Source organism: Salminus brasiliensis, chromosome 1 (assembly GCF_030463535.1).
Source record: "Salminus brasiliensis chromosome 1, fSalBra1.hap2, whole genome shotgun sequence".
Lineage (NCBI taxonomy): Eukaryota > Metazoa > Chordata > Actinopteri > Characiformes > Bryconidae > Salminus > Salminus brasiliensis.
In genome coordinates, this window is record NC_132878.1 from 27,668,584 (window position 1) to 27,912,737 (window position 244,154).

Here is a 244,154-nt window from a genome sequence, read left to right on the forward strand (position 1 = left end):
GAGAGTGAAATAAGCATTTTCTGTCTGGCATAGAACCCTTTATGCTTAGTGTACATGGAAATTTTGAAAACCTTTTAAAAGGGTTCCACTTGGTGTGAGCGAAAGAACTGTTTCAGTTCTACATAGAACCCTTGTTGCTTGGTGTTATTTAACCTCCTGAGACCCAGTTTCCTTGGTGTGCATTTTTTATTTCTCATAGCTATTTGGGATTAGTAGGACCTAACAAGTAAATAACTAAACTTAGACTTTGTACAGAAAGTGATTTTTGCCAAAAAAACAATATCCTAATGAGGGCAAAGTGTCATGGTGCAGAGCAGCAGAAATATAATGTCCCCATATGAGGACACAGGGTCTCAAGAGGTTAAAGAAAGGTAAAAAAAAAAGTTTATTGCACCAAAAAGAGTCCATTACTGTTATTACTAAAATACAGTTTTTTTTTAATTGCCATGTTCCATTTTCTTTGCAGTGCAGATCCTGTCCAATCTTAGTAATAAAGGATGATAATACTGCTATAGCATTAGAGAAGGGTAGTATATAGAAACGTTTTCTTAAAATAAACATCTACCTTTTAAACAAAAGGGCTACCTTACCCATAACAATATAAGAACTCTGAATAAGAATTCTGTAAATTCAAGAATTCTTCATAGTAAAGAACCATTAAACCAGGCAAAGAACTACTTCCGCTTTTAAATGGTTATTTGAGTCATCATGGAAACAATCTGTTTCTCTAAGAATACTTAAAGACTGTACCTTACAGAACGAACTCTCTCTTTTCAGAACGATCTCTCTCTTTTTACCTTCTCAGAGTAAATGGTCACTCAGCCCGACCTGCTGGAAGATTGCCCGCTGAGGTCCCCTCTGCCTGCGTCAGACCAGCTGCCACCTACCAGTCCGAAAGCAGGCCCCCCACCATCACCACCCATAGCAGACCAGCGGCACACTCTCCTACCACTGCTACCTGTCTAATGACCATGTTAAAACCTAAATGGACTATCTGCCACTATTAATATTACCACTATTAACTATCTACACCATGATTAATATATTATGATTATGAACCCCTGTTCAACAGTATAGATGGTTTGGTAACTTTTATTAATAATTTATAATAATAAATAGATCAGAGATCAGATCAGAGGAGGATAGATGGGTCCCCCTTGTGAGTCTTGGTTCCTCTAAAGGTTTCTTCCTCCATCTCTGAGGGAAAATTTTTCTTTGCCACTGTTGCTGTTGGCTTGTTCACTGGGGGTCTTTGATTCTTTATGTCTTCTTATGTTATTTCTTTTTTCTGTCTTTTACTAATTACTAATTATGTAAAGCTGCTTTGTGACGACAACAGTTCTATACAAAATACAAAAATAAATTCTATACAAATAAATTTGACTTGACTTGACTTACATAAATATTTTCACCTTTTCATTTTTAGGAGTGTACTGAATAGCCTGTCTTTTGGAGCTGCAGTGGATCTTCTTTGTCCATCCAGCATCCCTCAGCACAGGACCTGAAGTGTATTAGACTCTCTTATTGCCCTTTCTGGTTTAAAACAATGCTCTTAAGCTCCACAGTGAGCGGGGTGATTTACAGTAAAGCAGTCCGGGATCTGCACCAACACAAGAATGAAATGACTACAGTTGAACTGAGGAGAGAGTAGGTATGAGAAAGTGCTCTTTGGAGAACCTTTTGTTTTTAAATAACTTTTTTTATTGCACTAAAAAATGTCACTTTGAATTTACATGATTTAAATGTGGCGAGTAAAAATGAATAAGTGTTCTATCAACTCAACTCTCGCCAAAACTAGCGGAATTGAATCAGCGGAATGCTGATGTAACACATTTTATTCATTGGCAGCCACCTCCCACATTAAAGTCATGTCAGTTCAGTGTAGTGAAAAATATTGGACTGAAAGGTTCTGGGAACGTGTTCTACAGAATCCCTCCAAAGAACCTGTGTGAGTGTAGAGTTACTGCACACCTCTGCAAAACAGACATCACATATATTCTTTAAGCCGATTGACTTCTTTCAAAGGAACCTGATTGATTCCTTTTGACAGGTGCTACAACTTGTACCATGAGAAATGGCATTTTTTCAAAGAGAAGATCAAAGAAACCCAGTGTCACTGGACGTAAAGGTTCTCTAGCAACTTCTTTAGCAAATTTTTGAGTAATGCCATACACTGTCAAAAAAAAGAACCCATTTGAAATGTACAGTAACTTGCTGGCAGGGATTAGCAGGCATTAGTATGCATCCTGTACATTTCATCACAGTACCTATAAGATACTGTAATTCATTCTTACAGTAATAATCACAGTACTGTAATATAGGCATATATTTTATCACTGCAAGTTGTGACTACTTTAAAAGGCATAACTACATTAATTTCAACACTGTAAAATGTCCTGAAAATATTTGATCATTTTCTTGAACATTCTTTTTATTACATAGGTTCTAAATAAATTGTGATATAGCTAGCAAGAGAAAATGAGAGAGAAGCTTCACTGAATGGTTTTCAGTTAGTGAAGCTCATCAGTCTTTTTCTCTTGCTAGCTATATACACACGGCCATACACATTTATCCAGTAATGTTACTCCTACAGCAAACTGATCATAATCACAAATTCTTGTACACATTTTTCTTTACAGTGGTGGCTCAGCGGCTAGAGCGCCGGGATATCGATAACAGGGTTGTGGGTTTAATTCCCGGGCTCGGCAAGCTGCCACTGTTGGGCCCTTGTGCAAGGCCCTTTACCCTCTCTGCTCCCCGGGCGCTGGAGTTGGCTGCCCACCGCTCTGGGTGTGTGTGTGTACTCACTGCCCCTAACACATGTGTGTGTGAGGGTGTGTTCACTACCAGATGGGTTAAATGTGGAGTGTACACTGTACAGTGACAAATACGTGCACCTTTACCTTTACTATGCACACTGGTGTATGGTGTACTTTGCTAAGAAAGGTGTTATTTCAACAAATGTACAAGTGTTACGTAGCAATGCAGCACCACAGAATGGCGGCAGGGGGAGTCGAGTTCAAGTTCCTTATCCATCTCGACTCGTACAAACTGAAGAAAATACAGCTTTCTGCACCACTTTTCACGCTTGCTATGCGTTTACTACATCTTTACTGATGTAGACTGTTTACCGGCTGAAAGACAGAGCTGGAAAAGCCTTGGCTAGTAACGTCAGCTAGCCGAGATAACAGACCACTACATACGTCTGTTTAACTAAAAGACTGGGCCTCTTTCTCTGTGTTCATTCCAGCTACATATCCTCTAACTTACTGTAGATTTCTGTGCTTATAAACAGTTATAGAGGATCTCAAAGCTATTGTTCAAAGTGAAGAAAACTAAATCTGATTGAAATTGGCGCAACAGATAACACCACTATCGGCCAGTGAGATAATTCGATTCAGGGTTTGATTCCCAGTCTGGGTGACTATGCTTTGCTACACCAAGAAGAGTCCTTGGGCAAGACTGCTAACACTACATTGGCCCACCTCTGTAATACGAGTAAGTTGCCTTGTAATAACCTTGTAAGTCGCTCTGGATAAGAGCGTCAGCTAAATGACGTAAATGACCGTATTGTGATTTAGGGGAGAGATAGGTTTACTGTATTTTGAAATTTGATCATGATGCTCTATAGAGCATAGAGCTACAGTAACCTGCTGCATTCAGGTTCTATAGTAAGGATTTGTTTTATATACAGTAGTGAAGTGTGTGCTGGACTGTGTTTTTATGAGCTGGTTTAAATGTGTGGGAGTGAGAAAACTTTTTACATTGCATTCTTTGAACCTTTGAAAAGCTCGTACATCTCTTTTTACAACCGTAGGGTTTCTATGATATTGCTCAATCAACCTTTGGAGCACCGTTATGATCTCATCGTTATGATAACATGATAATTTGTTGAGGTATTTTCTCAGCGTAACCAGTGTTGTTTTCTCATCACCACAATATTGTTATGCAAAAGACATGATATAACATCAACCTGTAGACCTATTTTGAAATGAATTACTTCATGTATTTTGTTAAAAAGTCAGGTAATCCATTTTTTTAAATTAAGATCAACTTTAAAAGTTGTACAAAGTACAAATCCCGGCATTTATTTAGTTGTTTTTTAAATATCATAATCTCATTAAGTGCCCAAACATGAAGTGCTGGAACTGCATTTGCTTGGATTTTTAGACCAGCTTCATCCCCTCTCCCTCAACCATAACACTAAGCATGTGTTCCGCACCCCCTGCCACTCTCTGCATCTGTCAAATATGACTTTAGTCATAGTTCTTCTTTCCTAATTTCTTTCTTGTAACTAGACTTACTCAGCTAGAGGAGGATGGGGGAGGATTCCCCATTCGGCGTCTTGGTTCCTCGCAAGGTATTCTCCTTCTGCTCTGAGGGAGTTTTTCCTGTCACTGTCAGGTGAAAAAAGAGGCTTGAACTCGGTTTGATGTAAAGTTGCTTTGTGGCAAATGCCTCTGTGAAAGCCTCTATCCAAATACATTTGAATTGCATTGAATGTTTCTGCTTCTTTTCTGCTTTCTTGCTTTTGCCTTTTTTCCACATCTAATCGTGACCCATGACCCAAAGAAGACTGAACCGTTCACAACTGTCCTAGATGTTTGTGTTTAGATGTGTTTGCTTATTATAACTTTGACGGACAATTTATAACCCAGCCACTGAGAATGAACCGTAACTTGGTATAGTATTGTTTTCCTCTCCTAGCAGCCTCACTGCAGCACGGATTTTATTTAGCACACTCTTAAAATGACACTGTTGGAATGTAAGTGAGAAACCCCCAGAAAGCAACAGCTGAAAGAGGCTGCTGTTTTATGGCTTGGCATAGCTTCTAAAAGGATGATATTGACACTCCGCTGATGTCTACACACTTCAGCCAATTACTGCATGTGAAGGGATCGGCGTCTCAGTCCTGTACTTATTCAGCGCTTACTGTCTTTCAGTGCACTGTTAAACCATCTACAATTGCATGACATTCATGAGGAAATGCTGTTAAATGGCAAATGTAAAAACCTGTAAATGGGAAAATGAAAAAATATCATTTACGAACCATCTTAGTAATAGTAATACAAACCAAAAACTCTTACTTTAACAGTAACAATTTGTAAAACTATTCAGAAATAAAGGCAAGCTCATGCTGGGTTGAAATGAAAACCTGCAGCCACTCTTAACTGTGGATAAGACTGGACACCCCTAGTTTAGGGCATAACTGCTTTTGTAATACAATAAATCTGTAAAACTCTATATAACATTAGATAAAACCCTAATAAACATAAAGTCAGCGGTCAGTGAGTATGTTTACTGTAAAACTCTATATAACATTAGAATAAACCCTAATAAACATAAAGTCAGCGGTCAGTGAGTGTGTTTATTGTAAAACTCTGTATAACATTAGAATAAACCCTAATAAACATAAAGTCAGCGGTCAGTGAGTATGTTTACTGTAAAACTCTATATAACATTAGAATAAACCCTAATAAACATAAAGTCAGCGGTCAGTGAGTGTGTTTATTGTAAAACTCTGTATAACATTAGAATAAACCCTAATAAACATAAAGTCAGCGGTCAGTGAGTGTGTTTACTGTAAAACTCTGTATAACATTAGAATAAACCCTAATAAACATAAAGTCAGCGGTCAGTGAGTGTGTTTAGTGTAAAACACTATATAACATTAGAATAAACCCTAATAAACATAAAGTCAGTGGTCAGTGAGTGTGTTTACTGTAAAACTCTATATAACATTAGAATAAACCCTAATAAACATAAAGTCAGCGGTCAGTGAGTGTGTTTACTGTAAAACTCTGTATAACATTAGAATAAACCCTAATAAACATAAAGTCAGCGGTCAGTGAGTGTGTTTACTGTAAAACTCTATATAACATTAGAATAAACCCTAATAAACATAAAGTCAGCGGTCAGTGAGTGTGTTTAGTGTAAAACTCTATATAACATTAGAATAAACCCTAATAAACATAAAGTCAGTGTTCAGTGAGTGTGTTTACTGTAAAACTCTATATAACATTAGAATAAACCCTAATAAACATAAAGTCAGCGGTCAGTGAGTGTGTTTAGTGTAAAACTCTATATAACATTAGAATAAACCCTAATAAACATAAAGTCAGCGGTCAGTGAGTGTATTTACTGTAAAACTCTGTATAACATTAGAATAAACCCTAATAAACATAAAGTCAGCGGTCAGTGAGTGTGTTTACTGTAAAACTCTATATAACATTAGAATAAACCCTAATAAACATAAAGTCAGCGGTCAGTGAGTGTGTTTACTGTAAAACTCTATATAACATTAGAATAAACCCTAATAAACATAAAGTCAGTGGTCAGTGAGTGTGTTTACTGTAAAACTCTATATAACATTAGAATAAACCCTAATAAACATAAAGTCAGCGGTCAGTGAGTGTGTTTAGTGTAAAACTCTATATAACATTAGAATAAACCCTAATAAACATAAAGTCAGTGTTCAGTGAGTGTGTTTAGTGTAAAACTCTATATAACATTAGAATAAACCCTAATAAACATAAAGTCAGCGGTCAGTGAGTGTGTTTACTGTAAAACTCTATATAACATTAGAATAAACCCTAATAAACATAAAGTCAGCGGTCAGTGAGTGTGTTTAGTGTAAAACTCTATATAACATTAGAATAAACCCTAATAAACATAAAGTCAGTGGTCAGTGAGTGTGTTTAGTGTAAAACTCTATATAACATTAGAATAAACCCTAATAAACATAAAGTCAGTGGTCAGTGAGTGTGTTTAGTGTAAAACTCTATATAACATTAGAATAAACCCTAATAAACATAAAGTCAGTGGTCAGTGAGTGTGTTTAGTGTAAAACTCTATATAACATTAGAATAGACCCTAATAAACATAAAGTCAGTGGTCAGTGAGTGTGTTTAGTGTAAAACTCTATATAACATTAGAATAAACCCTAATAAACATAAAGTCAGTGGTCAGTGAGTGTGTTTAGTGTAAAACTCTATATAACATTAGAATAAACCCTAATAAACATAAAGTCAGTGGTCAGTGAGTGTGTTTAGTGTAAAACTCTATATAACATTAGAATAAACCCTAATAAACATAAAGTCAGTGGTCAGTGAGTGTGTTTAGTGTAAAACTCTATATAACATTAGAATAGACCCTAATAAACATAAAGTCAGTGGTCAGTGAGTGTGTTTAGTGTAAAGCTCTATATAACATTAGAATAAGCCCTAATAAACATAAAGTCAGCGGTCAGTGAGTGTGTTTAGTGTAAAACTCTATATAACATTAGAATAAACCCTAATAAACATAAAGTCAGTGGTCAGTGAGTGTGTTTAGTGTAAAACTCTATATAACATTAGAATAAACCCTAATAAACATAAAGTCAGTGGTCAGTGAGTGTGTTTACTGTAAAACTCTATATAACATTAGAATAAGCCCTAATAAACATAAAGTCAGTGGTCAGTGAGTGTCTCTATAACTCATATAACATTAGACACACACAAACACGCAGTAATCAAAATTGACTGTATGTTTGTTTTTTCTTTATTGTAATGTTAATAAATTAACTCCTACTGCTCAGATAAACAGCTTTCATGATGAATAGAACAACAGGGTCAACACAGCTGGCAGATTTTTACTATAAAATACATGTAAAAGGTTGTATAGTTACAGAAATACCACCTTGTTAATGGCAATACTATAAAAGTAAAGCTTTGGAGCAGTGAAACTCTGTTCTCTGGAATGATGGTGCTCCGTCCAGTGCTTTTTCAGATGACCCTGGAGAGTTGCGGATGAGGTAGAGTGGTGATCATCCAACATCCTGACCTCGCAATTGCTCTTGTCGCCAAATGCTATGAACTCCTCAGAGCAATGTTTCAAAATCAGAAAACACTCTCCTTTACGTGGAGTTAGAAGCAGGTGCCTTGGGATGGCCGGTAATTCCGCACTGCATAATGCACCATAAGAGTGTCACTCAGAGGTCGAGACACTTTAGGGAATGAAAGGGTGGACGTCTGCTACAGTAGCTCTCTCTCTCACAAATAGTGACCCACGATGCACATGAACAAAAAGGCCACGTACACACTTGGCCAGCACAAAGTACTGGTGTAAACATGGTACACGCTGTAATCCACATTGTAATCTGATCACTCAAACCACAACCAGAGGTGATCAGAGACCACAAATGACATCCCCGACAGCAAAGCACTGCCAGCATCAGTCTCTTCACTGCCCCAAGTGGAAAAGCCCACCGCCCATCTTCTGCACGAGTTTGCTAAGCTGCAATAACAAGCTAACTATTGGAACTTCTGGTGTGCAAGGGAAACTAGGGGCTTTATCTAAATTAATCAATTATTAATGTCCCTTAATAATGTCCCTCCTCCAGCAGGACTGATGTGAGAAATCAGATTACAAGTGTTCATAGGAGACAGGTGTCATCGACTATACATTTAGACAATCATTCGCGATCAGGTCACCTGAGACGTGGGTTAATGCCAGGTGTGAACAGGGCCAAAGATGAGCTAACTATGTCTTAAAGGTACAGCAGAATTTTGACCGTTACACTGGACAGTAGAGACGTGTACTCCAACTAATACAGGATCATTTCAGCAATATGTTTTTTGCTCGTAAAAACTGCAGATCACATTAAAATAGATGTACCTAAACATTTTAGTAAAAACTAACAAGCTTTTCTCGCTTTGAAGAAAGTAATGTTGTCAGCTACTTTATAGAACGAAGCTTGGCTACAGGTTCCAGCCCCAAGACTGCATCTGCATTTGTTCAATTTTTCGCCACTGGAAGACCTGATTTAACATAATTAGGCACTGATTTGCCAAGCCAGGAGTCAGAGGTTTAAGTAGAAATAATCCCATCCCATGAGGAGAGCATTGGGAAAAACGGAATGATACAAGGCTTTTACATGACAGTGACTCTCTCTCTCATATATATATATATATATATATATATATATATATATATATATATATCACTCTGTGGTTAGTGAGTGTGTTTACGTCACATCTCAGTGTGTCTCATTATAACATATATAACATTAGACACACCCAAACACGCAGCGATCAAAATTAACTGTATGTTTGTTTTTTCTTTATTGTAATGTTAATAAATAAACTCTTACTGCTCAAATAAACAGCTTTCATGATGAATAGAATAATAGAAATGCTCTATAAATAGAAACTGTGTAACATCAAATTATTTATATAATTAATGAATATTAATATATAAGTTTCCACTTTTACTAGGGGTGCCCAAACTTTTGCACACGACTGCAATAAATGTGTTTGTTTCCTTCTTTCATGTTTTGGAGTCAGCGCCGCCCCACATCAGAGAGAGAGAGAGAGAGAGAGAGAGAGAGAGAGAGAGAGAGAGAGAGAGAGAGAGAGAGAGAGAGAGGGAGGGAGGGCGGGAGAGACGACTAGAAAACTTCTCGCTCGCGCGTCCGCTACCAGCGCAAAGTGCGCAAAGTACGCAGCGTTTTCCACGTGTGCTCCGGTGACATACGCACGCACGCTCGTGCACACACACTGCGAGCGAGCAGCGACGAAGAATGAGCAGGAGCGGTGGCGGCAGCAGCAGCAGCAGCACAAGCGGTTCCCAGTCGTAGTCGCGCGCGAGCAGCTCGCGAGGAAGCTCGACCTGAGTGACGGAAGTTCTCTCTGCGCTCGCTCGAGGGCAGAGCGACCCCAGTTCACCTCTTTTGGATTGTTTTATCACCCTTTTGGTGCCCCAGCGCGCGGACACCACTGCCCTTCTGTTGTGTGTTGTGTGTGTGTGTGTGAGAGAGTGAGAGCGCGCGCGCGCGGGATCAGACTCTACTCAGCTCTCGCTGCGCTCTGAACTTTCTCTGCTACGTCACTGTCCCGGAGACGGTAAACAAGGCAGCGCTGATCAGCCGCCGCGAGACCCTCGACAACTCAATCTTACAAGTTATCTGCCGTTTCTGACGCGTTTGTTTCGCGCGGTACTGTTCAAAAACGGAACTCGCGAGCGCGCTGGAGGACTCCCGTTTGTTTTTGTAGCCTTCTCTCGTCTCGCGCCTCTCAACGATGGCCTCCTCCTTCGTACAGCACTAACGGGGAGCTACTGCAGCTACTTCAACTTTCTCTTCTGGTTGTTGTTGTTGTTGTTAGTTGTTTGTTGCTGCTGTTGTTTATGTGCTCACCCGCTCCCGCTTGCCTTCGTTGATGCACTTGTTGCCGCTCGCGCGCCATGGAGGATCCTCGGCCGCCGACGCTTACCGGACTCTCAGGTCTGGCTGGACTCGCGGACAGCAGACCTGAACGCGCGAGCACCATCATGACGATCACGGGCTCTCGTGGCACGAGCTCCTTTCAGATCCATCACTACCAACATCTCCATCATCATCATCATCCTCATCACCATTTTCAGCACAATAATCATCACAGTAACAACCATAGAGCGGTCTCGTGCGTGCAACTCGGACCGGCTCGCGCCACGGCAACTAAGCAGCAGCAACAGCAGCAGCAGCAGCAGCAGCGCGAGGGGGAGGAGGAGGAGGAGGAAGACGACGAAGATGAGGTAGAGGAGGAAGAAGAGCAGCAGCAGAAGCAGCAGCATCAGGAGAGCACGTGGACCCGCGTGGAAAGTATCACAGCCGCCGCCGCCGCTGGATTCAACGGAGGAGAGTCCCGTCAGGCGCACGAGCTCAGAGCGGCCCGGGAGGAAAGAAGAAGTCACAGCAGCAGCAGTAGCAGCATCTCGGAGACGGCTCGCGAGCTGTGCAGGGCTGTTTCCGTGTCGCTCGGGCTGGTTTCCGCCGACTGTCACGAGCTGGGCGACGTTGGTGCCAGCCGCGCGTACTTGCAGCTCGTGCCGCTGCAGCAGCAGCCTCAGGTCCCATTTGCGAGTGCCGCGGACTATTGCTTTGAAGCCCCCTCGCACGCGCAGACCTGCTGCGCGAGAGACGGCTGCACCGGCACAGGCGCGCGCAACGACGACCACCAGCAAGAGCAGCACCAGCACCACCATCACCATCACCGGCACGCGCCCATCGACATGTATAAAGTGGGCAAGGAGGACGCGGAGGCGCACGCGCACGCTGAAAGCACAGTGACCTCCGCGACACTACATGATCCGACCGCTCGCGACCACCAGCTGTTCAGCCTCACCAACCTGGAGTCCAGGAGCAGCAGCAGCGCCGCCAACAGTGGCAGCGTTGCGAGCGCGTGCCAGTTCGAGCCTCAGCTGCAGCTGGAGCCGCTGTGCCACCGCGAGGACCCGTACGCCGCGGGGGAGCCGTACGGCGGCAGCACCGCGCCCCCTTATGGCGTGAAGGTGAAGTGCGAGGCGCTCGAGCCCTGGGGCAGAAGCCCGTACCCCCAGAACTACCCCTCGACTATGTACCCTGCGTACGGACCTGCCCATAGCCAGCACGCGCAGTACGGGGGCCCCCCAGGGCCGCGCGCGGACCACTACGAGCACGAGCCGTGGTTCCGCGCACCCTATACACACACGCCCACCGTCAAGAACCAGGTGGGGGAGTGGCTGGACGTCAGCACACTCGCAGACGGCAGGTAAGAGAGACACCGGCGTGTTACACAAGTATGGGCGCTTACACGTGCGCAAGCAGCAGTGAAGCGTGCGCGTGCACGCTCTCCTTAATCGGTTTGCTGCGCGAAGTACAGTTAATGCAGACCAGCCCGCGCGGCCCACTGACCTGAAATGACCTAGGCTGAACGCTGTGTGTGTGTGTGTGTGTGTGTGTGCGCGTGCATAAATGAATAAATGAAGTTAATGCAAATGACACGGCGCTGGACAATGCAGTAAAACTTTTTTAAAGGAGAAGTTAAGAAAAAGAGAGAGAGAAAGAAAAAACTGCAGCAGCGATCCATAATCAGCAAAGTTCTTTAGCAAACCCTTAAAAACTAGGGTTCTTCAGTAACAACAAGTGTCTTTAGTAACAGTGGTAGTTTTATACACTAAAAAACAGGGTCTAGAAAAAGTCTGGTGGTTCTATATACATTTTAAAAAGGTTCTTCAGGGACTTGTCTTTAGTAAAGGTGTTCAAACTTTTAAACAATCTTTATAAAGGGATTCTTCAGGTGTGTTTAGTAAAGGTGTTTTTTTTATACAATCTTTAAAAACAGGTCTTTAGTAAAGTCAACGGTTCTATAAAAATCTATATCTCAAATCTCAAAGCAGAAAACACAAAAGCAAATGATTCTAAATAGATCATTTGAATATAAATAAAACCCAAATAATGATTATTTAGTATAATCAATAAAAGTAGTTAGTGATTACCGTGACTTTTGGCCGGTAGTGTAGACACTCTACGCCAAAATAACACGAGAAGGGCGATATAGAGAAGAGGCATTCAATCACGGGATCAAGAGAATAACCTATATATAACATATACTGAATATAACCATTGGCTCAAAGGAATTATGGAATAAACCCCATTTAGGGGTTAATTATAATTTATTAGTGCACACTCTGTAGTTTTAATTTTAGTTAGGTCTTCCTGGGAAAATGAATATAGTGGAACCAGTAGTGGCACCCAGTCAGACCTTAAGCACTCGCTTTGTAGTTACGAGGGTCCTGTTACTTTGTGTGTTGAGAGCAAGGAAGTGCAGAGCGTAACTTCAGTAAGAAATGAAATGGGACGTCTGTAAAGGGCTGTTAAAGATGAAGTGTTGAAGATGAAGTATCTCCTTTTCTATCTATCTATCTATCTATATATATATATATATATATATATATATATATATATATATATATATATATATATATAAATGTGTGTGTGTGAGAGAGTGTGTGTGTGTGTTCCTTGTCAAAACACACCTATCATCAGTTTTAATTTCTGAAGTGATCAAAGTAGACTTCACCCACAAATGATATTTGGTACTTTATGGTGACAGATTGATTTGGCTGTTATTAGAACAAGATAAATATGTTTGTAATAAAATTAACCAGGTAATTGAGCCAGATTGTTTGGAATGAAACATCTAAAAACAAATATACGTTTGTAAACAGTAGTTAATGATACGTTGTTCAGAAATAAAATAGCATACATCCATGCAAACCTATTGCAACAGGATAAATTCAGTAAATAAACAGTAACCCGGCCTTAGAATGTGCAGACCTGTGTCTCTGTAGAGGGTGCAAATGTATGTTCATTATTGGTGTCTAAAATCGAGCGTAATTGGGGAAAAAAAAATATATAATGTATCCATTTGTAGGTGTTTTATCAGTATTTTTAGTTGTATATTTGTATATCAGTGTTCTGACATATTACAGATGCGTAACATATTGCAATCATTTTATATGTTTATCTGCAACCAAATGTTGTGTCTGTGTGTGTGTGTGTGTATAAATATACACACTATCTCTATCTTTCTCTCTCTTGATTTATATATATATATATATATATATATATATATATATATATATATATATATATATATAAATCAAGAGACAAAGAGAGAGATAGATCCTGTATTAAATAATATAATATTACTGACAGGACAATATTACAGTGTTACAGTTCTTAAGGTTAATATATTTGTATTAGATGTACTATTCTCAATCTCTCTCTCTCTCTCTCTCTCTCTCTCTCTCTCTCTCTCTCTCTCTCTCTCTCTCTCACACACACACACACACACTGACATTCTTTATTGCTCTTTTATCTCCTTTTCTTTTCTGGACACATGTCCACATTCTCAGTCTATTGGGTTCCACGGTAACCAGCGTCAAGGAAACCCCACATGGATAAACCCAATGGCAGAATACAGTGCTTAAAACCTTAAGCCTGTATCCTCACCCCCGCGTCTCCAGGGTTATGTATATTTACTTTATGGCCTTCACTGATCTCGCAGCAGGGCAACACTGTATTCGGACGGTCCACTGTAGAAGGTTTTTAAGCAAAGGGATCGTTTGAATTTCGTGTCAGCTGTTTAAAGTGTTACAGATGATGATGATGGTGACTAATTCCCGGTAGTTACTGAAAAACCCGTATTAGATACTGAAGACGTCATAGTACTTCCTGAAAAAAATAAAGTAGATACTTAATCATTCATAATAGATACTGAATAATACTAAATAATTTACTGCTATTAATGTTCAGTAAATACATACTGATTAATGCATACTGGATGCCAGTCAATTCATAAGGGTTACAAAGTAATTCAGAGTAGAAACTGTATATGATACATAACTCATATTAGCTACTGAAAAATTCATACTGGTTACTGAACAATTTGTAATAAGGCATAATGAGTACTCACTGTATCATAGACTGTATCAGTAAATATATCATTGATACTAAATCATTCTTTTTTGACGCTGAATAATTCAGATTCGATACTGAATGATTTATAGTAGGTACTAAATAATTCATACTGGTTACTGAATCATCCGAACCAGATGCTAAACATTTCATAATTAATAATAAATGAATCATAACATAAACTATACAATTTATTGTTGTTGAGTAATTTTAGATACTGAGTAATTCATACTGGTTACTGTAGTTATTGAATTTATAGCACCAACTGAATAATTACCAATGATCTGTTTTAAGATCAGTAATGCCTAATAAGGCTGTAGTGAGTCTGTAAAGAAAAATGACAGTATATTTCATTGTGTAATATTAACACAGTAACACAGTGTAGAGAGAAGTCTGTCAAATCTGTTGGGCTGCAAGCACGTTGAATTAGTCTCATGAGTTAATTTTGTTGTGTGTGTGTGTTTGCTTTGGTCTGGAAGGACCTTTAGCTAAAATGGAGTGTCTCTTTTCAGCATTTAGCCTTCAGACCTTTCAGATTCAGGTCAAAGGCAAATATGCTGTGATAGGACGCACAGGAAAAGCCAGAACTAAACATTTATTGCCTAAAATGTCAGAGAATAAGAGGATCACGTTTGCAAACAGTGAATAGCAGCTTGTGGAAACTCGCTAGAATGATTATTAGCCAATTTTAGATTGCGGTCATTATTAACTTTATTTGCAGTGTATTCAACAGTGGGGCTCCTTTAAAAGCAGAATTTGAGGAATGCAATCTTGGCCTTGACCCGCAAGCGTGCACTTCAGCCAAATGAGCAAGGAAGTATTCCTGAGCAATGCAACCGCTTTAATAAGACAGATGGGACACAGTTGTTGTGCATTAGATACTATAGGAGATATTTAATTTCTACATTCATTAAAACGTGCTGACAATCAAGGGTTTGTTTACATTTGCTGGCTCCTGGCGGCCCGTCAAACTTGTTCTTGATTATATCACTTGTTCCGTTCTTCGGTTTGAGTACAGTGTGTTTGCTTTTTTATCGATGTACTGCAAGCTTTAGGAATCAGAGGCATTTCATGACATTACAATTGGCAAAATGGGCTGTGGGGCCTTGTGGTAAAGGGTGGCAGAGAGAGAGAGAGAGAGAGAGAGAGAAATGAGATAAAGTCAGAGGAGAGAATATTGAAAAACAATTTTGCAACATTTCAAACATTTAAAACTTTTTTACTAGGCTTAATGGATAAGCTGAGAGCTGAAAGGTCTTAAAGCACTCAAACAAATGACAGTATAAATTAAAATGCCACCAACAGATGCGCTGACATTTATTAGTAAAAGTCAACTCTTTAGTGGTCCAACTGGAATTGTGACGGCAAAATCAAACTGGTAAAATATATGACGCACAAAGGTCCTGTAAAAGCCTACGCCAGATCGGTACTTAGCGGTAAGAAACAAATGCAACATTAGCTTCTGAATAGAGCGTATGCTTTTCATCTCTGATGAAACTCTAGACCGTTAAACGTTCATGCAGATTGCTGAATGGTCAGAGCATTTGCCTGACTATTTGTATGACCGCTTGGAACAGGCGAAAGGTCAAAACACTGTTTAGTCATGGATTCAGTCATTTAATTGGACGTAACATTGAATGGCTACTTTTCCCGCTGTGATTAGGTGGTAAATGTTTTGAGAAAGTCTGACTAAAACCCAGCGTAGCATCAATAACCATGTAATAGAAACGGTGATGAACTGAGACTATTAGAGCCAAGCTTCAAGTTCAGGCCACAAATATCAAAACTTTAATATTTTGCCCAAAACAATCAAAAGAAAGGAAACAATAACACATATACTATAATAGTCATTTCTGCTAGCACCACTAAGGGATGCTAATAGTATGTAATTTTAGACCACTCTAGATTAAACACAGCTTGATCTGGAACTTGTAACAGACACAAGGAGGTATTTGATCTCGTCTGTTGCAGTGAAACAGCGTCTCTTTCAGTAAAGAGTTGTGACACAGAGCTGCCACCACTGTTCTCCATTTCTAACATCTGACTGAAACCTGCTCACACTGCCACTCACATTCATGACCAGTGACGTATCTAGAATCCCCAGAAGGATCAGAGTGACATTGTTTTCAAGATAAAAAAAATTGTCCCACTGATGTGATTGGTTGATTCAGTTCTTAATTTTGTTGGTGGTTAGTCTTCAGTTCAATCTATGAAGTCCCAATCAGTGTGATTGCTTGTTACGCTGTATCTTTGATTATTTTCTTAATTTAGTGTTTCACACATTTAACCCTTTTATGGCCATCAAATCTGGAATAAGACCATTACTCTTAAGACTGCAAAGTTTAAGGATAAGCATCATTCTACTGGATAACAAAGAATTAACATGACAGATATGCATTATTATTATTATTTTGTAAGTGCCACAAATCATTAGACCTTCTCTGGAGAAGGGCCTGAGGGTTCCTCTCTAGATAGTACGTTTGTCAAGCCATCAGTAAGATTATTAGGACCCCACAAGTGAAGACCTATAGGTGTTAACATACAGTGGAATTAAAAAGTTTGGGCATCCCTGATAATTTCGATGATTTTCCTTTATAAATCATTGGTTGTTTGGATCAGCACTTTCAGTTAAATATATCATACAGCAGACGAACACAGTGATATTTAAGAAGTGAAATGAAGTTTAGAATATTTACAGAAAGTGTGCAATAATTATTTAAACAAAATTAGGCAGGTGCATCATTGACCCTTGACCCACATACACAGGTGAATCCAATTATGATAGGAAGATTAAAGTGGCCACCTGCAAGTTTATCTCCTCTTTTCTCTGAAGAGTGGCAACATGGGAGCCTCATAACAACTCTCAAATGACCTGAACACAAAGACTGTTCAACATCATGGTTAAGGAGAAGGATACAAACAGATATCTCAGAGATTTCAGCTGTCAGTTTCCACTGTGAGGAACATAGTGAGGAAATGGAAGACCACAGGCACAGTTCTAGTTAAGGCCCAAAGTGACAAATCTCAGAAAGGCAGAGGCGAAGGATGGTGAGAACAGTCATAGTCAACCCACAGACCAGCTCCAAAGACCTACAACATCATCTTGCTGCAGATGAAGTCACTGTGCATCGTTCAACTATTCAGCGCACTTTGCACAAGGAGAGGCTGTATGGGGGAGTAATGCAGAGTCGCTTGAGGTCTGCTAAAGCACATTTGGAATAAGGTGCTGAGGACCGATGAAACTAAAATTGAGTTATTTGGACACAACATAGGGGCGGAAAGAGAACACAGCACTCCAAGACAAACACTTGCTACCCACAAAAAATTTTGTGTCGTTCCATCATGCTGTGGGGCTGTGTGGCCAGTGCAGGTACTGGGAGTCTTGTTAAAGTTGAGGGTCGCATGTTCCATTCAATATCAACAGATTCTTGAGAACAATGTTCAAGAATCAGTGACAAAGTTGAAGTACTTAAACTAGACAATGACCCCAAACACTGCTCCAAATCTACTAAGGCTTTCATGCAGAGGAACAAGTACAACATTCTGGAATGGCCATCTCAGTCCCCAGACCTGAATATTACTGAAAATCTGTGGTGTGGGTCCAAAATACATTCAACCAGAATCCAGACTCTCATTGGAAGCTATATGAAGCGTTTAGAGGCTGTTATTTCTGCAAAAGGGGATCTACTAAATATTGATGTACTTTTTCTGTTGGGGTGCCCAAATTCATGCACCTGCCTAATTCTGTTTAAATAATTATTGCACACTTTCTGTAAATCCTATAAACTTCATTTTACTTCTCAAATATCCCTGTGTTCGTCTGCTATATGATATATTTATTTAAAATTGCTCATCCAAACAACCAATGATGTATAAAGGAAAATCATCAAAATTATTAGGGGTGCCCAAACTTTTTCATACCACTGTAGCCCAAAGGCAATCCTTAAAACCTCACTAAAGTGCTTTCTAACTTGTGGGTAAGTCCACAATTAGCACAATTATTCTGTCACAATAATTAGATTACCTGTCACATTAAACGAAAAAGCCGGTTTGCAAGTATGCTAATAAGTCAGTGACTTGTTTGAAAGGTGAGAAACCGATTGAAAGTTGATGATTGAGTGAGTGAGTTTTTTGGCTGGATAAACTACTGGTGGAAATGAAATTCTTGCCATGTATTTCTTTACCAACTAATGTATTTCCAGCACTATGTTATCTAGGATTTGACTGAACAACATGGGCATGTCTTTTGGCAGCTAGGGCACCTCTTTGGCTAACTGCGGTACATTACAGGCCAGAAGCAGATATTTTACCGAAAGATTTATGAAATATTTTACAATTAAGTCAATCAGCCAACAACCAACTCAAACATCTGGTTTAAATATGACACTGGTGTTTCAGTGCTGTATGCACTCTTGCTGTAGTGTGATCTCTGGGAAAAGCCTTGTTCATATTATGTGTCATATTATGTGTTCAAACTTTTTACTTCTTAATTAACTCACAAGATGTGAAGTGTGAAATACTCTAGTGAAATGTTCTAGTGAAACCTACCAGGTCAGAATTCACAGTTGTGGTGAATTGAGCCAGACATCTAAAGAGACGGCTGAAGAGTTTAATGTCTCTATAAGCTTCTTCACGAGAGGTGTGGGGGGAAAAGTGTCTTTTTAAAATGACAAGTTGCGGAGGGATACATGCCAGCAAAAAGTAGTTCCCAAAGAAACCTTTTTTAGAGATTTCACCAACATCCACATACTCTGAGACATGTGGTTATAGGAGATAAAAGGGTGATGAAAACCTTGTCAGGTCCACGTTGCCATGGTCCACAGGCTTCAAGGACTTTTAAGTTGATGTTCTGTTCATGTCAAGTGTCACGGACTTTCAGTTCATGTTCACGTCTTGCGTCATGTTTCTGTTTAGTTGGATTCACGTGTGTATTTGATTTGGTTCACCTGAGTCTGGGGTATTTAGGGAGCAAACGCTGCCATTCTCGTCGCTGAGAATTTACCGTTCTGAGCCAACCTGGTGTGTTGGCGTCCAAGCTTAGTCAAACGTCTCGTTTGAGATTCACGAGGACGTCCGTAGGAGTCCTTCACGTTTTCTGTGTTCTGAGTTCTGAGCCAACCTGGTGAATTAGCATATGTATCAGGTTCAAGGAGTCAAGTGTCTAGTTAGTTCTTCACAAGGACGTCAGTGAGAGTCTGTCACGTTTCCAAGGGTCCTGCTGGGCTTTTTTTTGTTTTTTTTGTTTGTTCTGAGTCGCCTCTCGGGTATGGCGACTGATCCCTAAGCTTCGTATCCACGTCTTGTAAGATTTGTTGCGCCTGACAAATGCCGTTTACGTTCTCCCGTGTATTTCCGCTGACACGGCCAGTAGTTTGGTTCTGGTTATATTCTCCCCCTTTCTGTTTTCCCTGTTCCCGATTAGGTGCCTAGCTTTCCACCAGCCTCAGGTGTGCGTTTTGTGTTGCCCATGTTCTTTTGTCATGTTTGTTTTGTTTGTTCATTAGTCCCTGTATTGCTGTGGTTTTCTTGTTTACCCCTGTTTTGTTGCTTAATAAAGCATCATTGCATTGCACCGTCCCTGTAAGTGTTCATCCATCATTGTCTGATCTAGCCAGTCATGATACTTCTGGAGAAAAAGTAAAACATTATATATAAATATGTACCAAAACATTGGTAGTTTTTCCTGATCTATCATTTAGTAAATGAACAGCAATTGTGCATTAAAATGTGCAAGATTGACCTCTGTAGCGGATGTGACTTTACTGGACTTATCTTGACATCTGAGAATATATGAAATTTGACTTTTGCACACAACAAAATTGGTTTCCTGTCATGGATATTTAAGCACAGTCCACATATTTCTGATAGGATTGAGGTCAGACGTTTGGGAAGACCATTCCTAAAGTTTAATGTTTTCCTGTTTTGTCCCTTCCACAACCACCTTTGATGTGTGTTAGGGGTTATTGTCCTGTTGGAACACCCAAATGTGTCTAAATTTCATTTACATAGCCTCTTAGCATGTTGCTCCCACCAACACAATTATACACACAGTATCAAAAATATACTTATAAAATAAAAAGTATACCAACACATAAAATAATCTTATATGTGGTCAAATGTTTCTTAGCAAGTTGCACATTGACCAGATGCTTTTGGTAGTCATCTAACTGGCAGAATTCTGGCAGAATTCTTGTTGAATATTTGACTACTTGTCTTGGCAGAATTGCAGTGCATAATTCAATTTGCTGTTTCCCTGGCACAGACCAGCCTTTAAAGTGCAGGAGAAAAATACAGGAGTAGTCTTAATGTTAGACTGCTTTATCCATTCCACAGAAATCTATATGTTTGGGGTCACTGCCCTGTTGGAATACCCAGATATGTCTAGCTGATGGTTTGAGGTGATGCGGGGCAGTTCTGTGATTCTGGGAAAACAGAACCAGAGCATATTGCTACAACCACTATGCTTAACATGCAGTTCAGTGCCTCCCCTTTACTTACCTTCATCTAATCTGACCATAAAATGTTTTTTTTGTCCATGTGGTCAGCTGAAAAATTTAGTTTTGGAGCAGGGGCTTTTATGGATTGCATACTCTCAGTCTATGGTGATGTAAAACTAACGACACTGGTGTTCCTGCACGTTCTAGTTCATGGAGGACCTGTGCTTTGGTGGTTCTTGGGTTATTCTCTGCTTATTAATGCCAAGATAAATAAATTTTCCCATTGTAGGACACATTTAAGAGAAGAGCACCTTCATGCTGCAAGATAAGCACAAGGCAAATGAATTGCATCTTCTATACCATTATATATATTCAATACATTATGTTTGAAAAACTTTAATATCAGTCAGATCCAATGATTCATGAATCGGTGTCATGAAGTTTCACCACTTCCCAGGCACAGCCTATAAAAAATACCACAGTTCTCAAACTCCCACTCAGACTAATTCACGATTGTATCAGTGCTGATACTGACAAGTAAATCTAATGTATCATAATAAAAGTTTAATGTGCCAATGGCACATTTTTTTATGTGTTACATGTGCTGGCATTATGTTCTAACACTCCTTTGTTCCATCTACACCTACACAAAGATTGCACTTCAGTGCTTGGCAAATGTTTTAGAGCCGCACCCTGGCTAGACATTAACACATTCATACATACACACAAACGGGGGAACAGGTGTTCCAGTACAGAGACCAGAAAACTCAGCTTTTGTAGTTTATTCTTTTCTAGCTGATAATTGTTGTAATGTGATGCATTTATGTACTCAAACCTGTTTGGGCTTGTTTTGTTCAAGTACAAATAACATCAAATCCAAGTACAAACACCATCAAGTCCAAGTACAAATACCATGAAGTCCAAGATAAGTCTCAGTACATAGTCATGTCTAAGATAAGTACAAATACTAAACCTTTAAACATGTCCATACAAATACCATCAAGTCTAAAACCAAGTTCAAGTACAAATATCAAGTCAAAGACAAGTCTGCATACAAATGACATCAGGTTAAATACCATCAAGTCCTATACAAGTCTAAGTACAATTACAATCAAGTCCAGGACAAGTCCAAGTACAATTACAATAAAGGCCAAGACAAGTACAAGTACAATAATAATCAAGTCCAAGGCGAGTCTAAGTAAAATTACAATCAAGTCGAGACAAGTCCAAGTACAGTTATAATCAAGTCCAAGGCAAGTCCAAGTAAAATTACAGTCAAGTCCAAGTACAATTACAATCAAGTCAGAGCCAAATACAAGTACAATTATAATCAAGTCAGAGACAAATACAAGTAGTTACAATCAAGTTCGAGACAAGTCCAAGTACAATTACAATCAAGTCCAAGACAAGTCCAAGTACAATTATAATCAAGTCCAAGACAAGTCCAAGTACAATTATAATCAAGTCCAAGTGCAATTATAATCAAGTCCAAGTAAAATTATAATCAAGTCCAAGTAAAATTACAGTCAAGTCCGAGACAAGTCCAAGTACAATTACAATCAAGTTCAAGACAAGTCAAAGTACAATTATAATCAAGTTCAAGGCAAGTCCAAGTAAAATTACAGTCAAGTCCAAGACAAGTCCAAGTACAATTACAATCAAGTCCAAGTACATTTACAATCAAGTACAAGTACAATTACAATCAAGTCCAAGTACAATTACAGTCAAGTCAGAGACAAATACAAGTACAATTACAGTCAATCAAGTCAGAGACAAATACAAGTACAATTACAGTCAATCAAGTCAGAGACAAATACTAGTACAATTATAATCAAGTCCGAGACAAGTCCAAGTACAAATTAGAAGTGAAAGACAAGGAAGTGAAAGACCATCAGGTCCAAGACAAATCAACAAACAGAAAAGACAAACACTGTGAGTGGATCACCGGTGAGATGTTCAGTCGTAAAAGGGCTAATATCTAGAACCTGTTGGCCATGTAATTTATGTGTAATTTAACTGTTCTGGAAATTTCCATGATGTCTCTCCAGATAATCATCTAGTACTGTGGAATGTGTTTCTCACACTTAATAATAATGTTCGGAGCTTAGAGTCTTACAAATCTTTATAAAAAGCACTGCCCAACACCTGTGGTGAAGGGCTTTCAGTGGGATAGTGCTTTTCTGTCCTGTTTTAACAATAACACTAATTTAACTGAATAGTGTGACCGATTTACTCAGTGAGGATTTTTTTTCTATTACAGTCTTATTGGCAGTCAGAACTTCCTCCGTTTGCTTTCGCCCATGTGTGTTTTTATCATTGCGGAATCACAGAAAAAACAGCCACACACACACCACACACACACAAACACAAACTGCAGGTTTAACCAGAATATTCACCTATGACTCCAAAAACCACAGTGTCTGGGATGTGTGTGTGTGTGTGTGTGTGTGTGTATGTGTGTGTGTGTGTGTGTGTGTGTGTGTGTGTGTGTGTGTGTGTGTGAAGATTGTGTGAAGACTGAATGTGTGACAGATATAATTTTAATTTGAATAATTTTAACAAAAAAGTACACTGTGGCAAAAGTAATGTAAATGTAAACATGTGAATTTCAGTAGATCAAATGAATTTGTGTGTAAAATGGAAACAAACCAACAAACAAACTATTTGTCTGCTGTAGAGGATTTAATCTTATTTTTGCTGATTATCCACAGCACATGTATTGTAACAGGGGTGCACAAACTTTTGCATGAGACTGTATCTGATTTAATCTTGTTTGGGCTTGTTTTCCTATCATGTTTGGATTCGAGTGTGTATGTGTGTTTGTGAGTGTATGCGTGCAATAGACCTCAAATGGAATGCAGCAATCAAAGCTGATTATAGGGTTTTGCTTCTCCTGCTGTATTTTCTTTTTTTCGCGAACTCAGAGTGGAATCTTAAGTAGCTTTGTCCAATCAGAACCCGACCCCTCTCAGCTATTTCTGCTGAAAAAAAAGCAAGAAAGGGAAAAGAGAAAGAGAGAGAGAGAGAGAGAGAGAGAGAGAGAGATTGAGGGAGAAAGGGGGAGTGAGATAGCTAGAGTGACAGAGGGAGAGATAGAGAGTGGGAGACTGAGAGAAAGCAGGAGACAGAGATGAAGAGAGAGAAAGTGATAGAACGAGAGAAGGAGAGAGATAGGGCTGGAATGGAAAGGTGATGAGTTATTGTTATGTTGTCCACATTATGCTACCTCTTTAGTTTAAGCATGTTTTTTGTGTGTTTCTTTGTGGATTAGCATACTTTGTATGTATGTTTAAGTGAATAAGTTGCCAAAGGTTTTATCTGAATAATACAATTAATCTAATCTAATATAATCCAATCCATTGCAGACAATTCAAAACAATACTGTACACAATACAAAAATGTGGCTGTATTAATTGGATTTACTGTGTTTATACCACAAATTCATCACTGATAGTTCTTAGATTTGCTACAATTATAGTGCAGTTTTATTACTGGTATTTATTGTTACTTTGATCATACAACAGTTTATTACTGATATTTATTATTAGACTTTCTGTGATTATACTACAGATTTATCGCTGGTAGTTATTATTAGATTTGCTACAATTACAGTGCAGTTTTATTACTGGCATTTATTGTTACTGTGATTATACCACAGTTTATACCACATTCAGTATTGTTATCTGTCTGCTGATATCCACTCCTCCTGCACATTATTCATTCCTAATTCTTTATAACTGCCCTGCCTTTCATCTCGGGTTGGTTTCAATGCATATTGTTTTTTTGTTTTTTTGTTTTTTAGATTTATTCTATTTATTGTTATTATTGTTTTGTTTTACTTATCTGTATTGTGCAATTGCTACTGGCTTCTAAATTTCCATCAGGATCAATTATCTATCTATCTATCTATCTATCTATCTATCTATCTATCTGCCTACCTACCTACCTACCTACCTATCTATCTACCTACCTACCTACCTACCTATCTATTAATTATATTTATTATTAGATTTACTGTGATTATACCACTATCGCTGATAGTTATTAATAAATTTGTTACAGTTATAAAGCAGTTTTATTACTGTTATTGTTACTTTGATTATACCACAGTTTATTACTGATATTTATTATTAGATTTACTGTGATTATGCTGCCTGCTGTTTTATTAGTAATATTATTAGATTTACTGTGATTATGCTGCCTGCTGTTTTATTACTAATATTATTGGATTTACTGTGATTATGCTGCCTGCTGTTGTATTAGTAATATTATTAGATGTATTGTGATTATACCACAGATTTATCACTGATAGATTTGCTATGATTATAGTGCAGTTTTCTTACTATAAAAAGGACTCATGAATGGTTAAAATGTGTGCATTAATGGTTATTAATTAGCTCCTTGCTAATTAAACTCCTTATACAGTTATACAACATTTATACATTAGTAAACGTAAACTGTTTTTGTTTAATAATGGACACAGACCATCTAAGCAGCCAGTTGTTTTCCCAAAAGCATTCTCCATTGTTCAGGTGCAGAGTTAAGGTACACTCCTACTCAGCTCAGTGATAGAAAAAAAAACACTACATACATTCACATGGAAAAATCTGCTGTTTTATTTTGGGTGCTAACCTTTCTAAGTTGTCATCCCTTCAATGATGGCCCATTTGCATATGTTAACAATTTCGTAACAATGCGGCTGCACTTTATGTTCTTGTCATTGTGACCGAATATGGGTGTTGGGCTTTGCTCACATGTATCTGTAGCAAATTTGCCACATGCAAGTGAAAGCTTTACAGACACTAGAGACCACCTCTTACTACTACTTAAGATTCCATGATCCACATTTTATTTCCTCGCCCAAATAAAGAAGAATCACAGATAAATGTATAAAACAATTGGAAATGTCAATTTTACAGCTTCCAGATCACCATAATGAAACTCAAAATACCACCAGAATATTAGATAAGAACATTAGATACAAAAAGAAAAAAATACCACAGAAACATTAGACAAAAAAGAAAATGATCACAATTACCATAGACACATTGGATAAAAAAAGAGAGACAAATTAGATAAAAATAGATAAAATAGATAAAATAGATAAAAAATAGATAAAAATACCAGAAACATGAAGATGAAGAAATGGGAAGAAAATATCACAAGAATATTAGACAAATAAAATATAAAATAAAATACCACATCAAAATTAAACTTGTAATAAAACATCCAATATGATCTTACATTAAAATTAACATCCAGTACAAAGTTCACATATTTTTAAAATCCAAAATCAAATTAACATCTAGAATAAAATCTACTGATCAAACTAGTATCCAGTATGAAGATAAAATATTAATTAAAAGAACCACCTAATAAAGTGTTTGGTGATGTAATATCTAAAATTAACGTCTAATCAGTTTAAAGAAAAAATAATATTCAGAATAATATTCAGAAGTTTAATGTCCAAAAATGTAAAAAAAAAAAACAAAACAAAACAAAAAAAACTCTTTATGAAATGAATATCCAGAAGAATGTTTTTATTTCTGAAATAAAAAGCCAGGATAAATTTCTGAATGAACAAATATCTAAAATGATTTTTTTAAATTAATATCAAAATACAATTCGTGTTTGTACAATTTGTGAAATATGATCAGTGAGCCTAGTGAGGAAGTTTTGGCTTTTAGGATGTGAGTAGAAGGCTTAACCTGCAGTAGTGAAACTTGAGATTGTTTCTAGACATGCCAAATAGCTGGGGTCCCTGTTTGCCATCTGCTGTAACCTCTGTTGAATCAGTAGAGAAGGGTGTGCATTTTCTCAGTCGGACAGGCGATGATCTGCTGAAAGATTTATGAGACTTACTGACATCTGAATTAGGGAACATGCACGTTCCTATGAACAAAACCGCAAACCCGGCATACTGCCTCACTCAGTCAGTCAGTCACTCATTCCCTCACTCACATACTCACTGACTCACTCATTCACTCATTCACTTACTCAGTCAGTCAGTCAGTCACTCACTCACTCACTCATTTGCTCACTCACTTACTCACTGACTTACTCATTCGCTCACTCACATTCACTGACTCACTCATTCGCTCACTCACATTCACTGACTCACTCATTCACTCACTCATATTCACTGACTCACTCATTCACTCATTCACTTACTCAGTCAGTCAGTCACTCATTCCCTCACTCACATACTCACTGACTCACATATTTACTCATTCACTTACTTAGTCAGTCAGTCACTCATTCCCTCACTCACATACTCACTGACTCACTCATTCACTTACTCAGTCAGTCAGTCAGTCAGTCAGTCACTCACTCATTTGCTCACTCACTTACTCATTGACTCACTCATTCGCTCACTCACATTCACTGACTCACTCATTCACTCACTCACATTCACTGACTCACTTATTCGCTCACTCACATCCACTGACTCACTCATTTGGTCACTCACATTAACTGACTCACTCATTCTCTCACTTAAATTTAGACTCACTTATTTGCTCACTCACATTCACTGACTCTCTAATTCACTCACTCACATTCACTGACTCACTCTTTCGCTCGCTCACATTCACTGACTCACTCATTCACTCACTCACATTCACTGACTCTCTAATTCACTCACTCACATTCACTGACTCACTCTTTCGCTCGCTCACATTCACTGACTCACTCATTCACTCACTCACATTCACTGACTCACTCATTTGCTCACTCACATTCACTGACTCATTCATTCTCTCACTTAAATTTAGACTCACTCATTTGCTCACTCACATTCACTGACTCAGTCATTCACTCACTCACATTCACTGACTCACTCATTTGCTCACTCACATTCACTGACTCACTGACTCTCACTTAAATTTAGACTCACTCTTTCTCACTGTCACACACTTACTCAGTCACTCATTTGCTCACTTACGTACTCACTTATTCGCTTACTCAAATACTCGGTTCCTCACTCTCTCAGTCACTCACTTACTCCTTTTGCCCACTGACATACATGCTCACTCACTACCTTTCACTAACTTATTCACTCACTTACTTCTTCACTCACATCCTCACTGTGATAATGTAAAGTACCCCCTACCACATCACAGTATAAAGACTGATTGTAAACACTTACCTGAAGACTGATTATTCTTGCTTTGGGGAACAAAGAGGACTGAATGGGTTCACCTGTGATTTACTTACCTGGGTGAGTCCATCCTCCGTGGAGGAGAAGGGAAGGACAAAACTTGCAAGAGGAGTAAATTGGTTAAGAAGTGCACACTGTGTTGGAAATATGTATTAATAACATCATGAATGTAAAGGTGATTAGTAAGGAAGCATTGTTGGAAGATTGAAGGTGATGCGAGTGAAAGACCTAGATGACTTTGCAGTCATTGGTCAGTCTCATAGCTGTAGAGACCATCTTTGCTTTGTCTTCGTTTTGTTTTCGTTGATTGTGTAAATAAATATGTCCCAGTTACTTGGACCACTTGCTACCCTTAAGTGACTTTATCACACTCATGTAAATACTCACTCGCTCAAGGATTCAAGGATTCAAGGATTCAAGGAGACTTTATTGTCATTCGCATCACATGTGGTACATGGGGTGGAACGAAATTGTGGTACCCAAGGACCCAGTTTTACCCAGACAGCAGTACTTAAATAAATAAAATATACATAAATATATAAAAATATATGTAAAAATGAAAATAAAATACAGAGAGCAGCAGAGTGTATTTAAAGTGCGTACTCACATACTCATATATGTTCTTGCTGATCAGATCATGTTCAGATTCACTTCACTGCAAGAAGAGCCACATGGCTAGTATTGTGATCAGATTACGCCTGTAAGTCTTTCAAGCCACTTGTGAAGGGGGTCAGAGGCGGCTCTTGACCACGTTAAACAAGAGTGTAGATGACTCCATTTCTGTATATGCATGCACTTACATAAGTGCCACACTTTTCCACTAAATAAGCTGAGCGTCAAACCCGAAACACTGACAGAATGAGGTACATGATAGTGAAACCAAGCACAGTTTTTCTCCACCGGTCTTTACTTCTCTCTCTTGCCCAAAACGTCCTCTGGGCTACAGAAATCCCAGTAGCTGCAACACAGTTTTCTCCTTCCTCCGCTGATGCAGACAATTTCGTCCGTATAATCTCTTTCCACAATGCTACAAGTGGACCTCATTTTGGCCGTTTAATCTCCTTTCCTCTATTAATAACGTGATCCTCGCTGATGCTATGCTTACTTGATCTATAAGGCAGGTGATCTAACAAAGACCCACATTCATAAGTGTCTATTCTAATAGTATCAGGTACTTTAATTGTGAACAAGAATTGATCGTTGTTTACAGATCCAAGCTTTTCTCTGAATGGACTCACCTTTGCATTCACTCAAGGAAAAAACACAGCACATCCAACAAGAATAAATGGCTCGTCCATCTGTTATACAGCAATGAAAACATAGTAGTTCACAGAAAGCTCTGATTGATTCTGCACACTGCAGCGCGAACATGCATGTGCTGTAACACGTCTGGAGATAAATTTACACCAGTAAACACACTTTTTCAAACAGTACATTTCCATTTCGCTGGCAAGCAGACCATTAGGGCGCCTGCGGGAAAGATTAAGCAGTTTTCTTTCGCAGTATTTGACTATGTTTAATGCACTGATAAGAGGTGAGAAACCAAGTTTACAGGATGGCGCTGTTAATGTGCTTTTTAAGCAAGAAGGTAATGTTGGACCTGATCTAATCTCATTTTACATTTTTGTGAAAATTGTTGCATTTAATAGATTCAGTTGAATGTCATTTGAATGTCAGGTGAGCATCTATGAGGTGTCTATAATGGACCATCCAAGTGAAGTGTTACCAAATTGCTTTATTTTTTTACTTACTTGGATTTTTACTTTTTAGGTTCATTTTAAATTAAAATCACTGCCAAAACATGGCATGTGTGAAACAGCACTAGCAACCTTCATAGCACTGTAGCTCCAAATGCTTGCATCTAGCCCCAAATAATTGTATTAAAACGACTAATTTAGCTGTTTTGTTTTCTGTTGCTGACCCAATAATTACAGTGTGAAATGAATGAATTACACCTGATTACACCGGAAAGCTCAACTGCATTCCGGATTCCTTTTGTCAAGGTACATTTTGGCAACTGCGCCACATTCACTTTGTTCCGTGAGCTGTGTTGAAATGAAAGCTGCAGTCTGGTTGGAATCCCTGGGGTTGTGTACTGATCTCTGTTAAGGCCACATTACACTCAGTAAAATCCTGAGAAACCACTAAGCAGTCACTGGAAAAAGTGGTGTGAGCCACCAAACAGCAAGACTGGGCAGGTCATGCTGAAAACATTTGGCCTTTGTTGCTCCTGGCAAGTGGCAAATAGAGTAAAACAAAAAAAAAAAAGAAAAAGTCTGGCCTTCTTAACCATTTCAGAAGGTGGTTTCAGCCTTTTCCCACTGTGCCAGCATGCAGTGCTTTTTAGTAGCTGTCATTTTTCTATTATTTCCCAGTTCTGGACCCCTGATGTTTCACACGCTATTATGTTTCCTCACCACACTAACGGCCAGCTGGACCTGTTAACAACTGGACTTGTAACTGGCAGGACCCTTGCAGGTTCCTTTCACCCCTTGGCTGTCTGATATGTCAGTCTTTAGAACCTCTGGTCATTTTTCTAAGAAGTCCAACTGTAGATCTAAGATACCATAAGTAATACTTTTTTATGTTGTTGTGTTTTATTATAAAAAAACAAAAACAAAAAAAAACATACAACTTAAATGTAGCCCTAATCCTAAGTACTTACCTATGTATTACACATGGTATCTGATATCACATGTATGTACTAACATAAATAATACACATGGAGCAAACTGTAATTACATGTAGGACATTAGTGTATATACTGTTGCTGTCACACAATAACCTCATATCTCATATATATATATATATCATAACTTTAGAGGAGACATCTTTAATTAATCATGACATTTTGAGACAATGTCACTATGGCCCAAGGGCTTCATTAGATCCAATTTACTAGACTACGAGCCCCCTGCTGTGCACCACAAAAATCACAGCAGTGTATTCTGTTTCGTTTGCACATTTATAAATATTTAAAAGCAAGTCAGCCGTGCAACAGACAAGGCAATGATACCTCATAGCTGTATGTTTTGGCTATAGCAACATATAACAGTATAATCAAAAGTACATATTGGACCACAATAGCAAAGGCATTAATTAAACTTGCAAAAGCATCAGTTATGTTAGCATAGGCTTTATTTATGCTAGCTGGTGAAAGGGGCATTGACAAGCTTGCAAAATGAGCAATGGGATGTAGCCAATATAAAAGTAAGTTGTAAAAGCCTGTGTTTTCTAGCAAACAGGAACTGATTACAGTTTTACAAGTGCTTTTATGCCTCAGATGGAAATATTGTATGCATGCGTGTGGCAGTAATATTACTAGAATACTACTTCTGCTACTACTACTAATGACTAGTAATATTATTAGTGACATGTTATTAACATACAATTAATAATATCATTATTACTAGTAAGCTCTGCCCCTCTAAATTATGTGTGTGCCCCAGTGAAAGAAATAGTCTAGAAATACTCTTGCAATGGAGATACAAGCTTTTTGCATTACAGTGACCACACTTAATGTCTGAATGTCTCTTGCAAAATCCACCCTAACAATGGTCTAATCATCTGCAGCTGGTGTGCTGCACCTGATTTAAATCTTAGACATTTTCAGGTAGCAATACATTTGAGGGCATCCTAACTTTTTCACAAGGAAACAACATTTTACTGCAGCAGAACATACACACCTCAGAATCCACAATGGTCTACCTCAGGAGACAAAATGGAAGGTTTTGCCATGTCCCTCGCAGTCCCTTGACCTAGACATCACTGACAATTTGTGGATAGACCTCAAAAGCACAGCGCCTGCAAGATGGCCTAAGAGTCTCACAGAACTAGGAGCCTTTTGCAAGGAACAGTAGGCGAAAAAATCCCCAAACAAGAACTGAAAGACTCTTAGTGACAAAAAGTGTTTACAAGCTATGATACTTGCCAAAGTGGATGTTCCTAGGTACTGACCACACAGGGTGGTCCATCTTTTGATTTAGAAACTATAAAATCTTGCTTAAAATATATAAATTTTTAACATTGTTTTTTCGCGTAGTCATTTACAGTAACGGCTATTTTGACCAGGGGTGCCCAAACTTTTGTGTGCACTGTATGTATAGAGACTACATATGGACTCTGGATGAGTGGGTGACTGTTTAGGAGAAAATTTAGGGATGTTTAATGGTTTGTCATCATAGTTTTTGATGTTACGGGACTTTGCTAGCTTCTAGATTAGAATTTAAGTGACAGTTGATGGAGAAAATAAAATGAAAAATAAGATGTATCAGAAAATGCATGATGTCACTACTCCTGATCAAACTTCTTGTTTTTGTGTTTTCCTATCGACTCAAATCTAGACGACTTTTCACTGGAATTGGTGCTTTGGTTTGTTTAAACTATTGTTAGTGTTTGAATTCAGATGAATGAAAGAATAAGAATGGGAATACAGATATGCTAACATGGCTAAGAGCCACTAATGAGTGTTATGTAATGCTAATTGGAGGCTCTTTGAGTTAATTAACTATTATTTGACACAACATTTGCATTTCTGACTGAACCACTTGTGCTAATGGTTTGTTGCCATTAAAAGTGCTTTTATGGGTCAAAACGTGTTTTGTGGCGTGTCCCTTAGAGACTGCATGTTTTAATCAGGGTCCCAGTGGGCTTACTCTCTGCTGTCCAGTACACACTTCGCTAAACTAATTACGCCTTTGTTTTTATCAAGTGTGACACACAACACACACACACATATGCACACACTTTTGTATGTTTTGAATTAACATTCCTTTTAATTAATTGGGGAAGTGTTTCTTGTGTATGTGTGTGCGCCCCTTGCTCGGCCCAAGCGACTGCTTTGTTGTTGTGTTTTGTTTCATGCAACTAATGATCAGAGTCAGTGAACTTATTCATAGGGTTTTCCCAATCAGTTTCTTAATGCTGAATGTCAGCCGATACCGTTACTGATACAGATCCGATCCGATGTGTTTGTATAAATAATGCAGCCAAGCAGTTTCGATAAGATGAGCTGCTGATTCATACGTTCAGTAAAATACCTTTATTTTTAGTAGAAGTTTCTATAATGAGACTGGTTAATACTGGGTGAATGTGATATGATTTGGGTTTCTGTAGTGTGTGTGTATTAGCTTTAGCATTAGCCTCCACTTGATTTTAAATGTGTTCTTAAGTGCTGGTTTAGAGACATGAAAGACAAACGGTTCTCCCGTTTAAAAAAAAATAACTAACTCAGAACTGGATTGGGATTAAAATAGCTAATACCCAATCCAATAAAATATGCCTGGGTTGGCCTAATCCTGATCAATTGGATTAGATCGGGACATCCCTACTTACTAACCCTCATGATTTTTGAAGGTCCTGACCTGGACCCCACTGGAACTCTCTTTAACATATCAAATTTAGCATTTTTTTGTCAGCTTGGTAATTTTTGGATTTTGGACTTGGATTTTCTTATGTTTTTATAAGAAACTAAAACTTAAATTTCTTCCACACTACCAAATTTTTTTTTTTTTAATATCAACAAAATGTTTTTAAAAAAGCATGAACAATGGTTCTACAAGGTTTTTGATTGTGCAACAACATCACATGAAATTTATTGTTATTGTCATACATAGAAACTTGTCTTTTTGCACGTGTGCAGGTGTGTGTGTGTGTGCGTTCGTGTGTGTGTGTTAGAGGACAGTGTGGATTCCATTTGTAGACAAAACTTTGGATCAGTCACGGACACTGTGAGATCTCAAGGCTGCAAAAGTGTCCAAAACACAAGGTCAAAAAGAGTAGAAATAAACACACCTCACACACATGCACATGCAAACACTACTCAAACTGCTTACTAGAACATCATAGCTACAATCAGTTCTGTTGCCAGTTATATAGTTGCCAGACTAATGTATCGTGAGATTCATGTTGATTAATTTCCCAATAATACAAAAATCTCAGTAAAAAGCCTTTGTTTTTGTGTCCAGCTGTCACGTTTTTTTTTTTTTTATCAAACTCAGAATTTCAGATAAGAATCCTCTTTCGCATGGGTGCACGTGACAGCACGTGGTGAACTATACTCTAATATGAAATGCTGTACTAAAGGTTAAATAATACAGTTATGAGACAAGGAAAAACTTTTATATAAAACAACACACAATCCCCCTGTGTGTGTGCGAGTGTAGGCATTATCATGTGGCTCTTTTGTTCTGTTGGTGTTTGATTAAGGCACTGGGAGGAGCCCATTCTCTAATGCTGTAAATGGAACTGTCAGAGAGACAAAAGAGAAGGGCAGGATTAAATGACAAGAACCATTTTCGTTCCACCCTCGTTCCTTCAATTCTTCACTGAACTGGTGATGGATTTAACCCTTTAACCGTGAATGATCTTCAGTTTCACACTCACATGTTAGTAGTAGATCCTGAGTGATCCATAGTAGCTTTTTTTTACTGGCTAATGCAGCTAAGAAGCAATAGAAGTGTTGCCCCAACAAGTGAGGAACGTTACAGTCTCTCATTAGGGTTAAATATTAATAACACTCTAAATGTAGTTATTGTGATATAAACTGAGGTGTGTGTTACGGTCTCTCATTAGGGTTGAATATTAATAACACTCTAAATGTAGGTATTGTGATATAAACTGAGGTGTGTGTTACAGTCTCTCATTAGGGTTGAATATTAATAACACTCTAAATGTAGGTATTGTGATATAAACTGAGGTGTGAGTTACAGTCTCTCATTAGAGTTGAATATTAATAGCACTCTAAATGTAGGTATTGTGATATAAACTGAGGTGTGAGTTACAGTCTCTCATTAGGGTTGAATATTAATAACACTCTAAATGTAGGTATTGTGATATAAACTGAGGTGTGTGTTACAGTCTCTCATTAGGGTTGAATATTAATAACACTCTAAATGTAAGTATTGTGATATAAACTGAGGTGTGTGTTACAGTCTCTCATTAGGGTGAATATTAATAACACTCTAAATGTAGGTATTGTGATATAAACTGAGGTGTGTGTTACAGTCTCTCATTAGGGTTGAATATTAATAACACTCTAAATGTAGGTATTGTGATATAAACTGAGGTGTGTGTTACAGTCTCTCTTTAAGGTTAAATAATAATAATTAATATAAACAAATTAATAATTTGTGTGTGTCTGTGTGTGTATTTGTGTGTTTTGCAGGTTTGATGGCGGAAGGGAGGTGTTTCCGATGGACTTTTTTTTCCCTCCGCAGCGCACCTGCCTGATCTGCTCTGATGAAGCATCTGGGTGTCATTATGGAGCACTCACCTGTGGCAGCTGCAAGGTGTTCTTCAAGCGAGCTGCTGAAGGTAGCACGCACACCCACATTCACGCATGCACACACACACACACACACACACACACACACACATTCACATTCTATGTCAGGTTGTGTTGTTATACACATGGCACATATGTATTACAGTGTATATGTTAGTGTATAGATCTAATACATAAAAACTGATACATTTTTTTGTGAGGGAAATTACAAGTATTACAAGTCAAAAACGCCTACAATTACAATCAGGTGCAGCACATTAGCTGCAGATGATCAGAACATGGTTAGAGAGAATTGTGGAGGAGCATGTCTTATTTAAACCTCAGACATATAGTTTGTTTTGCTCTTGGTTGTTAAAGTGAGTGGTATCACCATGGTGAGATCCAAAGAGCTCTCTGTGGACTTCAGAAAGAAGGTTGTAGATGCAGATGAGTCTGGAAGAGGTTTTTTAAAATATCTCAGAACAATTAGAAATCAGCCATTCCACTGTCCAGATATTAATAATTTAATAATTTACAATTTACATTTAAAATGACTGCCAACATGACCAGGTCAGGTCATCCCAGTAGGTTCAACCAAAAAGCAGACCTCAAGTCTCCAGCAATCGTAAAGTGTCATCACGAGACCTACAGGTAGCTTGCCATAGTTGGTTTCAAAGTTCAGCATCAACCAATAAAGAAAATTAATACTCTTGGTTTAGCATGCTGCAACCACAGTCCTCAAATATTTTCTATGCTGTTAAAGTCAGGCCACTCCAGAATCTTCCAGGACTTCTTCTGAAACCAAGCCTTGGTGGACTTTGAGGTAAACATGGGATCACTGAAAGGGCCAATGACACCCAAGATTCAGCTTCCTCACAGAAGGCAGGACATTTTCTTCAAGGATTTCCTGATACCATGAAACCATATTGAATCCATGTTGCCTTTCCTCCACACGCTGCAGATTTCCACTGCCAGAGAAAGCAAAGCAGCCCCAGAGCAAAACTGAGCCACTGCCATGCCACAAGACAAGACAAGGCAACCATATTCACCAACAAGACAAGACAACCATAATTGTGTTGGACACAGGTGGAATTTGGCCTCCGCCTTTAATCCAGTGAACACACGCACATCAACACTAGTGATCAAACACACACAGTGACAGTGAGCACACATGCCCGGAGCAGTGGATACCCAGAGAGGGTGAAGGGCCTTGCGGGTACGGAACCCACAACCTTGTCATCAATAGCACTGGTGCTCTAACCGCTAAGCCACCACTGCCCCACGCTGAGCCCCCACTGCCCCACTGTAGGCAGGGTGTTCTTTTTAGCGTATGCTTCATTCTTCCTTCTCTAGACATACTGCTGATCTATAGGCCTGAAAAGTTCCAGCTTTGTTTCATGGACAGGCATGAAGACCTTCAGCACTTGGTATGTGCCTTACTGTGGAAACTGAAACTTCAGTGTCTGCTGACTAAATCTTGTTGCAGGTATTTTGTAGTCACCTTTTTTGTAGTCTTTTGCAGTTATGCAATTAAAGAAGCCCTTGATTTACCATCTGATTCGCAAATGTGCACAATAATTGTGAGACTGCAGTCGTGATTAAAAGGGTCATTTTTTGATGAATTTGGAGAAAGCACTTGTGTTGTGTTGAGCTATTTAAATTGCTCTTGTTTGGTTTGGTTTATTGCAAACAACAACTACTAATATGCTCCTAATTTGCAATGGGGGTTGAGTAATTTCAATTGCAACTGTAGGTTATTTAAGAACAGAAGACACATTATCATTTTGAACACCTCCCATGAAAATAAACTTGTGCAGTTTCTTTCAGATGGTAGATTTTGTGATATGTCCCTGGGCTGAACTTGCCTGATCTGGCCATGTTGGCAGTTGGCAGTCTCCTACAAAATTCTCTTTTCTAATGTACTAATGCAAATTTTATATGATGTTAAGTAATCATAAATGTGGTGGTGTCCTAATGTTCTCTTTACATTAAAATGTTATTTCTATTAATAACACTTTACAAATTATTTTAAAGACATGCTACAGTTAAGTTGCTGCCTCACAAAAACCTTGTATCCCCAAAATGGCAATTTTACAATGGTAGGGAAAACTTTCTTAACTTACAGTGGAAGTCCATGTAAAACAATGTAATTCATTTTGGAGCATTTCTATTGATCCTTTTTATCATTAATTCTGAGACAATATAAAGAACAACTACAAAAAGCAAAAAGCTATAGAAAATGGATACAATTTCATGGGGTGTTTTTACATGACTGTAGTCCTATGTATGAAATAGATAGTTATAAATAGAATCGAACATTTTTACATACAGGGTCAAAATATACATATAGTCAAGCCAAGTCAAGTCAAGTGGGTTTTATTGTCATTTCAACTACATACAGAATACACAGTGAAATAAAACAACGTTCCTCCAGGACCATGGTGTAGCATAGACACAGTGCATACAGAACACAAGTGCAACACAATACAAGTGCAGACAGACAACACAACACAATACAGACAGAGAATAATAAATAATTGGGGGTGTGCAAATTATGCAGTGTGCAATAAATATTGAGTCCAGTGAGGTAGTAAAGTTATTTGTGCAAAATGTTTTGTGCAAAAATGCTTCCCATATTATCTGGGGTAAATGGATATAATATAGGACACCTAATATTTGGTTAAATGCCCCATGAAGTTGCACCTTTGACTGGATACTTGGTAGCTATCAGCAAGCTTCTGGCAGAATTCTGGTTGGATATTTGATCACTCCTCTTGGCAGAATTGATGCAGTTAGATTTGTTAGTGTCCTGCTGCAGACCCAACTACAGTCGACACATTTTATATAGTGTTGAGGTCAGATCTTTGGGAAGTCCAGTATAAAAGTTTAACATTAGTCTGCTTTATCCATTCCACAACCACTAATCTGCTTCTTCCCTGACCATAAATCCTTGCTCCAGGAGGCTTTTTCTTTGTCCATTTGGTCAGCTCCAAACTTTGCTTGAAGGGAGCAGTTTTGGAACAGGGGCTTTATTCTTGGACTGCAGTCTCTCAGTCCATGCACCATGTATTATATTTATTCAGATATCTGTAATAATAATATCTCCTCTTGTTAAGGTCACACAAGAAGAAAAAAACCCCTTAGCTTTCAAAGAAAGTCAATCTAAAAAGATTTTGGAGCATTTCTATTGCTCTATTCATCATGAAATTGTGACACTATTTAATAAAAGGATAAATAAAGGATATAGATACTGTAAAGTGTCTACATGCAATATAGAATATTTGTATGTAATACTTATTTTTCCAAATCTAACCTTATTCATTTAAAATGATTAAAAAATTAAACATAGATTTGCATACATTGGTTAATGATCTGTGGCGCAACAAATAACACCAGTACCGGCCACTGAGGTGCCACACCATGTGGGAGACTGGGGTTCAATTCCAGGTCTGGGTGACTACACTGCGCTACACCAATAAGAGTCCTTGGGCAAGACTCCTAACACTACATTGGCCCTACTCTGTAATACGAGTAACCCTGTAAGTTGCTCTGGATAAGAGCGTCAGCTAAATGACATAAATGTAAATGTTAAAAAGCTTTTTACACACTGTGGAGTGTATCTGCTTTGTTGTCCCTCTAGTCCCTGTTTACTACCAACACAGCAAACGAACAAACAAATGTACATACACACACCACTACCAGACATTTCATATCAATCTCACACATACATACACACCCTCTCAATCTATCACACACTCTAATCCACCAGCACCACACACACACACACACTCTTAAGAATGCCCTGTTGAATGAATCTAAAGATAGAATATGATCATTGCAGCTTGTAAAACACACGTTCCGTGCACGTAGTATCCCTTACTCAACTCAACTACATCTGCATAAAAGGCATTTTTCTGCAGTAATATATATAACGTGTTTTTTTTTTTTTTGGCAAAATAGGTAGAGTTGAGAATTTGAAATCACTTTTTTAAATAATAAGAAAGGGAAAGACTACTTTTAGAACCATTATTTAAAAAGTGAGTGTGAACAACCTTTCAAAGGTTTAAAGAAGTAACAAGAGTTCCGTTCACTACTGAAAAAGGGTTCTTTCATTATTGTAACTTCTTGTTGTGTAAAACCATGTTTAAAAGGTTCTATAAATGCCCATATATACTCTAAGCAAAAGGAGTTCTACACAGTACAAAAATGCTTCTTTGAGCCACATGATTCCATTATAGTAATGTCCTTGACCTTTTTTTAAAGAGTGAAGCCTTTTATTCACATTTAGCAGTAAGGGTTCTGTATAGTACTGAGAATGGTTTGGAGCCTTTTTGGTGCTGTAAAGAATCATTTTTAGTTATTAAAGAATCATCAAGCTTAACAGTTATCCAAATTAAAAAATGAAGTACCATTGCCTTTTTATACAACCCCCTTTCTTTAAGGTTGTAATGTAAAGGTTATATAGTTTCCCAAAACTATGACATAATAAGTATGTTCAAACTTGCACTCATATACACACATTTATACATTTTGGTTCTCCAATGACCTATTAAAGGTTTTTTTTTTTGTAAACCAAAACCCTTTTAGTAATTTGTTTTTAAAGAATGCTGCCTAAACTGAAAAAAATATGTTGGGTGAGGGATAAAGAATAAATTTTTTTCCCTTTTTTAAAATGAGAATATTGTTAGAATAATAGTCGTTAGAGAACAGAGATACATTGTTCATACATTTTTTATAAACAGCATAACTTCTGGAGCCAACAAGTCCAACACAACAAGCAATACACACTACTAGCTAGAGAGAGAGAGAGACAGAGAGACTACCTGACCTTCCAGGGAACAGGTATAGGGAAGACGCCTTAGGACTAGAATGGGACACAGAACTTTTAAGCATGTTTACATGGCAGACATGCTATTCCTATCAGGGGACTTTACACTATAATCTGTGTCAATTCGTTTATGCCTCAATTACATGTGATCCTGAAAGCCTGGCTTGTAGAGATAACCCCTGGCCAAGGGCATCAAAAATGAACTTTATTTTCAGCCTAAAATGAGCACTGCACTGATTTCTCATCAACCTGAAACTTTATTTGGGACTGGGAAGAAGCTAATAAATGTTAAGCCAAACCACACACTGTATTTAACCCCACAAAAAAACAGTTTAGTGAGATGAGACAAAAGCTGGACTAAATATAAAATCGATTCCTGCAACACCTTTAAAGACCTGTGAACACATTGTGCAAAAATGAACTCAGCTGGGCCAAACCAAAAGGCTCTTGCATTGTGTCATGAAATTCCCTGAGATTTCCTCATCCCAATATTTTTCTTGAGATAGGCAGTTGGATCTGAGCATGGTTTTCAGTGTTTGATGGCATGTCTCTAATTCACCTTAATATAAACTGGATTAAACATTTAACAACCACATTGACCATTTGTGATGGGCATAGATGGAATTTGGCTTCAGCATTTATCCCAGCCGTGCAGTGAACACACACATACAGACCAGTGAAACACACGCAGTGGGCAGTGAGCACACATGCCCAGAGCAGTGGGCAGCCATTGCTGCAGCGCCCAGGGAGCCGAGCCCGGGTATAGAACCCACAACCCTGTCATCAATAGCCCAGAGCTCTAACCGCTGAGCCTCCACTGCCGGTACACACTGGAAACCTAGTGTTTAATGTTTAACAGTTTCATTACTTTGATTGGACAAATTGTGGCACACTAAACATGGCATTTAATTAGAACCTTCACAATAACAGGTGTTTTAGGAGAACGGAGAGGCTCACCCACTGCAAGTATGGGCTTCAGTAGAGCAGGGGGAAATAACCTGATTGGGCTAAGTCAGCAGGTGCTAAGGAGCAACAACCTGTCTACTCAGACTTATCTACTGTAGCAGAAATGCGCTTAGACTGTGTGGCATTCATTTCCTGGGCAGCAGCGGGGCTGCGCCCCAAACCCGTTACTGCAGGTATCTCCATCACCTGAACTAATGTCAAACTTAGTCGAAATGGACATTCAGCTTCAGCGGGTTCCCAAAAAGAGCTGTTTGCACAGTTAAGTGAATCAGAAAGATTGACAACATTGTCCAGTTTACAAGCTTAAGTACATTACAAACACTAAACACAGAAGAGAACTGCATTGTATACGTGACAATGCATCGTCGTCACGTAACTGAGGGACATCTGTAACATTAGATAAAGAAAAGATGTTTCTACCAGACCAATCATGACCCAGAATGGAAGAAATTACCGTTACTGGCAACTGAGGATGAACTGCTACTTAACTACTACTAAAATCCAGAAACTGCAAAAAAAAGAAAGTTCTAGACCTTAAACAAGCCTATCAAAACCACAGCTGAACTGAGTGGAAAATGGGAGTACACTCTCCAGAATGAAGGACTATGCTGCAAAAGCATCTCACAGGTTTTTGTTTGAGTCTGTAACTGATGACCAGACGGAACCATTAAAACAAAAGGAAGCAGAGTCAACAGATGAGAAAGAGAGAGAACTAGTAGAAATCAGCAGTGGACTGAAGTAGGTATGGACCAGTCCACGTATGGGTATAAGTAAAGTGATTTCCGCTGGTTTTGACATTTCAAAGCAGGATAAGAAGCAATCAGATGTCCACTTTCATGCCAATAAAAGCATTTTGTCACTTTTTTTGTCACAATACTGTCTCACTTGATGTACATTTACATTTAGATTTAAAACATTTATCAGATGCTCTTATCCAGAGCGACTTACAAAAGTGCTTTGTTATTTACTCAAGAAAAACCTCTGCTAGTTTGAATAGACTAAAAATTAAAGTTTAGACACTACTAAACACAAGTCAGTAAGGAGACCACTCTGCTATTCGCCCAAGTACTCTCGTAAGAGGTGGGTCTTCAGTCTGCGTTTGAAGACAGCGACGTTCGGACACCCAGGGGAAGCTCATTCCACCACTTTGGTGCAGGACAGGAAAAAGCCTGGACGCTTGTCTTCCACGGATTTTGAGGGATGGCGGGTCGAGCCGAGCCGTACTTGAAGCTCAAAGGGCTCTTGGTGTGGATCGGCTTTTGACCATTGCCATCGTATGGTGGGGCTGGTCTGTTCTTGGCTTTGTAGGCCAGCATCAAGGTTTTGAATCTGATGCGGGCTGCAGCTACAGGAAGCCAATGAAGAGAACGGTACCGGTGCATTAACAGAAGCTCTAAAACCACAGCTGTGCTCTGGGGAGCCATGTTGGGAAACCATGCCAAAACAGCAAGCGAGGACATAAACAACGATTCTCTCTACAATGCAGTTGTCAAACTCCTCTAATGGGAGGATTTAATTGTTCAAAGGTGTTAACTTTGCTTGCAGAGCACCATTTGTCAAAAAAGATCAGTCTTATCATAAGCAAATTCAACAAACGTTTGGCTGGGGGCTTGACATGCTTATGAAATCTTTGTCAGTAAACTTCAGGGTTTTCAAGCTTACATGCATGTAATGTAGCATCATAATCTAAACTTGGCACTAGTAAGGGTTACTATTAGTTACTAACTCTAGTTATACATTCTTCCCACACTTTCCCTATAAGCTTGCACTGCAATAGCAAAGAGCAAATAAGGCTAGGCCACCGTAGCATGGCAGCAGAGCTCTCAAACACTGGAAAATATGTGTCTACTTCAGTTTCTCTGAACCTAGTGACTAAAGCAATATGCTGGCCAACATCAAACTCCAGAGGACCTACAGTTCGGGTGGACCATGGTGTAGGCACGGAAACAAGAGTGGTCTCCCCCATGGACACATGTGGAGAGGGCACGGGATGAGCAGCAAGCAGAGAGAGGCTGGAAAGAGGACGACTCAGAGCAGGCCTCTGTTTTTTCCATTTCCACCTCCAGATCTTTCACCCAGACATCTCTGTGCGTCTTGAGCTCCAAGTGCTTGGATGTGGAGCAGCTGGGTTTTATGGTGTTGTTTGCTCAGCTCCAACTCCAGCTCCTTCAAACGTAAAGCCAGCATGGGATCTTTTAGAGGTGAGACAGGATTAAGGGGATCTATGCATGCCGGTTCCTTGGCTTTGGGTTCGCTAGAATCCTCCAACTGAATTGCAACACCCACAACCTCCTCTCCCTCTGATACGATCTGCTGCTTAACAAGCCCCATGCACATTTAATGTCCCATTTAATCATGCTCTGTGGTATTAAAATATCAAAAACAAATTGCCATGAGCAACATCTTTGTGCCAGAGCTCAATCTGCTTTTAAACTGGGCAACTTTTAAATCCATGCCAACTGACAAACACCCCTCACCTCACCTCAAAATGCTAGACAAACGAGAAGCAATAGGGAAGAGCCCCCAGTTCTGTCACAGGGTATATGGTCTGATTGTATAGAAATATATAGAGTCCTTCTTACCTGCCTGAAATCAAAGCGAGACAGAAGACACACAAACCCCCTCTAACTCTCCCGACCAGTATGAACTGCTCCACACAACCCACAGGGTGCACTGTAACAAGTATGCACAATATTTACAGTTTATTTAAAATCAGCAAACAAATTTCCAAATCATGGTCAAGCACGGCTGGTGAACTGCTTTAATGGGAAGTGGAGAACGAGACAATAGGAGAACAGGAGCCAGCCAACCAGGAACAGAGGGTGGCCTCTACCAATCATACAGGCTGACAGGCTAAGCCTGGAACGGATATACATGCAGTAAAACAGACACACAGCACATTCTGCCAAATAATACGTCAGGGGTCATAACAATATTACACGATTGTTATGAACATTTTGAACTACTTGACCTGTTACACCAATATTAGATGTTTAATATATTGCCTATTTTTGCTTTTGTGCTTTTCCTCGCTATTTTTTTTTCATTTTTGCAGCCAATGATCGGCTACAGGCCTTACATTTGGTAGAAACTTTCATCTTTTGGTCCAAGGCACATAACTGTATTTCACACTGATAGCACATTGATTTTCTAACACTGCTACTCCTTCTTTCATCCGTCCTCTACTGCACAAATCCTACACTCCTTGCACTCCCTGAATTCTCAAGCAAGAGAACTCCCATGTCCTCAGTTCCCAGTAGGGCTGAAACCTGTGATTCATCTGTGATTCATAGAAGCAATCCATTCACTATAATTAAATTACTCTACTAATCTAGCTCTCTGGCCTTCTTTGGTTCTTCTCTTTGTGCTGCCACCATCTTCCAAAGCAGTGACTGTGCTGGTCCACCCTGCCGAGCTGGTCTGTTTAGAATCATAGTTGCAGTTCCACTGGTTGAAATCACTGACCTGGTCACCTGCAAAACAGATGAAGTGGATTGAAGAATATTTGATCATTATTACTACAAAAGTGTAAAATCCTGGGTGGCTTATGTTCATTTAGTTCCAGAGTACAATGTAAGACAGTTCGCTAACATAATTTTCTAGAATAACAGTCCAAGGCCTAATTCCTGTCAAGAGAGGGTATTTTCTGTGACATATAGTAGTGGTCAGATGTTTACATACACTCATCATAGGCATGACTGGCATGGCAATGTGGAGCTTTTGGTTATTTTTAACTGTTATTTTTCTGGGGCAGAATGATTGTGCAACGCACATCTTTAACCCCTTTTTCGCATTCTGGTCTCAACTTCTTTCAGCTGCTCCTGTCTGGCAGACACTAAGACTGTCAGACACAAGAACAGTTTTTACCCTCAGGACATCGCCTTCATCAACAGCTGATCACCATCATCAGCTATAGGCCATATATATATATATGATGAAATGAATCACTCTCATCCTACCTCTTATTCATTTCACACATATACACTGCTGTGGTGACACAGTATTTAATCTGTATAGTGTTGCCTACTGCTAGTCTGTAAATAACACTGTAAAGTACACTGTATATAAATCAATATTGTGTATTGTCTATAAATGATATGTAGAGTAGCTGTATATTGTTAATACCAGAGAGTCACTAACAGCCGGAAACAAATTCCTTGTATGTGTGAACATACTTGGCCAAAAAATCTGCTTCTGATTCTAAACTTGATTCTGATTCTTAAAAAGTTTATGGCCTACCAGCGGGCTGAGAGTGTTATTACCATTATTAACTTCTATTATTAGAGAATAGCCCCACCAGTTTGTACAGAAGTTACTGAGTAAGTGTTTAAGTGTTAAGTAAGTTTCTTTTGGGAAGTCTAAAATCAACACAGGGTCACAGTTACACATACAGGGTCAGAAATATACTTACACCCGCTTTGATTTTTATTTATTGCTGCTGAAAGTGTCTTTAAATCAGAACTGGAACTTCTTGAACACCAATCACTCATAAGCTCAGATTAGTTTTACGATGTCAATGAAAGAAGCCCCCGCTCCAAAATCAGCACCATCAAGCTCAACTGAGGTTTGCAGCAGTCTAACATTAACTGCTTGGAATAGTCTTCTCAAAGTCGTGACCTCTACCCTATTAACATATGTGGACTGTTCTTTAAAGTCAGGTCCATGCCAGGAAACCAACAACAATTAAACTCTACCAATTCTGCCAACAAGAGTAGTCAAATAAATAAATACTATGGGACATTTAACCAATTATAATGAATGGAAACAGTAGGCTTTCTATGATGTATTACACTGCTCAATTGTTTTCATGTCATATGTGATTGGTGTGATGGCATCATGTTATAAGCAAATGATAAGTCAAAAAATTGTTAGTGCCCAAAAAGCCACTCTAAACCCCTCCCATCAGTAAAGAGAACCAATTATCTTCAAGACATGGAATTGGACACTCCCCATATCCCATGCCAATAAATCATGACTTGACAATTTCTCGTTGAGTTATGAATTGAAGGTGTCCAGACCACTGATCATCTTAACTATGAGCCTTTTAGCCTGCTGTCTGATTTCACTTCGATCTCAGGCAGATTCTCCTTTCATCAGAAGATGGGACATGCATGCAACTCTCTGGACTGAAGTGCACAAGCTAACTGCTCCTTTAATTGACAAGATAATCGTCAATTCCAACCCATGTCTCTTCCTTTTAGCACAGAAAGCACTGCAATTAGGAATGGATGATTTTATGAGACAATGACTACTATTTAAACAGTTACTGGAGGTCTCCATGATGTTAATCATCAAGTGTAATTTATTCTGAGACTCTTTTGTCCTTTTGGACTGGTGCCCCAAAGTTACATTTATCATAATTAGTAATAAATAAATCATAAATGTAATATATGAATGAGTAGTAATAATTTGATCATAACTTTCTTTGTATCACCAACTATGTTCTGGCCATTTCAAGAAGGATCTCCTGTAGCTTTGGTTCCACCATGTAGAAGGTCCCGTACATGTATTTGGTGTTGCATGAGAAACACAGACATGAAAGGGTCCCCACACTGTAAAAGGATATTTTGAGACACATGTCTGAATATTACTGAACTGTCTTAATGTGTTTATATGGAAGGTTAGAGCTACTGCATAACTGCATAAACTCTGCATGTTTCAGTTTTTTATCACAGTGTTAAGCTACCTCTGCGTGTGGGGGTCTTGGCATACAAACATTTGGGAGTCGAGATGTGCGTGTGAGAAGGTTTCTATAGCCGTAAAAGTTTTCTCTTAGAGCAGTACAGCCAAGTCAAGAGCCATTTAGGATTAAGTAGTTTTTGTGCCTGTTTTAATGGGATTTGGCAACTCAACTTAAAACGTCGCAAAAAATTTATTTTCTAGGTAGCTATTTTAACTTGCGCCAATGAAGTTCATGGACACTTCTTTACCTGTCTCTCTCTCTCTCTCTTTTTTCTCTCCATCAGGGAAGCAGAAGTATCTATGTGCCAGTAGGAATGACTGCACTATTGATAAGCTGCGGAGGAAGAATTGCCCCTCTTGTCGTCTGAAGAAGTGCTTTGAGGCAGGAATGACTCTTGGAGGTAAAGCTGTGCTCGGCACTAAAAATAGATTGATTTGATCTGAGAGCAATCTCTTATTTTGCCTTAAACCCGTCCGGAGCCGCCTCGACATCCTTGATAAGAAGTGACAGATATTACAGATTGGCACAGAGATAGAGACTGAGAGAGAGAGAAACCATGGTTAACACAGACAAAAAACAGTCATTATACTTTCATAAAACAGAAAAGACTTAAGCTGTCACATTGTTTCTTTTATAAAGACCACCACTAAATTAGGCTGAATCTATGGGGCACATGAAGACTTAATGGATGGGGATAAACTCCTGAAGGATGCATGGGTGGGCTAAAGTGCTGTAAAATTACTATTACTATAAGTTTACATACACTCATCATGGGCATGGATGTCACGGCAATATTTGACAGTCTTTTTAGTGATTTCTTTAAAATGATCTTTTTATACATACATCTACATTGTTTTAACCTGTCAAATGGTAGAAACCTACATACATGTTCAAAACTATACATACGATCTTATAGATCATTAGTTCAGCGGTGCAGAAAGTTTCAAAATGTCTTTTAACTTGCCAACTCCAAGGCCTCTTAACTTCCTGTAAGTGATCATGATTCACTACAGCTAGCTTCTCTATGCCCACATAAAAAGAGAAAGTCCAAGGAGCTCAGTCTAGATTTGAGCAGGATTATTGCAGATTTACACAAGTCAGGAATGTCTCTTGGAGCCATTTCAAAATAACTGCAGACTCTGAGATCAGTTCAAACAACTGTACCTAGCTACAGGTTATTGGGAGGTATGGCTGCTTTGCCAAGATCTGGAAGAAGACCCAAACTGACATCCTCACCTGAGAGGGAATTGGTTTGAGGAACTTGGTTTCAGGAACCCCCAAGGCACAGGCCTGCCATGAACTGGAATCTGCCGTAACACCAGTGTGACTGTCTACAGTCAAGCCTCGTCATGAACCGAGAGGCTGCCGTCTAGCCCATGCTTTTAAGCTCAACTAAGGTAAAAGAAAAGTTTTCTGGAGGAATGTTTTATTGTCAAAGATGAGACAAAGATGTTTGGAGGAGGACAGTGGAGGCATTAAATCCCAAGAACACCGTACCAACTGTTAAAATGGTGGTGGTAGCATCATGCTCTGGAGCTGTACATAAGGTGGATTAAATAATGAAGGAGGAGGAATATCTTTTTCCATATACCCTGGAATGTGGAATGGATAAAGCAAGCTAGCATTAAGCTTTTGGGAATTGCCTTCCCAAAACCTTGACCTTGAAATAAGTGGGCTGTACTTAAAACTCGGGTCTTGGAGACTATTCAAATATCCAATCAGAATTCTGCCAGAAGCTTTCCTTAAGTGAGTGTGGTTTTATAGCTTAATAGAGATACAGAGAGAATGATTGTAAGAACTGATTGCACTTCATTGCTCATTAAAATGTTAATGTAAATATGTTTCTACATAATGCACAATACTAATGGGACAGTGTGTTAGAACGAGTACTTTCTGATCAGTGTTGGAAACATATATTTGATAGGGCTTCATCTGTTTATTGAATAGTGTGGCTACAGGCCACACATTTGTGGAAAACATTCAACTTTTGACCCAGAGCACATTACTGCATTTTACACTGATTGGCCATTGACTATTAAGTGCTGCTGCCCCTTCTTTCCTCATCACAAACGTCTGCATACACACAGTCCCTGCGTTTTCAAACTGGATATGTCCCAAGTTTTCATTTTCCATGTTCTTTTAATGGGATTTGGTGTGCCAAAGTTTTCTTATAAAGCTTATTTTTGATGGCACACCCTCAGAGTAGAAACGTCCCAATAATTTTGACACTTATTTATGTGAATATGTTTCATTTGAGCAGCTCAAGTGCATTTGTTTTTGCTACACCTCAGTAAAACTTTAACCTATACTTGTAAAATTTGTTAAATTAAAAAAAAAAAAACAACACCTTCCAACAATCCTCCGCAACCCTAGACACGTAGCCAAGGGTTTGTCTGGGCTCGGCTTTAGAGAACTTTAGAGTGTAAAGGGTGCAGCTTTGCTGCCATCATGGCTTATTTTGTGTTATTCGTTTTGCATGAGTTTTGCAATCGTATTTGTACAAGAATAACATTCTGCTTTCTAAATATGAAGTGATGGATCCCTTGGGCTGAATAAATGTAACAGATTGAACTAGTAAATGTGTCAAATAAAACATAATAAGGACATTATTTGACAATATTTGATATGATTATGAATAAGTACAAATGAAAACAATAATGATTACCAATGTAGGGTCATAAAATGCTAGGTTTCTCCTGGCAAATGCTCATGGCTCCTGGCAAAGGCACATGGCAGATGACATTCAGTGTTACATAAACCTAATTGATCTCAGGCTATTATACATTCAGTGACCTTGCTAAAGTCCCCTATTTAACTGTCTTGCCTCAGACTATATATGCAGTTATATATTGTCGCTTTCACACAAAAAAGACAGGCTCCTAAATGTCAGCTTCAGAGGACAGCACTTCTGTTGGCCCATTCATGGTGAAATTTGGCACAATATAAAGAACGGCCAGAAACAGTAGAAGTAAAAGCAGAGATACTAGGTTTTGAGTAACAGATAAAGATAGTTTGTTAATCAGGGTTAATAATTATGTAATTGTTTCTTTGGTTGTACTAAGTTCTAAATGTTTGAATTATTAGCCATTACGAATCTTTTACTGTAACTCTACTGTAATAAGTAATATATATGATTGTTCATACATTATAAAGTCAAACATATAGTAACAGGGCCCATTTAATGAATTTTAATGTTTTAAGTATACAATAACCACAAAAAGCAGCAAGGTAATTAACCTAATTAATAAGATTTTTATTCATTTAATTGTGTTAATTGAGGAGTACATCTTTTCATCATATTTTTTTATTTTTATTCATGATTTTATTATCATGAATTGTTTTATGCTTATTATTTAAAATGATGTCATGTATGAATGATCAATATTAAATACCTAATCAGTATTAAACTAAAATTAAGGATTAGTTGTCCACAATTCCACATAGTTGATTACTCATTAGTCATTAGGAAAATAATGAATAATTATTATGTAATAATTCAAATGGTGTTATTGAGTATATGTACCTTTCAGTATTACTATAATTTTTTACATTCAATAACATTTAGATTTTGCTTGTTTACCTTTTCCCCTCCTTTGTTTATCTGTTGCCGGATTTTACCAGCACTTCTGCTTCTGTTATTGATTCTGAGGCTTTTTATCTCCAAAGCAGGCACTGAGCATCGGTCTTTAATATGGATGAGCTCATTAACATGTTGACTTTGATTGCCTGTAAAATCTCCACATTGGTACAGCATCACTGACAGCAGCACTGAGCACCGGCAGGGTGACTTTATTAATAGGACTTAAATACCGTGTGGCACATTTAGCGTGGCATAGTACTGAGTTGGCACTGATGGCTCAGTGGTTAGAATGCTGGGTTATTGATTACAGGGTTGTGGGTTTGATACCTGGGTTCGCTGAGCTGCTGTTGAGCTAGACTTGGGATATGCCAAGAACAGAATTTCAGGGTACTGTACAAATCACAATTTTTATTGATCAACCTGGGCCAGATCCATCAACTTCAGAAGCTGAGAGTTCAGTTTGAAACTGATACGGCTGCAAATGCATTCTTAACTTATGTTAATTGAACCATTTGGACTCGTCAGAGGTACAAGGTGTTATATGAAGCTTCTCTAATAACTATGTAATTGCACTTTAATAATACATGCAATAACCATGCAACTACAGGTGATGTATGTAATGTTACAGATGGTCTACAGTAGTATGGCTTATTTTGACATGTTTTCGACTATTGATCAAGAATTTTGTCATTAGTTGCGACAGGAAATGCAGGAATTCACATAAATGCTATTTATTAGACTTCATTACAGAGTACCTACCAAAGACGATGCTCTTATACATGTAACTACATGAGTCAGAAGAGAAATTGTGTAAACTGTACTGCTGTAATTCATCTGTAATTAACACCAGTTAACAACAGTTTTTATAAATCAGAGGAGCCTTGAATTTCCCACGCTTTCATTCATACTAATCAATTCTTTTAGCAATAAGTAATTCCACAACAAATGAATTTATGCTGTGCAACAGTAACAACTCCAAAACACCAGGACCGACTAAGTGAGGGTTCATTAAGGTACCTGTTGAGCCCTGTACGCAGTCCAAGCTAACTGCTTATACTATATTCCTCACCTTTTGTGCTAGGGATAGATCCATAGAACTGTCGAAGTATCAAGTTCAGCCAGCGAGGTTATAAATGAGGAGCGCATCACAGGTTGAAATATGAATGCTTAACATGGCGCTTGGTTACAGATGAAGTCCCGCCCTTCAACAAAAAAGAGACTGTCGGCTTTCTGGTTACGCCGCAAGCGGATGACGGTTAACAAGGAGATATGCACAATTGCAATAGCTGTTCATGAGGTTTTTCTCAGATTTTTTTGGTGATTTAAAACAACAGTCACTTGACCTTTAGTTTTGAGTGTTTAAGTCTCTTCCCATTTATAGAGATGGGAACCTGGTCTTGTGTCACTGGAAATTGCTGCCTGGTGGTGTCGCCTTTTCAGTTGTTGTAAGCAGAATAATACAGTCTTAGTGTGAAAGAGCCCTGCTGTTATCACAGCAGTGGGAGCTAACTATTGTATTACAGTAAATACACCACCAGTAGTTACTAAGTTTTTCATGTATGATTACACTGTTATTTATGTAAATGTGTTGGAGCTGCACAGTTCGTGGCAACTTTGGCCTAAAGGTTAGTGAAGCCAGACTCTGGACCAGAAGGTCATCGGTTTGATTCCCTAGACCGTAAGGAAGTGGGGGCAGTGGGAGTGAAGGAACAGTGCTTCATCCTCTTTTAACATTCAAGGCTAAGGTGCCCTTGAGCAAGTAACCTAACCCACAATTGCTCCCTGAACCCTGTGGTGGCTGTGTATTCTCACCCCCAATTCTCTAGTGTTTGTTCGCTCATTGCCATGGATGGTTTAAATGTGGAGGTTGAAATCAGACGTACTGCTGTGCAATGGCTGTTCCTTATTCTAATTCTAGTTGTAATTAGAGACACTTAGCATTAAGGGAACCAGTGATATAGTATTTAAATGTAATTACGCAATTACATTGTAAATTACATAGCGAGTTACACAGTGAATCGCATTGCTTTCCTGCTCTTTATGGACGGTATTATCAAGTCTGCCCTTCCTCTGCTTGTTTTGATGGTAGAAGGAAATCCCCAAAACAGCATGCCTTCTTCCTTGCCTGAAAACAAAACACAGGTGCACACAGCTATAACTTTTCATCAATTTCAAATTATAATAAAATATCGCTCTTCTCACGCTCGCAAACTGTCACATAGGAGGGGAAGAGGGAGGATGTATGCTAGGGTAGAGAACTTTATTTGATGAAATAAATTACTGGATGTATATAAACAAAACAATATCCAGAAAGAAATAAAGGAACCGGTGGGCTGTAAATACTCAGAGACGAGACCAGAAACACCTGTGGGCTTTTATTAGTGGGGTCACAAACTACAAATGGGTGACAGTGATAAGAAGGAGGTGGAACTAGGAAGAAACAAAGACAGGTGGGTATGTTCCAGTCGCTCTGGTAGCTTCATGCAAGTATTCAGACATTGTGATTCCAAACCACTGAGAGGAGGTGAGGATCTTCAGACGGAACTTACCTAACTTATCTAACACCTTTTTTTTACCATGATTTTACAAAATACTCTTAATGCATTATTTAGTGTTTGAGATAAACACATTCAGAGTGAGGTTTGGCGTGAAACGGTTCATTCACCTGACTCGGGCACTTCATAGGAACCAGATGTCTCCATGACTACAACGCATGTCTTCTGAGGTTTATATGTAGATGGTGATAATTGTAAAATGGGGACAAATGTGAACGAATATGTGGTTTTTAGAGACTTTTTGCAACACATCATCCTGCATGTACCCCTACACCACTCCACATAATGATATGCTGTTTCTAAACTATGTTTTAGACCCAAAAGCCTCTCCCGAATTGGTCCAGTGGTGTCTCAGGAAGTGTATTCATAACCATTTGGTGTAATAACGGTCTGTAAGGGGGGAGCCTTTAGGGGTGTCCCATTCACCACCAGTGTGAACAATTCTGACTCTGTAAGTTTCTCTAGAACAGGTCAAACCCACTCTGTTCATCTCAACCCAAACAATTCAGCAAATTCTTAAACAGTTATCTAGCATTAAAGTAGAGCGTGGTGTATAAGCATGGATTAGCCATAGTGAAGTGGTGTGTGTGTGTGTGCGCATACTTGTGGAGGGTTAAATGTTAAAGACATTAGATATGGACTACTGCGCTGCTATTCCAGTGAATGGAGGATGGTAACCGTGTGTGAATGTGTTACCACATGACAGAGAGAAAGAGAGAGAAAATCACCATCAATTTCAGCTAAACTATGTCCATTTGTACCTCATTTTCTCTCTATCTCTCTATTTCTCTCTCTCTCTCTCTTCCTCTGGCAGACACACTCATTTTTTCCGCTCCGAATGGTTTTATCTGGTGTGTATTACTCCTTCACACATGTTCCCGTAACATGCTGTGAAATGGCAGATGCCTTCCTAATGCATGTAATTAAAGCCGAGTGCACGCTACGCGATTTCAGCTCCGCTTTCAATTTTGTGAGCTGCGACGTGATTTCCCCGGTCTTTGACCTGCCGAGGACAGCCCTGATCAAACTTTTCAAACTTGTTTGAAATCCTCAGTGATGGGTCTGCTGGTGGGGTTTCTAAAGGTGGACTGAAGTTCGGACACAGTTTAGGCTCTGAGACGCTGCTGCTGCTGCGTTTAGTTTAGTAAGCAGGTCTATTAGACATTACTGAACATCTCCACGCTGTTTGAGGAGAGACAAGACTAAAGTTCTACCTTCAATAGTGCAGCCTCTAACGAGACACCAAATCAGTTTAATACTCTCTCTCTCTCTCTCTCTCTCTCTCTCTCTCTCAATCTCTCTCTCTCTCTGTCACTGAGTCTCCCCTTTTTCTCTTTCTCTCTGTATTTCTCTTTCTGGTCTGCACTCAAGTTTAAGTCTCCTGTTCCATTTAAACAAGAAAGAGAAAGAACATTTGTGAAAGGAAGAGGAAAAAACAAGAGAGAGGAAATTAAAGGGAGTGAGACAAAGTGAGAGAGAGAGAGAGATGGACAAAGAGATAGAGAGAGATGGAAAAAAAAATAGAGAGAGAGAGAGAAAGACCACAACATAAAAGAGGGTGATGAAATGAAACTGAGAGAGAGATAAACAGAAAGTGGATAGAAAAATGAAGAGAGAGATAGACAGCAACCTAGCGAGAGAGAGAGAGAGAGAGAGAGAGAGGGGGGGGGGGAGGGAAAAAATAAAGGGAGAAACAACCACACAGAATGAAGGAAAGAGACAAAAGAAAAATTTGAGAGAAAAGAGAGGGAGAAAGAGAGACAAACGAAAAATTAAGAGACAGACATACACATAGAAAGAAGGAAAGAGAAGGAGAGAGAGAAAAAGAAAAGAGGAAAAAAATAAAGAGAGAGAGAAACAACATAAAAAAAGGAAAGAGAGAGAGAGAAATAAAAGGAGAGAGCGAGAGACAGCCACATAGAAAGAGAGAGAGAGAAGAAAGAACGAAAGAAAAATAAAGGAGAAAGAAACTGCAACTTAGAAAGAAGGAAAGAGAGTGAGAGGAAGAGAGAGAGACAGAGAGAAGAAAAAGAGGAAACAAAAGGGAGAGAGAGGCAGCAACATAGAGAGAGAAAGAACAAAAGAAAGAGAAGGACACAGTGAGAGTAAAGAGTGAGAGATTTGTTTTTAGAAATTAGCCAACATCTTTATCAGAATGTACAGGTCAAAACAGACAAAAGGCAGTCAATGACTTTTCAGTGAGTGACAAAAAGAAAAGCATCAAAAGGAAGAGACAAGATGATGCTCACAGAGGAAATCAGAGAAAAAAAACAGTTCAGTCCAAGTACTCTGCAGATTTCATCATCATCCACCCAGCATGAGGCTCCCATAAAACACCACATGTTTTTTAAAACTGTCCAAGTCTTTAATGGTTGAGTAGAACTGAACATTGGTTAGAATTCAGGTTCTCATTAGCCAGACAGTCAGAGAATCGCTGGCACTGAGGCTCACGATAATGCTCTTTCTGCTCACCCATACTGCTGTCTTTGTATTCCCAAGGATTAAGTTCAGTGCCGTTGTGCTGTTAATTTCTGAGAGTACGCCAAACCTACAATAAAAAACTTGAGGTCAGTTTGTGGCAGTCCATAAAACAGGGAGGAACTGTTTTCCTCTCACTGCAGCGTGTCAGTCATGGGTCACAATAAAAAGAACAAAATGAAATAAGAATTTGTAAAAATTAATACAGAGATAAAAAGCAATCACAGCCACTGTGCTGTGTACTTCCCCTGTAACTCACCATATGTCTTAGTTAAAGTTAAAGGTATTGGTGGCTCCCTCAAGAGGTCGTGTTCTCCTGCTGTTGTAACATGTCATGATGTCATGATGGCAGGAACGACAGTCTCATTAGGTCCATTAAAAACATGGTAGGTCTGGATCACTCATGGTCTCTAGAGCAGAGTGCAGGCCAAAGCTTTCACAACGGGTTTTCCGGTCTAGTGAGAAGCCTCTGTAGGAATTGGAGGTGGAAGGCTGCAACTTGGTGGCTTGCCACACTGAGAGAAGAACACTGTGAAGTTTACAGTAAATGTACAGTAATGTGCTGGCAGGGATTAGGTAGTAAGTGGCTGTAGTAAAGTTACAGTATGCTTCCTGTGCTTTTAATCCCAGTACTTATAAAATACTGTGATTTTTATTACAGTAATCATCACAGTACTGTAAGCGTTACTATATCCATAATTACATCGCTGTAATTGTACTGTACCGTAATTGCATCGAATTTATTTTATCATAGCACATATCAGACTCATTAAAAAAGCATTACTGCACACTTTTAACACTGTAAATTAAGAATGGTTAAATAATTATATACTGTAAAATGAAGACACAGAAAAAACATTTATTGTATCATTTTTCAACTTACATATATTTTTTTTGTTACTGCTGGCATGAAAAAAACGAGAGACGAGCTTTACCAAATGAAGCTTGCTAGTTCACCAACATACATATCTAGCTAGCTATACATACGGGCAGTATCCAGTAATGTTACTCCTACACCCAAGTGATGATGTCATGTCAACTAAATGTCGCCAGATAACAAAATCTGGGGTACTAGCTAAGGAAGGGCTGTCTCTCTGTAATGGTTCTCTCTCCCAGTGCCGTGTAGCTAGCTTTACGTAGCAATGCAGTGCCACAGAATGGCAGCAGGAAGAGTCGAGTTCAAGTTCCTTATCCATCTCGACTCGTATAAACTGAAGGAATTAAAGCTTTCAGCACCACTTTTCACGCTTGCTATGCGTTTACTACATCTTTACTGGTGTAGACTGTTTACTGGCTGAAAGACAGAGCTGGAAAAGACTCGGCTAGTAACGTCAGCTAGCTGAGATTACAGACCACTAGCATACGTCTGTTTAACTTAAAGACTGGGCCTCTTTCTCTGAGTTCATTCCAGCTACATATCCTCTAACTTACTGTAGATTTCTGTGCTTATAAACAGTTTTAAACCGTTTAAAGACAGTTTCTTGACAGTAAACACTAGTATGTGAGTTGTAAAGTATGGAAAATGACGTACTAGCAAAGATGGATTGTTGTTTCAGCACACCAGTCTGTGTCATAGAGAGGATGCTGCCAATCTTGTTACACATTGAAAAACGTCATCCGGCCGCAACCATGTCTAGCTATTAAGGATGCCTTTGACTTGATCAAGAAGCCCTTCCCAGTTCCACTGTTTATTCTCTTCATCCCCTAACAAGACACCCAAGAATTTTCTACCTTTTCTCACCCAGCTCAACACTTGTGTTAAGCAAGAGTGATCCACCCAACCAGCTTGCCAGTATAAGAGCCTCACTCAGCCCAGTCAACTTCAGCAGGTGAGATTTTACCAACATTTTGCACAATGCCGAACAGGTTTTTACCGGTTTGGTCTTCGCAATAAAAGAGTGGAAAAGAGACACTATTACCAGTGCATATAGCAAGCCAGACAAGCAGCAGCCCTGCCTTATCCCCCTCTGAACTTTAAAAGAAGCACTTAAACCACCGTTAACTTTCAGTATACTCTCAGTGTCACAGTACAAAACCCTGATTATGGCTATAAGACCAGGGGTGAACCAAGAGGCTCCTAGAACTTTCCAAAGATATTCGTGCTCAACCGTGCTTTTTCAAATGCTTTTTCTTGGTCCAGAGAAATCAGACCAGAGCGTAAACCCAATAATCTTAAGATGTCCAAAATATCACAAATGAATGTTATGTTATCAGAAACTGACCCACTTGGAACACAGTAGATCTGGTCAGTTCCCTAAAGACCAGCTTGCAATTGCAGCAGAGCAGTAAAAAAAGCATCCTCTGCTTCTTCTGAAGGTCACCTTCTTCTTAGACAGTAGGGTTAGAACTTCCCTCCTTCCCTTTAACAGGATGTTATTGAGGACCTCTAGTAAATTTTTGCCACTCAGTGGCCAAAGACGCCCATCAATGGTGACAGTTTGCCTCTCAGCTCCACCAGGCAGAGTGGCCTCTCAAGCCCCAGAACAGAATCATCTGCAAGCTGTGGTAGACCCTCAAGGATGGTCATCTCCAGCTCCGTCTGTCTGCTGTGTTCACTAGTGTACAGTTCATTGTAGAACTTGCCTGCAGGGTCCAACAGCAAAGCGCCAGACTGTAGACCGTAGCCTGCTCTTACGCTCCAATCTGAAAAGCTGTTGACGATCTTGACAGAGCTGTGCCGCTTTCTGATAGCGTCACCTGACCAGAGGCCTTTTTACCTTGTTTTTGCCTCAGTATGGTCTGGATTTTCTGGGCCCTGTTGAGCATTGGTCTTCCTCTATTTCTATCTCAGGACTCTTCATAGACTGGGTTAAGACAGCGCCTGTTGTGACGCTGCAAGTATACCCTTGACATAGTGAACATAGCCTGCTCACCCTGTAACTCGGCTATTTCAGCAGCGCCATTCCCACCATTGCCAAGCACATCATCACGTTTTCCTTGCCTTTATCTCTTTATTACTCATCCCTACTGCTACCTGATCAGCATTATCCCCCACCATTACCTACTCTGTCGTGTTCACCCCCTGTGGCTCCTATTCTTTTGTCAGGCCCTGTCTCCTGCACAGTTCCCACGGCCTGCTACTCTCCAGCTTCGGCACTTGCCTTGTCGTCCCCCTCGGGGGGTGGGGGGTGGGGGGTGGGGGGTAGCCGTCTTTTTCTGGCAAGACTGGAAGAGAACTATAATGACCAAAAGAAAAAAGAAATATAAGGCAGAAGAAACAAACACACAGAGACTAAAAGGTCTGCACACATTCACACTCTCACACTTGCAAACACTCCACACACTACGGAAGAGCATACGGAAGGGGAAGAGAGAGAGGCAGTATCAGAGAAAGAGAAAAGGAAAGGAGAGAGACAATAACAGAGCATAAGGAATGGGAAGAGAGAGAGACAGTATCAGAGCATACGGAAGGGGAAGAGAGAGAGACAGTATCAGAGAAAGAGAAAAGGAAAGGAGAGAGACAGTATCAGAGAAAAACAGGAGAAGAGAGACAGTAACAGAGGAAGGTGAAGGGGAAGAGAGAAAGACAGTATCAGAGAAAGAGGAAGGGGAAGAGAGAGAGAGAGTATCAGAGAAAGAGGAAGGGAAGAGAGAGAGACAGTATCCGAGAAAGAGGAAGGAGAAGAGAGAAAGAGGAAGGGAAGAGAGAGAGACAGTATCAGAGCATACGGAAGGGGAAGAGAGAGAGACAGTATCAGAGAAAGAGAAAAGGAAAGGAGAGAGACAATAACAGAGCATAAGGAATGGGAAGAGAGAGAGACAGTATCAGAGAAAGAGGAAGGGAAGAGAGAGAGACAGTATCAGAGAAAGAGGAAAGGAGAGAGACAGTATCAGAGCATACGGAAGGGGAAAGAAGAAGGGGAAGAGAGAGAGAGAGTATAAAAGAAAGAGGAAGGGGACGAGAGAAAGACAGTATCAGAGAAAGAGGAAGGAGAAGAGAGAGAGACAGTATCAGAGAAAGAGGAAGGGAAGAGAGAGAGACAGTATCAAAGAAAGAAGAAGGGGAAGAGAGAGAGAGTATAAAAGAAAGAGGAAGGGGAAGAGAGAGAGAGACAGTATAAGAGGAAGGGGAAGAGAGAGAGACAGTATCAGAAAAAGAGGAAGGGGAAAAGAGAGATAGAGTATAAGAGAAAGGAAGGGAGAGAGACAGTATCAGAGAAAGAAGAAGGGGAAGAGAGAGAGAGTATAGGGGAGGAAGGGGAGGAAGGGGAAGAAAGAGAGACAGTATCAGAAAAAGAGGAAGGGGAAAAGAGAGATAGAGTATAAGAGAAAGGAAGGGAGAGAGACAGTATCAGAGAAAGAAGAATAACAGAGAAAGAGGAAGGGGAAGAGAGAGAGACAATAACAGAGAAAGAGGAAGGGGAAGAGAGAGAGAGAGACAATAACAAAGAAAGAGGAAGGGGAAGAGAGAGACAATGCCAGAGAAAGAGGAAGGGGAAGAGAGAGAGAGAGAGAGAGAGAGAGAGAGAGAAAGAGAGAGAGAGAGAGAGAGAGAGAGGGGAAGAGAGGCAGTAACAGAGAGAGAAAGGGGGGAGAGACAGACAGCAATAGAGAAAGAATTGGGAAGAGAGAGATGGTGGCAGAGAAAGGTGAAGAGGAGAGACAGACAGTAACAGAGAAAGAGGAAGGGGAGGTGAGACAGACAACAGTAGGTAAAGGGAGAGAGAGACAGTAACAGAGAAAGAGGGAGAGAGAGACATGATGTTCTTTTTTGCTAGGCCTGTCGGTATAATTACATTATCGACTTATCGTACAGTATATGGACTTGACCTTGATGACCTTTTGAAATGGCATGTTGGATTTCATTGCATGTTCCAATAGAAAATATGTGATCAGTCAGTTGTTGTCAGTTTAGTGACCTGTTACACCCCTAGCGGCTGGTGGAGATGTGACACTCAAGGCAAATAGTTGTTTTTCCTAAAGGAAGAGAAAGTCCAAACTGCATTCCGCGGCTCTGATGTGGGAATAGTTTGACTTTAAGCCCATAAACGTGAACGAGACAATATCTGGTTTTATTTTATTTATGCTTTACCGTCCAAAATAGCAGACCTATTTCTCACTACTTTAAAAATGTATATATTATTTTGATTATTACTGTTATTAATATTATTAACAAATTAAATGTTTTTTTTTTTCTAATGTTGTTTAATGGTCAGAAAGTTTCTGTTTGCTGTTTTGATGATACTTTGGCAATACTGTAAGCATCGCTATGCTAATAAAGCTTAATGAATTAAATTGAATTGAATTGAGAGAGTGAGAGAGCGAGAGACTCTATTTGAGATTACTTAGGAACACGGTTTTAGACTGAAGTGCCTCAGGCGCCAGACTGTAACTGCTGCACCATCTAAGGTGGAACATAAAATTTGAATTAGACGCTGTCGAATAAGAAGCTGACTTAAGTTTCGCTGAGGCGAGTGTGTGATGAGTTAGGAATGCAGTTAGCACCATGCTAATTGGTAAGTTTCCAGTTCCTGTTAGCTTCATTAGCTCCTGTGGCTCGAGTGCTGCAACCAGCAGCACCAAACATGTCTCGACTGATCGACTACATCTCGAGTGGGGGTTGGGGGGGGCATATTTCACTGAATTATCACTTTAAATACCTTCATTAGCCAATAAAACATGGGATCAGTTTGATATTCTCTCTCCCTCTGTCTGTCTGTCTCCCTCCGTCTGTCTGTCTCAGTCTCATTCTGTCTCCCTATCTCTCTCTCTCTGATCAACACCCTAATTTTAGTCTCATATTCCATTTTCACATTGGCCCTTGGCACCATGGTGTGTGTGTGTGTGTGTGTCCATTTATATCCCAACCCTTGGCCGTATGGAATGAGTGTGTGTGACATTCACCATTGAGGTTTATAACTCACAACTATCTGTTCATCATCTTTCCCCCTGCTCTCTCTCTTTCTCTCTCTCTCTCTCTCTCTCTCTCTCTCTCTCTCTCTCTCTCTCTTCCTTTCTCTCTTTCTTTCCTTCCTTTTTCTCTTTCCTTTCTCTTTGTTTCTCTCTCCTGTTTCTTTTTATTGCCTTCTTTCCTTCCTCTCTTTGTTTTTCCTTAGTTTCACCTTATTGTCTCTCATTCTCTCTTTTTTGTCTTTCTCTTGTTTGTTGTTACATATTCACTTTCTCTCTCTCTTATTTACTTTCCCCCTCGCAATCTGTTCGCCCACCCTTTCTCCCCCCATCCCACCCCAAGGTTTTTGGCTTGATCAACGGCATCCTAATTTTAGACGTGTGTTCAATTCACATCCAGAGGCCATAAATATTATAGTTCAGGCGAGAGAGAGAAGAAGAGAGAGAGAAAGAGAGAAGGAGAGAGAGAGAGAGAGAGAGAGAGAGAAAAGATAGTCAGTAATATTCTTTCTGCTCATCCATACTGTCATTTTCATTTTTCCATGGATGAAATTCAGTAATGGACGTTGTGGTTCTGTTTCTTAACCTCTTGAGACCCTGCGTCCTCATATAGGGACATTAGATTTCTGCTTCTCTGCACCATGATGCTTAATTTTTACCCATAACCCTTTGGCCTCATATGAGGACAGAGTTTATTGCTGAAACGAAGACTTCCTGTACAAAGACTAAGTTTAGATTTTATCGTTTTTACTTATCCCTAATAGGAGAAATAAAAAATGCACATCAAGCAAAAGTCCGGGAGGTTAAAGCCTAAAATCAAACCTGGTTTTGTAAACTGTACACTAAAACACTCAACAACAAACTTGTCAGTCTGTGGCAGAATTCTCAAAACAATGTGGAGTCTCCCTCTCCCGACAGTAATTTTTTTCGATTGTGCCTAACCAATGGCTGTGGAAAACGTGGACACCGTGGTCCCATGCCCTTCGGTTCTATAGAAATGAAGCCAACCAAAGTCTGCACAGTAGAGACTAGATTTGGAACCAGACTTGCTTACTCATTTGGTAGACCCACCCCCTTTCCCCAGACCACGAGTGTCTTAGACCGCCTTTATTGAGCTTATAGCTCAGTAAGTGTAATGTAAGACATTCTTACGATAAAGCAGAATTAGGCACTGGAGATGGAAAGGCAGTTTGGAGGAAAATGGGCTGTTTTATCATTGAAATATATGGGGATGAGTGGAGCCACGCATCATGCTGCAACCAGTCAGAAGAGGTGCTAGGTTTCATACAGTCATTGCCTTTAACAAAACAAACCCCCTCCCATGTCTACCTATCATTGACTTTTACTCTATTAGCACATATTTAAAGTTTAGTCTAACATTGTTATTATACAAATATTATATATAAGCAAAAGGTGCTCATTCTTCATGTCATTCTGAGTGCATATGTTATAGACATCAGATAAACCTCATCTGAGGAGTATAACACACTGTAAAATACCACAGAAACACAGTACTGGATACCACAGAGACGCTAGAGACCTTACAAAAACACTGGATACCACAGAGACACTAGATACCTTACAAAAACACTGGATACCACAGAGACACTAGATACCTTACAAAAACACTGGATACCATAGAGACACTAGATACCTTACAAAAAAACACTGGATACCACAGAGACACTAGATACCTTATAAAAACACTGGACACTACAGAGACACTAGATACCTTATAAAAACACTGGATACTACAGAGACACTAGATACCTTGCAAAAAACACTGGATACCATAGAAAACCTGGATACCCCAGAAACACTGTATACCACAGTAATACAAGGTACTGCAGAAATCCAGGATACCACAAAAACATTGGATACCACAGAGACACTGGATACCACATACATACTAGATACCACAGAAACACTGGATACCACAGTAATACAAGGTACTGCAGAAATCCAGGATACCACAAAAACATTGGATACCACAGAGACACTGGATACCACATAAATACTAGATACCACAGAAACACTGGATACCACAGTAATACAAGGTACTGCAGAAATCCAGGATACCACATAAATCCGAGATACCACAAAAACATTGTATACCACAGAGACACTGAATACCACAGAAACACTGGATACCCCAGAAACATTGTATACAACAGAAACACATGATACCACATGGTCACTGGATACCACAGAGACACTGGATACCACAGAAACACCAGACACCACTGTACCACAGAAATCGTGCGTAACACAGAAACGCTGTATACAACAGAAACACAAGATGCCACAGAAACCCAGGATACCAGAGGAATACAGGATCCCACAGAAACACAGCAGGGCGTGAAGGCTGTTGGTAGGGAACTCCATAATCCAGTTTCAGAGTGATTGACTGATTCCAAGAGTGTTGAGTTTGGAGACTGGTCTGGAAGGGATGATCTTATTGAATGCAGAGCTGAAGGCAACAAACATCATTTTGACCTAGGCTCTTGTTCTGTCCTGCTGGTTGGTCCAGGCTCTTCTGCAGATAGGGGCAGGTATTATATTTGTGGCTTTAAATCTGGTGGGGATGGTAGACTGATCCAAGGAGAGGTTAAAAATGCTATTGAAGGTGGCAGCCAGCTCATTAGCACCTCTTTTTGCATTGAGACCCTCATCGGTGTTCTCACCTCATCTGTAGTCAGAATGAGTCTTGGCTCTGCTGCAGTGGGGGACAGGGCAGTAGCACCAAGCTGTGCCTGAGTAGAGGTCTCAGAGCAGGCATAGAAAGTGTTCAGTTCAGCAAGAGAGCGGGCGTCCATGGTTGTTGAGTTACTGACTTTGCTCTTATAGTCAGTAATTGCTTGGTTACCTTGTCACATGTGCCTGGGATCTGAGCTGGAGCTGAAGTAGCCTGCAATCTCTGTGATGTGCATGTTTTTTTTTTTTTATTTCAGCCCTGATGTCAACCTTTAACTTGTACCTGGCAGCTTTTAGTTCCTCACTGCTGCTAGATTTGAAGGCTCCATCTTCTGCTTTTAGCAGACTGCGGACTTCACTGTTCACCCAGAGCTTTCGGTTTGGAAGCGTGCAAATGTGCTCTTTTCTGAGACGCATCATCTACACACTACTTGATGAATCCAGTGACAGATATTGCATATTCAAAACATCAACCATAGAGGCTCCAGCGGCAGCCGTTTTGAACCATGTTCCAGTTGGTGCACTAAAAGCAGGCCTGTAACATCAATTCTGCTTCTTCTGGCCACACGGGCACCCATTTAACAGCTGTCAGGATGTGGGTATCATCAGCAGAGAGATGAGGTAACTCTAACTGAATTTGGGGTGGAGGTGCGGTAGGCCTTCTTTACATTGGTGGAGATGTGATCCAGCCTGTTCTCCTCTTGCATCAGGCAGGAGATGTGCTGGTGGAATTTGGGGACCACTGTTCTGAGATCAGTCTGCCTAAAATCCCCTGAGATGATGAATGCTGCTTCATGAATGAATGCTGCTCGCGGTCCGCGAGACTGCTGCTTGCTGATAGAATTTGCCAGCGTAGTTAGTTAGAATGTAGACAGCTGCGACAGTGACCATGTGTCGTTCACAAACACACACAGTCCACTGCTCTTTGTTTTGATTGATGCGGCCATATATTAGCCTTGTGGGGTGATAGCTAAGGCGAAATCTGGTAAGCTGCTGTACAACCAGATTAAGGTTAAGGTGCACATATTTGTCACTATACTATGTACAGCGAAATGTGTCCTCCGCATTTAACTCATTTAACCAACACTAGTGAACACACACACACACTAGTGATCTAGGGGCAGTGGGTACACACACACCCAGAGCGGTGGGCAGCCAACTCCAGCGCCCGGGGAGCAGAGAGGGTAAAGGGCCCAACAGTGGCAGCTTGCCGAGCCCAGGAATCAAACCCACAACCCTGTTATCAATAGCCCGGCTCTCTAACCGCTGAGCCACCACTGCCTCAGTATATATGAAAAAAAAACCTTAACAATTTCTAGTTCAATGACCAGTCACGAATTTCAGCTTCGTCCAGCCTTCACACGAGGCCGCAGTCAACTCCAGGCCTCTGGTGCGAAACAATGGGCAGCGCAAGGACAAGAAGCGGTAGGCTGAATTTCAAATCCTTACATTGATCTTTGATGTCCAGTTATGTTTTGCTTGCCGTAGACAATGTTTAACTTGCACAGCAATGTGTGAGAGACAAAATACACATGTAGACAAAAAGTCAGCATGTTCGTGAGGGAAGTAGCCCTGGCTCTGCTGTCTCCGGCGCCGCCCGTAATACTCACTGTAAGAATTCTGTTTTTACAGTGTCTTGGCTAAAAGACTCTCAGGATTGGTCCGAAATCCTGTTGTATCAGTGCAGTGCTTATAGCGTTATCCACTTGTCTTGGCAAGTTTACTGTGACATAACATGATTTCATCATATTTTCCAACTCGTCTGCCATTACTCAGGCAGAGCAGCTATGACTGGTGTTCCTCAGAACATGCATACTTTACCAGCCACTGCATAGTAAAACAACATAGTCAGAATGTGCTAAATAAGACCAATCTGGAACGGAAATGCAGCCACAAAAGAGAAAAGGGGGTTTTAGTGACTTGGCTTGATAAAGGTCAATCTCCTGGAGGTGAGGGGATGTCAGACTCAGACAGCAAATATCATCTGAGGCGCTGTTTAGAAGATTCAGCGAAGAAAATTTGTTCTAAATTTAGCAAAGGAACTTTGTGCGAGCAGGCAAGCAAACTGGCGCTCCGCTGTCCCAGGATAGCACAGCAGCAGATCACTAAAAAAGAGAAGGCAGTGCCAAGCAAATAGACACTCCAGGCAGCACCAAACTGAAGCTATGTGTGACAGATATGGAGTTGGAAAGTAACGAGTTCCATTTACTCCCATTACAGGACCTTTTCCTTACCTTTTAAGCTGATCTCTAAGCACCTAGCTGCTCTAATTTTATCTGTAACACATTTGATCAGACAAAGCGATTTTTTTTGCTGCTGCTGTGGGGAATAAAGCATATGAACAGTAGTACACTTCGCACTTCTGTGGGGTACTGAACAATAATAACCTCTTACTGATCCAAACACTTCTCTGAATAGCCACACTTACATTGAGAAGCTTAATATGTAGATATTCCAATAGGTCAGTCGGAATAGAATACAGTTTGATCGGAATGAGCTCGTCCTATTGAGGCTTTTCTTGAAAACAGTTCCTATCCAATGGACCGAGGTGGGTAATCTTTTGAATAATGTGCTACACAGAAAAATAATAGCCATGAAACACCTGTATCAGATTCCAATCCCAATTGCAAAGTTTAAGGCCATTCTCTGCATGCGCAAGGCAAACAGCAACATGCATTATTACTGGATTATGGGCTCTCACTGTATGTGTCTACTCCAAGTGTTGCACGGACTTCTCTTTGCCAGCACCTCGCCACTTTGGGGGCGTGTCTGTCTACAATGCAGGACTCGAGCGAACATGTCAATAGGATAAATATCAAATCAAAAGGGCCTTTTAGAAACAAGTTGACGGGAGTAGTCTACTTGAGCCGATTGTTCGCCTGTGTGCGTTATACAGTGCTGGAGAACACACAACTGCTTAAAACCATTGGGAACACACCCTCTCAGACAGACTCAGTCAACATGTAACTAACCACCTGCTTAGAACTAGCCGGTTCCCCACACTGGTCCATTGTGGAAAAAGCACTTTTTCCATGGCTAAGGGGAATGGGCACATATCTTGTGGCATATTTAAGCAGGGAAAATCCCATAATAAAGCTGTTTGGGCATGACACTGGGTGCGGCACTGGTGCCATTGGGTTCAGTACTTTCACTTTTATCTCAGTACTAAAGTACTAAACATTCACTTCTGAACTGAAGCTTAATCAACATGACAAAAGGCCCAGCAGGCCTCTGGCGGGAGCCTGTACCTGTGCTAAACATCGTAAATATGTCAGAGGTGGTGTCAGACTAATTAGTCTCAGATTATGTAGACCGAGGGCATCAAACTCCAGAAAACTTCTGGTTAGCACAGTCGATGTGCTTTTCCTGCTTACCAAACTGTACTGAACAGCAGATCCTCACACCTCCACCTTTGAAAACATACAATAATGTACATTTCCATTTCCATATACATTTAAGGCATTTAGCAGAATTTATTTAGAGCGACTTACAAATTCTTCACAATTTACTTAGAAAATAATCTTAGCTAGTTTGTATAGACTTGTATAGATTCAAAAGATCCCTCTAAGTTTAGATACTACTAAACACAAAAGTCAGTATGGAGACATACTGACAATACTCAGCACTACACTTCGCCCAAGGTGGATCTTCAGTTGCCATTTGAAGACACATGTATGTCTACAGCGTACTTCAGTCTTTCAGTGTAGTTATTCTTATTCAAGGAATTTTCTTAGTGTTTTTCTTCAGCAGTACTTTAACTTGGATCTGGGTAAAATGTCAGTAGCAAGGCAGCTCATTTACCAAAGTACGCATTGTTTTCTTTCCACCCCTGGACAGATGCCACACAGCAGTGTGTGGGAGCTGTACACTAAAGGTCCAACTCATGTGTGTTTACTGGTGTAACATGTCTCTGTCTTGCCCTTGTGTTTTCTCTTCCCGGTGTCTGTGTCTGCCTTTTGTTTTGGTTTTTCCCATCTGCTCTTCAGCACATGGCTCTGTTTTGTGTTCTTGTCTCCGCCCCAAGCTCTGTCTTGTGCTCTTATACCCCTGTGTTTGCTCTGTTCCTTGTCTAACGTTGTTGATGTTCATGGTGGTTGTTCTCTGTGTTAGCATTAGTTTGGGTTCTGTCTGCTTTGCATTTGTGTCGTTTTGGATATTTCTGTTCCTCTTGATTCAGTGACCTCTGTTTGGGATGATGCTAAAAGGATTACTAAAAGTAACTAGTAAGCACTTGCATCCTACCTCAACCCACCATTTATTCACAACTGGGAGTGAGTAGCCTTGTCATGTATTTTTCTGCTTCGATATATTAGTTCCTAAATATATATTTAAATAAAATTAAATTTAAAGTCAATATTTTGCATTACATTTCATAGTGTGTTTGAGTAGACCTATTACCATGAAGTTAAACACTGTGGATGGTTTCCATAATCAGAGATACAGTATTTGAAGGATTGGTTTTGGCCTACTAGCCCTGCAAACAAAAACCACACTGATTCATCCTGGAGAGGAAATCTACTGCATTCATTTCCACAAGAACGTAGAGTTGAAACTGCTGCATTATGGGGCATCAACAGCGATGTGCTAACAAAGCAGCTCCTAATGACGATCCTGAGTATGTGACAAATGGACTTACTTAAGGATTTACTTGACCAGCAGAAGAGCTTTTATGAGGCTCTGTTGAGGCAGAAGACTGCAGTTTTTCTCAAATTACCCTGGACTCAGCCAACAAAAGAGTGGACTTGGGCGAGTTACAAGAAATCAAGGTGAGTCTGAAGTACTCACAAAATGATATTGATGATCTAAGGGCATTTCCAACCAGGTTAATGAGCTGAAATTAGGACAAGCTGCAAAGGGATATTATGAGCAGGTGGATTACCTACAGAACCAGTGCAGGTGAAATAATTGTGGGGTTAATGGACTTGGACCAGATACAGCGAATGAAACCTGGGCCTGAAACGGAATCCGAAGTACAAGAGCTGTTCACCACCATACCTAAGGTAGATGCCTCTGTGGAAATGCAGAGAGCTTGCGGGTGATAGCGAGAAGCCGAGATCAGTGGTGATCAAGCTGTTGCGTTTTAAGGACAAACAGCTAATTCTGGCCAGAACAAGAGCTAACTTTTAGAACACCTCAGTTTACATCAGGGAGGACTTTTCCGAATGAGAGAGGAAGAGAAGTGCTGAGCTGCTATAGAAAAAAGCAAGAGGAGATTATGCCATATTTCATTTCAACCACCTCATGCCAATGAGCAGTGACTGAGCAGAGGAAACACCCATCCCCCCCAATCAATAAACTGTGTTAAATCATTGGATGATATACACCAGGTCCTGAACCTAGAAAAAAGGTGATGAAACATCAAGCTTAATAGTAAATGTACACTGCATGTCCAAATGTTTGTGGGCACCCCTTCAAATTAATGTGTTTACACATTTTAGGTTGCACTCTGACATAGACATACAAGTGTACACACACACACAGCTTGTCTAGTACCTGTAGAGAAGTATCAGCAATAGAATAGGACTCTCTAATGCCAGTACAAAGACCGGAGATTCAGGAGAGGAAGTATGGGCAAGCTTGATTAAATGAAATGAATGAGATAATGGGTAAAGCCATAAACAACGTAGCATCTCTCACTGAGGTTAATGGAATTCTCCCGAACAAAAGCTACTGAAATTGCAGGCTATTTCAATGATCACGTATTACTAAATTATTTTGAGAAACCAAACAGCGTGTTCAGGTCTGGAAAAGTGGAAGAACTACTTGCTGGGCTAAGACAATGAGAAATCAGCTGGTGTGGATAATCTGGACGGATGGTTACTTAGCAGTTTTGAATACAATTTCATCACCGAAATGTCTCATTTTTAATTTGAGTGTGAAGGACGGGTTATTCCCCTGGGTTTGGAAGTTGGCCAAAGTTGTACCTCTTCTGAAAAACAAACTGCAGAGTTTCTCGGCCCCCAACAGCAGACTCGTTAGTATTCTTCCACTGTTGAGCAAGCTACTTAAAAAAGCTACTAAGCTACTAAAAAGTTCTTTAACAAGTTCTACATTTTGTTTTTATAATGAGTTAAACTCTAAATTTCCAGCATGACTGTAAGGCAGTCACTTGATGTGCACAGCACCGACAGATATGATACAAATGGTTATTTTCTGTTGATAAGAAAGGGATTGTTGTAACTAGGGGTGGATAATAAAAATATTTAACAATAAATATTGTATCATATTGTAACAAACTGTGTTATCGTGATGTGCTGTATATTCTGAGCGTATCATTAATATTGCCAGGGCTTCGTGAACAGTGATCAACCACATTTTATTAGAAAGAGTATAACTAGCTTGGTTAGTTTGGATGAAGTGCAGCATATTTTAACAGATTTTTGCCATATCACCCACCCCTAGAAATTATACTATTACTCTCAGAACTATTCATCACCTTTATCTCTAGTGTCTTCTGTACTCAGTCGAGTACCCTTTTGCTGCTATGACCTGCTGCAAATGTGATAAATCGGAATGATTTTAAGTGCAGTTGTTTATGTCCAATTGTTTGTGGACCCCCCCTATCTAATGAATGCATTCAGCTACTTTAGGCTGCACCCATTGATGACACAGATGTGCATACGCACACACACACAGCTTGTCTAGTCCCAGTAAGTGAAGTATTGCCAATCGAATAGGACTATCTGGAGCAGATAACTATGAACCTATTGGCACCAAGACTAATGCCAGGCATGGGCTAGAGGGGTGTAAAGCCCCCCCAGCATTGAGCTGTGGAGCAGTGAAACTGTGTTCTCTAGAATGATGGTGGTGCTCCATCCAGTGCTTTTGGGATGAGTTGGGGAGTTGGGGGAGAGGTGGGGTGGTGATGTCATGTCGCTGAATGCGACGAATCCTCAGAGCAGTGCTCCACAATTTAGTAGTAATGCTTCTCTGGACAGTAGAGACGGTTACTTCAGCAAATGCAGGTTAAACTCTTTTTGATACCTTTGACTTCGGAAGGAACAATGAACAATGAGCAGGTGTCCAAATACTTTAGTTTAACACATGATTTGATTATAGACCATGGACTATTATTAATATTTGTTTTGTCCAACACTAATGCATCTAAAAGGATGTAGTGTGTGTTTTCATTGGTATGGTGAATAGGCCTAATATTTTTTGTGATATGAAGCAAAAACATTAAATCCACATAAAGTACTCCTGTGAAATCATCATGAGATGTCTGGATCAAACACAAGAGAAGATCGTAAAAGAAATGATAGACATATCAGGGCTCTTAGTGCAAAGTTGTCTGAAATTCCTATTGCGGAACAGTTCTGTCTGAAAGGTGGAACAACTGACAAGTCAATGCTAAAAGATGTAAATCACATTAATTCACGTAATAAACTATTCAGGTCAGGAAGGCTAAATATGCCATGTTCCGTTTTTCCACCATATACAATGGTAGTGCTTATATGTGCGGGTGTTACATGTGGGCTATAATAGACTGTAGTAGTTTTGATTTCTATGTATCTCCATTTTTCCTGTTTCTGACTTTTTCACATCATTCATATCCAGTTGTTCTTTACATTGTGTCAAAATTGCATAATGAATGGACCACGCTCCAAATGCTCCAGTTTAGTGTTATATTGACCTCAATTAACAATGAAGAAGATTGTTTTCCTTGTCCTGAAAGGTTTCCATTTTGGAAATACAATAATTTTTCATGACAGAGACGTTTTATTAGAGAAATTGTATGTTGCCAATATTATCATATCTGTCCTGCAGAAGAATCTGAATGAAAGACACGTCCTTAACGTCAATAAACCTGCTGTGAGTTTAAATGTTAACCCGTTAAAAACCCCTCATGCAGTTTGAGCAGAGGTTCCTTCACCTCGAATATGTAAAACAATCCATCAGAAGACTAAAACCCTGTGAATAATCATTGTTATAGAACAATCCACACCCCTGCACACATTTCTGTCCGACTGAAGTACTTTTAGAACTCCACACCTTAGGCAAATCATACTGTCCCACTTTTCGAAACATATTTCCATATAGTTGTGACAATGGAGCATTTTATTGCTATAAAAGATAGAGATAAAGATTATATTCACACCATATTAAAATATTGTTTGATGAACAAACATCATAAATCCATCCTGATGAAAACTAGCAGGATTCTTTATTTAGAAGAAATGAATGCCCTAATATTAATTGTGTCTAAACGCTGCGTCACTGACATTTGGGTGGTCTTCACATAGGGGTTCCTCCTGTTTAAAGTTTGCTCTACCATAATCTAAGACTGGTCATTGATTTCGATCGTATGCTGTCAGTGCTTGTGTTAACCCCTAGTTTTACTGACTTTCATTTGTTTGAGGAAGGTGTTCCACATTAGGCAGTGTGTCCCATATTACGGCTCTTCATCCTAGTTCTTCCTTCTCTAAATGCTTACAGTGCGGCATGGCCCAGGGGAGTTGTTGCGGACCGCTACTTCAATATTTACAGATGACATGCCTTATGCTTTGGATAAGTGCAGTGCTACTTGCAGAACTGCTACAGTGAACAGTTGCACAACACTCTTCAGTCTGAACTGCAGCTATTACTTGGAATAGCCTTGTTTTGAACGTAGCAAAAACCAAAAGTGTGATGTTTAGGGTCTAACGTATCTCTAGTAGCAATGATCAGCTTCATCACTCTGGCTAGGAAGGTGTGGGTATTGAACAGGTTCAAGAGGCAGATTTGCTTTGTGTCACACTCAACCGACTGCCATCATGCAATAAACATATTTGTCGAGAAAATAAACAATGTAAAGAAATAAATAATCCTACTTTTTATCACAATGTTCAAGTCTCTGCACTGAATTCTAAGTTGATCCAGCCTCCAAGTGATCCAGGGGAGTGTGCTGATGCTTCGTCGAACACCGGGTAGGTTGTGGCTGAATGGGAGAGTGGAATGTAGTAGCAGGTTGGAGACCTGGACCTGGGTAAGTAAGCCATATCACAGAAAGTGAAATGGACTGCTGAGTGTGAAGCAGCATTCCAGGAATTGAAAGCCTGCTTATGCACAGAATCGGTTTTACACAGCCCAGACTTTGACAGAGCTTTTGTGGTACAGGCGGATGCATCAGGTTGTGGACTAGGAGCAGTGTTGCTGCAGGAGCACGAGAGTGAGCGTAAGCCTATTCTCTACATTAGTCAGAAGTAGTTTCCTGGGGAGCAGAATTACTCCACTGTGGAGAAAGAGGCTTTGGCTGTACAATGGGCAGTAGACTCAGTTTGGGACTGAGTTCATTCTTGAGACTGACCACAGGTCTTTGCAGTGGATGGCAAAGACACTAATGCCAGAATCACAAGGTGATTTGGCATTGATAGGGGAGGGGGGGGGGTGTGCATCAGGGTTAGGTTTTGGGTTGAGGGTAATGTTAGAAATTGGACCAGGGTTAGGTTTAGGGTTGAGGTTAATGTTAGGAGTAGGATTAGGATTAGGTTTTGGGTTGAGGTTAATGTTTGGAGTAGGACCAGGGTTAGGGTAAGGTTTTAGGTGAGGCTGAGGTATTGTATAATATCTACCTCATATTAAGTCTACTTAATGTAACATATCAACAAAACATCAACAGAATATTTAACTATTAAAGTGTATTTAGATGCATCACTGCTGCTACTGTACTGATATGCTGTTGACGTGTTACTCATTGATACTCTGTTAGAAGTTTATTAATAATTTATAAAGGACCTGTCCAAATAAAGTGTTCAGATAAAAGAGGGAGAGAGAAAGAAGACATAGAGGGATGGAGAGAGAGAGAATGAAGTCAGAAAGAGAACAAGAAACAGAGAGATAGAAAGAGAGAGTGATGAAACTCAGAAAGAGAAACAAGAGAGAGAGAGAAGAATACAGAGTGAGAGAAGCTGAGTGTGTATTTGCAGTGCATGTGCTTTGTGTGTGTGTGTGTGTGTGTGTGTGTGTGTGTGTGTGTGTGAGAGAGAGAGAGAGTTATAAATGATGGTAGTCTCTGGCTGTCGGAGGGAAAATGTGCTGTAATTCTCCAATCCACTAATAGAGTCTTTTTCTCTCTTTTTTCCTTTCCGTCTGTGAAGGAGACGGCTCCCTCCCTCTCTCACTTTCTTTCCCTGCGCTCGCACCCTCTCTCGCTCTTCTTTTTTCCCCTCTTCTCTTCTCTCTCTGTTGTGTTCTTCAGTGGGAGTCAGGTGCTGAGCGCAGGCTGTCTCTGCTCTGCCTCAGCTTCTTCCATTCACTCTCAGTTTAATGGGCTTTACTGGCACCATAAACTGGAGGACTTAATGGGCATGAAAGTCTCTTCTCAGTTTGAATTTACATGCACCTCAAATATAAAACCAAATTAAGAAAAAAGGTAGCTCCGTACTACAGAAACGTTACTGTTAAATGAACAAGAGGCCTCTTTAAAACAGTGCAAATCCAGCACCATAACATTTCAATCAGAGAATTGTTCTCAGATTGAGCCATCGATGGTGTGATTATAAACTTATTTTGGAATTTGAAACGCTTTACACATGCATTTCTGGACAAGCTCAGAGAATGGAGAGTAGGGCTTTACATGATTATGACCAGTGTTACGCTTGTGTTGGGCGATATCCACTTTTGTATACCATCATGATGTATCTAAATATTACTGCTATATATGGCATTACCAGGGGGGCAGGGAGTAGCACGGGTAACGTTGTACTTTATATTAAAACCGATTAATGATGGTGCTCACAGGGTGACAAATTAAGTGAACACACTTTTAAATCAATCATTTAATAAATATTAACTGTCAGTCTAACAACAACTGCAAACGGCTCTGAATCTGGATGGATAAAATCATGTCTCGCTTGCACGTCCTATTTCACTTTTTTTTAAATAACAATTGCTTAACCCACTTAAACAGCCTATGGCCTGTCGGCAGGCAGAAAGTGTTATTACAAACTTTTAATACCACAGAAAAGCTTTATTAGTTTGTGCAGAAGTCCCTGTAGTTACTGAGTAATACACATTAGTGTGCAATAGGCCTTGGAGTGTTAAAGGGTTCAGCCTAATACCCAAAGATTTTACTTTACTGATTAAAACAGTCACGAATGATAGCAATGGAATAGCACCTTTAGCAGCAAGCCAGCTGGTTTAAATAACTTTAGTCATTGGCAAGTCACTGTTGAAAACAGCAGTGCAGCAGGTAACACAGTGATTATTTTGACCCCTATTAGGCTGGGCACACTTTAGTGTAGCTGCAGGACACGGCATTGGCTTGCAGTGATCAAAACAATTACATTTCTTGCACATTCTTTTTTAGAAAGGGGCCTGAAAGCCACCGCAGAGTTAGAAGCAGTGCTAACATTGGCACACTGGTAAGCTAATTAACCAGCTAATGGATCTCTCACATAAGCTTTTTACATGACTGTTCTCAGAGTAGTATCTCCACGTTCTTCACTTTTTCTGTGTAATATCACTGCGCTTACATGTACAGTTCTCAGTATTTGGTTAATGTAGGCTTTATCCAGTTTCTGTAGCTGGCACATTACTCAGGCCTTCTCACCTGAATCCATATTAGTGAAAGACGAGCTCCGCCGCTGCCCTTAGGTTACAACGCACAGCAGCAGATTTAGCAACAGTAACCACAGTGTGTCCCGAGATAATCCAACAGATCTAATAGGCTGGTATTTGACAGAAATGTGGTATTTGACGTTTAATTGAAAAAAAAAAAAAGTCGTGACATTTGACAGTGATGCAGAAAGAGCAGCTTTTACCTTCTGGACAGCCAAGTGTTTTTATCTGTCAGCCCATTTCTCAGCCTGGACTGTAGTCACTGAAGCTAGCCCCGGTCTCAATCTGTATCTGCTTTCAAATAGTAGTCTCTATTTAGACAGCCACACCCTTCTGCTCGACCTCCTCTGGTGGGAATCATCTGTTAGATGATCAGGACATATTTAGATAAACTAATGGATTCAGATACCTCTTCAGATGAGATAATGTGCTAATGAGCTTGCTGATAGGTACTCAAGGTCTGTTTGCATAAGTGCTGATGTATATTTTTACGGTTTCTAAACCCTGATAACATCAGTTATTGTAGTAGAGTAGTATGTCTTAGCTAAATGTTGCTAACATCAGCTAGAGTAGTGAACATCAAATTGGCATTATCTAGAAAAGTAAACATTGAACTGGCATTATCTAGAGTAGTAAACATCAAACTGGCATTATCTAGAGTAGTGAACATCAAACTGGCATTATCTAGAGTAGTGAACATCGAACTGGCATTATCTAGAGTACTGAACATCAAATTGACATTATCTAGAGTAGTAAACATTAAACTGGCATTATCTAGAGTAGTGAACATCAAACTAGCATTATCTAGAGTAGTAAACATTAAACTGGCATTATCTAGAGTAGTGAACATCAAACTAGCATTATCTAGAGTAGTAAACATTAAACTGGCATTATCTAGAGTAGTGAACATCAAACTAGCATTATCTAGAGTAGTGAATATCAAACTAGCATTATCTAGAGTAATGAACATCGAACTGGCATTATCTAGAGTACTGAACATCAAACTGACATTATCAAGAGTAGTGAACATCAGACTATCATTATCAGTAGTAAACATCTAAGCTAAAATAAAATACATATTTGGTGACTGTTTAAGGTGTTGTCTCAGGGTGAAAACTATAAATATAGGATTCAAAAATACACATATATCCACTTAATTTACTCAATGGATTTTCAAAACTGTCAAAAATGTCTAAGGCCAACATACAGAATGAGAAATGGGAAAATACTTGAGTGCAGATCTGAGAAGAATGATCAGAGATCAGAGTCTCTTAAAGCCATTTTTAAACAACTGCAGATTCCGAGATCAGTTCAAACACATGTTGTTGCAAACTTAAGTACAAGTTATTGGAAGTAGTAGCCACTTCTGGAAAAAAGCCAAAACTGTCATCCACTGCTAAAAGGAAATTGGTCCTGATGGTCAGGAACAACCCAAGAACCACCAAGGCACAGGCCTGCCATGAATCAGAAACTGCTGGACTTTGACTGCTCAGACTAGCTGACCACATGGTCAAAGAAAAAGCCATCTGGAGGAAGGTTTTATGGCCAGAAAGGACAAAGATACAGTGTTTAAAAGAGTAAATGTGAGACATAAAACCTAAAGAACACTGTACCAACTCTTGGGCATGGGTGATTATGGAAATGGTACATTGATACACACAAAGTGGATGAAATAATAAGGACAGAGTCCTATCTCAGAATTCTTTAGCATAGCCTTAAACTATCAGCTAGACGGTTGAAACTAGGACAACAGTGGGTGTTCCAACAGGACAATTACCGCAAACACACATCAAAGGTGGTTGTGGAATGGATAAAGCAGGCTAACATTAAGCTTTTGGAATGACCTTCCTAAAGTCCTGACCTCAAATATGTGGAACGTGCTTAAAATACAAGTCAATGTCAGGAAACCATCAAATTTAATGGAACTCTATCAATTCTGCCAAGAAGAGTGGTCAAATATCTAACCAGGATTCTGCCAGAAGCTTGTTGATGACTACCAAACGCATCCGGTCAAAGTTGCAACTACATAGCGCAAGACCGTGCATTACTCGATGTTCACACTTCTTGTGCCACCGGTCCTGCCGACCGCATACTTTGTCCAAACATGAAGCTGGAAGCTGCTGTTTCCCGCACAGTACTAATGAAGAACAAAGGAAACACACCCCAATGTTTATTTGTAAGGGAATTTTGAGATGGTGAAGTTACAAGGAGTTCCGTATTCCGCAGAGATCACATTACATTTTATATTTACATAAAATTATTTGAATTAGAATCTTTGATGACCCATGTAATTACAAAAAACCCTACTGACCGAACCTAGTCAAACGCCATGGAGCTCGCTGTTGTTGATCAGTTAGGAAAATAAGATTTTGGCATGTATGTCCTGAAATGGAAGAAGCATTAACTTTTAAGTCAATGAACAGTTGAGGCTTGTTTGTGCCACCGCTCAGGCTGGCCTTGATGTTTCAGCTTTCGAGTGGTACGCATCCAGCCGTTACATCCTCAATGACGTAGCTTTGTGAGCCCTGTGCCGCGTCCGCATTCGCGGTAGGTATGAACCAGCCTTAAGGATGTGTTGTAACTCATTCCTCTCCACAAAAAGAACATTCCATTCTCAGCACAGCAGTGACACTGACATACCAGTGCTCATGGTAGTGTGTTTATGTGCATGTGTTTGTGTGTTTGTGTGTGTGTAAGTGTGTGTTGCTGGTACAATGCATCAGACACTGCGGTTTTGCTGGAGTTGTTCCACAAGCAAGTCTCGTTGCTAGGTTTAGAGCAGGTTCCATCTCCCTAAAATTCCACAGAAAACAAATGGATGGTTGTTCCTAATTTGTTGTAAACAAATGAGGGTAGGTTGTACTTAATACCTAACCGGCAACTTTAGATTTGGAACATGAATCGACTCACAGAACCAAACACATGAACTTAAAAGAGACAGAAGTCCTTATTTGGACCTGTGGGCGGCGGCTCGGAATCGTCCCGGGGAGGGCGTGATACCGAGTGCCTGACAGGTTCTATAAAAATGGTTCCACGATTGTCAAGTCATAGCCCCTTTTTTGACGCAATCTAGAACACTTGTGTTACTGGTGTGAACTTTAAAGTATGTAACTGCAATGAGTGGATAGACAGACTGGTGAATAGATTAATGGTGGGGCTAGGCAATTCATTTCAGATTAATCAAAAAGCCACATTCAGAACCACTAATCCACTTAATCTTGCCCACATACTTTATTTTATTATTTTTAAAATCATTGTTTTATATTCTGATAATACTTTCCCTACTGTGTTCATTTACTTTACCCTTAAATACATACTACTGCATGTTGTCATGTGACTCCTTTCTGTCCAGTCTGCGACATAGAGGCAGCATGGAGAACGCAAATGCCAAGATAACTGAGCAACATGAACAGCTTATATAATTGTTTATTAGTCATAATCAAGGTAAATGTTTAATTAATCATGATATCGCCCAAGTGGATGCATAGATGGATGGATGGATGGATGGATGGATAAATGTATAGACAGATGGGTGGATGGATAAATGTATAGATGGATGAATAGATAGATAGATGGATGGTTGCATGGATGGATAAATTGATAGATGGAAAGGTGGGTGCATGGAGGAATGGCTGGATGGATGGGTGAATAAATGGATGGCTGAGTAGTTGCAGAATGTAAAAAGCTTAATGATTTATGGATGCAAAGAGATATGGATGGTATATTGATGGATAGATGGAAGATCTAGATAGATGGAGAAATTAATAGACATATGTGTGGATAGAGGGATTGATTGAAACATGGATTGGTGGGTGGGTGACTGCGTGAATAGATGGGTAGACAGAATGATAGATTAGATGGGTAGAGGGGTGGATAGATGGATAGATGGATGGATGTATTAACTTTATTGGTTACCTGCCATGGTATAATTAAGCACAGACATTATGAAGAGGAAATTGACACATGAGCGCCTTACTTGTGGCATGATTCACTACAGCACTGCTTTGCGGTTGACCATTTCTGTGAGAAATATGTAATTAGGGAAGTTATATGTAATACGTAAAAACACCTTTGAGGTAGTGGAATTCAATTTGTAGCGAGTGCGGTCAAACCCTGTATGAAATGGGACTGATGTTAAATGGAGTGTAATATTCAAATGAATGAGCTGCTAACAGAGGGGATTTCCTCCTAAAGTGGATTAGGGTTAGTTTCTTTCACAGGTTAAAAGGACTGAAATAAATGCAGCTCTTTTTTTATGGCTACACAGCGGTAATGTGACATGAATAGCACATCCTGAATATTTTTTTTTGGTTTAGCAGCGGAGGGCTGGGGGATATGGGGCACGTAGACAGAGAAACATAATAATGTCACAGCTGATAAAGTTTCTGATTGCTAACTGAAGAGGTCAGCGTGCAGATTGGATGGTGTATTACCTGACTAATCATAAAACCCATCTTACCTCTCGCATTTTCTATAATGAAGTTCATTATTCCCACTGTCCTTCTGCAGTCTATTTGTAGTCAGTCTTTGCCACTCAGTATATCGTTGCTGACTGGCCACATGTGTTCCTCCATTTCAGTTTGTTTACTGTTTAATTCCATCTGCATGTTAGGACTTCCCCTTTTACAAGAGGGAGGCCTGCCTAATATCATACTCCTGACCATGAAGGGCTGTGGTGTTGATGGGACTCAACCCTATCATCTCCTGTCAGGCAGTTAGACAGTTACACCACTCTAGAGCTGTGAAATCATGTATAGGAAGGCACATTTACTCAGAACTGTGTTTTTATGCAGTATATTTCACAGGTCTAGAGTGGCACAACAGTCTAACTGCCAGCTCATCAAGCGTGAGGAGGCCAAAAGCTTAAATCCCAGCAAAGTTTCCATTGAGCTCCATTGTCTCCATTGACTCCCAGTCTGGGAACATTAAGCAATAGGTGGAATTCTAACTCATCCATTTGTATGTACATCAGTCAATTCATCCATCGTTTGTCCATCTGTCCGTCTGGTCATTCATATGTCCATCCAAAGGTTGGCCTGTCTGTCTGTTTATCTTTCTATCTGTCTATCATAAATTGTTCAGCGTCTTGGAGTACGGTACACCTTAGCGCAGCGTATCAGTGTTTAGGTGGTGTTTCCTGAAACATGAATGCCCAGTCACGATCAGACAGATCGTGTCACAGTATGTTGATAATGAATTGCTGTGGTTAGTTTGCTGTTGACAGGGTTGGAGTATTAGTTTGTGCTATGGTGCGTCCAATTAGATTCAATGTATTCTTCAAAGCTGTGATATTTTGGCTGGCCAGATAATTCCAGGGGCAAACTTGCTGTCAGCTTACCTAGTTACGGCGAGCTTCTGACTTGATGCATTTCAAAAAGCAATCTATCAGACGTGCTGAGTTAAATGGATATTCTCATGAGACGGCATAGCTATCCTGAACTACGGAGTAAGGACACATTGATATAGCTGGATGGCTATTTATAGTGTCAGTAACGGGAAAGCAAGCTTTGTTAGCAACATTCTACTGTTACTAACTAGCAGTAAAGTCGGACTTGCCTTAAATTGAGCCAAAAGTAAAAGCTTGACTGGACTTGACCCTGAATGGATGACTGCAGAGAAGGTTTGTTGTTGCTTTGGCCACCAAACAGCGCTCTAGCAGCAGCCATCGCTGTGGACTGCTGGTGCTGCGGGCCGCGGAAAAATGACACGTGGATGGCTTAGCTGATATACTGTGTCCCGTGGGTCAGATAACATTTCTGCCAGAATTCTTTGGGCGTCTCAGGTCTTCTGTTTCGTACTTACGTGAGGACTGGAAGAGCGAACGCTGCTTTGAAGCGACATCCGAACTCGCAGCAACAGTCGTTCACACTATGTATTTACTGCAAATGATCGCTAAATGACTTCTCTCTCAGCATGGGCTTATCCCGGTGTCATATGATGCCTGTTCCCTACTTGGTGATGTGAGCTTGTTACGAAATGGATCACAGCCGAGGTGAAAAACATAAGCGATAGATTCTGCAGTAAATAGACAAATGCTAATTTGAAACCTGCTGGGTAATTAGCGGGTTTGGGGCAGATTTAGGAGGGGCAGGATGACAGATATGACTCCAGAGAGTAAGAGGGTTAGTGTGTAGTGGGTTGGAACAGCAAATTCTTTTGAGCATCTAGGTTCAAGTTCAGGTCTGAATTATGGATTTAAAACAGGGCTAAAGCCTTAATGTAAAGAACATATCCTGAGAGTTTAGTAAGGTCTTATTTATTGTTTTTTAATGGATTAATTACAATACATGCAGCTATATTGCTGTAAGTAATAAAGTAATATCACCTAATTTTATTTTTTACTGACTTGTGCTAAATGTAAATGTAAATGTACATGTCTACCAAATCAGAATCAGTATCTAGGAGACGACGTTTCAGTATTTGAATGCAGCCAGGTCACAGTGATTCTGTTCAGTAGTCTGCCCTAACCATATTTCTAACAAACTGACCCCGATACACCAAACAACTCACACACATCTGCTTTTATTAACATTACTAACATTAACATTAACATTATTACTGACTGAGACACAACATTTACAACATTTATTGTTAAAATGTCCCCCTTTTACTTCCCAGCAAAGTCCCCCGCTCTACATAGCACACACAGACCACCCACTGAGCACAGGGCAGCAGATCCCTGGGCTCAAATAAACACAGAAATTCATACATTTAAAATATTAACTTGATTAACATTTATGGTACTTGTATGCTTTGTATTACGCTTTGTCGTTTAGGCCACTCCCATTTCCAGTTCACATTTAAATACAGAAACAGACAATGACATTGTGTTAGACCACTCCCATGTACTTTTTTAACATATATGCTAAGCATGACCTGTAATTATTCCTTTTAAATCTGTGTCTTGTATTTTTAAAGCCCCACGGAAGAACTCAACCACCATAATTAAGATAAAGAGAGATTGCAGAAAGCAGAACAAAAATGGAAACAGTCTAAGCTCTCTGTCTATCATGACATTTAGTAAAATCACCTGAAACTGCTCAATAACCAACCGAAGATGGCAAGGTAGGGTTATTTTTCAAGCCTCGCTGACATTCACAAAGACAATTCTAAATGCCGTTTCGGCCAAACCCAATTAGAACTCTCAAATGACAAACGACAGGAGTTTGTTGATTTCTTTGGTAGTAAAATACTTTCCATTAAGGACAGCATAGCTAATGAATATCGCCTGCTGTCAGATCTCCTGGCCCACAGTGGGGCAGGACGTACTATGTCTTCTTTTGCACCTATCAGTATTGAAACACTTACTGGAGTGATGCTACCTCTGAACACTACTAGTTTCCCTCATGACCCCTATGATGAAGGATTTGACTGAAAAGATGTTTGTAGCACTATTAGTCAGTCACTTCACCAAGACAATTACTCACATAGTCCTAAAACTAGTCAAGCCTCTCCAAAAGATGAGAAATTTTGACCATTTAGCAAGTATGGACCCATCAGTGCCATTTGCCAGGGTCTCTGGTTGGTACAGTCCCACCGGGATTTGAATGCTTGGCATAGAATGTGACGCAGCAATTAGCTTGAATTCACTAGTACACTAGTTCATCCTACCAGCACACAGCGTGTCTCTACATCACTGCCAAAACACAGCGACACCTAAGTTAATCAACATTAACTTAGGTCTTGCCAGTCCTACCAGTCACACCCTTGCCATTGTAAGCTCTGTGTGCTCATTTAAAAGACAAAGAAGTGTATCTACAATGCTAGTCATGTGCTCGTTTTAACTTTGTGCTCAAAATACACTCAAGTGAGGAGTTCCTTTGATAACTTAACCACCATGTCACATAACCTCACTAGAACATTTCTGACATAAAATTCAGTGCCAATTAATGATATTGTAAACAAACATGGCTGCCTTCACAGGGCTGGAGTTATCCTCTAGCTTGTTACTGAATTTTTCCATTCCACCCTAAATAGCACAGAAGCTATAGGTGCCAGAATGTAACTGCAGCGCTGTTTTAAGGTGGAATATCAGCTTCAGGCCTTTAAATTGATCAGTTCAGTGAATTGAAGTGTCACGACTTCGTAAAAACATCTAAAACGTGTAAAATAATAAAATACCACAGTATTCATGATCTGAGCTTGTCTGCACAGTTTCTGCCCAATGGTTCTCCACATGATTCTACAGATGACCTCCAGCATAATGGTTGCAACTCCCCAGTCTGCTCATGCCGAAAGAACACACAATCTGTGTGTAGACCATCACAGACAGCCAGATTTTACTTGTGAAAGGGTAAATCACATGAACCATGCCTTTCCTGGTCAAGATCTTTGAAAAGGTGGTATCTCAATACATTTAGTCTGCTTTTTGAGCTTATCATAGTATGGTTAATGTGGAATCTGTATTGGTTGCCTTAGATCTCAGTAAGGCTTTAAACACAGTTGATCATGAGACATTGCTAAACCATTTACGAGATTGATTTGGCCTCTCTGGCTCTGTCCTAAATTGGTTTCAGTCTTGCTTGAGCAGCCATGAATATTGAGTCACACTTGGAAATCCTTTATCCAAGTGTCACACGTTGCTCCCATTAGCCAAGGTAATCAATGAATGGCGTATTTCCTTTATAATAATAACAATAATGCACAGTTGTATATATCCTTACCTTCTTACTTTCAGGATCTTAGCACCCTGCTTAAGTGTCTAGAGGACATTAAGTCCTGGATGTGTCGTTATTTCCTGCAGTTAAATAAGAATAAAACTGAAATCGTTGTCATTGGAAATGTCAAACGGAGAGCCGAGGCACTTTCGTGTTTAGAATCCCTCTCCATGAAAGCTCAAAGCTCTGCCAAAAACTTGGGTGTCACTTTTGACAATGACCTTAGCGTCAAAATGCACAAATGAACATAAGCCTGCAAAACAAGTTTCCTTCACCTTAGAAATATATTTAAGGTCTATAACATGCTCTTATTGGCTGATAGTCAAAAACTTCTATATGCTCCTGTGCCATCACATCTGGATTACTGCAATGCTTTTTTTTATTGGTCTACCAAAGAGCTCTATTTCCAGCTTGCAAGAAGGTGCACAATGCTGCAGCCAGAACTCTAAAACGCAGGGATCAAATGACACCAGTCCTCAGTCAGCTGTTTCGGTTACCAGCATGATTTAGACTCTTTTAGTTATTGTTATAAGTCCCTTCATTGTCTTGCTCCACAGTACCTCCACAGTGATCCGATTATCAGGTATGTTCTCTCAAGAGCTCTCAGATCAGGAACAGCCCACTGGAACCCATGTTGGCTGTACTGGCTGCCCGGCTTAAAGGCAGAAAGGCAGCCTTTTCCCATTAAAGGCCTAATCTTTCAAACTCTCCTCCTGATGACCTGAGGACTCTTGACAATCTTTGCACATTCATGGTTAAAACGTATCTGTTTCGTCTAGCTTTTAATTCATTCGATTTTATAGTTTTTATTGATTGCACTTTACGACACTGTCATTATTTTATTATTTTTATTAAATATTTAAAAATTGTTTACATTTTTTAAATGTAATTGAGTAATCATGACAGCTCCACAGGACAATATTTTAGTGTTGCCTTACGTTAGTATTTGGGCTGCTGTTGTTGACGGTTAATAGTTGTCTGACGTAAGTTGTCTGACGTTATCTGCTGACGTGCCCCTCAGAGACAGGATGCTATCTGTCCCTCTCGGGAGGAAGTCCTCCATCCTGCTGTCCCACAATGCTCTCCGTTTATCTCTTAGGGTTGGGAGTAGACACAACATTCCCGCGCCAGAGCTAAAAACAAAAATGCTAATCTGGATCTGTCCCCCCAGGAGACGTACAGCAGTGTACAGTCAGTTCGTATCCAGCTCCAGAGCTCTTGGGAAAGTCTTTGGAAGGTCTAGATTTTCTTATTATTAGAAAATGTATATTAGCTGCTTGAAAAAGACGATGGTGGGGGTGGCAATGAGGCTAAAGTACAGGATCATCAGAACCGTTCGAGCCTTCTTTGCTTACTGGTTTCTGGGAACTAAAAATTATGCTTGTATTTAGACTTTGCAGTATTACAGTACTAGTTTTATTCAGTTGCTAAGTTTGAATAGAAAACTAGAAAATTCTCCAATCAGAATTGTTATCTCTGTAGTATCTGGACAGAAACAGCTAAACAAGCTCTACCATTGGTCAGGATTTAACAGGTGTAACTGAAGGTCTAATTCTTCAGATTAACAACAAAAACTTGTTAGGAACTGAATCAGCCAATCATGTTTTGTTTTCCAGTGAGTGGGACTACTTTTAGAGGTGTCAAATTTAGAATTTCAGGACTCTTTACTGAAAGTGTCTCTGTAAAACTGCTACACAAGCTTACATGTATGCTAATGTCAGATAAAACATTCACATATAATTTGCTTTCTCTGAAACCTGTAACAGACATTGTTTAATCTAGAATTGCAAGAAAATGCATTGCCGTTAGTTTAGTGTTAACATATTAGTAGAATCCAATAGGCTGGCTATAAGAAATTAGCATTTACATTATTTTACAGGTGAGTGTTTTCTTTCTGACATTGAACTGAAGTTAAAATAGTCATAGCCATAGAGTTCAAAGCTGAATGCAAAAATAAACTTGAGGTTGTGCCATACTGTGGATTTTGGCACAGATGAATTGAGGTCATATGCACAAGGTAGCTGTATTAACACATAAAAAAAAAATACAGAAATTTTTCAATGCCAAATGACTCGGGCCTAAGGGCCAGTGCTGAATTTGACTAACTGCTTTTGTATTTTGCCAAATCGAGTGTCAAATAGTACAGACCATTTGTCATAAGAGTCAGACACTGCCAAACAATGTCAGTAACTGACACTTCTAAAATGTTGGTGGGAAAACTGCTAAACTGCTGTAGGCTAAATGGTAGAGGTTAAACTGCTGTAGGATGAATGGTAGAGGTTAAACTGCTGTAGACTGAATGGTAGAGGTTAAACTGCTGTAGGATGAATGGTAGAGGTTAAACTGCTGTAGGCTAAATGGTAGAGGTTAAACTGCTGTAGGATGAATGGTAGAGGTTAAACTGCTGTAGACTGAATGGTAGAGGTTAAACTGCTGTAGGCTAAATGGTAGAGGTTAAACTGCTGTAGGATGAATGGTAGAGGTTAAACTGCTGTAGGCTAAATGGTAGAGGCTAAACTGCTGTAGACAGAATTGTAGAGGTTAAACTGCTGTAGGCTGAATGGTAGAGGTTAAACTGCTGTAGGCTGAATGGTAGAGATTAAACTGCTGTAGGCTAAATGGTAGAGGTTAAACTGCTGTCGGCTGAATGGTAGAGGTTAAACTGCTGTAGGCTGAATGGTAGAGGCTAAACTGCTGTAGACAGAATTGTAGAGGTTAAACTGCTGTAGGCTAAATGGTAGAGGCTAAACTGCTGTAGACAGAATTGTTGAGGTTAAACTGCTGTAGGCTAAATGGTAGAGATTAAACTGCTGTAGGCTAAATGGTAGAGGTTAAACTGCTGTCGGCTGAATGGTAGAGGTTAAACTGCCGTAGGCTAAATGGTAGAGGTTAAACTGCTGTCGGCTGAATGGTAGAGGTTAAACTGCTGTAGGCTTACTGTAGGGTGTGTGTATGGTCTTGGAACCAGTGAATTCAGAATGAGTTGTACTGGGGAGTGAACGGTACATTTTGAATCTTTAACAGTGATCAAACACTACATCATGTAATGGAAGATTGATGTTTACATAACACTGAGCAGCTTAGAAGAATTGTGTGTATGTTGATGTGTCCATGTGCGGGCATTAATATTGCATTTGTGGTTTCATGGGTTACACGATATCTGACATGCTCTGTTTGTGTGTGTGTGTTTCAGCTATATACACACAATGAGAAAGTTAATCAGGAGACATTTCTGAAAAGTCAGCCTGACATTAACAGCTGCAGGAAGTAATGAGTTTTAAAAGCGCACACACACAGGTGTGTGTGTGTGTGTGTGACAGTTTCTCTGTGTACAACAGAACTGCAGTTTGGTTATTACCTGAAATATTTGATGATACTCTGGTTAGATTATTTTGCTATTTTGTACTCTGTGTTCGTGTGTGTGTACACTGTAGAACTCTATATAACATTAGAATAAACTCTAATAAACATAAAGTCAGTGGTCAGTGAGTGTTTAGTGTAAAACTCTATATAACATTAGAATAAACCCTAATAAACATAAAGTCAGTGGTCAGTGAGTGTTTAGTGTAAAACTCTATATAACATTAGAATAAACCCTAATAAACATAAAGTCAGTGGTCAGTGAGTGTGTTTAGTGTAAAACTCTATATAACATTAGAATAAACCCTAATAACCATAAAGTCAGTGGTCAGTGAGTGTGTTTAGTGTAAAACTCTATATAACATTAGAATAAACCCTAATAAACATAAAGTCAGTGGTCAGTGAGTGTGTTTAGTGTAAAACTCTATATAACATTAGAATAAACCCTAATAAACATAAAGTCAGTGGTCAGTGAGTGTGTTTACTGTAAAACTTTGTTGATTTATATTTATAAAAAATAATATAACAATCTATCCCATATGTATTATACATGTATCCATACAATTACATTTATAATAACATTATAATAACAATAACAATATTTATTTGTGCAGACAACCAGCAAGAACCTCAGGTTTGTGTGTGCTTGTGTCTGTATGTGAGTGTGTGTCTGTGTGTCTGTGTGTTTGTGTGTGTGTGTGTGTGTGTGTGTGTGTGTGTGTGTGTGTGTGTGTGTGTACACATAATATTGGTGAGATTAAAGCAGAGTTATGAATTTGGTTCTTCTGTAAACAGACGGATTGCTCATCAGCTTTCGATCAGCTTCCATTTCACCTGAATATTAGCAAGTCATTACAGAGTTTATGAAAAACAAACCTAACAGGGAGAAGAATTTTAATGTTAAAGGGACACTCCAGCATTTCTCCACCTAAATATCTCGTTTTAACACTTTTAGATTCAACACTTACAGTAGAAGCTCAGGGCCAGACCAGTGGGAGCAGGGCCCAGGAGTCTCTGACTGCCAGGGGCTTCAACTTTCTGATGCCAAAGACCCCTTCCTGTGTACAAAGAATTACACAGACCCCCATGTGATTAGTTTTGTAAAACTACTCCAGCTGTTCAATTTTCTTTTGGCAAGTGTGTCCCAGCATGTCCATTAGTTAGTCAAGTAATGTGCAGTTTTCAGCTTTCCGCTGATCTGCTAACAGATCTAGACTAACTGTTGAGGTTTTCTGAACATTTGAACAGTTCCTTTTTGTTGCTGGTGTAATCAGGGTTCTCTGTAAGCAGATGCAGCTCGACTTAATGGACTTGTCTGCTAGAACATTGAGAGTTGGTCTGCTGTCACTGTTCTCATGAAAACTAGCATGGTTTGTCTTACAGACCGTGACCTTGTGGCGTATTGCATGTCGTGTTTCTTTTTGCCCAGAAAACAACTGCACACCCCCTGGCTATATGCCATGGACCCCATGACATTAGATAAAATGTACAGTGGGGCATTTTAGATGATGTGTGATGGGGAGGATCTATGGCATTACTCAAAGAACCCTTCGTAGCACCTTTAGTTTTTAGAGTATTTTTTGCATTACGGCTTGGCTTATAAAGGTTCACCCCTTTCATGGTTCAGCTTGGCTTCAGTAACTGTACATCTGTAACTTTGTCTTTCTCTCCTTCTCTCTAAATGCCTCTCTGTATCCCTTCTAACACTCACTTTTTTTCACTCTTTTGCTCTCTCTGTCTGTTTCATCTCTGTCTGTCTCTCTCTCTTTTTCCCTATCCTCATTTACTCTAACTCTCTTGCTCTTTCTTTTACCCGTCTCTGTTTCTTCGCTCTCTCTATATATATGTCTCTCTCTCTATCTAAGCAGATGGCTCAGTCTAAAGCAGTTGAAACGGAAGGCCTTGAACAGGGGAGATTATCTGTGCTTGACTGGTTGGCCTGTCTCTAGGACACAGGGATCATGGAGACATTAATGACTCGTAAAACCCGGGAGATGTGCCAAAACACACACCACATGCACACACAAACACCACACACACATTTGCACCACACACCCTGACAGCGCCAGGGCTGATCATTGGTGCACCAGGTCAGTTCTCCTTTAACAGTCTTTAATTGTAGCTTAGAGAAAAGCTTTACAGCCCATAATCAAATATCGATTAGTGAAGGACCCTCCCGGTAAAACAGGTTGCAGGGTTGTCCTTGCTACATTGCAGCGCAAAACAACGCTAAAAATCAGGGCTTAGGAATCTAGATAATAATACAATTAGGAGTCAACCATTCGGGCCTGAGTGGCGCAGCCGTCTAAGCGTTGGCTGTTGTTGAGAGGTTGCAGGTTCAATCCCCATGCAGGCCATCTGCAACCGGGAGTCCTAAAAAACATAACTTATCTCTCTCTATCTGGTTGAGAAGGATAGCTTCCCTCTTCCTTACCCTACTATTACTCAGTACGATGCTAGCCAATTATTAGCATTCAGTTAGCATTCTGCTCCAAGCATGTTGGGCTTCAGTGGAATTACATATTCAAAGAAGAAGAAGAGCTCCCTGTGTCTCAAAGTAAGCACATGCTAGCCTTCACCCTCACAATGCTGGTAATGTTGAGACCTAGCTGGTGGGTGGGATCCCCATTGCCCGATTGCCTAGCTGGCCATGGATCCCCTTTGCCCCATGCTAATTCCCAGACTTTACTTATTTTATCCTGCTTTTCAAATGCAAATAAAAAAAACACATAAAGAAGTGGATAGATGCCATGAAGATAAATAGCATGAAAGAAAGGGAATGAACTAAGAAGGAGAAACCTGAAGAGGAGGAGGAGTAGGAGATAATAATAAGGAGTGAAAGAGCAAGACTCCCTTTCATCTGCTTTTAATAAGAGAGCCTTGGGATTTTTAAGTGCTTTAACCCCTCAAAGCTCAAGATGTAGAGCTCTACAATTACATTGTTTCCATCCTGTATCACTGGCATACTCCTGCACTTCGGACTTTCTTCTGTTTCAACATTTAAAATAAGATGCCAAAGATGTAAAATGAGATTGCACACACAGCCCTAACTTTTCATCATAATACAGTCTCTCCTCTTCTATGCACAGAGGCTCATGTTAGATGGATTGTTTGAAGGTTTATCATTACTTTTCACAGTTTCTCTAGCTGCTTGTAAAACAATTCTGATAGTATAGCATGACTTTATCATAGGGAATTTGCAAGAATTGTAAGAATATGCAAAGGTTGACTCTTAAAGCCCAAAGACTAAATTCACTAAATTCACTAAATTCACAGCCTCAAATAATGCATAGTAGTTACTGAATAATTCATTGTGCATAATGAATAATTCATAGTAGTTACTGAATAATTTATAGTACATAAGAAATGATTCAATAAATACTGAATAATTCATAGTGGATAGTGTATCATTCAGTGAATATTGTGTATTCCATAGCAAATAATAAATGATTCAATAAATACTGAATTCATAGTGGATAGTGTATCATTCAGTGAATACTGTATAACCCATAGCAAATAATAAAGGAATTCAATAAATACTACATAATTCATAGTGGATAGTGTATCATTCAGTAAATGCTGTATAACCCATAGCAAATAATAAATGATTTAATAAATACTGAATAATTCATTGTAGCTAGTTACAGAATTATCTATATTAAATATAGAATATTGTAAAGTAGTTATTCATAGTGAAAATTATTCATATAGTTATTCATAGTAGAAATTGGATCAATTATAGTCATTACTGAATAATAAATGGTACTTAATTAATAATTCATAGTACTAAATTTTTACTAAATTATTCATAGTGGATGATGAATAATTCAGTGAATAATGAACTTATAGTAAATGCTAAATGATTCCGTAAATACTGAATAATTCATAGTAGATACAGATTTATTCATAGTAATTAGTGAATATTAAATACTGAATAATTCATACTAGATACAGGATCATTTATCATAGTAGCACTAAATAACAGGTCTTAAAATTACATCTTAAAAATTTGTCTAGGGTTTAAGTGGTTAAGTAGAGTTCAGGTGGATGTGAAAAAGTCTGTTGTTGGAGACACCAGACGTTTTTTTCATGTCGCGTCAGGTCAGAGCGTGCATAGGCTTAAAAAGGGCCAAAATAAACCCTTCTATATTTACACAGGAAGTCATTTAAACACTTTTCAGTTGCCTGGGCCAAGAAAGTCGCGCCAAAATCTAAAAGCGTTGGTATGGATTACAAGTCTAAACAAACTCAAAACACGGCTGACACTGATGACTGATAACCGAATTACAGTGAAGTGGAAACAGGAGAAGCTTAATGCTAATGCTAAAGCCAATCAAATTATTTTAGCCCTTTCACATATGAGTTCTGGCTGTCTGAAACCGTGTGCCCAGACTTCCTTTAGCACACTCACAGCTGCGTTTCAAGAATAGATTGTTATACAGCATTGGCTCTACGTCATCTGCAGAACATTGCACTATGACTTATTCAATCATCACTATGAATTATTCAGTTTTTTCTATTCTATTCAGTATCTATTGTGGAGTATCTACTATGAGTGGATCAGTACCTATTACAAATTTTATTTAGTATCTTCTATGATTTATTCAGTATCTACTATAAATTATTTAGTATCTACTATAAATATTTCAGTATCTGCTATGAACTATTGAGTATCTACTTTGAATTATTCAGTATCTACTACATATTTTTCAGTATCTACTATAAATTATTCAGTATTTACTATGAATTATTCAGTATCTACTATAAATTATTCAGTATTTACTATGAATTATTCAGTATCCACTATGAATTATTCAGTATCTACTACAAATTATTCAGTAAACAAGTTTATTTTGTATTTATAGAATAAGTTGCAACATATTCTAGACGTATGGGTAACACTTGGATGGTTTGGGTGATGGTCTATTTAATGTTACCCTATACCTAACTATAACCCTTACTTTAACCTTACCCTTTTAGAATTAGGGTTGGGGTTCGATTTGCAATTTAGGTTAAGATCAGAGTTAGGTTTTAGGTTTGATTCAAGGTTAATGTTAGGGTTAGGTGTAGGGATACATTCAATAGACAGTCATTTACAATTATCTTAGAATTAGCATTTAAAACATTCATTCAGTTGAATGTTAGTTGAATGTCAGGGTTAATGTCTGGATGTGTGTTACGAGATGATTTCAGAGACTTTTAGGCATTCACAGGAATGAGACTGGTGACAGTATACAAGTTCAGTGTTTGTTAGTAAACATGTCTTAGCTGATTGTCTGCATCTGGAGTCAGTGATCAGTCTAATACTTTGAGGTTTTAATCCAGGGGATGGAGCACTTCTGTTGATCCATTCATGCTGAAATGTAAAGAGATGCTTTTTAAAAGCTTCTCTTACACTTGTAATGTCCACTTACATTTGAGTTATGCATATTTCTGTCATCAATTATTTTTATACCATTTTTTTTTAATTTTGCATAATTTGAAAACCCCAGATTAGCATCTGATCAGAATTTCATAATCAGTGGAGCAACAGAGATGCTCCGAAAATATTCGTGGAATTTCACTTCTTTTCACTCCCATTACAAGTGAAGATTTAGTGATACAAGGATTTGTTCTGAGATGGTATGTTCTTTATTTACAGATGTATTTATGTGTTTGAGTTTGCCCTCTGTGTGTGTGTGTGTGTGTGTGTGTGTGTGTGTGCGAGAGAGAGGACTGTCAGCAGTATCTTCTCCAGCTCCTCAGCACACACACCACAGAACCCTCTCATTCCTGTCAACACCTATAAAGATATACAAAAAAGTCTAAATCTGTAAACTCAGCAGCTGCTTCCTCTGCCTTTCTTTAATACTTGTAAATATGTCAGTTCTCTAAAACCTGTTCACATATAGATAAAATGAAAAGTGTTATTTTAACTATGGTTATGGCACAGCCCAGAAATTGTGCTTCCATGACAATGGTTGCAATGTTAGAAAACATAGTATCAGAATACTGGTAAAAACAATCCAATTCAACCCTAATGAGAGACTGTAACACACACCTCAGTTTATATCACAATACCTACATTTAGAGTGTTATTAATATTCAACCCTAATGAGAGACCGTAACACACACCTCAGTTTATATCACAATACCTACATTTAGAGTGTTATTAATATTCAACCCTAATGAGAGACCGTAACACACACCTCAGTTTATATCACAATACTTATATTTAGAGTGTTATTAATATTCAACCCTAATGAGAGACTGTAACACACACCTCAGTTTATATCACAATACCTACATTTAGAGTGTTATTAATATTCAACCCTAATGAGAGACTGTAACACACACCTCAGTTTATATCACAATACCTACATTTAGAGTGTTATTAATATTCCACCCTAATGAGAGACTGTAACACACACCTCAGTTTATATCACAATACCTACATTTAGAGTGTTATTAATATTCAACCCTAATGATAGACTGTAACACACACCTCAGTTTATATCACAATACCTACATTTAGAGTGTTATTAATATTCAACCCTAATGAGAGACCGTAACACACACCTCAGTTCATATCACAATACCTACATTTAGAGTGTTATTAATATTCAACACTAATGAGAAACTGTAACACACACCTCAGTGTAAATCACAATATTCAGCTGTAATGAGAGACTGTGAGATGAATGTCATTGATTATCTGATTACAATGTAATTACAAGCATAAAAATTGTGTAACTGGTTCAGATCATACCTAAAACGACTTACAGGTCTTACAAGGGTGTTTCTGGTATGCAGTGGTTAGAATCTACCAAAAGTGCTCCAAGGAAGGACAACCAGTGAACTGACGACCGGGTTATGGACGCCCAAGGCTCACTGCATGGGGAGCGAAGGCTAGGCTGTCTTGTCCGATCCCACAGAAGAGTTACTGTAGAAAAAAAGTTCATGCTGGCTGTGACTTATGGAGTCCATGCCGCGACAGGTCAGAGCTGTTTTGGTTGTACGAGGGGAATTTTTGGAAGGAAGGACAGGTGTTTATGGGCCCAAAAGTGTTTCTTCTGTGGCAGGGGTGCCCAAATCTTCAATCTTGGAGGGTCAGAGTGTAATTTTTGTGGTGGTCTGAGGGCTAAAAAGTAATATACAAGTGCACTCTATGTATAATAAAGAAAGAACTCATAAATAAATAAGTTCTCTATGGGTTCTTTAGTAAAGGCCGTAGTTCAAAATAATCATGACAATAAATATTTTTAATACCCAAATGTTTTTTTATGTACAAGGAAAACCATCTACCAACTTTTAGTGGTATATAGAAGCTTATATAGAGTAAAAGAATCATTCTATGTATTACATAGAACCCTTTTTGACTACAGTGTGACAGAGGTAGATGAATATGTATTTCATCTCACTCCACTACATTGTGTTTGAAAATACTTTTATATATAATGCAATTTTAAAAACTAAGAATATAAACATTTATGCTAATAATGTCTATGTAGTATGAAGATGTGCCCTTCACTTATTGGCTGAGAGGTGGGCTTAGACTAGCCTTCTGCGGACCAAATCAAACATCCTCATAGGCCAACTTACACGCCTTCATTTATATGACTGACTTATGCTGAGAGTGTGCTGCAGTGGTTCACTCAGCCAGTGCGGCTTGTTGTGTGTCACTAGGTGAAGGCTGAGGAGGCAGGAGCAGGTGTGTTAGCAGTAGTACAGGGTATAATTAGTCTGATGTTTTGGAGGTAATACAGCAGAGTACATTTAATAAAAAAAAGCCTCAAATGCATCAAGAGCGACTTCTTTAATCACTTTTAATCCCCAGATAAGGCTCAGATGTTGAATCTTGTCTGAAATTGACAACACCAAAAAAACAGGCAGATTATGAAGTCATTATTAAAGTCTGACAGTATTTGTCTCCAGTGATTAGATGTATCGATGGCAGCGCCTTAGTCATATGGCTGCTTTGCTCACAGCATAATGATGGGGTAATTTTTTTGTGACATTTTTCCTTCAAAAAAAACTATGAGCTAGTTTTTTTAATTGTTATTTTAGGTTATTTGAAACTCAAATACTTTCAATATGTTTTAATACTTAGAGCCTTTAAGAAATATAATATATTAATACCTATAATATATATTATATATAATATTTAAAGCATTTCTTTTTTAAATTTTAAAGATTACAAATTTATTTTGCCATCTTCGAAATTCTGTTTAATATTTTTTGAGACTGCAGATTTAACAACTATACAACTGTATTCAGTTTTAGCTGAAGGTAAAAGCATCTTTAACTTTAATTCAGGTGAATGTAAATAAATTGTGGAGTGAAACTATATTCTGCTCTTTTTAGTAACTACTTTTGTTTATTTACGATGAAATACTGTCACATTATAGAGAGCAATTACGTCAAACAAACATAGAAAATTAAAAATGAGGAAAATGGAGTCTGAAAACAGTCACATTCCTTGAGCAACAGCTAAAACATTGGCTCTAAGGGTATGGATGGTTAGCATGAGTCCAGTAGATATTTCAAGCATTCACTCAGGTATTTATTTAGGTGGCCGACAGCAAGGATATCACCTGAAATTGTCTGAGAAAAGTGACTACCTCTGTTTGTTTTTTTTTTTTCAAACAACAGAGGTGAAAAAAAAACAGTGCTAGCAAGCCAACCGTCTATGTAGGTAATACAACTGAACTGTACTACAGTGTAACACACGTACACATAAAATCCACAGCGATTGATAGCATGGCTGCAGGTTTTAGTAGCTAGTCATAAGATCTTACCTGCTTAACAAGAAAAAAGCCAACTAAGCATCACTTTTTAACCCTTTCAGGTCAGCCCTCGCCTCCTTTCCAAAGTTTGTGTTTATCCTGGTTTGAGCGAGGACTCTGTTGCACTCTCTTGAGTTCTAACTCTAGGCTTCTGGTTTGACAGTAGGTGAGTGAGCAGATGAAGCCTGAGTTTGATGTTCTGATGTCTCCATATTTGCAGTAGCACTCGCAGTAGCTGTTCCGTTTGTATCAGTGCCGTTAGCAGCATCACGGTCGCATAGGTGACCAGCAAACGGTGCTAGATCCTCTTTCATAGGCTGTTCATTTGACGTAAATACATAAAGACATGTGGCCATAAAAACTCCTTTTTTCCCCTATTTTGCAGGGATGGTTGCGCCAGCACACTGATACCATTTATTACAATAGTTTGTCTCCTCCTCATTTAGGAATCCTATTGCTCTCAGTTTAAACAAAAGAAATTACATAATTAGTATTTTTAGAAGCATATATTAAAGCTATGTTTAAAATAAAAGGAAAAAAAACAAGTGTAGACAAGAGATGTATTTAGGATACTTAGTTTCTTGTGAAATAATGGAGAAAAGTAATTAACAGTGGTTTTCAGAAAGAAAAATACACGTGTTTATGGAGATAAAATGGGTCAGTGTTTTTGAGAATGCTTTCATTTGAGGAAATCATTTCTCTAAACGTGGAAGAAACTAAACACAAAAACGAGCAATATTATTATGTGCTTTTTCTCAGTGTTACAGGTCGGCTGACTTTTCTGACTGCTTCACGTCCCTGATTCTCTTTTATTGGTTTGTGTGCTGAGGTCTCTGGGTTTTGTTTGTGTTGCTGTGCTGATATAATAGTCTCGTTTAAAAACAGATTCAAACTAAAAGAATCATTTAACATAGGGAGAAAGAGAGAGAGAGAGAGAGAGAGAGAGGGAGGAGGGAAGAGCTTGGGTTATTGTTATTGTCATTTTCGTTGGTACTGTTGTAATGCTTTGGCAATATTGTACTCATTACAGTCATGCCAATAAAGCTACCTTGAACCTGACTCTGCGAGAAGGGGTAGGTGAGTGGGAGGATGATGAGAGAGTGAGAGGGGGAAGAGATAGGAGGAAGAGAAGAGTGAGGGAAGGGGGAGGGGTTCTAATAAAAGTCGTCCAAGTGTTTCCAAAATTCAGCATTTGTTTTGAAATGCAAGAAAAAAAAAAAAAAAACAATAAAAAACAGACAGTAACACAATGAACGAGGGTAAAATGACCCTCTGTTGGGTCAGAGTAAGCATATATATATATTAGTTTAACCCGGCCCAGCCTCGTGGGTGTTCACATAAATCAGCAGTGATGGGTCAGATTAACCCAGCAGTGAGTGATGGAAATGACCCAGACTGGGCTGTTTTTGACCCTGCAGCATTTTCACAGGGAGAGAGAGAGAGAGATAAGAAGAAACACAGAGAACGAGAAAGAGAGGGAGAGAGATTTGATTTTTATTCATCCGGTCAGACAAACAAATTCAGTCAGTGTGACGTCCCAAGGTTGCGCAAGACACTAGACATGTAATGAACTCCAAGGACTGGCAAGGATTAGCTCCCCTTCCTCCACACTACAGAGAATGTCATCATAGCACCCTTCAGTTTTTCAGACACTACAACATTGTTCATGACCATGTCCTAGACTTTACAAGAGCCATGAACAATGCTAGAACCTCCTGTCCAGATCTGTTCTCCATTGAGTGAGGAGTGAGAAGTTGCCACTTCATGGTTCTGTTTTTGACTGGAACCCAAGAGAACGGCAAAGGAGCTGGAAATGTCCCCACACTTCCTCAAATGAATCCAAAAAAGAATCCAAAACAGAGGGACCTCAGTCTTGGGCATTGTAAGGTTGTCTGTGTGAGTCTGCAAAAGACACACTTTTCACTGACATTTGGATTGAAAACAGAAACAAAAGCTTTACCAGCCCATGAAAAATTCTCCACTGGAGATCACCAGACTCTTTTGTTCGTGGTTATTTGTACAGCACTCTCTAGTTCCAGCCTGTTTGTCCATCTCCAACCCCAGCTTCTTCCTCCACACTGAATCAGACCTACCACTCAGCTTTGATTCATTAAGACCACATACACAACATTTGTATAAAACCTGTCCTGACACAGTGTAAAGATCCAAATCCTGTAGTTTAGAAAGGTCCAAAAAAGGACCACCATTCATTTTGTAGCACACTCTCAATGTCACAGTGCAGTACGTGGAGCCAGTAAGGCCAGAATCAAGCCATGAGTACTGGACATTGCTAAAAACATCTCTACACAGTAGGTCTGGTGTTGGTGAATGACCATCTGAGGCAGCAGGGTGTTGACAGCCCTGAGACACTTGGCAACCCTGCGTGAAGAAACAGCAGCCAGTTCGTCATCCCTGTTCTCACTTCTATACAGTTCAGCATAGAACCGTATAGCATGTTTTTGGATCTGCGTGGGCCCTGTCAGTTCCCACCCATCTTCAGAGTGCAGAGAGTGACTAAAACTCCTCTGGCGGTTCTTCCTTTCTAGACTTTCTAGAGCTCCCTGTGCCCTGACACCGAGAAGATCTCTTACAGCGGTCTTCAGTAGAGACCACCTGTCTTCGTTTCATTTTCAAGGTCTTTCTAAGACTGACTAATGTAATGTGAAAATTTGAAGGTGTACTGTTGACAGACTTGCTTAATTTCAACCTTTCCATAATCCCGAAATAACTTCATGTCTCACAGCAGGGAAGTGTTCAAATGCTGGTGAACGATGATCTAAAAATCCACAAGTGTAATTATACAACTTTTTAAATATTAAAATTGATCTAACCTTGCCAGTGACATAAACAGTCTCTCACATGGGCCCATGTTCATCGTCTGACACTCGGATTCAAAGCCCTCAAAACATCACACAAACTGTGAGCCTTCAGTGACTCACAAAAAAAAGCATGTTGTAGCGATGCAGCATGAGGCTCAGTGTGGTTCCTATCCAAGGTGTCCTCCTCAGTACAGTTACACCCCCCCCCCCCCCAACAGCTAGTTATCAGAGCTTCAGTTCTGTAGAGCCAGAGTAACAGTACTAAAGAAAACATCCTTGTCAGTGCCAGTCATAGAAGCATAAATGTTAAAATTAACAACCTTAAACTGCTCACAACTGAACACTTATGAACCCCCCCCCCCCCACCCCCTAACGTCCTGAACGTAATAACAAATTGTCAGGAAGAGGCACCTCTAGCTCTAGCTGACCTCATGTGACGCCAAAGAGCTCCCCTTCCCATTCTTTCTTCCAGTCAACCTCATTAGCCCCATCACTGTGTTTTACAAGCATAATGTCAATGCCCTTTTGCTTTATTAGCTCAAATAGCAGGGCTCTCTTCCAGATGCCCCATTCACATTTAAAGAGCCTACCCTTATCTTACTCATAAAAGAATGTAAAAAGAGGCACAGCACCAGCAGCAGTAGAGCAGAAAGTAGAAATAGGCTTGGATCTTTTAAAGCAGTGCAGTTTTGTTCAGCTTGAAGACTTTTTCCCCAGTAAACTGGTCTTCTGTATTATGCTTGGACTGAGTCAATGAATAGTATCCCATTAGGAAAATACTCAGCACCTTTCAATTTTTTGGTCTTATTAAGAAAAGGACAGTAGGACAGTATCTTCCCAAAAATGTAAGCACTTAGTCAACTCTGTCAGAGTTGTCCAGTGTGCCAGAGGAAGAACCAGGGTTGTCTTTGTATTTTTTGTTACCAGCCTGAGTCCATTTCATTTTCTTTTGACTAGATGGTACTTAAAAAAAATCTCCCCAGCCACAGCTCCCTTTCCAGAATCAGTTCAACAGCTTCAGCAGCAGGAACGTCTTCCTCACCCAGCCCAGCTTCAGCAGTAGTCTCATTTTTAGACCCATAAACCTCCTGTTCTGCATTAATACTACTGCTCTCAGATCTGTCCTCAGCATCAGGCTCAGCTGCTTTACCCACCTCCCCAGCCCCCCAGAGTTTCAGTGTCTGAGGTTACATTATCCTCTATACTGTCAACCTGAGTACCTGTCTCACTGCCCCCTGCATCCCTAGGCCCAGAGTCAGCCTCTGCCATGGCTCAGGCCCAGCGTCTGCACCAGCTGTGTGGGCTGCACCACCTCCAGCAGGTGCAAAATCTGAGGTCTGTCCCAAAGGGAGATGAAAGTGCCCCCCTTGTCTACCCCCAAAACACCGCATTGCAAAACTTTCTTAGGAGGTCGTACAAGGGCCACAGCAAGTGCAAATGTTCCCTGAATAACAGCACCTGTCTGAACCATGGTGTTAGCTTTCTCGTCACTGTTTAGAAAGATCACTACAGCACTGTTCTTTCTAGAAGCAGACAGAATACTGCCATAACCAACTGTTTCTCCTGAAGCCAAGCTGCTCTCCTCCACTGAACATTTAACCCCGAGGGCAATTTTAGTACCGCATCAGCGGGAAAGTTTCTCAAAGCAAAGAAAACGCCAGCAACCACCGACAATCTGCATTTCTCACACACCACGCGAGCTAGCAACTAAACACCACTAACACAATTCCACAAGAGAATAATCCAGCAAAAGTCAGCCATGCTAACGTGAGATAGATAGAGAGATACGGAGACAGAGACAGAATGAGACAAAGAGATAAAGAGAGGAAAACAAAGAGAGAGATGGACAGAGAGAGAGAGAGAGAGAGAGAGAGAGAGAGAGAGAGAGAGAGAGAGAGAGAGGCCGAAATACAGAAAGAAAGATGAGAAGGAGAAGATAGAATAGCCAAAGAGAGACAGAGAGGGAAACAGAAAGAGACAAGAAGTAAGAGAAAGGAGAGAGAGACCGAAGGGTCAAAGAGAGAGAGGGAAACAAGGAGACCGAAAGAGACAATGAGACAGAGGACAGAGAGAGAGAGAGAGAGAGAGAGAGAGAGACAGAAGAGACAAAAAGAAATAAGTAACAAAAGATAGACAAAGAAACAAAAAAGGGAGACAGAGACAAAGAGAAAAGGGGAGAGACGGTTAAAGATAGAAAGAGACAGAGAAAGAGAGACAAGCAGAGAGAGAAAGTGTTAGCCTACATTCCGTGGAGAGAGTGAGAGACACTTTTATCAGCTTCCAGGAGTTTCTTTTGTCTCTCCAGCTGCCTGAACAGCTTCAAGCCTCTCCATTATAAAGGCCAAAGGTTCCAAACACCAACCGCCCTCCAAACTCTCAGAGGGAGTCCCAATGTTTCCGGTCCAGCTGTTCCACATTCTAGCAAATCATTTCACATAATCAGAATGTGGGAAAACACCTTGTTTATCATTTGTCCTGCTGTTCTTTTAGTACAGGTGTTGAAGTAATTCCAGTGAACACAGAGAAAACCCATTAAAGACAAAACGTTTACTTTGATTATTGATTACATCTGGCTCAGTCACTGAAACTAATAGAAAGAGGACATATAAGAGTGCATATATGATATTTAAATGTAAATACATTTATTATGTAATTAACTGTGTCATTCACTTGGTCATTATATACTCTTTAAAAAGGGTTTTTTAATAAGAGCAATGATTCTATATAGCACCATGATAGTGGATAATGAAATTGTCATTTTCTTGGTTAAAGGATCTTCAGATTGGCGGGAAACCACTTGTAAATGGTTCTGTGTAACACCAAAGTGGTTCCACTATTGTTGTTTTAGGTTGTGTACTATACAGGACCAGATTTGCTGTTTGAGTGCAGCTTAACACTTGAGTGTCATGTCAATTGTGTACACAGTACAGTATAGTATAGAGTTCTAGAGATTAGTGACTGTCACTAGAATAAAGGGGGGAGGATGTGGTGAACATCAAACAGAAATTGAACACAGAGTTTTGCTTGGCCTGTCCTTTGTTACGTAACATTTTATTTATTCACGTTTGGGTCACTGTGCTCCCAATGCTGCTTTTCAATGCTACTGTAGTTGGAGCAGTTAGGCTAAAGGCCATTGCAGGCCACAACATTATAGTGAGCTAATGTGAAGCTGCTGCCCTACATCATCACAGCATTTAGATAACCAGTATAGATCTGTCAAGGAGAATCTAGACCAATGAACAGAGCTGATTCTAAACTGAAGAAGAGCCTGTAGAACATCAGAAATGAAGTTTTAATAAAATGAATATCCAGGATGAAGCTCTAAAAACATTAATATCAAGAATGAAGTTGTAATAACATTAATCTCCAGAAAAAAAAGCTCTAATAACATTAATATCCAGAATGAAGTTCTAATATCATTAATATCCAGAATGAAGTTGTAATAACATTAATATTCAGAAAAAAAGCTCTAATAACATTAATATCCAGAATGAAGTTCTAATAACATTAATATCCAGAATGAAGCTCTAATAACATTAATATCCAGAATGAAGTTCTAATAACATTAATATCCAGAATGAAGCTCTAATAGCATTAATATCCAGAATGAAGTTCTAATAGCATTAATATCCAGAATGAAGCTCTAATATCATTAATATCCAGAATGAAGCTCAAATATCATCAATATCCAGAATGAAGCTCTAATAACATTAATTTCCAGAATGAAGCTCTAATAACATTAATTTCCAGAATGACGCTCTAATAACATTAATATTCAGATTAAGGTTCAGGGTGTATTACATGTTAAAATAGTGATCTGATTGTGCTGATGATTGGTGAAAAAATAGAGCATTGTGTTATTATTTGTCATGTGACTCCTTTTGAAGGAAAGTGGAGGTGGAGGTGGAGGATGAGAGTTTTGAACCTGCTGCCCTCTGGAGTTTGCATCCCATAATGACCAGCTGTGTGATTCTGATGCCATTACAGTGTGTGTCTTTTCACTGGCCGGTCAGCATGCTCCAGTACAGAGACAGCGTTGCTCAAACTGCCCTTTGCAACCTTGCGTAATTCCAGCTGGCTGGTGGTGTAATGTGTTTTTCTTTGCTTTTTAGGCACAGACAGAACTTAGACAGATCTCATGGGCTTCAGTGGAAAAGAGTTCTGGGGCTTCTGGGTGAGGGAAAGTGAAAGCTTTTAGAGAACAAATCCAGTTCTACAATCATCTACTTAACTCTTTAATGTCCGTCTCAGATATTTAGAGATTAAAAAGTCTCTACAGACACTTCACTTCCTCTATTGTAACTCAACAGCCTTAGGGTTAGAGTGGAGTTGAGGGTAGAGTTTGGATTGAAATTAGTGTTAGAGATGAGGTTAGATGAGGTTAGATTTTGGACTGAGGGACCCAAATAACAACATGGCTACAAATTTATACAATGCTATTTAGATTTATGTTCATTATATCGGCACCACTTTACAATAAGAATCTCTCATGATTTTTTTCTTTAAAAAGTTAGTGTATCTGTAAAGCAGGGAAATTTGCATCATCTGGCCTTTCCTAACGGTCACCGTAAACAAGCCATAGCCCTTACCCTTACGTGGTATTCCTTTCCTTATTTTTCATTTATAATTAGACAAAACCAAAAATAACACACTAATCTTACAAATATGGCTAATAAAACTCTATGCCTTTTAGAGATCAGTTCGATTTCTACTCACTATTCACAGTATTCACAGTAACAACCTTTTACTGGGGTGTCCAAACTTTTGCATTGCACTGGAACAGCGTCATGACAGACGTTGCGATGCTTGTTGTCAAGATAGTTTATGTTGCATGCTCATTTAAAGTCATTATAACTTGTCTGACATCGCATAAAAGCAGCTTGGTAAGATCAGTATCAAGTAAAGTGCTCCCAGCTACACATTACAAAAATAGTGCAGGCAGCCCACAGTAAACCTGTCAATCATAAGGAAGGTGGTAGACGCTGAACATGTTAAGGTAAACAATGCTTCTTACAAGAGCTTAGCATTATGAAGACAGCAATGAATAATTTAATGTCTGACTAATGAAAGCTCCTGTTGGGGATATATGATAGTAAATTATGGACAGATCTCTGTTGGAGCTGACAGGTAGAACACTGACTGATGGAGAACACACAGTAACATCAGAAATCAGCATTATGGATGAATGTGGGCTCACTATTTGGCAAGCAATTACATTCCGACTTAACTTTATTGTCATTGAGAAAGTACTAGTACAAGCTAGTGAATAATAGTGAATAATAGTGAAGCAATAGCTTCTTCCCCCAAGCCATCAGACTTCTCAACTCCAAAGGGTGAACTGATGGTTTTTCTGTTCCACACACAAACACACACACACACACACACACACACACACACACACACAATATATGTGAAGCATTTTGCACTAATAACTATACTACCTCCTTGAACTCAATAATATCGCACACTGCATAATTTGCACAATACCCCAAATTATTTATTATTCTTTGTCTGTACTGTGTTGTGTTGTCTGTCTGCACTTGTACTGTGTTGCACTTGTGTTCTGTATGCACTGTGTCTATGTTGCACCATGGTCCTGGAGGAACGTTGTTTCGTTTCACTGTGTATTCTGTATGTAGTTAAAAAAACCCAATTGACCACTTGACTTGACTTAAAATGCAGTTAGCATCTAACCAGGAATGCAAAGTAGCAATCATAAAATTTCAAATGGTTCTTTAAATGATGCCACTTTTGGTTTCATAAATAGGGGTGACATATTTGGGTGGGGGTTAGGATGTCTATAAGAGCCTGTGGCTGACAGGAAACCTTCTTAATGTATTAATTGAGGATTTGTGCAGAATTTGCCCAAAATCCCTGGCAGTGCCCCTGTTCATAAAGAGCCATGTTTGTATTAGAGATGTTTGAGCGTGAAGAACCTTTTCTATCAGGTTATTCACACCTTATGTTCAGATTATTCATATTCACACATCTTTTTTTTGGTTTCTCTATGGCCTCGCTCAAACAACAATTTGAAGAATTGTCTTTTTAAGAGCGTAGAATATAATAAGGTGCAGGTATGGACCAAATAATGTGGTCCAAGTTGGGCTGAGTAGAAGTACAGTATAGACAGGTAAAGAATTCATGAGGAGAGTAGCGAATGGACTGTATGCAGTGTATATTACAGACACAGTGCAGATCAGACCGATGATGGACTGAAATAGTTAATTAAACTATGATTTAAACAGTCCAGTGGGGGTTGGGAGGTCGTGCAATGGAGAGCTGTTGGTGAGGCTGACAGCAGATTGAAAGAAGCTATGCTGGTGCGCCAGTGGAGATTCCTGAAAAAGCTGCCCTAACGCAGCAGTGACAGCAGTCTGCAAATCAAGTGGGAACTGTCTTTGATGATGTTCTCTGTTCTCCCCAGACAGCGTTTCTGTTGCGAGTAATTAATAAAGCAATTAATAAACTAGTCTGAAGCATTCATAAACCTTGATAAGAGGAGCTTTTGGTACTTTTGGTACAACATGAAGAAGAGAGTAGCAAATACTCAACTAACTAAAATAACACCAAATCAAGCTGTTGTTTTAAAATCATGACAAAATCATCATTTAAAATCATGACAAAATTAAACACTTTATTTTTAATAAAGCATAGTTCTAGCAGATTTTAGAACTTAAAATAACTTTTAAGTTCAGGTAAGTTTTAGAATGAACAGTTACTTTAAGGTTAAAATCAGTTTGTAGGCTTTGCTTGAAATAAAATTGGTAATTTACTAAAAAAAGCATTAAACAAGTAAAGTTATCTTTAAAGTTTAGATGATTAAGGCCAAGAAAAAATCTTATTGATGAATAATTACAGTATTTTTTATTTTATATTGACATAAATAACACATTGCAAAAAATGTTGGCTAGTTCCCTCTAGCGTAAAGTATTCAAATCCACAGTAAGTTATTATTGTGCATAAATAAACTAAAGAAATTTATAAGAAAATTTATACACTTATGAAAAGAGTGTCTTCAAGAGTTTTTAGTAAAAGCAACTGTTTGAATGCCTTAATGGGCTAATGGGTTCTTACTATGGTAGACTTTTTGAAGGGGGTTTTACATAGCACCAAAAAGAATTGCACTGGATTCCTTGCTAGCACTGGATGTTGTGATTTTTCTACTGGGATGATCAGGAAGCTGCCGCTGTTTGGCTCTGTTTTGTTGGTAAAATATAAGGTTCTGCTGAGATGAAGCAGATCTGTTTGACATGTTCTTGAAGCCTGCATGAGAAACCTTCTACCAGATACAGATGGTTCATTGGAACAGTTAAAGGGGGAAAGTGCAGAATTGAACTGTTTTTAATACAAATGCAGTTAAAATAATTGCTTGGGAATTGTTGGGAGTAACAATATTTAACCTGTTGATGGCTTTTGAGGTCAAAAATTCTGCTTAATTATCTTCTTTCTCATTTCCAGTTCCACCCACTAGCTAGAACTTTCCCCTCAAGCAATACTACCAGCACACGCTTTCTGTAAGACACTCAACATCACTGAGGCTCAACACTTGCTGCGACCTGCTAGTTATGTGAGCTAACAGACACCTGCGCTGGCTATCATTGCGCCTAGTAGAAGGGGAAGAGAGGGCCAGTTATGCTCTCCAGGACTCCCGGTCACGGATGGCTGTGGCATCACTTGGAGTGGTGCCACATCAACGTGCTATTTTCCCCTGCACAAATGTTTACTGAAATGCTCTGTATATTGCCTTTTCTCTCTCTTGTTTTATGACCGTTTTCCTAAGCTGCTTTATCAGTGCTGTAGCGTCCATAACGGTCAGGCTTTTTTTAATGCCAATGTTGACTGAAGTCTTGTTGCCAACATTCCCATTTACTCATGTTCAGAGCACAAACCTGCCAGATTCCACCAATACGAATCCTCCCACTGCAGTGTAGGCCAATCAGAGGAGAACTTGATGAAGGTATTTCTTTCACCAGCTGCTCTGGTGATTAACGATTTGGACAGAAAGTGGATTCTTTTTATTCTGTCGTTAGGCCGTAAATTGCGAGTGTTATTAGCCAATTGCTGTCTGAACTCCCCCTCTGTTACCAGCCAGTTACTATTGAACACTCTGATTTATTTCTGCTGCTCAAACCATCTGAAAGCATCTCAGTGATCCGTGAAATAACTGGTACAAACCTGCACATAAGAAAAACCATTCTCACACACACTCCTGCATGGTGCACTGTATGGTATGTGTAAAGGCTCACATCCAAAAAATGTCTCCACATGATTGATGTTATTGTTGTGTTCTACCCACTTTGTACTGAGAGCAAGAGAAAGAGAGATCATTCCTGGCTAATGGCTAAAACACAGAGGCTGTGATGAGTGCAGAGAATGAGAGCGCACGGGACTGATGTTGTGCAGACAAAGGAAAGGAGGACAGAAGACAGAAGGAGATGTGGTATCTCCAGCAGAGGCAGAGAGATTGAGGGGTGGAGTTGATCTGAGAGAAAGTCCGCAAAGTTCTAGGGAGAAATCTCCTGAATTTCCTCAAACAGAGAAACTGGATATATGGTTGTGAGAAGTGCTTGAGCTTGCTTTGGATAGCAGTTCAAGGTATGAGGAAAAGTGGATGGCCACACCTGTCATACTGTAGCAGTAATACACATATACCATTAGTAGGACATGAGGTGCTTGGACCTATTTCATTGCAAAAAAAATTTATTTATTAGTAAAATGTAAAATGTTCTCTGAAAGTTATGACTTTTGGTTCTTAGAACGTTCAATTTGTCAAGTTTTCTGGGCGTTCCTTCTGGGTGTTCCTTAATTTAACATTTTTAACGATCTTGTAATGTTTATTCATTCATTTGTACAATTGACTATGGGCTTTTCACACCTATTTTATTGCAAAAATAGTAAAACACAGTTTGCCTGATTTAATTTATTAGTAAAACGTAATACGTTCTCTGAAAGTTACGACCTTTGGTTCTTAGAACGTTTAATCTTTTGAATTGACTATGGGCTTTTCACATTTATTAGAATTAATTTCAAAACTTGAACATGAAAATCCATAATTTAATCATTTGTATTATCAGTATATAATTAAGTATATAAAATATTCTATTTTGTGTTTAATTAAATGCTCCAATTCTTTATTTGGAAAATGATATATATCACATGCATTAAATATAATTTATCAGTGTAAATATGTATCAGTTGTAACAATGTTTTTAATTTTGTAGCTTTAGGAATGTTTCCATAACATTAGTGTTCATCTAACTGGGAAGGTTGTATGAGAAACCTTCTAACACTGATGCATCACGTTTATTATTATTATTATTATTATTATTATTATTATTATTGTTGTTTCTTTAGACCGTTTTAGGAACATTATTTAAGTTACAGGCTAACCTTCGTGGAACCTTTAAAAAACGTTGCTGTACATTCCTAGAATGTTCTGTGTTAGCTGGGTTTCTGGTACTGAATGTAGACAGGGGCATGACTGAAGTCAACCATCGTCTGGAGCTGACTATTTTATCCTTTTAAGAAAAGTACAGTATAATAAAAGTAATCAGCCTGTTTTTGTAGTACTACACACTGTGGGATGTACCACACACTGACTGCAGGCTGCACTTTCTCCAGCTGCAAAGTAGCAGCAGTGTTGAAGCTGTATTCACATTCACAATGCTAAAACACAGCCGATCGGTAGGATATGTTGTGGTCATTTTAAAAGGTTCTTAACTAGAATAATAGTGTCTTGACCTAAAATGTGTACGCTTGCAATAAATGTTGAGTAAGTATTAGAAAGTCAGACAGAAAGACAGACCATCCATGTTTCCAGTTCTGTAAACTTCTAGCCAATTAGACGTTTGGTGTAGTCAAACGTGTATTGTAATAGTTAATAGTACTTAAATAAACGCTGAAATGAATGTAGCAGACTCATGCAAACTATTGCCTTCATTTCTGAAGTAAGTTTTTTTTTTCAAACTGGTTTAAGTAAAAGGGGTGAGTTCATTTTACTACAATACTTTACAAGAAGTACAGAAACTAATAACTAAACCTTTATTTCTCTTTGTCCCTTATAGCTCGCAAGCTAAAGAAGATCGGACAGCTGAAGGGTCCAGAGGAGGAGGGTCCAGCAATGGGCATGGTTCCTGGCCCAGCTGAAGTGAATCCGATACCGTCACCCAAGCTGGGCCTGACTTTCCACTCCCAGCATGTGTTCCTGGGCATTTTAGAGGCTATCGAGCCTGAGGTGGTGAACGCTGGACACGACCATGGTCAGCCTGACTCCGCTGCAGCTCTGCTGACCAGCCTCAACGAGCTAGGAGAAAGGCAGCTGGTCAAGGTGGTCAAATGGGCCAAAGGACTGCCAGGTAACTTTCGGTCCATGGGTAACTGAGGGATGCACAGATAAAAAGCAACCAGTCTTAGGGTACATGTCCAGTTCATTAAAAAACACCTACCTAGACTGGTGGATCTTTAATCTGAGGGTCTGCATTATTTAGAAGGGTTAGTCAGTAATGATGTGTTTATACATCAGTGGTCTTTAATCTGAGAGTCTGCATTATTTAGAAGTGTTAGTCAGTAATGATGTGTTTATACATCAGTGGTCTTTAATCTGAGGGTCTTCATTATTTAGAAGTGTTAGTCAGTAATGATGTGTTTATACATCAGTGGTCTTTAATCTGAGAGTCTGCATTATTTAGAAGTGCTAGTCAGTAATGATGTGTTTATACATCAGTGGTCTTTAATCTGAGAGTCTGCATTATTTAGAAGTGTTAGTCAGTAATGATGTGTTTATACATCAGTGGTCTTTAATCTGAGGGTCTGCATTATTTAGAAGTGCTAGTCAGTACTGATGTGTTTATACATCAGTGGTCTTTAATCTGAGAGTCTGCATTATTTAGAAGTGTTAGTCAGTAATGATGTGTTTATACATCAGTGGTCTTTAATCTGTCTGCATTATTTAGAAGTGTTAGTCAGTATTGATGTGTTTATACATCAGTGGTCTTTAATCTGAGAGTCTGCATTATTTAGAAGTGTTAGTCAGTATTGATGTGTTTATACATCAGTGGTCTTTAATCTGAGAGTCTGCATTATTTAGAAGTGCTAGTCAGTATTGATGTGTTTATACATCAGTGGTCTTTAATCTGAGAGTCTGCATTATTTAGAAGTGTTAGTCAGTAATGATGTGTTTATACATCAGTGGTCTTTATCTGAGGGTCTGCATTATTTAGAAGTGCTAGTCAGTATTGATGTGTTTATACATCAGTGGTCTTTAATCTGAGAGTCTGCATTATTTAGAAGTGTTAGTCAGTAATGATGTGTTTATACATCAGTGGTCTTTAATCTGAGAGTCTGCATTATTTAGAAGTGTTAGTCAGTAATGATGTGTTTATACATCAGTGGTCTTTAATCTGAGAGTCTGCATTATTTAGAAGTGTTAGTCAGTATTGATGTGTTTATACATCAGTGGTCTTTAATCTGAGAGTCTGCATTATTTAGAAGTGTTAGTCAGTAATGATGTGTTTATACATCAGTGGTCTTTAATCTGAGGGTCTGCATTATTTAGAAGTGCTAGTCAGTATTGATGTGTTTATACATCAGTGGTGTTTAATCTGAGGGTCTGTATTATTCTGTAGTGCTAGTCAGTAATGATGTGTTTATACATCAGTGGTCTTTAATCTAAGGGTCTGTATTATTCTGTAGTGCTAGTCAGTAATGATGTTCTTATACGTCAGTGGTCTTTAATCTGAGGGTCTGTGTTATTCAGAAGTGCTAGTCAGTAATGATGTGTTTATACATCAGTGGTCTTTAATCTGAGGGTCTGTATTATTCTGTAGTGCTAGTCAGTAATGATGTGTTTATACGTCAGTGGTCTTTAATCTGAGGATCTGTGTTATTCAGAAGTGCTAGTCAGCAATGATGTGTTTATACGTTAGTGGTCTTTAATCTGAGGGTCTGTATGTAGTCAGTAATGATGTGTTTATACATCAGTGGTCTTTAATCTGAGGGTCTGTATTATTCTGTAGTGCTAGTCAGTAATGATGTGTTTATACATTAGTGGTCTTTAATCTGAGGGTCTGTATTATTTTAGTCAGTAAGGAACTAGTTATAGATCAGTAGTCTTGAGGTAGGGTGGTAATAATCTAACATCTTGACCTCATTAACGCTCTTGTCACTCAATGAAGAAGAAAGAGTGAATGAGCTTTTATCCATATAGTGTCTTATAGTATGTACCAGCCCTTACATTAGCACCACCTGCTTAATACTGTGTAGGTCCCCCTTGTGCCACCACAACAGATCTGACCATTCAAGCCTCAGGAAGTCATGGTTGTCCTTTCTTGTAGCACGTATGATGAATAACACCGTTCATTTGCAAAGCTTTTAAATCAAGCGTAAATTTTCTTTTTGAACAGCAATAAGAAAACGCTAATGAACGCAATATGGATATACTGTCATTAGTCATTAACATATGACTGTAATGAGAGATTCAGCTTCATTACGTAATTGTAATGACGTGCCACCATACAGGCCATGAATATGCCATTAATGCTTCTTGCAGTTACAGTGAAACATTGCTGAAAAATGCTGCCGTTCATAACAATATGATAGCTGTCATTGTTCTCTTTAGCTAGTTTTATGTGTTAACTGATGTATAAAGACTGAATCCCCCTGCCACTTGGCAAACCAAATTTGCATGGTTGAACTCACTGTGACTGAGCCAAAGCTGTCTGTCAGGTTTTCAACACATCCTATAATTAGCCAGGCCCGGCAGAGCCAGGTGTGTTGGAGCAGGGGTTCTTTAACTTTCTGTAGCCCTTCCTGTGTGAAAAAATCAACAGATCCTGATGTAATCGATATAATTATAGGTACCCAATCCAACTGTTGAATTGTTAAGAAAATGCAGAGGCATGCAAAACCATGGGCACCTGTGGTCAAAGTATCTTTAACTGTGAACAGCTAAGTGAATAAAGGATGAGCCGATTTCCAAAAGGCAGTACAGTTAAAGAAAGCACATTTGGGCAACCTAAGTAACACCCTCTTTGGCACATATGGCAGCTTATAAAGGCTTTTTGTAGCAGAGTGTTTCAGTTCTTGTTTTACCTTTCTTGCCTGGGCAGGGTATTCTGGTTCTGTGAGATTCTCAGGCCATCATGCAGGCACTGCTTTTAATGTCTGTTCACACATTAATAATTTGGTTGGGGAACTGTGAGGACCATGGCTAAAAACCCTTTAGCTACCTGAGGTAGCCCACTGTGGATGAGGTGAGGTGTGTTTAGGATCATTATTCTGCTGTAGGATCATTTTCTGGTATTTAAATTAATTAAATAGTAAAAAAAAGTAATTAGACTTGTTCAGAGGTTCATTTAAACATTTCTGTTCTGATGTTTGTGGTGAAGACACAGAGAAGACAAAGTTTTCTTCTGATGGCTCCTACATGAAGGTCAGGTCATTGCACAGTAGCATACTGAAGCACACTACACCATCACTCCAGAGTCTGCTGAATATTCCTGAAGGTCTTTTGTTTTTTTTCTAGCAATCCTACAAGCAGTTCTCTCAGAAGGTTTTCATGGTCTTCTGAATTTGAGCTCCATCATTCCTGTTAACTGCCACTTTTGCTTAATTACATAGGAACAGAGGATACAGCTACCTGTTAAAACTCTTTCCTATCTTCTTCTAGCCTTCTCCCGCTGTATTTTTTAGAGCACTTTAGAGGAGCCCATGGCTGCTGATTGTTTGGCTTAGTGGTTAGGGCTCCAGGCTGTTGATGACAGGGTTGTGGGTTCAGTACCCGGGCTCTGCAAGCTACCACTGTTGGGTCCTTGAGCAAAGGCCCTTTACCCTCTCTGCTCACCAGGCGTCGCAGCAATTGCGCCCACCGCTCCGGACCTGTGTGCTCACTGTAATTGTGTGTTTGATCACTAGTGTGTATGTGTGTGTTTTCGCTGCATGTATGGGTTATAGGCGGAAGACACATTCCATCTTTGTCCAACACACAGACAATATGTTTGTCTTGTCTACAGAGTATATGGTCTTACTTAATGATGATTGCGAACAAGCCATAACCATAAAAGCTAATGAAAATCCGAGACCTTAGTAGAAATCATCAGAGAGCTCAAATCAGTGATTTTAACATTTTTTAATGATTTGTATGATGAACCTACATTTAATCAGGGGTACCCAGACTTCTGCAATGCACTGTTTTTATCATCACGTATGTTAGATGGAAACTTGAGGTATTTTCTAGTGATCAGTGGCTTTTAGCAACAATGTGAACACTCCCTCTAATAAATGCATTGAGCTACTTTAAGTTAGCTGACACATATGTGCAAATGCACATACAAAGCTTGTCTAGTCCCTGTGGAGATGTGTTGCCAATAGAATAGGACTCGCTGGAGCAGACAAACATGCCTAATGCCAGGCGTGGACTAGAGGAGTATTGGAGCTCAAAGCCCCCCAGCATTGAGCTCCAATCCAATACTTTTGGGGTGAGTTGGGGAGATGGTGATCATCCAATATCCTGACCGCACTAATTCTCTTGTTGCTGAATGCAATCAAATCCTTGCAGTTATGCTCTAAAATCTAGTGGAAAGCCTTACCTGGACAGTAGAGACAGTCACTCCAACAAAAGCAGGATAAACTCTTTGGACTCATTTGCTTGAACACTGAGACAGATTCTGTTCTTATTAAAACCAGACCCAACTGATGTGGGGTTGGTTTTATTTGAAGTACAGAGTGCAGTGAGGTTGTAATGTTGTGAAGCACCTGGCTGTACCACTCAGACCCTCACTTTGAGAACCATGGTGCTAGAGCAGGAAGAACTCTGAATGGTGCGCTCCAGAGGGACGGGGCGAGCCAGCCGCTCTGTTTGGACTTGCTTGTTGTTTTTGTGTCTGGGCCGGATGGATGCTGGTTTTGATGTAGCATAGCCGCATTGCTGTTTGTCTGGTGGAGCGGATCTTGCATAAAGCTCCACCACCCCTTAGTGGCTCCGTGAGCCGCCTGTCTAAAACCAAATTTAGCCAGGCTTAGATGCTAATCAGGCTAGTGGACAATCATCAAACAAAAAAAAAAGAGGAGGACAAATGGACAAACACAGAGAGAGAGGATTGAGAGAGACACAGTGTCAGCAATGGGTGCATTTGTAGTGGGAGCTTAATTCACTAATAAAAATATATGAAGACTTGTAAGGTGTGTCTTGCCATCTTACATCACTTTACCTAGATACATCATCATGACTTATGTTTCACACCTAACCTGCTCCAGTTACAGCTCTATCTCTTCTTTTTTACCTATGTAAGTAGTTCAAATTGCGATTTCGCGTGCATGTGCACAAAGATTAATCCCAGCCTGAGTACATACACCAGGGGATATTTCACACAGCGGGTATTCTCAGTTTAGCCAGATAACTTAACCCTAATGTCAAGCCTGTACATTGGGAAAACAACTGAGGGACGTTCCTATCGAATAGCCATCAATTTTGGGATTACATTATGTCTTAAAATCTAAATGGTGTGATTGATCACCGAACCCAGATGCAGTCAGTCAGCCCAGATATGTCTGATATCTGATGTGTGCTTCTTTATTTTTTTAACAGGAGAACCCCAAATATTTGTTTATTTGCCTAAAAACCTGCAAAGATCTACAGAGAAAAGTGATTTGCTCAAGCAAATTTAAGACTAAAACTGGAACTGCATCATTATCTGCATAACATCCCACTTTGTAGAGCTATTCCACTTTCAAACTGAATGCAGTCAAATCTTGAAATCTAGTGTAAAGCCTTCAACAGAGGCTGTTACTGATGCAAAGGGAGTGGGGACGGGCAAACTCCCTCTTTATACACGGAGGATGCTGGATCTTAATGCTAGAGGAGCAGGCGTCCAAAAACTGTTATGTATTTCAGTTCAGCTCTTTCGTTATCAGACTTTTTAGAGCTGGTGCATAAACCACCGAACTTACATTTACTACGTCGTAATGAAAAATAAATTAACCGTAGTTTGGGCACAGGTACACAGAAAATGAGTCATGGGTCAGCCTGACAGCACAACTCGAAATTGGCATTTGAGTTAAGAATAAAATATTACCTTCAAAGGCCTGTTTTGCTAATCTGCACACATTACAAAGCAGTCCACATGTGAGTGCAGTGGGCAAAGGACCCTGGGTAAAAACATTACTATAAAAAGACAGGCCTCTGGGTCAACACGGCCCAGTTCTGGAGCTAATTCTTAAATCACGCAGTCAGAGGAAAAAATGGCACGACAGCTCAGCCCAGCGACACCATGGTAACATGCACTCAGCTACAATCTTATGTACCCAGTGTCCCCCTACGCCACCAAATGTAGTCAATCAGCCAGGACATGGTTGTCTTCTTTAGTTTTAGCGCTGGAGCTGTGAGGCTAATGTAGCTAATTAGCAATGGAAGCTTACCTCCCAACCCTGAAATTCCACAGGCAAGGAGAATAAAACTTGCATATCAAATTTTAACAAATAAGTTCAGAAATACTACACAAATTTAATCTTCTGGAGGGCAAACGAGGGGCACAATTTCAGTACACACAAATGACCTAAATGACGGAGCATAACACAAAAGCTAAACCAGTACAGGCCAGAAAACCTAGCATGTCCGTAACGGACCGATCAGATCTTCAGTCACAACACAACCGCAGTGTAGGCATTCACAAAAGCAAAACCGCGGAAAAAAAGGATAAAGATCCTATGAGAAAAATGTCAGAACCAACCAAATCAGGACTTTTTATATGAAAGGACACCCAGCGAATCTCCTGCCACAACAGCACTTCGATGTAGCTCAGACTAGCTAAATAATGATTTAAACAAATCAGTTTCCTTTGATGTGCAGAGCAGTGTCTGAGTGCCAAACCACATCAGACAGTGGATACGGTTACGATCTACATATTAGACAGCAAGTGAACAGTCTGTTCTTGAAGGTGATGTGTCGGAAGCATGGAAAATGGGCAAGCGTAAGAATCTGAGAAACTTTGACAAGGGCCAAACTGTCACGACTAGACGACTGGACCAGAGCATCTCCAAAACACCAGGTCTTGTGGGGTGTTCCTGGTATGCAGTGGTCAGTACCTACCAAAACATGCTTTAAGGAGGGACAACCAGTGCCGTACGGCCAAGTACAGACAGTCACAACTTCATCACACTCATGTAAAAGGAGCAGGATCTATGCACCAGGTCCTGCACCAGGTACTGCCTCCACCTATGTAAGAGGAGCAGACTCCAGTGTCCTACACAATAGCAGCTTCTCAAGCAGAAGCTGTCCTTCTCTTCCTTCATTCTTGTATGACCACTATGAATTATTTTTTTAATCAGGGGAGGAAATACAGGTATGAGTGGAGCAAAACTGCTGCAGGATGAGTGGGTGGGGCTAAACTGCTGAAGGCTAAATGGGCGGAGCTAGACAAACACAGTATGAAGGGCATCTGTGATAATTTAGACTTGCAGTTAGCATCATGCTAATTGGTATACATAAGCTTTTAATGTTTGTAGGCTACATTAGCCTCATAGCTCCAGAGCTGAAACTAAAGAAGCCAACTTCATACCCCAAACATGACTTGCTGGCTGATCGACTACATCGACTTCCAAGGACCGTTTCTTTAATGGGCTGCAGACTGTCTACAGCTTGTTTAGATGCTCGAACAGACTGAATGTATTGTTCTGTTCTGGCATTATTACATTGACTGGTTTAGTTTGGAATGATTTTTAAATTTGGCTACTTGGTGTACAATTTCAGATGGCCTGGCAGGCTGCCAGCCGCAGTATGACTGAGCCATTATTGAATATTTTAATAGAGAAACACCAGCGCGGTGAAGGAGCTTTTCATTTATTTGTGTTCTGACTCTACAGTCTCGCATTAGTGTGAACGAGGCTTATCAGACTGTCATAACCAGTCATTTTCAGTGTATTAATGACGTCATAATGTATTTCAACTTTTCCCCTTTTATCTCTCTCTCTTTCTCATTGTCTCTCTGCCTCTCTTTCCTTCCCGCTCTGTTTCTCTCTATTTCCCTGATTCTTTAAATTCTTTCTCCTTCTCTCCCCCCTCCATCTCTCTTTTTCCCCCCTTCTCTTCTCACTTTCTCTCTTCCTTTCTTTTTTCTCGCCTTTTATTCTCTTTTCCCAATTCTCTTTCTCTCTCTATCTCTCTCTATATATATCTCTCAGGTTTCCGTAATCTACACGTGGATGATCAAATGACGATGATTCAGCATGCATGGATGGGTGTGATGGTGTTCGCTCTTGGTTGGAGGTCGTACAAAAACGTGAACGCTCGGATGCTGTACTTCGCTCCGGACCTCGTCTTCAACGAGTCAGTGTTTCTCTTTTCATCTGTCCTGACCCCTCCACCACCCATTTTTGGCTCACTTTAGACCAGCTTCACTGACCTTCATTAAGACATTATTAAATTGTCCCACTTATGTGGGTTTATGGTACAGAAACTGTTTTCCAGTCAGTTGTGTAATAAACCAAACTTTAAGACTGGTGTATGTAAATCAACATTATTTCAACTGGCACCCCTATATTGTACATTATTCAGAAAGCAGTCTGGTCTGAAACACTACTTACAATTTCAGAATTCAACAGATGGGTTAAAGTACCGTAGGCAGTGGGACTAAACTGCTGTAGGCTGAATTGGTGGAGTTAAACTGCTGTAGGCTGAATAGGTGGGGCTTAACCGTGGAAGGTTAAACGGGTGGTTCTAAATTAGTCTAGGCATAATGGGAGGGGGTAAACTGCTGTAGGCTTAATGGGTGGGGCTGAACTACTGTAGGCTCAATGGTGGGACTAAACTGCTGTAGGCTGAATTGATAGAGTTAAACTGCTATAGGCTGAATAGGTGGGGGCTTAACTGCGGTAGGCTGAATGGGCAGAGTAAAACTACTGTAGGCTCAATGGTTGGGCAAAACAGCTGTAGGTTTAATGGCTATGACGAAACACACCAAAATATCTGTGTCCAAATGAATATAACCAATGAAAAGTTACTGTGTTGACACTGACACATTTATTTTACACCACAAAGTAGAGCAGATAATATTAACCCTCATAAAACTTGATGAGCTAGAGTTTATTTCCATTACATCTACACAACGGTTCCGACCAAACTGTGAATAAAGACATCCTAACAGCTCTAGCAAACACATTACAGTAACAACAACCTAGTAACCACACAGAACACCATAGCAACCACGTAACTGTCTGACAACACCCAACACCCTAGCAGCCACCTGGAATACCCCAATAACCACCTTACAACCATCAGAGACACACTAGCAAATGGTTGGTAGTTACGAGGTTTTTGTAGGGTTAGGCTACAGTTAAGTACTTGCTAATACTATTCCTATTGCAGTTACTTAAAGGCCTTATAGTTCAGAGGATGCTGAGACGTTCAGTGAGGAAAGTGTTCATAAAATAAAACATGTTGGCTTTGGAAAATACAGTGTTTGTTTACCACAGGGTGCCGTAGGAGCATTTTTGAAAGTGACATTCACTCTTTGCATAGAGGAAAAACTGCTTAGTCCCAGAATCTTTATGTAGGCATGTCACCAACTACAGAGTGAGGCACAACCTCAGAGGTCTGCTGCTGGCACTGTGTTATCAATGTGCTAACCCTCAGCCCCCCTCCAGCCCAGGTGTTTCTGTGTATATCAGCCAACGCAGCATAATGTTCTTCTCCTGATGCGGTGCTGTAGGTTTCTCTGTTCCAGGAGTTCTTGAAACAGTGGTTCTGGGAAAGCCTCAGATAAACCACCGTACTTCACTGTACTCCACCGTACCTCAGTCCAACTCCACACAGTTTCAATAGAATATGATGACTTAGACATGCGGTTAATTGTAATGCTCTCCCTTTCTCTATTTTGATTGTTTCTATTGCACTTTATCTCTCCTGGCTCTCCCTCTTTCCTTTCTTTCTTATTCTCCCTCTTTTCTCTTCGTTTTTTGCCTCATCTCTTCTCATTCTTTCATCCTTTCTTTCTCTTTTCTTTCTTTTTTCTCTTTTGAATCCTCATTTTTTCTGTCCGTCTCAATTCTCACTTCATCTTCTTTCTTTTTCTCTCACAGCACATTCTCTCTTTCATTCTCCACTTTCTCTCTCCATCATGTCTTGGATGACCGACCACATTCATGGTGGTGGTGGGAGGAGGTGGGGGGGTGGACATGTATTTTTTGGCGCTTTAATGAAGCATTTATCTTAATAAAGGAGGAAATGAATCTGTTCCTACCCCTCGTTCTGACCTCTCGCTCCTTCTTTTTACCTCTCTGTGTCCACTCGTCTCCCTTCTTGCCCGCCTCCCTATCTCTCCATCCATTTATTTCGTTCTTCCCCCATCTCCCCATCCATCTTTTTGCACTGTCGAGTCATCCTCTGAAGTCTGTTAAGTCATCAGCCTGCCTTACATCTGTTTTTCTTCTCCACGTCTTCACAACATCCTCTTTTTCTCCTGCTTACCTAATTCTCTCTCTCTCTCTTCTCTCCCTCTAGCTTATTTTCCCTCACTCTCTCTCTCTCACACACTCTTGCATCCCTTGTATCTCGGAGCACAATAGTCCAGCAGGGTTCTGTCTGGGTTCATTTGTTCATTACTGTTGTCTTATTAAGATGTGCAGGATTTTTCTCATACATATAATTCCCTGGAGGAGATTGGATTTTTTTTTCACTCCCACACGCTCTCAATGGCCTCCTCTTTCCGCCGCTAAAGGAGAGAGAGATGATGCCTTTCGGAGAAATGCATCTGCTCCTCTCTTCAAACTCTGCTATTGTGCTCTGATACTTGGGAAATATCTAGCTTTGCGGGAGGAAAAAAAAACACACCATTGCAGCAGTCTGACTCATTTCTGTGGTCCTAATGGGCTAGTTTGACAAAAAAAAAAAAAAAAAAAAAAAAAAATATATATATATATATATATATACAGTCATGCCCGAAAGTATTCATACCCCTGTCAAAGTTTGACTTAAATTTACTTTTATTTAGCCAGAAATTATATTTTTGCCTGGAAATGACACAGGCATCTCCCAGGAGATAACACGATGATGTACAAGAGGCATCATTGTGGGAAAAAATATTTCTCAGCTTTTATACACATTTGAACAAAAAGTGGCATGTCCAAAATTATTCATACCCTTCTCAATAATTAATAGAAAAGCCTTCATTGGCTATTACAGCAATCAAACGCTTCCTGTAATTGCTGACCAGCTTTTTGCATGTCTCCACTGGTATTTTTGCCCATTTATCTTTAGTGATGAGCTCCAACTCTTTGAGGTTCGAGGGTCTCCTTGCCATCACCCTGATCTTTAGCTCCCTCCACAGATTCTCAATTGGATTCAAGTCAGGACTCTGGCTGGGCCACTGCAAAACATTAATGTTTTTGTCTGCTAACCATTTCTTCACCACTTTGGCTGTGTGTTTTGGGTCGTTGTCGTGCTGAAATGTCCACCGGTTCCCAAGGCCAAGTTTCTCTGCAGACTGCCTGATGTTGTTGTTGAGAATCTTGATGTATTGCTCTTTTTTTTCATGGTGCCATTTACTGCGATCAAGTTCCCTGGTCCATTGGCTGAAAAACACCCCCAAAACATTAGGTTCCCACCACCATGTTTGACAGCGGGGATGGTGTTCTTAGGGTTGAAGGCTTCTCCTTTTATACGCCAAATGGTGCACACATCATTGTGGCCAAACAATTAAATTTTTGTTTCATCTGACCATAAAACAGAACACCAGAAGTCTTCTTCTTTGTCCAGATGAGCATTTGCAAAGGTCAAGCGGGCTTTTGTGTGCCTTTTCTGGAGAAGTGGTGTCCTCCTTGGCCTGCGTCCGTGGAACCCAGCAGTGTGCAGTGTCCGTTGAACTGTCTGCCTTGAGATGTCGCCACCAGCAGAGTCCAGATTCACCAGGATGGCCTTGGTGGTGATCCTTGGATTTTTCTTCACCTCTCTCACTATTCTCCTGGCCAGCACAGGTGTCACTTTTGGCTTCCGACCACATCTTCTGAGATTTTCCACAGTGCGGAACTTCTTGTATTTTTTAATAATACTTTGCACTGTAGCCACTGGAACTTGAAAACATTTTGATATGGCTTTATAGCCCTTTCCTGACTTGTGAGCGGCCACAATGCACAGCCGCAGGTCCTTAGTGAGCTCCTTTGTCTTAGCCATGACTGTCCACAAACCAACTGCAGAGAGCTGCTGTTTTTCTCCTGTTGAGTTGATTAAAACAGCTGTTCCCAATGAATCAGGGTAATTAGGATGCTTTAAAACAGCTTGGACTATTTGGAATGGTATAGAACTTTGGATTTTCCCATATACTGTGACAGTTTTCAAAGGGTATGAATAATTTTGGACATGCCACTTTTTGTTCAAATGTGTATAAAAGCTGAGAAATACTTTTTCCCACAATGATGCCTCTTGTACATCATCGTGTTATCTCCTGGGAGATGCCTGTGTCGTTTCAAGGCAAAAATATAACTTCTGGTTAAATAAAAGTAAATTTAAGTCAAACTTTGCCAGGGGTATGAATACTTTCGGGCATGACTGTATATATATGTGTGTGTGTTTTTTATATATATATATAATATATGTTTTTATATATATATTTTTTTTTTAAATAAATAAATAAAATAATAATAATAAGTTGTAGTCAATGTACGATGTTCATGACCATACATAATGTTTTACCACAGTTTGAAGCTAAAATGTAAATGTACCGTACTGAAGTAGTGAATACCGCACAATACACTATAGAACCAGAGAACACTGGGTATAATAAGTTTAATTTGAACCGAATAACAGTTCAGTAGTAAGTGAGTGAATGGAGAGTTGAGCCAAGCAAGTGAACTAAGCGTCAAACAGAGCCAGTAAACTAAGAGTCAAGCTCTATTGAACGCAAAGGGCCAATGATTTTTATGGTAAAGTAATAACTTAAGAACATACATAGCCAATACATAGCTTCACATAACTAATGTGAAGTACATAAAGCAGTACTTGTGGAGACATGATTGCAATCATTAAATAAATACTTAATAAATAATTTTGGTGCAAATACAGAGTAACGGATGAACAATACCAGGTATGTTTCAGCATTTAAAACAAAACAATGTGGCATTTTTACCTTATAATAGCATCTTGAAAGTCATGTTGATGCTCCACAGACTCGTAATAGAAGTAATAGCGTCTGTATTGTCAACTGCAGTATGTAACTCTGGTTAAGTCGGCAGGACAATGCTTGAGAGAACAGCAAGGCACATAACCTGTGTCATGCTTATGTAAAGGACTAGGACTCTACCAGGTCAGTCCACATGCTTCTGTCACTTTCAGTGATGTTTTTGTGTCTCTCTCAGCTTGTCCAGAAATGCATGTAAAAAGTGTGTCCTATTTACAAAGTTTCATGCATTTTAATGAGAACCGCCGCAACAGGATGAATTTCACGTACACAACTTCAGGAAAAATACATTTTGTTCGTACTTTTGTATCAAGTTCTACTTTGGTGAACTCTGACAGGAAAATTTCCGTACCCAACCAACAGAACTGTTGCTCCTCTGTCTGAGGCAACATGTAGGGAGGGCAGAAACACGTGCAGATTACAAAATACAGCACCAGCAAGAGGCAGAAGGGTTACACAGTCAGTCGGGAGGTGCAATCATATGGTAATTATCTTTTCTTCTGGGGGCATTAGCAATTTCACCAGTGATCAGTACACTGCTGATTTCCGGAGTCGTGACAAATCCTATCCCCTCGACTGTTCCATTGGTTAAAATCCCACACATGATTAATTGTCCATCTTCACACGGCTGTCATACTTAAATGCCAGATTACAATTTACTGAAAGATATTTACTGATCATTGCTGAGATTTTTATCTCAAAAAGCGTTGCCATTTAACTTTATTTATTAAATCCAAAAATCCCAGTGTGACCAGGGCTTTACACTTATTGACCGTAGGGGAGCTTATTACTGCATAATGCTACTTAAATCAAACAAACTTGTATAATAGTGGTCAGCACTGTTGGAAACCACTCCGCTCGTCTCTCTGTTCACTAGTTCACCAGGACTCTAGGTTCGCTTGCTAGCTTGTCTCTTGAACTCTCCCTTCACTCTCTGCTTGTCTCATGAGTGATCTCACTCATATATTTTTACCTCTCTCACTTCATCTGTCTCACATTTGTACCTCACTCTGTGTCTCTCTCAGTCGGAGGATGCATATCTCCAGTATGTACGAGCACTGTGTGCAGATGAAGCACCTGTCTCAGGAGTTTGTGCTGCTGCAGGTCACTCAGGAGGAGTTTCTCTGCATGAAGGCTCTCTTGCTCTTCAGCATCAGTAAGTGACCATGCACCCTGTGATACACTACGCACACCTCCCAACATGCTCTTAAAGCTGGTTTCAGTGTAGAACAGACTGGCGTGCCAAATCTGTTTAAAATGAATACGCTCTCTCTCTGTCTTTCTCTCTCTCTATCTTTCTCACTCTCTCTTCTCATGTGTCCCTATTTTCTTTCCTTTCTCTCTCTGTTTCCCCCACTGTCTCCCTCTCGCCTTCCTCCTCCTCTTTCTCCTCCTCTTCCCCTCTCTCTCTCTCTCTCTTTCTCTCACTCTCTCTCCTCATTTGTGCCTATTTTCTTTTTTTTTCTCTCTCTCTCTCTGTTTCCCCCTCTGTCTCCCTCTCGCTCTCCTCCTCCTCTTTCTCTTCCCCTTCCTCCCTCTCTGCCTGTCTGTCTCTCTCTCTCTCTCTCTCTCTCTGTAGTTCCTGTTGAAGGTCTGAAGAGTCAGAAGTATTTTGATGAGCTGCGTCTGACATACATTAATGAGCTGGACCGTCTGATTAATCAAGGGAGGAAGAGTAACTGTGCACAGCGCTTCTACCAACTAACACGACTAATGGACTCGCTGCAGCCGGTGAGGAGTACACACACACACACACACACTTAATCTTTGAAAGCCCGCTGTGCAATATGTGATATCGACAGTTTCACGTGTGCAGTTCTGTATGAACAGAACATATATCTAGAATTGTGTTGATCTGAACAGTATGAGTTTATGACAGTAGAATAAACAGTAGAATTGTTGCTTGTTGTGTGTGGCAGTGTGTTAGCGTAAACATTCCTAGTGCTTTCCTGGAGGAAGTCCAGTATTCCCAGTTCCCATCCAACACTTTATCTAATCAGTCCTTCATTAAAATAAATCAGCTGCTGGTGGAACTGAATAAATCCATGCAGTATCTGGAGTTCACAGAGACGACCAACCAAACCTAAACACTGACTTTATTTAGGTTTATTCTGTTGTTCTATAGAGTTTTACAGTAAACACACTCACTGACCACTGACTTTATGTTTATTAGGGTTTATTCTAATGTTATATAGAGTTTTACAGTAAACACACTCACTGACTTTATGTTTATTAGGGTTTATTTTAATGTTATATAGAGTTTTACACTAAACACACTCACTGACCACTGACTTTATGTTTATTAGGGTTTATTCTAATATTATATAGAGTTTTACACTAAACACACTCACTGACCACTGACTTTATGTTTATTAGGGTTTATTCTAATGTTATATAGAGTTTTACAGTAAATACACTCACTGACCACTGACTTTATGTTTATTAGGGTTTATTCTAATGTTATATAGAGTTTTACACTAAACACACTCACTGACCGCTGACTTTATGTTTATTAGGGTTTATTACAATGTCATATAGAGTTTTACACTAAACACACTCACTGACCACTGACTTTATGTTTATTAGGGTTTATTCTAATGTTATATAGAGTTCTACAGTAAACACACCAATAAGCAGTCATGCACAAATGATTAAAAAGGTTTTTTTCAGGTTTTTTCCTCATCAGTCAGCCCTCTAGTTCTGTTCTTCTATTGATTTCCAGTTTTTCCAATAAAACCAATTATTTCTCTCCTGTACTCTTCTGTCCATTCTTTCTTTATGCTCTCCACTTCTTTTCTATTTTTCTCCTCGACTCACATCTCCTCTGTTTTCTGCCTCTCTCTCACCTCTCCTTTCCTTTTCTATTATCTTCTTCATCACTCGGGTCATTTTCTCATCTTTCCTATCTTCGTCTCATTCCTTCGTCTATCCACTCCTCTTCTCTACTTTTATCTCCTCTCTTTCCTCACTCCTCTTCTCTTCTCTCCTCTCCTATCCCACCTTCTTCATTCCTTTCTTCTTTTGCTCCTTTCTCCTTGGCTTTCTCCTCTCCTTCTTACTCCTCTCATCTACTCCTTTCCTTTTGCCTCTCTCTTTCTCTTCTACAGATTGTGCGGAAGCTGCACCAGTTCACCTTTGACCTTTTCGTCCAGGCCCAGTCTCTACCCACTAAAGTCAGCTTCCCCGAGATGATTGCTGAGATCATTTCCGTCCAAGTACCAAAGATCCTCGCTGGCCTGGCCAAGCCAATCCTGTTCCACAAGTAACACCAAGCTCCGCCTTCCAAGCCCAGACTGGCCAAGCCCACGGCCCCCGATCCCGTCTAGATCCGGTTTGATCCGGTCTGTTCCAGTCCACCGCTCGGCCCGCACGGCTATTTCTCTCAAGGTTTTGCAGGGAGACCTAAAGATTTGTACTCTCTCTCTCGCGCTGTCTCTCTGTCCTCCTCTCTCGCCCCTTCTCCTTTTCTTCTCTTTCAAAAAATGTCTCTGAAATCTGCCGAGGACCATTACATCGTTACACTGGTCTATCTTCTGCTGCGAGATAATTTCACATCATTTTCTCACGCTGATAGCTCGGTGTGGATCGACTCTCTCTCTCTCTCTTTTACTGTCTCTCTGTCTCTCTTTTTTTCTCAAGCATTATTCCTGAAGAGTCTGAAGAGCTACACTCTGTTACCTGAAAAAAAGAAACCTTCAGTTTTTACTTGAGCCCTGAAAAGACAAAATGTGCACTAGTAGTTTCCCTTAAATAAGGCACTGATCTGTTTACGTCTTAATATATATATTTCACTCTATGCATTTCTGTTGGCTTGGAAACATAAACGTTTACTGCCGTAAAGCTCGAGTTCAGGCTGCTTCAACTGAAAAACTAAAGGCAGAGTAAAGCGATCTAAAGGCCTCCAAAACTACTCACTAATCAAAAGAGCGACAATCAAAGCGTGTTTATATCCGTGTCTGGGTTTCTACTTTTCGTACGGTGGTGTTTAAGTCCGATGTAACGTTAGACGCACAGACTTTCCTCTCTATGCTTCTCAAATATTACAGCAGACAGAAAACAGAAGGTGCCAGCATGTTTTATTAAAACCCTTAACACACAATGACTAGACAGTATTCCCAAGTCCGTCTTATTGGACAGAATACTGTAGTATGTCATTAGTAACGCTACCGTTCAAAGGTCTGGAATCACAATCAGCATTTTTACTACTTCACTCTATATTAAGTGTTTTGAGAGCAACACGAATTGATAAACTCATACACATTTTAATGTAATTATCTATTTCTCTTTAAAATGACATCACCACGTGAATTTCATACTAGTTTTTAGAATGTCATTCTGGGCATTCACTAATTTCAGTAGAGCTTTATTCTGGATGTTTATTTTAGTAGCACTTCATGCTGGATATTAATGGCATTAGAACTTTGTTTTTGGATATTAAGGTTATTAGAAATTCATACTAAATAAAAATATTTAGAATCTCATTATTAATGGTAATTTTAGTAGAACTTCATGAACACCAGTCTGGATATTCATTTTAGGAGAACGTCATTCGTGACGTGCCAGAGCTTTCTCTGAAAACCAGTTCATACATACAGTTGAACAAAAAGTGATACTAAACTTTTGAATGGTAGTGTGTATACTGATAAAGGTGTGTTGATAAGGGACATTGATATGAGAATTTAACACATATACACACCTACAAATACACAAATGCACACACACACACACACAGCACACTCACAGACAGAACATAACTTTCGGTGAGGGCTGCATGTTCTCTCTCACGTTACTTTTTACCAAAATTATCTTTTAAACTTACCAGTCTGTCATTTACAACTCATAGCTGTACATACAGACATTAAGATATACAGTAGATATGGGCTAACTGTGACCAGTTCAACTCATTTAAATCTCTTCACTGCTTACAACCAATACAAAAAAACAACAAAAAGACAAATAAAAAAAAAAACTTCGCATGGTAACGTTTTGCTCGTTAGACGTTTTTACACTTTTACAAAAATAGCCTGTACACGTTTCCACTCTTTACGATGTGATGATTTTTGTAGCAAATAAGCTCTTGCACTTCAATGTGAATCTTCCAGATAAGCGCACCGCTTTAGCCTTTCTCTCATGGGCGGAGTTTGGAGAGCGAAGGAGGTGCACTGCAACATCTACTAGCCACAGCCCCAACTGGTTTATTCCATTACATGTACAACATGCCGTAAGGCACGGCTGGATCTGTAAAGAATTCAGACTAAAACCGTTTTGCTAGGCAGCGTCGGCTAGCTGAGACTGGAAAACCACAGTACAAAATAAAAGTCAGGACAACTGTGTTGGAACGAGGATCCTCAAAATGAGTTAACTCAAAAAGATGTGAAATAAATGTCCATATATTTTTTAAGCCTTTTGCTATTTCTTTTTAACCATGGTGCCCTTATCAGAGTTAGTAAACAGGCCCCAATAAACAGCAACCTAAGCATTATTTGCTTGTTTGTTAATAACTCTTAATATTTATATTTCAGATGTTTCAATTATCTAAATCTTATAAAAATAATTGTAAACATATTTAGTTATATATATCTCATCACTTAAAGTTGTTCATAATTCTTCATTGTTTGTATGCAATGTTGTAGGCACTTCATTATTGGACATTTATTAGCGATAATGTTGTTTAATAATTAATGACATTATAGATGACTGTTAATCATAAAAATGTTTAGTGTGGCACTTAATAAATGAATGTCTAAGGTTTCTTAGTTATTAACAGTCATTAATAAATGCTTAAGTTGTTGTTTATTGGGGTCTGTTATTATTACTACGTGTTACTGAAATGTTTATTATTGTATTATTAATTTGGCCTATTGTAAAAGCATTTGTAAAAGGTCTGATTAATAAGACATTTTTTAAAAATATTTCATTTTTCTTTTTTTCGTTATCAAATTAATCTACATCAATATTCATTGTTTCTTTACTAAAGCTTAAACGTCAGCTCCAGACGAGACTGTTGCTGTCTCGGCTATGAAAGGTAAACTGTCACTGCACCCCGACAAACTCCAACTCCGCCTGTGCTTTTTCTCCTTCTCCTCGTTGCTGTGGTTGCTGTTGTTGACCAGTTGTTTGGCATGGAAAGGCATCCTTTCCCCCTCACCCCTGCTCCCTTACTGCAAGTGCCACCATTTCTGCACAAGCAATAAATAATTTAATCGCTTTTTTTATTCTTCTGACATTTGTAGACCTAGAGAACCAAAACACCGAACTGAGCTAAGCTAAGTGATGCACAGCTTCTGAAAGAAAAAGGCAACGAAATAAAAACATGGCCTTTACTAAGATTAAGCTAAACCTTTCCCTTTAAGCTAGTCTGAAGGACAGTCGGGGATTGTCTTCTTGTTCTTGGTGACTGTTGCCACACAAATGGCTCGGCAACTAGACACACTCATTAAAGCGATAGTTTGGCGCGGTGGTCCCAAAATGTCAAGACATGTTTGGTGTCTGAGGTTTGCTTCTTTCGGGGTTTTTTTATCTACAAGGCTAACGATAATAGCTAACGAGCAGTGAAAGCACACACCCCACCTATTAGCCACAGTTAATCACAGTGGTGAAGTGTGACTGTTACACCTAGGCCTTCGTTTCAGAGCATAAATGTTCCAAACACGAAACGTAGAAATCAAGACCCCTCTTCAATAATGCTCATTTCTTCTAGCCTCCCTTTAGGATTTTGGGAAGTACGTTAGCACTAAATACGCTGTATATGTGATCTGAAGCTCGTGACAGACAGTGTACAGTTAAGTAGAATGGTAAATAAATGCCGTTAGACTTTTGCATTTGCTTGTTAGCTATATTAGCCTCGTAGCTCATGGGTGAAACTAAAGAACCGCCAAACTCTGATCGACTACATTTTGGGGGGGAAGCGTAAATGAGGCTTTTTCTTCGCGCCAATCTGCCTCTTTACCTCTGTCATTACTGTCACGTTTTGCTGAGCAGCTAGGCTGCGAGGTGCTAAAAACTCGATCTCAAGGTGGGCACGGCCCCCTCCCTGCACCAGCCGGAGCTTCGACGGAGCTCCAGTGAAATCATCTAAACTAGCATGCGTGTCAGGAAACAGAAGCCTGTGTGGCTTAAGAGCAGAAAGAATGCAGATTTCCAGGCTCTGCTCGTTTGACTGGATAATACCGTGGGCGTTATGTATGTAGATTGCCTTTTAACTGGGAAAGGCTCAGTGGAGAAGCGGCGCAGTCTGTTAGCTCGTTTGTGCCATTTTGCTAGCTGACGCGCCGGCTGGAGGTAAAGAGGGGAGGAAAGGCGGGACGGGAGAAGATTGTTTTGTCAGGGGAGGACTTTTCTCCCCGTTTTGACAGCTCAGAGCGAACCGCGAACACACTCGCACGACTCTTTAAGCATTTAGACGGGGCCTAAGGCGCTCATTACGAAGCGCTAAACTGGAAACTGGAAAGTGAACTTCTTCTCTATTAAAGCCACTAGGCCTGATTTACACACCTCCCCCACCTCACACTCTGCTGCTTCAAAGCTATGCCAAGTCATTAAATCATTAAGCAAACGCCTGGTTCGCTAATTACTGAGAGTTGCATTCATGCAAAGCAGTATTTGGGGTGTGGGTTGTTTCATATTTGATCAACAAGTTGGGAAAAGTTCGCCACGTTCCGCAGTTTTCGATCCCGTTCACGCCAAGTTAGCAATGCGCCGTGCTAATGAAGTGCTAACGTCAGCCTTGCGCACCGCTTACAAGAGGCTATGTAGTGTTTATCTAGGCCTTAGTGGAGAGCACTAATTGCTAATGCTTTTGTGTGCTTTTGTGGCTTAAAAAAAAGGTTGCAGACAACGTAAGATCTCAACCTCGTGCTCCGCCGTTCGGTTTCAATGGCTTTAAAAGGTGTTAGTGAAGTAAAGACAGCCAGGTGCGTGTGTGTGTGCGCTGCGTTTCCCACCCTAATGAATGTCTAGTGTGCATGTTTCACTTTAAATACGCATCTCCTGCAACGCCGAGGTTAGAATTGATGAAATCAATCCTGTTTGTTTTACTTTTTCTTAAACAAAAAAGCAATAATCCAAAAAAATAAAAATCTACAAAAGCTGCTTTTCAGATCGTTTCGGCTCCTGCTTTCAAGCGCTGACTCGGCTAACGGGTCATACCAGCTAGAGGCGAGCGTGGCGCACCTTCTGGATACACACTCTCAACTCTGTAAACCTGAATGTTTTTCATATTTTTTCACAAAGTGACGTTTCGATCAGTAACTAAGGGGTAAACAGTGATGAGTATCTCCGCTGTTTCTCCCCCTTCCCAAATTCCCAACTCGAACCATCGTCGTTGAAGCAACAGATTAATTAGCGCTCGTCAAAATCTTCTTCCTCAACAAGTACACTAATCTCACGCAATTTTTCAAAAATGGTTTGGTTTTTGAAAAATAATGGTTTGGTTTGGTGAAGAAGTCGATGTACAAATAAATAAACTAGCTAACTTGTCAAGGGTATGCAAACAAGCCATGTATTTATAAAATTAGCTCTCCTTTTTTTTGGTTGTCGTTGGTGTAAATCGTTTAACTTTGTGTATGTATGACTAATTATACCCGTTTTTCTATCCTGCTATTGGCTGTTAAAAGTATTCATACACATATTCCTTAGGTGATTTTTTTAATGATTTGTTTTCCTTGTGAACAATTCTGGTTTGTGGTGTATATAAACTCCTGTAAGTTTATAGCCTCTTTTTAAAGAAATGCACTTTTGCAGAGCGTTTGGCTATATTATAAAACCGAATCCCCGAGAAACAAATTCCTGTTTGTAAATGGATGATCCATTTCGTTTGTTTTCTTTTGAGCTGTTGTCCAGCAGGTCACATGTAAAATGGACAGGCCATCAGAAGCTTCACCACATCGAGGATTATAATGTGTAGCTTCGTGTAAATTTGTTTTGTCTGTGTTTCTTTACATGCTATTAAATAAAATAATCATCTTTGTGCTTTGTGATGATGTTTGATTGTTGAATAATTGGTAAGAACGAACCAGGAAACCTGAACAAAGGTCGACTGTCATTTTCCAATATTCTCTAAAGCACTTATTTGTGTTTCAGTTCTAAAATAAGACCAAACTCATAATTATGGCAAACTTCAATTTCTGAGGGATTTACCCGAGACTTTACTGTACTAATCAGATAAACCTCACTTGGCAACACAGGCTAAAGAGGAACACTAACCATATTTAAATTTTTTCTGCATAATTCAGTGGTTGAGAGGAATAATCAAACTGTTCATTGTAGAGAAACTTACCAACTCTACAGTGGTGGTGACTGGAAGCAGACGTCTGCATGATTACAACACAAATATAACCATTTAATTATGTGTCTTTTGATGATGATGGTGGTGGTTTCAAATTGGGAATTTAAAATATATATATTTTACATTTATTTAATTCTTTTTTGAAACATGGGTGTTATTCTCTTTTAACTTTTCTTTTTTTTAAATAAGACATTATATATTAAGGGTCAAAGAGTAGTACGCTGTTAAAAGGTCACTGATGATCCATTATTAGTTAATAACTTTAAGGGGTGCTCATTTACATAACAACACTAAGGGCTATTACTTTCTTATTACCAATTTAATGCTAATAACTACACTGTTAAAGAGGAATTCGACTGACTTTATGAAATTCTCTTTGGAATGAAATGGCTAAAATGTAAACAGGGTCATTCACGGTCTGCCTGAAGTCTGAGACACTGCTTGAACATAGTTCTGGGAAGGTTTTTCCAACCCTAACCTGAAATGAGTTCCCCTTTAACAGTGTATTTTATCACCTACAAGCACATTACTATATCAATGATATGTCATCATTAACTTATTAATAACATTATTAATTTGTGACCCTTAGTTTACGGTTTAAAAAAATTCCTCAACATTAATAAAAAACAACACGTAACGCTGCATCAAAAAGGGGTTGCATTCTTTTTCTTGCAGGACATTCAAACAACAAATCCAAGGTTATGAGAGACAGTTACAGAGTACAATACTGAAAACATTGAGGAGCTTTCACAGAGAATTTTTTTTTCTTTTTACAAAACAGGCTTAACTGAGAACAATGGCCAGACAATAAAATTACAGAGAAACTGAACAGGCTTCAGACCAAAAAAACAGGAATTAATAATGCGAGTTTCCGCACAAGCCAAACCCCACTTAAGGGTTAAAGTTCATCATTTCCTGAAACACAAAGTGCATTTCCAACATCTGTCTCTGAAGATACAATAAATAAAGCCGCTGTCAGGAGACCAAATGAAACGAACTGGCCTCCTTGAGCTCCCCTTCACATTTCAGCATTTCAGCTTCACATTGACGAAAGACAAAAACACACATAAAACACCAGGCAAGTGAACACTACACTGTAAATGCGTGTGGAAGCGGCACTGGCCTGCGTTAATGAGACTGAAAGGACGACATCTGAAAATGTATCGCAACAGAGGTGCTTGCTTTAAGCAAAGCAAAGACAGGAGTTTTATCAGTATGTCAATCAATGACATTGAAAAAGAAAAATAGAAAAGCTTATGTGTTCGAGTGTTTGAGTAGCAAATAGTCAGTTGTAGCAAAACCCTGTAGTTTAATTATTCCTTGTTCATAAACCATTTAAAGGCACTGGCAGCTTTGTTTTAAGCTGTATGTGATGAATGGACCCAAAGTGGTCTGAATAAAATTGTTATATTAATGCATATTAATATTAAATAGATACCAGGTTTTTACTTTCGCCACTGACGATAAGCTAACCCATCCCTTTTGTTCTGAATACAGGAGTGTCTTTAAATGAAACTATACGTTTAAAATACAGTAACACAGTTGTTTGCTGACCCACACAGTATAGGACAAAAACAGCCACAGCTTTTCTTTTACAGTCCCTTAGGTTCTAGAGCTCAACTGAGTATCAAGATGAAAATGGACATAGTAAAAATCAGCCATATTAATTAGCTGTGTAATGACTGTAAAAACATGCTTACAGTAAATTAGACTGTAATTTACTGTAAAGTCTGTACAACTAGAATTGCAATAAGGTTGTAGAAATCTTGTTGAGATGACAAAAAGAACAGGAAACTAACTTAAATATGACATTTTCTGCACATTTTACACATCAGTTCTAGTTTATTTACTAAATTTAACATACACATACAAACAGCCGTCTGCAAAAGTTTGGGCACCCTGACTCAAAATTCCTGTTTCTGCAAACAGTTTCAGTGAGTGAAAGATCAACTGATCTCTAAAAGCTAAAAAATGTTCTTAAAAATGATAAAAGCAACATTATTATGTTTGTTTTTGTACAGTTACACAGAGAGGGAAAAAAGAAAACTATTCTAAAGTGTAAAGTCAGATTACGCTTACCAAAGTCCCAGAGCTTAATGAGCTTGTAATGGCTTGCTAACAATCACTGCTATATAGTTTTATAAATACTCTCACTCTTTACATCTTGTCCCAACAATCAGCAGCCATGAGTTTATCTAAGCAGCTGTCGAACAACCTATGAGGTCTGGAAGACCAAGAACCTTTTCTGAGAGAACTGCTCATAGGATTGCTAGAAAGGCAAATCAAAGCCTCTGTTTCACTGCACTAGACCTCCAGGACAATTTTTCTGAAGTGGTGCTGCACTGTTCTAATGTGCAGTGAAACCGACATCACTTTCCTGTGTCCTCACCACAAAAATCAGCTTCACATTGTACATAAAAAAAAAAAAAAAAAAAAGGTGTGATGCATTTTAGGAACACGTCCTGTGGACTGATGAAGGTAAATAGAACTTCCTGGCCACAACATGCCCAACAAAAAGCTCTCCAACTGTTAAGCATGGGGCTGGATTGATGCTTTGGATTTGTAATGCAGCCAGTGGCACAGGAAACTTTTCACTGGTAGATGGAAGTGAAGCATCACACAATCTGTAAAAAGCTGTAGAGAGAAAGGCTTCTACAGCAGTATAACATTACTAAGCACAAGGTGAGGGTTTTGTCATGGCCTTCACAGTCCCCCGAACAAAACATTGAAAATCTGTGATTCTAAGCCCTTCAAAAGAGCAGTGCAGAGAGTTAAGTGTGAAGCCTTCTGCAGGGAAGATGTCTGAAAATCCCTCAAACAAGAGGTGTTGTATTGTAAACAAGTATTGATAAGCTGTGACACTTGGCAAAGGGGGAGTTACTAGGTACAGTACCCAAACATTTGCTTTGGGACATTTTTTTCTTTTTTTTGTAACAATAAAAATTGCAAAATAATAATACTAATAATAATAATAATTTTTTAAAAGCATTAACTTTTCAGCAATATATATATATATATATATATATATATATATATATATATATTCCTGAAAAGTTAATGCTTTTAAAAAAATTAGGGTGTCCTTCACTTGCTTAATAATTCACAGTTACAGATATTTTGACCAGGGGCTCAGGTATACACTGTGTATATTGTGGCTGTTCCGAAATGGCACCTTTCTATATGAGGTGAAAAAAATGGAAGTCATCACTGATCATTTCAATTGGTCTGTTCATTACAACATTTTCAAACAATGTTAAGACCAACTGCCAGAAGCACATTATGTCAAAAGTTATTAACTGCAGACATTGCAATGCAAGGTTTTTGCAGGACAGCGACAAAACAGTATATGTATGTATGTGAAACGCTGTGCTGTATAAATGTACATTATAATTGAAATACATGTCTTCTTTTATATGTTGCAAAATGCACAGCAGTTGCCTAATAAAGGGATAAGCACCAGGTAGTGGAAAAGAACTTTATAAGTAATGTCCTTGTTTTTTGTGCCATCATTTCAACCCCTAAAACTGCCCAGCTTTTAGAGTTTTGGGTTTGATTTACTGTCTTGCTTAAGCATTGCATTTATTAAATTTAGTGTGAGGTTGTTTACGCTGGCCACCCTTTAAAACTGCAAATAATTTTCCAATGATGAGATATTTTCCTACGTGCTCTTTAATTTTAATGGCTAGAACCTGCTGTGCATTTCAGTGTAATTTAGTTAGACTGTGTTGGAACTCAGCAGAAGCACTTACCCAGCTAATTCACCTTGGCTGGCTGACATGTAACAAACGCTGCCTACTCAGACGGTATTCTGAGACGGGAAGGCACCTAGTCATGGTTGAATTGACTCTCAGCATCCTAGTTATCTTTAAACAAATTTCATTGGGTGAAGAAATGGTAACAGCTAATGCTAACGCTGCTACACGCTACAATGTGGGTTGCTGATTGACAGAGACCTTCGTCACTAATCAGTGCCTACAAGACACTTCCAGATGGATAACAATCAGTAGGCGAAAGAGGCGTAGAGCACTAAACACTGGGAAATGTTCAAGACCTGTGTTATAAAATACACAAGACTCTGTTATAATTACTTCCTCGCCTCTCGCCCCTCCTTTTTGTCAACATACAACCACACCAAACATTATCACTGCTGTTAAAAACACTGGAGAACATGTGCGTGTCCAGCTATTTTAGCATTCTAGCATGTTCTGGTCAGTGATCTTAGGCAAAAGATAATTACAGCAGCCTGTCAAGACGAAGCTTATTGTAACCAGAAACACAGAATATCTGAACGTAGAGCAACATGGATGAAGCCATACTCCGCAAGTAGTGTTCTTTCTTGATTGTTTGCCTTGGTCATGAGTTCATAGTGTACTTGTAGCCCATCAGGAAGTGTTAACCACCCAGAAGTAAGTTGGGGTCGTTTTTTTTTTAGGAATTCGCTGTAGATCTTATTACTGAAAAAAGGTTTAAGTCTATTAAAACTCATTGTGCATTGTTTTTGTGTTATTGTGTATTATTTTGGCATTGAGACCATGGGCTAGATTTGAACTGTACAGAGCAGTAAAAAATGTCTGCAGTGTCATAACGTTGATTATTACGTGTTGAGCTCCGCTCTCCTCTGGATTAGCATTTCGGTTCAGCTGTTCCTCACTTTTAGCAAAAGAGTTCCTACTATAACCCAGAGGCTGCAAGTTCAAATCTCGAGTCATGCCTGCTTTGCCATCAGCTGCCGGAATGTGAGAGAGCACAATTTGCTGTGCTCTCTCCGGGCAAGTAGATGGCGCTCTGTCCCCTCATCACTTTTAAAGTGATTTTGGGCAGCAGGGGTTATCGTTAGCTAGTGCAGCGCCTTTCCCCTGAATGTAGCGGCTGCCCGGCAGTGCCGCATTGACAGTAGTTTGAAAAGAGGCCGTTTCTGGCTTCGCATGTATAGAAGGAGACGTGTTAAGTCCTTATCCTCCAAGTGTCAGGAGCACTGGTAGTGCTAGGAGAAGCTACAAAGGGGTGGGATAATTGGCCTGTACCAAATTGGGAGAAAAGGAGAATGACTGGACAAAAACAAATTTATATAAACCAAAAAGCTCTGCATTTCTACATTTGTATTTAGTAGTTATCTAAAAGGAGTTTATATTCCAAACATCTGGTCTCAAGTTGAGTTTAAATCTTCTACCGAGACAAATGTTCTGCACAGTTTCCGACATATTGGAAAAATAATAAAACATAAAATGTGGTGTGTTCAAATGTTATGGCTCATTTCATGTTTTTTTTTCTCTTTTAAATTCTGTTAAATAAAAACAAATGTGCAGAAATCCATATATAAGTTTGTTTCCTGTAGATACTTTAAATATACATATTTTAGAAATTTGGACAATGCCTATGTGCTTATGGCAGCATATTGTGACATAATTTACCATGACAGTAATCACAAAGAGCTGCAACTGGTAGACAATTACCCTCTCCATGTTCCACCCACAAAAATGTGTTCTTCCATAGCAACTGTTGATAGGTTGTACAAGCTTTACAGAACATGGTAAAAATGAGACACCTCAGTTTATATCACAATACCTGCATTTAGTGTTATTAATATTCAACCCTAATGCGAGACTGTAACACACACCTCAGTTTATATCACAATACCTACATTTAGAGTGTCATTAATATTCAACCCTAATGAGAAACCGTAACACACACCTCAGTTTATATCACAATACCTACATTTAGAGTGTCATTAATATTCAACCCTAATGAGAGACTGTAACACACACCTCAGTTTATATCACAATACCTACATTTAGAGTGCTATTAATATTCAACCCTAATGAGAGACTGTAACACACACCTCAGTTTATATCACAATACTTACATTTAGAGTGTTATTAATATTCAACCCTAATGAGAGACCGTAACACACACACCTCAGTTTATATCACAATACCTACATTTAGAGTGTTATTAATATTCAACCCTAATGAGAGACTGTAACACACACCTCAGTTTATATCACAATACCTACATTTAGAGTGTTATTAATATTCAACCCTAATGAGAGACCGTAACACACACCTCAGTTTATATCACAATACCTACATTTAGAGTGTTATTAATATTCAACCCTAATGAGAGACCGTAACACACACACCTCAGTTTATATCACAATACTTACATTTAAAGTTATATATATATCAGAATACACTTTAAATCTGAGCAAAACTTAAAACTTTTTTCTCATCAGGTTTTCTGCCAAACCTCTGTCCAATCTAGCAATCTGTTGCTATGGAAGAAAATGGATGCAGAAAGGCTAAATCAATTACGTGAGGAGAAATAGTGCATTAACAACATGCATGGCCTTTGATAAGTCTCTTTAGCTTGATAGCATGCTGGGAAAGCTGTAGTGGAGATAATGCTGTAGTTAAATTTCTTAATTGTAACTGTGCATAAAGTAGGTCAAGGGGGTTCAGGCGGAGAGGTTCAGGCGGGGGAGAGTGTTTTAAACAGAAACATGTTTCTCAGATAGCGAAAGTGCAGCTTTTGGTAATGGGACCCATTCAGCGACAAAAATTAACACAATACACATATTTACAGTGCATAGTCATGCATAAATACCAAGTCAGTCCCGGTTAGTGTACGAATGTGTGTGAATATGTGTGTGTGTGTGGTTTTGGATGGTAGGGGGTGCCTGTAATTAGAAGCACAGTTGTAGTAGGTAGCACGTTTCTTCCACATTTCTGGTCCAGTCAGCTACTTTGTTGAACCCCCCCCCCCCCACACACACACACACACACTTACACACTCGCAAAAAGAAAGGGTTCACGACCAGGTAAAAGCATCCACACATCTGTGATGCTCTGAGGGCAGCAAACACAATGACGACGATGATGGTGATAATGATGATGACAACGATGTAGCTGCTGAGTTTCCCATTTAAAGCCTTTAGAAAAACAAGAACATAAACATAAAATTGGTTTAGATACTCAAACAGACATCTGAGCAGCAGTTCAGAGCAATAGTAGAGTTTAAAAAGTCAACATTTACAATTTCTGTGCAATTTTATTTTTCCCTTAAAGTCTACTTATAACGTTTGTGTGGGTTTTATTAGCCAAAAGCAGTCATAATTTCTTTCTAAATGACTCTTTTCCGATTCCTCTTTATTCCTTTAGAATAAGGCAAGCTTGATTTTGCTCAAATGTCTTAAAATGTGATTTTTGGTCATATGCAAAAACTTTGGTGATTTTCTAAATGTAAATAAGAGAATAAATTGTGGATAGAAAAAACAGGTGGAGCTAAACCGCTGTAGGCTGAACAGGTGGAGCTAAACTGCTGTAGGCTGAACGGTTGGGGCTAAACTGCTGTAGGCTGAACGGGTGGGGCTATACTGCCGTAGACTGAATGGTAGAGGTTAAACTGCCGTAGGCTGAATGGTAGAGGCTAAACTGCTGTAGGCTGAATGGCAGAGGTTAAACTGCTGTAGGCTGAATGGCAGAGGTTAAACTACTGTAGGCTGAATGGTAGAGGCTAAACTGCTATAGGCTGAATGGGTGGAGCTAAACCCCTGTAGGCTGAACGGCTGGAGCTAAGCCGCTGTAGGCTGAACAGGTGGGGCTAAACCGCTGTAGACTGAACAGGTGGTGGTAAACTGCTGTAGGCAGAACGGCTGGAGCTAAACTGCTGTAGGCTGAATGGGTGGGGCTAAACTGCTGTAGGCTGAACAGACGGAGCTAAATTGCTGAAGGCTGAATGAGTGGTGTTAAATTTCTCTAGGCTGAATAGTAGAGGCTAAACTGTTGTAGGCTGAATGGGTGGGGCTAAACTGCTATGGGCTGAACGGCTGCAGCTAAACTGCTGTAGGCTGAACAGGTGGGGCTAAACCGCTGTAGGCTGAACAGGTGGGGCTAAACTGCTGTAGGCTAAACAGGTGGAGCTAAGCCGCTGTAGGCTGAACAGGTGGAGCTAAGCTGCTGTAGGCTGAACAGGTGGGGCTAAACCGCTGTAGGCTGAATGAGTGGAGCTAAATTTCTCTAGGCTGAATGGATGGAAATTAATGAATGGATTGTACCTCATCTTCGCTCAAGTTCATTTGCAGTTGGAGAGACTGAAGGGCTGAATGAGAAAACAAAGAAAACAGAAGATTACACACAGTACACACACTTGTTACTTCACTTCACTAGATTTTAGATTTAGAATTCCTGTGGAAATGACAGCTGAATGAATATACCAAACTGCTGTAGGTTGAAAAGGTGGAAACATGTACAGTAAATCAGTGAAAACTGAGGTAAATGAGATTTTTCATAAATAAACTGTTAAACGTTTGTTACAGTGTTACATCCTATTTCCACTGTTTTATGCTTAAATACAGCCAGTAAATACAAATACAAGTTCATTTCTCAGCATCATGGAAAAATGCATTTCAAGAAAATCACACTAAAGCTATATATAGCATTTCTATATAAAGCTTTGCTTTGACAAAAAACACATTCTCAGCACTCTTAGTGCAATTCCTGCAACTGTAGAAGCATTTCACAGCATTATCTCTGCAGAGCAACCTTAAACACTCCAAACATTAGCAACACAGTCAGTCACCACAACACAGTCACCAAATACAGAGGATTTTTTGATTATTGTGCAAATACTGATGAAACTAATGCTATATATCTGTATCAGAGTTGGAGTGACTATGTAGTGCTGCTGACCACAACAAAAGACACCCCTATAAACACACAGATGTGAAAACATTTTCTATATAGTATCTAGAGTATGAATAATGACAACTGATTAGGGAGCTGAAGATCATACACTTTCCACCTCCATGCCAAGACAAATTCTTTAATAGGGCTAAGGAATAAAGAATACAGTGGACAAGATAAGTGATGAAACCATACATTTTCCCAAATGACCACGTAGTTTGGCAAGTCAGGCCCACGCCTCTTTCTCTCTTAGGTATGACAGCAGTGTAAAGGCCCCCAAAGAAGTCAAGAAGACCCTCCAAAAAGTCAGGAAAATGTTCTGTGTTGTAGCGACCAATGGTTGGTACATGGTGGATGACATCATACTCTGAGACAGCAGCACACACTGTTCCCTTGCCCCCACGCTGGCCTGGCATGTACATGGTGGCTTGTTGACCTATGATGTTCCTCATTGACAGGACAGGTCACAGAACATATTGGCCTTTTTCTATTGGTACAAGCACAGTGGTTGCTGTACGTACATACTATTTTGCATTACAGGACTTATGCAATGGATCACTGCAGTGTGAAATGTCAAGCAGTAAACACACTAACTGACCACTGACTTTATGTTTATTAGGGTTCATTCTAATGTTATTTAGTTTTACACTAAACACACTCACTGACCACTGACTATGTTTATTAGGGTTTATTCTAATGTTATATAGTTTTACACTAAACACACTCACTGACCACTGACATTATGTTTATTAGGGTTTATTCTAGTGTTATATAGAGTTTTACACTAAACACACTCACTGACCACTGACTTTATGTTTATTAGAGTTTATTCTAGTGTTATATAGAGTTTTACACTAAACACACTCACTGACCACTGACTTTATGTTTATTAGAGTTTATTCTAATGTTATATAGAGTTTTACAGTAAACACACTCACTGACCACTGACTTTATGTTTATTTGAGTCTTACAGGTAAATCTTATCTTTATATAATCTTATATAAAATCCATGACTGCAAAGTCCCCTATTTGTTGTCCTCTCCTCCCCTTGTGACCACAAGTGCAACAGGTGTGATGAACGTCCTAGGGGTGAAAAGAAATTGATCTCGACGCCTTAGACAGTACTATCTGCATCCGCCCGCTTCAACCACGTTCATATCTCATTATCAAAAGGTTTTTCTCTGCAGTTTCTGCTAACAGCCAAAAATCTAACCATCCATTCACGCCTCTTTCAGCTTCCATCAACAGGTGGCATCCGCCCCTTTAACCTGCAACCTGTTGGCTGTTTGCCCGCTATGACCGCGGCACTGCAAATTTGATCTCACCGGCCAATTATTTAGCGGATCATGCAGGAGCAACGGGCAAACCTGCATGTGCAATCCTCCACCCGTTACTGCAGCTGGTTCAAATCCTGTTTGTGAAACATCTTATTTGATAAAATCAATGTTATGTCCAGCTGCTGCCATGCAGGGAATATGTTTACTACTGGTGTTTGTTGGCTCATTTGAAATATCATTTGCAAGCAAAACACACAGCTGATGCCATGTGTTTTGTTTGTAGATGAGTTTTGACCACCTTCAGACTATACCTAGCATACATTCTTCTTTTTCAGACGGCTCAATAGAGCAAATATATCAGCCAGCATAGTGAGACGTGGATACATCCACCAGCAGTAACAAGCAACAAAAGCAGCAGCAAAATGGAGCTCCAGTATCCCTCAAGAGCCTCCACTGTAAAGCCATGGTCACACTAGACATTAGCAGTGGGGCGTCACTTGGGCTGTAGGTAAACCGGGTCAGCAACAAATACTCCATTATGGGGATGTTAGCATTGACAACCACAGACAGTAAAAACATAAAGTTATTATTATTATTACTAGTGGGGTGACCTCTGTGTGGAACTATGCATAATGGACCCCTAAAAATCCACCTATCAATTTCCAGGCTGCTTGACTTCAGCAATCTGGCCGTTTTAACATTCGGGCCTCATTCCTGTTGATAGGACTGATACTTCCTTTAATTTCTAGAATCTTCCTGAGGGTTTTCCTCCTACATAGGTGACCTCTATGATGGAAGCCTTGTTAGAACTGCCCAATAATTTTCTGAGGGACCACCTTCTGGTAATTGTGGCACCCAGGTCTGGAAGGCACACTACAGTACAAGGAGCCCTTGAGGCTTTTAATAGTGCCATCTTGGTATTCTGGCAAGTTTCTTTTACTTGTTGGCAGGTCTGACTGCTTTTCTAAATGTGGCTTCAGTGACAAGCTGCACCAATTGCATTGTAATGCTATTGTAATGCAGATGTTTCCTCCAATATTAAACGGAGTTCTTGATAGTGCATCAGGTATAACTCTGCACCAACCCTAACTGTTATGCACTCTGAAGTTAAAAGACTGGAGTCTTAGAGTTCTTGAACTCATTCTCAATTCTGTCTTTGTGGAATTTAATTCTCATGGTTCTTTATAATTATTTCTCAGTGGTAGACTCACATCTCACATCTGCTCATTGGAGAGACCATAAACTATGAACGCCTTACCTTTAATCTGCTGGGTAAGGACAGCACCCAATCCAAAATTACTACCATCAGTCTGGCATTGTGAAGTGTCTGGTGTTCTAGTACTGGGGTAAATTGAGGAGCATTCCTTAATGCCTGACAGCCTTCAGACTATTTCTAAGTGAATCCATTCTCTTTCAGAAGGTTCCGTAGAGCAAATATGTCAGCCAGCATAGGGACAAATTTATGGTACCAGTTCACCATGCCTAAAAAAACCCTTTTGAGATCGGTTGACTCTGGTACATTGGAATGGCTTCTAACTTTTCAGGGTCTACCTCCACCACCTGACCAGACACTACATGTTCTAGGAAAGTGATCTGTGTTTGAATAAGGTGACACTTTTAATGTTGAGAGTTGGCTGGGCACGATGTCATTTGCAGAAGAAGGGAAGGAGGTCGGAGCATCCTTTGAGCCAAATGGCATTGCCTTGAAATGATATAATCCCTGTGGTGTAATGATGGCTGTTTTCAACTGGCTCTCTTCATCCACAGCTACCTTCCAGTAGCCAATTTTTAAATCCAGTGTGGTAAAGTAGGCACCAATCTTCACTGACTACAGCATCTTGTGCGCTAGGAGTTGGTCTTGGTCCTTAGACCATGGTAGTTACCATCCTTTTGACATGTAATTCGACCATGTCCTGCTTTTGGATGGAAGTCTGACATGTTTTTCTCCTCACAGGGACTTAAACTGTGGTAATGATGTGGTGCTGTACCATCTTGGATTCCAGCCTTTCAGTCCAGATTGCTGACCACATCTGCAGCAATGCTATTTGGTCGAGAGTTGTGGATCATGTTGTCTACTCATCATACATCACTCTTCATTGTGGCGATGTAGAAAGTGACGGTCCAGCTGAGCATACAACTTCATTTTGCCAGGCTGAAGGATCTTTTCATTTGGCATGGTGCTTAGAAAGTCTAGACTAAGTATCACTAACATGTACAGACTGTCATCTTTCAGGAAATACACATCAAATTTGTAAACCTCATGGAGCTTGAGAATTAGAGGATGTTTAACAACTGATTTGGTCTCCTGTCCATCTTTCAGAATAAAGATTTTTTTCCATCAGCAGTGATGAAAAAAATAAGGCTCCCTGGCAATCTTCTTCCACTAGCTGTCCCAAATGAGATTGTATGTACTACCAGTGTCCAACACTGCATTGCCACTACCTCCATAAATTAGCTTGGGCACAGTGAGGAGAGAGTATTCCTTGCATGGTGGCAAGATCCCCATCATTGCATTTATTTTCCTTTCCTTTCTTTGTGGCTTCTTAGATTCACATTCTCTCAAGCCAATGTTTTGTCCTGTATCCTTTTTAAGAAATCCCAATGCCTCTTAATCATCGATCCAGTCTTGACATCCTGGTCAACAGCGGTTACTATATGCCTTAATCCACTACTTAGCCAGGGATTACATGCCTTGAGGATCCTCTGCTCCATCTCCTCTTCAGACATCTCAGGCCACCACTTCAAGCATGGGAACTGTACGCAAAGTTTCTGATCCGATGGATTGAAGCGTGTTACACGGTAAGTTGTTCCTTGATTTCAGTGGATTAGTCTTCAGTCTCCAAAAATGATGGTCCAGTACATAAGCCAGTAGTTTTATTTAGTCTTTTGTGGCTTGCCACCACCTTTGGGCTAAACCTTACAGTACAGCATTAAGCACACTTAATAGCTCCTGATTGTTTAGTGGCCAAAGAGTCAAGATGTTTTACATTGCTCAATGAAGTTGTGCTATTAATAATTCAGGATCATCCAAGTACATCTGTTCCAACAGGCTGGGAATGTCAATGATCTCACCACAGGGCCGAGTCTTGGGTAGAAGGGTAGAAGTTGTAGAATGTGTGCAAGTTACTAATGTAATATGTGTGACTGGTGTAATTATCTCACTCTAAGTAAAGCTAGGTTCTTTCCTTTAAAACTGCTCAATACAAAGAGAAGAAGAAAAACAAGTTACTGGGTTAACTTCTTCTGAAGCCCACTTAAAAGAGAATATTACAGCCTCAAAATCCTTCCCCAAAATGTAATGAGTACCATGAATCTCAGAACGGAATAAACTACTATTCAGTACATTAACTTTAGACAATATCAAACATAATACTTATTACAAAACACCTTCTAAAGATCTGGGTGGCGATATTTCAGTCATACATACAAAGCAAAAATCTTTTTGACCCAATCAACACCTTATATTTACATATAAGGCATTTTCAAACACTCTTACGATCCAATAGATACCTCTAAGCTTAGATATTACTAAATACAAAAGTATGGAGTATGGAGGCCACAATACTCAATGCTACATTTCGCTCACGCACTCTTGGAAGAGGTGGGTCTTTAGTCTGCATTTGAAGACAGCGAGCGACCCTGCTGTTTGGACACCCCGAGAAAGCTCATTCTACCACTTCGCTGCCAGGACAGAAAAACGCCTGGACACTTGTCTTCCGTGGATCTTAAGGGATGGTGGGTCGAGCAGAGTCGTACTTGAAGATTGAAGGACTCTTGGTACAGATCGTCTTTTGACCATTGCCATCAAGCATGGAGGGGCTGGTCCATTCTTGACTTTGTAGGCCAGCCCCAGAGTTCTGAATCTACTGCGGACAGCTACAGGAAGCCAGTGATGAGAACGCAGCAAGAGTTACATGGCTGAACTTAGAAACACTGAAGACACTGAAGCTCGTTACACCTTCTATAATACAATCTGCTTTACATTTGACACAGAAAGCCATTATAACAGAGACTCTGCGGCCTCTTCTCATAGTCACTGAAGTCTGCTTTATGTTGCGTGAGAGAGTCCAAATGTGCAGCAAGAGGCTTTCTAAAAACAGGTCTGCATGTATGGAGAGAGGAAAGACAGTCCTGATGAGATGCAGCGGTCTCATCTTATTTACCACCTTGGCTCACCAGTTCGCCGGCTTGGAAAAATGGAAAGTCTTGGAAACACCTGACTCCAACTTCACTTAAACTGCTCCAATATCCATCTGACAACTTGTGGCAGTGTTGGAAGCAAAACATACCTCATAAAAGGGTGGGCATGCACAATGGAGATGAAAAAGCAAGCAAAGTAGCTCCAGACGGTGTATAAAATTTCAAACGTTTCAACCAAGCCTGCTTTCTGCTTCCTCCACAAGTTTCTCACTTCCTTGTTGACGTTTGTATCTGGATTCTGATTGGATGACTGACATGGCCTAATGAGTGCGATCACATAAGGGTGCACAAAGTAAAGGTGCAGGTATTTGTCACTGTACTATTTACAGCTAAATGTGTCCTCCGCATTTGACCCATCTGTGGCCATGAAAACACACACACACACACACACACACACACACACACACACACACACACACTAGTGAACTAGGGGCAGTGAGCACACACACACCCAGAGTGGTGGGCTGCCAACTCCAGCACCCGGGAGGCAGAGAGGGTGAAGGGACTTGCTCAAGGGCCCAACAGTGGCAGCTTGCTGAGCCTGGGTATCGACCCCATATCCCTGTCATCAATAGCCTGGAGCTCTAGCCACTGAGCCACCACTGTCCCTGCCAGGTAAGTACATACTTGTTTATAACAAAACAGATATAAAAATTATAAATAAAACCAATTTACAAAAAAAGAGAGTCCCAATGTTGCAAGATCTGGCCTGATGACGGGGCCTACGCCAAAGTCAAACAACAGTTCTAACATTGTTCCCATTTCATTAATTGTCAAGATTAAATTTACGATTTACTGCCCTCATGTCTCCAGAGTCTTCTGGTAGAACTGTCAGAAAATGCTGACATTGCGTGCTTGTTAACTGCTGCTTTCCATGGCTGATGACTAGTTTCAGTGTGAGTTGCTCACATCTGACATAATTACATTGTTAATGTCACACAAAACCTTATGTATTATTATTTAGCTCATTATCACTACAGAACAAATTAACTTGAATTGTTCTGTAGACCCGGTCTGTCTCCATAACACTGATTGGTCTATTTAAGCTGTGTTTATGTTGTTTCCTTACTGTGTCTCCTTGAGGGCAGTTTCCAATGCCTCTGAAAAACGCTGTTTTAAACAAAAGGCTGACAAGAGAAAATTAAAATGAATCAAGTTATGAGTAAATATTGATTCTGGTGTTGAATAGCTGGCAACCCAAAGACAGATATGCATGCAGGGGCAGAAGCGTGCTATGATGACACTGATGGCCAACTTAAGGCCACATCCTGACCATCCCCTGGCAGACAAGGGTGTGATACCCTGTTTGAGTGGATACACCATGCTACACCAATAAAAATCTTTGGGCAAGACCCTGTTTGAGTGAATACACCATGCTACACCCATAAAAAACTTTGGGCAAGACTCTTAACATCCTAAAGATATTCTGTCTGTTCAACACATTTCAAAACAAAAGTCGAACAACAATAAATGTTGTGGGTCCTGTCTAACCAGCTTTACATTTAATTGGGTTAATTGTGTGGTTTATTTGTTCATTAAATTAAAATTTATTTTAAAATGTGTTTCAGGTGATAATGACACCTCATGTCATTTGAACAATTTCAGGGCATATTTTCCCAAAGACATATAGCCAATTCAATCGTTTTTACCTTTCCCTACTGTATACACTGTTCATAGCATTACAAGAGCAACAGCAGACACTTTGTTAGTAATTTATACAAACTTGATACTTGATACTTTTGTCTATATAGTGAATATGTGTGTGCTTTCAGGTGTGTATCATACCTCCCTTATCCCCACTCTAAACTGTATTGGATGGAGCACCATCATTCCAGAGAACATAGTTCCACTGCTCCACAGCTCAATGCTGGGGGGAGATTTTATAACCCTCTAGCCCATGCCTGGCATTTGACATGGTGCCAATAGGTTCATGTTTATCTGCTCCAGAGAGTCTTATTCTATTGACAATACTTCTCTTAATGTAGATTTAACAGAGCTTAAATTAGCTTAATGCATTCATAAGAAGGGGTGTCCACAAACATTTGGACATACAGTGTATCTTGCGTAAAAGCTACTAAATGCCTTCAAGAAAACTTTTATAATTCTATGTAGTGACAATATCTGGCTCTGAAAGGCTAAATAACTCCACTTGATAAATAACAGTGCTAATTATAGAGTAGAGATCTGGTCACAAAAAAGTCTGAAAATGTATTATATTATACAAATGCATGAAGTGAAATATATGCTTAAATAAAAAAAATAAATAACATGTTCAGGCAACAGGTAAGATATAAATAACATGTCTGATTATATACAAAATATAAGAGACGGTTGTTTTCAGTATGTCTCCTTGGAAATGCTTTGAGCAACACAGCCAAAGCTTCTTCTTCACAACAAGATTTACACTCCTGTCCGGTCGGATTACCAAATATAATTTTACACGATGAGATTTACAGTGCTGTATGATTGCATTATGCTGTAATTCTACCGCTGGAAGCTGCTCAAGATCTCTGCTGTCTTGTACATCAACGTGCAATCTATTACTTACTATTTCTCTCAAAAAATCATTTTGGTCACTGAACAATGACAAATTTAGCTGCCCATAAAGCTAAATGTGAGATTTGTTTTGATGTTGCCAAAACTATACAGAATGAATAGTTTTTTAAGTAAACAATTCCCACCTCAACTCAGATATTAATAAGACTTGCTGATGTGTTTTTTGAGACTTAGTGACTCATTGTTATCCAAAACATAGACTAAAGTATAGTAAATACAGTATGTAAAGTATGAGTACTGTATCACAATCTAACTAAATTAAAAGAGCAGAAACTGTACTATAGTGAAAGTATGAGTACTGTATCACAGTCTAACTCAATTAAAAGAGCATAAATAGTACTGTAGTGAAAGTAGGAGTACTGTATCACAGTCTAACTCAATTAAAAGAGCAGAAACTGTACTATAGTGAAAGTAGGAGCACTGTATCACAGTCTAACTCAATTAAAAGAGCAGAAACTGTACTATAGTGAAAGTATGATACTGTATCACAGTCTAACTCAATTAAAAGAGCATAAATAGTACTATAGTGAAAGTAGGAGTACTGTATCACAGTCTAACTCAATTAAAAGAGCATAAATAGTACTATAGTGAAAGTAGGAGCACTGTATCACAGTCTAACTCAATTAAAAGAGCAGAAACTGTACTATAGTGAAAGTATGATACTGTATCACAATCTAACTCAATTAAAAGAGCAGAAACTGTACTATAGTGAAAGTATGGATACTGTATCACAGTCTAACTCAATTAAAAGAGCAAAAACTGTACTATAGTAAAGGTATGGATACTGTATCTAATCTAACCCAATTAAAAGAGCGGATACTGTACTATAGTGAAAGTATGATACTGTATCACAGACTTAGTGACTCACTGTTATCCAAAACATAGACTAAAGTATAGTAAATACAGTATGTAAAGTATGAGTACTGTATCACAATCTAACTCAATTAAAAGAGCAGAAACTGTACTATAGTGAAAGTATGAGTACTGTACCACAATCTAACTCAATTAAAAGAGCAGAAACTGTACTATAGTGAAAGTATGATACTGTATCACAATCTAACTCAATTAAAAGAGCAGAAACTGTACTATAGTGAAAGTAGGAGTACTGTATCACAGTCTAACTCAATTAAAAGAGCAGAAACTGTACTATAGTGAAAGTATGAGTCCTGTATCACAGTCTAACTCAATTAAAAGAGCAGAAACTGTACTATAGTGAAAGTATGATACTGTATCACAATCTAACTCAATTAAAAGAGCAGAAACTGTACTATAGTGAAAGTATGGATACTGTATCACATTCTAAATTGATGTGAAACACATGGGCTACTTCTTTTGTTACACAGCAATGACCTAAGATGATGACCACACCTCTGAGGAAGTTAATTTGGTAAAGCTTGAGTTCTTGGCTGATAACAGTTCTGGCATGGTTGGTGCCAATGGGCATGACTGGGTAGTACCCTCGTATCTGTAGTTTTTGGTGACACTATCACAGCTGTGTCGGGCGATATGCTGGGCAGTACGCCACCTTCATTTTTGGCTCAGGGTAATCTTCCCTTCTGCTGCTACATAAACAAGTGGACGGTTGCAAATGTTAACATAGAGGTGTTAGCTTAAAACTCAAAACCAAAAGAAGGTTTTATTAATAACACTAATGTTGCTAATAATAAATAAAAACAAGTCCTTGGTCAGCATTGCAGACTATAGCAATCAGCTAGCATTAAACTATTATAGACATACAGTGCCTAAAAAGGTATTAACAAACTTAGATGGTTATCCTCTTTTATTGATTTTAGAAACAGAATCATGGTCTATATAATTTGGCTTTACAAGAATTTACAGGAAGTGTTAATGTCAAGGAGAAAACTAAATTATGCAAAGTAATGTCAATAAAAAAAAAATCTATGATTGTAAAACTGCATAATTATTTTCCCCCTTTAAATTGACTGAGCTCATTTAACAGAGGCCCAGGCAATTTCTGCTAGTGGTCCGACAATAGTCAAATGGAGATCACCTAGAGCAGGCTGTCCTTACAAACTGAATGACTGCACAAGAAGCAGAGTAGTGAGGAAGGCCACCAAGACACTCATCACTACTCTAAAGGAGGTATAGACTTAAGCAGCTAAAATGGGATGGAAATTCAGAATGTGTTATTTTAAGGATAAAGCAGGAAAAACACAACAACACTGACATTTTCCAGAATTTGTATTTAAGTGCCTATATAATGGATAAATAGATAAACGTAATAGTATGTTTTTTGTCAATTTCGGGACCTCCCTACTCTTTCCTAGGGCCTGAAGAGTTAATTAAGTGGTCCTTGACCCCACCCCAAACTTCCCCCTGTGTTTTGCACTTGAATTTGTAGGAGCCTTCTAAAAGCAGCATGGTCACACTGAACCATTAAATGAACAAAAAAACAAAACACTATTAAAATATTGTCTGTGATGTTTATTAGTGAAGATCTATATTTGCTAACATTAATCTTTTTCAGTGTTTTATTCCTCAATCCATTCTCTCTACAGTGTGCTATGTCCAAACTTTCAGCCTCTAGCGTGTATCTGTAATATTTGTTTCGACTGTTCTGGCATTGTAGCTGTAATGGGAGAAGTAAAAAGCGAAGATTGATGGATATCCTGACTAGCTCGGTAGAAATGAAGCATCTGGGGTTCATGTAAGGTAACAGGATTTCAAGTTACAATTGTAAAACAAAGTTTGGAATGGTTTCCAAAACAGCAATACGTGTACGAGAAAATGCATGACTGAGTGTGTGTGTGTATGTGTGTGTGTGTCCAGGTTTTATTTGGTCTGATACACAAATCTATCCACCCAGCGGCCCTGTAAACCAAAGCCTCAAAAGAAGGTGATCCATCTAAAGCACATAAAACTCTCTCTTAGCACTAAGAGCTTTAGGAGGGAATCTAGAAGACCAGCAGCTGGAAATAAGACACACACCAATAATCTGGATTTTGTAGCGGTGTAATGACTCATGACATTGAGATTTTAATTCAGTATGAAGGTTTTTAAATATCTTTTCAAAAATAAATAAATAAATAATAATAATAATAATAATATTTTAAATGTGTAAATGTTTCAGTTTAGTAATGTTGCTTATTTATTAATCAGAGCTTCATATTCTGGATATTAATGATATTAAAACTTCATTCTGGATATTAATGTTATTAGAACTTAATTCTGGATATTAATGTTATTAGAGCTTCATTGTGGATATTAATGATATTAGAACTTCATTGTGGATATTAATGATATTAGAGCTTCATTCTGGATATTAATGATATTAAAGCTTCATTCTGGATATTAATGTTATTAAAGCTTCATTCTGGATATGAATGTTATTAGAGCTTCATTCTGGATATGAATGTTATTAGAGCTTCATTCTGGATATTTATGTTATTAGAACTTCATTCTGGATATTAATGTTATTAGAACTTCATTCTGGATATTAATGATATTAAAGCTTTATTCTGGATATTAATGTTATTAGAACTTCATTCTGGATATTAATGATATTAGAGCTTCATTCTGGATGCTGGATACTCTGGAAGTTTTAGTCAGTTTAGCATGATCTACAGCTTAGTTAATCATCCTAGATTTATTAGACTTCAAACATTGGTTTAAATGTTTGAATGGTAGAGGATTAAAGTCGCTCAAAAGGCCCACAAACACAAACAGAGGCACATACCTTCCGGCCTGTCTGGAAGCGTTCTCAAAAAACTTGGTTTTGGAAGCGACGCTGTGGAAAAAGAAAGAGGAAAATTTTCATCAGGCCAAGCTTTGGTATATGCTTGATGCATCACCTTCACAGTGCATAAATAAAAAAAATAAAATCAGAGAACACACATATTTCACTTCTCACTCGCCTGTGATTGCACTCAGACACATTACTTACGAAGACGTCCTGCCTCCATGGACTTTTAAAAGTCTAAGACTCTTTCCATTAACTTTACTGAACCCTGTCCAGGTGGCATCTCTCCAAAGAGGAAATGTACCTCCACTTTCAGATCTGTTCATGTCACCAGTGGCATCCCAGCTGACCATCTCAGTTTCGCATTGCCTCTTTCCATAGGCTCCCTAGTGGTCATTTTGCTGGCGTAATGGAACTGTACTGTTTGATTGTGTATTACTGGTGGAAATCTGCTTACAGTTCACACATGTTCACACAGTAGAACAGATCAGTGTGTAGAATCAATCAGCTCTTTTTGTGAACTGGCATGTTTTTATTGCTGTATAAACAAATTTATGAGGCTTTCATTCTTGTTGGATGGGCTGTTTTTTTGTATAGTTTGGATCAGTTTGGAATTGAGAGTTTTTGATATTGACATAAAAATATATACATATACGTTGAGCTTTGTTATATCACCTTCTTTACAAAACAAGTAAATGCAGCAACATCACTGAGACATTAATAGAGGAAAGGAGATTAAACGGCAGTAATGATGGCAACTTGTGGGTTATGTGTGGTTATGTGTGGAAAACATTAGGCTTTTTTATTGCATTGCAAAAGGTCAGCATCAAGATAAAAAAAAGTTGTCTGTTAATATGATGCCACAATTTTAACCAATAAGATTCTTCCAAAAAGAAAAATGATTTTGAATTATAATGTTGGAATCTCCCTATTGGGGGTGGTAATAGGGCACTATTTAAGCAGATCAATAAACTACAGTGAGAGCTAGCCAGGCTAGCTACAGTACAGCCTCCATACATGGTGTGGGTAGTTTCACACAGTGTTACTGTAACTAATACTCATTAAATCAATAAAATTAATACCCACCATTCATTCACAACAGCTCATTGTTTGTACACAGGTTGATCAGGTTGTTCTGTAGATGTGATGGAAATAAAACCTAGTTTGATGGAGCCAAAATGTGCTGGTCTACTTTGTGGTGTGGTGTATTGATGCATGGTATGGATGAAAGTTAGAAAGCTTGTCTGCTTCAAACAACATAGAGCTGTATTGAATTAGTAGCATTTGTATGTTTTCGTCAGACTGTTTAATGACTGTTCCAGCTCCTCCCTCAGTCTGTTACAGGTAACCCTGCATATGGGGTAAGTTGTAGCTTGCAGTCGCTCTGATTTCAGCTGAACTGTTCTGAAACGTCTGAGCTGGAAATGAAGTTTACATTTTCATTTGTAGATATTATGTATCTATCTATGTATAAAAATGTATAAGATTTATTATTAAATACTAGCTGAGTGTCCTACCTTGATAGTCTCTTTTTTAACGTAAAAAAAAGTTAGGTCACAATAAAGCAAGCACATGGGTTTCTACTGCACTTTTGAAAAACAGCCTTCAATTTGGCATTGGCTGATCACAGCTCCAGTCCCCTCCTACCTGCACACAAACAAAGACTGGGAAAATCAGTTTATAGCTTAGTCTATCAGTGGAGTGAGCGATGCTATCTTCAGACTTCAGGACTGCTTTAAAAATCACTGATTGGCAGGCAGGCGGACAGGCAGTGACAACAGCAAACACCCTGGCCCCGATCACAAGCTCCAATTCCTGGAATGGATGTTCAAACTGTGAGCTCCAACCGCCCTCTACAGTTATGGAGACCCATCATCTCTCCATACATCAGTGCCTTAAACGTCAATGTTAAATCATTTCCTAACCAGGAGCTCTGGGTCATTGCTGACGTCCACGTTCCAGAACCACTAGGACTTATGGATTTCTTTTTTTGTTTTGACTGAAGTGCTAAATTTTGTGGTGGCAAGTATTATTTTTAATGTAGAACCAGATCAAATGTAGCCTAGTCAGTTCCTCTCAAAACAGGACATTATATATACATATTTTATAGATTTTCTGCCCTCTGGGGTCCATGCTCTCACAACTTGCAACTTGCAATATTCGGCCATGGAATATATTACATATTTTATTCAAAGCCAATATATTTACATCTAGACTTGGCAATGTACCGTATCTCTTGACTGTACAGTACCTGAAGACAGTTAAAATGAACTAAAATTATATATTTACTTTTATAATTACAGCAAGTATAGTTACAAATGCAGGTCTGTAAATAGACACTGCTTTAGGCAATGAGAAAACAGAGAACATGATCATGAGATTTGATCACAGCTCAGATCGTGTGACACATACAGCCTCCATCAGTTTTCTCTGTTTTGTGAGGCTCTACTGTTGGCTAAACTGGCAACTACATTTAGAAACAAAACAAAATGGGATGGCAGAATCACGTGGCATCATCATATTTTCCCAAAACTTAAGGATGAATGGAGCGAAATATAGGGAAATACCTCAAGACACCTATAGGTTTGCTAAAAATTACAGCTTGGGAGAATGTTCACCTTTCATCAGGGCAATGAATGATGGAAACCCAACACAGTCAGCAAAGTGGGTGGAAACCCACCACAAAACACTTATCTTAGCAGGGCACTTTATATATTATATTACTTTACAAATGTGTTGGAGCTTCATGTGTTATCCTTCCCCCTCCCAGCTTGGTGACACTGTGTGATGGAGGCACCCTCGCTAGTGGGTGGAATTATCCACAACTAAATTAAGGAGAAAGCTGGGTGAAGACATTCGGCAGCCTCCAGTGCCTCACCTGACTTCACCTGGTCTCTCAACATCAACACAGTTGTAAGGGTTTGCCCGACAGCTACTCTGCTTCCTGCCGAGGCTCTAAACGCTTGGCCTGGCCCCAAAAATCCTTGCCAACTTCTACAGATGCACCACAGAGAGCATCCTGACCGTTGGTACCACCGCCTGTTATGACAGCTGTGACCGCAGAGCTCTCCAGGGAATGGTGAGAACAGCAGAGCTCATCACAAGAAACAAACTTCTGGACTTATGGGATGTTTACTGGTCACAATGCCCAGGGAAGGATCGCTAAATCACAGAGTAGTACCCAGAACACAGTCTAGTTTGCAGGCTGCCATCTGGCAGGCAGCACCGCAGCATCCTGTCAAGGACAAGCGGGCTGAAGAGTAGCTTCGGCCTGCAGGATATCAGGCTACCGAACAGGCTATGCTTCTTTCTAACAGCAGCACTGTCACTTCATTTATACATTTAACTGTCAATCCTCCTGTTCACTAGTTACTTTATAGACAATGTTTATTGACAACTGCTGTCTCTTTATAGGCCAGTGTTGCCTTTTTTATTATTTTGGCCTTTTTAGAAACAGTGATAAAGTCTTTTTCACAGACAGGCCGTGCCACATAACATAGGACAGCATGTAAAATAGGAGAGGCCTCTTTTTTATTAGATGTTTATGCTTCTATCATATTTAACTTTTATTCAGAAGTCAATTTACAGCCGTGTGCTGAAGTGTGGACACCCCTGTTCAAACAAACCTAAATATGACATTTTCTGTACATTTTAGGCAGTTTCTATTTTTTTACAGGATTTAAAATACTGGAAAAAAAGTAAAACATAACATAGAAAATGTGCCATAATCTTTGTACACAGCACATTTTAGGTTTTATTATTTTCCAATCTGTTAAATTCAGTAAATACATAAACCTCATTTTATTTCAATTGTATTGTATTTTTATTGGTCTATTCATCATCAAATTCTGACACAACGTAAGGACAGCTGGTGTTTCCAAATTACAATGAATGATTACAAGAAAATGACATATGAGGTTTTGTTCTGATAGCAGCAATATATACACACTCACATCTATTAGGACTAGAATAAAGTTTTCTAAAGAAAGTTAACACACTGTTTTCATCCAACAAATGATGCCATGATGAAAAAACTCGGGTTTGGCTGCAGTTGTGGCTTTAGGGAAATGTGACTTGGATGGGAAAAGCAGAACAGTTATATGGCAAAGTTCAAAGCTGTATTTAAGCGACCGTTTAACGACCACTGCCCTTTTTTCCCTTGGAAGAAGAAAGCTCTGGTCAGTCTGGAGCCAGAACACACACACACACACACACACACACACAGTTTGTCATGCTTTTTTTCTCAAATTTTTTATTTGCTGTGCGTAATTGAACTTTTATCAGATCCAGTTCCATGGATTATCCTGCTTCTCCGCGTATATGTGTCTTTGTGTGTGTGAGTGTGTACTCACTATGATGCTGATGAGTCCTCACTGGATACTTTCTGATTGGCTGGGCAGCGCATGGGTGGGTCTGGGGGCCGTGTGGGGGGACGGCATATGGAAGTCTTCTCCTGGAGAGGACGACCTTTCAAACACTCGCTCTCTGCTACACTCACACACACACACACACACACACACACACACACACACACACACACACACACACACACACACAGGTTTGAGTTGCTTCTGGAGCTCCACATATGTTGAACACAAACTTTCCTCTTGGCCTTTATTTATAGGTTCTAATTGCAAAGATACTGCTGATCTATCACCTTGATTGTTGCTATGCCAACACCATAGACTAAAGTGTTTGGTATCAAGTTCACAAGTTCGCAAAACTCAAAGTGTATGTAACATTTTCAGGATTTGAAAATTGCTTTTGGGGTGCAAGAAGTCATCAGTTGTACATATGTTCATGTTCTATTATTAACTGTGTTATTTTTGTAAACACTTTAATTGATGATGAGCAGCTGAGCTTCAAACTAGTTTTTAAACAAACAAGGAGATTTACGTTTAAGCAACACTAGTGCTGCAGTTCTCAGATCAGTTCTCAAAACCTACTACAAAGTCTTGGTTTTGCCTCTACTACAATGTTTTGGTGCTGATTTGGACTTTAGTCCTGGTCTTGACTCGACTACTGCAAAGTCTCTGTCTTGACTCAGACTTGGCTACAACAAAGTCTCTGCCTTAACTCAGACTTGACTACTAAAAAGTCTCTGTCTTGACTTGGACTAGACTAGTACAAAGTCTCAGCCTTAATGCGAGACTTGACTGCTGAACAGTCTGTCTTGACTCGGACTTGGCTACGACAATGTTTCTGTCTTGACTCAGACTTGACTACTACAAAAACTCGGCCTTAACTCAGACTTGGCTACGACAAAGTCTTTGTCTTGACTCGAACTTGACTACTACAAAGTCTCGGCCTTAACTCAGACTTGACTACTAAAAAGTCTCTGTCTTGACTTAGACTAGACTAGCACAAAGTCTCAGCCTTAACTCGAGACTTGACTACTGAACAGTCTGTCTTGACTCGGACTTGGCTACGACAATGTTTCTGTCTTTACTCGTACTTGACTACTACAAAGTCTCGGCCTCAACTCAGACTTGACTACTGAACAGTCTCTGTCTTGACTCGGACTTGGCTATGACAAAGTCTCTGTCTTGACTCAAACTTGATTACTACAAAGTCTCTGCCTTAACTCAGACTTGACTACTAAAAAGTCTCTGTCGACTCAAACTTGAAGACTTGACTACTAAAAAGTCTCTGTCTTGACTCAGACTTAAAGACTTGACTACTAAAAAGTCTCTGTCTTGACTCAGACTAGACTAGTACAAAGTCTTGGTCTTTACTCAGACTCAACTACTGAACAGTCTCTGTCTTGACTCAGACTAGACTAGTACAAAGTCTTGGTGTTAAGTCAAACTTTGCTACAAGGCTATGCTGTTTACTCTGACTTGACTACAGAACAAAGTCTTAGTCTTGACTCAAATTTAACCACTACAAAGTCTCAAAGCTGCAACCCTTCATTCACCTATGGAGAAAATTATTACCCCCTCAGTTAAAAGTGATTCCAGAAACAGCATGCATATAAGAGGCTTCTTGTTATTGGTTACCGTCTCTGGTTGTCGGGACAAATCGTGGTGGTGGTGGCTTCCTGGCCTGGAAAGACTGGGTGCGGCTTACTGTCACTCCGGACTCCCCATTGGCCATCACCGAGCCATCTAACCTTTGACCGCCATCCTGTGTCTTTGGAGCCCCCTTGGAGGGCTCAGGTTTAGGCAAGACAGAGAGACGCTGTGGTGGGGCACGGGATGGAGGAGAGGAGCGAGACAGCGCCGGAGGGGATGAAGGAGGGATGGAAGGCGGAGCCATGGTGGGAGGGGCTAATTTAGTCCTTTGGTGTGGCACTGGACTGGCAAGGCTGAGATCACCACCAGAATCTGGACCATTATGAGTGGAACCATTCAGCTCTCGGCCTGTAAAAGAGAGTTAGGGATGGTATTTAATTATGAAGAGAACTGTCCATTTAATAGAAAATAGTGATTAAAGTACTATATTTTAAATAACTTTCTGCTGTAAAATATACATACAAATAATAATCCTCATCATCATAATCATAATATCAACAACACTTTGCGTTGTATTGTATAATTTTATATGATATCTATTTTAGAAAATAAATATGGAAATATTTATACAATGTAGATTTAAATGTGTTTGTGTGCTTTATTCAATAAAAAGAAAGTAAAGAAAGGACCCATTGATTGAAAAAGTTTATTATGGAAACCGTGTACACAGAGAAGCCTTTGTTCTATTTGTTGTGCCTATTTTTTTTTCCAGAACAAATAATAAACAACATTTGGATCTGGGTACTGCGGTTACTCGCAGTGCCTTGATGCCCACAGTGTGTTCAACTTTATATGTCAGACCCAAGCCCATGTGATATAAAGCATGACTTCTGTGAATGAGAGAGTGTATCTGTGTATGTGTGCGTGTATGCATGCCATGGTACACATTACATTCTTGATTATATCTGTAATTATGCAATGAAAGCTGATAATATAAACTGCTAATGTATATGTATTTATTTATTTATTTAAATATAAAACCATTAAGTCTTGTTTCACGCTATCTCTACTGCTGGCACAAGCTACAATAACCAACATCACTTTGGGGAAACTAAGGAAACGATGGTGTAATTGTAGGTTAATTCAGTAGTTCCTCACCAGTAACTCTGGATTAACTCTGAAATAGCTCTCGGGTACCTGTGGGTAAATTCTGGAGTAACTACTGTAATTGTAAGGTACATTTACAGTAACTAGAGTTATTGCTGGGGTAACAGTAGAGTAACCCAGCTGACAGGACTGACTGTAGAGTAACTGCACGTTAGAGAGTAGCAAGTCTGAAGGAAATCTTTAGTAATTTGATCATTCTAGAGTAACAGGGAGGTTATTTGGGTGGAGTGAAACACTGTCTGACCATAGGTAGATGTTTCTGATAAAGCGTCCACAAACTGGAAGTACAAAGTATGGTGTTTGTAATATAGTGACCAATAAATGGAAGCACAAGGTAGGTGTTTCTAATAAATTGGCCAGTGAGTAAAGCATTTTTCATAAAGTGGCCAATAAGTAGAAAGAAAAGGGTATGGGAAAGATAAGTACTTTGTTGAGCATTAAAAAAGTGTAGCGCTACTCCACTACTCTAACCCTAATGGTCTTGAATACAGCGCTAGATTAAAGGTTGCTTTATATGAAGGAATGCTAATAGAGCTAATAATGAGAATCACCACCAATAACCACAATAACATCATGCTAACTGAAGGCTACCAGCTTTCACTCACTGTTAGCAACACTAGCATGTGTGGTCACCTAAGTGGAACAGTGAAGTCTAATGCAGCATCCTGCCAGTACAACGTCTGTTGTGAGTTTATTCCAGCTTTATCTTTTTTTTTTTTTTTTTTTTTTAGAAGGATTTTATTTTGGGGGGCTCTTTGTGGACTCTCCTTGTTTGGACTCACTTACAGGAAAGTTCTCTCATTACTATTTATAAACCAGACTCCTTAGACCACCCTGTTGAATGCAGCCCAACACCAAATAACTTTGGTGAGCTTGAGAGAACTGTAGATAATGAAAAATGGGAATTCTGGCGTCAATATTTGCAGACGTCTAAAGATTAAAGATTTCCCTCACTGAACATTACTACACTAAATAGTTCTGATAATGCTGTCTGAGACACTGTTTTATCATTGTTTTGAGAGGACTGTCATTAAAACGGTAAAGGGATGCATGCAGGGTGTCCAGATTTCTCTACACTGAGGGTGGATTTGGTGCGAAACTGTTCATTGAGGAGATACTTACCGACTGTACCGATTTCTACAATGAACTGCTTCACACCAAACCACTCTGAATGAGTTCATCTCAAACACTGAATCATACAGATTATTAATATAAAAATGATGGAAATCCTGTTTGTCTAAAGTACTAAAAATCATTCTTATGTTTATTATTATGTTAGTTTGTCCAATTACTTTTGAGTCTGTGAAAACAGAGGTTCTTTACAATGAACCATTACACACCAAACATAATCTGAATCTCAAACACTGAATGATGCAGGTCATTTTGGAAAAAAAAAGAAAAATTAGTAAAATAATGGATGGCTCTAACGGCTCACTGAATTTCAGCATGGTACTGTAAGAGGATGCCACTGTTGTAAGTTTCTTTCCTCCTACATATTCACCATCAACTGTGAAAGGCTTTATTGAGAAGTGGAGGTATTTAGAAATCACAGTAACTCAGCCACAAGTGGCAGACCACATAAAGTTACACAAACTGAGATGCATGGTGCATGAAAGTCACCAACACTCTGTTGACTCAATAACTGCAGAGCTCCAAACTTCCTCTGGCACTAACATCAGCACAAAACTATGCACCAGGAGCATCACGGCATGGATTTCTATGGCCAAGCAGCTGCATGCAAGCCTTACATCACCAAGAAGTGCATTGTGCAAACTGTAAAGTTTGGTGGAGGAGGGATAATGCTGTAGGGCTGTTTCTCAGGAGCTGGCCTAGGCCCCTTATTTCCAGTTAGGTTAACATTCCAGTTAACATTAATCTTAATGTTTCAGCATTCCAAGACATTTTGGACAACTGTATGCATCCAACTTTGTGAAAACAGATTGGGATAGGCTCCTGTCTGTTCCAGCATGACTGGGCCCCACTGCACACAGCAAGGTCCATAAAGGCATGGTTGGGTGAGTTTGATGTGGAAGAACTGGACTGGCCCGCACAGAGCCCTCACTTCAACCTAATCAAACACCTTTAGGGTGAACTACAACACAACACTTACCCAACATCAGTGTCTGACCTTGCAAATGCTCTTGTGGAAGACTGGGCAAAATCCTCTCATAGAGACACTCTCAAAATCTTGTAGAAAGCCATCTCAAGTGGAAGCTGTTAGAGCTGCAAAGCTGAGCCCAACACAATATTAATGCCTATGGATTTAGAATCTTATGTCATAATACATCCTGTATGTGTTGTGTGTAGGTGTCCAAATACATTTGTCCATACATATATTTACAAGTACATATAGTTGCAATAGAAATGATTGAACAAATCATTATAATTTCATTTGCGACTGTAAACGGGATTCCTGCTTGCGAAAATGTTCAAATACTTATGGATTTGACAGTGTGTGTTTTGGTGTAGATCTGACACCAAGGACAACAGCTATGTGTGTGAAGACACATTTTGCGAGCATGTTAGCTAGTCTAAACTTTATAGATTCTCTCTCTCTCTCTCTCTCTCTCTCTCTCTCTCTCTCTGTCTCTCTCTCTCTCACACACACACACACACTATCAGTAAAACTACCCAGCTGCATGAAAGCTAGCCAAAACCAGATGAACAACATCTGTGCACACACACACACACACACACACTTACACACACAGCAATACCAGCATTGTATTTTTACACACACACACACACACACACACACACACACACACACACACACACACACACACACACACACACAGTTTACCCTGACAAATTAGTGAGAATTTATGATGCACAAAAAAAAAAAACACCAAATGGTTTCATAACTTCCATAAACAAAAAACACACAAGCACAAAGACACACTATACCCACTAAAACACACACACACACACACACACACACACACACACACACAGTACCAGACATTTGGCCCGGCTCTTACTAAGCCCACATAAAAGCAGGTATTTTGTCACTCTGTTAATGATGAGACCGAGACATGCAACATTTAAAAACTGAGAAAATGAGAGTATCAAGAGTGTCAGGCGTGCCTTAGAGTGAGCATGCATGGTCAAAGTTCCAAACTGTACCATTCACTCCCTACTCCATACAGCCTATGCATGGAAACCATAGTGGATTTATTTATTTTTTGTGATGTCCCAAAAAACCAATGCATTAAGAGAACACTTCATATGAAAGATGGAGACAGAAGGACGTCATAACATACACGCAATCATAATACTGCATAACTCGACACTTTATGTCAGTTTGGCCACGCAAAATTATCCTACAGCAGTTTAACCTCTACCATTCAGCCTACAGCAGTTTAACCTCTACCATTCAGTCTACAGCAGTTTAACCTCTACCATTCAGCCTACAGCAGTTTAGCCTCTACCATTCAGTCTACAGCAGTTTAGCCTCTACCATTCAGTCTACAGCAGTTTAACTTCTACCATTCAGCCTACAGCAGTTTAACCTCTACCATTCAGTCTACAGCAGTTTAACCTCTACCATTCAGTCTACAGCAGTTTAACCTCTACCATTCAGTCTACAGCAGTTTAACCTCTACCATTCAGCCTACAGCAGTTTAACCTCTACCATTCAGCCTACAGCAGTTTAACCTCTACCATTCAGTCTACAGCAGTTTAGTCTCTACCATTCAGCCTACAGCAGTTTAACATCTACCATTCAGCCTACAGCAGTTTAACCTCTACCATTCAGCCTATAGCAGTTTAGCCTCTACCATTCAGCCCACAGCGGTTTAGCCTCTACCATTCAGCCCACAGCGGTTTAGCCTCTACCATTCAGCCCACAGCAGTTTAACCTCTACCATTCAGTCTACAGCAGTTTAACCTCTACCATTCAGTCTACAGCAGTTTAGCCTCTACTATTCAGCCTACAGCAGTTTAGCCTCTACCATTCAGCCTACAGCAGTTTAACCTCTACCATTCAGCCTACAGCAGTTTAGCCTCTACCATTCAGCCTTCAGCAGTTTAACCTCTACCATTCAGTCTACATCAGTTTAACCTCTACCATTCAGCCCACAGCGGTTTAGCCTCTACCATTCAGCCCACAGCAGTTTAGCCTCTACCATTCAGCCTACAGCAGTTTAACCTCTACCATTCAGTCTACAGCAGTTTAGCCTCTACCATTCAGCCTACAGCAGTTTAGCCTCTACCATTCAGCCTACAGCAGTTTAACCTCTACCATTCAGCCTACAGCAGTTTAGCCTCTACCATTCAGCCTACAGCAGTTTAACCTCTACCATTCAGCCTACAGCAGTTTAACCTCTACCATTCAGTCTACAGCAGTTTAACCTCTACCATTCAGTCTACATCAGTTTAACCTCTACCATTCAGCCTACATCAGTTTAACCTCTACCATTCAGCCTACAGCAGTTTAACCTCCACCATTCAGCCTACTGCAGTTTAACCTCCACCATTCAGCCTACAGCAGTTTAACCTCTACCATTCAGCCTACAGCAGTTTTGCCCTTTCTATTCAGTCTTCAGAAGTTTAGCCCCACCCATTCACACTTAAATTATAAGAAATGTGTTAGCTTGCTTTCTAAATGAGCGCAGACAATCAGAACAGAGCTCATTTACATGCATCAGTCACAGTAACAAAAATAGCCTGTTTAATTCTAAAAGATAAAGAGGTTAGGAAAATGATAATGTATTAATAATGTATTTTGTTTTCAGTAAATAAACACATGCAAACATAGGTGCACTTCAGGGGGTAATACACTTTAAAAAAAAAAAAAAAAAAAAAAAAAGGATATGGGCGCTTTAACACAAAGTGAAACTTTATTCCAGTGAGGTGAAGTGGCAAATGGAACAAAACAGCATCAGTTTAATCAACACACACACACACACACACACACTCACACTCACTGCCGTCTGCCGAAGAGCTCCACAGTGATGAATGCAGAGGCACATTAATTGATTAATAGGTACATCTGTGTTTTAACAAGAGTGAGAAAATAATGAATTTAAATATTAATCACAGTAACAGATTTATCAGCCAGGAGCAGGCGCTGAGCAGAAATGCAAACACACACTCACACACAAACGCACACAAACGCACACAAACGCACACAAACGCATACAGCACAAAGAAGCTGGCTAGAATTTTTACACTAATTTAAACTTGTTTACCATGGTTAAAGCCACAGCTCAGTCCACCCCCTACCCTCATTACCCCAAAGTACAAGAGTTCTTTGACTTGTAATGATAGTGGAACACTATTTGGTGCCCCCTGGCCCTCCATCTTTCCACTAACCATGACTCCGCCATCACATGATGCTACCGTTTTTTCTAAGGTATAAATGGTTTTGAAAAGGAGCCCGTTTTAATGAATTATGTTGGTTTTGGTTCATAAACTCATGCAAACATCATAAGTGCAAAAAATATACATTGTAAAAAATATATTCAAAGATATAGACTCATTAGCCCAAAGAGAAACCAGTGAGATGAAGCGAGAAATAGATCACAACATACAAATTTCCCTTTTAGCCTTTATCTATGACTCCCCCAGAGGTGAGGGTGAAGGCTAAAAAAACCAGCCTGTTTAAGTCTAAGGGATAGCACATGCTTCCTCTGAGAACCGTGATGCTCCACCACATCTTTTCAAACTGTTGCTAACTAAACACTACTGGGGCTCAACACATCATCTAATATCATCTAATACATCATCTAATAGACCCACATGCTGGATAGTACTTTGCTGTGTGATTGGGGAAGAGGGAGGGCCATCCTACCTAGCCAGAGAAAGCGAGACCAGTTATGCACTCACAAAGGCAGCACTTAGACAGCTGGGCCGCTCTGGAGCGACTGGTTGATTCCTCTGTCAGTTCTTATCTGTACTGCTCTGAACACATAGGCTCTAAAAAACTTTTTTTTTTGTATGGTGCAGTGTATTAAAGACAACACTGCAATACCACTGAACTGCAGTGTGAGTGTGTATCATGTTTCCAGAGAGGTGCCAGAGGGGTTTTTATATTTGATTTTTAGGTGAACGGTTTTAGGTGATCACTTTATGGTTAGGTATTTGATAGTGCAGCTGATCACAGATCAGTGTGAAAGCAGTTTATACGGAAGTATGCTCACATACACACACACAAAAGAAAACCTGAGGTAAAATTTTTAGTTGGTGGACATGCATTCTATGTATAACACGGCATGACACATCATGAATATTTAGAGCTTATAACCCACAGATCTAGTTCATATAACAGTGTTATAAATGAAACAAACACCCCTCATGTTAAAAAGAAAACTTATGTCAGTACATCTTAAAACATCTTATGTCACCTTAATATTGCTGACTTTGTTCATAAACACTCAAACATTGCTCTATGAATGTTATGCATGTGTTATATAGTCCCTATGTAGGCAGCCTTCAAATAAAGTGTTACCAAATGTTCACACTACCCTCCTAACAAATCGATTTCTTCCAGGGTTCTTTTAGTAAAGGCGTGGCTTTATATAGAACCATGAAAATTCAAAGAAGCATTTGGATGCTTTGGATACCTTGAAGATTCTTCTATAAAGCACTAAAAACAGTCCCACTATTGTTACTGGGTCAAAGAACCTTTTTTGTTTGTTAGTTGGACAGTCAAAAACATAGTATACAGTAATGGGGAAGACACACACACACACACACTATCAAGCACACTATCACACACCACAAACTGCACAGGCCACTTTCAGACACACTACCTCTGCGCACTACAGCCGGAGCGAGCATCACGGCAGAGCACCCTACACACAGTGCGGAACCTAGAGAACAGTGGTACCTGCTCACTGCTGTCCTCTGCTTTCGGCACCAGGCAATCTAAGCAAAACAGGTTCTACACAGCACTAAAAAGGCTCTTATACTATATTGAAGCATTTTTCTATAAAGAAATATCAACACAATGCTTTCCGAGGATCCATTCAACCAGGCAACAAACTATTCAAGCATCCAAATGGCTTAGTGGTCATGGTTTGGCATAGAACCATTAGCTTTCCTACAGACCCACTGAAGAAACCTTTTCTAACAATGGTAGAGCCCTTTTTTGGTGCTTTATAGAGCCATTTTTTAATAGAACCATTCGAGCATCCATGTGGTCCTCAGACCTGTCATGGTTCTACATAGAACAACTGATTTTTACTAAAGAGACCTTTGAAGAAACCTTTATTTTAAGAGTGCACTGAAAAATGATCTTTCACTCGTACTGAGAGCCCTTTCTTGGTGCTGCACAGAACCATTTTTTACAAGGCATCACACAATAAGATCAGAGCTGGAAGAGTGAAGGCTACACGAGCTTCCTCCGAGACACTAAAAACTGCCGCCAACACAACCCCACTGGAGCTCAACACGCTTGGAGGAGAACACAAAAACAGACACCTGTCCTGCCTAGCATCACACTGAGTGATGAGAGAGAGGGAAGGTCATCATTTTAGTATTTTCCCACCCAGAGAGAGCTCCTGGAACTCCTGGACGTTTCGATATTGGGTAATTAGTCCTACTGGGGGGTGCTAAGCATGCCTTCAGTGTAATTTTTGGGGAAAAGTTAAAAGTTTTTAAGTGAAAATGGCTGGTAAACACACTCGAGACAGAACCTGACACACAGTTAAAATGTGATGTTAGAGTAAACTAACAGACTGTTAATATTAATTGCATAAATGGTTGTGTGCTCCCTCATTTACTTTTAATGCACCCTTAATGAATGTTCTGGAACTGGCTTTGCTGACTCATCACACACACACACACATTCACAAAACACTAGAGGCACACAAAAGAGCTGCACAATAACGCACCTAGAAAAAGTATGAGGCATTAAACGAATAAGCATGTGCATGTATGTATACTTGCATGTACATACGCATTACAGCTGCAGCGGCTGCCAAGCATATATCATTCTCTACGATCGTAACGTTGGGCAAAATATACTAATATTTAAGCTAACTGATAATGGGGGATCTAATGTTCTGGAAAATGATGGACTACTTTCCAATTTACAGTGAGAGAGCCAAACTACATAACTGAAATTAAAGTGAGAGCTCAAATATCACTTACTCCTTACCCTGAAATCAGTAGTCCATCAGCCAAGACATGTTTATTGTCTGAGGGATCTTTAAAGTTAATGTAGTTAACAAGTAATGGAAGTTATACCCCCTTCATTTAGCACCATGAATGTCTAAACCATTACACTCTCTCCACAAACTGTGTGAAGTCTTTTCAGTAATCCCGAATCGGCTCGCTAATGTGTTTTTTGATACTGTATGAAACGCTGTTGTTTATAATCATGCACTGAAGCATATTAGCAAAATGTGATTTGGTGGGGTATCCACATCCATTACGTTTAACTATTTTAGCCTCATAGTTGAGGTGCAAAGTGGCAGGCTATAACATTCTATGACTTGTAAGCTACATTAGCCTCATAGTTAATGTGCTAATTGGTGGGCTTTAAGCTTCTATTACTTCTTGCTACATTATACTTGCAGCTCTAGTGCTAAGTGAGGGGCTATAAGCTCCTATCACTTATTGGCTGCATTTGCTGCCTGCAAGTGTTAAACTAGAGAAGCAAACTTCAGACACCAAAAGTGTCTTAGTAGATGAACTACATTTGAGGTAAGTGTGTAAAAAATCAGTATCACTGAAGATTTCATTGAAGTTTTTGCTGTACTGTTAAGCTGTAAGTGTACCCGCTCTGTTGCATGCATGTTTTCAGTTACTTTTACCTACATTCTGGAAAGGCAAAGCTCCACCTGTTACACATGTTTGTGCGCTTGCAGGCATTTGTGTAAGTGTATGTGTGTGTGTGTGTGTGTGTGTGTGTGTGTACTTGAGCTCAGAGTTTAGTCTAATTCATAAAAAGGTAGTAATAAAGTAAAATAAAAAAATAGCCATTTGCTAAAGCAAGACGTAGGCTGTATTTTCGTAAAAGCAAGCACAGCAAAACTGCAGACAAATGGCCTTCATTTACTCTGCACATTTCTAACCCCTTCAAAAAAAAACAACATAAATCTGCTCATGAAAACGGTATCATAAAAAACACTTGTAGGCATGCATGAGTTCAGTTAGGTCTTTAGATAAAATTATAGATACTATATCAAACTTAAAAATATGAACAAAACTTGTTCCATTTGCTCCAGAGTGAAAATAATAAAACATAACAAAAGTTTAAAAAGAAAAATAATAAACTTTATCTTAAAAGTGCGAATTACAAAGAAAGATAAAAAAAAAATTAACTTAAATGAACAAAAAACGGCTTTAAAATTATTTACTTAAACAAAAATAATAATAATGGCTGGATCAAAAATTAAACATTTGAAAAATAACTGAAAAAGAGTGAAAAGCACAAAATATATATATTTTTGGAAAACACTTGTATTTAGTTTTGTTTAGTATTCTTATCAATGAAATCATAAATATGTTATTTTTATATAAAAGTAAGTTTAAGAGTGAAAGTAAATGTTGTTATAAACTTGTCATAAACTTGGTCATTTTATAAAAAAATTGGTTGTTTGATTTACTTGGTAAAGATGTTAATAAGATCATAAAAATGTACAAAATGACGTATGAGTAAGATGTCAATAATGATGCCAATGATGAAGATGAGGATGATGAAGGCTGAGAGAGAAAATGCTATTTACTCTCGAAGGCTGGTGGCTGGAGGGAGGGGTAAAGCCTGGGTGGTCGCTTGGAGATTGTGATTGGCTGTCGTCTTCTGGGTGCTGCCCTTGGGGGCGGGACTGGAGGCGCTAAGCTTTCCTCTGGAGGTCCGCTGAAGATCTGAGATTATCAGAAAAAGACAATGAAATTAAACCTGATGGTAAAAAAACAGATGTGACTAAACATCTCAAATAAAATATGAAAAAGGATAAAAAAAAAAAAGAAATTCTAATGCAAAAAGTTAAAAGGTTTCCGTTTGAATTAATTTATCAACTGTAAAGGTGGCCAAACTTTTGTTCATGCCACAGTTACTGTTACATTCAGGAAATATGGCTGGAGGTGCCTAAACACTTGCCTTTCCATGTCCTTAAAATTGTTACAAAAAAAACAAACAAAAAAACAGACACAGAAATTCCAAAAATATTAAAAAAAAAAAACATTTTGAGAAAAATAACCTGCAAAGTTGAGAAACATTTAATAAGATGTACGTTTCTTTTGTGAATCAGACCTAAATTGCCTCACACAGCAATGGCTAGTGGTGTAACAGGCTGTAGATGATGTGATCTGTACAGATCTGCCCCCACGGCACGCATGTGAACAGAGGATTAATTGCCAAACTAGAGATGGAAGGATTGATTGGATATGTATCGGTATCAGTCTATTTTCAGACCAAATATGCAATCAGTTGATTGTTCTCTGCCGATCCTGAGAGCTGATCAATTACGCTAAATAGAAGAGTCATATGTCGTGAGTCACTGTTTAGAGATCTCTGCAGCTTCTCTGCAGAAAATATGGACCTTGTGCCCAGCTGCTAAAAACCCTGTACTGTATTCCGCTGCAATGTACTGGTCAGATTCCACTGAGGTTTTACAGTAAAACAAGTCCTCGGTGTGATCAGATGAGATTTGATTGGACTTTTCTGCATATAAAGCACATCAGCACATACATCAGTTGAGTTTTACTTCCTGCAACTGATGTTTCTCACCATGGTGATAAGGCTCTGGGAGAGTGTGAATGGTTTAGAGCAAGGGTCCGGTTTTGGTCCGGTTTTGGGCTGTTCGTACTCAACCTGATTTCACTCGCCAGTCTGTTAAATGCCAGGAAATCAGCAAACTGTGAACTGAACTCCTCCAGCCTCCGTAGCCCACCCCTGGTTTAGAGGGACAGTGGAGGTTCCACTACGGGGTGGAACAGTAGAAGATTCACACATTCCCGTATCGGCTCTATCTAAAAAGGCAAAGGACTGTTTAAACCGCAAGGGAGTGCGCTGTGAAATACTAGCTATCGTTGATCATCAACAGGTAAATAAGCATTAATCCGCACTCACACACAGAGCGTGAGAAGGCCTGAGAAACCAGTATTCATAACAGTATTAATTACTGGTGTTAATATTTTCATATTTCCAGTGCATACTTATGTTAAATGTGTTTGTGATGCATCTGACCTCCGAATGTGGCCACAATGCATTCAGGGTGTGTTTACACCTGACTTTTCAAGTGGTCCAGTGGTCAAGACTGGTCACTAAAGAGCAAAATACTCTATTTGTCTTCAGCCTTTTTTTGTTTGCTGTTTAAAAAATTATTCAATTCAACGTAATTTGAACCGCAACTTTTGGGATATGCTAGAGATGGCATAAAATGCCAGTCATATTCTGTTACATATCCCCCAACAAACACACACACACATTCCTTTTCTCTTTCACAGCTGAGGACAGATACCAGTTTTGTGTGATTTGGAAACCCAAGCTGCCCACAGTCCATTTTGACTTATTCAGTGTCTGACCTTCTTGTAGTCCTCGATTAAGATCTCAATGACGATGTTCTGGAACTTAATATCCAGCATGGCTGCTACAGTTTCTTCTTCAGCCCTCATCAGCGTGGGGCCGAATATCACCCCCATGTTGGATGCCGTCATCAGATTCTCATTGCAGTGGCCGCACACGCTGGACAAATAGACAACAATGACAACAACACATTAGTACTGGGCGATATATATTGGTACTGGAGTCAGACAACAATACTGCGGTTTAGTGGAGAGCATTAGCTGATCAATAGAAATCTACAGGAAGCAGACTTCTGTGTGTAGAGCCATCCTCTGGTGAAGGTGCCGTTCCTGCTGTGGAATGATGACGGCAGGAAAAGTAAAAGTTCTTTTCAGACAAACAAGGACAAAAGTAGCAATGTAAGTCCCAGAATCTCTCAGCACAGGAAGTGATGTGTGTTAGACTCCAAAAAAAACTGCAGCTCGAAAAGTGAGAGGTGTGAGCTATCATGTTCAGGGGTTGCGAGATGGCTTATCATCATATTCCTTGACATTGAGCTACTTTGCTAAAACATTTACAGCAGCTTGCAGATTAGATTTAGAGCTAAAGATGAAGCAGAAACTAAAACTGCATCTCTGGGCTGAACATGTATCAGAAAACGCACATTAAAACATCTTCGGGGGTTTGATATTGATTTAGGATTAAGATTGATTTAGTAGGATTTGTTTTATACAGAAGGACAGTAGTTTACTGTGATACATTATCTGGTTCTCTGAAACTGCAGTACATATCAATAATATCATTAGTATCCAGAATGAAGCTCTAATAACATTAATATCCAGAATGAAGTTCTAATAACATTAAAATCCAGAATGAAGCTCTAATAACATTAATATCCAGAATGAAGTTCTAATAACATTAATATACAGAATGAAGCTCTAATAACATTAATATCCAGAATGAAGCTCTGATCACATTAATATCCAGAATGAAGTTCTAATATCATTAATATCCAGAATGAAGCTCTAATATCATTAATATACAGAATGAAGCTCTAATATCATTAATATCCAGAATGAAGCTCTAATATCATTAATATCCAGAATGAAGCTCTAATAACATTAATATCCAGAATGAAGCTCTAATCTTTGTGCCATGACAACTGAAAGAACTTTTTGGATGCTGAAAATGTACTTTGTGTAGTTAAATGGTTCTTGGGAGTGGTGGGACACCTTCTGTAGATGGTTTGTAGAAGCATCAAAAAGGCTTGCGCTACTGGTGCGACTCAAAGAATGCCTTTTGCTCAGAGCGAAGTCTGAGGTACATGTAGAAGTGTCTTTCGGGAGTCCTTGAAAGCTTATGTCTTTAAAGCCTCTTGCAACCCGTCTAGCTGTGGGTATTTGGGCAATCAGACGTTTTCTTAAGCGTACACACCACCTTGCAGTGATGTATTTTTGGCGCTTCACCCCAACAAACACATCATTCTTTCTCCAGCTGTGGAGCTCATCTATTTAAGCTAAAACAAGTGACTCATTGCTGACAACAAGCACATCATTTTTCCTGACTGAGCCTGTCAGAGCAAATCTCTGCATTACAGGATGGAATTACATGAAGGTAGTGTACTTGCCCTATGCCGGCCGAACCTGTCGTACCAGCGACACCCTCCGGCTGTATGTACTAAAAATAACAGTTCTTGTGTGGTCCTGTTGCTTTTCCTGCACGGCCAAAGAGCTTTTGCTGTTCATACTGCAGCGCCTTCCCTCTGTTTGTAATGCCAAGTGGACACTGCATGACCCAACAACAGCACACAACATAAATTGCCTGTGATCTGCTGTTATGTGCGCAGTACAGGGGCGACCGCAGATGAACCTCTCACCCACCACTATCCTTTACCCAGAGAAGCCTGAAGGCTGATCACAAAATCCCACGCAAATAAACGTGAGAAGTGTCCATCCAGCTAAACTGGAGCGCAGGAATCTGCTATAGGTGTTGTTTCTGTGCTCCTTTTTTTTCCCAGAAAAAGAAACTCACTGCTCCTACTGGGTCGTAGAAGAGCTTACAATAGACCACCAAGAGCGTGACTCCTTACTGTCTGCTGAACCGCCCTCCTGTCAGCTTTGATGCTGGCGTAAGACCCACCTTAACTGCTGCTGCTTGCCTTCTGTACCGGCTCGACCACCATGGAGCCGCCTGCATGTGCCATACACCCTACGGCCCGATCCAGAAAACCCCACCAGCATGGCGTTCTTTTACATATTCACATCAACGTGGCAATCATCGAACTGATCTTCGTTCCCCATTTCTGTACTCCTGCATATGCATCATCTCTGTATATATATTTGTATATTTGTATTCTGTACTTTTTTTTGCTTATATTTCTATATTTTCATTTTTATATTCTATTCTTTAACTTAAATGTAACTTATTCTATTTTTATTTTCTTCATTTTTATTTTATTTTTCTTTTGCACTTTACTTCATTAAGTTAAGGTTTAGTTAAGTTAAAATGTAGATTTTTATTGTATAGCTTGATGTGAGCAGACTGTCAAAAAAGCATTTCACTGCAAGTTATACTGTGTATGACTATGTATGTGACAAATAAAATTTGATTTGATTTGATTTGATTTGATTTTAATTTGATATGCATATCTCTTCATTTCTTTATGCCCTTAATATGGAAGTTGTTTGAATCTGTCCACTGCTGGATGGAGCCAGTGCCGGATGAATTCCCCTTTTGAGCCAGTGGTTCTTTCTTTCACTCTGAGGGAGTTTTTCCTCTGCTGTGCTCTTTAGGGGCTTGGAACACAATCTCTGTAAAAGTATAAACATGCATGTGTATGTACATAAATCTGATATAATGCTAAATTTAACACATTGGTATAACACCATTTGTTGATGAAACTTTCAAAAAAGTGATATATATAGCTTCAAAAAGGGTTCCACCTTCACTACGAGACACTAAACACTTTTCAGTAGTATATCTAACATAGATATATCGTTTTGGCTTGCGTAGCATCCATGTGCACATTTTCAGTGAGAATTAAAGGCATGAGGTGGTAAGTACAATATCTTGTGTATTGTGCACTGATCTACTTGCCATTACAGCCCAATTAAGGGTCGTTCTCCAGTCACATTCTATATCCATCCTCACCTTCAGCAGTATCTCAGTGAGGGTCTGATTATGCCTTCAGTCGTCTTGACTTCAACATTAAAGTTCTCGGCTGTGTTTCTTACCTCCTCACTGTTCAACTCTCCACCATCGTCACTGGGCAATCTTTCAGGAAGACCAGTGCACTTGGGTTCTATTGGTCACCCTAATCCCTGTACTGAAGTGTACAAAGTGGCATCACACACATAGCTCTAATTCAAACAAGTCTACCGCCACTGTTTTCTAGTAAGTTGAGGCCATGGACAGCCATCACAGCTGTTTACGAGTTCTTTTGGGAACAGAAACATACATTTATGATCATCATTACAGACCATCTGCTAAAGAATGGCCAAGCTGCTTATGTAGCTTCACTAGAACCTTCTGTTTTTCCTCTGTGGCCATGTTCTCGATTACAGGAAGGGCCCCTTCCTCACCATAAATTCTGTTTTCACAAGAAATCTCCATATGTGTTAAGTTAACACAACGGCCTCCACACAAGGTAAGCTCAAGTTTAACTGGCTGCTTCATCATGTTCAGTGTCCAAGACTGTACCTGCCCCTTTTTAGTGAGGTTTTGCCTAAAAGCAACGAATATCTACTGGGACAACTTCAGTTTCAACCTGATCCTTAGGCTGTGCTGTTGTGGTCGGGACTTGGACTCTCTCGCAAAAGTGTTACGGCACAGAACCTGAAAGCTTTCCCACTCCCTTCATGGATCGTTTTCTTTAAATAAGCCTCGATCAATCTTTGGACATCATTCCAAGCCATTTTTCTTCACACACTGTTCTGGTAAGGGCTGTGTCAATAACAGCTGAACCCAATGACACCACCATGAAGATTTCAGCGTCAGACAAGGAATCTTTGGGAAAACAACGCCATATTCCGCTACCTCTTCTGTGAACTTTACATGCTCTTTTTCATGGACACTCTTTTGCCCAGTGAGATGTCCTTTGGCAGGCTGTACATTTTTATGTAGATTTACTGTACTTTTTGATCTTGAGTAATATAGTCAGTCCCCTCTTCTCTCACTCTGTTCTGTGTAGTGTGCAAGATATTCAGCTCCTTTGAAGACTAAAAGGGCACCCACAAAAGCCACGTTGAAAGTGTGTAGCTTGTTGTTTTTCTGTTATATGTATAAAATTCAACAACTTAATGAACCATATACAAACAGATTTTTCTTGGCATCCAGTGAAAGTCTGTACTGTACTGTACTGCCGGTCCTTTTCCTCTTTCCCAAACACAGAATCCAACTTCTCTAACAATGTTTCCACTTCATTCTATCTAGATCCTCTGTTAGTATTACTAAGACGACTCTTCCAGTTAGCAACAAGGCTTTCTTTCTTTTTGTCGGGTTTTGCAACATGTCTTCACAACACATTTCTTTCACAAGCTTTCGTATGATTTCTTTTCATCTAAATGTGGTGGGACAGTACACTTTCCGGCATCCCCTTTTCTGCTAGCACTGCAAACTCATCACAAACATAATTTCAACGTTCACTCATGTTCTTTACCGCTACCATAACTGCCACAGAGTGTGACCCTTGCTCCTTCCCAGGTGGCATCAATTAACCCATACCCAGAAACAACAGTCACTTAACAAAGCAGGAGAGCAGGAGCTGAGAGTCAATAATGTGAATTGGCTGATAAAGAAGTCCATTTTGATTGGCTGTTGGTAAAGTACACTATCAGTAAACAGCCCTGGTAAATCAACACCACCTTGATAAATACCGTGTCTCACATTTTGCGTGGTATAGCACCTTCCTTCCAAATTCTCTTTTTTTTCCACAGGCCTTCCAGCGTATTTACTGTGGACTCCAACTCAGATAGCTCTGTCTACTGTGTGTGTTTCAACTTGTCCAACTGTCGCAACCGCTCTATTTTGTTCTTCGTCTTATCTTTTTGGACCAAGGGCTTCTCCCTGTAGAGATCACATCATTTGCCGATGAATCAACATTCCTACAAATAGCAAGTTTTGGTGAGTTTGGGATGTTTTGTAGCCGCCCTGAATTGGCAGTGCCAACAGAGCTGGCAATGCAAACTGCTTTTTCAGGCAGTGGGGGCCAACTTAGTAAATTACAGGACTTTGTTGTGACCTACACGAGACAGCTTTGTGCTTAGAAGCTGACATTTGTTTTATATCTCCAACCACAGCAGCAAACCAGAGGCTGGTCACATAAAACATTCAGGCCGAACTGGTCTATATCTCCAACTGCCAGCTGACAAGTATCCAAAAGCTGTGCTAAAAGGAAAAGCAATGTACATAATCGGTTTAGTGCCACCTCCCAAGGACTTGGGTATACAGTGCATATTAGGCAGCAAGTAAGTTCTTGGCGTTGATGTGTTGAACGCAGGTAAAACGGGCAAGCGTAAGGATCTGAGCAAATGACAACGGCTAAACAACTGGGTCATAACATCATCAAAACAGCAGGTCTTGTGGAAGTGTTCCTGGTATGCAGTGGTCAGTACCTACCTTGGAAAGTGCTAAAAGTAAGGACAACCAATAGAGTGGGCAATAAAGAATCATAGGTGCCTAAGGTTTATTGATGCGATCCATAGAAGAGACCCACCTCACAACTAATGTATTTGTGCCAGATACCACAGGACACCTTTAAAGGTCTTGTGGAGTCCACGCCTCGACGGGTCAGAGCTGTTTTGGTGGCAGCCTACACATTATTAAGCTTGATGTTTTAACATTATGGCTGATCGGTCTACCACCACAGTTCAGGATATTTAGCGTGGCATTCTGTAGCAGTGAGGTTTGAAACAGCAGGTGCATGTACAGACCTGTGAAGTTAACCGCTAGCAACTAACACCTAAAAGTGTTAACGGGCAGAATGGTCCCGGCACAGCAGCATAAAGCACCTAATGAAGTGAAAAAGAGAATGAGGGGTGGAGATTTGGGAACTTGAACCATTTGGGTACATTTCATGCACACTCAAAGACAGCTTGCAAAAGCCTTAGGTATGTAATTATAGGCATTTGCCCTGGCAAGAAAACACACAGAACATGTGGGTGTGTACGCAGGTCTCTTTGTGAGAGAGAGTGTTATTAACTCTATCTAACCTACTGGATGGCGTGTGATCCATTCAGAGAGCTTGTGTTTGTCCTCCTTAACTCGCGGCACAAGCTAATACTTTTTGAAATTGGGTAAGTATTTTTTAGTTTTAATATTCGAGATTAAGTAACATTAATAATATTTGACAAGATAAAGTGTGTTTCAGCTCTAACCATTAATGAACATTTCAGCTGAAATCAGAGTGACCGCAAATGCCACAACTTCCCCCATTGGTGAGGGTATCTGTAAGATACTGAGAGATTAGTTGTACAGGCTCTAAACACTCTGATAAATCCGCACAAACACTATTAATACAATATAGCTCTGTGCTGTTTGAAGCAGACAAGCTTTCCAACCGAAACACACCAAAATATTTATTTATTTATTTATTTTTTAATATCAGCCTTTTTCTGACCAAGCTGTGTTCTAAATGTGAATGGCTGTGAATGGATATTGGGAGGGCCTTTCATCGAGTCCATTAGGGGTCTTAATTACAGTAACCATACATAAAGCTACCTCCACCATTCGTAAAGCTGTACTTTAGCCTGGCTAGCGCTCACTGTGAGTTGCTGATCTGCTTCAAAGCAGTGTTCTATAAGAGGCACTAAGAGGGAGGTTCACATAATACAGGCTATTAGAATTCTTAGAAGGTCTATGATTTCTACACACAACTCAGTCATCAAACACACTTACCATGAAACAAAAAAGCATGTTCTACTGGAACCTGACTAACTATTTAAAACACTGAAGTCACTGTACATTTTACTCCGTATTACTTTGTGCTCTGATCTTCACTAGTTGGTGTACGACACATTTGGGCACAACTGCATTTAAGATTTAAGACAGCGACAGAGTGAAAGTGAAAGCAAGTACGAGAGAGTGTGGGTGTGGGTGAGCTTTTACCTGACCAAGTGTTTGATCAGCAGCTCCAGCATATTTCGGTTCTGCTCTGGAAGTTTGTACACCAGAGAGTGAACAGCCCCTGAACGATAGTCCAGATTTTCCGACTCTAAAGCACGCACACACACACACACACACACACACACACACACACACACACACACACACACACACACATTTACTATTTTCCCATCTGTTTTTTATAATAAAACATAACACAACCACAAAGCACTATTATTCAGGCCAAAAGCAAATACAGTATTTGATTAAATTCTTCTTTAGAGACCTTAAATGAACTTCACCCAGACTGTCTACATTCAGCATTGAAAGCCTGGACATGTGAATGGTCTAAATTTCACCAAATTATACATCCTTCATTCAAGATTTCCACAGCAGCCCTAAAAGGCCAATTTTCAAATTTAGCTCTGAGGTTATTCTGTTAAACTATAGTTAAAACTATACCCCTCCCCCCAATCAGTGTTGTTGTTGAAACCTATTTGGAAGGAAATGTGTATTATATACAAAACCGGAAGCGAACAGGATTTCATCTTTGTAGGTGAGGAGCAAGTCAACATTAAAAGTGCTTGTATTTTGTTTAAAGGTTATTTTATTTATTTCGTCTTGAAGAAAGCTGCAGTTGTGTTGTCTGTTCATCCTGTCTTTGTGGAGAGGCGTGGATTGCTTCCATAGCAAGGGATTTGGGTCCCATTTTACCCCTCATTGCTCCCCAGCAGCCCAACATAGTCACAACATTGCACATAGAGAGCCAAGTTGTCTCCGCTGCAGAACTGCAGAAAAACTAGGTTCTAGAACTACAGTCTGTTTGTTCTAGAAAAGGCAGAATTGCCTCTTTAGAATTACAAAACTGGGTTTAGGAACTGCTGAACTGCAGGTTCTAGAAATGCAAAATGGCTTAAAGGCTCATTAAGGCAAGTTATCGGCTTTCACATCTGTGTGTGTGTGTTTGGGGTAGTGTTTCGTGTACACTACTGAAAGAGAAAGGAAAAAAACACCAAAGAGGAATTTCCCCTCTCCCTCTCCTCTCTTTTTTTTTTTTTTTTTTCTTATAAACAGAGAATATAACTGTCCTGAAATAACCCCATCAACACACACACTCACACACACACACACACACAGAGTTACATAGCTGTTGCGGAATCTCTGAAACCTTTCTGTTTTGTATGTATATATGTGTGTGCGCAGAACATCTATAAACACTGTGGGACCTAATATTGTGTATATGTATTCTACAGTGTGTTCTAGAACTGCAGAGCTATGGATCCTATGGATTGCTGAACTGTGGGATCTAGATGGACAAAAGCATGAATTCTAAAAGTGTGTGAACTGGAGATGCAAAAGAACGAACTTCAGAGCTTCAAAACCCATGCAAAGCTGTGAATTCTGGAGCCTCTAACTGTGGGTTCTCTGGGAATCCAAAGCCGAGCGTTCTAGATGTAGTCATATATGGATTCTAGATCTCCTTTAAAAAATATATCATTGAACTTCAGAACTCTTAGGGGTTCTGGATATGCAAAAGTAAGGATTCCAAACTAAGGAACGGTGGATTCTAGAAGTATTCAACTTTAGAAAATTGAAATGTTAAACTGTGGGACGTTAAACCAAAATCTATATATCATACTGTAATATATGTATTAATAAATAAATAAAATTTATTTCATGGAGGAGGATGTGAGAGGTTGAATGATGTGCTCATACTTGCAGCACTGATGAGCTCCCTGTGCAGATTGTAGGTCATAAGTGGTTCACTCAGGCTCCTGTAGGAAAATGCACACATGCACAAACACCCATTGGAACACATACAAAAAAAACATGCCTTACAGTTCACAATTCCAGGTAGAAATGCTTGTTTATTTATCTCTATGTGTGTGTGTGTGTGTGTGTATGTGTGTGTGTGTGTGTGTGTGTGTGTGTGTGTGTGTGTGTGTGTGTGTGTGTGTGTGGATGTCTGGGTGGGTGACTCACCGCAGATAGAACTTCATGGCACTGGTAATGGTCTTAATATCCCATTCACTGCTGTTTAAATCAACGTCACCTGGACACTTGGAGTCTACAAACAGTAAAACAAACAGGATTGCTCAGGTTCCCCCCACTTTACCCAAAATGTAGATGATTAGCTAAGACTTCTCCTTTCATTTATACATGACAATAAGTTTAACCATCTGGACATTTGATCTTCATGTGAACAATACTGAGAAATGGAGATGGAATAACTACACACATTAAACTGAAGAAGGTCATTGGAATTGTAAATGGAAAAAGTTAGCACACCCCCATCCGAATGGCGATTCAACATGCCTAAAATTAGTATCAGGTGCGGCACATCAGCTGCAGATAATTAGAACATAGATTTTGGAAGAGGCTGCCTTATTTAAAGACTTGACTGTTAAAGTGAGTGGAATCACCATGAGCAGACCCACAGTTGATGCCTTCAGGAAGAAGAGAAGTCTGAGAAAGGATTTTAAAAAACCTCAGAACACTTAGAAATCACTCATTCTCCTGTCCAGATAATAATGTACAAGTAAAAGAACAGCTAACATGGCCAGATCAGGCCTTCTTAGGAAGATCAGCCCAAGATCAGACCCCAGGATGCGTAAAGAAGTCTTCAACAATCCTAAAATGTCATCTCTGGACGTACAGGCAGCTCTTGCCACAATTGATGTCAAAGTACTTTCTCTACCATCAGAAAGAGATCAAACAAGTTAGATTTTCATGGGAGGTGTGCTAGGAGGAAAACTTGCTGTCAAACAAAAACTGCAGGGCAAGTTTTCCAGAGAACCCTTAGACAAAGACCAGGACTTCTGGAATGATGTGTTTTTCACAGATGAATCCAAAGTTGAATTATTTGGGTATGGTAGAGGATGACATGTTTGGTGCAAATACACAGCATTTGGACACAAGAACCTCATATTAACTGTGAAGTATGGAGCCGAGTTGGACCATGAAGCATGACAATGTCCAAGTACATGAAGCATGACATTTCAGAACTCTGCATTTCTTTCTTTTGAGCAATTCCTTGATGGGTTTCATCAAGGAATTGCTCAAAAGAAAGAAATGCAGAGTTCTGAAATGGCCAAGACAAAACCCGGATCTTACACCTGTGGACATGCTGTGGGGTGATTGGACACAGGCTGTACATGAACGGAATCCCTTAAACATCACACAGCTGAAAGAGTTCTGCATGGAGGAGTGGGTAATTTTTTTTCTCAGTCAACGTCAGAGACTGGTAGGCGGTAATAGGAAACGTCTACTGAAGGTTTTTTCAGCCAAAGGGAAAATATCAGATATCAAATATCTAATTACAATGGCACCTGTTAACGGGTGAAGTATATTAAGCAGCAAGTAAACAGTAAATTCCTGAAGTTTGGAGTTCCTGATGTGTTGGAAGCAGGAAAAAATGGGTAAGTTTGAGGATCTAGGGAATTTTGACAAGAAACAAATTAAAATAGCTTGAGTTTTAATTTAACAGAGACAGTACATCTTGTGTCCTCAGTATGCAATAAGTACCCATCAACCTATTAGTGGTCCAGGGAAGGACAACCGGTAAACCAACAAAAATGTCAACAATGTTGTATTCTGTATTTTTTTTTTTTGCTTTTATTTCTATATTTTCATATTTTTATATTTTATTCTTTAATTTAAATGTAACTTATTCTATTTTTATTTTCTTCATTTTTATTTTATTTTTCTTTTGCACTTTTGCACTTTACTTCATTAAGTTAAGGTTTAGTTAAGTTTAAATGTAGATTTTTATTGTATAGCTTGATGTGGGCAGACTGTCAAAAAAGCATTTCACTGCAAGTTATACTGTGTATGACTATGTATGTGACAAATAAAATTTGATTTGATTTGATTTGATTTGTTCCCAAAATTTAAGTTGCTTGTATGTAATAAAATTTTAATCCAAGGAACCAATAAGAAACCTTGGTTATCTGTGTTCTTTACAAGCCAGAAGAAACAGCAGATGTTCTATGGGTTACTCTCTCACCAAAAAAAGCATTCAGCAGCTTCTGTACTTGGATGTTGCTGCCGACCGTCCTATACACTCCTTCTTGAGTCAGCCCTGAGAGAAAGAGAGAGAAAAACAGGAAGTGAGAAATAAAAAGGGGAGAGAATTAGGCAGGACTTGGTGTCAAAAAGAAACAGAGAGTGCTGTAGAAGGAAAATCAGGCCAGTGCAGTGGAAAAGTACAGCAATTCACTGGAGCAACCAAGACAACCAGCACTTGGCCAATGCTAGCCCAATGCAAGCCACGTATTGAGTTCTATGTTGGTGAGTGACTTGTATTCATCAGGTTGCGGTGCACACTGCAGCTTAACGCCAGGCCCAAACAAATCAGACTCATTCAGAACATTCCATATGTTAATAATATCCACACAAAACCATTAGCACCACTGCTATGCTCTCACTAATTCTACAGTCAACTGCCTCTGCACCACCCTGCCAACGTATACAGTTTCATATAACCATTTCTGCTAATATATCACTTACAAACCTAATTTCTCAAAACAGGCAACAAGAGCAGAAGAAACAAAAACCTTCTTGACTTGAAGGCATTTCTAATGGTCCATAAATCATTTCATTTTAAGACAGTGTAAAAAACAACTGCCAGATTCAAATGACCTCAATAATTGAAAAAAAGGTGAGTTGTGGCAGTCAGTGACAGTGTCAGTATGTATGTTTACTAATTCTCAAACTACATAACTATTACTTGGTGATGTAATGTGATGTGTCAAATACAGAAACAGTACGTCCATCACAACTTGATGCAGAACCCTTTTCTGCTGCTCGCGGGCATAAATCAATTTCCTCTGCTGTTCTTATAGACCCTTCTGCTTTCGATTGATTTTTTTGTATTTTGTATTATTTTTATGAAATTAATTTGACACAAAATGCAGTAGTGGAAATGGGTTCTCCTTTATTTTTTACATTTAACTCACAGATTTAATCACGGCATGATCATAAACCTGTCACTGCTTGCTCTCTCAGCACTTTAGAAAACAGCTGATGTGTACATGTTTTTGCTGTCCCAATAAGTCCATTTACTCTGAGCTCATACTTGTCCCTAATGTGCTGTAGCCTAGAATAATTTGAGACAGTTTTAGTAGTTTTAGACAGGTAGTGACCCCGATATCACAGTATTATGGGAAATAAAGTTTCTGTCTTTTATTCTAATTCATATCAGCTCCTCCAGTTGCTGTCAGTACAGTGTCCTTATGCTGCTTAATGCACATGTCACAGGGTAGAAGTTGGGTATAACTTCAGTTTATAGCAAGTGTATGAGTGTATAGTCAATGTCAAAACGCAGCTCTGTGGGCCTTTGTTAAGGTGAGTGTGTGTGTGTAATACCAATATAGCCTGAAAATATTTGGTTATTGCTTTGGGGGGAGGTTTTAAAATTTATGTAGTTACTTCATTTGGATTACACTAGTGTGTTCTAGAGAAACATCTTTAAACATTACTGTCATTACCACCACACCACCAAACACTTCTTATGAGCTCACCAAGCCCCCTGCTTGACTATACCTTATACATTTTGCATGGAAATGGGGTCACCTGACCACAATATCTGGTGTAAATTCCTCTGAAATATTTAATAGATAGCTTTGTTAGTTGTGAAGTTATAATGTGTGAAACCTTCTAACAAGCTTAAACACATATTTCACAAAATGTGCTCACTATGCCATCTATTTTTAAGAAGGCTGATCTGGTATGTAGGTCCGGATTAGGACCGTATAAGGGCTTTGGCAACTCCATAGCCTAGTCCAAAACACTGAAACAGCTACTCTGAGACGTGAAGATCTACTGTTTTTTTTTTTTTTTCTTCAAACTGACTGGAGCACACTTAGAGGAGAACACTAGCTGCTAATTCTGTTCTATCAGCTCAGAGACTCCCATGCTAAAGCATCATTTTGCATGTGGTACAAATATGAAGAGGAATTTCCTTTTTTGGGGGGGGGGGGGGGGGGGTCCTTTTTTGTCCTTTGAAGCAAAGAAAATATTTATTTCTGCTACTATTTTCACCTGTAGTAGATTATGGGAATGTCATTCATATGCATGGACCTGGGGAATGCTTACACTAATTAGACAGTGTGTATCAAGGAGCTCTAGGATTTATTACTAACTGAAGGGTCACTGTGTTCTTTATGAAAGAGCAGCTTTCATAGACCACATAGAGACTTATTCACTGGTCTCCTTTAATGTACCAATGCAACATTGGCTTATTACCATCTTACTTAAGTCATTTTAGTACACAGAAAGGATTCAGCAATTATCTACATTCACAAAAAATGTATCTTCTGTATTGTGCATACTGAACTAGGACAACATGCTTCTAGTTACGCAGTTCCTGGACTGGAAAATGCTTCAGGACGTTTTCAAACATAAGGAACTGATACCACTGACCCGTTTCAAAAATATGCTCCTTTCTGCGTAACAGTGGGCAAAACTGTTTGCGAGGGTTTTAAATAAATAATGTTTATTAACGTTTTGGTTTTTTTTTAAGTGATGTAATGTTTTTAATATCTGTCTATGTAGGAACAAAGTATTATACTGATAGTTGAATCATGTAGGGCTGTGCATATGACAAACTTTGAAATGAACAATTTGTTAAACGTGCTGGTGGCTATATTGGCCAGTACACTCATATAAAAGAGACTTTCCTGTTTGAATAAAAGCTAATTAATTATTTAATAAATAAATAAATAAAAGCGGGCTCCTGCTGGGTTGGAATAAAAACCTGCAGCAATGTCGGCCCTCCGTGGGTAAGCTTGGATGTCCCTAGATTAGGGAAAAAAAGTTTTTTTGTACACTTCTGGCAACCACAGCTGCCATGACCATTAAACACACATAAAAAATATTTACAGCAATACCACCTTGTTAAAGGTAACACTATAAAAGTATAAAAGTAAGTTCTGGCTCTTAGTTTAACAGCACAGATCTGCATATTCAGTCTGCAGTGTTTTTGTTTTTTAAATTGTACTTTATTTCACTGTACACTTTATAGCCATGGAACAAATGTACAGTATTGCAGTCAAAACTGGAGCAGCGGTTTCACGGCAAAGGTCTGGTAATCACAGCTGTAACAATTTTATACATTTTTTATATTTTATTACACCTTTTCTATATGTGGGAACAATTTGTAAAAGGTGCTGCTGGCTGTATTGGCCAGTAAACTTCTGTAAAATAGATATTTGATCTCAGTGAGATTTTCCTGTTTAAATAAAAATAAATAAGTAAATAAATAAATAAATGAATAAATGTGAGCTCCTGCTGGGTTGGAATGAAAACCTGCAGCCACAATGACCCTATGTGTATAAGACTGGATACCCCTGTATTTTTTTTTTTTTACACACTTCTGGAAACCACAGCTGCCAGGACTAAATATTTACAGCAATACCACCTTGTTAACGGTAACACTATAAAAGCAGACACAAGTTCTGGCTGCTAATGTAACAGAACTCTGCACTTAAGTCTGCGGTGGTGGGTTTTTGTTTTTTTTGTGTATGTTACTGTTCTTGCTGTTTCTTCACTGCAAAATATACAGCTATAGAATAAATGCTATATTATAGCCAACACTACATCTTAATCTACAGATGTCAGTTAATTAACAATATTTATTATATTTATTTGCATATTTTATAAAGGCATGTATTACTTTCATCCAGTATACATAGATGATCCATGCCTGTTCTTGTATGCCGTTTGTGTGTGTGATTCCGAAGACAGTATGATATCAGTGCAGACACTGACACTTAAATACAGTATGATATCAGTGCAGATACTGACACTTAAATACAGTATGGTATCAGTGCAGACACTGACACTTAAATACAGTATAATATCAGTGCAGACACTGACGCTTAAATACAGTATGGTATCAGTGCTGATACTGACGCTTAAATACAGTATGGTATCAGTGCCGATACTGACACTGAAATACAGCATGGTATCAGTGCTAATACTGACGCTTAAATACAGCATGGTATCATTGCACTGACACTTAAATACAGTATGGTATCAGTGCCGATACTGACACTGAAATACAGCATGGTATCAGTGCTAATACTGACGCTTAAATACAGCATGGTATCATTGCACTGACACTTAAATACAGTATGGTATCAGTGCACTGACACTTAAATACAATATGATATCAGTGCTGATACTCATACTTAAATACAGTATGGTATCAGCGACGATACTGACACTTAAATACAGTATGATATCAGTGCAGATACTGACACTTAAATACAGTATTGTATCAGAGCTGATACGTGTTTGCAAAAGAAGTGTCCAAGCTCCATCCGGCAGCACACTGCTGCCCTCTACTGGTTCCGTGTGTATGTGCGAGTGTTTATGTATATGGCTTGTTGTCAGATGCATGCTGTGCGTGTGTGTTTGTGCGTGTGTGTGAGAGATTGAGTGTGTAAAACATGTAGTCAAACACGCTGACTTCTGTTCCCCACACTTCTGTAAAAAAAAAGAAAAATGCTGCTTTGCAGCTCAACCAGACTGAAACTCAATTTTTAACAAAGTATACCTAATAAATCACCATCACAATAAATCTACCAACTGCCCAAACTACACTGATGATCAGCCTGTATTATTCTTGTAAGTACTCTTGCAATAAATTATGTTAAATTAAAAGAATATCTCCCGTTTGAAAAGTCACAGTTTGGCCATGTCTGTGTTATTTCACTAAAAAGCCCATATAATGGAAAACAATGGAATATGATGGAATTTTTTGGACTTTCCCTCACCTTTACTGAAATAAACAAGTGATCCGTAAACACCGTAGTTTTAAAACACACAGTTCCCCAGCATATACAGTTCAATGACTGTTTAGCCCAACTCACATGAGGTGAGTGCTTTGTGATAGAGGTACAACATAGAACGGCCAATCCGAACAGAGCTTATTTACATATATTCATCTTAAAGGCTAGGTAACAGGCACAGCCTGTTCATTTCTAAGGTATAAGGTGAAGTTGCAAAGTAGTCATGTAAAAATTATTTATGAGCATGTTTATGTTTCAAATTGTAGGTGACGAATATCAACATACAACACAGATACTGTAGGATATGGGTCCTTTAAATCTCTTGGAACACACTGTGATATATTGAATTTTTTGTAAAAGACTAAACTTGGGTGTTAAGTGAAGCGTTTAGAAAGCTTTTTAAAAAGCAGAAATATGATACAACACCCCTCAACAATCGCCACAGTGCACTTCTAACACCTCTCTGAGAACTGTCTGTCGTGGTCTTAATATTCTTAATGAAGGTGTGTGATGGACAGCCTTCGGTCACCAACAAACCAAATTTAGTTTACGTTACCATGGCACCGCACAGATGTTTAAGCCTTTTACTTTGAACTGTGGTTGTGATTTCACAGATCTTTAGGCCCAAATCCATATATAGATGCAGGGTGGCCAGTCGTCCTTCCAATTCCTCTCTGCTTTACCGTGGCATACGGGGAGTGGCTATGTGTGGATGGTGAGCCACGGATATCTCCAGGTATGGTGCTACACTGGGACCTCCTGTCCTTCCTAGCAACCAGCCGATAAATTCCACGGTAAAGCGGGAAGGTGACAGGCATCAGATGGACTCAAGATTTAGCTTTCCAGGTTTAGCTTTAGCCTTAGCTTTAGCTCTTCAGTTTGCTCAGACTCAAGGAAAAGGCAATGCCATGTCCACGTTTAGGACTACCAATTCCAAACTGAGAGGAAAACAATACTGGTGAAATACAGCAGACATCTGTTAGACTTTAGGAAGATTGCCCTGAGGAGCCAGATTAACATATTTAGAAAGAAAACTCAGATGTAGGTTCACAGGGGGGGTCACAAGTAACTCCAGCTATAAGAAAGTCAAGCTCCAACTTCATGCAAATGAACTAGTTTGAATAAGACTAGTAAAGAGACTGTGTGGAAAGTGCAGACTGTAAACTTCCACTCAATCCCACATCTGTGTCTGTAGGAAAGAAGAAGGGGAGAGACTTTTTTTATGAACTGAATTTGATGAAGCTGGAGATCTGGAGCTCTGTTCACTTTCTGGTTCACTGTGCACTTTAACCCGGGACTATAACAATAATTAAATCGGTTCAGGGTTCAGGGTGAACACAAGCGAGTGGATATCCAGGTAAAATGAATCGGACAGATCTGGCTTAATTACCAGGAGATCAGTGGGAGGCTGATGTTTGAACTGATACATTACTGGGAAACTCCAGGAGGCTCTAGATCCCAGTGAGCAGAGTGGAATTCCTCACCACTACAGTTTAACAACTTTAATCTTTTCAAATTTTCCCAACTTACTAATTTCCAGTCCTCTCACTAGCTAGGACTCCCCCTATCTTATGTTGCTACCAGAACTGGGAGGGTGAAGCCTAGTAGATGCCTTCTCCGAAACATGTATTGCTCCTGCATCTCTAAAAACTGTTGGATGGCTGGGACAAAGCCAGCGCTTAGACAGCTACACCACTCGGAAGACCAAAGGATTGGATTTAGTACATGATTCTAGAGAGGAGCGGTAAAATGCACCCTGCAGTTGGGCAGGGCTTCGGTGCAAAAGCTCTACAGTAAACAATGAAGAGAAGCTGTTTGCCAGTAAAAATGCTGTGGGAGTGGATTTTCAGAAAGTAAAAGCTAACAGTTATTCTTGCCGAGGACGTCACAACCTGTTTAACGGGACTTTAACGGTAAATGTGATTGTGTGCGTCACAATAAATGATGAACTTGAGCTGTTTAGGATGCTTGACATATTTTATTCCTTCACTGCCAGCACAAATCCATTTAAGCTGGAGTTACTGATTGATTAGTGTTTACACCCTGATGTCTCTACTGACTTTTGACTATTGACTGATGAGGAACAGTCGATTTTACCTTTGCTCTCGATGACGTTGATGCATTTTCTAACAAATTTGAAGCCAGTCTCATTCAGTTCCACTGAAGGAAAAACAAATACCAGACATAAATCAATTATTGCAACAAAACACATACTAAAAATATTTAAAATTGGAATTTTAACTGCAAAACACACAGATTTTAATATCATTTAACAGTTCCATTTTTTTGTTGTTGTTTTTGAAATGAGCATTTCTTGACAAAAACACTAATAATAAAATGTTATTTGCTGCTCTAAGGTCCTATTCAATTCATTCACATTCTGCCTATGAAGTTAAAGTTCTATGATGTTCTGTTTATGAAGTAAAATATATCAGGTTTGATCTAAAATGAAGTAAACCTTACATGAAATTCTATTAAGCTCCGTCTATGCAGTGAAAGTTTTATGAAGTTCTACCCTGTTCCATGCACAAAGCAAAAGTCCTACAAAAGTTCTATCCGAGAAATAAACTTTCTATGAAGTTCTGTCAATAAAGTTTTCTCTGTAAAGTAAAGCTCTACAAATTATCAATCATACTCTGTCTAGTAAGTGAAACCGTAAGAAAGTGCTACATACTTTCAGCTTGTTTGTGAATGGGGGAATGGTATATCTACAAGAAAACAAAATTAGAGAGGCATTTTAGGTCAAGAGAACTGTGATGAAGCAAAGACTGAACCCAGTAACTGGAGATGGAGAGTGGGAATAGAGTAAATAATATTATAAAATGTTTGGCAATCCACATATTTGCACAGAATTACATAATTTAACCAAGAGAATTCCAAGATAATTTAACCAAGAGAACAGTATTAACAGTATTAATTTCTTCATTCATCATTCAGTAGATTTGTGGTATATTATGTACATTTGTTTTTGTAGGTTTTGTTATACTGTTTAAATATAATGAATGGCATAATTATTTACAAAATATGACTTGCTGCCATTGAAAAACTGCTATGTGCTTATACTATTTAAATATATTTACATAATTAGTAAAGAATAAATTACATTACACACACACATATATATATATATATATATATATATATATATATATATATAGAGAGAGAGAGAGAGAGAGAGAGAAATAAGTTATTCTTCTGGGCCAGAAGGAGGCGCTACAGTGAGATGCTGTCAATAAACCTAGCTCACCGGCTCTTTTCCATCCATGGCTTCCATCCACTGCTTCCTGTTGGCCTCAGAGATGGCCTGCAGAGTGACGCTGGGCCTATGGCAAAAGTTACCATAGAAACAATAATCAGCTTCAGAGTGTATACTGCACAAACTATAAAATGACAATCAGTCCAATCTAGAGTAATCTAATAAATCCAATTTGCCTTTTATTTATTTGCATATGCATATACAAGTGTAATAATACAGCAATACATCCAATAAACATAGTAAATAAAAATAATAAGAATAAGAACGATACATGTAGCAACCCTATCTTCATGCTAACGTGCGCCGTCGTCTAAAAGGGACTGTTCAGTGTCATATTGAGATCAAAGGGACAAGCCACTTTTTCCTGATCACATCTGCATTTATAGGAGTTTCACTCTTCACTCTTTTGGCCTTTTAAGTCTGCCATGTCTCTGCCGGCTTTCTTACCTCTCCTGAGTCTCGATGTCGAAGCAGAAGCGTTTATCAATAGACTCAGATTTACGGCGAATACATGACTTCAGCCTGAGCTCAACAGGAACCTGAGAAAGACAGGGAGAGAGAGGGTGAGCATGTGTGTGTGCGGGGGACAAGAGACACAGAAAAGGATATATTAGAAAAGTCACAATTAATGTGAAGTGATACTTTTTAAAAATCAAGCAGTCACACAAACATGAAAGCAATATTTTGGTGAAAACTGAATTTACTATAATCAGTTAGCCAATCCAGGCGTCGTGCTTCTTTAGTTTCAACTCCACATGCTTTGTGGAGTGTGTGATGATTTAGGCATGCAGATAGCACCGTGCTAATTGGAGGGGTACAAGTGGCTATTAGGTGTAGAATGAATTAGCCTTGTAGCTGCAGTGCTGATAATAAAGAAGAACCAGACATGTCTTGTCTGTCTGACTATGACTGGGGTAAGAAGAGAGAGACACTGTCGCTTTAAGGAGCAGAGGACAGAGCTGAGGATGAGGTGATGTGGTATCTGGACAGAGGGGTGTTTTTTTACCTGTTTGGTTGCAGGTTTCTGTTCTGTCGGCAGCAACAGCAGCACCTTACTGTCCTTCATATACTTACAGTAATACTTCACCCAGGTCATCCCCAACGCCCCTAACACACAGCACAGAGTGAGGGGGTAGAGAAAGAGGAGGAAAAGAAGGAAGGGGGGGGGGGAGACAGAGACAGAGGATGAAAGAGAGAGGGGGGGAGAGAGAGAGAGAGAGAGAGAGAGAGAGAGAGAGAGAGAGAGAGAGAGAGGCAGAAGGACAGCAAGAGAGAAAGAGAGAGAGAGAAAGAAAAAGAGAGAAAGAGAGAAAGAGAAAGGAAAAGAAAGGAGTGACAAAAGAGAGAGAGAGCGAGAGAGAGAGATAATGGCAGCAAGAGAAGGAGAGAAAGACAGTAAGATAGTGAGAAAGAGAGAGAAAGAGATAAAGAGAGGGGCGCCAAGAGAAAGAAAGACAGTAAGAGAGAGAGAACGAGAGAGAGAGAGAGAGTGAGAGAGAGAGAGAGAGAGAGGGGGCAGAAAGAGAAGGAGAGAAATTAAAAGGAGTGACGAAAAGTGGGAGAGAGAACAGAGCAAGAGGCAAGAGAGAGAGAGAGAGAGAGAGAGCAAGAGAGAAATAACAAGTTGTAACAGAAAACACTTCCATTTGTGGGGTCTGTGGGGTCTTAAAGCAGCGTGTTCAGCCGCTACCCCGCTGACAGGCCGTGCGGTCGAGCCTCACTGCTCTTATAACTGCAGGACTGAACACACAGAGCCTGGAAGCTGTGGATGGTTTGACTGATCCTTTAATGTGTGTGTAATAATTACTGAAAGCTGGAGTAGTCAAGCTTTGGGTTACAAATTGGAGCTTAGGGATGCATGTTCTCGACACTTAGCGGTTTGCGCTACTTGAAATGCACATTAATAACACCACAATTACACTCCCAGTCACACACTCCAGCTGCAAAGCAATTTATTAAGTAATTAGTCATCACAAACCAGCGAGGTGAGTGCTCTTCAGCGGCTTTTCTGGACAGAGCGGTCTGCAGGACTGCAGGAGCTTGATCACAGATAATTAGCTGCAAATATGCAAGCTGTTTTCTAACGGAGACAGGTGATCTCTCACATGACTGCAGGCAGCCCAGTTCCATCTTCTAGCTGTCGGAGTGGCTGAGCACCCGTTTATGCCCAAAATATGAGCACTCAGAGACAATTAGATGAAGAATGGACATGTTTCAGAGTGCATAATAACTGGCAATCATGGGACAAGAGCACACAGTTAGCCCAGTCTGCGTCAGGTTTGCGTTTTAGGTGCTCAGAAATCTGCATATTTCTCATTAAGACTCGACCCACATGAAGGTCTTGTGGCTGATAGCAAAAAAGATTGATGGGTGTGGGTATGGAAGAAAATGTTCATTTTTGGTTGAAAATGGTGGTGTCAGATGGCGAATGATGGTGTTTGGTTGGATAATGGTGGTGTCAGATGGAGAATGATGGTGTTTGGTTGAAGAAGGGTAGTGGCAGATGAAGAATGATGGCGTTTGGCGGTAGAATGGTGGTGTCAGATGGCGAATGATGGTGTTTGGTTGGATAATGGTGGTGTCAGATGGAGAATGACGGTGTTTGGTTGAAGAAGGGTAGTGGCAGATGAAGAATGATGGCGTTTGGCGGTAGAATGGTGGTGTCAGATGGCGAATGATGGTGTTTGGTTGGAGAATGGTGGTGTCAGATGGAGAATGACAGTGTTTGGCGGTAGAATGGTGGTGTCAGCTTGTGAATGATGGTGTTTGGTTGGAGAATGGTGGTGTCAGATGGAGAATGACGGTGTTTGGCAGTAGAATGGTGGTGTCAGCTTGTGAATGATGGTATCTGGTTGCAGAATGGTGGTGTCAGATGTAGAACGGTGGTGTTTTGTTGGAGAATGGTGGTGTCAGATGGCAAATGATGGTGTTTGGTTGAAGAATGGTTGTGTCAGATGGAGAATGACGGTGTTTGGCGGTAGAATGGTGGTGTCAGCTTGTGAATCATGGTGTTTGGTTGGAGAATGGTGGTGTCAGATGGCAAATGATGGTGTTTGGTTGAAGAATGGTTGTGTCAGATGGAGAATGACGGTGTTTGGCGGTAGAATGGTGGTGTCAGCTTGTGAATCATGGTGTTTGGTTGCAGAATGGTGGTGTCAGATGGTGAAGTAGCTCTAATAGTCTCATTAAACAGTTATGAGACATAATACAGCATATTTCTCTCATACATGTGATGATGAGTGGCCTCTTTCAGGGCACTCATATACTGTTGTAAGCTGCTGTAATGCCGTATTATGCTCACATTTCTCCTGGACGAAGAGGAAGCCCTCTATAGTCGATTGCTGGCCATGCCTGTTAAAGACTGATTTGGGCTGCTTCATCCTCTTCATCAGTTCCTCCATTTCCTCTCGTGTGCTCTCAAAGTGGTTACGTGTCTACAGCAACAACACAAGCAATACATTTCTTGTAAACTATATATATATATATATATATATATATATATATATATATATATATATATATATATATATATATATATACACACATATACATGTCCAATTTCTATTGGTCCGTTCATCATGAATTGTTTTACACAATATAAAAAAAAAAAAAACACAAAAAACATAGATAAAAATAAAACTCATATTATATTATGGTTGGGCGAATGGTGGTCTTTGGTAGGAGAATAAATGCTGGTTTGGTTTGGTGTTTGAAGGAGAATGATGGTGTCTGATGGAGACTGATATTTGGTGAAGAACAATGGGTTTTGGTGGAGAATGATGGTGCTAAAGAATGGTTGATTAAAGAATGTTTGTGTTTAATTAGGAAAGAAAAATCCTCAGTGTAATTTTCAGATGATCTGAAGTGTAGCCCAACCAGATGGAAGTGTCAGTGGTGGTGTGGTAAAAAATGAAAAATGTTATGACTGAATCATGTAGTGCACAGACTAAACATGACGGATTGAAGCAGCCTGCATGTCTGAAGCAGAGTCGTCTGAGTAACTGATTAAACAAACTGACAGTAGACTGATGAATGTAACTGGCTCACATTTTGCAGGCTTAGCTGCAGCTCCTGTTTATAAGGCAAGAAGTCCTGAGTCATCTCCACCGTTAGATTATTCAGAGTCAAAATACTCTGCAGGAAAGCCAGCACCTGTCAAACACACACACACACACACACACACACACACACATATATACATATATGTCCATGTTACTAGAACTTCACTCTATATTAGGCTATTAATTCCAATTATTTCAATTCTTTTTGGATATTAATATTGAAATCTCCAAATCTAATGTTTTAAACCAGTAATTGTAGTTTTTACTGATTTTATTTCTAATTTCACCATGACTGTATTGCAGTTTTATTACAGATTTTCTTTATTATACCGCAGTTGTGTTACTGATTGTATTAGTTATTTTACTAGGATTGTACTGCAGTTTTATTACTGATATTTACTATTAGACTCTAAAACACAAAAAAATGATTAACAGGACATTTCTTATGTACATCTGTGAAGCACAACAGCTCAGATATGAACGCCCCATTTAATCCGCATTTAATCAATGAGGAAGAGTAGTACAGCTTAGTTTCTCAGTCTTCTCGAGGTCAGAACTAAATGTGGCATAATATAGGGTATCAATATACATTCTGAAATTTTACTTTTATTAATTTTAGTTTTAATTTTATGCCGCTATCCAAACACTTTTTGACTGCAGTTTAAACATGACTTATTTTCAACCGAATGACACAAATGTGTTTGTGTGTATGTAGGGCAATACACACACTTACAGGCTCAACAATATCAAACTTCTTTCTGTCCTCCACCTGCTGGATCTGGTAGACATATTCAACAGACGACTCGTAGAACGTCTGCCTTTCCTTATCCAACAGCTCATCCGCCTACACTCACACACACACAAACACACACACACACACAGGCACACATTTTTGGAATTTCCAACAGAAATATGAACAACAGAATGCCCAAAGGAATCATAATTTAAAAGCAATAATGCAGTACTGACAATAATTAAACCATATATCACCTTGCTTAAAAAGAAAAACAGCTGTTCAGCTTCTGCTTCTGCAAAAATCCAACTCACTGCTCTTTACCCTGTTTATTAACCAAGTCTGTGCTGTAATTCTGCACTTGTTTCTACTGAACTGTGTGGAAAGTAAATTTGATGAAGAGTTACTAAGTAGGTAACTCTAATCACTGCTGGGGGTTTCTTGATTTTTTTTTTTTTTTTTTTTTTTTAGTTTTTCCAATTTTTGTAATATGGCTCAATATTCCAAGTCACCCCTCCCTCCACACTAGCTAGGACTCACTCTTCACACAATTCTACCAGTGCTGGGACAATGCTCGAGCATATTTTACCCCTGCAACGCCAAAAGCTCAACCGCTAACACAGCACCACTGAAGCTTAACTGGAGGAGTACATTAATTCTGTTATATCAGCTAACAGATGGCTAGCATCATAGAGGAAGGTCAACCTAACCCCCTAAGTGAGTGAATTACTGAGTGAGGTCAGTAATTCTGTAAATGCAAATGTGGATGCATATACATGCAAAGCGTAAACAAACCACTGACACACCATTCATACCATTCATATTCAGCCTACAAACATTTAGCTCCGCCCACTTATACTGCAGATCAGTATATTTTTTCTGTGTTGTGTCTTATTTTTTGAATAAGACACAACACAGGACAGCCAATCAGAACAAAGCTTATTTCTATATGTCACACCAAAAGACAGTCTGTTTAATCTCCCTCTCTCTCGCTTTTTTACTGTACCTCCTGTAGTTGGGTCTCCTTCTTCTTAGATGAGAGGTTGAGATGTTTGTCGAGTTGCGAGTAATATTTCTCACTCTCCTTCTCAAACTTCTTACGCCGCTCCTGGAACACATACACACACACACCATATTTTTAACAGCTCTATCAGTACATGAAGAGAATTTCGATGATTTATGTTATATCATTCACATGCTCTTCAATCATGTCTTTCCGCAGTTCACACATAGCAACCGAGCCAGCACAGCGCTTTTCAGCTCTGATTCAGTCTGATCATCCTTCAGCCCATCACACACCATCTGAACAATCTGATTTCCCTTTAGCTCATTACATACCATCTGTACAGTTTAATCATCCATATGCTCATTACATACCATCTGAACAGTCTGATTACCCTTCAGCTCATTACATACCATCTGTACAGTTTAATCATCCATATGCTCATTACATAACATCTGAACAGTCTGATTACCCCCAGCTCATTGCATAACATCTGAACAGTCTGATTATCCCTCAGTTCATTGCATAACACCTGAACAGTCTGATCACCAAAGTTCATTACATTTCATCTAAGCAGTCTGACCACCCTTACGCTCATTACATACCATCTGAACAGTCCGATCACCCTTACGCTCATTACATACCATCTGAACAGTCCAATCACCCTTACGCTCATTATGTACCATCTGAACAGTCTGATCACCCTTACGCTTATTACGTACCGTCTGAACAGTCCGATCACCAAAGTTTATTTTATACCATCTGAATCTGATCACCCTTTTGCTCATTACATACCATCTGAACAGTCTGATCACCTCCTCAGCTCATTACATACAATCTGAACAGTCTGACCACTATTCATTCCATTATATTCAATCTGAACAGTCTGGTCACCTCCTCAGCTCATTACATACCATCTGAACAGTCTGGTCACCCCTCAGCCCATTACATACCATCTGAACAGTCTGATCACCTCCTCAGCTTATTACATACCATCTGAACAGTCTGGTCACCCCTCAGCCCATTACATACCATCTGAACAGTCTGGTCACCCCTCAGCTCATTACATACCATCTGAACAGTCTGGTCACCTCCTCAGCTCATTACATACCATCTGAACAATCTGATCACCTCCTCAGCTCATTACATACCATCTGATTTGAGAGGCGACCATGGCCTCCATAGCCAATAAAGCACAGACCCTGATGATGCAGTTCTACACAGCAATCACTGAGGCCATCATCATCATCATCCTTGACCACCTGGTCTGGATCACCTCAAAAGAGTGAGCCAAACCTCAGAGCATGATCAGAACAGTAGGGAAGATCATCAGGTGTATTCTGTCGACGCTTCAGGACTTACCCAACAGCAGGGTCAAGAAGTGCACTGGCAAAATTCTCTGACCCCTGTTCACCCTGTACATCATATCCTCCAACCACTTCCCTCTCATAAAAGACATGAGAATGTCAAAGCCAGCACCACTAAACATGCTATCAGCTTGTTCTCCCTAAGAGCTGCAGCACTCATCAACCGCAATGGACACCTCACACTTTGTCTAACAAAGTGATTCTGAGGTGATATGGCATTTGCATCACATCTAACATTATATCTAAAAACAAAAAAAACAAAATAAATAAATAAATAAATAATTAGAAATAAAAAAAACTCTAAAACATACAAAATCCAAACCATACAAAAAATAAATTATATATATATATCAAAATCAAAACAATTTTGAACAGTTAATTAGAAATAAAAGAAAAATATGATCAACACATTCATTTACTCAACTATATATATATATATATATATATATATATATATATATATATATATATAATGTTTATGATCATATATGTGTGTTGATCATATTTTTCCTTAATTTCTAATTAACTGTTCAAAATTGTTTTGATTTTGATTAAATTACTGATCCTTGTTTTTTTACACTACTGAGTAAGCTCAGTGCTCCTCCTAGTGGATATGAATGGCTAACACACACACACACACACACACACACACACACACACACACACACACACACACACACACACACACACACACACACATTTGCAGAGACAGTCAAAACTGAAGTTATGGAAAGTTGTGGATTGATGTCTGGCACGCGACTTTTCCACGTTTACTTTTTCCAAGCACTGTCTAAAATCATCGCTCACTTTCTCTCTCACTTCATCCATCCCTCTCTCTCTCTCTCTCTCTCCCTCCCTCTCTCTCTCCCTCTCTCTCTCCCTCTCTCTCTCCCTCTCTCTCTCCCTCTCTCTCTCCCTCTCTCTCGCTGACTTCACACTTCATCCCTACTCTGTCTCTCTCGCTCACATTCTCTATTTCACACTTCATCCCTCTCTCTTCGATCCACTTCATCCCTCTCCTACTCTCTTTCTCTTTTCTGTCTCACTTCGCTCCTATGTCTCTCTTTTGTGATCTCACTTCACACTTCACCCCCCCACCCCTCTCTCTCTCTCTCTCTCTCTCTCTGGAAGCTGGCCTTTTCACAGACAGTTCTGTAAATCTACGAGTGGTATAGCAGTTCTAAATGCCAGCGGTGCTACAGTTCAAAGGAGCAGACACTAGCTTCACACAAACAGGCGTGTAAATGTCAGGAGATGAGGGACAGTAATCTGCTTATTACTGCAAAATTAAAGTGGCTGCCTAAACAAGTGCAGAGTCCTACCACATCCCTATGTAATATAGGGATGTGGTAAATATAGTATATATAAATATAGTGGTAAATATAGTTCTGTAAATCTACGAGTGGTATAGCAGTTCTAAATGCCAGCGGTGCTACAGTTCAAAGGAGCAGACACTAGCTTCACACAAACAGGCGTGTAAATGTCAGGAGATGAGGGACAGTAATCTGCTTATTACTGCAAAATTAAAGTGGCTGCCTAAACAAGTGCAGAGTCCTACCACATCCCTATGTAATATAGGGATGTGGTAAATACTTATAGTAATATATATATATAAATATAGTAATATATATATATATATATATATATATATATATATATATATATATATATATATATATATATAAATATACCACAAAAATGTGATGGGACTTACATAACACACAGGTTCTATAGCAAAGGCTTAAAGCAACATTATGTAGCATTTCGCTTCCAAATCATTCTGACACTCCACTGACTTGTAATAGGGAGAACACTGATAGGGACAGTGCTGCTATCTGCAGTAAGCGAGCTGACAGCGGGCAGGACGATGCTTGCGAGAACCGTGTAACCAGAGTCATATTTGTGTAAAACACCCGGCAATTTTACTCTACTGAGTCTGACCAAATGAGTCTTTCACTTCCTGGCTTTGTTAGATCACCATTACATAGTTTCAAATACAGTGATGAGGGGTCACGCTATGAATAGAGTACAGGAACCAATAGGGGCCACCTGAGGACATGTTGCTGTGTTTTTGATCTGCAGCTATTCCGAAAACAAAGGGTTCTATATAAGCCAATCCATCCCCCCCATCTCTCACACACACACACACACACACACACACACACACACACACACACACACACACACACACACACACACACACACACACACACACACACACACACACACACACAGCCAAACAGGAGACAGGGTGAAAAAAATCAACACTTACGTACCTGTATCTTATATAGAAGTGTTTTTATTACCTACCTCTATTTATCTCTCTATCAATCTACTAGTTTATTTACCAATCTATCTATCAATCAATTTATTTCCCAATCAATCTATCAATTTATTTACCAATCTATCTATCAATCAATTGAACTATCTATATATATATATATATATATATATATATATATATATATATATATATATATATATATATATATATATACCAATCAATCAATCTATTTATTGATTTACATATAAACATATCTATCTATCAGTTAATTTACCAATCAATTTATCAATCAATTGATCTATCAATGTATTTACCAATCTATCTATCAATCAATCTATCTATCTACCAATCAATCAAGCTATTTATTTATATTTATATATTTATTTACCAATCAATCAAGCTATTTATTTATATATATATTTATTTATTTACCAATCAATCTATCAAACAAATAATTTACCAATCAATCTACCTATCTACCTACCTACCTACCAATCAATTAAATAATCATTTTCCCTTAATTCTTTGTCAATTTATAATATACTTATTATTTATTTTCATTATTTAGTTGTTATTTTTATTATATAATAATTCATTTTCTAATCTATTTTGTACATATGATTGTACATTAATATACTAAAGTGTTGGTATGTGTATGTGTGCGGGGTGTGGGGGGGCACTTACTTTTGTGACACCGATTTGATCTTTTCTGAACTTCTCCAGAGGCTTAATAAGCAAATCACATGCATTCTGTACCTACAGACAGTAAGAGAGAGACAGAGAGAGAGAGAGAGAGAGAGAGAGAGACAGAGAAAGACAGAGAGAGAGACAGAGAGAGAGAGAGAGACAGAGAGAGACAGAGAGAGAGACAGAGAGAGAGATGGTTATTAAAAGAAGGTAAGGTCATGTGTGCTTACATAGGTTTTTTTTATCTCTAGCAGAACTGGTTTTAAACCTGTGTGTGTGTGTGTGTGTGTGTGTGTGTGTGTGTGTGTTGTTGTGAGCAAGCGAGAGGGGAGAGAGACAATGCAGGAAGCTGTAGCTGCGGGTGTAAAACCTTTGGTAAACGGGAAAGAGGTCAGTGACAGATCACTTCATCAGAATCTAGCTCCTCCTGACGGGCCGGTTCTGCAGCGTTTAACAGGATCATCATCATCATAATAATGACCTCAGCTCTCAGGAGTGCGTGATGAGTCCTGTGTTTACCGCAGCACTGGTGTACCTCTAGTCTAGTACAGGAACAACAGCTTTCACACACACACACGCGTGCTCACTTCGGTGAGGGATATAGCGGACGCCGTCAAAGACACTTGAACTTGAACACACATGTATATCCCATCCCCCTATATCAGAAATGGTGTCCACACTGACTTTTGTGTTTTACTGCTAATGGGTAAATTCGCTCCTCAGAGCAGAGCCGAGCACACAAATCACACCTCTGCTCCCAGCTACAGCAGCTCTACCAACAGTTTTGTACTAAAACACACTTTGCAAAAGTATATGGGCTAATTATCGGGCAATTATCTTGTGACGGCCTATTAATTGCTAAGCTAGCTGCGATAAAAGCCCCCCACAGCAGCTCCACACACCATGGCATGCTAAAATGCACTGTGTGTGAGTATATAGGCCAATTATCTGCCATTATCAGGTCCACCATTCCCTTTTTACTGTGTTAGCCAGTCAGCTAATTGCCAAGTTAGCTCCTTGGCTAAGCATAGCTTCACACAATGATCACTTCTTTGCCCTCAGGCCCCAGGCTTAGCCACATGGAGCATCGTGCCTCTAAGCTAAGCAGTCATGGGTTTGGTGTGTTGTAGTTTTAGCCCCCTAACTAAGCAAAGCTAAGATAACTACGCTGAAGTACGCTTAGCTATCCAGCCACAACTCCAAACACCATAAAACAGGTTGACTGAACCTGTAGCCGGCTCGCTAAACTGTGACCGATTGAGGGATGAGCTGCATCAGCTACCAGAAAATCAGGGAAATCTGCACAAACACTAATAACTTAATGCAGTGCTCTGATGTTCTGAAGCGTCCAAATAAATCTGATCAGTGAAATAAGGCTGCTGTCAAACACTGACACTTATTTTACACCACAAAGTAGAATGGTTCATCTCAGCCTACTAAAGTTTGTTTCCATCACATCTATGTAATGTTTCTGATTAACCTGGGTTCAAATAATGAGCTGCTGTGAGAACGACTATAGGGCATATCTCATTGTTTACTGTTCAGTGGGTCTCAGTTGTAATAACAGTGTGTGAAACTACCTCCACCATGTGTTAAAGCGGTACTTTAGCCTGGCTAGCTCTCACTGTGAGCTGTAGATCTGCTTCTAAACAGATTCAAATAATATAGGTACAAATTACTGATGAATACACAAAGCTTAGTAATCAAACTTTATTTACCGTTTCCCAACCACTGGGAAAACCGGTGGACGACACTGATATGGCAACACCAGAAGATGACAAAAATCAGGTTCTAGTGGAACCCAATTCATTTCAATGAAATCACCACCTTACATTTTCCCCTGTGTCCTTTTTTCTTTGCTTCAGTGATCAAATATGTCTCAACTGATTGATAACATTTGGGCTAAGGGGGGAAAACGTCTATAAGCCTGACTTTGTGCCAAACTATGCCTTCAAACTGATTTACGCATCCAGGTTCTGGTAAGAGCAGCTTTGATCTAGTGGAGTTGACCTCCTTCACCTCATTTTCAGGTAAATTAAATCCGCCTGCGGACCCGTCCACCGTAAGGGTCAGCGCCAATGCAGGCCAAGTGCTTGATGGACTAGCGCTGTGCATAACAGGAAAAAGGAAAAGCTGTGAGTTTCTGACAGCAGCTCGGATCCTATGCCGTGCAGATGAGGGCTTTAGGGTTTGATGAATTATTTCGGGAAAGAGTTTCACTCCAAATCTCTTTTCCAGGAGCTTCTCCAGGTCCTGTTTGTGCTTTTGGCTGTTGCTTGGAACATGACTAACGAGGCACTTTCTGAAACTCACAGCCATGCTCTGGGCATTGTTCTCTCGTTTACATCATTAATATGAATCCAAAATCAGGAAACTAAACAGGCTGGGCGTATGATCTGTTATGTAGGCCAAAGGAACAAAAGGGTCTGCTATGCCGTAAAGTGTTAATTATTGATTTGTGTGTTACAGGGCGTGCATGTGTGTATGTGTGTGTGATCATATGATGAACCTGTCCTTCAACAGGCTGTAAATTACTCACTGTTGATTCAGCTATATATATATATATATATATATATATATATATATATATATATATATATATATATATATATATATATTCTTTTTTTATTTATTTTCATAATTTTTCTCATTTCAGACACCAATCAGCCATGTTGCTAACAACTTACAGCTTAAGGCAGGGATTTTTCATGACAAGATGTTTTATAAAACAATAAAATAATGACCCTTTGCTCGTCCATTGAGCTCTAATCCACAGTATGAACATACTAAAGCCGTTCAGTAATATTTAAAAAATGAAATTTACATTTCCTAACAGTTCTAGTTGAGTTGTCAACTACAGGGCTGGGTTTCCCTCTCAGCACAAATTAAAGACTGTTGTTAAATGGAAACACTCTCAATCATTTAAAACAAGCTTAATGCTACAAAGCTGTTGGGAAACCAATCCTGTGTCAGTTGGCTGCTCAGCCTTGCTGTCTGCATTAGTTGCATTAGTCACTGCAGACAAAAGGGACTGTTTCTGACATGAGTCGAGCAGCAGGGAGCTTGCAGGACACAGCAAAAGTGGATGTCTACAAAGGGGGCGCTCTTCATGCACGGCGCACATTGCTAAAACAAGTGCTTTGGAAGTGGGGTAAACAGTTCTCAGGGTGGAACTCCTTGGTCACACTGCTGTGTAGGAGGGGTATGTATTTGCATATGTTGTCAATCAGTCACAAGGTATTATGTTAATACATGTATGCAAATAAAAAGATCTCCAAAATATAAACTTTCAGTGGAAGTCAGTGTAAAAAGAAGTGTTGGTCCACAGATTGTTAAAATTTGACTCAATGGAAACAACAATTGCCAGATTCATTTAAAGCCAATCCAATCCAATGTCACAAGGCAATAAAACAGCAAAAATGGAGATAAAAGGTTTTTCTGCACGCATATCTTTTATCTAAACTGAACAAATTAAGATTATTATTATTATTATTACTATGATTAATCACAACTTGTTTCTCGAGTAAGTGTTATAACAATTCTAAGAACAACAACAACAATAATAATAATAATAATAATAATAATAATAATATTAATCAGACACATGTGATACATTAAAAAAGTTATTTCTTATATTAGGCCTGTGTGTACGTATAATATTAATAATATATACGTCCTTTTCAAAACTGTGTTTGAATGACAGGAGCTACAATGACTCGCAGACTCGCATGTGCGTGTTATTATTATATACTTAATACATATATATATATATATAATTATGTGTGTGTGAGGGAGTATGCATATTTTTTTGGTATATGTATGTATGTGTTATTACTAGAGCTTTGTTATTGTGACACGGACGTTACTGTGGTGATAAAAGACGATAGACAAGTCTCATGGAAACAGACAGAGTATTGATTGACCAACCAGCATCATCCTGTCCTCCTCCACTTCCTGTAGCAGCCCAGCAAACTCACGAAACGACTCAGCTGAAACACACAGAGTCGGGCATAATGAAAACGCACACACACACCAGACATATGCATATGTCAGTATGCAGGTGTGCAGGATCAGAGCGTTATGTAGATCACATTACGAAGTGAAACATAGCTGTTGTGAAGACGCTATGACTGAGCACTTAATCACCTAATGAGCGTCTGGCTGATCAAAACGTATCTGTCTTACCAATGTTCATTTCATCATCAGTGAGTGTGTCACCAATGAAGTCAAACTGGAACGTCTGCAGGGTCTGAGAGAACTTCTGCACTGCCAGAGAATAGCCTGCAAAACACAAACACAAACATATGTTTTTATAGGTCATCCATTTATCCCATATATGTATCACATACAGTATTTGTAAGTATCCTTTTAAAATAACAATATAATAATAATAATAATAATAATAATAATAATAATAATAATGATAATAATCCTAATGTATTATATATGTAAGCACCCATGTGTGTAACATAAGTATATTATATAATACAATTGGCACATTATTCATTTGCTATACTTAAGTATCTATATGTAATAAAAAAGAACCTATTTGTAACTATAATGCTATAATGTATCTATAATTATATTTAAACGCCTATAACACACACAAATAAGAGCGCTGTCATGCACCCATTTCCAGTTCAGTAGGCTAGGGTGCAGGAAACCAGATTAGATGCATATTACGGTGCACACACACACTACAAGTATCCTGTTTTTACAGCTTTGTATGAAAGCGACACTCATTCTGAAAGTAGAACAGTTAGATCACATGGTCCATATTTACACAAAACTGAAAAACACAAGAGTGAAACGGCCCTCCAAAAACGAGACGTGAGAATGCAAGTGCCTGAATAGTTTTTTTTGTATTCGCCTAGATTTACAACTTTGTAACTCTAATATATAAATAGGCTTCACCCGAGCATCGTGAGGAGTGCATGTGTTAAGTTAAGCAACTACAGTGAGTCATACTAGTCTTCATGGTGTTGATACTGCAGGGCCCGCCTTGTGCTGGGCAGCTCACATGTGTGACATACATGGCGAGGCAACTCTCTCCTTCGCTCAGGTCCCTTCAGTCCCAAGTATGTTTGGGGTTACACGTAGCTTGTTGCAGTCCCTGGGTTACTAAGAAGGGTGCTGCTGGCACAAAGGTCGAGGAGATCCATAGAGCTGCAGTAAGTTCATCCAGTTCAACTAGAGGCCATTCCAAGATCCTCAAGTCTCCCTGTCCTGACCCAAGGCCGCAGAGTCTCCAGCCTTGTCCTATACCCTTAATTCTCCCTCTCTTGCCCAAGGCCTCAAAGACTCCAGCCCTGCCGTGACCTTTGATTCTTCCTATCCGGCCCAAGATCTGCTGCCCTGGGCTGTGCTGCCACTGGCCCTGCTCTTTGAGCTGCTCTGGTTACTGCTCTGCAATCGATTCCAGTTCCTGTGCCCCTGATTGTTAACTCAGCACCCACTGCATTAACTCCTGACCCAAGTTCTGCCCACGGTCTTGACCAGTATCTGCTGCTGACCCTTGCTCTGAGCCTGCATTTGTCCCATTCTCTATCCTCCAGCCACCCGTTCTGTCTCTGCCTGGTTCCCTCCTGCCTCTGGGCCTGGGTTCTCTGTCTTGCACATGAACCTAATCTTTGTGGAGTAGATCTGTCACAGCGCCCCCTCCTAATAGAGCTTACTAGGAACTGCACTCTGGTTGTTGATGAGGTTCCTCCCAGACCCAATCACACTGTTTACACACCTCCAACAGGGTTTCAGTGAGTGTTTACAACGTCTCTGTGTCTAATTCCCGAGCTTTGAGCTGTGTGTGGTTTTGTAAGTGACAGATCTGCTCGTGTTACACCTGCCTGCCTGCCAGAGATTTGGATTAACCCAAATATATAAGGTATACACAGGTATATCCGTTTGTAAAGAAAAAAATAGGAGTCTGATATCTGGATCTTCTCCCAATATCTCTCTGGTTCTCAGTCATTATCTCTCAGTCATCTTTCCTCCTTCCTTCGGTCTCTCCCTCTCTCTTTCCTTCCTTCATTCATTCATTCTCTTTTCCTCTCTCTCTGTCTTTCTCCCACTCTGTCTCCATCCCTCTGCTCCCTCTCCCTCCCTCTCGTTCTCTATCTCTCAGTGTGTGAAGTGACTCTGCTCTAATTGAAGAGACAGGCTGAAGAAAGCCCAAATAAATCTCTCTCTTCGACCATAGAGGACACAAAGGCTGTGTGTTTGTGGGAGGGTGGAGGGACTGGCATCTCCAAACCACATCACAATACCAAGTCTGTCCTCCACACACACACACACACACACACACACACACACACACACACACACACACACACACACACACACAGCTCCAAAGAGGGGGACACACTTTACCCTGACCCCATCACAGAGGAACTGATAGGCTACTGGTCAAAGCTAGCTTTAGCAAGCATAATCGTGGTACCAAAAATAAAGCCATGTCCTCCAGTTATCTCCCTTTCCCTTCCCCTTTCTTAATATAAGCTGCAAAGGTAAAGTAGCTAACAAGTAGTGAAGAGAAGCTTTATGCCATCAATTAACACGGCCTGCTACTGTTTATAGAGAACTATAAATGTATGTAAATATACAGTCCTACAGTTTCAGAAACCACATCCGCAAGTCTATTAGAGATTACTGGCCAACTCCACATAGTTTGAGGTAAGCGTGGGAGGATTTAGACAAGACAAGACAACCATATTGACCATTTGTGACGGACACAGACGGAAATTGGCTTCCGCTTTCATCCCATCCGTGCAGTGAACACACACATACACACCAGTGAAACACACACAGTGGACAGTGAGCACACGTGCCCGGAGTGGTGGGCAGCCATTGCTGCGGCGCCCGGGGAGCAGAGAGAGTAAAGGGCCTTGCTCAAGGGCCCAACAGTGGCAGCTTGCTGAACCCGGGTATCGAACCCACCACCCTGTCATCAATATCCCGGAGCTCTAACCACTGAGCCAGAGCGGTCCCATTTATACATAAGCTTAGATTAGCTTTACTGCTCCATCATCAGCTACATAACTGTGAAAGAAGGAAAGGCATCCCCATATTTTGGGCAATGGCCAGTTCCTGACATGTGCAACCAGGTGCAATTATCACAAGTCCCAGCACAACACAATGCTAGTAACACCCGGTTCACCACATTCCCGGAGGCAATTAGGCTTCCAGTGTCAGGAAAAAGACCATATTCCGAGACAAATTCCCCTGATGACAGCCAGCCAAGGAAACACATTTTAGTTCGTCATATTTGCAGAACATCAAACATTTTTTAGATTACATATTTTAAGAGTTAAGAGTCAAGAGGGTGGTGCATCGTTCCACTGTTCCTCTTCCTGGAAGAACCATAAGAAACAAACCTTACCTGTGACCTTGTTACAAAACACGCTATTTAAAGTATGCTACAGAACATCCAGATAACTCATGCTAGATAAGTTTTAATACCACGTTCTTTAGACTTAATGTCTAATAATCTAAATAGAAACAGGAGAGGTACACCTGCTGATTGAATGACCTGCACCTCACAATAACTAAAAACAATATATGTATATATATTTTTTTAAAATGGGGTGGTTTGTTGAACGCTACCCTTTTAGCACCATTCTGGTACCCAAGGATGCCTAACAATCAACACCCTTCACCATACTTTACACTCAGCGCTCAACTAACCCTCCCACACACACACACACACACACATATTGGGCGAGAAGCAGCAGTCAATTGCGCACAGCTCACTCTCAACTGGAAACGACCTACGTCCACCTGGAGGTCTGCATCAGGCACTAGGGGGTTCCACCCATATCTGGGAATACAGACATACGATGCATTCCCACACAATTTTAGAGTAACCAGTTCACCTGAACACCCCGGTTTGGACTGTGGGTTTTCAGCCAGATAGGGACTTGACCCCAGACCCCAGTGCTCTGAGATAACCACCAAGCCACTGTGCTGCCCAGCACTGGTAGTATTCCACAGCTGGAGGGATGAATGGCTGAAGCTAAACTGGAAATTGATCCACAATATACCTAAAAACCACCATAAACTACCTGCATGGCCTATGAACCCTCTGCAAAGAAGAGTGGAGGGGGGGTGATTAACTACAAAACCATTTGCAGGGCAGTGTCATGCACTGGGGCACTCAGACAACCTGAAAAGTGCTTAAAGTCATCGTAGGCCTGTCACAGCAGTAACATAAGGCACTTCCAGATACTGGAGTCATTTATCATTAGCAACATTAATGGTCTTTAATAGTGCTGTTGAAAAGCTATAGTTGGTACATGAGTAGTCAGTGTGAGCAATCATACCGAGCGAGCTTTCACACACACCCGCAGAGCTAACGCAGCACAGGGAGTGTTGAAGTAGCTGCAACACCAATAGTATGTGACATCCCTGAAGGATGCAGTTTTTCTTCACAGCTTAAACTGATACAATTATAATCGCAGCAGGAGAAACGACCACCAGGGAGGAGGAAAACCCTCTGTGGAATCATTTGGGAACTATTCTGTCAGACTTATTTAACAGGGAACTCTGAAGATGTTTTAAAATTCTCTGCATAGTTAAACAGTTAAGATGTAAATGATCCCTCAGAGCGGTTTGGAGGGAAACAGGGAAACAGGGAGTCATCAGTGGTGAATGGAACCAGAAGTTATTGTCTCTGAAAGGTATTGCCCAGTCTGATGCATGAGACACTGTTTTATAGTTTTAACAGGATTTTGTGTCTAACGCATGTTAGTAGATCATTAAAATCGTGGAGTACTTGTAGAGCTGGGCAATATGACGATATTTTATCGCATCGTGATAAAATGTTGTTTGAGGATATTGTTAATGCTTAATAAACACTAATCAGCTGCATGTTTCACTACAAACAGATGTGCAGCAGATTTTCAATAAAAATCACTGTACGTAGTATCTGAACCTTAAATATCGCATCTTTAAATATTGTGATGTACCATTTTTCTACCATATCGCCCAGCCCTAAGTACATGTATAATACCCAAAGAAACTGTGTTGACCTGCATTTGCTGGTAGCTGGTTTCAAATGTTGCAAGCTGGTCATCCAGATGCAAACAACCCTACACTTGAACAGCATAGTGTGTGTTCATTTGAGTTTAGCAGACTAGCTGGTCCACCAGAATTACCAACTTAACTAAGCTGGTCATCAGTCTGGTCACAGCAGTGGGTCATGTTGGTCAGCGAGCTTCATTGCACTGGTTGACTATCTTGGTAAGGCTGTCCATGCTGGTAGATCAGCTAATCCATCAAATTCAAACAAAGACATGAACTTTGCTGGGCAAAAACTAAGCTGCTCAACCAGCTTAGTTGGCCAGCCTAACGAGCCCGAGCTTGCCAGACTGGGTGTTATTTTCAGCAGGGTAATCTTAAGAAAACAGGCAAATATAGGAACTTGCAACACAGGGTTTTAATTTAAGGGAAATCCTCCATTATCATCAGCAAAAATCGCTTCCTAGTAAATTTAGGGAAGTCTTTTGGTTGAAGACATTGGATTACTGACGAGGTATTCTTGCCATTTTCCATCTTTCTATGACTTCTAGATTCCTACAATTCTCTCAAAATGAAAATCGCACTGAAATATGAAATGGTTTAGTCAAGCATCTAAACCTGCTCAATCATCTAAAGGGCTGCTCAATCCTGGTCCTGAAGATCTACAACCCTGAAGAGTTCAGATCCAACACAGCTGACTCTAATGTTTAGTTGCTCCTGAAGGCCTTCATTATCTGGATCAGGTGTGTTAGATTTGGGGTGGAACTAAACTCTGCAGGGTGGTAGATCTCCAGGACCAGGATTGAGCAGCCTTGATCTAAACCAATGACTGTGGAAAACATGGACAGTGCAACATTTCTCAAAAGTGAAGCAACCACAGGTCTAGCTCCTCTGCTGGCTGGTTGCACTATGATGAGGAGCTCTGTTCATTTTCATATGTTTCAATGATGAAACAGCCCATTTTCCATCTTATATTTCTCTCTAAACTGTCTCTCCATCTCTAACTGTCTAATTCTAGCAGATTTTTCTAGTTAGATTTCCCTGTGCTAATACTGATACTAATGATCAGCATGTTTAGATTTGGTTTATATTTGAAGCTAATACCTAATTTATTTATTGAACTCCATAGAAGCAAAATGCTTTTGTAACACTGAGCTACTGCACTCAAGTATATGCCTCATCTTCTCCACAGCCTGTACTAACAAAAGTATAGCATGAGTGTTACTCCCGTCAGTGAAATTTTATTGTTTTGTGCTGCTATCATGAAGATGCTCAAGCTGCATGGTTTCATATTGAAAACAATTCCTCACACATCTAACCTACATAATATTAGGTTGGCGAGAGAACACCTTGGTTGACTTACAGCAGTGTTCTCACAGTCTGCTTTGTGCATTTCACTCATACGGAGATGCTCTGTAGCAGCCGTAAGCACATGAGCCTACAGTCACCATGCTTAATGCCAAGCATAAAGACCCCCAGCATTTGGGCTGTAGAGCAGTGGATCTGCATGCTCTGGAGTGATGGAGCTCCTTCCAATGCCAATAGGATGAGTTAAAGTGGCAGAACTAGTCATCACCCATCAGTCTAGACGTCCCACAACTAGTCACCCCACATCAAAACGATTCATCCCACAACTAGTCAATTATCACCTGACCTCATTGATGCTCTCATGGGGCTGAAAGCATTCAGTTTCTCCTTGCAGCCCTAATATAGATGCCCCTTTAAGGCAACCACACCACTTTATTTTTTAAATAAATAATTTATATTAAATGTTATCCCATTTCTACCAATTCTGCCAATTACCCAATCCAATGTATACTCCCCCCATCATGAGCAATGCCCCCAACACTGGGAAGGTGAAGACTAGGACATGTCTTCTCCATGACAAAGCCAGGCAGCTAGCGTGCTCGGAGGACAGCGAACAGACACCTGTGCTGACCAGCATCACACTAGAAGTGGCATCAACCCACCCCTGAGAATCAAGGCCAACTGTGCACTCTTCCAGCATGACCTGGTATTCGATCCAGCAATCCACTGGACCACTTGGAGCCCTCCACTATAAAACATGTTATCAGAGCAGAAATACACACACATACACTACTGGTCAAAAGTTTTAGAACACCATCAAATTTTCTAGTGTTTATTGACAGCCAGTCCCAAGTCCAGTGAATAACTGGAAACTGTCCAAAGTCCAAGGACCTCAAATAGTACAAAGGTAAGCAGAAAACTGCTTGAGTGTGGTGAGTACAGTGTCCTACACCATCAAAATGCTCTTGGAAACTGGAGAAAACTGAAGAGGTCTGGTGTAGGAACCACAACCGCATCAGAGGACATAGGTCTCTGAGAGTCAGCAGCTTGTAGCCACAGCTTAACACTGGAGCACGTCTCAGTTTCAGCTGTGAAGAGAAGACCTGGAGCTGCAGCTTTGACAGGCGGAGTGTCAGGAAGCAACAGCACTGCCAGCGGACTACTGAAAAACGTGAGGGTGTTCCAAAACTTTTGACCGGTGCTGTATGTCACTAGTCATGACTGATTCTAGTGAACTTTCATCTGGGTGGTACCTGTGGCTCATAAAACAGCCACTGAGTGCCGTCAACAGCAGCAGCTGCGAACAGCAGTGTAATTACACTGCTGAGTGTGTTGGTGTTGCCGCAGACCGTGCTGGGAGGCCGTGCTGCACAAGCTGTAATGTGCAGCAGCAGCAGCCGCAGGAGGAGGAAGTGGCTTTGTCATCTTTTAGTTTCGTATTTCGTGGAGTGTAAGTGGTAACACTGATGTGATGGGGTGATAACGGAAGAGTAAAAAGGGGAAGGGAAACCCAGGATACCTCAGTTTGGGCTTTTACACAGTAATCATTATCTGTCTATTGACCACTGGCTTTGAATAGCTTTGCACAAAGGCTGCCACCACGTTTACTGAGTAATGTGCAGAATTTTACATCCACTAAATATGGACTTAATAAATAACATCAAACCAGTCCATCTTCTAAAGTGGAATCGATGTTATAATAATACAGAACCACTACGGAGTATTGCTGTACAACATGGGCATCAAAACGATCACCATGAAGACATCATAGGCAGTACATTCTGATAACAAATAGTGCATGGCTGACTAGATGTGCAACCAGTAATCTAACCAATTTCTACTTCAGTACTTAATAAACACACTGAAATACTAGTCGCTCCTGTATCACAAACGTAAGCACATTTCTTATGGACTGTGCCGTTACAGAAACCGTCCGCTGCAGGAAATGAGACACTGTCATCATACACTGGTGCAGAGTTTACTGACCACACTCCAACACAATTACTGGAAAAGTAAACATAAACAAATAGAAATAGATAAATAGAAAAGACCTAAATTAAAGTGACGACTACAGAAAGTTAAAGCATCAGTCCTTAAGTTTTTTTTTGTATTACTGAGAGTGGGAGGGGGTGGAAATATTGTAATAAATGGTATCAGTGTGCTATGCGACCATCCCTGCAAAAGCCTAATAAATTCATTCTAAAAACATTGTGGTCTGGTAGGTTTTCTTTATGTACTAATGTCACATGTACAGCCTTTAAAAGAGAATCCAGCACTGCCAGGTACCTTAGCAAGCATAGCACTGCTAATGGTGCTGATACAAACAGAACGGCTACTGCAAACGTGGAGATATCAGAATGGCAAGCTCAGTCTTCATCTGCTCACTCACCCACCGTCCACCCTGAAAGAAACTGAGTAAGACCATGATGCACATTTTAAATGTACTCCTCCACGTTGTCAATGCAATTACATATTCTCACCAGAGAGGTCTCCCAAATCTCCAAATCCCCCAAACTTACGGACTGTCGCTTTAAGGAAATTGAGAAATAACAAAAAGCTAATAGCTAAAGTTCAAGAAACAATCAAAACTACACTACGTGCTAGATTATTGGCTACACCCAATCTAGATGTAAGCCAAGCAAGGGGTTAAAGAGATATGAAACGGACAAGAACAAAGAAACTACACTAAAAAAAAACAGCCGAGCAAGAGCACACCAGTGTAGCGGTGGTTCTCTTCTCAATTTCTATTTTTGATAACATTATTTATTAATTTTATTAACCACATATTCTCTCTTACATTTGGCACTTGCACTTGTTTAATATTTGTATATATTTGTATTCTATTTCAGTTGTATTTGCACTTCCCTAAAGCACTTTGTAAGCACTTTGTAAAACTTTTGAAAACTTGCTATGTAATTCAAGAAATTCATAGTATTTTTAAACAACATTAAATAAATTGTTTTTAATAAATTATATGATTTATTATTATTATTATTATTATTATTATGTAAGTTCACTTGTAAGAAGATGATGCAGAACGGAAATCTGTTAGCTGACATAACAGAATTAGCAGTTAGCAGTTAGGGATGGGGGAGTTCGCTGCTTGTGGGTAGAATCGAAAAAGACTAAATTGACAACTGGAAAAAAAAAATGCGTTCCCAGGATCAGCAAACTTAACCAGGTCCATTAACCCAAATCAGATTTCCCCATCCAACAATGTTCATCAGGTCAGCATTTTAAAAAATCAACTTTTGTTGTCACCAGGCAGCGTTACAGAATAAGTAATCAGTAAAAAGACAAGAAAGCAACAACAAAAAAAAACCTAAGACCCCAGTGAGCAAGCCAAAGGCGACAGTGGCAAGGAAAAACTTTTACAGGTTGAAAATGGAGCTATTAAAGATAATCCAAGATGCTTGGTTGTGTAAGAACAGGACACCCTTTCCTTCCTCTTTCTGCTTCTGTAACTCAGCGGAATTCGGCCCTGCTGACTGAAACCGGCTCCTCAACACCGCATACCCCATAAAGAGGAAATAATCAACCACTATGGGACTGCACGCATCCCTCACTATTAGGCAAACCCCACTGTTTCACCTCCCACACTAGAGCTGCAGGGTAAATTTTAATGTTATATGAAGTTTAAGAAGTAAACACAGCATATAAACTACTTCCTAAACATCATAGAAACTTCATAAAAACATATTAGAAACTACTTTATAAACATCATAGGAGCTACTTTATAAAACATTATTGGAACTACTTTCTAAACATCATAGGAACTACTTTATAAACCATCATAGGAACTACTTTATAAACCATCATTGGAACTACTTTATAAACCATTATTGGAACTACTTTATAAACATTATAGGAACTACTTTATAAAACATTATTGGAACTACTTTATAAAACATTATTGGAACTACTTTATAAAACATTATTGGAACTACTTTATAAAACATTATTGGAACTACTTTATGAAACATAATAGGAACTACTTTATGAAACATAATAGAAACTACTTTATAAACCATCGTAGGAACTGCTTTATAAACCATCGTAGGAACTGCTTTATAAACCATCATAGGAACTGCTTTATAAACCATCATAGGAACTGCTTTATAAACCATCATAGGAACTGCTTTATAAACCATCATAGGAACTGCTTTATAAACCATCATAGGAACTGCTTCATATCATAGGAACTGCTTAATGTTATATGAGGTTTAAGAAGTAAACACAGCATATAAACTACTTTATAAACTACTTCTTAAACATCATAGAAACTTCATAACACATATTAGAAACTACTTTATAAACATCATAAACTACTTTATAAATCATCATAGAAACTGCTTAATAAACCATCGTAGGAACTGCTTAATAAACATCGTAGGAACTGCTTCATTATCCATCGTAGGAACTGCTTCATAACCATCGTAGGAACTGCTTCATAACCATCGTAGGAACTGCTTCATAACCATCGTAGGAACTGCTTCATAACCATCGTAGGAACTGCTTCATAAACATCGTAGAAACTGCTTCATAAACATCGTAGGAACTGCTTCATAAACATCGTAGGAACCGCTTAATAAACCATCATAGGAACTGCTTTATAAACCATCATAGGAACTGCTTAATAAACATCATAGGAACTGCTTCATAAACCATCGTAGGAACTGCTTAATAAACATCATAGGAACTGCTTCATAAACCATCGTAGGAACTGCTTAATAAACATCATAGGAACTGCTTAATAAACATCATAGGAACTGCTTCATAAACCATCGTAGGAACTGCTTAATAAACCATCATAGGAACTGCTTTATAAACATCGTAGGAACTGCTTAATAAACCATCATAGGAACTGCTTTATAAACCATCATAGGAACTGCTTCATAAACATCGTAGAACTGCTTCATAAACATCGTAGAACTGCTTCATAAACATCGTAGAACTGCTTCATAAACATCATAAAACTACTTTAAACATCATTAAATCATTACTCCACTGAAGTAAATACACATAGTGCTTTATGCACCCTCCTCATGGACAGCTATACGTGTGTATTTGTTGACAAGCTAAAGGTGCAGAAGTTAGAGGAGTATGTGTACTGACATGGTAAAGGATTATTACAGGACTCCACAAACAGTAAACACAGCATATAAAGAGAGAGAGAGAGATTGTGTGTTTTATCTGTGCAGTGCAAAACACTCGCTGTTCTCAGACCACTCAAGGAAATGCAATGGCTTCACCCACTCATATGCAGCTGTGACCTCCGTGTCTGTGTGGGTGCCCAAGCTACCACACCTATCTATCCACCTACATCTATGTCATTCTAGGTCCGTTTTTCTTCCTCTTTCTCTCTCGCTCTTGCCTCAAAACACTTCATACAGTGGGATGCTTACCCTCCAAAATACCATCTTAGCTTCTATAGCCGCCACCAAGGCCATAGTTTGGTTACTCCTCAACCTCCTTAACATCAAATGTGGCCATCAGACCAAAAAAAACAACCAACGTGTTTGGCGATTCTTTTACACTAGAGCTACAAGGCTAAAAAAATGGCTAATGATAGCGTATAGACAGCTAGCATGGAGATGACTGGAAGGCCTCAAACTGTGGAGAGTTGTTCGGTAATAGACTTGCTTATGTGGTTTCTGACACTGTAAGACTTAATGCTGTCTAGAAAAATGAACTGAAATATTGGGAGGACTGATAACGACAGGATGGCCTAGGCAGACCCACAATTATAATATAATATACCTAATTATAAAATAATATTAAACATATAATATCTTGATTCAAATAAACCCAGTTCAATTGCTTGTTCCTACATAAAAGTATCAGGTTGAACACATGAGCCACTTAAGCTGATGTATCGATGAGGCTGATGTATCAATCACGTACTTGAAGCTACATAGATAATATTATAGATAATTATAGATAAAACTACAAACAGTGTCATGCAGTGTCAGAAACCACACAAGGGAGTCTATTAGGGTTTCACTGAGCACCTTCACACACTTTGGGCGGAGTGTGTGATGGTTTAGGCATGGAGTTAGCACCAAGCTGACTGGTCAGATATAAGCTTCCATTATTTCGTAGCCAGCCACATGAGCATATGGCTCCAGGGCTAAACCTGCAGAACAGTGTCAACAAGGCTTGGCTGATTCACTGTATGTGATGGTCAATTCTGACCAAAATATTGCTCAACAGCGGGGTTGAATAAGACCTCATCACACTGCAAAAAACTGTGCAGTGACTAATTCACACCACAGCACTGTTTGCAGTCGCACAATAAGCACAATAAGTCGCTTATTATTAATAAACAAATAGCTGGTGAGTTTACTGGGAGCTGCAAAAACGCAGGTCATCACAGCATGCAAGCCATAAGCAATAACTGCTCACCATCTGCCCACTTCGCCTGTATATACAGGCCCGGCCAGGGTCACGCCATTCATAATCCCACCCTAAATCCCACCAATTTCACAGCCAAGTGAAAGCACATGGTTTACAACTGGCTGTAATATGGATTCCACGGAGGTGAAACTGGTGGGCCAGTCCAGTACAAAAGATAAACACTTTTGTGTTTTACAAAGGTAAGAGTGTGTGTCTGGGGTCATTTTTCACACTGCTGGAAGTCCCACTTGTGTGCTTCAGTTCAGCACAGGGCCATGTTTGGGGGCGTCATTTCTATTCCCACCAGTATTCCGAAAAGCCACGCCTCCTGAGCCACAATTGGCTCTTAAGTAGCCCGCCCCCACTCCATGATTGGCTGATGTTTGATACTAGCGCCAAAGTAGTAGCTCGTAGCCAATAGGCGGCCAGCTTGTGAGTATGAATCGCCAGCTAATCCTGACGCCTGGTCCGGAGCTTGCCGGAAAACGGGTGTGAAATGAATTAACGCCTTTATGGGAAGGGGAGACCATTTTCAGAGGGGATTTCTACACGACAAAACACTGTTAATTACCTTTAATGGTGCTTATCACGTTGTTCCCGTCCTTAATCACGTCCTTGAGGAACTTGCTCGTCTTTTCCAGCTCTACTTCGTAGCATTTGATCCTCTCTCTGAAATCCGGACTGTCCGAGTAGCAGTCGCTGAACTCCAGTGGAGGATGCCCCATCTTGCTTAGTTTTGCGTGTCCGCCGCTTTAAATCCCTGGTGAAAAAAAAAAGCTGCCCTCCTCCACTTCTAGCACTCTTCAGATCGATATCCGGATCGATATTGATAGATGACGTGGGAGTGGGAGGAGAAGAAGAAGGAGGAGGAGGAGGAGGATGATGAGGAGGAGGAGGGAGGATCAATAATAAAACGCGCGGATGACGTCACGCCTCACTTTTTGTTTTCTCCTGGCCTCCGTTATTTCTTCCATAAAGTCCAAGAAAAGGTCAAACGGGAACCCAGGCAAAGTTTCCCCACGTTGGCTGAAGCAAGGCTGCACCCGAGAACAAAAACACAACAGCCTCCAGTGCACAAAGCCCAAAGCCAACAGGGTGGAAGTCCCTCAGACTGGTCTCCAAGCTCTGCTCTCCTGCAGACGTGGAGCTCCCCACAGAGCGTGGACGTAAATACTGCACTTGTCCCAGAGAACCCTCGCCCCACTGAGTGATCCTGCTCACTTTTCCTCGTTGTAGGAGGACTGGAGGACGGTCAGATGCAGAAAGGAGCAGAAGGCCCTCCTACAGGAGCAGCCTTAAAGAGACAGCGCCCATAACGCAGGCCAGCAGGGCGGCAGAGATACAGGGCTTTATTGTGGCTCACGAATATGGGCGTGGGAGAGCTCAGAGCGGCTAAAATGGCATATTTCCCACCCTTATCCCAAATGTAGTCCATCAGCCAACACAGATTTGATGCTGCACTGAAGCCGAAAGCTGCTGAGAAGTAAAGGAACTTTGTGTGCACCATTATTTTCCTTAGCCAGGCCATTATTACTAAGCCAGGGAGCAGAGCAATACAATGTAATGGCCATCCTGAAGCCTGCACTTCTGTCTGTTCCCTTGACTGGTTTTGTAGAATATGACTGTATGTCATATAGTGGTTTATGTGCCACCGACTGTAAAGCAACGGTTGGGTGAAAAATCAAATGAGCATTATTGATCACAGACCACAACGTTGCTAACAAACACTGGATTTAGGCTGTCACCAATTTCATCTCGATAAATACATCTTTACAAATCAATCGAATAGTTATGCGTACCACTATACATGTGAAGTCATTTAACTGCGGCGTTTTAATGGAACTGGGAGAAGAATGACCCCAGAGGTGAGTCAGGCCATGTAGTAAGATATTAAACAAAAATGGTCATTTAAAAAATTTAAAAAGATTCATTTCATATTTACTAAAATTAAAGTGATTTTACTCCGGTAATAAATATCAGCACATGGGCAGGTTTGGCTCAGCGGTTAGAGCTCTGGGCTATTGATTACAGGGTGGTGGGTTCGATACCCGGGCTCAGCAAGCTGCCACTGTTGGGCCCTTAGGCAAGGCCCTTCATCCTCTCTGCTCCCCGGACGGGCACCGCAGCAATGTCTGCCCACTGCTTCTTTGTCTTACCTAAAGTATGTGGATGTGTTATTTTCAGAAACACAAATATAGGATAGTGATTATTATAGGGGTTTGAAAAGGTGGTTGATAGGCAGTTGCTATGTGGTTGCTAGGAGGTTCCTATGCTGTTGCTAATCAGTTGTCATGGTATCAGATGTAAATGCTATGTAGTTGCTAGGTAGCTGTACTGTTGTTGCCAAGTTGTTGCTATATGCTGTTGCTAAAGCCAGGGTCACAATACATGGTTTTAGCCCCGATGTCTGAGTCGCAGAGTGTATTTGGAGATCGCTGACCAAAGCTGGCAGGCTGTCAGGTGGGAGGCAAATCGGTATGTGGTCAGTGCTGCCTCAAGTAATACTAACTAGTTTTGAGTATGCAGTACATAGTACAGCTAAAAGTGTCAAAGTTGAGTATACTCAAAAATCTGCAATGCATACTTAAAACTGGCCGTTTTTGAATGCGGTTTCAATGGACACCATTGTCCCACAATGCAATGCAAAATGGAAGGGAAAGAGTTAGTCATGCCTGGAAATGGGAAATTAAAAGATGACAGACAGAAATGTGAAAGCAGCAGCGACAGCGGGAGGAGAATTGGGGTATGAATGTGACATACATTGGCATAGCAATGCTTCATCACTTTCTGTTTATACAATACAGATTAGAACATTAATATTTAGTGTAGTAAAGAAGAATAGTAAAAATAGCATGTAGTATATACTTTAGAGTGTTAGTGTGCAGTACGCAACTGGGACGCATCCCCTGTGTTTACATGGGTGTCCTAGAAGAAGTGGATAAGAAGACGAATGAATATTTATAATAACTCTTAATAATTATCATAGCAATAATAAAAATAACAGTTTATGATTGTCATAAACTTACAGTTTCATCTCCAGTAAGATTTCTTTAAGCTTGTACCATCTCATAGTCTGAACACGTATAGGTCAAAACACAGGTAGGCAACTAGACAGGAATGGAGTAAGGGCAGATCAATCGTTCAAATCCAGGTAACAAAGCAATGGTCAAAACATTACACATACAAACTAGATCAACGGTTCAGACGTCATTCAACACATCAGTCACAACAGAGACTTCGACAAAAGACGCTGAAAACAGGGCTTGAAAGGAGCTTCGGTTTGTAGCTCATTTTTTGTTCACAGATGGGAGGCAAAGCCTAGGGGGTCTTGGCAGTGTCATGAAAGCATATGTCCAAGGCCATGTGCAAGACCCACTGGGGCCAGGAGGAAGAGCCATTGTTACATAATTCTTTCTAACCCTTGCTACAGTTAGCATGTGATGCAAATGCTAACTTGCAAGTCAGTGTCTCGGGGGGAACCTTTTTTATTTTTCCACTTGAACTGAAAAAAAATTGTGTAAGCAGTTTTTCTGCCTACACACACTCATGTTTATACCATGTCCAGCCCTCAAACAACTGAAGTTGCTGTATTAAATAGTTTTAGGCAATTTAAAATGTAGCATACACAAAGGGAAGGTGTTTAATCACTTTGTTCAAATTTTAATAATATGCTATTATGTTTTTTTTTATATTAGATTACAAATAATTCAATGAATAATAACTGAAATAATTTAATAAAATATATGATAATGGGGACTTTTATACCTAGCACCTAGCAACATAAAAATCACCTGAAGTGCAAAATAAAATAATAATGAGTATTATTATTAATGTATTTCTTGAATTTTATGCATGCATCAACATACATTTATGGTTTGTTCTTTAAATCAAATTGTTATTTACAGTTATACACATTAAGTGTATTATTTATATACTACTACTACTACTACTACTACTACTAATAATAATAATAATAACAATAATAATAATAAAAATAAAAATAATAATAACACATTTTTATAACATTATTAATACATTTGTGCGCAAATTCTGCGGGTGGTTGATCGGGTCGTTGTCGCGTTGGCTTTGTCACGTCAGCACAGGCCGGTGACGTAGCGACATCCGCGTCGTCTGGGAAACATGGCGGAAGTAGAGGACGTAAATAAACCTCTGGTAAGGCTCAAACGCGCTGTTTATACATATTTATTACATATACCTTTACAGCCTTCTGCCTTTTCAACGCGCGTGTGTTGAGGGAGAGTTGGCAGCTGTAACGCCTGTCGCTGTGTCTGTTAGTAAGGTGGGAAATGGAGGGTTTGTTGGCAGCAGTGCTGAGAACACGCTGTCTGTAAAGCCGGACCTCATCTGCACCCGAAGACTTTCGCTAGATAGTAGCGCAATTAACCAGATTCAGTGATGATCTGGAATCAGTTAACGACACTGCTAAACATGCCTTGGTCAGTCTTGGATCAGTGGTTTTACTCTGAGATTCTTGGTAGCTAAATAAGGGCCCGGGTCTGCATCTGGGTCTGGTTCTCGGGCTTGACCACAGTGAGGGTAAACATCATGGCTCTGTGCTGAAAAAGGCCCAAACCTGCGAGCTGGGGAGAATAAAGCTAGCTATACTTTTGCTGTAGTGCTACGTTTCTGATCATTCATTGTGAATGCATATGCGTAGGGTCTTGTTAATAGCAGCAGTGTGTGAAACTACCTCCACCATGTGTTGAAGCTGTACTTTAGTCTGGCTAGCTCTTAATGTAAGCAGTGCTCTTTTACAACCACCAGAAAGAGAGAGATTCACATAATATAGAAATGAATCCTGTAGTATCTACACACAACTTGAGACATATTTGTCCCACTGCTGAGACAATTGGTAGATGATGTTGCTATGGGAACACAAGATGATGATGAAGGTGAGGTTCTGCTTGAACCTGTTTAACTTCAGCAAATAGCCACGTTACAGTTTAGCCCTACCCTGTGGGTTCCTGAGGTTTTGGTGCTACAACATGGCACATGCATGGACAGCAAGAGGAGAGACGAGTAAATATCCTTCCCTCCAATAATTATTAAATTGTAGTGTGTCTGCAGGCTTAATGAGAGACTGTAACTCACACCTCAGTTTATATCACAATACCTACATTTAGTGTTATTAATATTCAACCCTAATGAGAGACTGTAACTCACACCTCAGTTTATATCACAATACCTACATTTAGAGTGTTATTAATATTCAACCCTAATGAGAGACTGTAACACACACCTCAGTTTATATCACAATACCTACATTTAGAGTGTTATTAATATTCAACCCTAATGAGAGACCGTAACACACACCTCAGTTTATATAACAATACCTACATTTAGAGTGTTATTAATATTCACCCTAATGAGAGACTGTAACACACACCTCAATTTATATGACAATACCTAGATAACCCGTGTCATATTTGTGTAGAATCCTGTAATATGACTCTACCATATCAGTTCCTATGATTTTTTCACTTTCTGTTCTGTATTTCTTAGCTTGTCCAGAATCGCATGTGTAAAGTGTGTCCTGTAGTGGAGGCTTAACACGTTAATTACATTTCCCAGCTGTAAAAATAGTTTTTTCCCCTGCTAATGCTAGTACATATACACACAGCGGTTAATGGCAAGTAAAAGTCCCCCAGACTGATATGTGAGTTTTTGTATGGCCTTGCAATTTGTCATTTGTTCTTGTCTGTGTTCAGTTTGCAGGTTTGTCTGATGTGTCGATTGCGGAGGACATTCCAGTAGAAGGAGAAATTGCAGTGCCACTGAGCTCTCGGAGTGCAGACGATGAGATTTCTACACTGGACGAGCCTGTAAAGGACACTATTGTAAGTTTTCTGCCAGAGTAGTGAACATGTAGCGAACATCAGCTAGAGTGGTGAACATCTAGCAAACATCAGCTTGAGTGGTGAACATCAGCTAGAGTAGTGAATATCCAGCGAACATCAGCCAGAGTAGTGAACATCTAGCAAACATCAGCTAGAGTAGTGAACATCCAGCAAACATCAGCTAGAGCCCTGAACATCTAGCAAACATCAGCTAGAGCACTGAACATCTAGCGAACATCAGCCAGAGTAGTGAACATCTAGCGAACATCAGCTAGAGTAGTGAACATCTAGCGAACATCAGCTAGAGTAGTGAACATCTAGCGAACATCAGTGAGAGTGGTGAACATCTAGCGAACATCAGCCAGAGTAGCGAACATCAGCCAAAGTAGTGAACATTTAGGGAACATCAGCCGGAGTAGTGAACATCTAGTGACCATCTAGCGAACATCAGCTAGAGTAGTGAACATCTAGCGAACATCAGCCAGAGTGGTGAACATCAGCTAGAGTGGTGAACATCCAGTGAACATCAGTGAAAGTGGTGAACATCTAGCAAACATCAGCCAGAGTAGTGAACATCTAGAGAACATCAGCCAAAGTTGTGAACATTTAGCGAACCTCAGCTAGAGTAGTGGACATCTAGCGAACATCAGCTAGAATAGTGAACATCCAGCGAACATCAGCCAGAGTAGTGAACATTTAGCGAACCTCAGCTAGAGTAGTGGACATCTAGCGAACATCAGCTAGAGTAGTGAACATCCAGCGAACATCAGCCAGAGTAGTGAACATCTAGCGAACATCAGCCAAAGTAGTGAACATTTAGCGAACCTCAGCTAGAGTAGTGGACATCAGCTAGAGTGGTGAACATCCAGCGAACATCAGTGAAAGTGGTGAACATCCAGCGAACATCAGCCAGAGTAGTGAACATCTAGCGAACATCAGCCAAAGTAGTGAACATCTAGCGAACATCAGCCAAAGTAGTGAACATCTAGCGAACATCAGCCAAAGTAGTGAACATCTAGCGAACATCAGCCAAAGTAGTGAACATCTAGCGAACCTCAGCTAGAGTAGTGGACATCTAGCGAACATCAGCCAGAGTAGTGAACATCTAGCGAACATCAGCCAAAGTAGTGAACATTTAGCGAACCTCAGCTAGAGTAGTGGACATCTAGCGAACATCAGCTAGTGTAGTGAACATCTAGCAAACATCAGCCAGAGTAGTGAACATCTAGCAAACATCAGCTAGAGTGGTGAACATCCAGCGAACATCAGTGAAAGTGGTGAACATCTAGCAAACATCAGCCAGAGTAGTGAACATCTAGCGAACATCAGCTAGAGTAGTGAACATCTAGCGAACATCAGCTAGAGTAGTGAACATTCAGCGAACATCAGCTAGAGTAGTGAACATCAGCTAGAGTAGTGAACATCAGCTAGTGGGGCTGGGAATGGTGGTGCTATCCTCCTGCAGGGAGGTTGGCACTGTCTGCACTTGTGCCATCTCTGGCTTCTAACGCCCATGGCAACATGCCCACATTAAAGCACATGTTTTAAAAAGAACTGTATGTGATTATCTCGTGTGTGTGTGTGTGTGTGTGTGTGTGTGTGTGTGTGTGTGTGTGTGTGTGTGTGTGTGTGTGTGTGTGTGTTTCAGTTAAGGGATTTAAAAGCAGTTGGTCAGAAGTTTGTTCATGTGCTGTATCCTAAGAAGAGCTCTGCTCTTCTCCGAGACTGTGAGTATATTGACATGGATTACAGTATCATTGATCAAAATCAATACCATTGATCACAATCAATATCACTGACTACTGCTCAGGTTTGCTCTTGACCTTTGATCTTACACATTTAAATCTCTCTCTCTCACACTATAGGGGATTTATGGGGACCTTTACTGCTGTGTGTTACCCTGGCACTGTGAGTAACACACACACACACACACACACACACACACAACCCCCTGCAGACTCAGTTTGGAGTTGCTCCATGACTACAGCACAAATCTAGTGTTTTTACATCTTTGCCGTTTAATTATTAAGTAAAGAGTCAATTCCTCTTTAATCAGTTCACACTCATTCACACACTAAGGCTCAAAGACAGCTGCCAAGACAGTATATGGTCAGTATTTTAAAATGTATAGTAGAATATTGTAATGCACACACGATATACCATAGTACAATGTAAATATGTGGAGTTATCTAGTATAGTACACATATACTGCAGTGTAGTAAACATGTGTAATATGCTGTAGTATAGTATGTATATAAATTATAATGTATACATATTGTACACATATACAGTAGTGTAGCATACCCATTTGGTATGCTCATGTACTATACATATTACTATACATCAACATTTTTTGCATTTCATATCATTAATGTATTTAGTTTTTATTAGTTTTAATTATTTAATGTGTGTGCGTTTTAGGATGCTGCAGGGTGGATCAGCTGACAGCAAGGATGATGGAGGGCCGCAGTTTGCCGAAGTGTTTGTTATTGTGTGGTTCGGCTCCATCATCATCACCCTGAACTCCAAACTGCTGGGAGGAACCATGTGAGTAAACAAGTAATCTAACCAATCTGATTCGCCCACATCAGTCCATTACTGCTGGGCAGATTTGCTACTACATTGTGGAGCAGCCTACACTGTCCATTAGGTCTTCCCCTAATATCAACATTTTCAAATCACCTCCAACTTTTTCTCTGTGGCGTACGGCTCTGGTTGAGTTCTGTGGCTGTGTTTTCTGTGTGGAGTCCTTCTCTTACTTTGTGTTACTTTTTATTACCGTTGTTTTCTTTGGTCAATTCTTTATAAATGTGTTTTATAAATCTAACTGACCCACTCAATGTGTTATTGCGTGTGTGTGTGTGATTAGATCGTTCTTCCAGAGCCTGTGTGTGTTGGGTTATTGTATCCTGCCGCTGACTGTGGCCATGCTGGTTTGTCGGCTCGTGCTCCTCGGCTCAAACGGAATAGTTAGTTTCGTCATCCGGCTGGTTGTGGTCACCGCCTCTTTCGGCTGGTCAACTTTCGGTATGGACCAATCAGAGCCACCTCCATGCACACACACACAATCAACTCTAACTTCACACAAACAATCCAACCCTCCACATCCACAGGGACAGATTATCGTTACCCCCAGTTTAAGTCATTGTGGTGTTCTGGCTAAGACAAAATGTGTGTGTTTATACATAATATGTATATACATAAACAAATGTATTGGGATTCCACCTACAGAAGCTTTTATGGCATCCCATTCTAAATCCAAAGGCTTTCCAGCTCTAACAGCAGGTTTGGAGCAGGTTTATTATACATTAATATATTTAATATACCTTATGGATTTATAGGCTAGGCCATAAAATTTAGTATTTTTAAATGTTTGTGGATTATGTAATATAAAAATGATAAAATTGTCACGTTTTTGTCACGTTAGCTGCTTTTAAATTTGATCAATGTTATAAAAAAAATAATAAATTAGGTTTTGATTGTATGATTAGAACCTTTTGTGTTCATTGTTCCACACATATCTAACATTTCTGCAGTTTTTTCACGGTTTCCTACGAATTATGTAAAACATGACGGCTGGGACCCCTTGTTTCGTCATGAGCATCTAGGGTCAGGCCCTATTTCTGTTGTAGTCCTCTATCACACCACCAGATGGCATCAGAGTGCTGTGCTGCGACTACAAACAGACAAGCTCTCTATTTCTCTGTGCTTTACTGAGGCTTAGAGTAAATGACTGTTCCCCCTACACCGCTCTCTGCTTTATTGAGTGAAGGGGAAATTGCGGTGTGTGTTGTCAAGAGCGGTGAGGTGGCTGCTATTAGATTGTGCAACGTAGATGTATCTGTGCCGCTGTGGTAAACACCACCGTCGTCTCGGACACACTCAGACACTCTTTAGTCAGGGGTGCTTTTAGCTGTCTGTCAAATATGCACTGAATCAAAGCAATGCATTAAAGCCTGAAACTTCAGCACACTTTACACTCCCCCCCCTAACCCTAACCCCTCCCCCCCTCTTTACTCTACATTTGGTGCCTCTTTACTTTTAAACTACAAGTACAAGTACTGGAAGCTCATACCCCACAAAAAAACCTGCACAAAGCGTGTGGAGTTCATTAATCTCTAATAGACTCTGTATGACAGGCAATCCCTTAAACTGTCTCTTTCTAACTGCATATTTTTTCCCTCTCAGCCTCCACAGCCTTCCTTGCAGACAGCCAGCCGCCCAATAGGAAGGCTCTGGTGGTCTACCCGGTGTTCCTCTTCTACTTTGTGATTGGCTGGATGATTCTGACCTTCTCGCCGTCGCATTAACTCTCGGCCCATCAGCAAACAGGACACAAATCAAAGTTCCAGCGGGGGCCGGTTCAGAGCCAGGCCGTGATTGGCCCAGGATTAAGGGATGATTGTGTGTTGGGCTTTTTTTGGAGTTCCAAAAGGGAAGGGACGATCAACCTGCTTTCATGAAACGCACCAGTCTTTCTTACACCCCTCCCTCATCCCTTGTCCTTCTGGGTGGCTGGAAGGAAGGAAGGATGGAGCGGAGAGAGAAAGAGAGAAGACACTGAGCTGAACTTTTTGATTCTCCGCTTCTCAGCCCACATCTTTCTACTTTCATACTAATCTGTAAAACGAAACGATAATGTAATGTGTGTGTGTGTGTGTGTGTGTGTGTGTGTGTGTCTGTTGAGGCCTCTCAGTATCTCAATTTAGCTGCATAGTTCATACACACCTGTAGTGCCACTTACCCTATAGTGGTCTCACAATCTACAGCAAGGTCACGTGCACATACAAACACATACACACGCACACACACACACACACATATTATATATATTTATGAGTACTGTGTAAAAGTCTATAAATCAGTTACTTACCTGAAGAGATCCGGAGGATCTCCGGAAGAGATCGTCCACAGAATACATACACAAACTTAATAAACAGTCCATTGTGATTGCTGTGTGTGTATGTCAGTGGGTTAGCTTCACCAGTTCCAGTGCCACTATTCCCAGTTCCCCTCCAACCCCAAGTTTATCTAATCAGTCCTTCATTAGAGTAAACCAGGGGAGCTGCTGGTGGAACTGAACCGATCCACACACAGTATCTGGAGTTCACAGAGAACAACAACCAAACCTGTGTTCTTCTAACCGACATAGTAATAACTTTACTGACCACTGGCTTAATGTAGGTTTATCAGGTAAACCAGGTGGACTGGTCAAATGTTTGTGACTTTCTAAGACTTTTACGCAGGACAGATATTTTGAGGTGCAGAAAACCTTGAATTTACACTGAGTCCAAAATCTGAAACAGTAACTTTTACTGATATCTGCAGAGGATGTGACTTTTGATTTTCTGTAGAGGATTTTCAGTCAGAACATAGTATAGATATACATACGCTCCTGAGTTGGAATTGAGCAGGTGTGTGTGTATGTGTGTTTAGTGTCATAGTACTGGGCTTCTTGCAGATCAAAGCTATATAGAGTGCTCTGCATCACTAACATGGGTTATAAGTGTAAGCGAGTGCAGCCGTCTGAATGTGGGTGTCTGGCCTGGCCTGATCGGATCTGTTGTGTAAGAGTGTATCTTTACCTTTATCTTTGTTTATAATGACATGGGCTTAATTACATATGGAACTGTTGATTCATTAATATGTTATAAACATGTTAACAGCACCGGTGAGTGGAGTGCTGTGTCTGTGACGGTATGACTGGAGGCAGAGGCACCATCTAGCGGGGTGGGGGGTATATGGGACCCAAATTCCCTGGCAATGCCCCTTGGAGGCGACTGGAGGAACTACTTTCATGATAGCGCTGGGGATTCCAGAGTAGACGTCCTTAAAGCTTAGCAGCATGATATGACACTACATTTGATCGCTTGTTAGCTGTCAGGACACCATGTTGGTGTCAAAACTATAACGCTTGATTTGCTACTCTCTCAAAATAAAGGTGGCGTAGAAGAACCATGTTGGTTTCATTAAGAAGCCATGCTTGAAAAGGAGGTGTGTAAATGCTGTGTGTTTTCAATCCAGAAGAACCTCTAGAGTTGATGTAGAGGTCATGATTCACTGAATCATTTCTGAGTGACTCGTGATCAAACTGCATCGCTGTAAGGTCACAAGTTTGCAGTCCTGACCGTGATCAGTTCTCACATTCTAGAATCAATATGATCGATTCATCACCTTTAGATCGATGCATTTTCACACCTGTAGACTGTATATGTGTGTGTGTGTGTGTGTGTGTGTGTGTGTGTGAGTGAGAGAGAGAGAGTGAAGATGTGGCTGATTGACTGAGAAGGTGTAATTATGCTTTCAGCACCGAGACAGAAACTTCACCGTTAATGTCACCTGCTTCAGACACTGCTCTCTACCTGTCAACACATAACACACACACACACACACACACACACACACACTGAGTGCTGACTAATTCACACATTCTCGGCTCTCACACACACTCTCCTCATTTCCCATTTCTTTATCCACTCTCACTCACTCACTTTCAGTCTATTTCTCTCTCTTTGCCACTGTCACTCTGTTTCATCTCTCTCTTACTTTCTTTCAATCTGTTGTCACTCCTCTCTCTGTGATGTAGACTTAATGGTAGAGGTTAAACTGCTATAGACTGAATGGTAGAGGCTAAACTGCTGTAGGCTGAATGGTAGAGGTTAAACTGCTGTAGACTGAATGGTAGAGGTTAAACTGCTGTAGGCTGAATGGTAGAGGTTAAACTGTTGTAGGCTGAATGGTAGGGGCTAAACTGCTGTAGGCTGAATGGTAGAGGCTAAACTGCTGTAGGCTGAATGGTAGAGGTTAAACTGCTGTAGACTGAATGGTAGAGGTTAAACTGCTGTAGGCTGAATGGTAGAGGTTAAACTGCTGTAGACTAAATGGTAGAGGTTAAACTGCTGTAGACTGAATGGTAGAGGTTAAACTACTGTAGGTCTAATGGTAGAGGCTAAACTGCTGTAGACTGAATGGTACAGGTTAAACTGTTGTAGGTTGAATGGAAGAAGTTAAACTTCTATAGGCTGAATGGTAGGAGCTAAACTGCTGTAGGCTGAATGGTAGAGGTTAAACTGTTGTGGACTGAATGATAGCTACTATAGATTCAATGGTTTAGGCAACATTTCTATTTGCTGAATAGGGCAGGCTAAAACTTCAGAATTAAATCCAGTTAAAACCAGATTGCTTGTTTTTTATTATTTGTAATTCAGTAACCCACAATGATCCTTCCAGATGCCTTCATCCTCATTGTAATTGACATCATCATCATTTGACCCAGATAAAATTGGTGCTTTTCTGCTTTTTGTGCATATGCGTGTCTTTGAGAATGTGTGTGTGTGTGTGTGTGTGTGTGTGTACACATGTGTTCTCCCTGCTGTGTTAAAAGCATTATTTTCTGCTCCCACTCCATCTTTTATCTCCCCTCCTTCTCATCCTGCAGGTCATTATAATAATTTAAGCTTTTGTTTCAGAGCCGTTTGTTTCTGTCAGGTCTGGTGCTACACTTTTGCATTCTACACTATATTTTACATGCAGCATTTTGGCCAAGATTGGCTGATTTTACAGAAATGATTCAGCCTTATCTGCCTTTACACTGCTGTCTCACTCAAAGCTTTGAATGTGCCCAGTTCAAACACCTGTCCGTCAGTCACAGATGAATAAAATAACTTACTCCATACTATATATATATATATATATATATATTTATATATATATATATATATATATATATATATATATATATTTATTTATTTATATATAAATCTCAGCACTGGAACTGAGGAGTGTGTTGGCCTCTCTTCTTCTCTTTCTGGTGTAAAATAAAGCACTTAAGCTCTAAAGTGAGAGGTGTCATCTACAGTCAAGCACTCCAGGAGCTGGACCAACACAACAGAATGAAACTAAACCCAAAGGAAACCAAGGAATCCAAAGGAGCTGAATATTAATGACTAAAATGGAACTGAGGATAACATCAATTCCTTTTTGATAAAAAAAAAGGAAAGCACATATCTGCCAGACTGAAACAGAGGAGCTCCCTAAAAGCATGAAAACCACTGAGAGGAACCAAAACTCAAAAGGTGAATCTCTCCAAGAACATGAGAAAGAGACACTGAGAAGAACCAATAGATGGATAGAAAAGTCTATATATAGGGTTTGCTCTGCTTCTTGGAACTGCAAACTGCTGACCTGATGCCAGGTCACTTCAAATACCCACTGACCTTTAAATGGTCTTCAAATAGGGCTGTTCAAAGCTGGCCGCCTCATGAGAAGACAATAATTTACAACTTAAGCTGTTCAAATTTACGAATTTGACGAAAATGACGAAAAATGCCACAGAATGTCTTTGACTAGACTACAGTGATTTTTTTTTTCACATCAGAATCATTCTTTATACTTTCTATTGCTTTGTTAAAATCTGTAGTGACCAAAAGACTGAAGTGTTGGTTTGTGATTAGCTCATACTGAGCTAGTTCAAGCACATTAGGCTGAGGTTAGCACACTAGTTTGGGGCTAGGGCCATAACATGTGATTACTGTGTGGGGCAGGTGTGTAAGCTTACAGCAAGATCTATAGTATTTTAGTATAGTAGTAATACTATAATAAATAATAATATTTATGATAGTAGACTTTATACATGACTCTTACAGTAAATTAAGACAAATGCTAATATTTATTAGAATATATGCTAAAACCTGTGCCACAGTGTTACTTTTTTATTATAGTATTTATATAACAGTATTACTACAGTTAATTTATATAAAGGCATGTTCCCAAATTTTTGCTTTGTCCAAGACTATTTTAGACGGCTGCTAATGACCATAGGAGCCCAATGCTAATGGAAAACGCCCAAGGTGGCCAGCATCGTGCTGAGTAGTGGGAGGAGAAAGGGTCAATTATGCTCTGCGACTCTCAGCCTTGGATCAGGCTATGGCAGACGCGTCCACTTTATAAAGATTATATATCTAGCTTGATTCGGTTCAGTTACCTACTTTGTGTGTATGTATGTGTATATATGTGTGTGTGTGGGGGGGGAGTTGGTTGGTCTCTGTTGGTGGACATTTATGTCTAGACCACTTTTGCTTCTCTTCTAGGCACTAAGAGGGGAGTTGCAGGTAATTCTCAGAGATGAAAAGACTTTCTTATTTTTTCTCTTTCTCACTCTCTCATTGTCCACTTCTTTGACTCATTCCCTTTGCCTATTTCTCGTCCTTTCTGTCTTATTCTATATTTTCCTCGTTCTCTCTTTGTTCCTCTAAAAGCTCTTCAGTGCTCCTCTCAGACAGAAGGCCTGTCTGCGAGCAGCACATGTTCTGTGGAGCTGTGCTTACCATGTCGAGAGTGTTTTTGTTGGTCAGCTCTAACCTTCCAAGTTTTTTTAGGAAAACACCACAAATGCATAAATTACACCTGATGCAAATTAAAGGCCGGTGTGTGAAGCTTGTAACAGGCATACAAGTAACATATATTTGTATATGTTAGTTCATTCCCATGCCATGCCATGTCTTGTCTGACTGGGCACAGTAACAAGGACCAGTAACTGCAGCAAGGACGGAAACAGAAAAGGTGACAGGAGACGGGTAAGGGAAGGACACAGTAACTTGTGGTGTAACAGGGATGGATACAGAGATGGTGACATGGACACGGACAGTGACAGGAATCAGAATGAAGACAGAGACAATGACAGAAACCAGAATCAAGACTGGGATGGAGACAGAGACAGTGACAGGAACCACAATCAGGTCAGTAGTACGGATGGTAAAAGTGACAGGGACAGGGATGGAGACAGTAACTGGAGCAAGGACAGATAAAGAAACAACAATAGGGATAGGGACGGAAACCCTATCCCGAAGCAGGGATTGATACAGAGATGGTGAAAGGGCCAGTAATTCAGTACGTAAGAGACAGTAAGTGGAGTAAGAACAAATACAGATGTGACAGTAGGAGACAGTAACTGGAGCAGGGACGGTTAGTGAGATGATGACAGGGACAGGAATGGATATAGAGATGGTGACAGGGACAGGGATGGCTATGGTAACTGAAGTAAAGATGCATAGAGACAGTAACAACTGGAATTGGGACGCTTAAAGAGATGGTGACAGGGACAGAGATTTGGACAGGGACTGAGACAAATGATCATGGAACAGGTAGCAAACATTCCCTATGTTCATGTTTCCTGTCCATGTTTGATCCTCTGTAGATTCTTGTGTCTTTTCCAATGTCCTGTCCCTTTTTCTAGTCTATCCTGTTGGGACAAAAGACCGTCCTTTGGCTATACTCTCCCGGTTTTCATTCTGTATCATGTATCTGTCCACATGTTTTCACCATAGTTCTACCTGTTTTCCATCTGTGGCTAATTTGTAGCCCCGCCCTTTTGCTATCCTCCTCATGTGTATCATATTTAGTCTCAGTGCATTCATGCCCCACTGTTGTCTTTGTCTCTTGTCTCAACAGTTGGTAGTTGGTGGTATTGATATTTTAATGGATCAGGTATCGGCTATTTTAATTCCAATCCAGTCCAAGTCTTTGTTTTGACCACAGTGTTCAGAGCGCCACCTGGTGTCCTCAAGGCCCTTATTGCCCAGCTGGTAGCACTGAGCAGTGTTCTCAGAAGGAAAATAAAAGAGTTTAGAGTCCAGCAGTGTGGAACTATTTTCCACTTGAACATCTGAATCTGAAACTTAATAAATAAAAGTATCACTGAAAAGCTCTGTTTTACTGGCGGGAGAACCGCACACTTTTTAAACCAGAACTGAAGAACACAGAACCGAGTGGAGGCTAGTGCTAATGCTAACACACACACAAAACCATACAAACCCAAATCACAGCACATTCACCCACTGGAAACCAGTTACTTCACATCACTAGACCAACACAACAGAGACCAGTCCAGAGTGTGTAACACCTCACACAGTAATCAGACGGCAGTGTTTTAAAGGAGCTGGGAGCTGATTGGTCAGGGAGGAGAGTCAGACTGGATTTTAGGATATTAAACACACTATAAAACAGTGATTTTAATAAATGTCTCTACTAAACTCAATCAATCAGTCCAGAATGTCTCATTTCAGAAACTGATATTAAAAATAAAGGGATTTTATCAAAGTATTAATCAGCAGCTCATCTGATCTAAACTGTGCGGCTGCATTATTTATATTTAATACTGATACTCAGCATTAAGAGACTCGGATTCAATCAGGTTGCATACTTACTTGATCAGGACATCTCTACTTCTTATTACATGCATGTGAATGGAAGGGGCTAAACCACTGTAGGCTAAATGGGGAGGGGGGGGGGGATATGCACGAATGAGTTCATTTAAAGCAAGCTGTTCAATATGTCATGTGTGGACTGTACGGATGAGTGCTTTTTAAAGCCCTAACAATGTTTAAATGCTACGTCACACAGCTTGAGGCCCAGAGATGTAGTTTTTTTGGTTCTCAGACGTCTCTGAAGAACGCAGAGTAGACCAGCAGGGCCGCTGCAGTGTGTGTTTGGCAGGATCTTGCTGGTGGTGTCCTCTCCGGTGTGTAAAATACACAGTAACATGCGCAATAACAGGCAATTGACCATTTCCATTTATCCCAACAGCCTCGCATGGAGAAGACATCAAAGCGCTGAAGAGCTCGCACAAGCTGCCTGGGAATACATCAGCATATCATTACACCCCCAAATGCACCCATGGGTCATACAAGTCCATCGCGTCCACCGGCTCTGTTCTGAATTATGCTGCAAGTGATTTGGCATTCTTAGCGCAATGTCGCGGCCCAATCCATTACAGTCAAAATTGGTTCAGAGAACGATTTCTCTTTTTGTCTCCCTGTGATTAGCGCCGTTCCAGAGTGGTCGAGGGAAATGGAATGATGAAAGCTGTCGGTTAGCCGTGACTGGCAGGTAATATTCCTCCCAACATCTCATTGTCTTTTTCTCACTCTCTTTTCTCTCTATGTTTTTCTCTCTTACCCCCCCCCCCCCCCCCCCCCCCCTACAGGGTGAGGGTGTGAGGGATCTGACAGGTGCTAATTTTCCTGCTAGCGTGCGTGTTCACTCATTAATCTTGGGTGGAACAAAAGCAGTGACGGTGTAATTGTCGTTATCATTGTTGCTTCTTGATGGTACGTTTCCTGATATTTTCAAGCGCACCATGACACTGTCGGCCTTAACAAAATAGTACCCCAAGAGCTTTCTCTAGGAGTTTTGAAGAGTGTTTTGTGAAGCATGGGCTGATAAATGCTTTAGTGATGGGGCTGAAAAAGTGGGCCGGTGCTCACTGGTACAAGTATGTTTACATTTAAATTTGATGTACTGGGACTTTTGCTCGTGTACTGGCACCTCTTACAACTTCTCACGAGCCTCCGTCAGAATCCAACAGAATTCTCACCATGGGGAAACGGATTCTGAAAGTGACGAGAAATTTGGCAAAACACCGGAATGCTTTTCTGCCCTCTCCATGTTCAGCTCTAGGGTGATTTAAAATTACCCAGGGGGCACTGCATCCCGCTCACCTGTCCCAGTTCTCTAAACAAGTCTAGAACAAGGTAACCTGGTCAGGCCGAGCAACACTAATACTGCAAAGTCTTCAGCAACATTCCAGAAAGAGCAGAGACTGAGGCGGCCAACTGAGTGGGGTGTTCACACACATAATAGTACACACATTGCATATCTCATCGAGTAATTACATTGTTAAATTATTATTAATTATTATATGCGGTTTGTATTGATGATAAGTGAATAAGTGTTGTGTTGTGAAGAACATCAGAAATATCTTCTTTAGTCACTGTAGAAATTCAGGATATATGATTTGCAGGAAATCTCAGTACCACTGAATTAATAATGTAAGTAGATGTATACATATCATATAATTATAATATCTTAATACCCCCCCAGGTGTGCAGCAATTTATTGAATTTTTTATTATTTATTTATTCATTGCTTTGCCTCTGCTTTGAAATCATCACATTTTGACATGACATTCATACTCTGCTTTCAGCTCAAGTGTTCTGAGCTGACAGGGTTTTCTCAATTAATCAAATGTCAAATCCCATAGTTCTGTGGTAGATTTGTACTTTTACTCTGAAAACACCTTTTATTTTCATTTAGTCCTTCAAAGCACTCGATACACATAGACAGAATTGTCTTTTTCTCTCTGATCCTGCAGAAATGAGGCTGATAGAAACATAAACGCAGACAGTGGGGCAATTAAAGGTCAACCAGGCTCTGAAAAGTGGTGAAGTGGCAGGTTTAGAGGTGTTAGACTGGCTAATATCAGCTATATATATGAATAATAGACACATTAAAAAAAGTTCTCAAAATAAGTGAAAAAAATAAATCAGTATCTCTCTCTGCTGTAAAACACTTCTGTACACAGTTTTCATCACGAGACCGCACAGCATTCCTGCAACTGAAATGTGTGTGCGTGTGGGTGTTTGATACAGTATGGAGTGTTGTGTGATGCGTTTGGTTTCAAGGACGCACTGTGGTCAGTCGAGGGTGGGGGGAATGCAGATGTAGGGGGTCAGGAATGGACTGTGTGTGTTTGTTCTGTTTGTATCTTTATTTGATTTATTATTATGTTTATGTTATTATATTATATTATGATGTTCTTGCTGTGTTGTTTTTTAAAGCCCATATTAAGGAAACATTTATGTTGCTTACTTTTTATAGATGAGATGTGAGATGTGTAAATATCAGAATTAATCGTTGTTAATTCTGTTTATACAGACACAGTTCATATATGCAAACTGAACAGCCCATGTTGAATTCATGTTTTCTGTAATGTCACAAAACGCACATCAACTTACACATCCACCCATTCAGCCTACAACAGTTTATCTTTTACCATTCAGCCTACAGCAGTTTATCCTCTACCATTCAGTCTACAGCAGTTTAACCTCTACCATTCAGCCTACAGCAGTTTAACCTCTACCATTCTGCCTACAGCAGTTTAACCTCTACCATTCAGCCTACAGCAGTTTATCCTCTACCATTCAGTCTACAGCAGTTTAACCTCTACAGTTCATTCTACAGCAGTTTAACCTCTACAGTTCAGCCTACAGCAGTTTAACCTCTACCATTCAGTCTACAGCAGTTTAACCTCTACCATTCAGCCTACAGCAGTTTAACCTCTACCATTCAGCCTACAGTAGTTTAACCTCTACCATTGAGCCTACAGCAGTTTAACCTCTACCATTCAGCCTACAGCAGTTTAACCTCTACCATTCAGTCTACAGCAGTTTAACCTCTACCATTCAGTCTACAGCAGTTTAACCTCTACCATTGAGCCTACAATAGTTTAACCCTTCCTATTCAGCCTACAACAGTTTAGCCTCGCCTATTTAGTCTACAGCATTGTAAGCCAGCCCTTTTAGCCTACAGCAGTTTAGCTCCACCCATTTTCCTTTAATGATTTATGCCCTGTGCATTGTACCTACAGAAGTTTCGCCCTGCCCATTCAGGCAGAAGTTATAAAGAGTGTTGCAGTCTTAAAGAATGTGCATTTGCGAACAGCACATCAAAAAAGAGCTTATTTACATATTTTAGTCTTAAAGACAGTAGAATTCTAAGGGAGGTTGGAAAATATTTGTGTAGAGATGAATTTTGATAAAAATAAAGATGTCTTTGGAGTGTAGCTCGTGGTAAACAAAACGGAACAACACTACTACTACTACTGCTAATAATAATTATTATTATTTTTACAGGAACTGTTATTTTTACAGGAGACCATACCAAGTAGTGCTGTGTTTTGATGAATAATAAGTATGCAAATAATTGCGCACTAACATAATTACAGTCAAAAACTATAAGAAGACAACAGAAAGTACTTTTACTTCTAAAGCCCAGTGGGCAGTAATAACCCCCATCAGTTCTCACTGAAGTGTAAATGCCCGTATTTCTGTGTTAAATCATTTTTTTGATATGACAGCCCTTTCTTTCCAGAACATCAACTTCAGTTAACCTGCACAAAATATTCACATTTCTCAAGTAATTAGCACGGGTCTGAAAATCATTGTGTTGTTCAGGGCTCATTGTGTTGTTCAGGGCTCTGTTCTCCTGCTGTGTGTTGTTAAGCTAAATTAACTGTATTCATCAAGGGCGTTCTATTTTTTTTAGCATCATTAAGCTCTGCTGAACTTCTTGCTGTGTCCGCTGCATAATAGAGGACACTTTGTAAGTCAAAAAACTTAGATAGCTTCTTTACTTTTACATTACTATACACTACTATTACACAACTATATGCTGATTATATTATTGAGGATATAATCTGTTCTCCTAAACAGATACAAATACAGGCACCAACAGGAGGCGTTCTATGTACTGTTTTACAGTGTACTGACCCTTCCTCTCCTGTCTGTTTTCCTTGATTTTGCTGATCTGAATTTCATGCTTTCAGTAAATCTACTAGAGCTGACTAACCTATGGATCCACATGAGTACTAGATCAGACAGAATCTAGGAGAGGATAGTGAAAGTATTCAGACACAGACAGCTGTCTGCGTTTTCTCCAGTAGCCTGACCTGAACACTGTCTCACTGATTGCCAACATACAACTATATTTCTACACAAACTGACCCCAACACACACAACAACTCACACCAGTCTGCTTGTATTTGCCTACCTAGCTTTGCTTTTCAAGTCTTTCATTTAGTTTTAGTTGTGGTTCCCAACCAGCACTGAACTCCACTCAGCAGCAGGAAAAACGGAAACCCAGCCTGATACAGCCTGCAACACCAAGACCAGGCAGCTGAGAAAACGAGGAATTCAGTTTCACCCAGTTTCACACATTTATTGAAAAACATCAGTGAGACAGAAATGATTAAAACCAATAGCACTGCAGCTTTCTTTGTGGGCCTTTCAGGTTCTCAAGGACCAATCAGTCTCCAGCTGTTAATGGCAACAGACTTAAATAGAGTACGTAGATCACTTTTAAATAAAAAGAGTATGAATATATTTAATCTTTGTTTAAAAATGAGTTTATCAGATTATAACACCACCTGTCTCGGCCCAAATAGTGGCTTCACATTCACCCACAGCTTCTGTATAAAATAGTACTGTGATGGGCATTTGATAACTTCCACACACTGTGGAATATAAACTGTGAACAGGTGTATTAACATTAGTTTATGACAGATTATTGATTATTGAGCTGGAGCCGTTCTCTCACACAATCAGAACTCATGCTGGTTTCACTGGACTCGCTGTTGTCCTACCCCTAGCTGGAATAGAGACTCTGATTGGTTCTGCTGTGGAGCTTGACTTAACCTGGATTCTGAATTTATCTGGTGCGCCGGATTTGAACCTTAGTAAGAAATGAATGATCCTTTCTGACTAGTAAAAGCTCCGGCTGGGGTTCAACTGTAGTAAGTTATGAGCAGATCTCTGCTGAAGCTGACAGGTAAAACACTGACTGATGGAGAACCCACAGCAAGGTCTGAGCTTTAACAGTGGGGATGAATATAGACTATGCAATGTGGAAAGCATGAAATAACCTCCTGTTATAACTGCTTTGTAAGGTGACCTAATTAATAACCACTAATAAACCCAGTCTAACCATTCATATGCTCTTTGTAACGGTAGTCGTAATATAAAGCGGTGCCTGAAATCATAACTAGAGTTTAATTTTAAAATCGTTGTTGGAAACTTGGTGGTTGTTGGAAACTTGGTGGAAAGAGAGAGAGAGAGAGAGAGTTAGCACTTATTTCAAGTAAAAGATGTCAGTGTCAGTGCATTAGCTGGCAGAGCAGATCTTGTTAGCACTGATCTTTAGAATTCTCTGCAGTGTGAAAGATTGCCTTGCCCTCAAGGACTGGCCTTGAGACTCAGGGAGTTTGCCATGGCCAAGGTAACATTATGTAGGCTAGTGTAATTGCTGCAAGATGTGATTGACAAGGGCACTAAATTGGGTGTTGTGCAAACCGGAAGGAATGGGTAGTTGCTCCCAAGCGTTCGCTAACAGTAGAGGCAGGGCAGCTTCTATCTGTTAGCGGTATGAATTGTTTCATTTTGCACAGAATTGAACAGAAGTGCCCTCTTTTAGGAAGAAAGTACTATTAGACTTTTAGTAAAAATGTAATATTATTATGCGATAACTGTACCGACATTTTGAACATTTTGCAAAATGTTGGATGTCATACAAAGTCAAAGACATGCCGCACAATCACATTAACATTAATGCGACTTCAGAAGCGCTGCAAATCCAGTCACAACACAGCAGAAGTGGTAAAAGGGACTGGAACCCTGAGGCTGCATCATACAGCACATACTACCACCCTAAATGCTATCTAAATGTTATGAACCACCTTTAAATATGCATTTATTAGCGCAGTGGATAAGTACAGACGTGTGTGCTTTGGGGCGTAGTCTGAAGCTACGACATATGTACACAGAACTGGCACCAAGAAACCGCAAGTTTACAAAGGTCTTGGGATCTGTAACTGAGTTACCAGCCCATATAGAGACACACGCCCAAGCTGGGACTGGAGGAGCGGCTACCCCACGTGCCCCTCCTGTCTTCCCTCCTGTCTAACACACCTGACCTTGAGCTAAAACTAAAGTTATCTGGCAATCCGGCAAAATAGAGACACAATGATTAATGAAGTGCATATAACACTATTATTATGATTATGGGATGATTGATGAGGGATCTTCACATTTTAATATTCTCTAATCTCCAACCGATGTAATCAGCTTATCTGCAGATTTCACAAGATGTCAGTTGAGTCATGTTTGAATTCAGCAAGGCGAAGTTAATTTGGTGAGCTGGCCCACACTACAGACAACCAGGGTCCCATCTTTGAGGCCGTTGCCCCTCCGGACCACTGTGAGAGGTGTCCTGATTTCAGGCTGGTATTAAATGATTATCTTTCTAAATTATTTTATGGTTCAATCCATCTGCTCACAGTCTATTCGCTGCCCTTCTGGTCTTGAGTGGTTGGGGGAATGCCCATTCTTTCACTTAAAGGCCAGGCCCTTAACCAATGAGACGAGCTGAACTGAAGGATCTTTTTTTTTTTTTAAATGGTTGTCTTTCCTTGGAGCACTTTTGTTAGGTACTGACCACTGCATTCCGCGAAACACCCCACAACACGCCCACAGCTGCCCTTGTGTGTGCAGTAGTTTGCCCAGGAAATAAAGAAGACGCTGCAGAATGTGGACACAACCCTGGCTAAGTGAACGGGCACAGCAAGGTGCTTCCTGTTTGGTGCTTTAGAGAGCATTGACATTTATTCCGACATTGGAAAATTGGTGTGAGGCCTGCATGAGGCTCCTGAGACACAGTTTTTCCCCTAAATAAACTAACCTATAACCCTTTTTTTCATTCTTGCATACAAAGTTGATTTTGCTCCCACTGATGAGCGGCATATGAAGCTCTTTCTGTCTTCGCTGTGCAATGCCACTACAGCGGTGTATCTGTATATTAGTGGTCAGAGCTGATCTGAGGTACGTATTCCTGAATACAGTGGTGTTTCTGTGTGTTAGCGGTTAGCATGAGCATGTGTGGCATGCACTTTAATGAAGGATAGTTTGCTTTTCCATGAAAAGGAGTGTTTTTGTGATAGCATACAGTATTGGCATGTGCAGTGTGGAGGCTGCTAGAGGCACAGATGTGTTTTCGATTGGTGTGCACAGCTATAATCCTGTTTCTGCCAACTCTAGTACTTTGTTGTGGTTTAAGCCTTAAAACTCACGTTTTTAGATAGCTACCGTAACTACCGTAAATACCGTGACTAATGTTAATAGCCGTTTATTGAGAAAAACGAAGTCTTTAGTTATAATAACGAATGCAAGTCTCTAAAATCACGCTTTATTTAATATATAAAGCGTCTCTATGTATAACTCTGTGTATAACGGCATAGGTATATAATAGATGATTTTCAGTGCCACCCAGCATCTCCTTGAACAGTCCAGAAAATTTGGAGTTGACACCGATTCTTAGTGATGGGATTGGATGCTGGTTCCTAAAGTCGATTCCACACAATTTTCCACAAAATTCCAAAAAATTACAATCAGACAAAAATCAATTGAGATTAATTAAGTACATAATACACTATTATTATGATTATGGGATGATTGATGAGGGATCGTCACATTTTGATATTCTCTATTGCCCATCAGATGCAATCAGCTTATCTGCAGATGTCACAAGATGTCAGTTGAGTCATTTTTAACTTCAGCAAGGCGAAGTTAATTTGGTGAGCTGGCCCACACTACAGACAACCAGGGTCCCATCATTGAGACCATTGCCCCTCTAGACCACTGTGAGAGGTGTCCTGATTTCAGGAGGGTATGAAATGATTATCTTTCTAGATTATCTTGTGGTCCAATCCAGATCACTCTGATCTGCTCACAGTCTATTTGCTGCCCCCCTGGTCTTGTGAGTGGTTGGGGGAATGCCCATTCTTTCACCTAAAGCCCAGTGCTGACTTTGTGTGTTACAGGCCCTTAACCAATGAGACGAGGTTTGGCACAGTAAAATGTGTCTGTGTCCCAAACCTCACACCTCTATTCTTTATGCTATACAGTGCCGGCCTACTAATGGTGTTGTACAGTAAAACAGTACACAGTAGAACAGTAATATCAGTGAGACAAATGTGCGGTATCGAGTCCAGAGCTGTGGAGTTTAGTCCCGATTCCTAAATTCCTGCAATCAAGACCCCCAGCCCTAAGATTCCTACAGTCTTGCCAAAGTTGCAAAAGCCTAGTTACTTTACAGGAGAAGAATTTGCAGTGGAAGTCAATGGATCTGTACTGTAATTCTTAGTCCGTTCACCATGAAATATTAGCAAAATAAAAGATTAATTAAAATTATGTAAAAGAGTGCAAAGGGACTACATTTATGATGCACCGTTTTTAGCAAGACTGCGCTGATTAATGTCAAACAGATACAAGTGGCGTAAATGCAGTCTCATCAGGATAGTACTATATGGACATAAATGCATGATGATGGGTTACTTTGCAGTTGGCTTCTTCATCGGCCCAAGCTGTGTGAAGTGGCTAACTGTAAGTGGGCTCTCTTAGCAATTAGCATTAGCTTGTGTGCTGTGAAGTTCCGTAAACAGTGGTTTGTCTGTAGGTTGGTGGTAAGCTGCTGGAATGAAAAAAGGCCGTGTCTGTATTAGCAGGCAGAATGAGCCTGTACTGTGCCCAGGCTTGAGACACTGGTGTGTTTGTGTGCTAGCAGTTAGCATTAGCTTGGGTGGTATGTAAGTTCATGAAAAGTGGTTTGCTTTTCCATGAAAAACAGCGCGTTTGTGTTAGCAGGCCATATTAGCATGTGCAGTATGGAGGTTCATACACAGAGTGGTGTGTGTTGGTTGAGCTGTGTGTGGGACTGTTGTATGTGGGGGACATGCTAAGCAGTGGAGGGGGCCGGCATGATTAAACTTGAAAATGAGAAGACAAAGATCTACTTGAGTGGAAGGGAGTTTTGAAATACTTTTAAATCCAGTCAAGGTCAAGGCTAACATAGCAAAAATCTATCTTTGTAAAACATCATATCACACACACATGTTTATTTTTATATATTAAATAAATTAATATAATTTTTTTAGCTCTGCGCTGTGCTTTAGACTTCGTTTAGGGGTAACAGCATGTCGAACTGTACCAGAAACCACAGAACTGTTCATAGCCCATTTCAAACATGCATTTTCACCTGGGTAATTAGTATAATAAACAACAACAACAACAATAATAAACAGCAATACAAGAGGAAATTTAGAGTATTAATAAAATAGGCTGAGGCAACAAACTTAAATAACATGCATATTAATAATGAATGAATAATTAACAATTATTATGTACATAAACTGAGACAGTTTACTTGAATAAATTATGACGTTTACTTGTCAATACATAATTGACACAGATAATTACTTGTGTCACTATAATAAAAATGATTCATACAATAACAATAATTACTAATTAAATATACTGAGGTCTTTAATGTTATTTCGTTAATTACGAATAGTTAAATCAAACTGGGCTAATTAACTGAAATGAATGATGCAAATGATTAGTTAATAGATTATTAATCAATGACTACTAACAAAGACTGAGGACGTTAACACAGATGAAATGTGAGAATGAAAAAAAATGGAATACATTAATTATTCATAAAATAAACATATATGTTAACAATGAATTATGTCCATTACTAATGAAAGGACACTTATATTAGTATATTGAACTGTTATTATGTGTAGCTGGGGTGAAAACCTAAATGAAGCCAAATTGATTGTCTAATAAATGTTGAAACGGAGTTTAAAAATGAGTAAGAGAGCTTTAAAATCTATCCTCAAAATACAGCCGGTGCTCCATTGGTGCAGTTACCACTATTCTGATTGGTGGGGATTAAGCTTCCAGTATTTACTATTTAGCTACATTAGCCTTGTACTTCCAGTGCTAAAATTAAAGAAGCAGACACTGGCTGATCCAATCTGATTTATCTTCCAGACTGTCCTCTAATGTTTAGTGTACCCCACCGGTCAGCAGGGTGCTAACATGATGCCCAAATCATCAAACAGTCTTCTCAAACCGTGTGGAGTTGTTCAGTAATTGCTAACACTAACTGGGGTACGTTTACACATAATGGGGCTATGGCCTAATATCACAGTGCTCGTCAGTCTTTACATCAAGTAAAACCACCTACATTTGAATGGGGTTTACTAATAATAAAAAACTATTGAGCAGGTCCCCCTTGTGCCACCACAACAACTCGCATGGCCTTCACAAGACCTCTGAAGGCTCCCTGTGGTATCTGGTACTTGGAACCAATATGTTAGCAACAAATCCTTTATGTGGGGCCTCCATGGGTCACATCATCTGAGCCTAAGGTGTCCATGACCCTATCGCCGCATCCTCAGTTGTCTTTTCTTGGTGCACTTTTGGTAAGTACTGACCACTGCAGACCAGAAAACTCCCAAAAGACATGCCTGATTGTTCCTGCTTTTAACGCATCACCTTCGAAAACTGACC

General features: G+C 39.7%; 3 protein-coding genes across 3 annotated transcripts; 2 read left to right on the forward strand and 1 right to left on the reverse strand.

Annotated features, from left to right (window-relative positions):
- The first annotated feature begins 9,522 nt into the window (after positions 1–9,522).
- On the forward strand, positions 9,523–131,030 carry ar (androgen receptor). Its single transcript, XM_072676627.1, has 8 exons — positions 9,523–11,546; positions 35,019–35,167; positions 46,878–46,994; positions 108,955–109,245; positions 117,065–117,209; positions 123,078–123,208; positions 123,632–123,783; positions 125,160–131,030. Exons 1-8 carry the CDS (start codon positions 10,222–10,224, stop codon positions 125,316–125,318), a joined length of 2,469 nt encoding a protein of 822 aa, XP_072532728.1. The 5' UTR covers positions 9,523–10,221; the 3' UTR covers positions 125,319–131,030.
- Positions 131,031–134,390: 3,360 nt separating this feature from the next.
- ophn1 (oligophrenin 1) lies at positions 134,391–217,564 on the reverse strand. Its single transcript, XM_072676628.1, has 24 exons — positions 216,906–217,564; positions 203,804–203,899; positions 203,546–203,607; positions 199,616–199,687; positions 195,284–195,385; positions 194,278–194,388; positions 193,531–193,635; positions 192,785–192,917; positions 190,490–190,590; positions 189,931–190,022; positions 189,475–189,550; positions 188,902–188,935; positions 188,325–188,387; positions 181,439–181,513; positions 179,416–179,500; positions 179,149–179,207; positions 177,436–177,541; positions 170,352–170,511; positions 168,551–168,689; positions 157,752–158,114; positions 156,105–156,240; positions 151,750–151,800; positions 139,392–139,435; positions 134,391–138,266 (listed from the first exon to the last, which is right to left on the reverse strand). The coding sequence occupies exons 1-23, from the start codon at positions 217,057–217,059 to the stop codon at positions 139,393–139,395; spliced, it is 2,418 nt and encodes an 805-aa protein (XP_072532729.1). The 5' UTR covers positions 217,060–217,564; the 3' UTR covers positions 134,391–138,266; position 139,392.
- A 2,863-nt stretch (positions 217,565–220,427) lies between these two features.
- yipf6 (Yip1 domain family, member 6) lies at positions 220,428–228,147 on the forward strand. Its single transcript, XM_072676634.1, has 7 exons — positions 220,428–220,507; positions 222,064–222,192; positions 223,841–223,919; positions 224,058–224,100; positions 224,614–224,739; positions 225,062–225,219; positions 226,381–228,147. The coding sequence occupies exons 1-7, from the start codon at positions 220,475–220,477 to the stop codon at positions 226,500–226,502; spliced, it is 690 nt and encodes a 229-aa protein (XP_072532735.1). The 5' UTR covers positions 220,428–220,474; the 3' UTR covers positions 226,503–228,147.
- The last annotated feature ends 16,007 nt before the right edge of the window (positions 228,148–244,154 follow it).

Excerpts from the sequence above, each read along its gene's own strand:
- yipf6 (XM_072676634.1), top strand. The coding sequence starts at position 220,475 with ATGGCGGAAGTAGAGGACGTAAATAAACCTCTG. Across the intron at positions 223,920-224,057 it reads CTCTGCTCTTCTCCGAGACT|GGGATTTATGGGGACCTTTA; the intron begins GTGAGTATATTG and ends CTCACACTATAG. Across the intron at positions 225,220-226,380 it reads TTTCGGCTGGTCAACTTTCG|CCTCCACAGCCTTCCTTGCA; the intron begins GTATGGACCAAT and ends TTTCCCTCTCAG.
- ar (XM_072676627.1), top strand. The coding sequence starts at position 10,222 with ATGGAGGATCCTCGGCCGCCGACGCTTACCGGACTCTCAGGTCTGGCT. Across the intron at positions 117,210-123,077 it reads CCGGACCTCGTCTTCAACGA|TCGGAGGATGCATATCTCCA; the intron begins GTCAGTGTTTCT and ends TGTCTCTCTCAG. Across the intron at positions 123,784-125,159 it reads TAATGGACTCGCTGCAGCCG|ATTGTGCGGAAGCTGCACCA; the intron begins GTGAGGAGTACA and ends TCTCTTCTACAG.
- ophn1 (XM_072676628.1), bottom strand. The coding sequence starts at position 217,059 with ATGGGGCATCCTCCACTGGAGTTCAGCGACTGCTACTCGGACAGTCCG. Across the intron at positions 194,389-195,283 it reads AGGAGACCCAACTACAGGAG|GCGGATGAGCTGTTGGATAA; the intron begins GTACAGTAAAAA and ends GTGTGAGTGTAG. Across the intron at positions 181,514-188,324 it reads CAACGTCATCGAGAGCAAAG|GGCTGACTCAAGAAGGAGTG; the intron begins GTAAAATCGACT and ends TCTTTCTCTCAG.